A 220340-nucleotide genomic window follows, 5' to 3' on the forward strand; every position below is an offset into this window, starting at 1 on the left:
TCTGGTTGTTTTGTTTAGGGTTTTTTAATCCTCTGGTTGTACCGCATTTGTTTTTTTTTGTTTGTTTGTTTTTTTAATCTTCTGGTTGTATTTGTTTGTTTGTTTGTTTTATCTGGTTGTTTAGGGATTTTTATCCTCTGGTTGTAGCTCATTTGTTATTTTTTAATCTTCTGGTTGTATTTGTTTGTTAGTTTTTTTGTCTGGTTGTTTTGTTTAGGGTTTTTTAATCCTCTGGTTGTACCGCATTTGTTGTTTTTTTATCTTCTGGTTGTATTTGTTTGTTTGTTTGTTTGTTTGTTTTATCTGGTTGTTTAGGGTTTTTATCCTCTGGTTGTAGCTCATTTGTTGTTTTTTAATCTTCTGGTTGTATTTGTTTGTTTTTTGTCTGGTTGTTTTGTTTAGGGTTTTTTAATCCTCTGGTTCTACCGCATTTGTTGTTGTTTTTTATCTTCTGGTATTTGTTTTGCTGTTTTTGTTTGTTTGTTTATCTGGTTGTTTAGTTTTTATTTAATCCTCTGGTTGTAGCTCATTTGTTGTTTTTTAATCTTCTGGTTGTATTTGTTTGTTTTTTGTCTGGTTGTTTTGTTTAGGGTTTTTTAATCCTCTGGTTCTACCGCATTTGTTGTTGTTTTTTTTATCTTCTGGTATTTGCTTTGCTGTTTTTGTTTGTTTGTTTATCTGGTTGTTTAGTTTTTATTTAATCCTCTGGTTGTAGCTCATTGATCGCCCGTCGACAGAACCTGCTGACGTCATCAGTAGGCGGGCGGCACCTTGGGGAAAAAAAATAACACACAGCTTCGACCGTACAGTCGACTCACGCTTCGGAGCTTCGACACCAAGGTAACCAAACCAAGCAGCCGCAGTAAGAGGCTGAGAGCGGCTGTGAGAGCGCTTTTTGAAAGAGAAAAGTGCAAACTTTGAAGCGATGGATCCACTGGTTGCTGCTATTGACCAGGGCACGAGCTCCACCAGGTTCCTGGTGAGTGACGTCAGCGTGTTCCTCTGCTCACTTACTTTTTGGATTCATGTGTGTTTATAATTTCTGGGCAAGACTTGGAAGAAAAATTGAGCAAAGTCAAAGTTTATGGGGCCATTATTGTAGCAAAAGTATTTGCCAATGCGTATTTTGATCTGTGTGTGTGTAAACAAATCCAAATGCGTGTATCAAAATTCGCACACACAGATTGATATATGCATGTGGATCTGTTTACACACACACACAAACCAAAATACACATGTGCAAATACTTTTGCTACAATAATGGCCCCGTAGAAGTTCCTTTGGAGGCAGTAAAAATGAGAAAAGTTGAGTTAATTACAAAGTTGTTCTAAATGGTGAGAGCACGAGATAATTGAATTGTTACCTCAAGAGGACTGGAAAACCTAGTCATTTATTTATAGTGCTTTTCCTGTTGTAAATAGGTTGGTCATCATTTTTAGCAAGAACCCAGCTAACTATGTTTTGCGAGTTGGTATAACAATATACCTCTACTTGCTTCCACAAGTAGATATGTGTTCAAGTTGGGAATAGGTTTTCTATCAACTGGCCTTAACAATATAAGTATTGTTTCCACTGTGTCAGCCATGTATAAATCTGGGTAGGACGAAATGTCTAATAATACTGCAGCAGACTTGCTATGCCAGAGGGGGGGTTGTAAGATATCTGAGGACAACTTCCTAGGATTGTGGTGGAAGATATCCAGGGGCGAAGATGAACTAGGACACCAGAACATTTCCCAAATGGCACCTGGACCATATCACAACCTACAGGCTATGTTTCCAGTGTGAGGAGCTCAGCACTCCCCATTCGAGCACTCCTCTGTCTTCACTGTGCTTGCATCATTTTTGAGCATCAGCAGTGACTCACTGATTATCGCCTCGTTTCTGCTTAAAACTGCACTCCAGTCATCATCTATCTCAGTGATGAATATCTGAAGCTTTTGTGCAATAATCATTTCCATCTAAATTCACCAATAATTCATAATCAAAGGCAGGGGACCGATCAGAGACTGACTCTCTGACTGACTCTCTACTGATCAAAGGGAATAATATTATCAGTTATCAAGTTGTTCACCAATGAATATGGCTTTTTACACCCTGAAGAAAACCATACACCCTGAGGCCGAAGCCATATTCATTGGTAAAACAACTTGATAACGATTTTATCATATACCTATAAATGATAAATGTTGTATGGTTTTCTGAAGGGTGTAAAAAGCCATATTCATTGGTGAACAACTTGATAACGATTTTATCATATACAGTGGTCCCTCGTTTATTGCGGGAGTTACGTTCTAAAAACAACCCGCGATAAGCGAAATCCGCGAAGTAGTCAGCGTTATTTTTTACAATTATTATAGATGTTTTAAGGCTGTAAACCCCCTCACTACACACTTTATACACTTTTCTCAAACAGGCATTAACATTTTCTCACTTTTCTCTCCTGTGTAAACACTCAAAGTTCAAACCTTAGTAGAAACAAAAATAGAATGTTTTCCTATAAATAATTATGATGGCTTTTAGAACTAACAAATTTAATTTTAACGATCAACCTACGAGGTTGGACATGTAAGAAATTATTAATAGTGACTCACCAGTATTTCACAGTTCCTCTGACCACGCCCCTTCGTCGTGGTGCCACTCCACTGTCCGGATTGGCTGATTACTCAGGTGGTATGACAAATATTACCCGTCCGCTAAGAGGGTGTATTACTATTTATTCTTTAGTGTTTTATCCAATCATATTGGCGTATTATTTATAGGTATATGATAAAATTATTAACCATCAGATGACAAAGTAAAACCACTGAAATCATTCTAAAGACAGTTTTAAGCAGAAACGAGGCGATAATCGGTGAGTCACTGCTGATGCTCCGACATGAGTCAGATCACACTGCAACACCAGGTTTGCGCATGCGCAGACTAGTATAGAGGAGTACTCAGTCTAGGACAGAGGTCTTTAAAGTGTGGGAGAGTGAGCCCCCGCCCGAGAACAAATGAATAGCTGTGCTCCCCCACGCATCTTAAACACATTTTAAAAGTATTTGTGCATTTTTTTGTGCATTTTGTGCAACTGTCTATGCATTTACACATTTTACAGCCTTTGTTAACATTTTAAACATGTTTTTAAAGAACTTTCTATTGTTTCACACATTTTACACCCTTTCAAACATTTGAAATGTGTTTTCAAAGAACTTTCTATTCTATTTTTATCTTTTGTCATATTTTAAACATGTTTTTTTTTATTACACATCTCTGTGTGTTTTTAAATGTCTTTGGCATAACTAACACATTTTAACATAAATAATATTAATTCAAACAGGGATGGGTATTGATAAGATTTTATCTATCTGTTCTGCTTATCAATCCGATTCCTTATTGATTCCCTTATCAATACCTCCTGTGAATTTTCTGTGTACTAAAAGTGCTTTACAGGTTTTCTGTGTCACTGGATCCTTGATCTCTGGACATAAATAAAATAATCAAAATCTATAGTTTTTCTCAAAAGCCTTTCCTTTCAGACATTAATGCCACAAATCTAACTCCATACCTCTGAGCTGAGCTCAGCCGGCTGTGCTGCAAGTCAACATCAGTGTAATTCATAAAGAACGCAGGATGTCTCATTTTGGGAGGAAAAAAAATATTTTAGTCTGTTGTAGTTTGTTGTCTGTGTTATGACGTTTGGGAAAAGGTGTCATTTGATTTAAACAATGATTCACTTTGAAGTTATTAATTCCGGCCGGACTCTAACGTGACTCGGAAAAGAGCAGCGCAGTGTTTGGAGCTGTGCGACTGGAACAGAGGATGATTCTTGCCTGCAACAAGACAAGAGTCCCAGTTAGTGACTTTAATCTGCACAAAAGTAACTCATGATTAACATTTTTAAATGGCTTTCAGAGGGGTTAAGAAGCGGACTTGTTGCTTCTGAAAAGCAGCAAAGCAATGAACCAACGAAGCAGTGAGTCAGAGCACTGCTTCATTGCTTCAAGCTTCAAGAACAGCCACTGCAGAAGCATTTGATTACAGACCTGCTGCAGGGTCTGTAATCAACATAAAGAAATGATCCTTTTCCCAATAAACACCCTCAGAAATAATGGCCGCTGAAGGACCGATAAGGGAATCGGTAGACAAAAAGGCTATTGATGTCGGTGGATCAAATCATTTCTTAACAACTTTCGAAAAGAACTGGTTCTCAATATCCATCCCTTGTGTCCCCCCCAGAACAACTCTGGCACCCCCCCGGGCCGGGGGTGTTGCGCCTCACAGTTTAAAAACCACTGGTTTAGGAGAACCCCTTACACCGGCACACCGGTGTAGGTTACAGGGTTCTCACCAGCATTCTACCAGCGTAACCGTCCGTTACGCTGCTATAAGAAATTACACTGCAGTTGGGCCGTTACATTGTTTTTGAGGTTGTGTAATGGGAAAATAATAATTTCTCTACTCTATTGGAGTTTATTTTGTTCAGTGCTTTTAGGGAAACTCATAAATAGACATTATAGTTATTATTAATAATAAACACGTTTTTTGGTATATAGGTCACATCGAGCTATAAGTTGCAGGACCCCCCCCCCCCAATACTGTTAAAATAAATAAAAATAAAAAGCTTTGCAAAATCTAGTAGATCAAATTTTCACAATATTATGGAGGTGAAAAGAAGAACTTGTCTTTTCGCTAATGTGAAGGGCAAAGGACAGTGTGGGATCAAAAGTCACCGTGTGATTGCTTTGCTTTATCACTATAATAAATGACATATGAATCCAACCTGAAGTGATCAAATTGATGTCTGTGCCATGCAGGACCAATGACCATCATGTTGGTCTTGTCAGAATTTGAGTAAGAAATTAATGGACATCCAATTCTCCACTGAAGCCTGTCAGTACTCCAGAGAACTGGGGAGGTCATGCTAAAGTGGTGGGGCTGCACCCAGAGGATCCTCTGTTCAAATCCCCATCACTTTATGGAACTGAAGCATGCTGGGATATCTTTGATCCAGTAGCCTCTATTTTTCTTTTCTTTAAGAATTCTTGAGCAGTAAATGCAGAACAGTTTGCAGGTTTTCTCATTTTCTGTTTTCTTACATGGCGAATTCATTCCAACTACAATTATGTTGTTAAAAAAATAATGAGCTTGGCATCATTTATTTTTTATTATATATCATATAATGTCTGTACAAAATTTGGTGCTTTTAGCATAAAGCAGAGCACCGCAGGTGATGTGATGTAGCCACGAAATGACAGGATCTCAGGTATCAGAAACAGTGTGTTCGATTATGTCTCAGTCTTAGAAGAGAGTCTCAAGTGTATATTAAGTATGTTTCCTGCCTCACGCTGGTGTTGGTTACAGTATTTATCTTGTGAACGTGCTTTTTGTGTGACACTATTTTGACATACAGCAGGTTGGTCTTCGGGTTTCCGTCTGTTGTCATGTAAAATGTTGTTGGCAGTTCAAATAAATACAAAAATCAGGAATGTCCTCGTTTAATGTCAACTAAATTGTCAGTTTCTGAATGTGTTGCTTTAGAAAGACTTCATGTCCTCAGTGGTTTGATTTCAGGCTTTGTTTTCAGTTTTAAATTTTTATAAATTCTGTGAAACATGCTGACACACAGAGCAGAAGCCATGTGGTAATTTACATTTCCTGTACATCTTTGACCAGCAGTCTGTCCTTCAAAACTTATTTTTATGGCATTATTTTGAAGAACAGTGTTTTCACTTTACCCTTGGTGCAGGTAGAAACAGCATGTCAGCGAATACCACACATCAGGCGGTGGTCGGTTGGCACGACCGTGATTTCATTTTATTTATTTATGTCACCTAACCCGTCTCCTGCTATCATGTCTGCAGTGGTTGTGAAAGAGTCCAGCCTTGTGTCAGGGAGGATCGCTTTCAGCCCCGTTAGCCTCCAGTTAATCTTTAATCGTTTGAATTTTGAGAGAGCTAATGCCAGGTTTCCATCTCACTTCTGTTTTATTTGGCCATTGACCAGACTTGAATAGAGACTTAAAAGAACAATTAATACAACTACTGTGCAAAGGTTGCGTGCTGCCCCACTATGAGGATTCGACTGAACATTTTCTGTTTGTGTCAAAGGAATCAGCTTGCCATTAGTGCAGAGGTGCATCTGCTCAGCCTTTCAACGGAATCGTAAATGTGTTAAGAGTGTAAAGATATTGTGGCTGTGAGTCTCATAATGGCAATAAAAGATTGAGTTGTGATGATATTTTTCTCCACACTGTGTTATCTGCAGCTGAACTGTAGGAACGTTCTGTTTACCTTCAGCCTCTTGGCTCATATGGGAAATGCTGACTCCTGTGAGATTGTATCGATTACAGTTGCTATGTGCCGGATCTAAAGTCCTTCCCTTATGTAACAGGTAGTATCAGGTATTTCTGCCATGCAGCAATCAGCCAAGACAGTCAGGTGGCCAACCCCAGAAAAGAGGGTCATCATTACCCCCAAAACCCTGTACACCTGAAACCTCTTGAAATATCTATCTGATATCTAATGATATTTTAGAACCGATTGTCAGTATCATACATTGTGTACTGGTTTTCTGGGTCATTCATGTGGAATAAACATAAAATAAGACAATGGTTTCTCTATCTGTTATTCCTTTTAGCAGCCATGTTTCACTACAAGTAATCTATTTTCTTTAACCCTAAACTTTGTAATTTAGTATGAAAATTTAAGATTTGATGGCAATTTTCTTCTTCCTGCCATAACGTTAAAATGGGGGTAGGGGATGATATGGGGGAGTATTTTCTTAAATTGCTCTTCACATATATGTTACTGTACTAATTATATCATTATTTCCTGAAAAGCTATAAGCCATCGTGTCAGATTCACCCACACAGGATTGTCATTATCAAAATTTGATTTTTTTTTTTTCTAACTCCCAAATTTGAAAATTACGTATCAATTTGACACACGCTTTGCTTCTTTCTTTTTATTTATCCGTCAGAAATGGTTCATATTCCGACCAGATCATTCTGGGTTTATTTCTGGCACATCGACAGGGATCTATTACAGTTCACAGAAGAAATACATGATTATGAACAATTTTTTGATTAGAGACGTTTTCAAAATGAATTTTTAATTTTTATTTTTGAGACCCTTTGCACAAGTGTGCACGTTGACCACTGGTTAGATTGTATCTCTGATGGATCACTTTATTAGGAAAAAAAATGTATTTTTGGTTTCCTGAAAAAAGTGGGAATGAAAAGCTAAAATGGTCCTTATTTCTTCATTCAGCCCCCTGACTAAGAGTGTAGCAGAGCAGACTTACTTTAACCCCTTAACGCCTATTGTCGCATATATGCTACAATATTTGACTCAAATATGCAACATACCAAATTGACCAGTATGCCTGTTGTCGCATATTTGCAACATACCAGTATTATTATAACATTATAACATAAATTATTACCAAAATACCAAAATTACTATTTATTTTTTGTGCAAAAGTGAAATTAATAATCTCAACATTATTTACCATCTACTTAAAGGCAAAAACACACACAAAACATTTTTTTATATACAGCTATATAAATTCAGGCGTTATGGGGTTAAAACAGCAACATATTAATAAAACAACAGTTGGTGGAGCAGGCGTTCATTGACCGTTAACCAGTGTGTCCACTGTGGCTGACTGTCCTGTTAATGTCCATGACAACAATAGTGAACCCAAAAACTGCAACCCCGGGCCATGTGACCCCACATACACAAATGTGTTCAAAAAAAAAAAAATGTCAAGCATGATTTATTATTTTTCATTTGTTCTTTAAGACCCAGCACACACCACTCCACATGCACATGTTCTTGTTTTTCAGCGGTTTATAGCCAGCTTAATGGTTCATTACCGCCTCCTTGTGCTCTGGAGTGTGGATTAGACAGTATTGTATTAAGATCAGTGTGCATGTGGGTACAGTGTGCATGTGGGTACACTGTACCCACATGCACACTGGTTTCCTGGGTGTCGGAAACCCACATATACCAGTGTACCCACATGTACACTGATCTTGTGCAAGTCTTGTGGTCATAGATGATAACAACACAAGTAGTTCGTGCAGGAACAGCCTGGCCAAATAGTGATTATTTATCGACTCTGTATGCAAATCAATAAATAACTTTATGTTTGGGATTATTGGAAAGGGGGACACTCCCAAAAGTTAATTTTTACCACATGTGAAGTTGGCAACTGGGAACATCGCCATGGCAACACTACCCTGAATATGGGCTTGGATTAAGGCAGTGTCCGTCACGTCGCTGCACAATCAATCTTTGGTGTGCGTGTTTCACTTGTGAATAAGGACTGTTGCCTTGACCTTGATAATGACCTTGACCTGTGTGTAGCAGGCCCTTTATGTAGGGAGTCCCAAGGGATGCGCATATAGTTGTAATTTTGAGGGAAGGAAAGAAGTTACTCGTGTGTATAGTGTTATAATAGTCTCTGTTTGGTAATTGTTTGCATAATGGTGACCTTGGCATTGACCTTGACTGCCTTGTGTGTAACAGGCCAAATACACAGAGTCCCAAGGGGGTTGTGTAAATATATTATGCTTTCGTACTTTAATCTATATTATATGTTTTGGTGTTCCATCTTATATTTCTTTACTAAATAAATGGCAGCTTGCTGTTCATCATAAGCTGAAATGACATTGTGCCTTGTTTGTGTTAAAAAGTGCTGACAACCCAGTATTGAAATGGGATGTGAAATCATGGTTTATATATATATATATATATGTGTGTGTGTGTGTGTTCATGTAACTAAAACTGCTGTGAGTAAGTACATACAGGAAGGTAGGAATTTACAAGGCCAAGTTTGTTTGTCTTAATGGGCAATCAGGAGATGAGGTCAAGATGTTTTTTGCATTGAAGCAGGGGTGGCACATGCAGCTCAATCAGGATGGGGGGGAGTTTGTATGATATTTCCTTTTTAGGTCATGGTCAGCGCTGGGATACAAGAAGAGACAAGACTGCACTGCGCGCAGGATGGGTGGACCAATCAAGAAATAATAGAACATCGTAGCATAGTGACGCAATGTTTAGACAGAAACTCAGATAGTATATATGGGTTCGGGGAGAGGTAGATGGGGTTCCTGCTCAGAGCAAACAAAGCGTGAACCTAGAACTCTGTTATTGTTACTTTGGCTCATTCTCTGTATTAAAGATGAGATCAGTCTGAGAACTGGACTGAGTCCTGGTCATCTTTCCCTCTCTCATCAACGGACGTGCGGGGTGTGACCAAGGTAAATTGTTAAACAATTTCATGTTTATGTTTTGGGTTTACAGTTGTGTGATACTGTAGTAAAAAGGTCCGCTCCAACAGCTGCTCCAGGTGTGTAGTGAACGCCTTGCATGGCAGCCCCCTGACATCGGTGTGTGAATGGGTGAATGCGAGGCATTAGTGTAAAGCACTTTTGAGCTTCTGATAGATGGAAAAGTGCTATATAAATGCTATAGTACTTTAAGGGAAGAAAGAAGTTTCTGTGTGGTGTTCTATTTCACAGTTTTGTAGTGTTTGTATGATGTTGACCTTGATGATGTCCTTGGTAGTGGCCTCAAAGTGGACCTTGACCCTGACCTGTGTGTAGCTGACTCAGTGATAAGGGAGTCAAGTTGTCTATGCAGTCCATGAGAACAATAAAAAAAAAATTCTGGTAGCCAATTGGGTGTGCCATGACTTTACCTGAAGCTTGCATCGCCATGGTAACCGTTATCGCATTATAGATGGGAAGTTGAACTGAGTTTCCACAACAGGCTGAAGCATCGCTGAAACGAAGTTCCTTACCTCTTGCACTTTTGTGACTTTGGACCATTTTGAATGGAAGCTACTGAAACCTAGGTGTTGAATCCATAAGGCAGGTAGTCCAGTGAGCCTCTTGTGGAAACCCTAAAATGACAGTTTTATAAATACTCGTTTGGAGTTCGTATAGTTCCCAGTACACAGCAATACCGGGTCATCCCACTCAAACCCATCCGTTATGTTCTAGGACTGTGAAGAAGGCACTGGCTTTACCCGGGTTATATGGACTTAGTGGGCCAACCCTGGTGGGGTACTGAGCACACTTTTGTTCTGCCTGTTTTCTTACTCTGTGTGTATTTCTTGATATTCTTGGTAACTTATGAAGTAATTTTTGTTCTGCAGGTATTCAACGCTAAAACAGCAGAACTGATCAGTCATCATCAAGTCGAGATCAACCAGAGATTTCCCAAAGAAGGGTGAGGTCCCACCTTCATAACCACGTGCAAACGGTACTATACAGTAAACCCTAAATAAATTACAATGTGTGAGAGAGGTCTTTGTGAATCCTATAATTTTTTGCTTAAAGCTGGCCTTGTTTGGATACAGCGTGTCTTCCAGTAAATGGAAATGTTGTGTCCCTTGAGTGTCTTACACAGATTAGAGATATTTTTTTTAACCTTGCTCATGTTCTTACGAAACTAGGTAAATGTGAACTGTACCAATGTATAAAATACCACCTGTACCAAAATACAGTTGTTCTTTTTGCAGATGCATTATTGCAATAACTCTCACCTGTTTCAGACTTCCTGATTTATTTATTTTTTTTCCCACCACAGATGTATGCACAAAATTCTTGAATGGGTGGGGGGTATCTAATAGTGATGCATGTTGTACAGTCACTCTGGCCCAGACAAAGAAGACATCACTGAACGCCGAATATCTCCATGACATTCGCATCCATGATAGATACACATGTACACTAATGACCTCAACTATACCTCCTGTATTAACCAACAGTACAATCATTTATTAGTGTTAAAAACAAATACTGTATCAGAATATTAAACTCGTATTGGTAGAAATGATACACTTTGCCCTCACTACACAACAGTATCTCATTTAATTATTTGGTGTGTGTGTGTGTCTGTGCATGTACATTTCGCTTGTGTCTGTGTCAACCAGGTGGGTGGAGGAAGACCCCAAAGAGATTATGCAGTCCATCTATGAGTGCATAGAGAGGACTTGTGAGAAACTTGGCCAGCTCAACATCAACATCGCCAATATAAAAGGTGGGACATCACTGTGGCCTCATCGATTCTGAGCGTTTACACGAGTACACGTGCATAAAACCAGTCAAATTGCCAATTAACCACACTTGGCAAAAGAGGAATATGTAGAGATAGAGTATAATTGATGTTTTGTTTTTTTGTTTTTTTTTTATTAGCTGTGGGAGTGACCAATCAGAGAGAGACAACCCTGGTTTGGGACAAATTAACTGGAGAGCCACTCTACAATGCCATTGGTACGTGCATTTCATGTCTGAAGTAGGAGTTACTCTTTAATGTACAAGTCATACCATCGCCAAGGCCTTGAAATACACATTCAAACACCATCAAAGAGTTCTGGACCTGTTCTGTTATTCAGATCTCCTTCAGTGTTCCATCGAGGTTTGTAAAAATGACTCTATCTCTTGATCTTCATTATGTCAGAGGAGGTTTAAAGTTTTAGGCCCAGTTTGTCTGACTGTTGGCAGGATTGATAAACCTTAAAAATAGATTCTGGAGGTAAACCTATAAATTTTGGTGACTAGAAGAGGTGGAAAATGTAAAATTTCAGTGTTCTTCTCAATGCACTGTCTTCATCGTGAGATGGGATATTCTGTAGGGCAGCACAGTCTTGTTTGAACCCCTGCGCGATATCGCGGGATTTGACCACTTCTGGGGACAGCTTCCTGTTGTGCAACACAAACACAGCATAGCTTCACACGGAAAGATGGTGTACTGTTTTGTTTTTGGCTGCAGTCACCGAAGGAGTCGCAAAAAGTGCAGTTTTTTTTTCGGTTCCCAGTGGAGAAGGGAAGGCGAGGCAAATGGGAGAGGTTGTGTCGGTAAGTGTTAGCTGACACAGCTAACCAGAGTAGCTACGTTCTCTCGCCTGCACAACCTCCTCGGCATGTTTGAGCTCCGGGTCATAAACAAACCGCAACACATGTCCACTTTCCACCGCGTTGTTAATTTTCTTTGCATTTTCACTTTGTTTGCCATGTAATTTGCCAATAAGTGATACACAAATATGCTAATTATGGTGCCACAAATCAAGAATATTTGGTTGGATGTGTATACACTTATGACACAAGTTTACATGTGAAAAACAAACAAACAAACAAACAAAAAAAACATTATTCCAACACAATTTCCTTCCACAGAAGCACTTTTCATTCAATCAAATGGGAAAGTGCATCCAAACTTTTGACTGGTACTGAATATTACAAGTTATCAAGAAATATGTTTTTGAACCCATTTAAAATATCTACTTCTATATAAACATTTACAAATGGTGTTTAATAAAATGGAAACTGCGCAGGAGTTTTATGCAAACCTACGTCTGCAACTGCATGTACTACAGAATATGTATCTATTGAGTTGACAGAGCTATGCTAGTTTTCAGGCATTACGTTTCTGCATTGCTAAATCTCTGCAGGACTTTTGGCAGTTTAAGCGCCTCTTGTTGCCTTTGTGACGTGATGTTAGTGCTGTACGTTTGTTTGTAACACAACAACTGGTGATCCTGGTTTGTTTTAGGGTTTTTATTTCGGGTTTACCTCACGTTCAGGGGTGATTAACTAAAGAACACCTGATGATTATGATTTTCCTGTGCAGCAGGATTAGGATTTGCGTACCTATAAATTATGACTTTTCAGAGCCTCTGGTAGCTGTGGTGTCAATATTCATATTTTTCATTTAATTTTTTATCTCTTTCTGTCTCTACAATACACCATTAGCACAGTTAAGTTTTTGTACTGACTTTGGGTTCATTTGGAAGTCACAGAACACACTGGATGAAAGCATTGAATGTATTCAAGTCGTGTGTGTGTGTGTGTGTGTGTGTAGTTTGGCTGGACCTGCGCACACAGTCAACAGTGGAGAGGCTCATCAACAAGGCTCCGGGCCAAGACAAGAACCACCTCAAGGTGAGGGAGAGATGGTCAACACAAAATCCAGTCTTTCATTTAAGTGCAAAACCAAACCCTAAACCCAGAGTTTTGGCACCTTGTTTTTGTTTTCAGTGCACAGTGCATATCCGTGGGGATATGAAGGACAATTATTTTTTTGTTTGTTTTGATTAGTGTATAAGTCGCACCAGAGTATAAGTCACATTGGTCCAAAAATGTCTCTTTAAGAAGAAAAAAGCATATATAAGTCGCACCGGAGTATAAGTCGCATTTGTCACTTCATGTAAGAAGAAGCAGAATGGATTAAATCGCTGCATTATTCATTTATAAGGCACAGGTGTAAAGGAGCATAGCTAGTGAGTTAATTAATGCCACTAAGCCGCGTTCACACCGGGCCGGCCACAAATTCGCGTCCGTCAAACAGAAGATCATATGTGAAGTGAACTTACCATGCAAAGAAAGGTTTGAAAACTTGGTAAATCATTTAGCTTTAGCTATCAGAAGCTAAGAGCTAATTAATGTTTTTCTTACAAGCACAAACCGCTTCTTTAAGCCACTGAACAGGCGAGCGTATGTGAGGTGAACGTACGTCATTTAAACTCCTTTTTAGTACATTTATAAATTCAGCATCCATTTTCTTCTTCTTGTTAAAGAGCTGTCCTTGTACTTCCAAATAAGTTTTCTGCCAAATACAGAAAAAACTAGAGCACCGCGCTTGTAGCATGCAAACCTCCGCCACTAGTTTCCAATTGCACAAATGTTTACCTTGGGAAAAAAAATTCAAGGTAAAAGTCCTGTTAGAAGTGGCGTGGCTTTTCATAAGTTAAAATATAGTACAAATTATAGATCAAAAGTCCAGTCTGCACCTCACTTTCAAATATGAGCATGATTGGGGCATGTTTGATTAGGATATAATGTAAAATATACATTAAATGGTTTAAATGGCCGCAAAATCTGTCATCCAGATTAAACTTTGTCAGTCAAAAGATACATCGTACATAAATCTGTCAAATATGAAAGAAATTGAATCTGCCTATCAGAATGTGAATGTTCAGTAAAAATCTCAAAGATATATGACAAATTGTGGGCTCCAGGCTGTTCACCATCAAACAGACAGACAAACAAAGAAACAAATAAAAACATAACTTCGTTGGCGGAGATAAAAAGTACATCTTCATTCAAAAGTGTGGTCTTCCAGTAAAGAACACATTGTGGTATTTCTTCAGAACAGAGAAGGTTTTTTCTGTCTTTCTTTCTTAATCTTATTCTGGTGGTTCTGAAGTCCCCTTCCAGATGCAAGGCATCTTGGGACAGATGTACACCACACCATAACTTTGAGTGCGATACGGGGCTAATAAGCACGTGCTGTGGCGGAGGGGGGAGCATTCGCTCCGTCACCTCCTCCCTCTCCCGCCAGCTGAAGGCACGGACCGGTGGGCCCGCCTCGCAGGTGGTTTCTCCCTCTGGTTGGGCTCCTTTCGTGGATCCTCTCAGCTACTGACTCTCCAGATCCATGTTTTGTTTGAGTCTCTATCCAGAGCTCAGTCAGCTGTTTGGGACTTTTCCTTGTTTAACTGTGGATTATCAAACAGACTTTTTGAGCACAGCACTGACCTCTTGTGGATTAGTTTTTATGTGGAACATTTCCCAAAGTGACAGAGCAGCCCAGCGTAGACTTAGTGTAAATTATTTTTTAAATCAGCTCACAGCAGCATTTAGCTGTTTACTATTTACGTTGCTGTGGAAATGAACGCCTTTTTGTTTGCACTGTAACAACACACACAGACATGAACATCTGTTCCTGTGCACAGTTCTTTGTGTCATTAGACACTCTTTGCTGTTTGATAAGGACATTTATTCATATATATTTGCTTGAAGTGAGCATGACTGCTATTTGTATTTTAACTGGAGCAGACATGAGGAAAAGCTCAATTAGTAATGCCATGACGATCGCTCATATAAAGAATGCTTTGTGGAACCCGATTCTGTTTTAAACGCATGCTGAAATGAAACCCTGTTAGGAAGTTTCTACCACTCTGTTTTTTTTTAAAGGAAAAGGCAGTTTAATGATGTGTTTCTCATTTCAAGTGTAAAGAAAAATCGTGGTTGTGAATCGTGTTTTTTCCATATATAAGTTGCACCGGACTATATAAGTCAGAGGACCTCTCAAACTAGTAAAAAACAAAAAGCGACTTGTACTCCGGAGGATACGGTATGTTGTTTCAGCTTTGAAGGGTATACCTGTTTGAAGCAACATGTTTTATTCATATGAGATAAGATTAAGCACACTTTGTAAAATATTATTAATCTTGTGGAAAGGCTTTTTTTTTTCCAGACACTTTTGTCAGACCCTCCCTCGCTCTGACCTGTATCAACAGTGTCTTCATCTGTGCAGCTGAAGACGGGTCTTCCCATCAGTACCTACTTCAGCGCGGTGAAGCTGCGTTGGTTACTGGATAATGTGGACGAGGTGCAGGAGGCCGTTCAGAGTCGGCGCGCCATGTTTGGAACTGTGGATTCCTGGGTCATCTGGGTAGGAATCATCTTTGTCTCATGATTTCCAACTGACTGTTCATTTAGCTTTAGTTTGTACTCTCTGAACTCCAAGTGACCTCTGGCCATTTAATTTATTTCAAAGAAATGGCATACAGAAAGTTGAATTTCTTTGGTAATTTAGTTTGCAAATGTTGAAAAAGATGGAATCTACAGTATATACCTTATTTTCCAGAGTGCAAGTTATGGGTTTTTTTTTTTTTACTAGTTTGGGAGGCCCAGCGACTTGTATACTGAGAAGTCATGTGTTTTTTATTCATACTAACAATAATAATTATAGAACTATTTGTATAGGAATGAAAGCAGGAAACAAGATAATCTCCAAGAATAAAAGAATAAGTATCAATAATAATAAGTACACAACAATAATGTACAAAAATCCCAAATTAAATACTGTATACAACATTTTTCAAAGTGCACATGTTACTAATGACTGGAAAAAAGAAGGTTCCATGCTGTACAGATACTATGTTCCTTTCCTGTTCTGCTGTCACAACAACTCGCTGTTTTTTTCCTTCCTCTTCTTTCTGCATCACCCTGTCATTCAAAGATTTGCTCAGTTTTTGTCACATGACTGACTGTTGGTCTCACCTCAGTCATTCAAGGTTTGGGACTGCACAGTGGTTTAGTGGTTAGCACTCTTGCCTCACAACAAGAAGGTCATGGGATCAATTCCCACCTGTGGCCTTCCTGTGTGGAGTTTGCATGTTCTCCCCGTGTTTGCGTGGGTTCCCTCCAGGTGCTCCGGCTTCCTCCCACATCCAAAGACACGCAGGTTAGGTGGATTGGAAACTTTAAATTGTCCGTAGGTGTGAATGTGTTTCTTTGTCTATATGTGGCCCTGAGACAGACTGGCGACGTGTCCAGGGTGAACCCCGCCTCCTGTTCTATGACTGCAGGCATAGGCTCCAGCCCCCCGTAACCATTAATTGGAGTAAGCGGTTGAAGATGAGTAAGTGAGTGAGTGAGGAGTTGGGTTGTGCAAACATTTTGTTTTTGTCAGATGTTCCTCATGGCATGAGACATGTGGAATAAAGTGATTTTGATGCAATATCAGTCTTTTAAGCCAAATGTTTTTTAGGCCATAAAGTCAGTGACACATCTATCACACAGCATCAGCACATGACCGTGTACTCCAAATGAACCAAAGGGCTTCCCTTTAGATCTGAGCCAGTGTGTAGCTCAAGTTCTGCCTGTTCCGTCATGTCATTTTTGTGATATTAGTCTGTTTGTGTGTGTGTGTGTGTGTGTGTGTCAGTGTCTAACAGGGGGCAAGCATGGAGGTGTTCATTGTACAGATGTGTCTAATGCCAGTCGCACGATGCTCTTCAACATCCACACCATGGATTGGGATCTTGAACTCTGCAGGTCAACACACAACACACACAACGTTTGTGAACAGCAGATCACATCCCATATAGCAGCGATGAGTGACACAATGGTACCCACTCTTTAGTTTTTATCTTTTTAGGTACTTCATTTGAAAGTACCACGTCTTCTCTCTGGTGTATTGCAGCTGTTCTGTGCATACAGACTGAGGTCATTGCTGAGTTTGGTTCCATTTGATGTTTCAATCTTGCTTCTAGGTACTTTGACGTCCCAATGGAAATCCTCCCTGAAGTCAGAAGCTCATCTGAAATATATGGTTGGATGGTAAGTTCAGTTAAAGTGCAGAGTCAGCATCTGTGCTTTAGAAAGCAGCTGAGTATCACAAATTCAAGGACTTTAAATATACGACTTATATGCGATCATCATAACAACTTAGTGTCAGGAAACACTGTAATCACAGTAACGGTCACATAAGCTGATAAGAGGCGAAGTAGATCAAAACTTAAGATATTTTACTGATAATGTAAAAGAGAAACTGTAAAGAGAGGGCTTCCAGCCAGTATGTCATCATAGTTTAACTGCTTTGAGAGTGTGATGTTCAGTCCTGATGTGTTTTAATCTGAAGGTCACACAGTATACAGTCAAATTCATAAGTAACAGGACAATGAAACAAATTGTTTTATGGTCTCTGTCCACCATCACAATGGATTTGAAATGAAACAATCAAGATAAGCTTGTAGTTTAGACATCCAACTTTGATTCAAGGGGTTTAACAAAAATACCCCATTAACCATTTGGGAATTATGTGTTGTGAAGGTGTCGTAACACGGACCCACAACAGGGGGCGCAAATGAACGGACAATGGATAAGAAAAGGAGTAACAATTTAATGTTGTGAAGGCACACAACGGAATACAGACAGAAAAATAATGGATGCCAATCGTACACAAGAGGACTGTGGGCAGGCTCGAAGATAGGAGACCTCTGGTGATCGAAGAGCCGGGGCCCACACCGCTTCCACCACCAACGGCCTGAAGAACACCGGAGCCACCAAGTCCTGAGTCCCCAGGTGGTCTCTGTCCTCCGTTGTCGGCCCTGGTACTGCTGGCAGACAAGAAACAGATGACGGTGAGTGTGAGTCCTCACGCCCAGCAACCTTTACACACAATTCCTCCGGGAGGGAAAACCTCCACCTCCAGATACGTTATCACTCGTGCAGCTCCTGTTTGTCCCTCTTCTGGATCAATCAATCAATCAACTTTTTTCTTATATAGCGCCAAATCACAACAAACAGTTGCCCCAAGGCGCTCCATATTGCAAGGCAAGGCCATACAATAACCATGAAAAACCCCAACGGTCAAAACGACCCCCTATGAGCAAGCACTTGGCCACAGTGGGAAGGAAAAAACTCCCTTTTAACAGGAAGAAACCTCCAGCAGAACCAGGCTCAGGGAGGGGCAGTCTTCTGCTGAGACTGGTTGGGGCTGAGGGAAAGAACCAGGAAAAAGACATGCCGAGAAGGGGGGCAGAGATCGATCACTAATGATTAAATGCAGAGTGATGCATACGGAGCAAAAAAAGAAAGAAACAGTGCATCATGGGAACCCCCCCACAGTCTACGTCTAAAGCAACATAACCAAGGGATGGTCCAGGGTCACCCGATCCAGCCCTAACTATAAGCCTTAGCGAAAAGGAAAGTTTTAAGCCTAATCTTAAAAGTAGAGAGGGTATCTGTCTCCCTGATCTGAATTGGGAGCTGGTTCCACAGGAGAGGAGCCTGAAAGCTGAAGGCTCTGCCTCCCATTCTACTCTTACAAACCCTAGGAACTACAAGTAAGCCCGCAGTCTGAGAGCGAAGCGCTCTAATGGGGTAATATGGTACTACAAGGTCCCTAAGATAAGATGGGACCTGATTATTCAAAACCTTATAAGTAAGAAGAAGAATTTTAAATTCTATTCTAGAATTAACAGGAAGCCAGTGAAGAGAGGCCAACACGGGTGAGATATGCTCTCTCCTGCTAGTCCCCGTCAGTACTCTAGCTGCAGCATTCTGAACCAACTGAAGGCTTTTTAGGGAACTTTTAGGACAACCTGATAATAATGAATTACAATAGTCCAGCCTAGAGGAAATAAATGCATGAATTAGTTTTTCAGCATCACTCTGAGACAAGACCTTTCTGATTTTAGAGATATTGCGTAAATGCAAAAAGGCAGTCCTACATATTTGTTTAATATGCGCTTTGAATGACATATCCTGATCAAAAATAACTCCAAGATTTCTCACAGTATTACTAGAGATCAGGGAAATGCCATCCAGAGTAACGATCTGGTTAGACACCATGCTTCTAAGATTTGTGGGGCCAAGTACAATAACTTCAGTTTTATCTGAGTTTAAAAGCAGGAAATTAGAGGTCATCCATGTCTTTATGTCTGTAAGACAATCCTGCAGTTTAGCTAATTGGTGTGTATCCTCTGGCTTCATGGATAGATAAAGCTGGGTATCATCTGCGTAACAATGAAAATTTAAGCAATACCGTCTAATAATACTGCCCAACTGTGTTGGGTATTTTCTCCTCCAAACATTCTTAAAACCTTTGATAAGACAAACAGAGTCAAGAACCACCAGTGAGACAGAAAGTCAAATTTTACGCGCGGAGTGCAGTCAGGCTATACAAACAAAGAAACAAATAAAAACATAACTTCGTTGGCGGAGATAAAAAGTACATCTTCATTCAAAAGTGTGGTCTTCCAGTAAAGAACACATTGTGGTATTTCTTCAGAACAGAGAAGGTTTTTTCTGTCTTTCTTTCTTAATCTTATTCTGGTGGTTCTGAAGTCCCCTTCCAGATGCAAGGCATCTTGGGACAGATGTACACCACACCATAACTTTGAGTGCGATACGGGGCTAATAAGCACGTGCTGTGGCGGAGGGGGGAGCATTCGCTCCGTCACCTCCTCCCTCTCCCGCCAGCTGAAGGCACGGACCGGTGGGCCCGCCTCGCAGGTGGTTTCTCCCTCTGGTTGGGCTCCTTTCGTGGATCCTCTCAGCTACTGACTCTCCAGATCCATGTTTTGTTTGAGTCTCTATCCAGAGCTCAGTCAGCTGTTTGGGACTTTTCCTTGTTTAACTGTGGATTATCAAACAGACTTTTTGAGCACAGCACTGACCTCTTGTGGATTAGTTTTTATGTGGAACATTTCCCAAAGTGACAGAGCAGCCCAGCGTAGACTTAGTGTAAATTATTTTTTAAATCAGCTCACAGCAGCATTTAGCTGTTTACTATTTACGTTGCTGTGGAAATGAACGCCTTTTTGTTTGCACTGTAACAACACACACAGACATGAACATCTGTTCCTGTGCACAGTTCTTTGTGTCATTAGACACTCTTTGCTGTTTGATAAGGACATTTATTCATATATATTTGCTTGAAGTGAGCATGACTGCTATTTGTATTTTAACTGGAGCAGACATGAGGAAAAGCTCAATTAGTAATGCCATGACGATCGCTCATATAAAGAACGCTTTGTGGAACCCGATTCTGTTTTAAACGCATGCTGAAATGAAACCCTGTTAGGAAGTTTCCTTCCTGTGTATCCTCTGGCTTCATGGATAGATAAAGCTGGGTATCATCTGCGTAACAATGAAAATTTAAGCAATACCGTCTAATAATACTGCCCAAGGGAAGCATGTGTTGGGTATTTTCTCCTCCAAACATTCTTAAAACCTTTGATAAGACAAACAGAGTCAAGAACCACCAGTGAGACAGAAAGTCAAATTTTACGCGCGGAGTGCAGTCAGGCTATACACCAAAGCTACACTAAAGTCTGGCCTGCGCTTCGCTCTTTTTATTAGTGAATCCCTCATCACATGAACAAAAACTTGTCCTAAGGGTGGGGGAATGACGCAAGACAAGTTTCTTCCCGTAACATAAACACACACGTCAATAAGTGCAGCTGTAAGCAAAAACAGTTTCTTTCTTTTACTCGTCGAAGGTCAGCACATCTCGTTCATCTGTTGCAGTTATCAGCTGTTCTGCATCTGCCTGGAGTGTCCTGGTCTTCACACTAAGCATCACGTCATAACAGTCAAAACAACCTTCAGTTCTTTTACTCCCAGTTCAGCCTGACCCCAGCATGCTAAAACAAGGTTGAATAACACGTACATTCTCGGGGTTAAGTGCAAACAGCACAACACCGTTCTCATCAGAAAGAAGACAAAAGGTACAAATGTTTAACAGTGATAACATATATATATATATATAAAATCCTTAACATTTCCCACTTGTTTATCACCTGTTAAACATATAGTAGGCATCACCCAGCTTAGTTAGTTAGTTTATTAACTTAGTTTATTCTGTCCACGTTTTTATTAATTGAACACCACCAACAGATGGAAGATTCGAATCCAGCTGCTATTTGATCAACCAGTTTATACTCGTCAGGCACTCCTCTGGGGACTCCTATTGCGTCAATATATGTTGGATTTCCTACTCCTTTCCAATCTCTTTTTACTCTATGTCTGGCTATGCCTTTCTGCCAGTCCTCAGGAATAAGAGAGGCTGCATATGTCGTAACATCTTCAGGGGTCATGGGTAACAATAATGATATTAATGCACAATAACCTGACACATTTCGTGGCAGTCTGTCAAAGATTCTGTTATCACCACACCACCACCATACATTACTCCTACCGACTGGTATAAATGAACCGTTTTTTCTGTATTATTCGACTACACCACTTGTCTTATTACTTTTTCAGCTAAAGCTTCATAGGCTAAGAGTGTGTTAACTCATCACGTCAACAGTTCAAGCTTGAACTGGAGTTGTGAGCTTTTCAATATCATCATAATTCTCAGTACAGTCATTACAGTTTTCTCCACTAAGGTCTGACTGTTTCAATGCTTGATATTTTGGCATAGTTTGTTGGAAGGCCAGATTACACTGTACAAATGTATTTGACACCATTTTGCCAACCATTGTTTTGATATAAGGGATCACACAACACATGCAAAGTCCAATCAGAATTAGGACTATAATAACTGGTGTCACCATTTTCAATAGTAACTGCCAACATGGTCCTGAAGTCAACCAGGACCAGGGATTCCACCGGTTCACGGCTAGGGTGTCTTTATGCATTGCATCACGAAGTTTATTCAGCTCTTCCAATGCGTCCTGCACATCCACTGAATGAATGGAGTCTGGGATGAAAGTACAGCATGTTGTGTTCAGCAGAGCACAAACTCCTCCCTAAGCAAGTCTAAAACCATGCGATTTTGCATCACCATGGTACGTAAAGCATCTATTTCAGTGTTTTGAGCTGCTACTATTTTTTTAGTTACATTCATGAACAGACCCAATCGATAATTCAGAGTTTCAATCATTAATGAATTTTTTCCCACTCCTATCCAGGGGAACAATGAATGTGCTATTTTATCTCCTACAGACCACAATTTTTTGGTCCTTTAGTACATCCGAGCCCCACATGTGATCATGTGGTAACACATCTGGGTATATCAATCTCCTCCGTCTGGTGCTGCCATTCTTCTCTGTGGAGGTCCTACCACATATGTATGGTCAGTCACCTGGGTAGGTGCACACACACCACCCCAATTTGGTGGGAGACTCATGTACAGTCTGGAACCATAAAGCCAATAGATGTCATCATACACCGGAGTACCATTTACAGGTGGTAGCAAAAACTTACTAACATAAGCACATGATTCATCCGTTCCCCATGGACAGGAGCCTGTATAATTACATCCCCGTCCAATGTGATGAAGATAAGTACCATCCACATATTATGTTTTGGTTAGGCTTAAATTATTTGATAAAACATACGTTTGGGTACACAGACGTTTCTTAATTTTACCTACATTTTTATTCCCTGTCCCGTAAAAGCAAATTGGGAATGGCCGTTGTGATGACAATTTAACGTGATGATATTTTTTCGTTTCCCTTCAGTCTAGTCAATGGAGCAGCACTTGGGCACGCTTGTACGTCCTCTGTTGAAATCCCTATCATATAAGTGGTTGCACTGAGGCAAGTGGTGTTACATCTTATCAGATTTGCTGAGAACTGCTGCCCCCGAAATACAGTTTGATTATGCATCCGTATGATAAGACATTCTGTCACCCTAGCAAAGTACGGTTTAGCCGTCAGAGCTGGGTGTGTTGAGGATATAGGTATTTGCGAACAAACATAACAATTAGTAACGTAATTCCATAGCCAATAAATGAACATGTCTGTACCACATATTAGTATGGTATATATGAGGGTGTCCATCTGTCTCGTTCACATTATGAATAAACCTCTTCTGACGTTGCTTGCGTTGTTCTCTGGCTCGGTCCACAGTGAGCTGCAATTCTTGGGTCAACCACCAGGCCAGGAATCCGAGGAGCACGAAACACACTAAGATCACAACGCAACCGGCTGCCCTACCAACAGTCCGGCAGCGGCGGCGCTGAGCACGCCGCTCCGGGGTCTGCTGTAGTTCAGTCATGATTGCTAGGATACAGTGTTGTTAACCACCTCACCTAATAGTGCAAGGATCTCCCTGCTTCACTGGCATTGAGACAATCTATTGCTAATTAAATAGACTCCCTTTGTAGCCAGACTTCCCCTTACACTGTGGAGGCAGCCAACACACGCTGTATCTTACAGTGACTTAGATGTATCCACGTTGATTTCTCCGCTATCTTTACTGCAGTTGGTGTTGTTAACAGCACTTGGTATAGACCTTCCCAATGAGGACTGGACTCTGATGAACACCCAGTCTCCTGGCTAGACTACTGGAAGGCCGTCCTGTGGAAGATCAAAATTATTCGGCAGTAAATGTGTTTAAGTTATCTCTTTCTGTGTTAATGTCTTTTCATAAAATTTGCTAATGTTTGTTCCTCATCTGCTGTTTTAGTATCCATGTCAAAATTGGTAGACGATATGGTCGTCCATAAAGTATCTCAAATGGTGTTAACCCTGATGGTGTTGGTGTTATTCTCATATACAATTTTACTAGGTCCAACATTCAATCCAGGTTTGTTTTGTCTCTTCTATACATTTCCTTAATCTTATTTTTATTGTGCCCTTTGTCCTTTCCACTAATCCGGCACTGTGTGGTTGATAAGCACAATGATTTTTGAGATTGACCTGTAGCGCTTCTCCTACGTATTGCACTATTGTATTAACAAATGCGCTCCATTATCTGAATAAACTGTTTCTGGTATTCCAAATCGTGGAATGATGTCTTTGCACAATGCCTTAGCCACTGTAAGTGCATCTGCATGTTTTGTAGGGAACAATTCTACCCATTTTGAGAAGGCATCAATTATGACTAAACAAAATTCCTTCCCTTCATGTTTACTCAGCTGTATATAATCCATATGAATCACTTGAAAGGGATATTGTGGTGTTGGAAATTTGCCTCTTTGGGGTCTCAAATTGCCTTGTGAGTTGTGTTTTGCACATGTCATGCATGCTCTACAATGCTGTTTTGCATATGCATCGAACCCATAAAGACAAAAAATAGATTGCAATTGCGATATCATACCCCCTGATGAGACATGCGTCACGCCATGGCTCATAATAGCTGCCCATTTAAACATATTTTTTGGCAATATGGGTTTCTTTTGTGGTCATATCCGGAGGGGTGTCATATAGGAGAAAAATAGAAAGAGCTGTTGCCGCCTTTGCGGTTTTGTCAGCAACGTCATTTCCTTTTGAAACACTGTCAGAGCCTTTGGTGTGAGCCGCACATTTGCATATAGCAATTTGGTTAGGCAATGACATCATCTGCTTTTTGGTTTGTGGTTTTGGAGCGTGCAAAATTGCTTCCTTCCTGTCAGACAGGATCGTGCGCCCTGTGGCTGATAATTCATGTCCTAAATATTTTACTTTATCCCTACACAACTGAACTTTGTTTTTACTCACTTTGTGGCCATTATCAAATAAGAAACATAATAATGCTACTGTGTCAGTTATGCAGTTTTCTCGTGTGTCAGAGGCAATCAGAATGTCATCAACATACACTAATAGTTGGCTATCTGCCGGTGGAACAAAATTGGCTAAACATGCTGACATGACTTGAGAATAAATAGTTGGGCTCTCTGCGTAACCCTGCGGTAATCTGGTAAATGTATATCGTTGACCTTTAAAGGTAAAAGCAAACCAGAATTGACTATCTGGGTGTACTGGTACGGAAAAAAAAAAAAAAATGCATTACTGATATCTATTACAGAAAAACAACTAGAATTTAATCTCAATGAGCTTAACAGTGTGTGCGGATCTGGTACACATGGTGCTCTTTTAATCACAGCAGCATTTACTGCCTGCAGATCTTGAATCATTCTCCATCCCACTGAGGGCGGAGCCTTTTTTTACAGGAACTATGGGTGTGTTACATGGTGAATCTGGACATGGCACTATTACTCCTGCTGTTAATAAATTCTCTATTACTGGCCTGATTCCTTCAATTGCATCAGGTTTCAATGGATACTGTCTTACACATGGTCTGTATTCTGTTTTTGGTCTTATAACTACAGGTTGTGCATTTTTTATCAGTCCTACGTCTGAAGGACCTGTTGTCCACAATCCTGATGGTACAGAAGAGAGAAGATCATCCTCTTCAGGACTCAACTGAAACACTCAGGATTGTGAAGTGGACACATTAATGTGTGTTCCAGCTGTCAGCACCAATGAGACATTAACTGGCACTTTATACAATTTAGTTGATGGACTGAACTCCGTTCGTGGTCCAACTCTGCTCCAATCAGTGGCTGACAAAGCTGTTATGACTGTCAGTCCCAATTCTTGCCATTCTGTCAAATATGGTTTACAAAGTGACACATGTAATGGCATACCTGTGAATCTCAATTTTAAAACATCTTCAGTGGCACCTGTTACTGTTATGACAGCTGTTGAGTTGCCATCATGAATCAAATCGGTCATTGTCAGCTTCACAGGTGAAACATTTTTCAATTTGTTTTCATACACTGGTGTTCCTGGCAATATGCCACTATGGACTCTAAATACACTCTCAAATCTGCATCTAAACTCTATCCATGGTTCTCCTTCTTTCTGAGTTGTCCTGGTAATTTCAGTATAATTTATCTTTGGTCCTAACACACCTTTTGCACGTGTAATCATAGCTTCCACTCTTGTTTTCAAGACTGGATCATCATGTGGCAATGGTACGCCATCCTGGTCTGCAGGATTCCAGTCTCCGCGTATCTGACTCCATTTTAGGGCCACATGCTTTCATCCACACCTGTTGGACTTCAGGTCCACTAAGGTGGTAAGAACTTCTAATGTTTTCTATATCCTGCATAAATCCCTCAATGTCGACATGTGGCGATGGTATCATGTCGACTGCTGCTTTGATATTATCAGCATTCCATGTTCGATATACGAGCATGGTTGATCGCTGTCCTGCTGTTCCTGCACGAGGATTTGGTACTTCTATCATAGGATAGGCACCTCCCTGGTCACTGTGTTCCACCATGGGAGGGGCTGTAGGCACTTTCGCTTGACTGCGTGTTTGTGGTTTTTCTGGTTTTTCACTTTTTACCTTAGGTTTTACTGCCAAATCATACTGTGGTGGCGGTACATCGTCATCCTCTGGTAGAGGAGGATATAAAGGTGGTGTCACCGACGATCCAGCCGGCGGTGGTTGTTGAGGCTGTTCTGGTTCTCTGTGCTGAATTATCACATCTTCTTCTGCTTTACCTACAGCTTTCTTTTTCCTTGCTTTCTCTAATTGTCGCTTCTCTGCTCCCTTCTGTCTGTTCTCTGCTTCCTCCTCCCAAAATGCCACTAAATCTGCCCCTACTTTCTGCATCTTTTTCTCATCACCTTTATGTTTCTGTTCTAACTCCTTCTTTAGCTTCTGTATACTGATCAGGTTCAGTCGTCCGTCAAAGTCATGTTTATTAATCCAGGTCTCCAATTTTTTGTTGTTTTTGGATTTTTTGCTTCCATAAATTTCCAGTCGTCAGTTGATAAATTTCCCTTATTTATAGACGTCTTACCCCCCATTATTATTATCCCTTGTTATAATTTGGACTTCAGACGGGGGCACACCTAGGGTGTTCTAAATCTGAAGTTTTCACACTTTCTTTGGACGTGACAATTAATTAGCCGTCGTGTGGTTGATTCCTTTCACCTCCCCGTAGGAAGCGGAATCACTTGCCTGCTGCTTCCACACGCACGGTTGTCACTAACGTTGTCCAAAGTATTACATTTTCACACAGTTATTTACACTTACACAAAACACTATTTACACATAGAAACACTTTTAATAATCGTACGCGTATTCTTATGCCAGGGGAGCTCGCCCTCCCGTGAAATTTAACTAATGTCCTGCATTAGGGGACTCCGTCGTCCCTGCCAAATTTAACTACTTTTTTACAGTGCACGTATTTCTACCCGGGATTTCCTTTACGTATTAAAACAGAGGAGTCCGTATCCTCCTTCCGGAATTTAACTACGTGCGTCCCTCGCAACCGTAGAGGAGTCCGCCCTCCTCGCGGAGCCATCGCTTACGGAGTTTAACTGTTTTATGTGATCACTTTTATCCCCTACCGGTACGCGTATATAAACAGAGGAGTCCGACCTCCTTACAGAGTGTAACTGCTTTGCATTAACAGACGATTCTGTATCATCGCTTGCGGAATTTAACTGTTTATGTGATCTGATCACCACTCACTCAGTACTATTTACAAAGAAATTCTACTCACTGACTCGACTTCCTGTCTGTCTTCTTCGGGAAAATCTCGTCAACCAGACGATGCCAACGGTGGTCGACAATTGCAGACACGATCAATCGATCGGACCTTGGCCAAGGATTTACGTCTGGACTTGACGACCTCCGCTGGACACCTCCGGTATTGTTGAGATCCCGGACGAGCCCCCAGTCAATGTTGGGTATTTTCTCCTCCAAACATTCTTAAAACCTTTGATAAGACAAACAGAGTCAAGAACCACCAGTGAGACAGAAAGTCAAATTTTACGCGCGGAGTGCAGTCAGGCTATACACCAAAGCTACACTAAAGTCTGGCCTGCGCTTCGCTCTTTTTATTAGTGAATCCCTCATCACATGAACAAAAACTTGTCCTAAGGGTGGGGGAATGACGCAAGACAAGTTTCTTCCCGTAACATAAACACACACGTCAATAAGTGCAGCTGTAAGCAAAAACAGTTTCTTTCTTTTACTCGTCGAAGGTCAGCACATCTCGTTCATCTGTTGCAGTTATCAGCTGTTCTGCATCTGCCTGGAGTGTCCTGGTCTTCACACTAAGCATCACGTCATAACAGTCAAAACAACCTTCAGTTCTTTTACTCCCAGTTCAGCCTGACCCCAGCATGCTAAAACAAGGTTGAATAACACGTACATTCTCGGGGTTAAGTGCAAACAGCACAACACCGTTCTCATCAGAAAGAAGACAAAAGGTACAAATGTTTAACAGTGATAACATATATATATATATATATATATATAAAATCCTTAACAGCATGTATAAAGTGAATAAAATTGGTCCTAGCACAGAACCTTGTGGAACTCCATAATTAACTTTAGTCTGTGAAGAAGATTCCCCATTTACATGAACAAACTGTAATCTATTAGACAAATATGATTCAAACCACCGCAGCGCAGTGCCTTTAATACCTATGACATGCTCTAATCTCTGTAATAAAATTTTATGGTCAACAGTATCAAAAGCAGCACTGAGGTCCAACAGAACAAGCACAGAGATAAGTCCACTGTCCAAAGCCATAAGAAGATCATTTGTAACCTTCACTAATGCTGTTTCTGTACTATGATGAATTCTAAAACCTGACTGAAACTCTTCAAATAGACCATTCCTCTGCAGGTGATCAGTTAGATGTTTTACAACTACCCTTTCAAGAATCTTTGAGAGAAAAGGAAGGTTGGAGATTGGCCTATAATTAGCTAAGATAGCTGGGTCAAGTGATGGCTTTTTAAGTAATGGTTTAATTACTGCCACCTTAAAGGCCTGTGGTACATAACCAACTAACAAAGATAGATTGATCATATTTAAGATTGAAGCATTAAATAATGGTAGGACTTCCTTGAGCAGCCTGGCAGGAATGGGGTCTAATAAGCATGTTGATGGTTTGGATGAAGTAACTAATGAAAATAACTCAGACAGAACAATCGGAGAGAAAGAGTCTAACCAAATACCGGCATCACTGAAAGCAGCCAAAGATAACGATACATCTTTGGGATGGTTATGAGTAATTTTTTCTCTAATAGTCAAAATTTTGTTAGCAAAGAAAGTCATGAAGTCATTACTAGTTAAAGTTAATGGAATACTCAGCTCAATAGAGCTCTGACTCTTTGTCAGCCTGGCTACAGTGCTGAAAAGATACCTGGGGTTGTTCTTATTTTCTTCAATTAGTGATGAGTAGAAAGATGTCCTAGCTTCACGGAGGGCTTTCTTATAGAGCAACAAACTCTTTTTCCAGGCTAAGTGAAGATCTTCTAAATTAGTGAGACGCCATTTCCTCTCCAACTTACGGGTTATCTGCTTTAAGCTACGAGTTTGTGAGTTATACCACAGAGTCAGACACTTCTGATTTAAAGCTCTCTTTTTCAGAGGAGCTACAGCATCCAAAGTTGTCTTCAATGAGGATGTAAAACTATTGACGAGATACTCTAGCTCCCTTACAGAGTTTAGGTAGCTACTCTGCACTGTGTTGGTATATGACATTAGAGAACATAAAGAAGGAATCATATCCTTAAACCTAGTTACAGCGCTTTCTGAAAGACTTCTAGTGTAATGAAACTTATTCCCCACTGCTGGGTAGTCCATCAGGGTAAATGTAAATGTTATTAAAAAATGATCAGACAGAAGGGAGTTTTCAGGGAATACTGTTAAGTCTTCTATTTCCATACCATAAGTCAGAACAAGATCTAAAATATGATTAAAGTGGTGGGTGGACTCATTTACTTTTTGAGCAAAGCTGATAGAGTCTAATAATAGATTAAATGCAGTGTTGAGGCTGTCATTCTCAGCATCTGTGTGGATGTTAAAATCGCCCACTATAATTATCTTATCTGAGCTAAGCACTAAGTCAGACAAAAGGTCTGAAAATTCACAGAGAAACTCACAGTAACGACCAGGTGGACGATAGATAATAACAAATAAAACTGGTTTTTGGGACTTCCAATTTGGATGGACAAGACTAAGAGACAAGCTTTCAAATGAATTAAAGCTCTGTCTAGGTTTTTGATTAATTAATAAGCTGGAATGGAAGATTGCTGCTAATCCTCCGCCCCGGCCCGTGCTATGAGCATTCTGACAGTTAGTGTGACTCGGGGGTGTTGACTCATTTAAACTAACATATTCATCCTGCTGTAACCAAGTTTCTGTTAGGCAGAATAAATCAATACGTTGATCAATTATTATATCATTTACCAACAGGGACTTAGAAGAAAGAGACCTAATGTTTAATAGACCACATTTAACTGTTTTAGTCTGTGGTGCAATTGAAGGTGCTATATTATTTTTTCTTTTTGAATTTTTATGCTTAAATAGATTTTTGCTAGTTATTGGTGGTCTGGGAGCAGGCACCGTCTCTACGGGGATGGGGTAATGAGGGGATGGCAGGGGGAGAGAAGCTGCAGAGAGGTGTATAAGACTACAACTCTGCCTCCTGGTCCCAACGCTAGACAGTCACAGTTTGGAGGATCCAAAAAAAAAATTGGCCAGATTTCTAGAAATGAGAGCTGCTCCCTCTAAAGTGGGATGGATGCCGTCTCTCCTAACAAGACCAGGTTTTCCCCAGAAGCTTTGCCAATTATCAATGAAGCCCACCTCATTTTTTGGACACCACTCAGACAGCCAGCAATTCAAGGAGAACATGCGGCTAAACATGTCACTCCCGGTCTGATTGGGGAGGGGCCCAGAGAAAACAACAGAGTCCGACATTGTTTTTGCAAAGTTACACACCGATTTAATGTTAATTTTAGTGACCTCCGATTGGCGTAACCGAGTGTCATTACTGCCGACGTGAATTACAGTCTTACCAAATTTACGCTTAGCCTTAGCCAGCAATTTCAAATGTCCTTCGATGTCGCCTGCTCTGGCCCCCGGATGACATTTGACTATGGTTGCTGGTGTCGCTAACTTCACATTTCTCAAAACAGAGTCGCCAATAACCAGAGTTTGATCCTCGGCAGGTGGGTCGTCGAGTGGGGAAAAACGGTTAGAGATGTGAACGGGTTGACGGTGTACACGGGGCTTCTGTTTAGGGCTACGCTTCCTCCTCACAGTCACCCAGTCAGCCTGCTTTCCCGACTGCACGGGATCTGCCAGGGGGGAACTAGCGGCGGCTAAGCTACCTTGGTCCGCACCGACTACAGGGGCCTGGCTAGCTGTAGAATTTTCCACGGTGCGGAGCCGAGCCTCCACTTCGCCCAGCCTGGCCTCCAAAGCTACGAATAAGCTGCACTTATTACAAGTACCGTTACTGCTAAAGGAGGCCGAGGAATAACTAAACATTTCACACCCAGAGCAGAAAAGTGCAGGAGAGACAGGAGAAGCCGCCATGCTAAATCGGCTAAGAGCTAGTAGCTACGCTAAGCTAGCGGATTCCCAAAAACACACAAAGTGAATAATGTGCAAATAATCCAGAGGTGATTCAGCAGAAGGAGTGCCCCAATCAAGGCACCAAACAGGCCATGAAGCAGCACAGGCAACGCACGACAACGGTGCTAAAATAAAATAAAAAAAATAAAAAATAAAAACGAAAGCGTTAGCAAGCTAGTTAGCCTGCCAACGCTAATGAAAGTTAGCTGATAAAAGTGCTCCGTCGCGATGTTTCGACCGTTAGAGGTCTTCCTTAGGCGTTGGAGCACAGTAAAAAGTAAAAAAAAAAAAAAAAAAAAATTAAAAAGTAAAAAGTCTTAAAAAGACTGTTAGTTCAAGTCCAAAGCAGCAGGTAGCAGTCTCTGTGTAAACAGTCCCAACAGAGAGCCCTCCAAATCCAACCGAGCCCTCCAAATCCAACTGAGCCCTCCAAATCCAACCTAACCGTCCAACCGTCGTCCTCTCACTATCCGCCAATCCAATCTCCAACAGACTTCACAGGTGTACGGCTGCACACAGATCACAATTTGAAAAAAACACTCAGAAAATACAGCAGAGAAGATTACCTCTAGTGGTAGATGATTTCTCGGCGAGGAGGTGGAGTTGTAATCCGCTTCTTATGAGGTGGTTGATGAGAGACAGCTGGTGTGGTTGACAAGTGACAGCTGTCACTTCCAATGGCTCCAGCGCCCTCTCATGCTTGAAGCCCGCACTCCAAGCAGGGCGCCGACTGGTGGTGGTGGGCCAGCAGTACCTCCTCTTCAGCGGCCCACACAACAGGACCCCCCCCCCAACGGGCGCCTCCTGGCGCCCGACCAGGCTTGTCCGGGTGTCGGCGGTAGAAATCGGCCAGGAGGGCCGGGTCCAGGATGAAGCTCCTCTTCACCCAGGAGCGTTCTTCGGGTCTGTACCCCTCCCAGTCCACCAAGTACTGAAAACCCCGGCCCATCCGACGGACGTCCAGGATCCGACGAACAGTCCACGCCGGCTCCCCGTCGATGATTCGGGCAGGAGGTGGCTCAGGTCCAGGGGTGCAGAGTGGTGAGGCGTGGTATGGCTTGAGTCTAGAGACATGAAAAACCGGGTGGATCCGCAGTGAAGCCGGGAGTGTCAGCTTCACTGCGGCCGGACTGAGGATCTTGGCGATGGGGAATGGTCCAATGAAACGGTCCTTCAGTTTTTGGGATGCCACTTGGAGCGGGATGTCCTTAGTGGATAACCACACCTCCTGCCCCAGTTGGTATGCAGGGGCCGGGGATCGCCGGCGATCTGCATGGGCCTTAGCCCTCATCCGGGCCCGCAACAGGGCAGAACGGGCGGTCCGCCACACCCGGCGGCACCTCCGCAGGTGGGCCTGGACCGAGGGTACCCCGACCTCTCCCTCCACAAGTGGGAACAATGGGGGCTGGTAGCCCAGACATGCTTCAAAAGGGGAGAGGCCGGTGGCAGATGACACTTGGCTGTTGTGAGCGTACTCGATCCAGGCCAGATGGTTACTCCAGGCCGCCGGATGCGCGGAGGTTACACAGCGAAGGGCCTGTTCTAAGTCCTGGTTCGCCCGCTCTGCCTGGCCGTTCGTCTGTGGGTGATACCCGGACGAGAGACGTACGGTGGCCCCCAGCTCCTTACAAAAACTCCTCCAGACCTGCGAGGAGAACTGGGGACCACGATCCGAGACGATGTCCGACGGTATCCCATGCAGACGCACGACATGGTGGACCAGGAGGTCTGCTGTCTCCTGGGCCGTTGGGAGCTTCGGGAGGGCCACGAAGTGGGCCGCCTTGGAGAACCGGTCCACTATCGTCAGTATGGCAGTGTTGCCCTGGGACGGCGGGAGGCCCGTGACGAAGTCCAGGCCGATGTGGGACCAGGGGCGATGAGGCACAGGCAGGGGTTGGAGGAGACCCCTGGTCTTGTGATGGTCCGCCTTGCCCCTGGCACAGGTGGTACAGGCCTGGACGTAGTCCCGGACGTCGGCTTCCAGTGATGCCCACCAGAAGCGCTGCTGGACTACTGCCACGGTCCTACGCACTCCGGGATGACAGGAGAACTTGGATCCGTGGCAGAAGTCCAAGACGGCAGCCCTAGCCTCTGGTGGGACGTAAAGTTTGTTCTTCGGACCATCTCCCGGGTCCGGGTTCCTTGCCAGGGCCTCCCGGACGGTTTCCTCCACGTCCCAGGTGAGGGTGGCCACGACAGTGGACTCGGGAAGGATGGTTTCGATGGGGTCCAACAACTCAGCCTTGGCCTCCTCTTCATGCACCCGGGACAGTGCATCGGACCGTTGACTCCTAGTCCCGGGGCGGTAGGTGATCCGGAAGTCAAAGCGTCCGAAGAACAGGGACCAGCGGGCTTGCCTGGGGTTCAGCCGCTTGGCGGTGCGGATGTACTCCAGGTTCCGGTGGTCCGTGAAAACCGTGAAAGGCTCTGTAGCTCCCTCCAACAGGTGTCTGCACTCTTCCAGAGCCTCCTTCACCGCGAGGAGTTCCCGATTGCCCACGTCATAATTCCTCTCAGCGGGGGTCAACCTGCGGGAAAAGTAGGCACAAGGATGGAGAACTTTATCGGACTCCCCGCTCTGGGACAGCACGGCTCCTATCCCTGAGTCTGAGGCGTCCACCTCCACTACAAACTGGCGAGTAGGATCAGGCTGCACCAGAACTGGCACAGACGAAAACCGGCGTTTCAACTCCCTAAACGCGGCCTCGCACCGGTCCGACCAGGTGAAGGGGACCTTAGTGGCAGTCAGGGCAGTCAGGGGGCTAACAACCTGACTGTAACCCTTAATGAACCTCCTGTAGAAGTTTGCAAAGCCGAGGAACAGCTTCCTACGGCTTTTTGGTTGGGGCCAATCCCTCACCGCCGCAACCTTGGCCGGATCCGGGGCGACGGAGTTGGAGGAGATGATAAACCCCAGGAAGGACAAAGAAGTGCGGTGAAACTCACACTTCTCGCCCTTCACAAACAACCGGTTTTCTAACAACCGCTGTAGGACCTGACGTACATGCTGGACATGAGTCTCAGGGTCCGGAGAAAAGATGAGTATATCATCCAGATATATGAAGACAAACCGGTGCAGGAAGTCCCGCAAGACGTCGTTAACCAATGCTTGGAACGTCGCGGGCGCATTGGTGAGACCAAACGGCATGACCAGGTACTCAAAATGACCTAACGGGGTGTTAAATGCCGTCTTCCATTCGTCTCCCTTCCGGATCCGAACCAGGTGGTACGCATTCCTAAGATCAAGTTTGGTGAATATTTGAGCTCCATGCAGGGGCGTGAACACCGAATCCAAGAGGGGCAATGGGTATCGATTGCGAACCGTGATCTCGTTCAACCCCCTGTAATCGATGCATGGACGGAGTCCGCCGTCTTTCTTACCCACAAAAAAGAAGCCGGCACCCATCGGAGAGGTGGAGTTCCGGATCAAGCTGGCGGCTAAGGAGTCCCGGATGTAGGTCTCCATTGATTCGCGTTCCGGACGTGAGAGGTTGTACAGTCTACTGGACGGGTACTCAACGTCCGGAATCAAATCAATGGCACAATCGTACGGTCGGTGCGGGGGAAGAGTGAGTGCCAGATCTTTGCTGAAAACATCAGCCAGATCATGGTACTCCTCGGGCACCGCCGTCAGATTGGGAGGGACTTTAACCTCCTCCTTAGCCGTGATCCCGGGTGGAACCAAGGATCCTAAACACTCCCGGTGGCAGGCTTCGCTCCACTGCGCCACTACCCCAGACGGCCAATCGATCCGGGGATTGTGTTTCACCATCCAAGGAAAACCCAAAATCACTTGGGAGGTAGAAGGTGTCACGTAAAACACGATCTCCTCCCTGTGATTCCCAGACACAACCAGAGTCACGGGCTGTGTCCGGTGTGTGATTAACGGGAGTAGAGTGCCATCTAGTGCCCGTCCCTTCAAAGGCGAAGGCAGAGCCACTAGAGGGAGCCCTACTTCCTTTGCCCATCTGCTATCCAACAGATTCCCTTCTGACCCCGTGTCTACCAGTGCTGGGGCGTGAAGGGTTAAATCCCCACTCAGGATTATCACTGGGATTCGTGCTGATCTGCGGGGTCTCCCCGTGTACATGTTATGGCCCACCCTTAGCCCAGTTTCTAAGGACGGGCGTTGGTGTTTGACCGTTTGGGGCAGTCTTTTAACATGTGCTCACATGAGCCACAGTAAAAACACTCCCCGCGGGCCAGCCTCCTTTGTCTGACATCAGATCTCACTTTGGCCCTGCTCGTGTCCATAGCTTCGTCAGCAGGGGGAGCTGTTGCCACACGGAGCCCTCTGGCAATGGAACGTGGGGACGACGTCACCCCTTCGGACCTGGAAGAGAGAGGGACGGCTTGTGCCCGGCCACGCCCCCCGGCCTGCTCCCGACGGTGTTCATTTAAGCGGTTGTCTAAGCGTATAACCAGATTGACAAGCCCGTCGAAATCCTGCGGTTCGTCCTTAGCCAGTAAATGCTCCTTCAGTATTGGAGACAGTCCGCTTATGAAGGCAGCGCGGAGCACAACGTCATTCCAGCCAGACCTCGCAGCTGCGATGCGGAAGTCGACAGCGTAATCAGCTGCGCTCCGACGCCCCTGTCTCATTGACAGCAGCACGGTCGAGGCGGTCTCGCCTCTGTTGGGATGATCAAACACTTGTTTGAATTCCCGTATAAACCCAGCATATGATGTCAGAAGCCATGAATCCTGTTCCCAGAGCGCTGTAGCCCAAGCGCGTGCCTCACCTCGAAGCAGATTAATTACATAAGCCACCCGGGTGGCGTCTGATGCGTACATAACGGGACGCTGTGCAAAAACGAGCGAACACTGCATTAGGAAGGCTGCGCACGTTTCGACACAGCCTCCGTACGGTTCGGGAGGGCTTATGTAAGCTTCAGGGGACGGTGGGGGGGGTTGTTGAACGGCCAGTGGAACGTCTGTATTAGGCCCCGGGCCAGCAGGAGGAGACACTGCAGCGACGCTCGACTCGCGTGCTTCCACTCTGGCGGTGAGAGCCTCCATCCTCCGATTGAGGATTGCATTTTGCTCGGTTACCAGATGTAACTGAGCAGTGAAAGCGGTAAGGATTTGCTGCAGATCACTTACCACGCCTCCTGCTGACGCCTGCGCTCCTTGTTCTCCCATTGGCTGTTCAAGCTGTGGTTGACGCCCCTCGGGATCCATGACGAATGGCCGAGAAATCCTGTTGTGAAGGTGTAGTAACACAGACCCACAACAGGGGGCGCAAATGAACAGACAATGGAAAAGAAAAGGAGTAACAATTTAATGTTGTGAAGGCACACAACGGAATACAGACAGAAAAATAATGGATGCCAATCGTACACAAGAGGACTGTGGGCAGGCTCGAAGATAGGAGACCTCTGGTGATCGAAGAGCCGGGGCCCACACCGCTTCCACCACCAACGGCCTGAGAACACCGGAGCCGCCAAGTCCTGAGTCCCCAGGTGGTCTCTGTCCTCCGTTGTCGGCCCTGGTACTGCTGGCAGACAAGAAACAGATGACGGTGAGTGTGAGTCCTCACGCCCAGCAACCTTTACACACAATTCCTCCGGGAGGGAAAACCTCCACCTCCAGATACGTTATCACTCATGCAGCTCCTGTTTGTCCCTCTTCTGGATGGAGTGAGAGACGAAGACCGTCGTCCTCTCACTATCCGCCAATCCAATCTCCAACAGACTTCACAGGTGTACGGCTGCACACAGATCACAATTTGAAAAAACACTCAGAAAATACAGCAGAGAAGATTACCTCTAGTGGTAGATGATTTCTCGGCGAGGAGGTGGAGTTGTAATCCGCTTCTTATGAGGTGGTTGATGAGAGACAGCTGGTGTGGTTGACACGTGACAGCTGTCACTTCCAATGGCTCCGGCGCCCTCTCATGCTTGAAGCCCGCACTCCAAGCAGGGCGCCGACTGGTGGTGGTGGGCCAGCAGTACCTCCTCTTCAGCGGCCCACACAACATTATGGTCATTTTTATGCACAGTCCCTCCAGTTTCAGAGGTGATAAGTAATTGGACAATTGAATTACATGGATTTTCATGGCCAGGAAACACCTGACCATTTTCCTTCTTCCTGTTCCCTCATTATTCCATGGGACATGAAGCAGTTAAAAGCTCAGGAATTAATTTCAAGTGTTGAATTTTGCATTTAATAAGTCTTCATTGGAATTCTCAGTATGATGTAAAACGAGTTAACAAAACAAGTGAAGGAAGTCATAATTGGGCTTAAAACCAAAACAAACAAAAAACAAACATATCAGATAAATACAACCTTTAGGAGTGGTGAGATGTAGAGTAACACCAAACGTCTTGGAATGCGACTAAAGTGGATGATGACAGAATATTTCCCTTGTTGCAGAACAACACCTTTATATTTGTCCAAGTGCAGAAGGACACCTTCATGAATGTAGATACAGAAGGTTTAGGCCAATCCTCAAACTGCTGGTAACACTCAAGAACAGAATGGCCTGAAAACATCTAAAAATTCCACCCATATCTGGAAGAAAACTCTTTGGACAGATGAGACTAACATGTACCAAAATGGTGGAAAGAGATGAATTTGGACTGGGAAAGGAACAGCTCTTGATCTGAATATACCACATCCTCTATATGAAGCCAGAAAAACCCACAGAGGCCTGGCAAAACATCTCAAAGTAGTAAATTCAGCATTTGGTGACTTCAGACAGTCACTGACTGCAAAGTAATTTCATCCAAGTATTAATAATAATCCTTATGTTTATAATTATGGGTTTGTTCAGTTACTTTTGGCCTCTGAAAGTGTCGAGTGTGTGTGATGGTTAATGTGATAATCTTCATCATTTCATGTCCAGTGTGGTTGTGTGTGTTGCGGCAACACTACAAAAATTGCTTAACGTTATTAGGTACACCTTGCTAGTGCCGGGTTGGACCCCGTTTTGCCTTCAGCCTTAATTCTTTGTGAAAAAGATTCAACAAGGTGTTGGAAACATTCCTCGGAGATGTTGGTCCATATTGACATGATAACATCACACAGTCGCCCATTCAGCCAGTCTGTTCCTTTTCCTCTGACATCAACAAGGCATTTTCATCCACACACGGATATCTTCTCTTTTTGCCACCATTCTCCGTACACCCTAGACTCTGGTTGTATGTGAAAATCCCAGTAGATCAGCAGTTTCTGAAGTAGCTGCACCTTGTTTTCATACAACAAATCGAGGCTTCAGTATCTCATGTGCCTTCTGGCAAATTGTGGCTGAAATTTGTGCTTACTAAAATCCTTCTCTGTGTCACTCCACCATGAAGTTGTGTAACTGGTGGTGCAACAAATGTTGCACTCTGCACAGTTTCTGCTTTCACGGCTACAGAAGCTTGTAACTCCTTTGGCGTTCTTTTACAGCCACTGGGTTTTTGAGAACTGCCTCCTCCAGATGAGTGTTTCTTAATCATTGTCGTAAATTAAGTACATGACGCATTCAGCCACTTGTAAATGTTTGTGTTCATCCCCAGACCTGTTTATAGTAAACTGACTGAGAAAAGTGATGGTTTGTATTTCAATTTAATGTGTCCAATTAATTATGAACTCTATGTATAAAAATAGTCATAATTCTTCAGTACTTCATGCAGTATTTTTGTTAAACATCTTGACTTAAAGCTGAAAGTCTTCATTATAAGCACATCTTGATTGTTTTATTTATTCTATTATATATTATACTGAACAACTAAAGAAAGGCAAATATGTTTTAGTGTTGCTTTATGAGTAAAATGCCTGTCAGATTTTGTACAGGGTGTACAGGATAGTAAATGAAGGTGTATTTGAGTTTATGGAGTCAATAAACAGACAGGTAACTGGATCAGATCACAGTCGATAGCGAGTGCGACCACCAGGTGCTGCAATTAATGCAGTGAATCTTCTGCACTAAATGGCAAATTTCCTTTTGGGGAAAGGCCTGCCACTCCTCCCTCTAGGCATTCTGGAGTTGAACAAAGTGTTCTGTATTGGGATATGAGCGCAAACACGCCGACCCAGAATATCCAACAAGTGTTCCATGGCTCTGTCATGCGTCCTCCTTGTATCATGGAACCTCCTCTTAACTAGCTGACAGGTGACTTGTGAACATTTAAACGTCTGGCTGTGCTCCATGCTGTCAAACCAGCATCCAGCGTGCCAATGGCGCGTGCATGAACAGTTTGAGTGAGGTGTGGCTTGGCACAAATGCAGCAAATTTCAAATTTTATCATTTGCTTTTATAGGCCCCTCATACCCCAACAAAAATCACCATTCCTAATTGTTACAGAAGGAGAGTCACTGCTCAAAACATCCATCATTCTGTCCAGGTGCTTGCAAACATATGTTCTGTAATTTAAAACTCCTTACTCCTTTGTGGAAGAAAAACTTGCATTTCTTTTGTTGCTCAGTATATTATTTTATATTCCATTGTGATGGTGTACAGTGGCAACATTGTCGCTGTCCAAATACTTATGGACCTGACTGTTTTCAATAAGGATGGGATGACTAGTTGTAATATTCAACTACGACTAGCTAACATCTGACTAGCTGACTATTTTTTTATTAGTCCACTGGTAGAAAGCCATTTATTAAGTTCATTTAACCCTTTAAAGAATAGAGCTGCTGGAGCTGCCACCACTTCCTTCACTCAGTGAAGAAAGTGTGTGAACCTCGGCAGGTGTACTAGTCAGCTCAAATGGGTCGCTATGCCTAGTAAATTAATCCAGGTATTCATGCTAATGCTGTTTTTTTTTATATTTGTGATTTGTACTTATACTTGTTAAAATAAATGTCACATTTGAGTTTCACCATGAAGATTTGAAATTGGCTTAATTCATCCAGTGTCAAATTTAGATGTTGACTAGTCAATAACTAATGGTACCTGACTAGTCGACTAATGATTTTCATTAGGTGTCCCAACCCTAGTTTTCAAGAATATGCTGTCCAGCCCTTTTTTAATTTTTTGCTTTCATACACCATATTGTGCCATTTTAAATCTTCTTTTCTCTATGTCTCTTTTCCCACTTTTGTGAATTGTTCCCAAAGTTGATCAGGTTGAGGTTCTCTGTCTTGCTCAAAGAAACTTTAGCACTCGGGGATCAAACCACACAACCCTCTGCCAAAGTAATTCTGTTGGTTGCTTTGAACTTTTCTTACATTTAGGAGAATGTTGAGCATTGGAACAGTAATTTAATTTCTGCAAACTAATACTTTGATATTTGTGTTGTTGTTCTTTGTCTGCACCTGATTAATTCATTCACACTGCCTGAACAGTATGACTTAATGTGACGTTTGATTTAGAAAACCATCTTATATTCATCTGAGGCAGTGTGGCGTTGTCTGAGTAGATGGCCGCGGCTTTGAGAACGGATTTTTGCTGCTGTTGTTGATCTGTCATCCTTCACCAGCAGCTCTTTGGCTTGTTAGTTCACAGTGAACGCAGTCTTTGGTTTCATTGTCAGCACACAGTGTGGTTTTGTTGGCCTGGTTGACTCATTCATCCACATCACCAGACGTGATTCTGTTTTTGTCTTTCTAACAGAAATCCAGTTCGCTTGTCGGCGTTCCGATCTCTGGGGTGAGGACTCTTCATATTATGTCACTCTGATCGAAGAAATCTTTGTGCTTTCATGTTTACAAAGAGCTAACGAGAGCGATGCGCTTGTCTCGTTGCTTTTGGCCTGATGTGTTTGTGTGAAACCATTTTACTGTGTCCTGCTTTTTTTTTTATGATTGTATTCATGTGTTCACCCTCTTTCTGTCTCAGTGTCTGGGCGATCAGTCGGCTGCTCTGGTTGGTCAGATGTGCTTCAAAGAAGGCCAGACCAAAAACACGTAACTATCCTGCCGCTTCCTTCTCTTCATCGCTTGGTGTGAGTCAACACAGGCATGTACTGTGTTTCCTGTAAATGTGGAAGAATGTACCCACCATCCTTTGCCCTGGTGCAGTGGCATTGTCTGCCATCCTCAGAACAAGATGCCAGCTGCAGTGACAACATTACGCAATACTGGAATAAAGTGTCTCTCACACACACACACACACACACACACACACACACACACACACACACACACACACACACACACACACACACACACACACGCAGAAGTATAAAAAATACAGGCACCAAAATGTAACTTTATATGTAAAAACACACAAACATTGAAAAATGGTGGCAGAGACAATCATCACATCACAACACTTTCAGCTGTACTCACCCGTTTAGGTGTAATGATTTACAACAACCTGACAAGAACAATAATAGGAACAACATTCACGTGTAATTGCAGGAAGGTTTTAGCCAGCACAGTGTTCCCGCTGTGTTTTATTTACAGTTATTCAGAGATATATACTCCTCCAAATGCACATCTATTAAAAACCAACAATACCAGCCATAAATAATGAGCTAAAACCGCTGCCAGGTCTCACACTGCACCCTGCAACACCGAGAATAATTAACTTTATCCTGCTCGGCACAGTTGTTTCGTCCTAATGTGTGTTCTCACAATTGTAATAAAATGTATTTTTTGTGCATCTTGTACATTATGTCCTGTGTGGTATGTGGGTCGTGAGGGGAAGAAAGCGAGGTGCACCGTAGAGCTGTGCCACATTCAAGGTTCAGATTTGGTGAACTTTAACCGTGCAACCACTGCATGCTGACCTTTGTAAGCACAGCCAGTGAGTGTAACACAGGGCAGAGCCTGGGCGCACGGAGGACCAGAAGCTAATACGAAATGCATCATGTTTTTCAGAATTGTGTGACACCAAAGGTTTTTTTTTTTTTTTAAATCTGCATTGGCTTTCAAATCCAACTTTCTGGACTGTTTTTAACATGGACTGATTTTCAAAATACCAGGTGCAGCTCATGTACTGATTAACTGACGTGTGTCTCCAACAGCATTTTGCTGGTTGTAAATAAACCAAATGCAACAGCTGTGCAAAAACATGTTTTTGTCGTAATCAGGTGTAAACACGGAATAATGTCATTTGAGTATCAGGAAATGCTTGTTTTTAGAAATGTGGGAAAACTTGGTAACAGTGGCTCCTTGCCAGACGAGCTTGAGATTGAGTGTTGGGATGTTAAACTACAACGTAGCCTGAACTTTAGTGGCCACACGTCTGTGACTAACTCAGTGAAACTCTGGTTATTTACAGGTGTTATACCAAAGCGTTCCATTACTTATGCAACCCAGCATCTTGGCTTTTAAATTTTTAATTAATTTATATCAACTTGTAGAGATTTACTTTCAGTTTTAAATTTTATAAATTTTATTTTTGTATTTTTTGTATTTGAAATTGCATTCGGTATTTTAACATTTCCATAATCCCCTTGCGCTTCCAGAATGCACTGCGGCGCCAGCAGAGTTCCAGTGTCTCACAGCGCATGTAATCATTGGCAAGCAAGGATGTGAATAGCGCCGATTCAGTGAGTTCACAAGCAATTTTGATAATGACATGTTCTCTCAAGTTGAGAGAGTTATCTAGAGGAGGGTGTAGCACCTGTGATGAACTTCTGCTGTGCCCCATGTTGTCTTGTTGTCCATACTTCACAAGGTGTGTTTCATCATGGACCGCCAGACGGCGCGAGATTCACAACTGCGAAACACAGACTAAACAAATTAAAATGTGTGAAATACCAAGTTTTCCAGTACTTTTGGAGGGCACTGTACAAGGTATTTCATGTTTTCTGTGGTCAGCTTTGTTTGTCACTATCCATCCATTCCTGCATTTTAGGCCTACAACTTATAGCAAAAACATTTGTGAGACTAAGCATTACCACTTTGTAATGATGCCATTTCTTGCCACAATATTTAAAAGATGCTTTGGTATTGAAGACACCAAGAGATGAAGTGTTTCAGGTGATATTTTGTCCTGTTCTCTCTGCACACTACACATTATAAGGTGTGGAACCGTGCGGGGCTGTTATCATTGCAGTTTTTTTTATTCGCAGCCGTAAGTTGTGCTTGTCAAGAAAAACTGCTGTCCTTCCACAATAGCAAACCTTCCACGTCCTAAAACCCGGGGTGGTCAAAAAGCTCTGCCTGCCAAAAAATATGATATTTATAAATGCCTTTTTGACAGAATTTTGGCTTTCAAGTAGGAGATGTCCAGAGGCCCTGAAATGCTCACATCGCCCACTAGATGGCAACAAAAAAGCTACTCAAATGTGCAACAAGGTCTCAAGTGTTTTATTCATTTGAGAAATTAAAGTTTGGTTAAAACATAAAAAAAAAAAAAAAAAAAAATCCCAGTCATGTCCCTGACCTTATGGGCAATTTACATATTTTTTGTTTCAAAATTCTCCACACATTCTCTATTAGGGACAGGTCAGGACTGCAGGCAGGTCAGTCCAGTACCTGTATACTCTTCTTTGACAGCCACACCTCTGTAATGTGTGCAAAATGTGGTTTTGCATTGGCTTGATGAAAAATGCATGAACATCCGTGGAAAAGATGTCATCTTCAATGCAGAATATGTTGCTCTAATATCTCAGTGTACTTTTATGCATTAGTGCTGCCATCACAGAAGTGTAAATTACTTTTGCCAGGGCACTGACACAACCCCATACCATGACACAGCCTGACTATTGTTGCTAACAGTTTGAATCATCCTTTTTGTCTTTGGTCTGGAGTTCACAGTATCCATTTCTGTTGTGTGTTGGGGGGTTTGGCTGGATGTTTTTGTGTTGTTTTCTTTTCTTTGCTCTCCAGGTGGTATGCAAACTGTTTTTTGTCTGTGGAGACGGTGCTGGCAGAAGAATTCTTCACCCTCATCAACATATTGGCTGCACTTGTGGAGGATGTCCACGTGCAGGCCTAATGACTCGCAGCACCTGTGGATGATGCCTCACGTGCAGACTTAAGGACTTTCAGCTGAAGCAGATAATTAGATGGCATTCTGCATTTAAGCCATGAGTGGTTCAAGCAGAATTGCCGGGAACTCGACCTTGTGACGTTCGTTTGTGAGACGCTGAGGACAGCGCCTGGGTTTGACACATCGTGCCTGTGAAGGAGGACGGGTGAGGGACACATGCTGTCAGCACACATCGAGGTGATGATTGTCTGAAAAGTGTTATTAGTAATTGGTATTTGTTACGCAGTAGATTTGAACATTGATGAGAATTGTGCGCTCACTTCTCACGGGCCGTGGCGTGCGGACTGATGATCCTCCACCTGTTGTGAGACGCTGCTCATTTACATAAAGTTTAAATTCAGACCTGAATGTGTTGCTGATAGGTGTGCCTTTGAAGGATATTAGTTGTAGCTGTTGACTTTACCTCACCTCTTCTATCCTTCACAGAGTCAGTTGTCATGTCCACCTGGGGGGTGTTGCGGTGAATTTGAGTCCAGAAGCGGCGGGCTTCGATCCCTTGGGCGCTGGAGAGCGCGCCGTCCTTCCCTCCGCCAGCAAACCGTACTTATGTTGTACCACAATTATTGTACAGAAAGGAAATAAATGTTTGTTTATTGAACCGCTTTTCTGGTATTTAGCAGCTGGGTTCAGTCCAGGACGCAGGTCCGCTCCTCAACCCGCGTCGGGCACATAACAGTAGTTCCGGCCATTCTAAATGGACCCAGCAGAAGAAGCGGTTCCATTTGCCGAAAGAGTTTCAAGAACACTTGGAGAAAATATGGGAGCAATTACAGCCCTCTCGCAAACCAAATTAAACAAAACAGATGCCCAACGTTATGGAGCTTGCAGCGCAAACCGTTCCGCTTCCTGCTGCTCCAGCTGCGGTACCAGCGATACCGGTGCAGATAACTCCGTTCACCCAGAGATTCGGCTTCCGAACCAATTATTTGTCATCCGGAGCCTTATGTGGGAACCGTTGAAGCCTGTGCTCCGTTTTTGATGCAATGTTCTCTGGTTTTTGCTCAGCAACCAGCTTCCTTCTCTTCTGATGGTAGCCGTGTCTCATATGCGACAAATTTGCTCCAAGTGAGCCTTAGCTTGGGTCACTGCGTTGTGGAAGTAATAATTCTCCATTGTTAGGATCCTTTAAGGATTTCTCCCGGGAGTTCCGATTGGTTTTTTGACCATCGGCGTGAAAACAAATACCGTTGCTCAACGGTTGCTGAATCTCAGGCAGGGGAGGCGGAGTGTGGGGGATTATTCCGTGGATTTCGAATTTTTCTGCTCAGTCCGGTTGGAATACCGCAGCTTTAAGAGGAGTGTTGTGTTGATGGTTTTGAATGAGTCATTAAAAGATGAGCTAGCAGTCCGTGACGAACCAAACGATTTAGATGAGCTAATATCTTTGGTTATTCGTCTAGATGATGGATAAGGAGCATGACAAGAGAGAGGGCGGACATCAGAGCGGGTCTTTTTCGTCTCGGGGCTTTCCCCGACACAGATCTGGGTCTGCCTCTTCTTTGCCCCACTGAGACTCCTCGACGGGACCTCTGGCTCCCTCTTGCGGATGAGCCCATGCAGCTCGGAAGAGCTGAAGCGCCATATTGCCCCGGTCACATAAGCGTCAAGAAAGATAGTGAGACGTATCTCCAGGTGTTCTGGGACAGGCACGATAATGGACACAAAAAAAAAAACATAATTCGTTTCTTGGGCTGTTTTTGTTTTTTTTGTGAGGGGTTATAAATTGTTTGGGTGTTTGGAGGCGGTTCTGGTGGAGTGAACGACTGGCGGGTCGGAGCTCGGCTGGACTCAGCCAATCGTCGGTTTTTATCATTTGAATTTAGGTATTTTCTGTTTGGGATTGGGTCGTTTTGTTTTGTTGTTTTTTTTATTTCCCTGCTTCCCTAACCCCAACCTCACTTGCCCTAAGACCGTTCGTCTTGTGGGTTGTGGGGTGGTGCAGGTTGGTCACGCTGAGTGTTTCTCAGAAGACCTCTGCACCTAGGGGGGGGTTGTCAGGGGCGTTTTTTTGGGTTTGGTTAGGGCCCGGTTCCACTCCAGCCTCGGTGGGCCTTTGACCGTTCGTCATTGGTGTTACCGGGGTGTGGTGCAGCGGGAACATACCTCAGTCGGAGGGGTGGGCCGATCTGTTGCCGTTCGCCATTTCGGTAGTTCCACCCCTCCCGATAGGCTGGTGGTATGGTCGGGTAGGGGCACAGGACGTATTTCCGGTTTTCCGCTGCGCTTCGGGGTTGGGACCGGGTTAGTTTTTCCTGTTTCCTTCCCCGGCTTAGTGATTTTGTGCCGTTCGCCAAAACAGAGCTAACGACTGGCTCTGGGAGTGATCTGGGGTCTTTCGGGGTGCTGGGGGAGGTAACAGGGTTTTGCAGTTGTTTTATTTGCCCCCGGGGTGTTTTAATGAAGTCTGCCGGGGGTTGGATTTTTGTGTTTTTATGCTTCCTTCCATGTTCCACCTCCAGGGTTGATGGGACGGTCCTCTGGTGGGGGGGAATTGATTGTGGGTCCGACTCACCAAGTGTGGCCGGGTCTGGGGTTCCTGTGTTGTGGGGAGGGGGCCTCCTGGGGTTGATGGTACGGTCCTCTGGGGGGCGCTGCTCCTCCATGTAAACCTGGGGACCTCTGTGGGATTCCGGTTTTGGTTGTCTCTCCTAGAACTGGCGGTAAAGGTCTTCTGGGGGGGTGGTTGGGCTGCATATCGTTCTTGGGGGGGGGGGGGGGGTTGGTTGTTATTTTTCTTTGTGATTTTGTGTTTGTATTGTGTTGTTGGGGCTGTGTTGGGTTTTTGCATTCGGGAGTTTTTCTTTTCTTCCCGGGGTTGGATGGGACGGTCCCCTGGGGAGGTTTTGGGTGGGTTTTGTGTTTTTTTTGTATGTTGGGTTGTATGTGGGACTTTTTTGGGGTTTTGTTGATGCCAGCCGGCCTTCCAGCCACGGTGCCCTGTCCTGCTGTCTGCTGTGGACCTTGGGAGCATTACGCCATCTGTGATGGACCCCGGAGGGAGGTGCTGTTCTCGGGCCTGGTCTGTTCGGTCGCCGGGAGGCTTCCCGTTGATGGGGGGGTACTGTTGTGTGTTGGGGGGTTTGGCTGGATGTTTTTGTGTTGTTTTCTTTTCTTTGCTCTCCAGGTGGTATGCAAACTGGTTTTTGTCTGTGGAGACGGTGCTGGCAGAAGAATCCTTCACCCTCATCAACATTATTGGCTGCACTTGTGGAGGATGTCCACGTGCAGGCCTAATGACTCGCAGCACCTGTGGATGATGCTCACGTGCAGACTTAAGGACTTTCAGCTGATGCAGATAATTAGATGGCATTCTGCATTTAAGCCATGAGTGGTTCAAGCAGAATTGCCGGGAACTCGACCTTGTGACGTTCGTTTGTGAGACGCTGAGGACCGCGCCTGGGTTTGACACATCGTGCCTGTGAAGGAGGACGGGTGAGGGACACATGCTGTCAGCACACATCAGAGGTGATTGATTGTCTGAATAAGTGTTAATAGTAATTGGTATTTTGTTACGCAGTATATTTGAACATTGATGAGAATTGTGCAGCTCACTTCTCACGGCCGTGGCGTGCGGACTGATGATCCTCCACCTGTTGTGAGACGCTGCTCATTTACATAAAGTTTAAATTCAGACCTGAATGTGTTGCTGATAGTGTGTGCCTTCGAAGGATATTAGTTGTAGCTGTTTACTTACCTCACCTCTTCTATCCTTCACAGAGTCAGTTTGTCGTGTCCACCTGGGGGGTGTTTGGCGGTGAATTTGAGTCCAGAAGCGCCGGGCTTCGATCCATTTGGGCGCTGGAGAGCGCGCCGTCCTTCACTCCGCCAGACAAACCGAATCTTATGTTGTACACAATTATTGCACAGAAAGGGAAATAAATGTTTTGTTTTTGGAACCGCTTTCTGGTTATTTAGCGCTGGGTTCAGTCAGACGCAGGTCCGCTCCTCAACCCGCGTCGGCACATAACACATTTCATCCAAAAGATTGGAACACTGTAATCATCTGACCACAATACACCTTTTCACTGTGTGATGGTCCAACCAGATGTCTCTGAGAACAGTGAAGATAAAATAAGACTTCTTTCTGTACAGTAAACTTTTAACTGACGTTATAAATGTAACTCTGTATTGTAGTGCTTGACAAAGATTTCTCAAAGTTAATCCCTTGCCCATGTGGTTATATCAGCTATTGATGAATGATACTTCTTGATGTAATTCTAACTGAGGGATGAGAGATCACAGGTGTTCAGATTAGGATTGTGCCCTTGCCATTTACGCGATAATATTTCTCAAGATGGTCTAGTGGTTAAGTGTTGAGATTCAGATCAGAGGATCCTCAGTTCAAAACCCAGCCTGACTGGAAAATCACTAAGGGCCCTTGGGCAAGGTCCTTAATCTCCTAGTTGCTTCCAGCATGTAGTGAGTGCCTTGCATGGCAGCACCCTGACATCTGTGTGTCTGTGTGAATGAGTGAATGTGAGGCATAATTGTAAATGCTTTGATCTTCTGATGCACATGGAAAAGCACGATATAAATGCAGTCCAGTTACCAGTTGATGCAGTTTGAATAAAAAAAATAGTTAGATGGCCACAGATGGAGACGTGAACAGTTGATTTATGCAGGAGGCCATCAGCTGGTGGTGTGTTCCATAAGGACTTTGAAAATAGAAAAATAACCAAGATGGACAAATAAATGATGTGATGGATAACACTGGGTGTTATTTGATGCAGATGAACACAGATTGCTGAAACATTACAATAAAGATGGGAGTCCAACTGATTGTTGTTTAATTATCTCTTTAATTTGGGATTTTTTTGGATTGCTGGACTGTACTTTTATTCTTGGAGTTTAGTTTGTTCAGCGCGTTGATTTCTGGAAAAGCCTCATATGAATAGTTCTGGTTAATTGTGTGTGTGTGTGTGTGTGTGTGTGTGTGTGTGTGTGTGTGTGTGTGTGTGTGTGTGTGTGTGTGTGTGTGTGTGTGTGTGTGTGTGTGTGTGTGTGTGTGTGTGTGTGTGTGTGTGTGTGTGTGTGTGAGGCGCACTGTAGTATAAGTTGCAAGACCTCCTGAACTAGTTTAAAAAAAGTGATTTATGCTCTGGAAAATACAGTGGCTTAATTGGTCATGGCTGTATTTTGGACATGACATGAAATAACTAATCAGAAAGTTACTTAACCCTTTTAAGAGCCAAAGTGTGCCAGGAATCTGTGACAGGTTTTCTGGTCTGTTAATGGATCTGCACTAATGCATCACAGTATGTGCTTAGAGAGCAGCCAACAATGCTCCCTGAGGTGAAGTAGTGAGGACGTTTTGTGTTTTTCCAGTAGCGTTTACTTTTATTCCATGTTATGGTTGTTGTCAGTTCAGTTTTGATGTGTGTAGCATGTGCACCGCTAACCTGCTTATGCAAGGCATATCTGAATATTGTACTGCAGGAATACCAGAACACCTTCCTCTTTGTTCGACTTTAGACCAGGATTTTACTAGTCTATGGCACAAATGCTACTCATCATTTACAACCCCAATTCCACTGAAGTTGGGACGTTGTGTATAATGTAAATAAAAACAGAATACAATGATTTGCAAATCCTCTTCAACCTATATTTAATTGAATACACCACAAAGACAAGATATTTAATGTTCAAAGTGATAGACTTTTTTTGTTTTTGTGCAAATATTTGCTCATTTTGAAATGGATGCCTGAAATACATTTCAAAAAAGCTGGGACAAGGGGCAACAAAATACTGGCAAAGTTGATGAAAGCTCAAGGAACACATTCCACAGATGAACAGGTTAATTGGAAACAGGTGAGTGTCATGACTGGATATAAAAGGAGCATCCCCAAAGGGCTCAGCCGTTCACAAGCAAGGACGGGGTGAGGATCACCACTTTGTGAACAACTGCGTAAAAAAAATAGTCCAACAGTTTAAGAACAATGTTTTTCAATGTTCAGTTGCAAGGAATTTAGGGATTCCATCATCTACAGTCCATAATATATTCAGAAGATTCAGAGAATAAGGAGAACTTTCTACACATAAGCAACAAGGCCAAAAACCAACATTGAATGCCCGTGACCTTTGATCCCTCAGGCGGCACTGCATTAAAAACCTCTACAAGGAGAGGTTGCAGAGAGATATGGTCTCTTGGTCCCACAACTGTCCACACGTTTGAGTGGCAAATTGATATTTTATCTTTGAATAAGGTAATCCAACTTTACAGACATTATGTTTACCCAAGGCAGGAAACCAAAGTAATTTGAGAGCTCGTATTAAATTTACATTCCCCAGTTGGGCGTCAAGAAATGATGCAGCGCCATCCCCACCAAAATAAATAAATAAACCAGCTGCAGCTGGCGGCCAACACTTGTCATCAGTGGGGATTGTATATTTCCATCGAGTGTTGAGATGATGACTCTTCTGTCCCTCTGTTTTTTATGTGCAGGTACGGCACTGGTTGCTTTTTGCTCAGAAATACAGGCACCAAGGTAAGAGCTTATTGTGCTCAAAACATTTAAGCATGTCTGCTCTGTAACCGCCTCACCCTGTGCTACTTCTTTTCCTTCGCTCTGTTAGGCTGTTATGTCTCAACACGGCCTGCTCACCACAGTTGCCTACAAGATGGGAAAACACCAGCCGGCCTACTACGCACTAGAGGTGCGTGTGCTTGCGTGCATGTGTGCACATCCCCAACTCAGTCTGTTAACTTTGGTGGTGACTAACCTGAAAACCTACCTTTGGTCACACAGAGTTAGGTCCTTAAATATCTGGACTTGGACAAAGCTTTTATTACCCCCACTGGCCTAAGGCCCGCAGGGGGATTATGTTGTGGCGATTTCTGTTTACCCGTCTGTCCCAAAAAGGGTATAAGCGTTCTGAAATCAACCCCTCATGCCGCGTTCACACCAGGCGCGACGCGAGCGACAGCAGCGACAGGTTGCCATGTAATCCCTATGGAAGGACGCGTTTTGGCGCCAAGCCACGCAGGGCAAGGCGATGGATGCGAACGAAGTGATGCGAGTGAAGTGATTTTGAGCGATTGCCGCATTTGTAGTGCGATATTGCGTCGCATCATGTCGTGTTGCCCTCCTCCCCAAGTTGAACAATCTGAACTTTTTCATCTTGTCGCGCCGCGATGACCAGTCAGGGACTGAATATGTAGTGACGTGGAGATGTCTTGAGTTTGACTGAGGATGTGAACATGTCCTGTCTCTGGTAGCAGCCTGTGAGCAAGACTTATGTCTCTTTTGTCCTTTATTTCACAATTATAACAGAGTTTTTGGAGCAAGCAGCAGCCCCATAGCAGCGGGAGCGGAGGGTTTTTTTTTTGTTTGTTTTTTACATGCGCTCGTGAGCGAATTGTCTGTGGAGATTATTTTACTTATTAACTGCACAGATGTATAATAAAAACAAATGGTGACTGGTTTCTAAACACAATTATGTCAGAGTTTTTGGGGGAAGAGCGAGCAGCAGCCCCACAACAAGCAGTGGACTTTTTTTTATTGTTTACATGTGCACGGGTGAACGGGACAGGAGGTCCTCAAACTGGGCCCTGCAGAGGCGGAAGGACCGCTGAAAGCAGCTGTCATCCAGAAGCAGCTCCTGCAGCAAATGATGATACTCCCGAATTTGGAGCTTTCCACAACAACTCACTCCGTGTGATCAAGGTCCGTCATGTTAACTTGACTGACAACCAGAGCCGGCGAGCGGAATGGAAGCTCCTCCTATTTGATGATGCACTGGGGCGAATTTTCACAGCGAAAGCAGAGCGACACACTGGGCGATGGTGGTGCGTCCGTCGCCATGCGACCGAAGCGAATTTGTGGTGTCTGGTCGCACCCGGTGTGAACGCGGCATTAGGAAGAATTTTGTGAAACCTGGTACGAGTCCTCGAGTTGGGCCCATTTTACCAGAGTTATGGCCCTCGAATAATAAATCTAGACTCTGTCAGTTTCATGAGCCTGCATTCTGAAATCAACTCCTCTCACATTTTTAGTAGGAATTTTGGAAAACTTGGTACAATTCCTTGTTATCGGTTGGCAATACGCATATTAGTGCAGTATGGTGTGTACTCCCGTAGGATTTTCATGCTAAAATTGATTTTCCTACTGTTTGGGTTTCAATAGGGCTTAGACCAGGGGTTTTCAACTCCAATCCTCGAGGGACAGTGTCCTGCACCTTTTAGATGTGACCTTGGTCCAACACACCTGAATCAAATGGCTGAATTACCTCCTCAGTGTGCAGTCAAGTTCTCCAGAGTGCTGCGAATGACCTCATTCATTGACTCAGGTGTGTTGAAGCAATGACACATCTAAATGTTGCAGGACACCGGCCCTTGAGGACTGGAGTTAAAGACCCTTGGCCTAGACTGTCAGAAAATGACGAGGTTCAAATTTTCTAGACTCCTGCTTCTCTTCTGCAAGGGAGCAAACATTAGTACAGTGATAAATTGAAGAACAAATTACATTAAAATGTAAACTAATATATCCGTCTTGTTGAAAGGATTAAAGTAAGGTCTAGTTTGTCTACGTTCTGACCAATAGCTACACAGTTGTAGGGCTTTAACGGTTCAAGGTCATCCTGGGGTAAAGGCACAAATGTTACTGAAAGTGGTGTCAAATGATTCCTCTTGTCACACTGAAGCAGAAAATACATTTTAACTGATTTGTTGATGGCACCATGTGCAACATCCAAGGAAAGTCTTGGTGACTCCCATAGACCATTGATACATTTTACCATTTAATTGTCCAACCAAATGCCACACACTGTAAAACAGCACATTTTTGCATCCTATGAGACAGTACGAACAACTTCCCACCAGTTTCAACAAAATCTGAGCATCGGGTAAATTTGAGCCCAGGGTGACCTTGAACCATTATGGGCTGTACTGCTTTAACTAAAGGTTGGAACCTATACAAGGCAAATATATACTTTTTCCAGTCCTTATCAATCAATTTTATTTATATAGCATCAAATCACAACAAACAGTTGCCCCAAGGCGCTCTATATTGTAAGGCAAGGCCATACAATAATTACATAAAAACCTCAACGGTCAAAACGACCCCCTGTGAGCAAGCACTTGGCGACAGTGGGAAGGAAAAACTCCCTTTTAACAGGAAGAAACCTCCAGCAGAACCAGGCTCAGGGAGGGGCAGTCTTCTGCTGGGACTGGTTGGGGCTGAGGGGAGAGAATCAGGAAAAAGACATGCTGTGGAAGAGAGCAGAGATCAATCACTAATGATTAAATGCAGAGTGGTGCATACAGAGCAAAAGGAGAAAGAAACACTCAGTGCATCATGGGAACTAACTAAGGGATGGTTCAGGGTCACTTGATCCAGCCCTAACTATAAGCTTTAGCAAAAAGGAAAGTTTTAAGCCTAATCTTAAAAGTAGAGAGGGTGTCCTGTCTCCCTGATCTGAATTGGGAGCTGGTTCCACAGGAGAGGAGCCTGAAAGCTGAAGGCTCTGCCTCCCATTCTACTCTACAAACCCTAGGAACTACAAGTAAGCCTGCAGTCTGAGAGCGAAGCGCTCTATTGGGGTGATATGGTACTATGAGGTCCCTAAGATAAGATGGGACCTGATTATTCAAAACCTTATAAGTAAGAAGAAGAATTTTAAATTCTATTCTAGAATTAACAGGAAGCCAATGAAGAGAGGCCAATATGGGTGAGATATGCTCTCTCCTTCTAGTCCCCGTTAGTACTCTAGCTGCAGCATTTGAATTAACTGAAGGCTTTTCAGGGAACTTTTAGGACAACCTGATAATAATGAATTACAATAGTCCAGCCTAGAGGAAATAAATGCATGAATTAGTTTTTCAGCATCACTCTGAGACAAGACCTTTCTAATTTTAGAGATATTGCGTAAATGCAAAAAAGCAGTCCTACATATTTGTTTAATATGCGCTTTGAATGACATATCCTGATCAAAAATGACTCCAAGATTTCTCACAGTATTACTAGAGGTCAGGGTAATGCCATCCAGAGTAAGGATCTGGTTAGACACCATGTTTCTAAGATTTGTGGGGCCAAGTACAATAACTTCAGTTTTATCTGAGTTTTAAGGACACAAACATGTTTGTGTACAATAGAACACAATTTGACTCAATTTCAACTTTTCCCCTGTGCTAACATTTTCCCTCCTTGAAGACGGGGGCAGCAGTCTGAAAATTTGAACCCCATAATTTTTTCACAGTCTGGTCCTTACTGAATCCAAATCAGCAAGAAAATCATTTTTAGCACAAAAATCCTACGGGAACTGTTTCTTTGACATATTATTGATGCTACATGTCTTGATCTGCCCGTGTCTGGGTTTATGTTAGGGTTTGTTCTTGTCTGTGTCCATGTCCTCTCTCTTTATTTTACTGTCTGGCCCTGACCTATGATTTTCTGTTTGTCATACTTTTGCCATGTGTTGAGTTCCGTTCTAGATTCTATCCCAGCCTTTAATTTTTCTTGTTGATTGTTTTTATTGTTCTTACTTTTGTTGTCCTGGGTTATCCTTGGTCCTTGCATCTGGGTATTTCATTTGACGTTTTGTTTGCTTATCTGTGTTTTAGGTGTGTTATTTTGATCACTGTTGGGTTTTATTACTCTCGCGACTTTTGCCTCTGCTCCTGTTGGTCACGCACCATCTGTCACTGAACCCACTTGTCTCCCATCTTCACTCGTCTCATCCGACCACACGCCCTCTTCCTTAACATTCCCTGCACCTGTCCCACTTCATGCCCCTGATTGCCTACTGTGTGTTTAAGCCTTGTGTGTCATGAGTCTCACTGCCAGTTCATTATGCTTTACGTCTTGTGCCACAGCCCTCGTTCCAGCCTCTTTCATAACCCTTCTTTAGTCTTTGTTCTTGTGCCCTGACCCTGTTTTGCCTTTTTGACCTCGCCTTAGCTTCAGCATTTGAACTCTGTCTCGCCGTGTCTCTGAACCGTGCTTGTTTTTTGGACCTCACCTCTGCCTTACGACTGTCTATACCCCTATATTGCTGTCTGAGTTCTGTACCACTGCTTGAACTCAAGATAAAGCCTTTTATGATTACTCCTATTCCTCAACCTGAGCCTGCATTTGTATCCACATCCTGTTTGTGCCACGTCAGGAATCCTGACACTATATTGTAATATTGTACAAGATTGACACATTTTGGCAGCGTTATGGTCCTTGATGAACAAACTTAGACACGGCCAGTTTCAGGAGTTGGTGTCTGCATTCTGAAATCAACGATCACATACTTTGAAATGTTGTCAGAATGTAGCAGGCACTTGTACCAAAGAAGCATTTGCCAGCGAGGATAGTGTACTCTCAGAGCACTCTTCTTATTTTAGCTGTAAGATGGACACAAGAATGTTTTCAAGTGACTGAACATCCCTTTGAGTTGTCTTATATCTGTTAGGTGTTCAGCACATGGTGGTAAATCTGCCAGGATCAGGCTGTCCTTAGACAGTGACGGTGAACAAGATTACTTCAAAATGAAGTAATTGAAAGCTTGAGATGTGTTTGCTGGAAGGAAACACTGTCACGGTAGTTTCCTTCAGATGTTCGCTCGGTTTCTGAGATTGCAGGTCCAGAGGACTTTCAGATCAGATCATGTTTTTTTGTCATGTGGTTACTGTAAGTCTACTGATGATACAGTCACCACCTTCATGTGGTTTTGAGGGAAAACCAGGATTCCAGCTGTCTGACCCTGTGGTTGGTGAAGGAACTGCTTGAGCCACTGAACTGTGGTCTACTTAATCGGTGATGTTGGAAATGTTCTCAGATTCATCCCGAGTTGACTGAAGACAGCAGACTGTGGACATCTGCTGTCTTCAGTCAAGTCAAGGGATGAAGATTTGTGATGTTAAAGGGTGTGAATACTTACTATGCACAAATTAGATTGTAATTTAGATCATGCATATTTTTTTTTAAAGAGCATAGCTTAAGTGTGAAGAATCCAGAATTTTAGAATGTCACTACGCTAAAACAATCAGAAAATTACATTTATTTGTCTGAATTAATACATTTCTGTGCAGAAAAAAAATTCTCTCATAGATAACGTTCACGGTGTAGCTTAGTCAACAGGCTTCCTCGCTTTATTTTTCTTTTTTGGCTACATTCACACAAAATCTTTTCAGCAGGGTTGTATGGAGGTATGACTGAGTTTTATAAAGTAACCAATGTGAAATAAATAAATGTTTACTTCTAGGATTTTTTTAACTATCTCTCTGACAGCCACACCTGTTCCTAATTCATCATCAACACAGCATCCACTAACCATCTAGCAGGTGGCTCACATGCCTTTGGAGTGCTAAATAAGCATAACAATGTTGTTTTTGTGATTTGATCTGGTTCATCAGCATTAACGAGACTCTCTATATATGAAAATATGGTATTTTTGTGTGTGAAGTGACTCATCTGCGTTTCTTCCTCCCAGGGTTCAGTGGCCATAGCTGGGGCAGTGGTACGGTGGCTGAAAGATAACCTGGGTATCTTGCAGGCCTCCTCTGAGATCGGTACTCTTTCAGAAGCATTTTTAAGTTATGTTGCTCATTTCACTTTGAACATCTCATGTCAGCACTTTCATAAAAACAGTGTAGCCAGCATCCTGTGCACACAGTTTTAAATGAACAGTTTGGTTCAAAGGAAAACTGCAATAATAACAGTATTGGTAGTAATAGTAGTTACAGGAAAATAAACCCTGTACAGTTCAAGCCACTCAGTGTCTGCAATTTTCTTTCTGTGAAAAACAGATGTCAAACAGGTGGCCCTTATTTAAGGATGAAGGCAGCAAATGTTGTACCTGCTGCTTGTTGTGCATTTCTCTGAAAATCTGAGTAAAACAGGTTGTTCCAGACAGTAATGAGAAAAACAGCGTACTTTGATTAAAAAGATGATTGGAGAGGGCAAATATATAAAGAACTGATGATCAGTTGCTCAGCTAAAATGATCTCAAATGCTTTAATGCCAATGATCAGCTTCAAATGAAGGTCTAAAGTTGCCTGAGAGTACTGTAACCATTAGAAGATGCCTATGTGAAGACAAACTGCAGGCAAGAAGCTGCCACAAAGTCCCACTGTTGAAAAAACGACATGACTGAACTAAAGAGAAATGGTGAAACATTTTCTGGACTGATGAAAGCAAGATTGTTCTTTTTTGGTCTAGGGCCCCCAGACGGTTTGTCAGACGTCCCCTAAAAACTGAATTCAAGCCACAGTACACTGTGAAGACAGCAAAGCCTGGTGGAGTAAACATCATAATGGATATGTTTTTCATACAATGGGTTTGGACGTATTTATCACATACCAGGGATCATGGATCAGCTTGAATACATCAGAACACTTGAAGAGGTCACGTTGCCTTATGCTAAAGAGGAAGTGCCCTTGAAATGGGCGTTTCAACAAGACAATGACCCCAAACACACCAGAAAGTGAGCAGCATCTTGGTTGTAGACCAATAATATTAATGTTATGGAGTGGCCAGCCCAATCCCTGAAAACCTGTGGGGTGACATCAAAAATGCTGTTTCTTCGGCAAAACCAAGAAATGCAAAGGGATTGTGGAATGTAGTCCGGTTGTCATGGGCTGGAAAACCTGTTCACAGGTGCCAGACGTTGGTCGACTCCATGAAACTACAACTATTAGTTCAGTGATTCACAGGAAAGATAAATCTTTAAGCTTTTTTTCAATTTATACAGTAATTGTCTGAAGTTTTAAAGAAAAATGCAGGCACTTATTTATTTTTTTTTTTTTAGAATATTCCTTTTTCTTCACTTTCTGTAAAGTAATAAATTTTGCTAGATTTTTCTTCATGTTTTGATTTGGAATAGAATGTGCAGTGCTCACAATGCATTTTCTTGTATCAAAATAAAAGCTATGATGACGATTTTTGAGCTGTAATCACTTTTTTAAATGCACTGCCATTAGTTTGAACACAACTGTAAAAACCATAGACTGTATATTTCACTGTTCAACTGAGAGAGAAACTTTGTGTTGCTGAGTAATGTACTCCCAAAATATACTTTACGGACTCAGTGGTGATGGGTATAACTGGCAGAAGCATCACACTTGATTTAATTTAATATTATTTACACATTTCAAAAGAATATCTATGCTGTCCATCACAGGCTTATTCTGGACTGTTTAACCTTGGTCGAGTTGCCTGCTTTACTTGGCTACCTCCTCTTTCTTTTTGTTAAATAAGCTGTGCTTCTTCTGACCCCGATGACGTGCCATGCCTACTCAGAGACTAAAGGAGTGTGTCAGATGATTGATTTATCATGTAGGAGCTTAACTAAATACTCAGATTTGTTTTGTTTTTTTGTGTGTGTGTCATTTCAGAGAAGCTGGCGGCTACAGTAGGAACATCTTACGGCTGTTACTTTGTACCGGCTTTCTCGGGACTCTATGCCCCTTACTGGGAGCCCAGCGCAAGAGGGTGAGACAGTCACACCACGTCTGACCACCGTTTCTGATTAGCTGTCTATATGTAAACAGGATAGGTCACAAAATGTGTTTATTTATTTTGTTAGAGGCAGATTTTGGGACTGAAAATAATGTTCAAACTAGTGAATCAATCTGACACAGCTTCTTGAAATGGATAACTCTGGACTGCTGTAGAAACCCGGAACATTTTTGGGTCAAAGGCTTCTTTTATTCTAGCCTCATCTATCAAACTGTGTTGGTTTAAACACAAAGGAAGGCATAAACCAGACGGTCTGTTCCAGCGGCAGGATTTCAGTTCGTATAATGTTGAATTCTTTCCACTTTGTTTTCCAGCATCATCTGTGGACTCACTCAGTTCACAAACAGGAGCCACCTTGCTTTTGCCGCCCTAGAGGCCGTCTGTTTCCAGACCAGAGAGGTGAGCAGCTTTTCTGCTTCTACACACTGTTTTATTTCTGCTCCGCTTGATTTGATGATCACTTGCACAACCATGGCCTGTACCAATGTGCACATTAACACCACTTCACAGTAATAATAAGCATTCAAACAATACACATTCATTCATTCAGTACACATAAGTCAATATTTCCACAATATGAGCTGAACAATCTATTCTTAACAGAAGTTGAACAAAAATAAAATTTTCTCACTAACATATTATTTTGAGCGTACTACAGGCCAACTTTACTTTTCACATGTAAGTCATCACACGATTTGTTGTTAATGATATGACCAAGGTACTTATATTTATCAATATACTTCAGAAAAACTCCATTCAAAATGACATCATCATAACTACCATATCTGCGGGTGTCAAACAACGTAAGTTGAGACTTGGAGCTATTATACAACATATCATTTACCAATACCATACTCCGAACAAATATCCAGGAGCTTTTGAATGCTTTTGAAGCAGGAGCAAAAAGAACAGGATCGTCAGCATACATGAAGAGGTTTATAATATCTCCACAACAACAGCCAGCTCCCACTCTGGTAAGAAGAACGCTCATATTGTTCATATAAAAAGGGCCAAGGACCTTGGCCTTTGTTGGATCCCCTCCAAAAGTGAATGATCTTGAGCTATCTGCCCAAATAATCTTCCCACCACCCTTGGTGACAATCCATGCACCCGTGCTTTCTTTTGCAGTAGGTGTTAAAGGACGTCGCACAGAATTCATAACAATTCAGACCTTGCCTACGAGAGGCCATGTGATGATATACCTGAATTCATTCATGCACTTCCATGACTTGTCTCTAAGCATACGCCAATCAAATAAATAGCTACGGAGACCACCACAAAACAAAGTACTCATTTTTCCAAGTGTTATGAGTGTTTGAAATCATTCTGTGCAAATGTCCCCAGAGTGCAACGTCCATTGGAATGTAGACAGACTGCTGCTAATGGAAGAAGGAAAATTTCAATAGAGAATTGGCTGAGGATTAATTGCAAACTTACATGAGTGTGATTTTGTGTAATGACGACTCATTTTTAATGCCGTTGCAGTAACAGAGCAGCTCCTCTCCCTGTAAGAAGGGCTACTGCTGCGCGTGCACGTTGATCAGTCATGAATGCAGCCCGTTAAAAACGGCTAGAGAGACAGCTTGGTGCCCACTCACAAGTGTCCATCATTAATGCAGTAACGGTGAAAGTCTGAGTGTAAAAAATGCAGCTGCATGTCAGGCAGCCTGTAAAAACAGGGTGCGAGAGTTCCACATGCACTTTCACAGTTTGCCAGTTATAACAGTGTTAAAAGGTCATCCTCTGGTACAGACAACAGACTCCACAAACATGTAGATCCAAATCCAGCACGCTCACAAATTGAGAGAGTTGAGGGCAAAGTGTCCATCGTCTTTTCTCTGTACAGAGCTCGCCGAACCGAGCAGCGTGCGCCATACCTGTGCACAGCCACGAGCTGGTAGACAAACTCCTTCCTGACCCACTCTTATAAACCACCATCATGGGGGCGGAGGGACTGTTTTCGTCACCTTAATTTCAGTCACATTGCTTATGTTTGTGTGAGTAAATGGTACATCTTGTGTTTCAGATCCTTGATGCAATGAACCAGGACAGCGGGATCCCGCTGGCACAGCTGCAGGTAGACGGGGGTATGACGGTCAACAGATTACTGATGCAGCTGCAGGCGGACATCCTCTGCATTCCCGTGGGTGAGACTGCTCATCCAACACACACATGAAAATATACGCCTGCGTTCATATCAGTCACTCTGTCACCAGTGTTAACGGGTTCATCATACTTGGTGTTTCCAATGAGGACCAAAATAAAACAAACACAAGAAATGATTACATAAGTGGTAATCTTTGTACATCTAAGTGTTTGATTTGATAATTGTGTGTGTAAATACTGACCTAAAATGTACGTTGAACGTATAAAGGCCAGTCACGTCCTGCTGTGTGTATTTTCTCCACGTCAGTTCATTTTGGTTTAACAGAGATGTTTGCTGGTGAAACCACCCTGACCTTTGGACTCAGCATTTTTTTTTCCCCAAACTGTTCTGGTTCTGCGTGTCCCCATATGTGTCTGTTTATTGTACCAGTGCCACAATATGATTGTGTTCATGCACAAAAACTTTCAACCAAAATGGACAATAAAAACACAAACTGGAAGCTCTAAAAGTGTAAAAGTCCATGATCAAGTGTAAGAAATGAAAGAATACATTTGATTCTAAGAGGGATAAAACTAGTCACACTTGGCGGGGAAAATGAACGTTGGCGTACACTGAAGATGGCACTAAAGCTGTGTAAAGACTTTGATTCTGATGCCAAGTTAAAGGGGCTATTCCACAAAGCACCATTCCTTCCCATTTAATCCCAAACGCAAATAAACCTTGTTGACTCATGTTCACACAAGTCGTGTCTCAGCTTCACTCACAGTCGATTTGTGGACCCTGAAAATTTCGACAACTGTATACAAGTCAGTTTTGATTTGACCGTTTTTAGGAGGGATCATCAGTGCGGATGATTATTTCTCAAAGTTTTCAGATGTGACTCTTTAGATCCTTACTGCCAGTTCAGATTGGGCCAGAATTTATACATGTGCCGCATGTGTAACTTCCAGTCACACGTGTGGCGAGTTGGTGTATAACTTCCAACCATGTGCTGGGCGCATGTGTAAATTCCCGCAAAATCTGAACCAGCAGTAAGGAGCTTAAGAGTCACATCCAAAAACTGAATTGCCCAGGCCCTCATCGTCGACATGCTACAACCGGAGGATGAAGAAAATCTTTAATTGTGGCTGTTTGAAGTTTAGAAAACCTTATGTGCCAGACTAAAGAAATTTTTCCAGCAGATATTCTGTTTGCAGGAGAATTTTACAGTATTTCAAGTATAGTTACGTATAGTTACGATCCCTACAATAGATTGGGCACCTTTAACATGTGTTAAACATGTGTTAACATAAAATGTGAGAGAAAAAACTGAATGTGTAGGTAAAATTATTTTATCAAACTGCAAAACATCTGTGGATTTGATAGTGTTAGCTCTTTAATTATCTAAAACTGACAATGATTTTTTATTTATTTATTTTTATAATAGTTGCACCGCCTCAGTTGTCTAGTTTGGGATGTATGTTCGAACACATTCAGATAGGCGTTAGCTTTCTGTAAAAGTATAGAATATGGCCCCTTTAATGCTTTCATCTGTCACGTTGGTTCAGTGCGAAGTGGCATGGCAGAGACCACATCCCTCGGTGTAGCCATGGCAGCAGGGGCAGCAGACGGGGTCAAGGTGTGGAGCCTGGAGCCAGATGACCTTCCACATGTTACGTCTGAGAAATACGAGCCTCAGATCAACACAGAGGGTATGAAAAGTCAACTCATTATTTTTGACATGGAATCCTCAGCTTTCAGAAAAATGATTTGCTGCCATCTTGTGTTCAAAGTTCATTTAAAGTGTGACTTTTAACCACATTGTTACTGTTGTATCGGCGCAGAAAGCGAGTTCCGCTTTGCTCGATGGAAGAAAGCCGTCCAGAAAGCCATGAACTGGGAGACCACGGAGCTCTGCTGCAACGCTGACGGTGAGCAGCATCAACGTAACCGCCACCGCGTCAGTGCGCACACGTCTGCCGCATTTCACACCTACATCACGTGGCTTTAACACATGCCATGCTTAGCTTTAAAGCTCATTCAATGTCTAAATCTTTTCAGAATTCGCTCAATTGCTAAGTCAAATATGACACAACTTCCCAGTTAGTAAGAAAATCAGGTTATACTGTATCAGGTTTTTGAAAACCAAGTTTGTAAATTGATTTATTTGGGTAAATGAGGGGCAGATTCACAGGATTTTATTGGAACAGGAATCTGAACATTTCACACTAGATTTTTACATCGACACCTTTGGAATGTTTCAGTCAAAACTCTCGGGGTGTGTGGGGGGGAGATATAATTAATCCAAATATTTCTGATAACCAGTCAAATTCTTTACATGTAAACACTCAAACTGATTGTGGTTATGGATGTTAAAAGGTGGGTTCGTGTTAATAGAGCTGACGGGTTTTGTTTGTGAAGTTTCACACTCAGAATGCCAAAATCCATCCATGTGTCTTCTAAAGGTCTCTCTCGTCCTCACAGGTCAGCAGCAATAAGGACACCTGAAGACCAGGACCTGTGCTGACAGCTGCAGCAACATCTCCACTGCCAACACCAAGCCTCATGGCCCTTTGAACAATTCATTCATCACCTCAAGTGCCAGCTGGAACTTCTAACACCATCTCCAAGCAGAAGAGGAACCGTTTTTGGTTATAGTTTTTCTAAACTCAGACCTGACAGGTCTGAAACATTTTGTTCAGATAAACTGGTACTGCTGCTCCACATGCTTTCAAAACAGGAAATTAGATTTTTGTCAGTGCAAATGGAACCTGTCAGCATGAAACAGGACATTCTGAGAGAGAGAAAAAAAAAAAGCACTTTATAAACGTGTGCCGTCCGTGCAAACCTGTAACATCCACGACGCAGTGAGGCGCCAACACGCAGGAACTAGTTTTTTAAAAGCTACCAAAAAAGAAAAAATAATAATGCTTAATGATAAATTACAGACACACAGAGTTGAAGGTAAATCAAAATGTGACTTTTTCCACTGCTCGATTTTAAAAGAAAAAAGTTAGCAATAAGAATTCATAAATTCAAAGTTTAGTCTCAATATTACTTTATGTCATGAGCATCTGTAGTAAATAAATAAGCCAGAAGTAAAGAGAAAATCTATAAAACAGCCCGTAAGATGTTGGAAAACAGCTTCCGTTTCTCTGTTGCAGAGTCACATCGACTTAAACCTCACATGTAACTCCGCCTACTGCACATAGTTTGTGACCTCAGGACGTCTTTTCAGACACATTGTGCTGAACATATTTACCAGGATCTGCTCTTCTTAACTGTGGGGTTTTCTGTTTGATGTTAGCTGGACCGATCAGGTCCAAGTTCAAAAGCCTAGTCCTCCAGTGAGTAACGTGGATTTAACTGCAGAAATATACACTTCCTAGTGGATGACACAACTTTAAAAGGTCAGAATTAGAAAGAGAGAAAATCAAAACCACAGGCAAACCCAGAGGGAAATGGTACTAATTTATTCTGTTCATATAAATCCGAAGTAGCAAAAAAACACACAAACTGGTGTTAATTTAACACACCTGTTCCACAGGACACCGTTCTATACGATCCAGAAAAGGTTCAAAAACGGAATAAAACTGTTTATGCCTCTTAAAGGTAAAGCCTGCACCCAGCTGCGGTTCTCAGCCAAAAACTGCAACAAACACTGCTTTTGTTTGTTTTTTTTTAACCTCGATGGAGCACAAGCTGTACTCACTAGACACACCGGAAGTGACCAGTGTAATGATGTCGATTTGGTGAATCGGTATGAAATTTTTGTACCGCTCGAAAATTCCACCCTAATTTCCAAACTGGTGCCGTAACTACTGTGTACACCAAGTTTGGTCAAGACTGACAAAAGGTGGATCAAGGAGTTACTGTGACGCTTCAAAACGAGCCCCGATTTGCTATATGGGATAAAACTGGAAGGAACAGCGCTCTGTAGAATAGGAATATAACCGCTGTTTATGTAGAAGCAGGCAAACTAAATATTAACGGGATCATGTAAATTTTAAGTATTTTTCTATCTTAACAGAAGGTTTTAATTAATGTGACTGAATTATCTATGTATTTTGTACAAATTCTTCCCCTCGTCCTTTCTGTACAGATTTCTCCTGCTTGTAATTTGTTTCACACATGGACGCACACACGTAATAAAACGTGATCACAGTGATTGTTCACAGCTCGTGGGGCTTAGTTTTAATTCTGCTGTGGAAAACATCAGTTTTGGTGGCAAACAGGAGCTCAGCCATGTCCAAAATAAAAAACAGTTTAGAAAAGCAGACCTACACAGTTCAAAGGAAGAAACCTGAGCGCCGTAAATCCTGTGTGATGGTTCCTCTGACCTACACGTGCACGCCACCATGTCCTATTTACAGCAGGGAATGAGAGGGACCAGACAGAGGACGTCAGCGAGAGAACTGCCGCCTGTCACTCCTGCCTTTGGTGACGTGTTTAAAGATTTTGGCCTTGTGCACGTTCTTATACTTCTGGTATCCAAATCCTCCACCGCCACCGCGTTTCTGCAACTTCACGCCTTTGCTGCTGTGGACATCTGAGGAAGAAGCAGAGTTAAGGAAGCAGGATGTCCAAAACGGCTACAAAATAGGCTTCAATGATTCATGAGCTCCATGAGATGATCTCATCAGAAAATGCCATTGTTGACATTATCCATCTTAGCTGGTGTCAACACTGTCGTTCTGCAACTTGAGCATTATCGCAGGCGTGCGTGCATTTATTAGACCATCGTACGAGTTGGCAGAATGTCAGATTCTGAGAATTTATCAGCACTGCACAAGAAGTCAGAAGACTGGGAACAAAATATCTTTCACGTCAGTTCACGCAGTTAGTTTGCATTCAGCGAGCTCCACTGTGTCATGAAACAGTGCTTCATATCACCTCACGAGCACACACATAGTGGACTCAAAGGCAGAGCAAGTCCCAAAGCAAAGCTTTAGGTGTTAATATAAAAATGAAAGCTGGTCAAAGAAAAAGTCAAAGTGGTATTATGACAGGATTAAAATGTTTTAACAAAGTCATTCAGTGAAAGCTTCGTGAAGGCGTTCTTTATTCTGGCTTCTCCGTGTGGCATCACCACGGCAGCTCCATGTCACACTGACATCTACTGGTCAAATCAGTAGCATAAGATAACATGCTACTTGGGGTTTTCACAGATCTGCTGCTGAGGGGGCGGAGCTGACATAACGCAGGAATGGGGACATACAGGTCAGCTACAAGTACTTGGGAATCCCACAAGTCAATGGGAACCATGATGAAGATGCAAGAAGGTCAGCCACAGCCAGATAACTCCAGAAGTTAAGACAGGTGCTGAGAAGCCAGTTCGATGGTACGAATAAGATCTGAGCCATCAATACATACATCCTACCAGTCATCAGATATCCAGCTGGGATAATAATTTGGCCACAGGAGGAGATAGATGCCACTGATGTCAAGACAAAAACCTCACAATGCAAAGTGGTTTCCAACCAAACTCAAGTATGCTGAAGCTGTATGAGCAACGCATGGAGGGAGGGCAAGGATTAGTGAGTGTCAGAGCCACAATCCAAGATGAGACGAGAAGTATCCTTGATATATCACAAAGATCCCCCCCCCCAAGATTAGCAGCAACAACAATGTCTCAGGCAGCTGAAGACAGATGGTGATAAGGAACAGGAGGAGGAGATATCATGGAAGACGAAGCCCCTCCACAGGATCTACCATCGACAGAGGAAATGGCTGAGATCAAGAAGACCTACCAGACTGATCATGGCAGCACAAGAACAAGGCCAAAGCACCAGATCCAAGGAGGCAGGAGTCTACCACAGCCAACAGGATCCAAGTTGCAGGCTGTGCAAATGTGCCCCAGAGACAGTCCAGCATATAGTCACAGGATGCAAGTTGGGACAGTGTACACTGAGACGCACAACCAAGTGTCAGGAATCTTGTACAGGAACAGCTGTGCTGCATACGGATTAAAGTCCCCAAGTCTCGATGGGAGACGACACAAAAGGTGGTTGAGAACAACAAGGCTAAGGTCCTGTGGGACTTCAAATTCCAAACAGGCAAGCAGCTGCTGGCCAACCAACCAGACATAGTGATGGTTGACAAGGAAAAGAAAACCACAGTTGTGATCGATGTGGCAATCCCAGCTGACAGCAACATCAGGAAGAAGGATGCACAAGAAACAGAAGTACCAAAAGCTGAAGGAGCAATGTGGAATGCCAACTCCAAAGTGGTCCCAGTGGTAAGAGGAGCACTAGGAGCTGTAACCCCCAAACTGGAAGAATCCAGCAGATTCCAGGTACAACATGTGGCACAGACTCTGGCTCCACAATATGGCTGTCATAACACACAATGTATTTTGTCTCACACATATTAATCTGTGTGTTGTAAAGACTAAAGCAGGTCACAGCTGCAGGTAGAAGACAAATATCAAACAAGTTCACATCACAGCCATGAGGCTCAAAGGATACTGAGGTCAACATAGGGAGGAACCTTGAAGCCAAAGGAGAGCACCACCATGGGGAGGTTGAGGGTGTTGACGCTGTAGATCTGCTTCAGTGAGTGGGAGTCGTAAGCCCTGACATAGGACTTGTAGGCCTCCTGGGCCGACTTGTGGAGGAAATAGTTCTTTTCAATCAGCTTCTCCAACTGGAAAACAGTTCAGATTAAACTTAAATGAGCTCGTTTGTGTATCTCAGTGTGACGACGACGACAACAACTTATACAGCCAACGGCGAGAGCAACAACAGTCTGAAACTGCCAAGAAGACATCCATTAAGAACACACTGGACGAGGACAAAAAGTGTCACAGTGCACAAACACACACTACGGTTTGAGTCACTGCTTCCTTTTAGGTCAACAGGCTGCTAGCATTAGAAATTAGAAACAAATTTATGGAAAAATTTGACAAACTATCAGCTGTTCTCACAATCACATTTCTGGCAGTGAGAGTCGTTCTTACCTGGGACTGGATGTCAGAGATTTTACTCCAGGAGAACTCAAACTCGCTGAGTGGACCTGGAAACATGAGAAATAATGTAAACAAAGACATTTAATCACAAGGGAATGCTGGACTCAAAGACTAATAAGCAATAAGAGCAATCAGAGATTTCTGACATTCACCAAACCGGATCACCCCCAAAATTCAGTGGAGTCTTCCATGGCCTAATATGTGTCTGTGGTGAAAAATTTGCCAAAATCTGTGCAGTAGTTTTGACATAATCTTGCTCACAGACAAAAACTAAACAAACGCCGGTGATTTTCTACATTCTTGGCAGATGTAAAGACAGTAGACAGAGCTGAAGATGTTACGATTCTCTTTGGGGGGTGACGAGAATGGACAGGATTTGGAATGAAAATATCAGAGGGACGGCTCAAGTGGGACAGTTTGGACAAGTACGTTCCCTCTACCGTCCTCCTAGCTAATGTTTAAGGCAGTTCTGTTTGCAGATGATACCAACCCGTTTTGTTCAGGAGAAAATCTGCAGCAATTATTTTACAATGATTTACATTTTGGTATGATGAAGTTAAAGAGATGGTTTGATATTAATAAATTATCACTAAATTTGTCTAAAACTAAAATGTTTTTTTGGGAATTACAATAAAGACATACAAATTCAGTTAAATATACAAGGGGTAATCATAGAGCGTGTCAAAGAAAATAAGTTCTTAGGTGTTATTACCGGAGAAAGAATTAATTGGAAAGGTCATATTCAACATATTCGAAAGAAAGTGTCAAAAAGTATTGCAGTACTAAATAAGGTAAGGCATGTTCTTGATTGCAAAGCACTGTAGTGTTCATTGGTTGCTCCCTACTTGGCTTACTGTGCTGAAGTATGGGGGCAATATTTATTAATATTATTAATAAATTATAATTATTTTTTAATATTATTAATATTTACTGCAATCATTCATTATTCAAAAAAGAGCATTAAGAACAATTCACAATGTAGGTTATTGAGATCACACCAATTCATTGTTTATTAAATCTAAAATTAAAACTTCACAATATCATTACGTTTAAAATTGTGCAATTAATGTATAAAGCAAAAAATAACCAACTACCCCTCAGAATTCAAGAATTTTTTAAGGAGAGAGAGGGAAAATATAATTTAAGAGGCTTCTATCATTTTAAAATTGCTGGCATTCGGATGACCAGGAAAAACTTTTGTGTTTCTACTTGTGGCCCTAAAATATAAAGTATATGACTCCCTGTCAGTTTGGCAGGTTTTCCCACCTACAAAGAATGGAGAGGTCTGTATTTTTTATTGTAGGTACACTTCAACTGTGAGTGTCAGAATCTTAAAAAAAAATCCAGAAAATCACATTGTATTCAATTCAATTCAATTTTATTTATATAGCGCCAAATCACAACAAACAGTTGCCCCAAGGCGCTTTATATTTTAAGGCAAGGCCATACAATAATTACATAAAAACCCCAAAGGTCAAAACAACCCCCTGTGAGCAAGCACTTGGTGACAGTGGGAAGGAAAAACTCCCTTTTAACAGGAAGAAACCTCCAGCAGAACCAGGCTCAGGGAGGGGCAGTCTTCTGCTGGGACTGGTTGGGGCTGAGGGAGAGAACCAGGAAAAAGACATGCTGTGGAGGGGAGCAGAGATCAATCACTAATGATTAAATGCAGAGTGGTGCATACAGAGCAAAAAGAGAAAGAAACACTCAGTGCATCATGGGAACCCCCCAGCAGTCTAAGTCTATAGCAGCATAACTAAGGGATGGTTCAGGGTCACCTGATCCAGCCCTAACTATAAGCTTTAGCAAAAAGGAAAGTTTTAAGCCTAATCTTAAAAGTAGAGAGGGTGTCTGTCTCCCTGATTGTATGACATTGTATGATTTTTAAATAATTAATTTGCATTTTATTGCATGAAATAAGTATTTGAACCCCTATCAACCAGCAAGAATTCTGGCTCACACAGACCTGTTAATTTTTCTTTAAGAAGCCCTCTTATTCTGCACTCTTTACCTGTATTAATTGCACCTGTTTGAACTTGTCACCTGTATAAAAGACACCTGTTCACACAATCAACTCCACTTACCACGTTTAGAGGATGAAAACAACCCCAAGAAAACCGTCCCAACCATGAAGCATGGGGGTGGAAACATCATACTCTGGAGGTGCCCTTCTGCAAAGGGGACAGGACAACTGCACTGTATTGAAGCAAGATTTTGGCAAACAACCTCCTTTCCTCAGTAACAGCATTGAAGATGGGTCATGGCTGGGTCTTCCAGCAAGACAATGACCCCAAACACACAGCCAGGGCAACTAAGGAGGGGCTCTGTAAGAAGCATTTCAAGGTCCTGGAGTGGCCTGGCCAGTCTCCAGACCTGAACTCAATAGAAAATCTTTGGAGGGAGCTGAAACTCCAAACCTGAAAGATTTGGAGAACATCTGTATGGAGGATTGGACCAAAATCCCTGTTGCAGTGTGTGAAAACCTGGTCAAGAACTACAGGAAATTAACCTCTGTAATGGCAGACAAATGTTTCTGTACCAATTGTTAAGCTCTGTTTTTCTAGGGGGTCAAATACTTATTTCATATAATAAAATGCAAATTTATTATTTAAAAATCATACAATGTGATTTTCTGGATTTTTTTTTTTTTTTTTTAAGATTCTGTCTCTCACAGTTGAAGTGTACCTACGATAAAAATTACAGACCTCTCTCCATTCTTTGTAGGTGGGAAAACCTGCAAAACTGACAGGGGGTCAAATACTTATTTTCCCCACTGTAAGGAACTCATGTTTTCTGAATATGTGAAAATTGTCTAAATTCTCTGAAAATTCAATTCATGTTTGAAGGACTATATAGATGTTGGTTAAAGTATGGACAATAAAGTTATGTTTTTATGCGAGGTGTGTCTGTTATTGTGTGGATATGATGAGGAATTTGGGTTTATTGATTATTTTAAGATGTCTCTGTTTTGCTGTTCTGCTCACTTTGTTTTGTTTTTGTTGTGATAAATAAAAGTTGCCGAGGTAAAGGGAGGAGGTGTATATAAGCTTTGCTTCTACCTACACCCTTTCGGTTGCATGGGTTGACTGGCCGAGAAATCACTTTTGTTTTTTTTATTGCAAAGTGCTGAATAAACTTGAACTAACTAATCAGGGACAGATTTCACCAACTAAAAGGATAACTTTATCCTCATTGTCGCATCTATTTAACTGTTTACGGAGAATGTTCAAGCACCAAGCCAGAGGGAAGTCAAAAGGACCTCATTAGAATAAAAGTCCACTATTAGTCCATTATTCCAACAAAAATATTTTAATAAATATCTGATTCAGTCACCATTACTCTGAGTGTCCTAGTTTTAGTGCTCCAATCCTACACTAAGTGGAACTGATTAAAAAATAAATAAATCGGTTTGCTTAATTTTTAAATAAGTAACTGCAAACATTAAGAAGTAGTTGGACTGAAGCCCCCCCCCCCAAAAAAAATGCATGGCAGAGCTGTTTAAGAGACATGTATTATCTAGAAAAATCTGATTAGGACTCAGTATCGGCAGATATTTGATATTAAATGACTGATCAGGAGCAAAATAAACACATAATAATAACAATAACCCAACAACCTGACTGGGACGTCCCTAGTGCCAATATGAATATAGCCAAAATCATTCAGATTCTGATGTGTTAATTACTTTGATCCTGTAATCAGGATAGTCAGGAACAGAAATCTATAATAATGATTTGAACTTTGATTTGAATTGGTTAATTATTGTTTAAGCCTGCTGTAAATCAAACAGACACTGGTGACTGCATGAAGTCCTAATTATACCTTGGCTTGTTTGAGGAAACGCAGGAATCCGAGCTCCTCGGCCCTCAGGATGAGGAGGGCGTGGCCTCTGCCATCGACGCCTCGAGCGGTTCTGCCCACCCTGTGGATGTACTCCTGCAGACACCAAGAAACGCTTCAAATGAACCTCATCTGCTACATTAACAGACTTTCACAGCAGCTGACAACACAATTCAATGTTTCTAAGCAACCTCAGAAAACTACAAATAATTGTATGTTGTGCCGACGTTCATACATAAGATATTTTCACGACTTCTCGAGCAGACTAATTAAGGAAAATATCAAGGACATTCAATCAAACACGAGCACGACTCTGCTGGGCCTGGGAAGATACACATCATGACACTTGTGGAACACAATTCCACAAGTATTGTCATTCCATTTTACGATAAATTGTGATTTCTTCCGTTTTTGCAACACTAGACCAAGGAGAAAAGTCAAATAGGTTTAAGTAAATAAATAAATGTTCATTTTTGGTTACCTGACAACTCTATTTTATTCTATGCGCTGTATGAGCAATCAGAATGTGTGTATTTCTGAGCAGGACATTTTTGCATGAAAGCAACCCTTCCATTGGTTTAGACATTAAGAAAGATGGTGTCAGGAAGCAAATATATTTCCGAACAAGCTGTGAGGGGGAAAAAAAAAAAAAAAAAAAAAAAAAAAATCACGATTAATGTCCAACAATGCGATCATGTACCCGTGTGTGTCTGTTTGAAAAGGAGACAACCTCACAGAATACTCAGATTGGGGGACAAAACGCGGCCTCCTCTGGAGCAGTGAGGGGGGTCAAGCGGTTACTTTGCTTGTATCCAGAGCAGAAGGTTCAATTTTGAATTATATAGACCCTACATAAATATTACCATATTGTCTTTTTTTAAACTCGCCAATTAAAATACACAGCAATAATCATAATACCTTGGGATCATCTGGGGGGTCGTACTGGACAATCCAGTCCACTTCAGGGATGTCCAGCCCTCGAGCGGCTACATCTGTACACAGCAAGATGCCCGAGTCGGCGTTACAGAACTGGAAAAAGGTGGTTGTACGTTTAGTCTGCTTTTGTTTTCCCTAAGACAGTCAAAAAAAACAACAACAAAAAAAACAAGTCAACTTTGTGGCATTTTCTGGAAGGTGGTTTCTATGACACGAGCACCACAAAGTACTCGAGCACATCAGGAGATGTGTGACCTACATGGATGGCCATGACAGGCAGGTCGATGTAATTGAGCAGCTCGTAGTGGAATTTGACCGACATGCAGGAAGAGAAGAAGACCATCATCTTCTTCTTGCGATTTTTCTTCAGGAAAGTGAAGAGCAGCAGGAAGCGTTTTTCTGATGGACACACCACGTAGCCCTGGAGCACAGCAGAGTCATTACAGATACAGGAGGATGCATCCTTAAGTCTGGTTCACACGGCAAGATAATTAGGCCGATATCGGACCCGATCTTCCCCTTCCGACAATCTTAAAGATGCCCCGACAATCATGATGACACTAAAGATAATCTCATCAGATATTCCTGCCGTGCGCGGTGTGTTAAGAGCGCTCTGATCTGCTCGGAAGAACGTCTGGAGCGCTCCGATCGCAAATCGGGGATATTCAACATGTCTTGGCTTGATATCGTAGTGTGTTGTGTCCTCCAACCACAAACGAGCACGCAGCCTGCTGAATGTGACGTGCAACCAATCAGAAAGTGAGGTGACAGACGCACAGAGCGGAAAATAAAATCAAACCAGCTGTTATGGCGCACCAGAGGTCCGGTAGTCACACTGTCTCCACTCCTTTAAAGAACACCTTTTCTTTTTCTTTTTGTATTGTTTTTTCCCCTCTGTTATAAATAGTCCACAAAGTATCTCCATTTGTTTACCCTGAAGTCACGTTTTATCTCGAGAGATTTTGTGAGATTTCCTGTCTGAGCTGGGAATGTTTGTGCGTGAAATCTGTTCGTGTGTGGTGCTGTTTTTACCGTGTGGGTGAACACCACACACTGTACGACCAAACCTATTAGATCTATGATTTTTTTTTTTATCTCCACGTGTGTGGTCTCTCAGGTTTTGGAAACCTATGGTTAGTTTTAAAATCCTGCCGTGTGAACCAGGCTTTAGCGGGACACGTGCACTCAGCACATAATGCCAACACTCAGCTGATCACCACCAAAGACCCCCATCGTACCTGCTCCAGACCATCAACAGTGGCTTTCTCTTTGTCGTCATCGACTCCGACATACAGTGGCTCCTTCTTCAGGGAAATACGAGCCAGATCCTCCACTTTTCGGGTCTGAGTGGCTGAAAAAAGCATGGTCTGTCTCCTCTCTGGCAAAATAAAGAAACAGAAACTTTAAACCTTTCAAATTTGGACAAAAGAACTGATGGGAAAGTAAAACATGGAGTCAATTTAATACCATATACTGAAGAAGTGACCAACCGACCCAGTAGACAAAATGCACGACTGATTAATAACTGACCCGTTCTTGCTGGTTCACCTTTTTTTTTTTTTTTTTTTTTTTTTTTAAGAGAGGTAGTGATGGTGAGATGAGGCCCCGCTGATGTGTCTAAACACAGGGTTATGTGAGGTAAATGTGCAATGCAATTAAATGTTTGAAAACTCAATGAATTATTTATTTATAACAAACTGTGTTAGGGATCAGAAGCTACAAGCTAATTAACGTTATTGCAAAAAGTACAAAACATGAAAAACTGCTTAATTTGGCTACTGAACAGATGATCATATTAGGCAGTAAACATTTGAAAATGCTTCTGTAATACATTTGACTTTCTTTCAGCTGCTCCCATTAGGGGTCACCACAGCAGATCAGTCATTTTCATCTCACCCTGTCCGCTGTATCTTCTGTCACACCAATCACCTGCGTGCCGTCCCTCAGCACAACCTCCTCTTTGGCCTCCCTCTTCTCCTCCTGCCTGGTGGCTCCATCCCCAGCATCCTTCTCCCTATATACCCTGGGTCCCTCCTCTGCACATGTCCAAACCATCTCTATCTCGCCTCTCTAACTCATGAACCATCCTATCTGAGCTGTCCCTCTGATATGTTCATTCCTAATGACCCTCAAAGAGAATCGCAACATCTTCAACTCTGTCTCCTGTCTTTTTGTTAGTGCCACCGTCTCTAAGCTGTACAACATAGCTGGTCTCACTACTGTCTTGCAGCTTTTCTCCTTCACTCTTGCTGATATTCTTCAGTCACAAATCATTCCTGCCACCTTTCTCCACCCACTCCATCCTGTCTGCACTCTTCTTCACCTCTTTACCATACTCTCCATTACAGTTGACCCCAAGTATTTAAACTCATCTACTTTCACCACCTCTACTCCTTGTAACCGCACTATTCCATCTGGCTCTCTGTCATTCACACACATGGACTCAGTCTTGCTCCTATTTACTTTCATTCCCCTTCTCTCCGGAGCATATCTCCACCTCTCTAGACTAGACTCAACACACTTACTACTCTCACTACAGTTCACAACGTCATCTGCAAACATCATAGTCCATGGAGACTCTTGTGTGATCTCATCCGTCAACCTGTCCATCACTATTGCACACAAGAACGACTCAGAGCTGATCTTTGGTGTAATCTCACCTCCACCTTCAATGAGTCTGTCATTCCTACTGCGCATCTCACTGCTATCACACTATCCTTGAACATATCCTGCACTGCCCTCACATGCCACTGCTACGCCAGACTTGCTTATACGAAGTCTGTCCAAAAAGTATCGTGCCTTTTTATTTTTTGCAAAAACCATATGGATTTGAATCACGTGTGATTGCATCAGCCAAGCTTGAACCTTCGCGCCACACTACGAGCGCCGATTGACAGGCTCAAACCCCGCTGAAACAACCAGATCATTTCCAACGTGAAGGCTTTGTTGATCCGGGACGTCGTCTGACTTTCACAAAAAAGGCAGAAGCGGAATTCCGCCGCGACGCGCGGAATACCTCCGCATGTCTGTCTCAATGTGCCGAAAAAGTGCTGATGTCCGCGTCTTCCGCAATTCCTGTGCTAATCAGACGACATACCGGATCAAGACAGCGTCCAGTTTAGAAATGAATGGCGCATTCCACTGTTACAGGAGTTTTTGTCATGGAAAGAGGAGCGGAGGAATTCCGCGCATCGCGGCGGAGCCGCATGGTGCAAAGCAACGCCGTGATGAAGCCTCACAGGACATGTTGGGGCATATCCAGCTCATGCACAATTTCTCTGATACTCACACGACTGAAAAGCAACTGGAAGCCGTCTGAAAGCCGTCCTGTGAGACCAACACGGAGGTGGTTTTGTCCCGCGCCATGAGTGGCACGGTGGCGCAATCCTCCGCTTCTCTTGCCATGAAAAAAACTCCTGTAACAGTAGAATGTGCCAAAAAAGGGCTGATGTCCACGCCTTCTGCCTTTTTTGTGAAAGTCAGACGACGTCCCGGATCAACAAAGCCTTCACACTGGAAATGATCTGGTTGTTTCAGCGGGGTCTGAGCCTGTCGATCGGCGCTCGTAGTGTGGCATGCTCTCACCAGTTGTGGGCGGTCTTTAAACCGTCTGGATCACTCCTTAATCTGTGTAATCCCCATAAAATCATCCCTGAAAGCCATATGAATTTTCCGAATGGTGTCCAGCTGGAGGTCTCTCACACTTTCTGGAAAAATTTGATGCAGCAAAGCTCCAAATCGTTCAGACATTTATTCGCAAAAAAAAATCCGACGAGAGGGGTGGACCACTGCTCACACAAAGCCTGCTCACAGGCAAATGATGCAACCGACGGGCGTGAAAAAACTCACGCATGCGCACGAAGGTTCAAGCTTGGCTGATGCAATCACACGTGATTCAAATCCATATGGTTTTTGCAAAAAATAAAAAGGTTTGATACTTTTTGGACAGACCTCGTACAATACCACAACTCTTCTCTTGGCACCCTGTAATAAGATTTCTCTAAATCCAAACACACACAATGCAACTCCTGGCCTTCTCTAGACTTTTCCATCAGCACTCTTAGAGCAAAAATGGCATCTGTTGTGCTCTTTCTTGGCATAAAACCATATTGCTGCTCACACATCTTCACCTGTTTTCTAAGCCTAGCTTCTACTACTCCTTTCTATAGCTTTATGCTGTAGCTGTGCCCATCATGATCGCTTCTTCATGAATGCCTTAAGTGTTTTATAGCAGCCAACATGCAAGCAGATGCAGTTTTAAAGGCACTCTGAAAGCAGGTTCTCCCTCATATCCAATTATATATAATAATAAAATTCTATATTATTTATAATCATATATATATAAAAAGCTGTTTAATCTATTATTTCTCATTTCCACTGCACTGAAAGCTTCAGGAATCATGCTCCTCCACACACACTTAACCAATATACAAATTGCACCAGACTATAAATCACAGGACATCTCAGGCTATGGTAATTTGAAGAAAAAGAAAGACTTTCTTTTGAAGATATGGTAATTTGCATTTATTCCTGAAGATGTTTTTAAATTATGTACTTGAAAATTCAGGATGCAAATAATTCTGTGCAGGAGTGTGTGTGGTCGTATGCAGTACATTAAAGTCACAGAGGAAACAGGTGCACGACATCCGATACATACTTGGCAACAGTTTGATGATTTGCTTCATTTCCTCTTCAAAGCCAACCTCCAAGATTCGATCAGCCTCATCAATAACCAAACACTGCAAGTTCTTAAACAAGAACCCGGGCGTATTCTGGAGGCAGAGAAAACACACAATTATTAAAATGCAAGAAAAAACACACTGAGAAATTCTTAGATTTTGATAAATCCTGTTCAACACACAGAGCTGAATTTACAACTGAAACCTTACTGACACACAACTTTACGGTAATTCTGTTGTTATGAAGGTTCATCAGTGCAAAAGTAACATTATCAATGCAACGCTTTCTGTTGCAAAGCAGAACGGACAGGAGAGGCATTACACAAAGCATGTCAGGACCTAAGACCCAAAGCTATGACGGCCTATGACAAACAATGTAGGATCAAAAATTACCCCAAGGTTCCTCACTTTGTCAGTGTGATGTATGACACATGAGCCTAGGCTAAGCTTTAACTGGTCAAATTGATGCCAATGTCTCAATGGACCAGGAACCATCATTTCAGTCTTATGAGAGTTTAAAAGTAGGAAGTTTCTAGACATCTAGCTTCTCACTGATGCAAGGCAATCTTATAAGGATTTTATGTGGATGAGATTACCAACAGTTATCGGCATTTATAACTGAGTATCATCAGCATAGCAGTGAAAGGTAATAAAGCGCCGCAGTATGTGCCCAAGGGGTTCTATATGAAGGGAGAAAAGCAGGGGGCCTAAGACGGACCCCTGTGGAACCCCAAATTTCATGTCTCTAAAGTTAGAGGTAGTGTTACTGTACAAAACACAGTGAGAACGAGTGGTCAAGTATGATGTCAACCATGCAAGGGCACTCCCAGTAATCCCAAAATGATTTTCCAGCCTATCAAGTAGAATATGATGATCCACGGTATCAAATGCAGCACTGAGATCTAAAAGCACAAGAACCATAGTGCTCCAAAATGCATTTCAAGAGCTAAAAACTTAAACAACTGTAGACCAGCCTCTCATCACGTTTTTGTCAGATTTCCTCTCTAAGATGTGTCTCAGCACACCTGCAGGTGGTCCAGTAGACGGCCAGGCGTGGCCACCAGGATGTTGACACCATTGGCCAGTTTCTGAGACTCAGCTGAGCGGTTGCTGCCCCCCATGATGAGGCCGTAAGTGTGCACATGGTGCGTCATCAGCTCCTTCAACACTCCGTAAGTCTGCATGGCCAACTCCCGTGTGGGAGAAAGGATCACCACACCAGTGCCTTCAGTCAGGAAGAGGAGATGGAAATTTATGAGTGACTAGTTACTGTGCTCATGCAAACCTGTGCAACAAACATAATCTTCAAGACTTTACCATTTCTGGGCATGAACTTGAGTTTGTAGATGAGCTCTATGCATGGAATGAGGAAGGCCAACGTTTTACCACTACCGGTCTTTGCAGCAGCCAGGATGTCTCTACAATCAACCACAAGAACACGGTTTTAGCATCAACAGTCACAGAGGCTGCCCCTGCGCTCTCATCAACCCTGCACAAACAGAATCCTGGTCATTTTCAATGCAGCTCTACCTGTTTTTATTAGGTTCATCTTTTGGTCTTGAGTAAAAGATAAACTCACAAAACTCTGAAAATACAGCCAAGGTTGAAAAACCCCAGAGTTCCCCTTAAGTTTAAGTCAGTTTTGAGTGTGAATTAGCACGGCACAAATTTCTGAGTTGAACTCAGAAACACTCCTAAATTTTAATTCAATTGTTGAATTTGAATTGAATTTTGAACTGATGTGTGAGAACAGTTGTAAAACAGATGCAATAAACAAACAAACAAGACAGACAGACAAAGTTGATCCTACAATTCTACAGAAAATGACCAAACTTAGAAAGCCTGCGACTTGCCTTCCTTCAAGAAGGGGACGGATGCTTTTGTGCTGGATTTCAGTCATGTGTTCAAATCCCATTTCTTTCACTCCTTTCAGCGTATTCTCACTCACCACTCCGACAAGAGAGGCAAATGACGAGTCCTCAAATGCGCCTGTAACAGAAACATGTAAGACAGTGCGTATACAAAAAAAAAAAAAAAAAACCAAAAACAAAAAGGCTACATGGCAACTCTTCACAATCATTCTACCTATGATACTATGGCACATAGATCGGCAACTTTGTACTCCATCACTCATGTAGAATTCTGTATTTTTGTTCTTTTCATGACAATCAAAATGAAGACCTCCAAGATCAAACATGTTCATCTTCTTAGGGTGTGACAATACCCAAGATGACTGGGAAAATAGTGGAATATAGTGGAAAATATCACTGGGAAAATAGTGTTTTAGTGGCGGCAAAGTGGATCAGTGGTTGGAACTGTTGCCTCACAGCAAATATGTCCTAGGATCACTTCCCGCTTGATCCTTTCTGTGTGGAATTAACATGCAAATTCTTTTGACACAAAGCAGAAAGTTCGCCCACATTACACCCATTTTGGCATCCCTTCACTGGCTTCCTGTCCCAGTGAGATCAGATTTTAAGGTTCTGCTACTAACCTATAAAATTATTCATGGACTGGCACCTCCCTACCTAGCTGACCTAATTAAACCTTACGTACCAGCCCGGGCTTTACGTTCTCAGGGTGCAGGACTACTTTGTGTCCCTAAGGTGAATAAGAAGTCTGCGGATCACAGAGCTTTCTCTTATCGTGCCCCTGTTCTGTGGAATGATCTCCCTGCGTCAATAAGACAGTCAGATTCTGTGGAGACTTTCAAGTCCAGAATTAAGATGCACTTATTTTCCCTTTCATATGGCTAGCATACTGGTACAGTTTTGTTTTATGCTTTTTACTCTTAATTTATTTATTAGTAATTGGAGCGGGCAGCGGCCTCAATTTTACCGCGGCCTCAACTTTACCTAAATTCTGGGTCTTTTAGTGAAGTTTAGGGCTAGTGGCCGGCGATCACCTTAGTATTTCTCAGTGTTTCTTGTTTCTGTGTAGGCTCTCAGTTGTCCAGGTGGTTTCCATAGTAGAGAAGCTTGAATCTTCGACTGGACTGGGTTGCTTGACGCAAGGACGTTTCGCTTCAAATCGCAGAAGCTTCCTCAGCTAAAATTCTTGCTCTGGAAGTCTGACTTCTGTCTGACTCTTGTAAAGAAGAATGATGAAGAAGAATGTTTTTCTTGTTGTTTAATGCTGGCAAATTATACAGTATTTTTTGTCTTTCTGATTCTGTTTTTTCTCTGTTTAAGGTGCAGCTCCATCCAGAGATGGGAGTTGTATTCATGTTGGCGATCCTCCTGTCCTGTGCGCCAATAGCATTTCTTGTATATTCGTTAGTGAATTGTTCTGTGAATTGTTCTATAATTTATGTTTGTAGCATGGCCCAAGCAGAGGGTCACCCCTTTGAGTCTGGTCTGCTTGAGGTTTCTTCCTCAGAGGGAGTTTTTCCTTACCACTGTTGCTCTGGGGGTTGGTAAGGTTAGACCTTACCTGTGTGAAGCGCTTTGAAGCAACTCTGTTGTGATTTGGCGCTATATAAATGAAAATAAATTGAAACTGAAATGCTGACGCAGGGTTCCCTCCGGGTGCTCTGGCTTCCTCCCACTTCCAAAGACATACAGATTTGGTGAAGTGAAAACTTTAAACTGACAGCAGGTGAGTGTGTATGTCTGTCTATATGTGGCCCTGCCGCAGCCTTGCGTCCTGTCCATGGTGCACCCTGCCTCTAACCCTATGACTGCTGGGATAGACTCCAGCTCCCCCCCCACCCTTCCCTGGAGTAAGCAGGTATAGAAAATGAATGAATGAAACAGCTCTTTACTGGAAGGACAGTGACAAAATGCAAAACAATGCATTTGTTTGTTAATAATTTCTACTTGTGTTGCCACACTGTCTGTTGTCATTCGTGTTGTTGCTCCAGACACTGTTTTTGTCACCATCTGTCCCCATCACTGTCACAGGGCAGCTGTCTAGGTGAGGTGATGGTCCAGTGATTAAGCCTTGGGGTTGAAACCAGAGGATATTTGGTTCAAACCCCTGGCATACCAGAAAAATCACTAATGGTACTTGGGCGAAGTCCTAAAATCTGCCAAATCCTCCAGTTGCTCCCGTTGTGCATTTACGCTCCTTACATGGCAGCATCCTAACATCGGTATGTGTGAATGAGTGAATGTGAGACATCAATGTAAAGCAGTTTGGGCTTCTGATTCAGATGGAAAAGTGCAATATAAATGCAGCCATTTACTGTTTGTCTGATGACTGTTTGTGTCCCCTTAATTTGGGTAACAGGGACAAAAAATTTCTGCAGTAACATTGAAATTATACTCGTAACGGTATGAGCTAATTCTTAACGGTATGAGCTAATTGTGTCTCATGCAAGGCACACACATGCAGGCAAATGTCCTTGTAGATGATCTTGTTGGAACAGTCAGTTGGTGACTCCTCCTGAAGATCTCCACAACAGTTGATGTATGCCCTATTTGACACCCCATTCAAGACGGAAACTTTGAACAGGCAACACATAAGGGCAACATCACCAAGCTGTCTTCCTATGACCTTCCAAACCCAATCAGTATATTTGTACGAGAGAATCAACATATTCTTCTAAACATCTATTACAAATACAAATATCAGTGATAAAAGTAGATCACAGAAAAAAATAGAACATTTTTGGCAGGGGCCAAAGGCCCAAAGCCCCTGGTGGGGTGGCGGGGGGTTCTCCCGACAAAAAACTGAAATCTCAGATGCATTCTGGTGCATTTTCAGGTCTATTTATCCACCAAAAGAAAAACAACAACAATAACAGGGCTGTGAAATGAAAATTGTAAAATCCGAAGAAAATTCGCAGAGGGTCTGGGGGGCCAGCTCCCCAGGAGCCGGGGTCTAGGGCCTTGTGGGACTGCAGAAACCAAATTAAATTTTCATCTACTGATACATTTTCAACATCTCCTGGAAGAACAAATCTCAAAATTAGTGCATATTTAAATGATCCTAGATTCAACCTTTCATTTGAACCGTCAATGATCATGTTGAAATAACAGAATATGACGTGGAAGTAGGACCTGGAATGATTTTCCTTTTAATTGTAAACCAAATTATGCATTAACTCAGAACAATTAAACTACATGAAATTCATGAAGACCGAAAAGACTGTTAAACCATTTCAAAAATCACAGCTAAAGCTTGTAGAATATTAAAAAAAATCATGGTAAAATATCAATAACATACCTTATAGTAAAAAGCCACACATTCTTGTGTAAATTCCTGTAAACCCACTCAAAGCCACAGTGTCTTTTTTCCCATGAAAAAAGTCTACATTAATTAAAAACTAATTTACATTGTTGTGTAAATTCATGTTGCCTAAATTCAGTCAAAGCCACAATGTCTTTTTTCAATGAAAGAAAGTCTAGATTAATGAAAAAAAGGCACCTAATCTTTTCTGAAATCCTGTTTGAACAGCACAACGTTTATTTTCCAGCGAGAGAAAAAAAATTCTTACCAGTTCGCTTTTTCCGTTTATCTTTCAGGTGTGTTCATGAAGCCAGCAACAATTCCACAGATTCTTGTCCTTATCGCACTTTTTCAAATCGTCTTTCTCACCATCTTCGCTCTGTCTGATGTTGCTCCGTGACACAGACATGCTGCAAAATTCTTCTTTTAAAAGCTTTAAAGTTCTAAAAGGGTGCGATGTCCACATGCTACGTTTAGCTAAGCTTCGCACAGGAGCCACACAGTGTCACCGCAGCAACCAACCAGTCCTGCTTTACGACAACTGTCGTAACAGCCAGGCTTTGAGTGGCATTTTTCCTCCACGGATCCAAGGAAACTGATATGTATCTGTAACACACAGATCAGCATCCGCGGACTTATAAAACTCACATGATGTCGTAAAAGAGCATTTTAAAAACTCAGTAACGATCACGATTAAAGAGTACAACACTAACTCCCCCCCACACCCATGATGGAATCTGCGGAATCCCGCGGATCCGCAGAGTTTTCACAGCCCTGCAATAAAACATCAAAAAAAAATTCAGGTATCTAAACATCTGACTTCAGCAATTTGTGATTTTATAACAACTGATAGTGTCTTAAAATAAACTAAAATAAAATTTGATACAAGTAAAACTGCATCTACTGTTCATTAAGTCACCAATATAACTTTTAGTTCTCAGGAACTGATTTGGGTTTAGAATCTTATTCACTTCTACAAATTTTTCAAACAGACCACAGAATAAAATAGACACGTGCCAGCAAAACAAAATAACCCTTCTTTTATTTTATTGGCGGTTTGCGAAACAACACAGTGTATTACTGCCACCAACTGTTTGGACACGGAACATTAATGGATTCTGACGTATGCAATCAAAAATAACCTGGAAACATTCGCCACGTAAGTAAAAACCTGGATTTCCGGAATTTTCAGAATACTTTCATCACTGAAATATGTTTGCGGTTTATTTCTGGAGATGAAACAAGTATCTGACAGAGTGATGAGTGCAATCGAGTGTACGCGTAAATACCTGTTAAGCCAGATGGCAACTCTGGCCCCTTATCCTCATCACCACTATCTTCTTCTCCATCATCTTCATCTTTGTCCTCCTCCTCCTCTGGGTTTTCAGTAGCCAGTTCTGCATCATCATTTGCCACTGTTGCACCCTCTGACTCCTCCTCTTGTTGGTCTTCCTCCTCCTCCTTCTCAGTTTCTTTTACTTTTTTGGTCTTCTTCCCCACTTGAACAATGAATACAGCAGTCTTTTACAAATACTCTAAGTATCTTTTCCTGCCAAGTTAAGTAATTCCACAAGCTGTTACCTGGTGTTTCCGCAGCATCAGCAAGCTTCCGTTTCTTTTTCTTCTTCAGTGACATTTTCTCTGTCTGCGTGTCTTCCACTGGCACATCATTCTTCCTTTTCTGTTTCTTCTTCAGCTCAGAGTCTGTCTTAGATGAGGCTGCCGTTTCCTGATAGGAATCTTCTTCCAGCCCATTTACTATTAATCAAAAAATACAGACCATACAACTGAGGAACAAGGTGATTTAAAAAAACTGAAAGCAGCTACTAAATACCACAAATGAAACAACTAATCGTTTGATCTGCAACTTCAGGAAATTTTTCAATACTTCTAACGACAGATTCCTTTCATTTAATTACCATATTTATCAGAGAGCAAGAGAGAGAGAGAGAGAGAGAGAGAGATATTTCCGAGGTGGGGTTCGATTCCCTGTTCTGATCACACAGGTGCTGTGGGCTGTGTGATCATGTTTTCAGCTGATTCACTCTGGATGCAGCAGTTTTTGGTTGTGTACAGGAGCGCAGTGTTGCACAGACTTGCATGCAGTAACGCTGTGCTGCGCCGACCTGCTTCAAACTGTGTCAGCGCTCTACACCGAAGAAAATTAAACATGTTTAATTTCTTCCGTCCTACGCGCATAGCCCTCAACATACTCCTGCGTAGGAAGCGAAAAGCTCGACGTAGACCTGCTAAAAATGGGCGTAGAACTGCTCAGCTCAGCGTAGACGATACACTGCAACGAGCAGCTCTCCGAATACGCCGATGTGAAAGGGGCTTAAGAGCAGCGCTGCATCACACAACATGGACCAGCGCACCCCCCGTCTTTTGTTGTTGCGCCGTCACGTGGCTCAGCGGTGCCAGCCAATTTTGTTGTAGTGTGTTAATTTTGTTGTAGTGTGGTTTGTCAGCCCTCTACCCCAGGAGATTTTGTTTTAAGTTGTGTTGAGTAATATTTTTTTAAACAAAAATGTTGATTGTGATAATAAAGTATTCTGTTGTCACGTACAATGTTTGGCGAAATTCTATCCTAGGTCTTTTGGATCCTTTGGATCTATGAAGGCACGTTGTTTTGAAAGAAGATCGATACACATAATAACCTAAAGTTAACAGCACCATCGCTAGGTGAGCGCAACATTCAATTATTTTAGGTTTAATAGGCTATTTGACGCTGACAAGAGCTTTCGGATTAATAAAATTACGCTGTAATTAGCCAACTAGCTTAGCATAGAAAGGCAGTTTGAAAAACACAAAATTAACAACAGATGAATGATTTAAATTTCATGTACAACACACCGGTTTCTTCGTGCTTTGTCCGACTCTTCTGCAGTTTTCGTTCTTTATTTTTTTCATTTCTCTTTTGAATTTTCTTGCGGAGAAGTTTCATCTGTAGGTCCGCCATAACACGTGTATCGTACTGCAGGAACCCCCTCTTTGTAGTACTCCGCCGCTTCGCCTGAGAGAAAATCGAAAAGGACCTCACGGCTGCCGCGTGACGCCGCTGCTGCCGAACCGTGCGGCCGCCATCTTGGACCGGTCATCCGATGAGGCAAAGACTAGTTGATTTCATGGAAAACAGTAACATTTTGTGTGATCAACAACATGGTTTTAGGAAAGCCAGATCATACTTAACCAATTTATTGTGCACTTTGGAAGAGTGGACCAGACTTTATGACGACGGGTTACCGTTTGATGTATTGTACTTTGACTTTTTTTAAGGCTTTCAGTGCCACATACTAGATTGTCATACAATTTGTATAAAGTAGGAATCGAGGACTTCCTCAGAGATAGGAACCAGGCTGTTTGCTTAAATGGTTCCAGCTCCTCGTACCTGTGTTACTACTGGAGTCGTGCAGGGCTGTGTATAAAATTTTTGTGGATGACAAAAAACTTAATCAAACGATTCTGTCACTGCTTGACCATAGCCATGTACAGAATGATATTGACAACATTTTAAAATGGTCCGATGAATTATAGGTCTCATGTCTGAAGAGTGTAAGCATCCTAAATTTGTAAAAAAATAAAAAAAAAATAAAAATCATGTCAAGTTCCACCTTGATATTGATCCCGAAAAGGATAATTTTTCATCTACAAAAACGTGTCCCTACATTGTCAAAGATCTGCCTCCCAAAAAATTATGAATCTCTGACATTGAATACCTTATTTTTAAAATGGAATTTTGAGTTTAAAAAGGAAATGCACAAAGCTCTGAAATGTTTACATTGGCCACAAGATGGCAACAAAAACTTCTAAAAAATGCAACAGGGTCTCGACTGTTTATTCATTTGAGAAGTTACAGTGGTATGTAAAAGTTTGGGCACCCCTGATGATTTTCATGATTTTCCTTTATAAATCATTGGTTGGTTGTTTGGATCAGCAATTTCAGTTAAATATATCATATAGCAGACAAACAGTGATATTTGAGAAGTGAAATGAAGTTTACATGATTTACAGAAAGTGTACAATAATTCTTTAAACAAAATTAGGCACCCCAACAGAAAAATACATCAATATTTAGTAGATCCTCCTTTTGCAGAAATAACAGCCTCTAAACACTTCCTGTAGCTTCCAATGAGAGTCTGTTTTCTGGTTGAAGGTATTTTGGACCATTCTTCTTTACAAAACATCTCAGGGTTTACTTCAGTTTACTTTATTTGTCTCCCTTGGGAGAAATTTGGTTCAGACAGAGGCTTGCTACACATAGGACATTAGAATACAGACAGACAATAAACAGTACTGCACAAGAAATAAAGTCCCAACCTCAACAATATCAATATCAATATGCAGTACATTTACTCCATACATTTGCCCAACTTCACTCAGCACTCCCTCTCCCAGATACACTCTTCCTTCCTGTCACTTCTAGACATTTAACAGCTTCACCGAAACAGGGACAAAACAATGTTATAACGGTTGTGCTGACAAAGAGGCACCCTCTATCTCCTCCCTGAGCTCACCAGCTGGTATTCTGTGTGTAACACGTGTGTACGGTCAGAAAGGATGCTCCTGGTTTGTCTCCTCATGGCCTGTTCATACAGCTCCTCTGGGGCCGGGGGAACAGGAGCGCCCATCATCTTTCCTGCTGTCTTAACCTGGTTGAATAATTGTGTCTTTGATTTGACCAGCAAATTACCAAACCAGCTGGTTATGTCATATCTGAGGACTGACTCAATGGCTGCTCTATAGAAAATGAGCATGTTTCTTCAGACACCAGTCTGAGCCTGCACAGGAAGTGAAGGCGCTGGTGTATTCTGCTGCAGACAGCGGTGACGTGTGTGCCAGCTCAGGTCGCGGTCTATGTGAACTCCCAAATATTTAAAGGAGCTCACTTGCTCCATGGCATGGCCATTGATGATAATAGGTCCGAGATCTACACCTGGTCTTGGGTCAATCACCATTTCAACAGTCTTAGTTGGATTGATGAACAGTTTGTGTTCCTCACACCAGGCTACAAGATCTTCAACAGCAGCTCTGTGGAGACTTCAGTCGTTTTCCTTTTTCAACAAACTGAGCAAGACTGTATCATCTGAAAATTTCAGAATGTGTTGGTTTAATTGTAAACAGACACAGTCATTGGTATAGAAAGTAAAAAGAAAAGGCGAGCTTACTGGCCCCTTTGGGGCGCCAGTGGTACATATGGCTGTGTCTGACAGGACCGAGTCAAACTTTACCGGCTGAGGTCTCTGGGTCAGAAAAGAATGGTACCATCTGATGAGAAACGGGTTTACCTTTGCCTGGACTAACTTATTCAGAAGGATGTGTGGCTGTATTAAATTAAAAGCAGAGCTGAAATCGATAAAAAGTAGTCTGGCATATGCAGCAGGACATTCTAGAATCTAGATGTTTTAGAATGAGATGCATTAGTGTTACGACTGCATCACTTGTGCTGCCATTTTTTTTGGTATAGGCAAACTGGTACCTGTCCGCTAGTGGTGCTACATCTGTACGCAGCCTCTCCAGCATGAGTCTCTTGAAACACTTGAACACATTAGAGGTCAGAGCTACTGGTCCATAATCACTGTCCTCCTGAGGGCTTGTCTTTTTAGGTACCGGGATAATGATGGATTGTTTCCACCGTACTGGCACAGTATGAATGCCTATTGACAGCTGGAATAACTTGTGCCAAACAGGAGTGAGTTCTTCCACAAATGTTTTCAGCAGAAACGCTGATGTAATATGTGGACCAGCAGCTTTGTTCATCTTAATGGTTTTAAAGGTTTATGTAACAGCCTGTGAATCAATTAAAATTCTGTCAGAGTTTACATCACACATAACATTCTCTGAAATCATATTACATTCATTAACAATGCCCGTATTAAAACGCATATAAAAATTATTCAGTTCATTGGCCCTTGCCAATTCATTTTGGGCCATCAGTGGTTTTCTTTTTGTGTCCATATTCGTCATGTGCCTAACTGAATCCCACGACTCCTTTGTATTAGATGCAGCCAAGTGCTGCTCAGCCAGCTCCCTGTACCGACTCCTGGCAGCCTTTAGTTGGTGATTCAGATCTTTCTGGGCCACTCTTACAGTTGTTGGTTTCCGAGCACGGACAGCCCGCTTAAAATCACACCACAGATTTTCAATAATATTCAGGTCTGGGGACTGAGATGGCCATTCCAGAATGTTGTACTTGTTCCTCTGCATGAATGCCTTAGTAGATTTTGAGCAGTGTTTAGGGTCATTGTCTTGTTGAAAAATCCAGCCCCGGCGCAACTTCAACTTTGTCACTGATTCTTGAACATTGTTCTCAAGAATCTGCTGATATTGACTGGAATCCATGTGACCCTCAACTTTAAAAAGATTCCAGTACCTGCACTGGCCACACAGCCCCACACCATGATGGAACCACCTCCAAATTTTACTGTAGGTAGCAAGTGTTTTTGCTGTGTTCTTTTTCCGCCCCTTGTTATGTCCAAATAACTCAATTTTAGTTTCATCAGTCCACAGCACCTCATTCCAAAATGAAGCTGGCTTATCCAAATGTGCTTTAGCATACCTCAAGCAACTCTGTTTGTGGTGTGTACATAGAAAAGGCTTCCTCTGCATTACAGCATCTCTTTGTGCAAAGTCCGCTGTATAGTTGAACGATGCACAGAGACACCATCTGCAACAAGATCATGTTGTAGGTCTTTGGAGCAGGTCTGTGGGTTGACTATGACTGTTCTCACCATCCTTCACTTCAGTTTATCTGAGATTTTTCTTGGCCTGCCACTTCGGGCCTTAACTAGTACTGTGCCTACGGTCTTCCATTTCCTCACTATGTTCCTCACAGTGGAAAGTGACAGCTAAAATCTCAGAGCTTTTTGTATCCTTCCCCTAAACCATGATGTTGAACAATCTTTGTTTTCAGGTCATTTGAAAGTTGTTTAGAGGCTCCCATGTTGTCACTCATTAGAAGAGATGCAAAGAGGAGAAACATTTGCAAATGGACACTTTAAATACCCTTTCTCATGATTGAATTCACCTGTATAAAGAGGTCAAGGGTCAATGAGCTTACCAAACCAATTTTGTGTTCCAATAATTTGTGCTAAATGCATTCAAATCAATAAAATGACAAGGGTGCCCAAATTTATACAGCTAATTTTGTTTAAATAACTATTGCATACTTTCTGTAAACACTAGAAACCCCATTTCACTTCTCAAATATCAGTGTGTTCATCTGCTATATGATATATTTAACTGAAATTTCTGATCCAGACAACCAAAAAAGGAAAATCATGAAAATTATCAGGGGTGTCCAAACTTTTGCATACAACTATAAGTGAAAATAAGATGGACTAAGATACAAAAATCATCTTTCAGTTGTGTCCCTGCCCTTATGGGTAGTTTACTTGTTTTCAGTCACATGGCACCTTTTTTCCCCATATGAACAATTGCAAACAAGCATGTCTTCAAGTCCCCGGATGTTTGTTTGCTATCTTTTGTGTATTCCCGTCAATTTGTTTGATCTGTACTGGTTTATGAAGTGCTCCATGCTAAAGATTTATTTAATAAAATTTCACAGTCACTGTATGAAAAGAAAATCAATAAAGGATATGTCAAGTTTTCAGGTTTTTTTTTTTAAATTAAAATACAGTAAATGACCATTTGTGACCTTGTGTTAGCTAACTTACTAACCTACAACCATCAAGAAAACTTTAATCAGGAAGTACAGATACACCTGCATCCAACACCTCCTCAGTCTTAATCACATGCAGTTCTGGATCCAGTTTAAGCTCAGGCTGAGAACAGCTTTCACTTATCAGATCCACTGCACCCCCTTCGTGGACAGGATGTACTCTCATGCGCTTCACCTCCTCCTGTCGGTGTAGTCTCCTTTCAACCTCAGACCTTTTGAGCTTTCTCTTCAAAAATGTCTGTCTCCAAAAGCTGCCTGATTGTGAACATGTTTCTTGAGGTCTTGAGTAGCTCTGTAATTGTGCACTCTCGCCAAAGCTGGACACAGATGACCAGTGACCATATTGGCTCTGCAAATCTTCCTCCACTGCTCTGAACACCAGGTTGGTGATATCTCTACGCAGCCTCATTTGCACCACGGGGTTCTTAATCTGTTGCATATCTGCCAACATGACCTCTGCAAACTGGTTCAGTATATCATGCTTAGGTATGTTTAATGGAACTTGTGTTTGATCAGGCTGGTCAGGAGGACCTGCATCATGACAGTCACAGCTCAAAGATATGCTCTCTGTAATATGAGGACATGGGCTGGCACAGTGCAAGGAAGCCAGACTGGCAGTGGAGGCAACGGGCAAAGGTTCGTCATGCAGATCTTGCCCAGCCACATCAGCATCCAGGGGGTTGCCAAGTGTACTTCCCATTTTCTGGTCACAATGTCCTATTTCCAAGTCCTCATCATCCTCTTCCCCGTCATCAAATTTGTCATCCTGCAAAAACAAAAGTCAAGAAACCCTAAGCTGGGACTCACTGGTAGTATCTCAGATTCTATGTTTTCCTGAACTGGGTGACACGCCCATATGGTGAATGTTAGAACAACTAGAGTGTTCAGTGTTTACTGAGGGCAGGTCAAGAAGAACAGTAATCAGAAAAGTAGAAGGTGGCAGCAGTAATTTACACAATGGAGCTGCTTAGTCTGCTGCCACCGCTACCCAGACCCGGATAAGCAGCAGAAAAATATTTAAAGCATCTTATAGTGCACTAGTATCTTGCCCGTGGCAATCCACAAGCTTTAGATTGAGTAGTGTTTATAAAATGGGTAACTGACATTTTTCAAGGGTGGTAATAAATTAAGCAAAGCTTGTAAAATGAGTTGGAATGGCGTTCAAGTCCAGAATGTTTTTAGAACCTTACACCTCAACAATTTTGGAAGAGGACCTCAACCCTTTTATTTCCTATTAATTATGTAATTTTTTTAATGTTCATTTACTGTTGTATTTATAAATTGTTTAGGTTCTTGTTATCATATACACACTATTATTTTTATCATCATTATTATCAATATTATTATTATTTCTTCTATTGTATAATTTTATTTTTAAATGGGCCACAATGGAAATAAGTGTTTTCCATTGTGTTTTAATATAAAGATGATTTACCACCCCCTGCTGGAATAGTGAAGTCATCATCAATTTCATCAATTTTATTTATATAGCGCCAAATCACAACAAACAGTTGCCCCAGGGTGCTTTATATTGTATTGTATTGTAAGGCAAGGCCATACAATAATTACGTAAAAACCCCAACGGTCAAAACGACCCCCTGTGAGCAAGCACTTGGCGACAGTGGGAAGGAAAAACTCCCTTTTAACAGGAAGAAACCTCCAGCAGAACCAGGTTCAGGGAGGGGCAGTCTTCTGCTGGGACTGGTTGGGGCTGAGGGAGAGAACCAAGAAAAAGACATGCTGTGGAGGGGAGCAGAGATCAATCACTAATGATTAAATGCAGAGTGGTGCATACAGAGCAAAAAGAGAAAGAAACAGTGCATCATGGGAACCCCCCAGCAGTCTAAGTCTATAGCAGCATAACTAAGGGATGGTTCAGGGTCACCTGATCCAGCCCTAACTATAAGCTTTAGCAAAAAGGAAAGTTTTAAGCCTAATCTTAAAAGTAGAGAGGGTGTCTGTCTCCCTGATCCGAATTGGGAGCTGGTTCCACAGGAGAGGAGCCTGAAAGCTAAAGGCTCTGCCTCCCATTCTACTCTTACAAACCCTAGGAACTACAAGTAAGCCTGCAGTCTGAGAGCGAAGCGCCCTATTGGGGTGATATGGTACTATGAGGTCCCTAAGATAAGATGGGACCTGATTATTCAAAACCTTATAAGTAAGAAGAAGAATTTTAAATTTTATTCTAGAATTAACAGGAAGAAAATGAAGAGAGGCCAATATGGGTGAGATATGCTCTCTCCTTCTAGTCCCCATCAGTACTCTAGCTGCAGCATTTTGAATTAACTGAAGGCTTTTCAGGGAACTTTTAGGACAACCTGATAATAATGAATTACAATAGTCCAGCCTAGAGGAAATAAATGCATGAATTAGTTTTTCAGCATCACTCTGAGACAAGACCTTTCTAATTTTAGAGATATTGCGTAAATGCAAAAAAGCAGTCCTACATATTTGTTTAATATGCGCTTTGAATGACATATCCTGATCAAAAATGACTCCAAGATTTCTCACAGTATTACTAGAGGTCAGGGTAATGCCATCCAGAGTAAGGATCTGGTTAGACACCATGTTTCTAAGATTTGTGGGGCCAAGTACAATAACTTCAGTTTTATCTGAGTTTAAAAGCAGGAAATTAGAGGTCATCCATGTCTTTATGTCTGTAAGACAATCCTGCAGTTTAACTAATTGGTGTGTGTCCTCTGGCTTCATGGATAGATAAAGCTGGGTATCACCTGCGTAACAATGAAAATTTAAGCAATGCCGTCTAATAATACTGCCTAAGGGAAGCATGTATAAAGTGAATAAAATTGGTCCTAGCACAGAACCTTGTGGAACTCCATAATTAACCTTAGTCTGTGAAGAAGATTCCCCATTTACATGAACAAATTGTAATCTATTAGATAAATATGATTCAAACCACCGCAGCGCAGTGCCTTTAATACCTATGGCATGCTCTAATCTCTGTAATAAAATTTTATGGTCAACAGTATCAAAAGCAGCACTGAGGTCTAACAGAACAAGCACAGAGATGAGTCCACTGTCTGAGGCCATAAGAAGATCATTTGTAACCTTCACTAATGCTGTTTCTGTACTATGATGAATTCTAAAACCTGACTGAAACTCTTCAAATAGACCATTCCTCTGCAGATGATCAGTTAGCTGTTTTACAACTACCCTTTCAAGAATTTTTGAGAGAAAAGGAAGGTTGGAGATTGGCCTATAATTAGCTAAGATAGCTGGGTCAAGTGATGGCTTTTTAAGTAATGGTTTAATTACTGCCACCTTAAAAGCCTGTGGTACATAGCCAACTAATAAAGATAGATTGATCATATTTAAGATTGAAGCATTAAATAATGGTAGGGCTTCCTTGAGCAGCCTGGTAGGAATGGGGTCTAATAGACATGTTGATGGTTTGGATGAAGTAACTAATGAAAATAACTCAGACAGAACAATCTGAGAGAAAGAGTCTAACCAAATACCGGCATCACTGAAAGCAGCCAAAGATAACGATACATCTTTGGGATGGTTATGAGTAATTTTTTCTCTAATAGTTAAAATTTTATTAGCAAAGAAAGTCATGAAGTCATTACTAGTTAAACTTAAAGGAATACTCGGCTCAATAGAGCTCTGACTCTTTGTCAGCCTGGCTACAGTGCTGAAAAGAAACCTGGGGTTGTTCTTATTTTCTTCAATTAGTGATGAGTAGTAAGATGTCCTAGCTTTACGTAGGGCTTTTTTATAGAGCAACAGACTCTTTTTCCAGGCTAAGTGAAGGTCTTCTAAATTAGTGAGACGCCATTTCCTCTCCAACTTACGGGTTATCTGCTTTAAGCTGCGAGTTTGTGAGTTATACCACGGAGTCAGGCACTTCTGATTTAAAGCTCTCTTTTTCAGAGGAGCTACAGCATCCAAAGTTGTCTTCAATGAGGATGTAAAACTATTGACGAGATACTCTATCTCCCTTATAGAGTTTAGGTAGCTACTCTGCACTGTGTTGGTATATGGCATTAGAGAACATAAAGAAGGAATCATATCCTTAAACCTAGTTACAGCGCTTTCTGAAAGACTTCTAGTGTAATGAAACTTATTCCCCACTGCTGGGTAGTCCATCAGAGTAAATGTAAATGTTATTAAGAAATGATCAGACAGAAGGGAGTTTTCAGGGAATACTGTTAAGTCTTCAATTTCCATACCATAAGTCAGAACAAGATCTAAGATATGATTAAAGTGGTGGGTGGACTCATTTACATTTTGAGCAAAGCCAATTGAGTCTAATAATAGATTAAATGCAGTGTTGAGGCTGTCATTCTCAGCATCTGTGTGGATGTTAAAATCGCCCACTATAATTATCTTATCTGAGCTAAGCACTAAGTCAGACAAAAGGTCTGAAAATTCACAGAGAAACTCACAGTAACGACCAGGAGGACAATAGATAACAACAAATAAAACTGTTTTTTGGGACTTCCAATTTGGATGGACAAGACTAAGAGTCAAGCTTTCAAATGAATTAAAGCTCTGGGTTTTTGATTAATTAATAAGCTGGAATGGAAGATTGCTGCTAACCCTCCGCCTCGGCCCGTGCTACGAGCATTCTGGCAGTTAGTGTGACTCAGGGGTGTTGACTCATTTAAACTAACATATTCATCCTGCTGTAACCAGGTTTCTGTAAGGCAGAATAAATCAATATGTTGATCAATTATTATATCATTTACTAACAGGGACTTAGAAGAGAGAGACCTAATGTTTAATAGACCACATTTAACTGTTTTAGTCTGTAGTGCAGTTGAAGGTGCTATATTATTTTTTCTTTTTGAGTTTTTATGCTTAAATAGATTTTTGCTGGTTATTGGTGGTCTGGGAGCAGGCACCGTCTCTACGGGGATGGGGTAATGAGGGGATGGCAGGGGGAGAGAAGCTGCAGAGAGGTGTGTAAGACTACAACTCTGCTTCCTGGTCCCAACCCTGGATAGTCACGGTTTGGAGGATTTCAGAAAATTGGCCAGATTTCTAGAAATGAGAGCTGCTCCATCCAAAGTGGGACGGAGGCCGTCTCTCCTAACAAGACCAGGTTTTCCCCAGAAGCTTTGCCAATTATCTATGAAGCCCACCTCATTTTTTGGACACCACTCAGACAGCCAGCAATTCAAGGAGAACATGCGGCTAAACATGTCACTCCCGGTCCGATTGGGGAGGGGCCCAGAGAAAACTACAGAGTCCGACATTGTTTTTGCAAAGTTACACATCGATTCAATGTTAATTTTAGTGACCTCTGATTGGCGTAACCGGGTGTCATTACTGCCGACGTGAATTACAATCTTACCAAATTTACGCTTAGCCTTAGCCAGCAGTTTCAAATTTCCTTCAATGTCGCCTGCTCTGGCCCCCGGAAGACAACTGACTATGGTTGCTGGTGTCGCTAACTTCACATTTCTCAAAACAGAGTCGCCAATAAGCAGAGTTTGAGCCTCGGCGGGTGTGTCGCCGAGTGGGGAAAAACGGTTAGAAAGGTGAACGGGTTGGCGGTGTACACGGGGCTTCTGTTTAGGGCTACGCTTCCTCCTCACAGTCACCCAGTCGGCCTGCTTTCCCGGCTGCTCGGGATCTGCCAGAGGGAAACTAACGGCGGCTAAGCTACCTTGGTCCGCACCAACTACAGGGGCCTGGCTAGCTGTAGAATATTCCACGGTGCGGAGCCAAGTCTCCAATTCACCCAGCCTGGCCTCCAAAGCTACGAATAAGCTACACTTATTACAAGTACCATTACTGCTAAAGGAGGCCGAGGAATAACTAAACATTTCACACCCAGAGCAGAAAAGTGCGGGAGAGACAGGAGAAGCCGCCATGCTAAACCGGCTAAGAGCTAGTAGCTGTGCTAAGCTAGCGGATTCCTAAAAACACACAAAATGAATAATGTGTAAATAATTTAGAGGTGATTCAGCAGAGGGAGTGCTTTAGTTAAGGCACGTGAAGATTACACTGTGAAGCAAATCGTTATCTAGGTAACTAGATCAATCTAACTGCGCAGATTAAACAGCTAACAGATACAGCAAAACACTGCTGTGCTCCGAAACAGGAAGTGATACAATACCGCAGTGAGAGCCAACCACCAGTAGAGGAAAGAAGTCCAGAATGTAATTAGCAACGTTAGGTAATATTCATAGCTTCTCCAAAAATATTAGTCTTAACATTCTATTTCGGCACCGTTCATCCTTGCCCCAAAATACATAAGCATCCCAAACAGCAAATGTCAGCTGTCCCCAGTCGCATGCACGCAGAGCTTTTTGTCTCTCTGCATTCTGCTACAAGCAGGTGCTTTTAATTTTTACCCACGCACAAACAGAGATGCTGGCAGAAGACATCAAAAGCACTACACCTCACTCATGGTAATGACAACATGAGACTTAACTAAGCTGACTAAACTAATTGAACTACAAAAACACAATAAATCAATAACACTAACAACACTGTTAAACTAACATGAACCACAATAACATTTAAAACCCCAAAACCCCGAACTCCCATGGTGCATTGCAGCACAATGTCCATTGTTTACTGGTCAGCTAAAACCGCTAATTTCTCAAAAATATTAGTCTTATCAACTTTCCATTTTCACAGCGTTCATTCTTGACCCAAATAGATAAGCATACAAAATGTAAGCTCTCTCTGGTTTCTTACCAGTTAGTACCCTACAGATCCCCTCTTTTTTGTCATTTTCAGTACTGATACTGACATATAGTACCAATATGGAACCACATCAGAGTTATGAAATGATGTGCCTCATAACTAGGTATTTTAACAAAAAACATACACATTTTACACTGTTAAATGCGGTACCTAGTGTAGGATATGAAGCAGCTGGAACAGATTTGAAATCAACAGCAGGTATAAGACTTACAAGATACGAATCACTTCGTCTGCGAACTATGTAAGGCCTCAAGAAATCAAGTTTCTCCTTCAGCATCTTCTTTTGTAAAGTGTTGATCCTCTCAGGATGCCATAACACTCTCCCATACTGAGTCCGAAGTGATCTTGATCTTCTTTCTACATCAGATACTGCAGAAACAAGGTGAAAATACTTTTTGGTAATACCTGTAAATGTGAGTTTAAAAAAAATAAAAAAATAAAAACAACAACAAAAACCATAATAACAATATGTAATAAACAGGTACTAGAGATACACAGATTATAATTTTTTAAACATTTCCTGATGTATATTTATACAATGTGATGGCCCCTTGGGACTGGCTAGTTTTCATGTACCTCCACTACCTTCTTTGACTTTTCCCAAGTTCTTTTTCTTTGGTTACCAGGCTCCAGCTGCCCCATGGGACAGTGTAGGGTAGCCTGTGGGCGCACTATGGAGGTACTACATCTGGGTTCCGTTCAACTACTACTAAATGCAAATTTAAATGCATACTGAGTATTCAGATACCCTACAGATTGCAATGTATTGCTTGCCTACTATATAATAAGCTAGAATGAGTATTCTAATTTGTACTGCATTCAGAACCCTCAGAAGCTCAGAAAGACCAGGCATTAAAAAAAAACTATTTCCGGAAAAGTGCATTCATGAGATTACCTCAGAGACATAAAAATGGATCAATCAGGCTCAAAGAAAAAGTGAAAGACGTTTGTGTTGTTGGGTGGTGCTGCTAACTTAACTAGTAATTGTACATAGAATGTGAATATATTACACATAGCAGGCATGTCTTGTGACTTTAACGCTGCGTTTCCAAGCAAAAATTACAGCTTGATCAAGGCATTTTCCCTCGAGCCAGAGTTGGAATTTTCAAAGTTCCAAGGGTCCGAACACAGCATTAGTCTACATTAATTCAACATTCTAATCCAATTTCAATTTATTTTCATTTATATAGCACCAAATCACAACAGAGTTGCCTCAAGGCGCTTCACACAAGTAAGGTCTAACCTTACTAACCCCCAGAGCAGCAGTGGTAAGGAAAAACTCCCTCTGAGGAAGAAACCTCAAGCAGACCAGACTCAAAGGGGTGACCCTCTGCTTTTCAATTAAATGTTTTCTGTGAATCTGATTGGTCAATCGTGTGAGATTTCAGGCCATAAAATACTGCGTGGACGGTGGCAAAATATTAAAACCGTTTCACATTTGATGTGTTACTTCACCCCCTGACCGCGTTGCTGCGCAGGTGTCAACAATGATAGTGTCACCTGAGACCGACAGAAACTAGTGCAGCAATGATGATCCTAAAATGCCTGAATTTTATGGATTTAACAGGATTGATTGATGAATTTACAATGCACTTAACTCAATGCCGCTTATGTGATGGAGAAATCCGTTGGTCTGTTCACAGAATTTCCAGTTTGGCGTGAAGACGCTGTTACGAAGGTAAGCTTTGATGAACCAACCACAACCTTTCACAACAATAAGCCACTTCAGCATTACAAGTACGCATGCGCGGCAGTCGGCGGCTATCGGGACAAACAAAGCCATGTGCACAGCTGTCAGTTACGGAAGTGTATTGCATTCACTGGATAAAAAAAAACATTTGACCGCTGGTCTCGTAAATACGAGAAAAGATCTGATAATTACGACATCAGGATCTTGTAATTACGAGATCGGGCTATTTTTATGTTTTTTATTTATTGTGTGTTTGTGTGTGTGTGTAATCACTTCCATACAATGTGCTTCTGTACTTCCAGTCCCTCGGTAAAGACAAGCGTGAGAATTCCCGAGTCATAATCGAAAATCGACCAATTGGTAGGCTCCGACACTGCACTGTGATCCACACCACGGCGCACTCAAAGTGTGGATTTCCCTCGAAACTGTTCCTGGATGAATGAAACTCCTCCAGTGAGGCGGGGTACGGGGCCCATGGACTGGCACACGCCCGGGTGGAGTGAGCCCCACTGTGTCCCTCAGCAGTCGGTGGGGCTGTGTAAGTGAAAGCTGAAAGACGCCCCGTGCTCCTGCCTGGACATTCATCCGGGAGCACTTCAGGGGAAAATCTACACTTGGTGTTTAATTGCAGTGTGTTATCATCGGCTGAGCTCAGCCCGCGTCTTTACTGAGGGACTGCAAGTACGGAAGAATATACATAAAACAATTTAGACACCTGATCTTTTCTTATAATTATGAGATCCTGATGTCGTAATTACGACATCTTTTCCCGTAATTACGAGATCAGCAGTCAAATTTTTTTTTTTAATCCAGTGAATGCAATACGCTTCCGTAACAACACAGTCCAATGTACTGGGAAACATTTATTATGCTTACTTTTGATGAGAAATGCCATTTACCACACGCAGTAGTGAGCGATATTACGTTGAATACGCATCCGCCGTCAAGCACGTACATTTGTTTGTCCCGATGCCTTCCCATCAGCCCCCGCACGCCCGAGATGCTGAAATGGCTTATTCACAGACTGAATTACTTACAGAAAAATAAACCATGCAAACGATGGAATTGGATAAGAAAACAGTAGCAAATTGAATTTTACCTGCGAAGCATTAGTGTAAAATCCAGCATGAACGTCTGCAAATCATCAGACACAACAGGGTTATTTCCTAAGACCAGTGGCCGTCTCAGTGTAAGTGAACTTCCGTGACATATGTCGCAGAGGTCAACAAGTTGTTTCAGGGTTAAATATTGTAAGAGAAGAACCCCCACGCGCGCGCACAGCATTGTGGGACTTTAATGTGTCGACCATGAAACCCGACTCAGATTTAAGTCTAAAAAGGTAGATTAAAAAAATCTTTACACATATATAATACCTTTAAACACACAACACTGAAGTCTGTATGTTGTGCAGGAAGCCGATTTTCTTTCTTACCGGGTTTTCCGATGGAAACTGCAAACTCTGACCACAGCTTCGTCTTTAAATCTTTATCATAGTAAGACTCCAGCGACGAATTAAACAAACACTCTTGTCTGCGCCAGAAGTCGATCAGCATGTTGTCTAACGTAGGCCCCCAGTGAGGCCCGCGTATCTGTCCACGAAAATGTGCCATAGTATGAAAAGAAAACTAACGTTTTATGGCTTTATCAGAACAGTTTACCAGGGGAAGCAATTTCAAGTGCGACTGTCGCCATCAAGTGGTCTGGAGTGAAAACTGCAAGACGCAAAAAATTGAATAAACAGCAGCTACAAACAACAACAGCAATGATAATAATATATTATTGTATGTATGACATTTTGCTGTTAATGTACTTGAGGTTTTAAGACACGATGTGTAAGTTAGAATTCAATTTATGAATTTATTTTTGAATATCACTTTCTATGAAATCAGTAGCATTATTTGCTTTAGTGAAAGAGCAGTTGGTAAAATCAAATAGTAGAAGTCTCCATGTGAAAGTGTCAGTAAAATATAACATTTAAAGTTCCAACTTCTAATTTTCAAAATAAATAATCAAATGTTAGTGACAAAAGTTATCTTTTGTCATCAAAGAAAGAACACTGACGTATTCTATCAGATTAACAACTGTGTAATCTTTATCTTTTAATCTTTATCTTTTTCTGTAATTTTACTTTCACAGTGAGTTTTGTAGCATTAAATACCACATGTGCAAAAGGTTTCATTCAAAATAGTGCTTCATCAACTGCAGAATCATGTTAACTCGATCACCGTGTAAATAAGCTCTGATAGTGTTGACCCGTTGTATGATCTGACACTCTATCAAAGTTAATTTAATGCCATGTAAGAGTTTATTAAATGATGTTTTTTGTGGCTCTGTGTGGGTGTGTGTGTGCTTATCATTGTGACTTGTGTCCTGGTCTGGAACCAAAGGAAGGATTTGCTTTTGTGTCTCAGTGCAGTAGTTATGCAGATAAATTGTTTTTGCATTTTACAGTTTTTATCATCACTGTCAGAAGAACAGGTGATAGCATCTATGCAAGTTGTTAACACCCAGAATTGTTGCTTTGATTTCTGTATGTCATGAGATGTCACAAAGACTTACAACCTAAACTTTAAAACCACTTTCTGCCATGTGGCAGAAACATACACACTGAGTGCCCCTTTTATTTCAGTAATGGCATGTAAAAAAAAAAAAAAAAAATTGTTACTTATAATTCCAAATTTGACTGCATTTCTGACCAATTTTGAGAAATCCTTATGAACTAATATGTAAAATCTCCAGAAATGAAAAGTAATCATATGAGACGGCAACAGAAAGAATTCAACAAACAAAATATTACAACAAGAAATGCTTGCACTTCCAGATCCTGGACTGACTCCATCCATTCAATGTGAAATTCATTATTTGATACAGATGAACATTCATGAACTATCCAGCAGGTGCCAGAGTCTAGCATGTCTTTTTTTGTGTACAGTAACTGTGGAAACCTTGGGGAATCCCCCTGGCAGATCTATGTGCACGCATTCTGGGGTGTCGTATGAATGCAGTGTGTGCACACAATAAAAATGAAATTGTCATTTCAGCACTAGAAATACATTCGCAAGTGCACAAATTAGCCATAATTGGATGCTTAAATTAACCAGGAAGGAGTTTCATAAAGAAGGCCATATTTATAACACAAAGTAGATATCAATACCTTCAAAATGGAATCAGTTTGAAGAGTTGTATTTACTGCCCACATGAACTTTTCTCCACCCCTGCCACATTTCTCCATGTAATGTGGAGTTGTGTCAGGAAGGGCATCCGGTGTAAAACCTGTGCCAATTCAACATGCAGATCCACCTTGGATTTGCTGTGGCAACCCCGAGTGCAAACAAGGGAGCACAGTGGTGGCACCAAGGGGGGGCTTGGGGGGGCTTAAGCTCCCCCCCAATAATTCTGCCAATAATGTGACTAGCGACTGATATATTTGTGGATCTCAACTGCAGTTCTGCACTGAGAATGTCTCAATATTGCGTAACTGTGCAAAGTGATGAATGTGTGTATACGGTGATCCACCAATGCTGAATCACCCTTCACAAACAGAATTTTCAGTTTTGCAAATAAACATTTATTTGTAAAAACCCACACACAAGTTACAAATTGTGGATCACAAAGCACGTGTACAAATCAAAGGATATTTGTAAATCACCCTCTGTGCATTTGCAAGTATTAATGAGACAAATTTAACTCCATACTCCAAAAATTTAGGTTTCCTAAATATTTATTACAGCCACTCTTAAAACTTAACTTATCTTTATTTATACCTATGTGCAAGTTTACTGAACTTGCAATCATTCTAAGTGATGTGTGTGCACTGATACCACATTGTAGAGGGGCACGGGTGACTAAAACATATACCTTGGTATTTATAAAGCAATTTACTATATATTGTTCATTTCGATGACATTTTGTGAAGTCCCTCCAACTTTTACCCCAGCTCCCCCAACAAAAATTTCCTGGCGCCACCAATGAGGGAGCAGCCGAAGGGATTTACACGAGCTTTTCTTCTAATAAAATTTGACCACAAAATGTTTCTCCCACAATAACTGTATAATGCCAGTACAGATGGCATTAAGGAGCCAAGAAATGGAGAGGCTTCTTTGAGTGTAATGGTATACTTCAGTGTCTCAAACATGGATGCTCGCAATAGTCAATGTAATATCTTCCATAGTTTGAGCATACATGGACTTCACAGTTTAGTGTCAATGTCTGTTGTTTGTCCAAGTCTGGGTGTCCATGACAACTGCTACAGAAAATTTCAGGCCTCTAAGTCCATTATTTGCTGAGATATTCTACCTTGAACATGGCTCCAGAAATGACGGCCATATTTTTTGCCTAAAAAAAATGGCAGACCCCATGCACACTAAATTGGCCATATCTCAGAAACCACTTGGCCTACAGGCCTCAAACTTAAGATTTGATGTTCTGGATAGTCTGGGAATATCTGATTAAAATTTAAAGAAAATCTGAGACAAAGTGCATGAGGCCCCTCAAATATTCCTTGAATTAACATGGAATGACCCACCGGATACCTTTCCTGACACATGAACAAATGTGACAGGGGTGGGGTTTGAACCGGGAACCTTCTGCACTGAAGCCTAGCACACTTAACCTGCAGTTACAAAGCAAACAAAAAAAAAAAAACAAGATTTTTTTTTCCCCCACCGCAAAATAACTTCTGTATTGAGTATAAGCAGTTAACTTAAATGTTAAGCCAATTTATTGACCCTGTTCGAAATAACTTCTAGATTGAATATGGCCTAAAATGGTTTAGTTTGTTATTTTTCCCTGCAATCAGCAGGGCATGCAGAGGCTGAATGGAGTGTGTGTGTGTGTGTGTGTGTGCGAAGTTTCCTAAACTTCCATAACTTGTAAAAAATCCTGCAAATGGGTTTGATAGATACAAGTGAGCACCTCTGAACCTCCTATTTTGGGGCCATATTGGCATGTTTTATCAGTAAAATTCTTCATATAGATGTGGCAACGTAGATGTTGCTAAGCCTTTTAGATTCACACGTTTTCATTTTTACGTGTACAGCCCAGAATCTTGCAGGAACTGTCAGAGTGCTTTCAGACGGTTTCCTTCACAACAGAAAAAAAAAAAAGAAAAAAAAAGAAAGACAGAAAAAAGGCGTGGTCAATGCTCTGTGATTGACAGCTGCACAGCCCCGCCCTCTCGTCTCCGGCCTTCGCCATCTTGCCTCTCCCTCCCTCCCTGCCGGAAGCTGAGTGCGGAAGTGGACTCGGCGCTGCGGGCTCTGGGTTCCGCCTGTGGACGGCTTGTCAGAGCCTTCAGCCGACACAGACTGCGCTCCATCTAATAAACTCACCCGTTGTGACGAGCAGAGACGCGGACGGCTGACGCAGAGATGGCTGGGCGGCTACCGGCGTGCGTTGTGGACTGCGGCACAGGGTGAGTCGCTGTTAGTTGCCGCTGGGTGTCACCGACACTCAGCTAGCCCCAAGCTGAACGTGCTAACCAGCCAGAGTTTCTCCCCGGCAGCTCTGCCAATCTACTAAAAACGCACAGTTTCTCCCTGTTTTGATACTCTCAAGATTTCCGTCATCAGCCAGGTTTGTTGGTGTGTTCTGAACAGGAGTCGAGAATAGTTCCATTCATTTGTACCTAGCATGCCGTTAGCAGCATCATTTTCTAACATTGTGTCTTAATTTAAGTTTGTAGGTGCATTGTGTAGAGATACCTGAGATATATTTTCTAAAAGCCTTTCTGTCTTTAGGGTTTGAGCAGGCGCAGTCTCACTTCCTCGTTCTGGCTTTTTAGTCCATATATGGTCGCTTCTCGGCAGCTGAGCATCTTTTTTTGATTAACTTCTCGTTTCTCCTGCGCACCGGTGTTACGCCAAATTCTGTGACCCGCCACATTCTGTTACTTGGCTTGGATTTTTATGTATAGGTTATTTTGTGTCATTTTGGTTGTTCAACTGACTACCAAAGAGAATTAAGAAAAAAATACTCCACAGATATGTGTGTGTGAAAGCTGAATTAAACCACTTTCAATACTAACAGGACTACAACTTCTCATGATAGGAGTGAAGCAGCAAGTAAAATTAACCAAAATATTTACATTTAAGAAGGTGAAATCAAAGAATTTGGGTTTTAAAAAGCCTGAAAACAGTCATTGAAATAGTTGTCTTCTTCTGTATCAATAGTACTCAACAGACAAAGTTGTAGTTTGCACAGTTTCTCCGGTCACAGTCAAGGATCCCTGTTAACTTTTTCCACAGTAGTGGTGATATGTAGCATTCTTTGCTGGTCTACTTCTTGCATGGTCACTCAGGTTTAGGAGTTGCCTCTTCCAGACAGATTTACCATAGAGTCCCATCCTGTTTGTATTTCTTAATAATTTATGGCCGTGTCCATAACTCTCATTCGGCTATTCGCATGGCAAGACTCAGGTGGCAAAACTTGGAACTACTTAACAAACATACTGCATTCAAATGTCATAACTCTTTTAATATTTTTAGATTTTGATGTTTTGTCTTTTTTTTTTATTCGTTCGTGTCCATAACTCTCATTTCACTATTAGCACGGCAAGACTGGTGGCAAAACTTGGAACTACTTGTATAAACAAACATACTGCATTCAAGATGTCTTAACTCCTTTAATATTTTTCGATTCTGATGATTTTTTTTTTTTTTTTAATTCGGCCATGTCTATAACTCTCATTCAATCTCATTTAACCTTTTGAATTAAAGCTGAAAGTCTACATGACACATCTTGTTTTATTTTACCTTCATTGAGGTAATTTACAGAGGTGCATTAACATATTGTCGGGGTCCAACTGATTATGAGGCTGTCTGTAAATTTGCCCAAATAATACCAGCAAGTAATGGTCGTGTATGATTATTTTGGTTCTGGGCCTTAAAGTACTTGAACTTGACTGTCAATGCTTACATTGCATGCTTCTCAGCTGTTGCCCCCCCCCCCCAAGCTATTAGTTCGCTGCTTGTAATATGCACCAGGACTAAAAAGGAAAGTGCTTCTGAGAATGAAGTTAGGCCAGCCCATACTAAGATCTTCCTCAAGAAGATGGTTCCTGATGGCATCTTTAAATTGACCATAATTACGTCAACTGGGAAACTCTCTCTCTCTCCTTCTTTTGGTGGGTGGGTCTTCCAATGAAGCAAATTATATGAACGCATAAATTATAATGTAGAAATGCAGAAATGTTTTGAAAAGTGTGAGATGGAGTTTGTGGAAATCATTACATTAAGTGAAATTAGCTTATTCTGTTGAGATCTTAATATTTTAAGTTGATTTAAACATCAAGCATTAGCAGCCACATTTGTAGGTGGTTTGATATGAATCCATTGTGTGCAGTGCCTTTTTAATATGGTGGGTTTTATGTACACGTCAGTGCTGATGGGGTAACAGCTCTGACACATCCACCAAATGAGAAAATGTACTTCAAAGCCTATTGCACACTGTTTCAAGGAAAAATGTCACTCAACATTAAAAATAAAGCTGAAGGTTTTGAGATTCAGTGTGGTGTGGGTCTGCTGTTCCTTCATTCCTTTGACAAGTCAGCAAAAAGGTCGAGTTGATTTTTCAAGTGTTGCATATCTGTTAAAATTCAATTAAATCACAAATTAAAAAAATGGAAAGATTATTATAACATTCTTCATGACTGTTATTATAGTTATTATAACAGTCTTCATGTAAAAACAATGTAAATGTACAATTCGATAATCGCACAAGGCCATACAGTGGTTTGAAACCACTGTATGGCCTTGTGCTGAAACCACTGGTTTCAGTTGAAATTTGATGAATTGTGCAGCAACATACATGCTGTCATTCCCATGCAGCACAGCCAGTGTGAGCTTTGATAAAGTTTATAGTTAGTTTGAGTGGGGGGAAAAAATTAGTGTTTTTTGTTACTGTGCCACACAGAACCAAGTAGTGTCGGTTAGAAAGTGCTGAGGGAGTTTAGCAGCTGTCTCTGATTCATGCTCATGATGTCCAAACAGTGACGACTCCACTTCCTTTCTTAAATCAGGCCTTCAAGTAGCTTGACTGCTGTTATTTTTAAACGGCACTGATGGTACAGCAAAAAAGTGGAAGCAGCATATTTGGAAATGACTTTATGTTGCAGAATTCTGTCAAAGCAACCTGTTGAAATATCATAATAAAGCCACAGTTGTTAATTAGTGAAAATCCCAAGATAATCGGAGTTGTAGGCTTCTCTGGCTGTGATTGGAGAAACCGCACAGTGTAATTTTTCTGTTACATCACCACTTATACAGCATGATAATTAATTTCCATTACACTTCAAAAAGTGCAATTTACCTAAAATGCCAAAAAAAAAAAAAAGTAAAATTATCAAACACTTAAAACTTGGGGTAGGGGACATCCAAAATATTGCAAAAAAAGGGCAGTTTTTCAGACTTAGACAAATAATAAATTATTTTGCAAAGTTGAAATGGAAACAGATTCGCTCTATTCGGTATTTTAACGTTTCCCATAATCCCCCCTGCGCTTCCCAGAATGCACTGCTGCACCAGCAGAGTTCTGGCATCTCACAGTGCATGTAAACAATGGTAAAGTGAGGATGTGGATGGTGCAGATTCAGCGAGTTCATGAGTGAGTATGATGATGACACATTCTCAAGTTGAGAGGGTTATCTAGAAGAGGTGTAGCACCTGTGATGAACTTCTGCTGTGCCTCATGTTGTCTTGTTGTCCATACTTCACAAGGTTTCTTTATATTGTGCCGTAAACTGGAACTCTGTTGAAACTGACCTCTCGCGTGAGTCCTTGTCCGCAAGACAGCGCAAAAATTACAACTGCAAAACACCGAATGTACATAGGTTGCATGGCATGGGATACGTCCAAACATGGCGGTACGTGTGGACTCTTGAAGCGACAGAGCTGTTTATCAAAAATGCTTGTTTACAAAGGGAGGTTGCAACCATATAATAATAATAATAATAATAATTAAAAAAAGGAATGCCAGTGTTTATAATGAATTTGAGACAGATCTGAGGGAGATTGATGTGGTTGGTGTGCTTGCTTCAGAGGCAGAAGCTTCCAGAATCGAGACCTTTCTCCATAAATACCTCTGCCATATTTACCTCTGCGAACAGCCTGGAGCCCAGAATTTTTCATATATCATGAAATTTTTACTGAAGATTCATATCCTGATAGGCAAGAACTGATTCAATTTTCAAGGTCAAAGATCAAAGCCAGGAAAAATCATGAAAATTGGAAAATTCCCTATCTTTTAACATTGAATGCATTTTCAAAAATTCATAATAAAAAAAGATTAAATTTCTTTCATATTTGAGAGTGTTATGTAGGAGGGTATCTTTTATCAAATGACAAAATGTGATCCAGATCTGATCCAGGTAACAGATTTTGTAGCCATTTAAATTTAACACTGAAAACCCCATTTAATGTATATTTTACATTATATCTTAATCAAACATGCCCCAATCACTGTCATATTTGAAAGTGAGGTGCAGACTGGCACTCACTACTCACTATCACCTGATAAAGTTTGATCTGGATCTGATCCAGATTTTGTGGACATTTGAATTTAATATTGGAAAGTCCATTTGGTGTACATTTTACATTATATCTTATTCAAAAGTGCCTCAGTCACTCCCATTTTTCTGTTATGGATTTAACTACACCACCAAAATTGGATGGAGGTTCCAATTTTATGCCTGGGGTTGTGGCCAAGTGGTTAGTCCACTTGGTTTCGATGTGGAAGGTTTCCAGTTCAAACTCCACCCCTGCCACATTTCTCCATGTAATGTAGAGTTGCATCAGGAATGGCATCCAGCATAAAACTTGTGCCAAATCAACTTGCAGCTCCACCTTAAATCTGCTGTGGTGACCCCGAGTGAAAACAAGGGAGCAGCCGAAGGGATTTACTTAGTTTGCCCAACTATATATGGCTGTCTAAAAATGAATGGACTGTAGCGGTGGGTGATCCAGCCTCAAAATTATATCACAATATTTTAAGGAAATTTACGTTAATATTTATGGCCACATAGAAAAGGGGGGGGACGAATAAAACACTGAATGACAATTGGAAGCAGATTGTACTGCTCTGATGTCATTTTGTGCATGAGGGAAAGCAAATGCAAAATTACACAATTTGAAATCTTTAAAAAAATAAAAAATATGGGAATATTTTGGACATTGCCATCTATCTCAAAGTATTAGCATTAGATGTTAGTTCATTCATACATTTTTCTATACCCACTTACTCCAATCAAGGTTCACGTGGAGAGGTTAGTACAGTTCCAAATAATTTGGTAGACAGTGATCTGATGTTTAAAAAGTCCATAAGTAATGTCACTGCTCCGTTATGGAATGCAGAACATTGCCATCAGTTAAGGACATCAGTTTTTCGACTATTTGTGCCCACTGACAAGCAATGTTGTAGGCCACCAGTGCGTGTGTGTTGGTTTCAAATCCAGCTTGGGGCAGTGTCGCTTTAGCTAGCGGGCTAAAACTGGTCATATTGACCAAGGAGCTGAGCTACTTGCATGCGCACAAAGCAGAGCCTGTATGTCGGTGAATGTGGAGTGTTGGTCACACATTAAAACCAGTCAGCCTGGACAGTCAGTGGATTTTCCAGCACCTTGAAGAATCTAGTCTTAAAAAACACACACATTCCACTCAGGAGCAGCACTTGTGTCCTCAGAAGATAAGTTCTTTTGACTGCCACACGCTGTCTCTACCCTTCCCTGCTCTCTTGTTCACATATCATGGTGGACTGTATGATATGGCACAGCTGTAATGGACTCTGTATAAAAATGGCTGTAATTTTTAAATGGTAAATGTGATGTTTTTGTTAAATCACTTGAATTAAATCTGAAAGTTGACATTACAAGCACATTTTCATTCATTATTATCACTTTACTGGGGCGTTGCTAGGCCGGTATCGTAGATTTACATTGACGCTATCTGGCTATACCCGCCCGCTGTGCGTAAACAGATGTCATTGCACGCACGCAGCCCAAGAACTGTCCGCAGAGGGGAAAAAAAAAAAACTGTCCGCAGAGGAAAAGATGAAAATGCGAGAAGTGTGTTTTGGTCCCAGTATGGATATTCCGGATGATTTTCTCATGGATAGTACGACAATGAACAGCAGCTAAAGCAGCCAGATTGATGAGGGAGAGCAGTGCGCGCCCCAGGCGACACAACAAAAGTGAGCAACTTTTTATGTACGCGTTACGTGTTGTGTATCTCAGTAAAAAGTGATGATAATGCAAATAACATGCTGTTATTGTGCGATATGCATTTTTATGAGTCCCTCCATCCATCCCGTCGCCCAAAATGACAGCTATTCGTCCTCGTCTAACTCGGGCGAATAGCTGTCATTTTGGGCGACTGGGCATGGATGTCGGGCCTCTTGAAAATGCATACCGCCCTCCAAAAGCATGTTATTGTATTATTATAACTCCATTGTGGTGTTGTGCAGACTATAGAGACAATTTTACAAAAACTGCAGCTGTCCAGTTACTTATGGTCCTGACTGTAGGTTACAGGTTAGAATAGGGGTGGGCAATATTCCTATATAAAAAGCAGTAAATAGCATTGTTTTGACTGTTTTTAGCGATTTTGTGTGACATCATAAAGCTGTTCTTGGTGGCTGCTTCCCTGGATATATGAAGCTTGGTTTAAAAAAAAAAAAAAAAAAAAAAAAAAAAAAAAAGCCTTGTTGCTTTTCAAGCTTAGCTAGCAAAGCTTCTGATGTCCACGCTCTTTCAGCTTCAGTCAGGTTTTCGTCCTTCTCTGCATGTTTTGTGTCGTAATGCCGACTCAAATTATAATCTTTGAACCCAACGACCTGCTCTCCACAAACTAAAACAGCTTTACCCCTGACTTCAATAAATAAATATAAATAAATACTTAGGAGTCCATATTTTGTTGGCATAAGCTGAGGAGCTTTGAGGAGTGGTACCTATTGATTGGATTAATCATTTCTGAGATCAAACACAAAAGAGGACACGCACACGCAGCCACAAATGGATTGGGAGGTGGACGAAGGTCACACACAACACTGACTTGGTAGAATAGTAAATATTTTATTCTCTAATACTCTCTTCTATTGTGGGCCGGTCAGAGTCAGCCAAATGGCCATATGCGGCTCACGGGCTGTAAATGCCCTGGTGTGGGTTAGAAGATACGGAGTTGTTATGAAAAGCAGATACTGACTTAAAGGCAATAAGAACCAACCCCAAGACCTAAAATAAATAAGTTTTAATCAGAAAATATTTAAGACTCGTTCAGCCAAATGGCTGGCAGTTCAGCTGATTATTGTGTGTAGCTTCAGCTGTCTCGTGTGCGGTGATGTCCACCAGCAGGCATGTAGTGTATTTAAGCTTGTTAAGGCAAGTTGAGACAGACAAGCTGCGACTGTTCTGTGGTATGAAGGTGTTCAGTGTGCTGCTGCTGCTCCTCTGAGCCCTTGTTATAACAGAACTGTTCAGTTTTATCTCAGAATGCTCATAAAGAATCTAGAAAAATCTTAGATCTAATCTGTCAAACTACTATTGCCATCTTTACATGAAGGAAATAATTATGCTGAAAAATAATTTGACAGAAAAAGCACTTACGAAGCTTGTAACTTCATCCAACACGATTGATGAAATGTAATCCAATTCAAAAACATTCAGTGGAAAAAAAATAGTTTACATTTACACTCTGACACACTGTTATCTAGAGAGGAAACCCCGTGCATGACGGCAGCTCACTGCCTTGCTCAGTTAAAGCTACTGTATGTAAATTGTTTTTACCCAAGACCATCAAATATGGCCATCGGGTATTGCAAAGGCTTTGCGTCTGTCCGGTCCTGTTACTGCCAGAGTTTTCAAATTCACAGGGAACATTCTTGAGACACAGACCTTGGACAAGTTCAAAGATGGCTAACCTTGACCTATTTTAAGAGGTTAAAAAGTCACATTTTGTTTCAATCTGTTGAGTTTATTTTGAGTGGCGGGGGTGACAGCCAATCAGAGTAGAGCTGGACTGACGTCACAGCTGCACTGTGACGAAACCAGCCACTGGCTGGTTTCACCAAAACCGTTTCGTTTTGTGTGTTCATATAACATGTTTCTCATATGTAAAAGTTAGCGAGAAATAAACACTTCTAAAACTGAAACTGCCATTTTTGGAACCTAATAACACCGCTGAGCTTATTATTTCACGGATGTTAGCATCCAGGGTTTTCATGTATCCCATAATCCCTTGCACGCCAGAGAGTCGCTGCAGTCAAAACAACATAGAGAATCCACATGATGACAATTGTAAATGAATATTATACTACAAAAATGTATTTTTTATGCTTTTCTTCACGTTAATAAGAGACTGCTGCATGATACCCTGAAAAGTTGCTTAAACAATTATAACGAATAATCTGTCTGCTACGTTTAATCTGCGTGGAATTTAATAAATGCAAACCGAATTTCAGATGTATTTTATATATATATATATATATATATATATATATATATATATATATTTATTACATTTCTCTGGAACAAAGAGGACAAACAGTGTTGTAAAGAACAATAATCAATGTGTTAAAGAGCAAACTTCACATTCTCCCAGAACGACATGATCAGGAAGTGAGCGCAGCTCACAGCAGCTCCCATTGAAAATAACGGAGAGACAGACTGTGATTCTCGCATGTTTACATAAAACAAATGCAATAACAACATTTATAAACCCAGAGAATATATTCATGAGAGTTTTAGGCACAATATAAAAATAGTTTTGTGTTGCGACGTTAATGGTGTTGTCTGTGTGCAGCGGTTAAAGTGCATCGTGATCAGGGCGTGTCAATGCAGTTCTCAGTGTTACTGAGATCTTGCAGTGCCGCAACCTCTCTGAGGTTTTGCGGGATTTGAAACCTGAAAACAGTGGATTGTGACATGACGTCACAGGCTGGTAGTGAGCTACAAAACTCTGTTTCATTTGTGTGTAAATATAACCTCTTTGTTATATATTATGTAAAAGCTAGCAAGAAATAAACACTTCTAAAACTGATAATGCTGTTTTTATAACCTGAAGACATTTCTGCAGTCATTTACAAGACATTGTGTGGATGGTAGCGTGCATGCTAGCTTCTGCTAACTCAAAGCTAACTTGCTATGGAGTTAAATTTGTCTCAAATGCACAGAGGGTGATCTACAAATATTCCTTGATTTGCACTACTAATGCTCTTGTCAAAATCTCATGTGCGTACACACACAAGGCCTCCTGCAAACGCCATTAGAATGTAAATATTGCTTTTGATTGATTGAGGGGCTTTATTGAACATGTACAAATTGTGTGCAAGACAATAGGATCTTAATAATTAAACAACTCCAAATTATAAAAAACACAATGCTCATATGGCCGAGGGTATTTTAGCATTGTGTTATATTTAACCTTTTCAACATTGACCTAATGCGTGACATCAAATATACATGAGATACAACATCGCATATTTTACTGGAAGATGTTTTGTTGCACTGCCAAATTAGAGGTTGCACTTTTGTTACGACTCCGAAAAGTAACTTTAATTTTACATTTTTGTTCATTTTATGGTTGGACTGCTAAATTTAGACTGCACTACAATCTTTACCGTAAAACTGCAAAATGTACCTCATTTAGTTTATTTTTTAAGAGAAGATGATTGAGTATATAATTGTGCTAAATGACATGTTTTTAAAGTGTAATATTGGTAAATGCATGGTCATATTATACACACGCACACTCATCTTCAACTGCTTATCCAAGATCGGGTTGCGTGGGACTGGAGCTTATCCCAGCAGTCATAGGGCGTGAGGCGGAGTACACCCTGGACTGGACGCCAGTCTGTCACAGAGCCAAACACATTCACACCCACACGCACACCTATGGACAATTTTTAAGTTTCCAGTTCACCTAACCTGCATTTCTTTGGATGTGGGAGGAAGCCAGAGAACCCGGAGCGAACACGGGGAGAACACACAAACTCCACACAGAAAGGCCACCGGTGGGAATCGAGCCCATGACCTTCTCGCTGTGAGGCAACAGTGCTTACCACTAATCCACTGTGCTGCCTGTTACATTACTTGAGTAATAAAAGTAAGATATCATTACAAAAAAAAAAAAAAATCGCTAGCTCCATCAGGAATTGATCACACATTTTAGTCTTGAGACTCAGACTTGTTGGGTAACTTTCATTCTCATTTATTTTAAAGACTGCTGCTTTCTGATATGTTCTTTCAAAATGATTTTTTTCCCCTTTTCACTAAAGATGAAATCAAAGTACACATTGTTATGACCTGTAGCCTGTTGTGCCCATAGTATCTTGCCAGTCCTCAGCAGTGTCTATTCCCTCAGTGTGCAGGAAGTAGGAGTGCTTTATTTTGGAACCAAAGCCAGGAATACATGTGGTGAGCATGTGGCCCACAAAACACCATTCATACAAATGAGAAACATGGAAAACCTCTGGGTCTTTGATGCTTTGTGTTTTTGAAGGTATGCTCACAGTTGGCTAATCAGGTAAACCTGCAGATTACAGAAACGTAATCTTAGTTTGAAGTTTGTGTTCTCAGTGAATAGACAAAATGTGCTGTCATTGTTGACATCTTATTTATTTTTTGCAACAGAAGTTAATGCAGAAATATCTGACTATGCAGTATAATATGACAGAAAACAAAATACAACACTCTGTACTCATTTTCAGTAAATTTATCAGAAACATACATATTTAGATGTTTTTCGCATGTGGAGAAACAGGTGGTTAGAAGATTATGCTGCATTAGTAGCTGAAATATGTTCTCATCCTCCCCCATCTTACAACATGGCCAAAGCTCAGTGCACAAATCTGCACTCAGCGCTCCAGGTTATCATATTACCAAGGATTCCCACAGGTATCAAATTGGCATGTTCAATTGATTGATTTATTTATTTTTAATAGCTCTTATCGATAGTTCGAGGTAATTGACAATTCCCTGAAGCCAAGATGTCTTGGAAACATGGCAGCTTCATGAAAGTGCGAATTGTTCTCAACTTTCCAGAGCAACATAAATGGCTCTTTGAATGACCTCCTGTTAACACACTGCAGAGCTTTTGCTGCTTTTGGCACACACTCAGTCTACTGACAGACAGTGAGTGTATTGATTAAAGGCGTGTGAGAGGAACTTAAAATCTTTATTGAAGCAGATAGTTATGAAAGCAATTGCAGCAGTGTTCTAGCTGATACATGGTGTTGTCTGGAAATAGTTGCCAGCTTCTCCAGAATGAAATGTGATTCTTTTGTCTTGCAGGTACACTAAACTGGGGTATGCAGGGAACACAGAGCCGCAGTTCATTGTTCCATCATGTGAGTACTTGACTGCAAATTTTCCTCAACTTACTCAAGTATGCCAAGGAGACCTACAGTTGTGGTGGGACGTTTACATACAGTCATGGGCATGAATGTCATGTTAATTTTGTGATTTTAACAATGTCTTTGAGCTGTTCTTTTGCCAGGGTGAAATGATTCCACAGTATATATCATTAATGATGAACAAACAAGAATTGGATGCACAAGTATTAATTTATTTTGGATCTTCTCTAATCCACACAGTGTCAAAATGATACATACAGACTCAAATATATGCACACATTCACTTAAATCTTTTAGTAAGTGGTGCTGAATGTTCTACAATGTCTTTTATAATCTAAAAAGACCAAGGCCTATTAACTCCGCGTTGGTATTATGATTGACTACAACTGGCAGTAAAAAGGATGTGCTTGACAATGCCCATTGGACTCACCAATACTCAGAACAATGGCAAAGTCCAAGGAACCCAATCAATCAATTTTTTCAATCAATTTTTTTATATAGCGCCAAATCACAACAAACAGTTGCCCCAAGGCGCTTTATATTGTAAGGCAAGGCCATACAATAATTATGTAAAACCCCAACGGTCAAAACGACCCCCTGTGAGCAAGCACTTGGCTACAGTGGGAAGGAAAAACTCCCTTTTAACAGGAAGAAACCTCCAGCAGAACCAGGCTCAGGGAGGGGCAGTCTTCTGCTGGGACTGGTTGGGGCTGAGGGAGAGAACCAGGAAAAAGACATGCTGTGGAGGGGAGCAGAGATCGATCACTAATGATTAAATGCAGAGTGGTGCATACAGAGCAAAAAGAGAAAGAAACAGTGCATCATGGGAACCCCCCAGCAGTCTACGTCTATAGCAGCATAACTAAGGGATGGTTCAGGGTCACCTGATCCAGCCCTAACTATAAGCTTTAGCAAAAAGGAAAGTTTTAAGCCTAATCTTAAAAGTAGAGAGGGTGTCTGTCTCCCTGATCTGAATTGGGAGCTGGTTCCACAGGAGAGGAGCCTGAAAGCTGAAGGCTCTGCCTCCCATTCTACTCTTACAAACCCTAGGAACTACAAGTAAGCCTGCAGTCTGAGAGCGAAGCGCTCTATTGGGGTGATATGGTACTACGAGGTCCCTAAGATAAGATGGGACCTGATTATTCAAAACCTTATAAGTAAGAAGAAGAATTTTAAATTCTATTCTAGAATTAACAGGAAGCCAATGAAGAGAGGCCAATATGGGTGAGATATGCTCTCTCCTTCTAGTCCCCGTCAGTACTCTAGCTGCAGCATTTTGAATTAACTGAAGGCTTTTTAGGGAACTTTTAGGACAACCTGATAATAATGAATTACAATAGTCCAGCCTAGAGGAAATAAATGCATGAATTAGTTTTTCAGCATCACTCTGAGACAAGACCTTTCTGATTTTAGAGATATTGCGTAAATGCAAAAAAGCAGTCCTACATATTTGTTTAATATGCGCTTTGAATGACATATCCTGATCAAAAATGACTCCAAGATTTCTCACAGTATTACTAGAGGTCAGGGTAATGCCATCCAGAGTAAGGATCTGGTTAGACACCATGTTTCTAAGATTTGTGGGGCCAAGTACAATAACTTCAGTTTTATCTGAGTTTAAAAGCAGGAAATTAGAGGTCATCCATGTCTTTATGTCTGTAAGACAATCCTGCAGTTTAGCTAATTGGTGTGTGTCCTCTGGCTTCATGGATAGATAAAGCTGGGTATCATCTGCGTAACAATGAAAATTTAAGCAATACCGTCTAATAATACTGCCTAAGGGAAGCATGTATAAAGTGAATAAAATTGGTCCTAGCACAGAACCTTGTGGAACTCCATAATTAACTTTAGTCTGTGAAGAAGATTCCCCATTTACATCAACAAATTGTAATCTATTAGACAAATATGATTCAAACCACCGCAGCGCAGTGCCTTTAATACCTATGGCATGCTCTAATCTCTGTAATAAAATTTTATGGTCAACAGTATCAAAAGCAGCACTGAGGTCTAACAGAACAAGCACAGAGATGAGTCCACTGTCCGAGGCCATAAGAAGATCATTTGTAACCTTCACTAATGCTGTTTCTGTACTGTGATGAATTCTAAAACCTGACTGAAACTCTTCAAATAGACCATTCCTCTGCAGATGATCAGTTAGCTGTTTTACAACTACCCTTTCAAGAATTTTTGAGAGAAAAGGAAGGTTGGAGATTGGCCTATAATTAGCTAAGATAGCTGGGTCAAGTGATGGCTTTTTAAGTAATGGTTTAATTACTGCCACCTTAAAAGCCTGTGGTACATAGCCAACTAACAAAGATAGATTGATCAAATTTAAGATCGAAGCATTAAATAATGGTAGGGCTTCCTTGAGCAGCCTGGTAGGAATGGGGTCTAATAAACATGTTGATGGTTTGGATGAAGTAACTAATGAAAATAACTCAGACAGAACAATCGGAGAGAAAGAGTCTAACCAAATACCGGCATCACTGAAAGCAGCCAAAGATAACGATACGTCTTTGGGATGGTTATGAGTAATTTTTTCTCTAATAGTTAAAATTTTGTTAGCAGAGAAAGTCATGAAGTCATTACTAGTTAAAGTTAATGGAATACTCAGCTCAATAGAGCTCTGACTCTTTGTCAGCCTGGCTACAGTGCTGAAAAGAAACCTGGGGTTGTTCTTATTTTCTTCAATTAGTGATGAGTAGAAAGATGTCCTAGCTTTACGGAGGGCTTTTTTATAGAGCAACAGACTCTTTTTCCAGGCTAAGTGAAGATCTTCTAAATTAATGAGACGCCGTTTCCTCTCCAACTTACGGGTTATCTGCTTTAAGCTACGAGTTTGTGAGTTATACCACGGACTCAGACACTTCTGATTTAAAGCTCTCTTTTTCAGAGGAGCTACAGCATCCAAAGTTGTCTTCAATGAGGATGTAAAACTATTGACGAGATACTCTATCTCCCTTACAGAGTTTAGGTAGCTACTCTGCACTGTGTTGGTATATGGCATTAGAGAACATAAAGAAGGAATCATATCCTTAAACCTAGTTACAGCGCTTTCTGAAAGACTTCTAGTGTAATGAAACTTATTCCCCACTGCTGGGTAGTCCATCAGAGTAAATGTAAATGTTATTAAAAAATGATCAGACAGAAGGGAGTTTTCAGGGAATACTGTTAAGTCTTCTATTTCCATACCATAAGTCAGAACAAGATCTAAGATATGATTAAAGTGGTGGGTGGACTCATTTACTTTTTGAGCAAAGCCAATAGAGTCTAATAATAGATTAAATGCAGTGTTGAGGCTGTCATTCTCAGCATCTGTGTGGATGTTAAAATTGCCCACTATAATTATCTTATCTGAGCTAAGCACTAAGTCAGACAAAAGGTCTGAAAATTCACAGAGAAACTCACAGTAACGACCAGGTGGATGATAGATAATAACAAATAAAACTGGTTTTTGGGACTTCCAATTTGGATGGACAAGACTAAGAGACAAGCTTTCAAATGAATTAAAGCTCTGTCTGGGTTTTTGATTAATTAATAAGCTGGAATGGAAGATTGATGCTAATCCTCCGCCCCGGCCCGTGCTACGAGCATTCTGACAGTTAGTGTGACTCGGGGGTGTTGACTCATTTAAGCTAACATATTCATCCTGCTGTAACCAGGTTTCTGTAAGGCAGAATAAATCAATATGTTGATCAATTATTATATCATTTACTAACAGGGACTTAGAAGAGAGAGACCTAATGTTTAACAGACCACATTTAACTGTTTTAGTCTGTGGTGCAGTTGAAGGTGCTATATTATTTTTTCTTTTTGAATTTTTATGCTTAAATAGATTTTTGCTGGTTATTGGTAGTCTGGGAGCAGGCACCGTCTCTACGGGGATGGGGTAATGAGGGGATGGCAGGGGGAGAGAAGCTGCAGAGAGGTGTGTAAGACTACAACTCTGCTTCCTGGTCCCAACGCTGGATAGTCACGGTTTGGAGGATTTAAGAAAATTGGCCAGATTTCTAGAAATGAGAGCTGCTCCATCCAAAGTGGGATGGATGCCGATACCCAATGAAGATCTAAAGGTGCCCTGACACTTGCACGACTTTGAGCTGCACTCTGTCGTGCACAAGCGTAAACTTGTCTGAAACGCATTGTAAACTGAGGGCGGCTTCGTGCAAGTGCACAAAGAAAATCGTGAAACGTTCAAAATCTCCATCACGCATTAATTATGTGAACTTCACGTGAACATTACGCAAACAATTAAAAAACATTGTGTGAGTGATTGCGTCAGCACACCGCATCAGAGCAAAGTGTAATTAATGATAACAATGAATTTAAACAAATTCATTATCGCTAGTATTAGGTTTGATTTGTGTGTACAAACCTACATGTAGGGTAGGAATTGCAGCACTCTTTGAATATGGTCTTCCAATTTAAGAGACAAAAATAAAAAGGGGAAAAAAAATGCTGCTGAGCCATTTTCCAACCAGGTGTGTCTGTCTGTCTCTGTGGTATTCACTCATTTCTTTCTGGGGTTACGGTGCCACATGTGATGCTCAAACCTATGATATTGATATATTTGATATTGTTTGTGTTTCAAGTGGCTCTGGTCGTAGCTACTCCAACATCAAACTGTCTCTGTGTGATTAGTTTTAATTTAAATGACTTTCTAGTATTTCTGTTATTGTAACAGATGATGATCTACTTTTGTATGAAAACTAGTTCACACATCTAATCACTGTTGCTGCTCTCTGCTGAATTTTTTCTGTCAGGTATTGCCATCAAAGAATCAGCCAAGGTTGGTGACCAAGCCCAGCGGAGGATGATGAAGGGGGTGGATGACTTGGATTTCTTCATTGGAGATGAAGCCGTAGACAAGCCCACGTATGCCACTAAGGTGCATGACCCAGACTAACCATAACCATTGAACCAAGCCACACAAAAGTTATCAAATGGATTTTTGATATTTGACAGCCTTTCACAGAAAATTACACAAGCATTTTCCATATTAAAGAATACGCGAAGAATAGGATCACTCACTTTCAGCATCAGCAAACACCACCAACTACATAGGTGCAAGCAATATATTTGACTGTTAACCATATTTAATGTACATATTTCTTTACAGAATCCCCCAGCAATCACTGACATGTCAGTCTACTTTTGTCTTCAAAATTTAACTCCAGACATGATGATAAACCACACAAAACATTGAGCCGAATGTTGCCAGTCAGTCAAATTAGCAGCCCTGATTCAAGATTAACAAGCTGCTGTCCAACAAACTTACCAGCAGATCACATTAAGAGTCAAAGCTTATATATATTTTAATGACACTTTTCCTTCAGTAAAGCAGCTCTTTGGTGTGCAGCATTATTGAGAAGTTTTAGCAGCTCGATCAGTGAGTGTGTCATGAAGAAAAAAATATCTACAGTGCACAGATATATTTGAGAAGGGTAATGTCCAAGTTTTGCTTTGTCAGCAGGAGTTAAAATCCTTGGATTTGATGTCAGGCTCTTAATGTCTACTTTCTATTAAAAGCTCTGACTAACTTTAATTGATGAGGACCAGTGATGCCGGTAACGCGTTACTCTAATCTGGCCACTTTTTTTAGTAACGAGTAATCTAATGCGTTAATCTTTCCAAATCAGTAATCAGATTAAAGTTACTTTTCCATGTCACTGTGCGTTACTATTATTTTTCATTGTGGGTTGATAGCAGCATTAAACTTGGTCTGTGGGCAGGAGGTCGGGGTTTGACTGAGCTGCCCACTTTAAGTGAGCTGTGAGCTTTTCATCCGCGGTTTTTTGCAGCTGCTCGACTCGTCGTCTCCTCTTAAAGCACGGTGATCAGCACACCTGCACTGAGCTTTACAAAGACATTTTTATACTTTTTTTCCTCCTTTATTTAGAATTTTGAGCTGAGCCGCTCCGTATCTGCATGTTAAAACAGCTGATCCTCCGCGACGCGTCAACAACTAACACTATTTTCCACTCAAATGCACCTAAACTCTCTTTCTGAGGACCACATGATGTGAAAACGCAATAAAACTTTCTTACCTGTAAATCTGGTCACATTTTCTGCATAAATAAATGTTATCCATTCTTTGTGCTCAAACGCCAAAGTAGGGGCGAATCCAGGTGGAATGGGGGCGTGGGGGAGGGATGTGCCCCCCTCACAACACCCCTAGATTAAAGGTCCAGTTTTGAAGCATTTTTTTTTTACTACAACTACTAATACTACTTAAAATAATATTAATTTCGACAAGTAAAATATTTAGAGAGAATTTAAATGTTAGAAAAATGCTAGAATTAATTTAATAGTTATATTTATAAACAATGTAGGTTCGAAATTGCAAGTTTTACTGTTACAATGCTGTCAACAGTTAAATATGAGGTCAAGAAAGAGGTCTTTATTTTACTTTTTATAAAACAAGTATTTATTTTCATTGAAGTCAAGAAAGGGTGACTATAAAGTAAGTTTTGGCAAAACAGGTATCATTGTCATATTGAGGTGGCAGAGGGTTGTTGTCGGCAGCTGGGAAAAGTAACTAAAAAAGTAACTAGTAATCTAACTTAGTTACTTTTTCAAGGAGTAATCAGTAATCAGTAATTGGATTACTTTTTCAAAGTAACTGTGGCAACACTGATGAGGACAGCGGGCTCTGTTGTCAACTGACTGGGGAGTCACTTGGTGTGCTGTCAAATCCCTTAGGAAAAAACAGCTACTGTACAGAAGATTGTTTGTGTGATTGGAAACCCAGAATAAAGGTGGTTGTGCTGAAATGATAGACATCCAAATAAATCGAGTTTTGGTGGTATATTGGTTCATTTCATCAATTTTGTAGGGGAAATGCTGCAGGACACTGAGCTCAAATTTTTATAGTACCATATTTATTTGTATTATATCGTGATTTATTTATTAGACTTGTTCGGTTTGTCGTGTGACTTACAGTTTCATTACAGTAGAAACGAGAAGCATGACATTAAACTGCCTTTTTTGTTTTAAATAAGCGAGAGGGAGGGAGGAAACTTTGTAATTAGGCTCAGTTATTGTCAGCTTCCGTTTAAAACTGAGTCAGCTTACACTTAAAGCATTTGTTATATAGATGGTGACCATGGAACTGGAGAAGCATGAATCAGCCTTTAGGATTTTTAAGGTACTATTCCACAGCAGACATGGAAAAAAACAGATTTTGGCCATTTTATACATATAATTTGATAGCGGACAAAATTTGCTGGTCCACCTGAATCCATTATATGTGAGTTTTAGTGTGTGTGTGTGTCTGAGTCCTGTAGAAAAACTCAACAAGGAAAATACCATTTGGTTTATCTTTTACAAATGTACTACAAAATAAAATTTTCAAACTTTTGTGTTGCATGAGTACGTCACATGTGATCGTCTCTATTCAATGACTTAAAGTAGGTTATTCACATTTTGTGCCTGGTATAGTAACATTAATTTGCTCGTTACCTGAGCTCCTTACTGCTGTATGTACACTTACAAATAAGTAATGGTACCAAATTAATTCATTTTGCTTCTTTTTGCGTGTAATTGTAAATGTGACTTATGCGCAAGTGTAGCTTATACTCCTGAAAATACACTCAACAAAAATATAAACGCAACACTTTTGGTTTTGCTCCCATTTTGTATGAGATGAACTCAAAGATCTAAAACTTTTTCCACATACACAATATCACCATTTCCGTGAAATATTGTTCACAAACCAGTCTAAATCTGTGATAGTGAGCACTTCTCCTTTGCTGAGATAATCCATCCCACCTCACAGGTGTGCCATATCAAGAAGCTGATTAGACACCATGATTAGTGCACAGGTGTGCCTTAGACTGCCCACAATAAAAGGCCACTCTGAAAGGTGCAGTTTTATCACACAGCACAATGCCACAGATGTCGCAAGATTTGAGGGAGCGTGCAATTGGCCTGCTGACAGCAGGAATGTCAACCAGAGCTGTTGCTCGTGTATTGAATGTTCATTTCTCTACCATAAGCCATCTCCAAAGGCGTTTCAGAGAATTTGGCAGTACATCCAACCAGCCTCACAACCGCAGACCACGTGTAACCACACCAGCCCAGGACCTCCACATCCAGCATGTTCACCTCCAAGATCATCTGAGACCAGCCACTCGGACAGCTGCTGAAACAATCGGTTTGCATAACCAAAGAATTTCTGCACAAACTGTCAGAAACCGTCTCAGGGAAGCTCATCTGCATGCTCGTCATCCTCATCGGGGTCTCGACCTGACTCCAATTCGTCATCGTCACCGACTTGAGTGGGCAAATGCTCACATTCGCTGGTGTTTGGCACGTTGGAGAGGTGTTCTCTTCACGGATGAATCCCGGTTCACACTGTTCAGGGCAGATGGCAGACAGCGTGTGTGGTGTCGTGTGGGTGAGCGGTTTTCTGATGTCAGTGTTGTGGATCGAGTGGCCCATGGTGGCGGTGGGGTTATGGTATGGGCAGGCGTCTGTTATGGACGAAGAACACAGGTGCATTTTATTGATGGCATTTTGAATGCACAGAGATACCGTGACGAGATCCTGAGGCCCATTGTTGTGCCATACATCCAAGAACATCACCTCATGTTGCAGCAGGATAATGCACGGCCCCATGTTGCAAGGATCTGTACACAATTCTTCGAAGCTGAAAATGTCCCAGTTCTTGCATGGCCGGCATACTCACCGGACATGTCACCCATTGAGCATGTTTGGGATGCTCTGGACCGGCGTATACGACAGCGTGTACAAGTTCCTGCCAATATCCAGCAACTTCGCACAGCCATTGAAGAGGAGTGGACCAACATTCCACAGGCCACAACTGACAACCTGATCAACTCTATGGGAAGGAGATGTGTTGCACTGCATGAGGCAAATGGTGGTCACACCAGATACTGACTGGTATCCCCCCAATAAAACAAAACTGCACCTTTCAGAGTGGCCTTTTATTGTGGACAGTCTAAGGCACACGTGCACTAATCATGGTGTCTAATCAGCATCTTGATATGGCACACCTGTGAGGTGGGATGGATTATCTCAGCAAAGGAGAAGTGCTCACTATCACAGATTTAGCCTGTTTTGTGAACAATATTTGAGAGAAAATGGGGATATTGTGTATGTGGAAAAAGTTTTAGATCTTTGAGTTCATCTCATACAAAATGAGAGCAAAACCAAAAGTGTTGCGTTTATATTTTTGTTGAGTGTACATTTACTTAATGTGATGTGATCTTACAACAATATGTGATTAGAGCAGTAGTTTGTCCAACATGCCAAATAGGGAATTAGTGTCCCTGACTAGTGTGATGGTGTTTTCTTTTTAAAGCAATGTTGTAAAAAAAAAAATAATAATAAAAAAAATTCTGTTAAACATGCACATTCCATGTCATCACTTTCCTAAAATAATGGCCCAAGGCATGTTTTAGAAAATATTTGACTTGTATGCATTTCTTATTTTGCTCTGAAATCTTGTGGTCCAGTGGCCAATCCGTCATGGTATTGTTGAAGACTGGGATCTAATGGAACGCTTCATGGAGCAGATCATCTTCAAGTACCTGAGGGCGGAACCTGAAGACCATTACTTCCTCCTGGTAAGAGAGTAATAAAGTAATGCAATCCTTCCACTTCTTAAAGGTTTTGCTTGTTCTCAGTGGATTTCCCTCTGTATGAAGTGACTGTTTCAAAGTGTGAGACAAGACCTTGTAACTTGGAGAAAGTAGCAAACAATATTATTTATTAGGTGATTAGGTCATTTTTTGTGGTTTTATTGGTCTTCTGTTTAGGGAAGATTATTGATCCCCAAATGTTTAAATCTTATCCTAGTACATCAACTCTTTCTGAAGTTATTACTAAGACGAGGACTATCACTTGTATTGTGAGGGAGCATCAACTGTGCCATTGTGGCCACGTGTCATGCTTCTCTGCATTATCCAGGGCACAGGTGCCTTCATGTTGAGGATTCCAGTGCTTGGAGAAGGTGAAGGCGACACCCAGGCTTCACCTGGCAATGACAGATCTTAATTTTGAGATGTGAGGATGGACTGGTTGTCTGCTTGGGTGGTTGCCATCCAGGACATAAGGCAGCTCTGTAGTGTCCAGCGGACACTCTCAGACTGACCTGACATGACCACATGAGCAGTTTTTCATAGTTTCAATCTGTATATTCCTGTCTGAATATTCCCTGTCATTTATTTTGTTTAAAACTATCCATTCAGCCAACTAAACATTTTAAATCGTGATGTTTGTTGACACAGTGGAACACATCTGGCCTTCTTCATGCAGGCATATTACCATAGTATTTATGATGCCTTGTTGCTAATCGTAGGATTGTAGAGGCCACTGTTGCTTGTGTGCATCTCTTACAAATTTGTGTGTGCACTTGTTTTCTTTTTGCAGACAGAGCCTCCTCTGAACACCCCAGAGAACCGAGAGTACACGGCTGAGATCATGTTTGAATCCTTCAACGTGCCTGGGCTGTACATCGCAGTGCAGGTTGGTCTCGCATCACAGGATGACGAGTCTGTGAATGAAGTATAATGTGCAGTATTACCACGAATGACAGATACATTATTGTTATCTGAGTGAAAGCCCTGTTATTCCGTGTGAACATTTTCTCGTGTGTGTTAGGCTGTTCTTGCTCTAGCAGCCTCCTGGACGTCCAGACAGGTGGGAGAGCGAACGCTGACAGGAACTGTCATTGACAGTGGCGATGGTGTGACACACGTCATTCCTGTGGTGAGTTACAGACTGACAGACACACATACACCAGCGGGCACACTACGCTGTTACAAACAGTGTGAATGTTTACCTCACACCCGCTGCAATCTTCATCTTTAATGACTCGGCGCTGTTGACCTCGATTATGTTCAAATTCATAACAGGCTTCAGGTTATTCTACACTTGTGACGTATAGTTTTCAAAATGTCGCCCACAGTAGCTGAAGACATTTATTGCTGTTTATTCTCTGCTTTTTAAAAACTGAGTGTCCAATGTAGAAGTTATTTTTTTTGTTTTTTTGTTTTTTTGGAAAAAAAAAATTAAAGTTCCACCTCTCTGCTTCTTCAGTGACTAGTTTGGGGAAAATATGGGTCAAGTTAATTCAGAGGTCGGAAAGAAGTGGTCTGGTAGGAAATGCTTTCAGATTGAACTTGGACTTTGTGTGGTTGGATCAGCACTTCTGTGGCCAGTGCTGAGTGTGCACATAAAATAACATAAACACAGCAGTGAGGATACTGTTTAAACAGTGCAGTACATCCAGAAAGTATTCACAGCGCTTCACTTTTACCACCTTTTATGTTACAGCCTTATTCTAAAATGGAGTAAATAAATTTTTTCCCTCAAAATTCTACTCACAACACCCCATAATGACAACATGAAAAATGTTTTTCTGAAATTTTTGCAAATTTATTAAATAAAAAAAAAAAAAAAAAACTAAAATCACGTGCGCATAAGTATTCACACCCTTTACGTAATACTTTGTTTATGCACTTTTGACAGCAATTACAGCCTCAAGTCTTCTTGAACATGATGCAACAAGCTTGGGGCACCTGTCTTTGGGCAGTTTTGCTCATTCCTCTTTGCAGCACCTTTGAAGCTCCATCAGGTTGGATGGGGAGCGTCGGTGCACAGCCATTTTCAGACCTCTCCAGAGATGTTTAATCGGATTCAGGTCTGGGCTCTGGCTGGTCCACTCAAGGACATTCACAGAGTTGTCCTGAAGCCACTCCTTTGATGTCTTTGCTGTGTGCTTAGGGTCATTGTCCTGCCGAAAGATGAACCGTCGCCCCAGTTCAACAAAAGGAGATGGTGTTCATATTTGCTTTTAATTCAGATATCAAAAAACAGACCTCTAAAACATCATGTAATATTTGCTTCCCATCTTTTTCTTCTCCATGTACTTCTCTACCTGTCTCTAAGGCTGAAGGGTATGTTATTGGTAGCTGTATAAAACACATCCCCATCGCAGGACGCGACATCACCTACTTTACTCAGCAGCTGCTGAGGGAGAGGGAGGTGGGCATCCCGCCGGAGCAGTCTCTGGAGACGGCCAAGGCAGTCAAGGTAGGTGACTCCAGTTAACAGCTTTTACTGAAGAGGAAATGGTTACACTCCTTTGCTGTTAGTTTTCCCCTCCACCAATATGACAAGACATTGGTGTGAAATGTGATCAGATTAGATATTAGACATTTTACCGATACACACCTGAGAAACAGCAGATCAGAGCAGATGTGACAAAGCACAGTTTTGTGTAATTTTCTAAGGTTTAGTTACTATAATATTGGCAGTCAAGTGGCTTTGTTTTTTAGCCCCGCCACACTGAATTTTAGGATTCATCTGTCTGTCGTTCCATCATGGAATCCAGGGTTCTTGCTGTGATTTGGCCCCTTGTGCAGTTTTTTTTTTTTTTTTCTCCTCTTTCTTTTTTTAAAGAACATGTTGCACGTTATTTAACGTGCCCAAATAGCAACACAAAATGGCCTTCAAAATGCATGAAATAGTATTTCAAAGGGTTATAAATTTCAAAATTTTCTCAGGGGGATGCCCCCGGACCCTCCTACAATACCCGTGCCTGTAACGCTCGTTGCGTGGGTATGCGCCTCTTAGTTATCCCCTATGCTATGAAAAAAATCCTGGTGAGAACCCTGGAATCTTGTGAACGCAACGCCTCCCCATTACAGCCGTTTCCTCCCACAGGAACACAACCTACTCCCCAGATTTCATCAGTGTTTTCGGACCCGGCTGATAAGTGGCCTTCTTTGGCCGTTGTGCCACGACTGTGTTGAAGAGCCACTGGACTCGCAGTGAAGGCGAACATTGAATGCCAGAGATTGCTAGCAAGCAAACTTTAACCTTACACTTCGATGCAAGGCAACATAAAAATGTAAATGCCAGTTGTGGGCTGTCAGGTACATGTTCAGACAAACGCTTAGCACTGTTAAAACACAACACTAACGGAACTACTCATGATTATAAGTTAGGGAGAACAATAAGTAAGTCCCTTTGGCTTCCTTGTTGCTTAACTCGGGGTTCCTGGGGTTGCCACAGCAGATCTGAGGTGGATCTGCATGTTGATTTTGCACAGGTTTTTCAACGGATACCCTTCCTGATGGAACTCCACTTTACACAGAGATTGGGCAGGGGTGACCTTGAACTGGGAACCATCCACTCTGGGGGGGGAAAAGCACATTTAACCACTTGGCCACCACCCCTGCCCCACATTATGGAGAACACACGTAACTTAGTTAAAAGCCTCCTCAGAATTAGACTGTCTAATATCATTTGGCAAAGTGTTCCATAGAACAGGATAACAGTTTGCAAGAGCTGTGGACTGCAGATCTCTACTTTATCCTTGGGACACACAGTAATATTGCATTAAGAGTGCAGGAGCACATGATGGCACATAGGGTTTAATGAAATTTATCAGTGATCCAAAAATACACAAGTATTTTTCATATTTAAAAATACTCAGTTTAGGATCACAGTTTCAGCATCACTAACCTTTTCACCACCATCTGCTTGGGCACATTTGTGTGCTGCACAGTGGCTGTCATCATGAAGGTCACATTAGGAATCTTCAGTTTTATACTTTTCTTTTTTTTAAATTGGTTAAGTGATCTGTGGTCTGAAAAAGTTTGAGAACACTGCAAATGACATTGCTGCTTATTTTTATAAATCATGACACCAGATGGCAGTATTGGTCTGCCAGTTATACGTATACAACCCCTGGCAAAAATTATGGAATCACCGGCCTTGGAGGATGTTCATTCAGTTGTTTAATTTTGTGGAAAAAAAGCAGATCACAGACATGACACAAAACTAAAGTCATTTCAAATGGCAACTTTCTGGCTTTAAGAAACACTATAAGAAATCAAGAAAAAAAGATTGTGGCAGTCAGTAACGGTTACTTTTTTAGATCAAGCAGAGGAAAAAAATATGGAATCACTCAATTCTGAGGAATAAATTATGGAATCACCCTGTAAATTTCCATCCCCCAAACTAAAACCTGCATCAAATCAGATCTGCTCGTTGACATTGACCCTATGCCATGACATTTGATCCTATGTGTCTTTTTGCAAGGAATGTTTTCACAGTTTTTGCTCTATGGCAAGATGCATTATCATCTTGAAAAATGATTTCATCATCCCCCAAACATCCTTTCAATTGTCCAAAATATCAACGTAAACTTGTGCATTTATTGATGATGTAATGACAGCCATCTCCCCAGTGCCTTTACCTGACATGCAGCCCCATATCATCAATGACTGTGGAAATTTAGATGTTCTCTTCAGGCAATCATCTTTATAAATCTCATTGGAACGGCACCAAACAAAAGTTCCAGCATCATCACCTTGCCCAATGCAGATTTGAGATTCATCACTGAACATGACATTCATCCAGTCATCCACAGTCCACGATTGCTTTTCCTTAGCCCATTGTAACCTTGTTTATTCTGTTTAGGTGTTAATGATGGCTTTTGTTTAGCTTTTCTGTATGTAAATCCCATTTCCTTTAGGCGGTTTCTTACAGTTCGGTCACAGACGTTGACTCCAGTTTCCTCCCATTCGTTCCTCATTTGTTTTGTTGTGCATTTTTGGATTTTTGAGACATATTGCTTTAAGTTTTCTGTCTTGACACTTTGATGTCTTCCTTGGTCTACCAGTATGTTTGCCTTTAACAACCTTCCCATGTTTTTTGTATTTGGTCCTGAGTTTAGACACAGCTGACTGTGAACAACCAACATCTTTTGCAACATTGCATGATGATTTACTCTCTTTAAGAGTTTGATAATCCTCTCCTTTGTTTCAACTGACATCTCTCGTGTTGGAGCCATGATTCATGTCAGTCCACTTGGTGCAACAGCTCTCCAAGGTGTGATCATTCCTTTTTAGATGCAGACTAACGAGCAGATCTGATTTGATGCAGGTGTTAGTTTTGTGAATGAAAATTTACAGGGTGATTCCATAATTTTTTCCTCAGAATTGAGTGATTCCATATTTTTTTCCTCTGCTTTGTCTAAAAAAGTAACCGTTACTGACTGCCACAATCTTTTTTTCTTGATTTCTTATAGTGTTTCTTAAAGCCAGAAAGTTGCCATTTGAAATGACTTTAGTTTTGTGTCGTGTGAGATCTGCTTTTTTTCTACAAAATTAAACAACTGAATGAACATCCCCCGAGGCCGGTGATTCCATAATTTTTGCCAGGGGTTGTAGCAGAGCTGGTATCCTGCTATTGATCTGCTGTCACCCCCCCCCCCCCCCCCCCCCCCCCCACCACAGATGTATGTTAGTCTCCGAACAGAATTGTAAGTAATGAAAAAAATCATTTACTGTCACTGAAACATGTTTGAAGTAGCTGCACCACATTGAACAACCTGGTACATTGAGATGATGTTACCATCGGTGCATAGCATATGTGCTCTAATACATGCGCTTTACTTCCTGTTGTTTCAGACACTGATCAGAGTTTATGTTGCTTCCTCCCCATCAGGAGCGGTTTAGCTACGTGTGCCCAGACCTAGTCAAAGAGTTCAATAAGTATGACACAGATGGCTCCAAATGGATTAAGCAGTACACCGGCATCAACGCCATCAGTAAGAAGGAGTTCACTATTGATGTTGGCTACGAGCGCTTCCTGGGGCCTGAGATCTTCTTCCACCCAGAGGTTGGTCGTAACCCTGACAGTTCACTCAGCTAACATTTCTCACTGCTTGTGTGTGCTAATGTTGCAGTGTTGTTAATATGCATTGTCTGAATTGACTGAGCACTTCTCTGTTTTTGAAAAATATACCTGTGTGTGTATGTTGAAATGGGTGCTGTATATAATACATTTTAAACATCATCACAAAGTGACATGTGCTCTTTGATTGCAGTTCGCAAACCCTGACTTCACCCAGCCCATCTCTGAGGTTGTGGACGAGGTCATTCAGAACTGCCCCATTGACGTCAGGCGTCCTCTCTATAAAGTAAGCTGGTGTCCAGTTTTCCACTTGACACCTTTACACAGCTGCAAAATGTATAGTATGTTACAGTACATGAAGGTTTATATTTGTGATGAATCTTTGTGACATCTTTTTCAATCTGTCACTGCAAATTTTAAAGACCTTGAATAGTCTTGTCTCCAGGTAGGAGAAATCTTGATGTTTACTGTGCTGGAACAGAGCTTATTTTGGTCTTGGAGGTGTTTGGCTACTCATGCAAGTTAAAAAAAAAACATGAACAGTGAGTGGGTGAATTTTGAAAATGGTGATTGCTTGATTGTGTTTTCATCATTTCAGTTTAATATGTTTGACCAGTTAGTGAAGTAATGCTGCAAAATTAGTTGCATTTTCCTCACCATAATATGATCTTTTGTAATAAACATATTGCAAAAGATGATTTTATTTGAGTTGAGTGGGAACCTGGTAGGAGTTCGTGTTTTTTGTCAAACTATGGTGTGTCAGGGAAAATGGAAGAACCAGAAATTATGTTGGTTTAGTGGTTGTTCATTTGTTCATCATAACATCATCTCAATATTGAACACTGATGTCGTACATCGCAGGTTGTTCTTTTATCATCTAGAGTGAAGTAATTGTTGTTTTGACAGCTGTTTCACAACAGACTGCTGTGTTTTATTACCAGTAATATTCTGCATGAAGATGTGTAAATTGATTTTATTTATTTTAAATTCTGATTATTGGTGCCTATGTGATAGTTTTGTCAGGGTTATTGATTGATATTATTCTTGGATTGTGTTCAGTGATGGCATTGCTTTATCTTTGTTCTTGTTAAAAGTGTTGAATAAATTTACCATATGTTAGTATAAGTCACAGTTTTTGTGGGTCCTTGTGAAGTCCTGCAGCTTATACTCCAACGTCCTTCTTGTATTCTGAAAAAATCACAAGATTATTGGTGTTTTTAATAATTTATATATTTTGTAAAATAAACTCCAATAATAAAAGATGAACACCAGCAGTAAAAGCATACTACAATGCACAAAATCCCAAGTTAAAGAGCTGATTAAAACAAAAAAAACAAATTATGTTTTTATTGTTTTGAATGCTGTGGACCATCAATCCCTGTTCATCTGTCACTTAATAGCCAATAACTTGTCCACCACACGTTTATTTGTCCATCTTGCTTATTTTTGGAATGCTAGTCTTTTTGGTCCACACTACAGGCTGGGACCATCTTGCAAAAATCCACTGTTCTCTATGTCCAAACTGCATCAAGTAACATCCAATATGTTGTCCACTGCATGTTCATTTGTCCATCTTGCTCATTTTTGGAATTTAAAAGTAGTATTGTTGAGTAACATTTAATGCTGTGGTGTGCACATGCTACTGAGTTCTTGTTAATTTGTTAAACACGCCCCCATGGAAACACACTGTTCAAAAGTAAGTTCTGCATATACTCGTATACTCTGGTGTGACTTGTATATGTTTTTCTCATCAACAAACATTTTTTTTTGACAGGTGTGAATTGTACTCCAGAAAATATGTAGTTAATTGAAAGCAAAATTTAGCTTTTGTTGTTGGTGAGTCACACTAATAGAGTTTGTGTTGATGTCTTTTGTGTGCAAAACTGTGTTGAAGTTGTCATGACTTGTGACAACAGTGTCTTCAAATGCTGGTTTGCCACATGTCTGTCACATGATTTGCGTTCCACAGCTGTTTAAGTCGTCCCTGCCTTTTTATCCAACAGAACATTGTTCTGTCCGGAGGCTCCACCATGTTCAGGGACTTTGGGCGCCGTCTGCAGAGGGACTTGAAGAGGACTGTTGATGCCCGTCTGAAGATGAGTGAGGAGCTGAGCGGAGGCAAGCTCAAGGTGAGAGCGCACATTGATGTATACATAATGTTGATCCATAGTGCTGAGTGTGAAGTGGGATTTAGAAACTGTGCAGTGGTGATGTCCAGTCCAGCTGGGAATGTTGTTACAGTTGTGTGCCCAATTTCTCTCCGTTTTTTTTTTTTTTTTCCTTTTTTCCTCATGACTTTTCCAGTCTTTTTTTTAAGTATTTAGTGTGTGTTGTACCGCTCTTGGACCAGACAGGCACAGAGCTGTGAGGCAGTGTAGCTGTTGTGGATAGCAGCAAAAATCAAAATATTTTGTCCACACATTAAAAAAAGGAGCTGTCTCCCCAAATTCACCCTGCTCCAACAAAGAAGTTCCCGTGAGTTTGAATCTCTGGAGTGAATCGCACTAGTCAGAAGACTTATTTCTGTTTCTAAAAATATTTCACAGGTGCCACCAAGCTAACCTTTAAGAGTTGGTTAGCAGATTTGTACAGTGAGCAATGACTTCCAAAGACATGGCACACCATCACAAACACACACTCCCAGATTTAACTTATTTTTCTCCTCTGCTGTGCTGAATGTTGCAAACTGATGAATGAATGGACTCCATTTTTATAGTGCTCTTCCATCTGAATCAGAAGTTCAAAGCGTTTACCTATGATTGCCTTGATGTTTTTAAGCATAAAAATTCAAAAAGAAAAAATAATATAGCACCTTCAATTGCACCACAGACTAAAACAGTTAAATGTGGTCTATTAAACATTAGGTCTCTCTCTTCTAAGTCCCTGTTGGTAAATGATATAATAATTGATCAACGTATTGATTTATTATGCCTAACAGAAACCTGGTTACAGCAGGATGAATATGTTAGTTTAAATGAGTCAACACCCCCGAGTCACACTAACTGTCAGAATGCTCGTAGCACGGGCCGTGGCGGAGGATTAGCAGCAATCTTCCATTCCAGCTTATTAATTAATCAAAAACCTAGACAGAGCTTTAATTCATTTGAAAGCTTGTCTCTTAGTCTTGTCCATCCAAATTGGAAGTCCCAAAAACCAGTTTTATTTGTTATTATCTATCGTCCACCTGGTCGTTACTGTGAGTTTCTCTGTGAATTTTCAGACCTTTTGTCTGACTTAGTGCTTAGCTCAGATAAGATAATTATAGTGGGCGATTTTAACATCCACACAGATGCTGAGAATGACAGCCTCAACACTGCATTTAATCTATTATTAGACTCTATTGGCTTTGCTCAAAAAGTAAGAGTCCACCCACCACTTTAATCATATCTTAGATCTTGTTCTGACTTATGGTATGGAAATAGAAGACTTAACAGTATTCCCTGAAAACTCCCTTCTGTCTGATCATTTTTTTAATAACATTTACATTTACCCTGATGGACTACCCTGCAGTGGGGAATAAGTTTCATTGCACTAGAAGTCTTTCAGAAAGCGCTGTAACTAGGTTTAAGGATATGATTCCTTCTTTATGTTCTCTAATGTCATATACCAACATAGAGCAGAGTAGCTACCTAAACTTTGTAAGGGAGTTAGAGTATCTCGTCAATAGTTTTACATCCTCTTTGAAGACAACTTTGGATGCTGTAGCTCCTCTGAAAAAGAGAGCTTTAAATCAGAAGTGTCTGACTCCGTGGTATAACTCACAAACTCGTAGCTTAAAGCAGATAACCCGTAAGTTGGAGAGGAAATGGCGTCTCACTAATTTAGAAGATCTTCACTTAGCCTGGAAAAAGAGTTTGTTGCTCTATAAAAAAGCCCTCCGTAAAGCTAGGACATCTTTCTACTCATCACTAATTGAAGAAAATAAGAATAACCCCAGGTTTCTTTTCAGCACTGTAGCCAGGCTGACAAAGAGTCAGAGCTCTATTGAGCTGAGTATTCCATTAACTTTAACTAGTAATGACTTCATGACTTTCTTTGCTAACAAAATTTTGACTATTAGAGAAAAAATTACTCATAACCATCCCAAAGATGTATCGTTATCTTTGGCTGCTTTCAGTGATGCCGGTATTTGGTTAGACTCTTTCTCTCCGATTGTTCTGTCTGAGTTATTTTCATTAGTTACTTCATCCAAACCATCAACATATTTATTAGACCCCATTCCTGCCAGGCTGCTCAAGGAAGTCCTACCATTATTTAATGCTTCAATCTTAAATATGATCAATCTATCTTTGTTAGTTGGTTATGTACCACAGGCCTTTAAGGTGGCAGTAATTAAACCATTACTTAAAAAGCCATCACTTGACCCAGCTATCTTAGCTAATTATAGGCCAATCTCCAACCTTCCTTTTCTCTCAAAGATTCTTGAGAGGGTAGTTGTAAAACAGCTAACTGATCACCTGCAGAGGAATGGTCTATTTGAAGAGTTTCAGTCAGGTTTTAGAATTCATCATAGTACAGAAACAGCATTAGTGAAGGTTACAAATGATCTTCTTATGGCTTCGGACAGTGGACTTATCTCTGTGCTTGTTCTGTTGGACCTCAGTGCTGCTTTTGATACTGTTGACAATAAAATTTTATTACAGAGATTAGAGCATGTCATAGGTATTAAAGGCACTGCGCTGCGGTGGTTTGAATCATATTTGTCTAATAGATTACAGTTTGTTCATGTAAATGGGGAATCTTCTTCACAGACTAAAGTTAATTATGGAGTTCCACAAGGTTCTGTGCTAGGACCAATTTTATTCACTTTATACATGCTTCCCTTATGCTTAAATTTTCATTGTTACGCAGATGATACCCAGCTTTATCTATCCATGAAGCCAGAGGATACACACCAATTAGCTAAACTGCAGGATTGTCTTACAGACATAAAGACATGGATGACCTCTAATTTCCTGCTTTTAAACTCAGATAAAACTGAAGTTATTGTACTTGGCCCCACAAATCTTAGAAGCATGGTGTCTAACCAGATCGTTACTCTGGATGGCATTTCCCTGATCTCTAGTAATACTGTGAGAAATCTTGGAGTCATTTTTGATCAGGATATGTCATTCAAAGCGCATATTAAACAAATATGTAGGACTGCCTTTTTGCATTTACGCAATATCTCTAAAATCAGAAAGGTCTTGTCTCAGAGTGATGCTGAAAAACTAATTCATGCATTTATTTCCTCTAGGCTGGACTATTGTAATTCATTATTATCAGGTTGTCCTAAAAGTTCCCTAAAAAGCCTTCAGTTGGTTCAGAATGCTGCAGCTAGAGTACTGACGGGGACTAGCAGGAGAGAGCATATCTCACCCGTGTTGGCCTCTCTTCATTGGCTTCCTGTTAATTCTAGAATAGAATTTAAAATTCTTCTTCTTACTTATAAGGTTTTGAATAATCAGGTCCCATCTTATCTTAGGGACCTCGTAGTACCATATTACCCCATTAGAGCGCTTCGCTCTCAGACTGCGGGCTTACTTGTAGTTCCTAGGGTTTGTAAGAGTAGAATGGGAGGCAGAGCCTTCAGCTTTCAGGCTCCTCTCCTGTGGAACCAGCTCCCAATTCAGATCAGGGAGACAGATACCCTCTCTACTTTTAAGATTAGGCTTAAAACTTTCCTTTTCGCTAAGGCTTATAGTTAGGGCTGGATCGGGTGACCCTGGACCATCCCTTGGTTATGCTGCTTTAGACGTAGATTGTGGGGGGGTTCCCATGATGCACTGTTTCTTTCTCTTTTTGCTCCGTATGCATCACTCTGCATTTAATCATTAGTGATCGATCTCTGCCCCCCTTCACGACATGTCTTTTTCTTGGTTTTTTCCCTCAGCCCCAACCAGTCTCAGCAGAAGACTGCCCCTCCCTGAGCCTGGTTCTGCTGGAGGTTTCTTCCTGTTAAAAGGGAGTTTTTCCTTCCCACTGTGGCCAAGTGCTTGCTCATAGGGGGTCGTTTTGACCGTTGGGGTTTTTCATAATTATTGTATGGCCTTGCCTTGCAATGTGGAGCGCCTTGGGGCAACTGTTTGTTGTGATTTGGCGCTATATAAGAAAAAAGTTGATTGAAGTTGATTGATGTCAGCTCACATTCACCCACACAAGTTCTCCCACTTAGAAATCATGGAGGGGTCTGAAATTTTCATCTTAGGTGCGCGTCCACTGTGAGAAACATAATCTTAAAAAAAAAAAAAAAAAAAAAAAATCCGGAAATCACAATGTATGATTTTTTTTTATTTTTTTTTTATTTTTTTTTATTTGCATGTTAGTATTTGAACAATTACCAACCAGCAAAAATTCTGGCTCACACAGACCTGTTAATTTTCCTTTAAGAAGCCCTCCTATTCTGCACTCTTTACCTGTATTAATTGCACCTGTTTGAACTTGTTACCTGTATAAAAGACACCTGTTCACACACACTCAATCAATCACACTCCAACCTGTCCACCATAGCCAAGACCACAGATCTGTCTAAGGACACCAGGGACAAAACTGTAGACCTGTACAAGGCTGGGATGGACTACAGGACAACAGGCAATCAGCTTGGTAGAACATAACAACTGTTATGATTATTTATTAGAAAGTGGAAGAAACACAAGATGACTGTCAATCTCCCTCGGTCTGGGATTCCATGCAAGATGTCACTTTGTGGGGTAAGGATGATTCTGAGAAAGCTCAGAACTACACAGGAGGACCTGGTCAATGACCTGAAGAGAGCTGGGACCACAGTCACAAAGAATACATTAGTAACACATGACGCTGTCATGGTTTAAAATCCTGCAGGGCAGCAAGGTCCCCCTGCTCAAGCCAGCACATGTCCAGGCCTGTTTGAAGTTCACCAGTGACCACCTGGATGATCCAGAGGAGGCATGGGAGAAGGTCATATGGTCAGATAAGACCAGAATAGAGCTTTTTGAAATCAGCTCCACTTACCATGTTTAGAGGATGAGAACAACCCCAAGAAAACCATCCCAACTGTGAAGCATGGGGGTGGAAACATTGTACTCTAGGGGTGCTCTTCTGCAAAGGGGACAGGACGACTGCACCGTATTGAAGGGAGGATGGATGGGGTCAAGTATTACGAGATTTTGGCAAACAACCTCCTTCCCTCAGTAAGAGTATTGAAGATGGGTCATGGATGGGTCTTCCAGCATGACAGTGACCCCAAACACACAGCCAGGGCAACTAAGGAGGGGCTCCGTAAGAAGCATTTCAAGGTCCTGGAGTGGCCTAGCCAGTCTCCAGACCTGAACTCAATAGAAAATCTTTGGAGGGAGGTGAAACTCCAAACCTGAAAGATCTAGAGAAGATCTGTATGGAGGAGTGGGCCAAAATCCCTGCTGCAGTGTGTGAAAACCTGTTGAAAAACTACAGGAAACGTTTGACCTCTGTAATTGCAAACAAAGGCTACTGTACCAAATAACAATTAACATTGATTTTCACAGGTGTTCAAATACTTATTTGCAGCAGTAACATACAAATAAATTATTAAAAAATACATTGTGATTTCCGGATTGTTTTTTTTTTTTTAAGTGTCTCTCACAGTGGACATGCACCGAAGATGAAAATTTCAGACCCCTCCATGATTTCTAAGAACTCGCAAAATAGCAGGGTGTTCAAATACTTATTTTCCACACTGTATATAAATATATATAAATTAAAAACATAAAAAAAAATCTACCCCCCATATGTTGTACTTGGAATCTGCTGGAGCATCTCTTCCAATTTGTGAGTTACAGCTCCTAGTGCTCCTGTTACCACTGGGACCACTTTGAACTTTACTTTCCACATCTGCTCCAGTTGCTCCTTCAGCTCTTGGTACTTCTGTTTTCTTGTGCTCCTTCTTTCTGATGTTGCTGTCAGCTGGGATTGCAACATGAATCACAACTACAGTTTTCTTTCCCTGGTCAACCACCACTATGTCTAGTTGGTTGGCCAGCAGGTGCTTGTCTGTCTGGAATTTGAAGTCCCACAGGATGTTAGCCCTGTCATTCTCAACTACGTTTGGTGGCATCTCCCATCGGGACTTGGGGACATTAATGTGTATGCAGCACTTGTTTGTGCCTCTTATTGTACGCTGTCCCAGCTTTCATCTTGCATCCTGCTATTATATGCTAGACTGTCTCTGGGGCACATTTGCACAGCCTGCAACTTGGGTCCTGTTGACTGTGATAGAATCTTGCCTCTATGGATCTGATGCTTAGGGCTTGTTCTTGTGCTGCCATGATCAGAGCCTCTGTGCTGTCTTTTAGGCCAGCCTTTTCCAGCTGGTAGGTCTTCTGGTAGGTCTTCTTGATGTCAGTCACTTCCATTATCCTTTGTATCGATGGTGCGTCCCACGGAGGGGTTTGGCCTTCAGTGACCTTTCCTCCTCCTGTTCCTTACTGTCTTCAGCTGCCTGAGACAGTCTTGTAGCAGCTGATCTCCGGGGGCCATCTTTCTGATATATTCATGGATGATCCTAGTCTCATCCTGACTGACACGCACTGATCCTTGCCCTCCCTCCTTGCCTTGCTCATAGAGCCTCAGGGTACTGGACCTCCATGCATTGTGAGGAGTTTTCATGTCTTGACATCAGTGGCATCAATCTCCTCCTGTGGCCAATTTATTATATATCGATCAGTGGCAGCTGCTGGTCTTTCAAACATGGGAGCTCATTGTCGGCTTACGTAATAAAATTTGTTAGTTTATTTGTACGCAAATTCTGCCCTCCATTTCTTTTCAAGAAAATGGTCTGTGACCCTATTGTACCAAGTAGGCATCTTTTCCAGGGACTTGACCAGTGTCCTCAATGGCCAGCAGAGCTAGGCTGCTTAGACGACCTTGGCCCATTTCCTTGTGGGTGTAAGACTTAAGCCTTTGATACAGGAGACGCTCCTTTATACACCCGCAGATGGAGCTCCAATTGTTGCCACTGATAACAGTTTGTACAGCTAAGACATTGCTCAATTTGAATACAGGACTTGAAGTTCAGACCTCAGTCTCCCTGAATCAAAGTATTGGCCGTAACTTTTCAGAACACTCTAGAATCACTACTCTCATGTCATCAAACTTCCCTGGATTGACTAATTCTATGAAGCACAAACTCTCCGAACTTGAAAAATGCAGAGGAATCTGGTACATGGGATTATCGAGGATGACCATGTGCAGATTTCTGTAGCACTCCTTGGAATCCTGGTATTGGGAGAGACTGCTCTTTCTCATGGACTCATCTCGTGGGTTGGATTTGAGACCTGTTGCCTTGGCATAACTCCCTGACCTCGTCTCTTTGACAAAAGCAAGAAGAGACGCAATTTTTTTTTTTTTTTCTTGCAGTGGAGAACATCCATGGCCCTCTGCTGGATCATATCAAAACCACGTCAGTGTCTGAGAAGATTTGTTCATATGTGTACAACATGAACAGAAACTCAGAATCCTCCAGTTTCATTACAAAACCTTTGGCATAATTCAGTGTGTCATCATCCATTGTCTTATTGACAATGATGTGATTATGAATCTGCAGGAGGACATCATAGTTGTTTGCCACAGTGCTCACAATCTGTGATGTGAAACTCCACCGAGTAGGAGCGTTTCTGGGCAACCTTGAACAGACTGAATTTTGCCTGCACTATCAGCATAGCAGACAATGACAGAAAGTTGGGCACGACAAGCAATATCAGTTGTTTCATCCACATGCCATCCCAAAAAAAGTATGCAAATCAAGGACTATTTGTAGATCACCCTATGTGTATTTGTAGGTATTAATGAGAAAAATTTAACTTAATACTAAATTGTCAAGGTGTGACGGGTGTATAGGAAAAGGCTGAGACCCCCCCTCATCCCTTGCCAGTGGACACATATTGAAAAATTGTTTTTGACAGAAATGAACTTTTAACACATATACATCAATCAGCCATAACCAAGGGCGTAGGTTTGGTCTCAGCTTTGGTAGGGACATACCAAAACCTCAAAATTATCGTATTTTGGGAGAAATTATCGTACACAAACAAAACGCATACAACGTAGCTATTTTAGCGTTTTTTTTTTTTTAATTTACAAAGAATTTTATGTCACATTTTTAAACAGTAATTATATTAATGGGGAAACTATGGCACAAAAAGAACTCAAATGCACTACCAGACTGTGAAGTAACACAAACATGTGTTAATTACCAGATTAGAAAGAGTCGAATTCAACCTCGAGGTCGCTGTCGTCATCCGATGCCATGGCCACTTGTGCAGATTTTGTTGAACACAGAAAAAATGTTGACACCTCCATAAGGAACTTGAACTTTTTTTTTTTTTTTTTTCTTGTATATCTCTTTGCTCTTGTGTTTTGTTTGTTTGTTATTGCATTTGTTGAAATACAGTTTCGGAAAAAAAAAAAAAAAGATGTTGGTTGGGGAATCTTCCTGTCCTGTCCTGCAGAGATTGGATGGGAACTCATTACTTTGTATGGGGAGGGGGCGGGCTTTCAAATGACTGTCCCGGCAGCCCAAAGCCAGCAGCAGCCCTGTGTGTGGTGTGTCTTTGATGCCGCCTGAGTGCAACACCTGCAAAATGATTCTTGGGTGTCAGAGAGAGATGCGTGTTTGGGCAACCAACTGAAATTATCGTACATATTGGGTTTTTTCCCATTATAGATCGTACATCGTACAGATGGCAAAACTATCGTACAAATACGATAATTATCGTACATCTGGCAACACTGCACCGGAGCCACCCATCCTCTGCGCTCCGGGACCTCCCACTTTACAAATTAAGCACTGCCTGCCACGAGATGCGCTTTGTTTACGTCCATGTGAGAAGAACGTGAGCCAATGAAATTGCAACATGGGTAACCCTGTCACTCTGGCACGTCGAAAACACAAAACGTGACGACTAAAATTATAGTATCGAGTTCGCAAAAAAATAGTGAATGATTTTGTTATATAAACAAAAATGCTAAATATTGGTAGGGACTATTTTGCTATCCCAAAATATTGGTTGTGACTTGTCCCTATGGTCCATATGCAAACCTACGCCCCTGGCCATAACATTGTGACCACCTGCATAATATTGTGCAGGTCCCCCTTTTGCCACCAAAACAGCCCTGGACTGTGGAGGTACTGTGACACCTTTCTGTCAGAGCCAACATTAATGTTTTCAGCACTTTGAGCTACAGTAGCTCTTCTGGTGGATTTGCTGCTCACAACACATCAGTGAGACTTGGTCGCCCATGACACTGTCACTGGTTTACCTTCTTGGACCATATTAAGTCGGTACTGACCACTACAGACCGGGAACATTCTACAAAAGCTGCAGTTTTGAAGTTGCTGTGGCCCAGTCTGGCCATCACAATTTGGTCCTTGTCAGTCACTCTAATCTTAATGGGGCACAGTTTTTTCAGTTTCCAACACATCACATTTGAGGAAAAAATGTTAGCTTTCTGACGTGCATCTCCCACCCACTGACAGGTGCCACTGTAACGAGATAATCCATGTTATTTACTTGTCAGTGGTCACCTTATGGCCGATCGGGGTTTAAATTTATCTACTTTTTCATTTTTCTCTTTGGTTTGTCAAACAATCTTTTAACTGATTATCCACTAAATGAGTTACTGTTTATGAAACGTGCACTTCTAATTACAACAAGCTGGAGTAGTTGTGTGATCCCCCGCGGTAGGTCTTAAGGGCCAAGGATGAGAACCAGGATATTAAATTGTATTTTGGTTTCACTTTTCTACTTGTGCCAAAAAAAAAAAAAAAAGGTTTTCATTAGTGTTCGTGATCTTCAAAAATTTTGCCGTGAATACCCCACTCTGCGCACACACACACACATTGTGCCCCATGTTGTTCTCCTCATTTCTGCTGTGCCTCTTTGAGAAGTGTGTGTGTTTTTTTTTTTTTTGTATTTAAATGTTCATCTGTCTTCTCTCTCCTCAGCCCAAACCAATCGATGTACAAGTCATCACTCATCATATGCAGAGATATGCTGTGTGGTTTGGTGGATCCATGTTGGCATCAACTGTAAGTATCTCAGATCTGCTGCCTCAGTGTTTAATAACCTGCACTTGTGATGGGAGAGATGTTAAATTCCCTTTGTGCTTTGTGAGAATTCTGTGCATCTTGACTTTTACTTACAGTGCATATAGAAACTTGACACAGCCTTTGGGATTTTTCACATTTTGACTTCTTTATTGCATTTCAAAAGGGGGATAATTCAGGCTTTGCTATATTCAAATTTTTAAAATTATCCCTCAGGTTATCTCTCTCCAACATGATGATTAAAAAAAGTATAAAAACCAAAGTAATTGGTTGCATAAGTAGTGGCACCGTTTAGTATAACAAAGTAAATGATTTTCACAACCAGTTTTCTTTCGACAAGTCAGGGAATGAATACATGAACATTTCCAAATCACTTAATATGTCTTGGAGTTCATTTGCATCAATCATTAACAAAATACAAACAGTTTGGTGCAAACAGTCTATACTCAGACTCTGACTATGCAAGGAGACTAGTGAGGGAAGCCACCAAGACACCAATGACAGCTCTGAAGCAGCTAAATGTATTCTGGTTGTGTTTGGTGAAACTGGGAATAGCGTCACTTTTGTATTTCACAACAACATGGTGGCGAGGAGCAGGGATGGGTTTTCTCCAAAAGAAGACTTGGAAGTTGAGCTACAGTTTTCCAGAAGGCACCTGGGAACCTCGAGCCTTGATCTCATCTGTTTCCTTGTATGAAAGTCCTCCTTTATACTGGTCACCCATCATATTGTGACAAAATTGACTGAGAGGCACGTGTGACGGCTTAACATCAACAAACTGAGCAAGCAAGATGCAAAATTAAATTTTTTTTTTTAAGCACGAAGAAAAAAAATGTTTTACTGCAGAAAAAAAGACTATTCATACATTAAAAGTATTTTTTTTTTCTCCTCTGTGTTTTTCTGTCGTCCCCCACAGCCCGAGTTCTACCAGGTCTGCCACACCAAAAAGGACTACGAAGAGATTGGGCCGAGCATCTGCCGCCACAACCCCGTGTTTGGAGTCATGTCTTAACTTCGGACCTCTAACAGTGTTTGGCAGACTGTGGACAGGACTGGCTCAGGCAGTAGGGGGCGCTGGTGTTTCTATTCTTTTTGATTGCTTCAGCTATGGATGTGTTGGAAAAGATGTACCACCATTTTGGGGGGGGGGGGGGGGGTACAGACCACACACATACACACACACACAAACGGCTGGAAAATTTCTTGTGAATGTTCCTTCTTTCTTTTCTTTACAAAATGAGGGACTGTGGTTTGTTAGCCAGAACAGTTTTAGGAACAGATGTGGACCTGCTGAGCAGCACTAATAATAATGTGTTTGTGGAGCTCTGGGACGATATCAACGGTAATTAATTACATGACAAAACAACACATTATTTATGTTGATAAAATGAGTCCAGGTGAGATCTGATGACTCCTTCAGATCATTGAAGAGCATGTAATCATTGAAATTCTCTTCTTTCTTTCTTTTTTTTTTCCTTTAACTTTGTTTCAGCTGTGCATTATGGCAAGAGCTTGTTTATATTTCCTAAAACTTTTTTGTATATGTAAGACTTGGGAAATCAGGGGTTTAAAAAAATAATAGTAATAATGCCGGTATGAGCAGGTGACTGTTTAATCCCAGGATGCAGCTTTGATATGCAGTGTTCTTTGAGTTAAAGTGCTTTTCTTATGATTCTCACACTCATTGCTGGTTTCCCTTTAATTCTATAAACATTCATATCTTCTTTCACTTAGGACTGTCAAGTTTCTGCCTCTCTGATGTGGTGAAAGAAAAGAAAGAGGACTTGCTGAGATAATAAACACGAAATAAAACTGTCGTTCCAGTATTGTTAGTTTTTATAATTAAATGCCAAATTATTAAAATATGGAATTTGTGTATTTAATGCCTTTCTAGATTCCAATAAAGGTTCAAATTTGTTTCTAAGCACTGCAGTTTTGCTTACCTTTATTTTATACTTCATCCACTGCTATCTAAATGTTTTCTTTTTTGGGGGGGGGGGGGGCAGGTGGGGTTCATCTACTCATCCTTTTTTTATAGGTTAATCCCTTCTTCAGGGGTCAGCAAGTAATTTTTTTTAAAGACTTATTTTGTTTTTTTCTCTTTTCCATCTCTTTGCAGTTGAACAGCAGACCTAAACATCTTTCAGGTTAAACCATATTTTGTTTTTAACCCAACTAAAGATTTTTCTTATTTAAACTGTCCAAGCTTGTAAAAAAAATACTAATTTAAGAGATGTAGTAATTTAAGAGATGTAGTTATTTAAAGAAAAGTAACTTAAATTTTCCATGATTTGGATTGTTTTCTTCTGATTCAGATTTGAGAGGCTTTGATGTAGTTCTTATTTAAACTGAAGTTTTATTTACATAAACCTAATTGAGGGCTGTGCTTCTCTCTCTGGCTTGAGTGCTCACACAAGCACCAAAATTGGCATGACGATTTCCAATGTAGTACTTAACAAATCAATTGGCTATTTCAAGTTCTAAAATAGCGGCCATATTCCAAGATGGCTGCTAAAATGACAAAAATTACTCTTTGCATTGTAAAGCTCCGGTTACAATAGATCTGTTTTACAGCATTAGTAAAATTCAAGATGGCACCTCATTTCAAGGTGGCTGCCAAATCAACCATTTTTTTTTAACATTATTTGATTTGTGTTTATTGTAAACTGTAGGTTTTCAGGCATGCTGGATTTATGTTCCAACATTATGATGCTCTTTGTGGTATAAATTGCCATTTGACCATGTCTGCAGATATTAAAAATTGCAACACAGTATGTTCAACATTTAACACTATTAATAGGCCACTATGAAACACTTTCAAGCCATGAACACTTTAAAAACATGCTGTGTGGAGCCCATTAATACATTACATTTGTTAATGGGCTCCAGTTTAAGTTGACAAAGCAAAATTAAATATCAAAACATAAATGGAATTCAGCATAAATAACATTCTAATTAATCAAATTGAGTTTCTTTGTAAAAAGGTTTTTTTGGGGGGGGGGCGGTATTATGGTAGCCATCTTGGAAAATGGCCACCCTTTTGAATTTTCAAGTGGCCAATTGACCAAGTATGCCAAGTAATATCCTTAGAATCACTGTGGGAAATTTGGTGTTTACCACCAAATGCATGATATCCCCCCCCCCCCCCCCCCATTATCTGCTCTATCAGGAGATCCATTATCTCTGATGCTCCAGTCAGATTTCAACTCACATCAGCTGTAATTCTCTGACGACCTCATTTCCCAAAATAAAGTGAGGAATGTTTGCAAAAAAAATGTTTTTGCATGAATTACGTGCATTTCAAACAGGTGTTTCAAGTTGGCTGTCACTACTTTGCAGTACTAACAAAAATGTTTCACCATTCCCGACCACATGTCCCAGCCATTCTTTATTTACAGTTTTACTTTGTTCTGTTGCCTTTATTTGCTCATGTAGAGGGCATCATTTGTCCCTGTGGTTGAGTCATTAGCTCACACTGATGTGAAGGGAAGTGCACACCAACAAGAAGTTGATTCAACAGGGGTACAAAAAAATGCAATGAAAGCGTTGCATGCTGTGCTGGGTCCAGGTCTGTCACTGTGACCTGGATTAACAGATAAAAAAAAAAAAACAATTACAAGCATTTATGAAGATGACTGCAAGGTTTATGGGCAAACGCTTTTCCACCTCCTTTGTAACTTGTGGTGTGAACAAAAAGTGAGCACTAACATATCGAAACATGCTTTTTGGTTTATTTTTGTGTTTAAGGTGGGAGATTACGGCTGTTTTGTTGTTTTGATTTAAAACCATAGACTATACATAAATTGTGACAAAAGCCTTTGTGAATCACTGCCTTATATTAGATAGAACTTTACTGATCCCTTGGGAAGACTCCCTTAGGGAAATTGAGGTTCCAGCAGCACACAGGGTAAGAAGCACACAGAGTACCAAAAGTGAAAATAAAAAAGAAAAAGTTTGCAATATAAGGGTGATTCTTTAACTACGGGCACTATTGGCCTTGTAAATGTAATTTCCACCACACCATTGCCTTACAATAAAGTGCCTTGGGGCAACTGTTTGTTGTGATTTGGCGCTATGTGCTCTGATGTCACCGTTTATCTCCATAGAAACTACCCAAACAATCTTTCATACAAACTGTTTAAAGGGACATTAGTGTTGTGGTGGAAATTACGGCAATAGTGTGGGACAACTACATTTTGTTTAAAAAAAATAAATAAATCACAACAGTTGTATGACATTGAATACCCCAATTATGTTTTGATTATTTTACTGATATTGAAATATTTTAAAACATTAGAAAAAAATGTTTCTTTACCATTCATTTTTATCATTGAAGATCAAAAGTCTGGGTGTGGGACAAGCACAAAACTGCAATATTTGCATGTAATGATGCTGAAAAAAGGTGAAAGTCATCATAGAGTACTAGAACAAATTTCTTAACACACTTTCATTGTAAAGATAACTATAAAAGTGTGAAATGTCCCCGTTTTTCATACAATATGATCAAAGAACATAAGTGCCCGTAGTCTAAAAATCACCCATAAATACCAGACATACTGGTTTACTGGTTACTACGGTTCCTCTCATTCCTGACTTCCTGTTGCTGCTAAAGCCAGACTAGCTTCAAGTCAGTTATACAACATTGTATAAATACTTTACTAAAACAAGGAACAAATGACAGCATTCACCAATTATGAACTGCAACTGATCAATAATTTACAAGGACCTTGGAATGTTTCTCAGTATTTTCCCGATAACTGCTCCAAGGGAAGACTGACTCAACAGTTTCTAGCCACATTTAGTGGCTGTCATCCAGTATATTCTAACAACTCCTATTTAATTACAGTTTTTCTGAATTTCTAAAACTTGAACCTCTGTTCCTTGAACCAAATTCACAGTGGCCTGAACTCATTTCCTGAATCAAGCAACCCATTGGGTAAAACCTTCAGTAGTTTTCACCTAAAAAGACACAACTTGCAGATCTTATGTGCACGTTTTTGCACAACTCTAAACTCAACCTCACGCTTGTGTTGCAAAATTGTGAACACAACTCCAACACAGCCGCCAGCTTTCATACACAGCAACTCAACTGAACACACACGTGTCTGATGGGCAGGATAGAAGTCGGGTCACAGTGCACAGGTGGCACACGTGCATCCATCTACCTTGGACAGAAACATCCGGAGAGACAGAGGAGGAACAGTTTGGGCGTTCACCGTGTTGTTTTGATACGTGAACAAGCAGCACTTCATAAAGGTTTTCTTTTGACCTTCCAGCCCTTTTCTGGATGCTACAGAGGAGTTTCTCTGCGTGGCGTTGGAAGGTCTGTGACCAACACCCCAACATCAGGGCAACTTTATTGAAGGCAGTGGAACCAGCCTGTGATGACATGACTGGAGTCTTGTCAAGGCTGGTTTGGCACATCAGACTGGTTTTTCCCCCTTTGCCTCTCAAGGAAAAATATTGCCTGTAATGTGGATGAAGTCCTCTGGCCGGGTTACGCACCATGACATGATGTTGGAGAAAGAATCTCGGTGACTTTGTGCTTGATGTGTTTTTTTTATTTTGTTTTATTTTTTGTTGTGACATTGCTGAATATAGATATCTGATTGACTACGATAAATTTTTGCTAAATACATTTTCAACATTTCCAGTTACCTACAGGCCCTGGACGCTGTGTCCCAACTTATTTTATGTCGTGTCTAAACGAATGCATTTCGGTATATTTTTACTTGCTGTGTGTACGACCTGAGCACACTTTGGTTTGGATCACAGGAAAATTAATTATGAGGTGACAGTTTGATTTTGATAGAGTCTGGGGTTTTGTGAATGTACTTTGAATTTTTAATTTTATGTTTAAGGTTTAGAGAAATGTGTTTTAGCAATTGGGAAAACTGTAATACTATCACAAACGAAACCTACCGAAAGATTTAACTACATTTCAGATTCCTGCTTATTCCAATCAAGGGTCACGGGGTGGGGGCCTGGAACCCATCCCACACTGTGAAACAGAACACTCCATTTGAATACAATAATTAAGTTAATGTCACTCATTTCCATTAATTAAACTTACTCAAAAATGAATTGTCATAACAACTCAGTTCCTTTAAGTACATTTAAAGTTTTGGGGCATTTAAGTGTTGGTGATGTATTGCCAGTACATTCCATTCACTCAGTTTATGTAACGGAGGCCAGCAGGTTTCGCTGTGCAGATGTAGTTAGTAAACCTCACTCCCAATAGCTCAAAAGAATTCTCTGGTCACAAGGTCAGAGTCCTGGGTTTTAGCCTTCTGGTTTCAGAGTCCGACTTCCATGCTGTAGATCGTGAGTTCACGTCCCCAGGGGAGTGACTGGGTGGAGTCATAACAACACAACTCTGAGTCAACAAGTAAACCAAAGCATGCATCAAAAATCTAATCCAAAATGTAATGAAAATTTTTTTAGGCAGAAATTTGTCACTTTTTATTGAAAAACAGAAACTAGATTTACATAAGTTTAATTAACTATAAATTGTTAAGTTACTAAAACTTTAACAATTAATTTTTAAAAAATTATTTAAGTTGGCACTCATTGAGTTTTACAGTGCAGCAGTCATAGGGCAAGAGGCGGGGTGCACCCTGGACAGGACGCCAGTCTATCACAGGTTCACATACACAGAGACAATTTGGTGGGGGATGGGGGGGACATGTCCCCTCCACCTTTTCAACCAGGGGTGGACAGAATATGGTATGTCCCCCCCCCCACACCTTCTGACATATATGTGTGTACTTGAAACATGCTATGCCAGTCTTATGTGCAAACCATATCAGAATAGTATCTTTGTTTCTGCAAGTTTGTATTTTTAGCAGCATTGACTTGTTTACAACACCTGTTTCTTGTTTGTCATATTCGGAATTTTCTGGGACTGCATTTGCCCAGATTTGAAACCAAAAAGAGTTGCCTCTAGGGACTAGTGTCTACACATAAGTATCAATGGACCATATGCTAATTTACTAAATTCTGAAAGTTAGAAAATGAAATCAGAAAAGCTATCTGGGACCTCAGAAAGCCCATCTGCAATTATTGCTTGATCTCCAAAATCAGTCTATGCAAGCGAAATTATGTTCAGTATGAGTGTTGTCATTAGTGCCACTTCAAAAATTAAATTCATAAGTAATTTATCCTAAACTTATGATCTGTTGTTTTTTCAAACTTATGCAAAAACAAATCTTGAGAAAAAAAAAATACAGTATGTGATAGTTAATAATTATTAAGAGCCTGTTCTTTCATATTTATGAATACATTTTACCACATTGCAGTTTTTTTTTTTTTTTTATGAAAACTCAACCTATCATTCTTTTTGAGTTCTACACATGTGGTGATACCTTATTTATACCAGGATGTTAATAAAATCAATGCTGGTTATTCTCAGAATAAAGTACTTATATCCACAGTTTCAAATTGCATAAGTCAAATGGTGTCCACTTTATGGTCTTCTCAAAACGTTAAAAGTACTGTTCTGGATGCTCAGAATACATCTGAGCTTATCTAGAAACCGTTGGCTTCTGGGGACCTAAAGCAGCCCCAAGACCCCCGGCCTATGGGCTTCGGCCCTGCGGGCCTCGCACTTTGTCCCCCCAATTTCTAGTTCTAAATTGCGCCCTTGAGACAAACACATTTACACTTGCACACACGCACACACACACACACGCCTACAGTCAGTTTAAGGTTTCCAATTCACTGAATCTGCACATCTTTGGAAGTGGGCAGAAGCCCATATGAACACATAGAGAACATGCAAAGTCCACACAGAAAAGACCAGGTGGGAGAAAAAAAAATTCCACAACTTTTTTGCTGTGAGGCAACAGTGCTAACCACTAAACCACCGTGTCCCCATACTTTATGAATTTAATTTCATAAATTTGCTAAGTTATATTTTTTTTGGTTTTTAGTATATTTTCATTTAGGGGAATTTTTATGTAAAATTAATATATAAACAAGAGCAATCAGAGATTTCTGACGTCTGCCAATCCGGATCTGGATAACCGCCATGATTCAGTGGAGTCTTCCATGGCCTAAAGTGTATTGGTGGTGAAAACTGGGTGATAATCCGTGAAGTAGTTTTGACATAATCCTGCTAACAGTAATCCTTCAAAGCCTATATAAAGTGAAATTTGATCCAGAATCCAGATCCGGATCACCTCTAAAATTCAGTGGAATCTTGATCCAGGTACAGATCACCTCCAAAATTTAATGGGTTCTTTCATGGCCTAATATGTATGTGTTGAAAATTTCATCAAAATCCATGCAGTAGTTTTGATGTAATCCTGCTAACAGTAATCCTTCAAAGCCTATACGAGGTCTGTCCATAAAGTAACGGTCCTTTTTATTTTTTCAAAATCTATATGGATGTCATTCATATGTTTTTACGTCGGACATGCTTGAACCCTTGTGCGCATGCGTGAGTTTCTCCACGCCTGTCGGTGACATCATTCGCCTGTGAGCACGCCTTGGGAAGGAGTGGTCCCGCCCCCTCGTCAGATTTTCATTGTCTGGAAATGGCGCAATGAAAAGGTCTGTTACTACAGCTTTAAGGACCCCTTTAAGGACGCTCGGCAAGCCACCGGACCATTTCTAAATGGATGGCTCTGTGGATAAGAGACCATCGTGTGCTCTTTCTCTGGTTATCACAAGAGCTGGACATCAGCCATTTTCTGGCAGATTTCACTTTTAACAAGAGATTTTGTCATGGAATGCCGCGCGGAGGCTTCGCGCGTCACGACTGATTCGCTGTGGAAGCGAGACAAAGGAACACCTCCGTTTCGGCGTGTCAGAGGACAAGTTTGGACATGTCTATCTCAGCTTTCAATGCTTACCAGTCCAGTAAGTATCAGTGAAATTGTGGAGAGCTGGACATGTCCTTAAGGGGTCCTTAAAGCTGTACTAACAGACCTTATTCTCTGTGAACCCTGTAAAATTTTCACCGAAAGCCAGATAAATTTTTCGAATGGTTTCCAGGTGCCAGTCTCTAACAGCTTCTGAAAAAATTCTGATGGAAAAAAGTCCTTTTCATTCCGCCATTTTCAGACAATGAAAATCCAACGAGGGGGCGGGACCACTCCTTCCCAAGGCGTGCTCACAGGCGAATGACTTCACCGACAGGCGTGGAAAAACTCACGCATGCGCACGAGGGTTCAAGCATGTCTGACGTAAAAACATATGAATGAAATCCATATAGTTTTTGAAAAAAAAACTTTATTGACAGACTTTATTGTTACTTTATTGACAGACCTCGTATAAAGGGAAATCTTGATCCAGAATCCAGATCACCTCCAAAATTCAGTGGAATCTTGATCCAGAATCTGGATCCAGATGCAGATCACCTCCAAAATTTAATGGAGTCTTCCATGGCCTAATGTGTATGTGTTATGAAAGTTTTGTCAAAACCCATGCAGTAGTTTTGACGTAATCCTGCTAACAGACAGACAGACAAATGAATAAACAAACGCTGTTTATTACGTCCTTGATGGACGTAAAAATGATAACTATATTTTGTAAAAATATTAATTTTGCAAATCACTACCAAACACTAAGTTATTACACTTCCAAAGAGGCTTCATGCAAACTGTTGCACAATTTCTCCATAGTACTTGTTTATGGGACCCCATAGTTAGTTGTACCCATTTTAAACTTGAAGTTGTCCCCCTGAGACAGGCAGTGGGACAAAGACAAACCAAATGAAGAGAAACAGGGGAAACATATAGTGTGTTGTGTTGGAAAGAAAGAAGAAATAAACAGCTGTTGACTGAACAATGTGTGTTGAAACAGCTCCAGAGAGGACAGTATAACGTGACAACTTCTCTTGAAGCCATCCCACAGAGAGTGATGATCATCTGGTGGCAAGCGAGAGTAAAATAAAATTTCAGTACCACAAAGCTGTCCATCGCAGACAACAGCAAAATTATCAGGATCAACCAAGCAAACCAAAATGTAGTTAAGTGTTGTAATCAAAAATCACTACTTCTAATGTCACCGGTTTACGGTACAAGCTCAAAATATGACTAAAACATGAATCTGTCTTTGTCAGAGGGGAAAGTGACACTTATGAGACGACTGTGCTGTTCCATCGCTGCACAGTTTGACAGGAGTTTTTCTTGGCTGTCACTTTGGTCCTTGGAGACATGTTATTAATGTCTCATCCTCACCATTTGGATCACTTCAACAGGAGTGTCAAACCTTCCCAGGTAATCACGTTTTACCGAAACCCAGAAACTACACGACAAGACTGTGTGCACACACCTGCATGTAAATAACTGATAATAATCCAACTTCAATTCATTTATACAGCGGCAAATCATAAGTCACCTCCAGGCACTAAACACAGCTAACAGTCAGTTTCAAGGGGAGTGTGTGTGTGTGTGTGTGTGTGGGGGGGGTGATACCGCATACATACGCTACAATCTTTATAGTACTCTGTAATATGAATATTTTATAAAAAGTCTTGTTTTGACTTACTTCAAATTATTTTATTTATATCTAATTAATTTAACCAGTTTTAGTCCCATTGAGATCGAAACCTCTTTTGCAAGGGAGACCTGGACAATTCTAAAGTTTCCGATTCACCTAAACTGCATGTCTTTTAAATGTGGGAGGAAACTGGAGCACTCGGAGGAAACCCACACAAACATGGGGAGAACATGCAAACGCCACACAACCACTAACCCACTGTGCTGCCAAAACCTATTGTACAACCCCTGGCAAAAATTATGGAATCACTGGCCTCGGATGATGTTCATTCAGTTGTTTAATTTTGTAGAAAAAAAGCAGATCACAGACATGAAACAAAACTAAAGTCATTTCAAATGGCAACTTTCTGGCTTTAAGAAACACTATAAGAAATCAAGAAAAAAAGATTGTGACAGTCAGTAACGGTTACTTTTTTAGACCAAGCAGAGGAAAAAAAATATGGACTCACTCAATTCTGAGGAATAAATTATGGAATCACCCTGTAAATTTTCATCCCCCAAACTAACACCTGCATCAAATCAGATCTGCTCGTTGACATTGACCCTATGCCATGACATTGACCCTATGTGTCTTTTTGCAAGGAATGTTTTCACAGTTTTTGCTCTATGGCAAGATGCATTATCATCTTGAAAAATGATTTAATCATCCCCAAACATCCTTTCAATTGTCCAAAATATCAACGTAAACTTGTGCATTTATTGATGATGTAATGACAGCCATCTCCCCAGTGCCTTTACCTGACATGCAGCCCCATATCATCAATGACTGTGGAAATTACATGTTCTCTTCAGGCAGTCATCTTTATAAATCTCATTGGAACGGCACCAAACAAAGGTTCCAGCATCATCACCTTGCCCAATGCAGATTCGAGATTCATCACTGAATATGACTTTCATCCAGTCATCCACAGTCCACGATTGCTTTTCCTTAGCCCATTGTAACCTTGTTTTTTTTCTGTTTAGGTGTTAATGATGGCTTTTGTTTAGCTTTTCTGTATGTAAATCCCATTTCCTTTAGACGGTTTCTTACAGTTCGGTCACAGACGTTGACTCCAGTTTCCTCCCATTCGTTCCTCATTTGTTTTGTTGTGCATTTTTGGATTTTTGAGACATATTGCTTTAAGTTTTCTGTCTTGATGCTTTGATGTCTTCCTTGGTCTACCAGTATGTTTGCCTTTAACAACCTTCCCATGTTGTTTGCATTTGGCCCAGAGTTTAGACACAGCTGACTGTGAACAACCAACATCCTTTTCAACATAGCGTGATGATTTACCCTCTTTTAAGAGTTTGATAATCCTCTCCTTTGTTTCAATTGACATCTCTCGTGTTGGAGCCATGATTCATGTCAGTCCACTTGGTGCAACAGCTCTCCAAGGTGTGATCACTCCTTTTTAGATGCAGACTAACGAGCAGATCTGATATGATGCAGGTGTTAGTTTTGGGGATGAAAATTTACAGGGTGATTCCATAATTTATTCCTCAGAATTGAGTGATTCCATATTTTTTTCCTCTGCTTGGTCTAAAAAAGTAACCGTTACTGACTGCCACAATCTTTTTTTCTTGATTTCTTATAGTGTTTCTTAAAGCCAGAAAGTTGCCATTTGAAATGACTTTAGTTTTGTGTCATGTCTGTGATCTGCTTTTTTTCTACAAAATTAAACAACTGAATGAACATCCTCCGAGGCCGGTGATTCCATAATTTTTGCCAGGGGTTGTATATAGCGCCAAACCACAACAACGCTGCCTCAAGGCACTTCACACGGGTAAGGTCTAACCTTACCAACCCCCCTGAGCAAGCACACAGGTGACAGTGGTCAGGAAAAACACCTTCTGGTGTTTTTGAGGAAGAAACCTCAAGTAGACCAGACTCAGAATGGCCCAAGTAGTGGGTCATCCCTCTAACAGTTATAAGGTTTATACAAAACATAAAGTCCGTTATTAAGGTACAAATGGTCCATCTTGGTGCAGTCTCTCATTTCATTGAATAGTTCTGATAGCAGACGTCAAAAACCAAAGCAAGGTTAGTCTGGTCCTCTGGAAGCAGCGCCAGCTTCTGTGATCCCAGCAACAGCAGCTTGGACTGAGAGAAAAAGCAGAATCAGTCAGCTGGAGATAACATCTAAGGCTTTAGTTCACCAGCAGTAAATCAACAGAGAAGCAAAACAGTGGTTGCCGGCAGCTAGCCTTGTGCTTCACTAACAGACCCAGAATTTAGATATAGTGAGGCTGAGACCTGCTCCATTCCTAATTATGTGATTTAAAAGGAGAAGGAACATAATTCCATAATGCACCAGTATGCTAGCCGTAGAGGGACAGTAGATGTGTCTTTAGTTCGAACGTGAATCACTCTACAGAATCTGACTGTTTTATCTCTTCAGGGAGATTGTTCCTTCAGGAATGAGTTGTAAGTCCCACAGACTGTCTGCTCAGTAAAGAATTAATCTGGTCAGACTGTTTCACAACTATTGATTCAAATGTAATGCCAGAGTTCTTCCACAACCAGACCCTGAATGATCTGGGAGTCGCCAGGTCCATTAAAGATTTTCTTTGTGAGGGTGCTCTAAAAATCAACCACAGGAGTGGTGGTGTAGGGCTTGATGGAAATTCCAGGCTGTAGAGGGAGCTGAAAAGTGGGCTATGATGGTCCTGGATGTAGGCAAGGAGGCATTTGTTAGAACAGTCTGTGATCACGTGATTCACCATCTGTGGTCTAGTGACCCTCAGCCTACTTACAGAGAACTCAAAGACCTTTGCTCCTCCAAACCTACAGCTGGTCCCACCACTGGTCATGGCTTGGTACTGACCGACACCTCTGCTGTATTGTCCCATTGGACTGGCTTCTTTGAGCTGTATAACATCCCAGCAGTCACCTGCTGGGATATTAGACATCTCTCATGCCAGGGATCTTGTGTGAAATAGCTGAATGTGAGAATGTGATCAGGGGTATTGCAGCTGAACTCTTTCAAGTGGGTGGAGCTGTTGTTGTCTTGGCATTGCAAACCATTTTTTTATTACAATCTGGGATACAAGTATTGCACCTACAGCCTGGAAGAAAGGACATGATGTCCCATTCTGGAATGTAAAGACTTATCACCTGGATGTACAAAAACAAACAAACAAACAACAACAACAACAAAAAAAAACATTTCAGACCTGGGATCTGACTTTTTTTCCCCCTTCTGTTAGAATAGATTGTTTCAAAATCTATGCATAATGTCTGTCTTGTTTGTTGCAGTTTGTCTATTTCTTCACGTCAACACTTGAGCAATTCTTAAAGTATCCAACAGATGTCACTCTTCTCACATCTTTATATTTTCCTGTTCTCCTGCGTTATAATGAGTTTTCTAACCTTTTGTATGAGCAGGCAGTATACAATGACAAGCACTTCATTTGCTTCTGCAGGTTAACAGCGACATGCCCTAAGTGTCTTCAGATACTTTCTGTAATTGCAGTAGGTAAAAGGTCTCAGGAGTGCAGTAATTATGTCCAGACCAGCACACTGAGCACAATAATGTGGAGATCCCAGAAGGTTAAACATTGATATGTCACAGCAGGTGCGTCACTTTGACAACAGCATTTCCTTTTAGAACTTAAATTGCTGCCATCTTTACTCCACGCAGCCAATGTCCTGAATCATTTGAAGTCTAATGGTACATATTTCACAGTGACTGTAGGGTGTTAGTGCCTCTCAGAAGAAAGTAATATCTTCTGATTGTGAATAACAGACCAAAAAGATGTTGGATACACTTGAGTGGGTGCCAATCACAGGACGAAAGCCGACACATGCTTTGAATGTCAGCCGCCGTGATATCAGGGTGAAGATCAAGTGAGAGAGAAGCGGTTGTCATAGTGTTTTGCTGGTAGTGAGACACAGAGGATGTGACTAAAGTCTTATTCCACACCTTGTTGCTGATGTGTCAGACAACTCTTTCTTTATATACAGTAGTGTTCAGAATAATAGTAGTGCTATGTGACCACAAAGATTAATCCAGGTTTTGAGTATATTTCTTATTGTTACATGGGAAACAAGGTACCAGTAGATTCTCACAAATCCAACAAGACCAAGCATTCATGATATGCACACTCTTAAGGCTATGAAATTGGGCTATTAGTAAAAAAAAAAAAAAGAGGAGAAAAAGGGGGTGTTCACAGTAATAGTAGCATCTGCTGTTGATGCTACAAACTCAAAACTACGTGGTCTGTCAGAAAAGTATCGTACCTTTTTATTTTTTGCAATAACCTTATGGATTTGAATCATGTGTGATTGCATCAGCCAAGCTTGAACCTTCGTGCGCATGCCTGAGTTTTTTCACGCCTGTTGGTTGCGTCATTCTCCTGTGAGCAAGCCTTGTGGGAGGAGTGCTCCACCCCCCTCGTCGGATTTTTTTTTTTTGTGAGGAAAATGGCTGAACGCTTGGAGCAGCGCTATTGCATCAAATTCTGCCAGAAACTTGGCGACAGCCAGGTGGAAACGATTCGGAAAATACAGACGGCTTTCGGAGATGAAGCTATGAGCACCACACGGATTAAGGAGTGGTACAACCAGTTTAAAGACGGCCGCGTAACGGTGGAGAGCGAGACGCGCTCCGGTTGGCCTTCAACATGCCGAAATGACGAGATCATTTCCAAAGTGCACGCTGTGGTTATGCTGGACCGTCGTGTGACTGTCTGAGAAATTGCGCAAGAGGTGGACATTAGTAATTTTTCGGCACATTCCATCGTGACAGAAGATTTGGGCATGAAACGAGTGGCGGCGAAATTTGTGCCAAAGTTGCTGACGCCTGAGCAAAAGCAACGTCGTGTTGAAGTCTCACAGGACATGCTGGACTCCATACAAACTGATCCCAGCTTTATGGACACCATAATCACCGGTGATGAGTCCTGGGTGTATGGGTATGACCCGGAAACCAAATTCCAGTCGTCACAATGGAAGCATTCCACGTCGCCACGACCGAAGAAGGCGCGCCAAGTGCACAGCAACGTGAAGGTAATGCTGACTGTTTTTTTTTACTCCCGTGGTGTGGGACACCATGAGTACGCACCACAGGGTCAAACAATAACAAAGGAGTATTACAGGGATGTCTTCCGTCGTCTACGTGATGGTGTGCGGCGCAAGAGACGGGAGTTGTGGGCCACAGGAAATTGGCGCATCCATCATGACAATGCTCCAGCTCATTCCTCTCACTTAATTCAGACTTATTTGACGAAAGACCAGACTCCGGTGGTTCAACAGGTGCCTTACTCTCCTGACATGGCCCCTTGCGACTTCTGGCTGTTCCCAAAACTTAAAAGACCATTAAAAGGAACGCGATTTGAGACAAGAGAGGACAACGACTGCTGCAACGACGGCGGAGCTGCACTCCATTCCAAAAGAGGCTTTCTTGGAATGCTTCCAACAGTGGCGACACCGCTGGGAGAAGTGTGTGGAGTCCCAAGGAGACTACTTTGAGGGTGATTAGGTTTCCAACGCTCCAGGTAAGCCAGTTTTTTTTCCCAACCAAAGGTCCGATACTTTTCTAACAGACCTCGTATTATGTTCAAACAGCTTTTTTAGCAATCCTGTGACTCACTAAACTAGTATTTAGTTGTATAACCACAGTTTTTCATGATTTCTTCACATCTGTGAGGCATTCATTTTGTTGGTTTGGATCCAAGAATTTGCTTGTTTACTAGTGTGCTTGGGGTCATTGTCTTGTTGAAACACCCATTTCAAGGGCATGTCCTCTTCAGCATAAGGCAACATGACCTCTTCAAGTATTTTGACATATCCAAACTGATCCATGATACCTGGTATGCGATATATAGGCCCAACACCATAGTAGGAGAAACATGCCCATATCATGATGCTTGCACCACCATGCTTCACTGTCTTCACTGTGAACTGTGGCTTGAATTCAGAGTTTGGGGGTCGTCTCACAAACTCTCTGTGGCCCTTGGACCCAAAAAGAACAATTTTACTCTCATCAGTCCACAAAATATTCCTCCATTTCTCTTTAGGCCAGTTGATGTGTTCTTTGGCAAATTGTAACCTCTTGTGCACGTCTTTTATTTAACAGAGGGACTTTGTGGGGGATTCCTGCAAATAAATTAGCTTCACACAGGCATCTTCTAACTGTCACAGCACTTACAGGTAACTCCAGACTGTCTTTGATCATCCTGGAGCTGATCAGTGGGTGAGCCTTTGCCATTCTGTTTTTTTGTCTATCCATTGTGATGGTTGTTTTCCATTTTCTTCCACGTGTCTCTGGTTTTTGTCCATTTTAAAGCATTGGAGATCATTGTAGATGAACAGCCTATAATTTTTTGCACCTGTGTATATGTTTTGCCTTCTCCAATCAACTTTTTTAATCAAACTACGCTGTTCTTCTGAAAAATGTCTTGAACGTCCCATTTTCCTCAGGCTTTCAAAGAGAAAAGCATGTTCAACAGGTGCTGCCTTCATCCTTAAATAGGGGACACCTGATTCACACCTGTTTGTTCCACATAATTTACAAACTCACTGACTGAATGCCACACTACTATTATTGTGAACACCCCCTTTTCTTTTTTTTTACTAATAGCCCAATTTCATAGCCTTAAGAGTGTGCATATCATGAATGCTTGGTCTTGTTGGATTTGTGAGAATACTGAACACTACTGTATAGCACAATTACACGCTTTTTATCTTTCTCCCATACTTGTGTTGGGTCAACGCTGTCAGCACTCTAAGGATGAGCTGTTTTGGCGTTCAGCATCTTCCGCAAGGATTCTTTCACACTTGGCCAGAATTTGGGATTGAACACAACATTGTGTTTAATGGACAACCCACAATGCCAACTAGTCTATTAACAGACAAGACATAAAGGAGGGTTCACTGAGGCTCCAATAGCAATGCAGCTTAATGAAGCTGTTGTTACTCAGTTGATAAAAGCACCATATAGGTGCATATAGGTGCTTTATGAATGTTCTTCATAAATCAAAGTCTGAGAAAAAAGTGCTGGCCACGTGAAAATCCAATATGACAGTTAGGTAGGGGTCAATGAAGAATGACACAGGGTCAAAATTTAAAAATGCTCCAATCATATTGAAAGCTATACCAAATTATGTGTCTGATCACAAAGATTCCTAAAAGGTATAGTTTGGACTATCTATGACTGAATGTTATGGAGTTATGGGGTAAAAACAGCAAGAATGGTAAGAAAGGTCAGTTTCAGTTTGCACAGGAGTCAAAAGTTAAAGTTGCTCCAATTTTGGTAGACAGTGGTGCAAAATATTGGTTGAACTAATAGGATTAACAAATGGAATAGTTTTGACTGTGTTGAATGCTTGGTTTGCAGAGTAAATGTCAAATAATGTTGACGTCAAATTGGATTCTATGGCATATGGCGTAGGTTACCCTGTAACGTGACAACTAAGCATGACACATGGTGCAACTATCCCTTTTCAAACCCTTATTAACTCAACCAATAATTTGGATCACATTTTACAAAAACTGGAGCAGCTTTAACTTTTGACCCCTGTACAAACTGAAACTGACCTTTGTCACCATTTTTGCTGTTTTTACCCCATAACTCCAGAACATTCAGTCATAGATAGTCCAACCTATACCTTTTTGGAATCTTTGTGATCAGACAAATAATGTGTTATACTTTTCAATATGATTGGAGCATTTTTAAATTTTGACCCCTTTGTAATTCTTCATTGACCCCTACCTGGCCACCATATTGGATTTTCAAGTGGCCAGCACTTTTTTCTCAAACACTGATTTATGAAGAACATTCATGTCAAATCTGATGCTTGTATGACCAAGTGAACAATTCTGACCAAAAGTCATACTTATCTGCTCCACTATATCATGCTTTAGGACTATCGGTGGTCAGACATTTGCATACACTCATTATGGTCATGATGACTGTATGTCATGGTCATTTTGAGCTTTAAATAATGTCATTGAACTGTTCTTTTGCCAGGGTGGAATGATTGTACAACATACATCATTAATGACTTTAAAAACAAGAACTGGGTGCACAATATTTAGCATCTTCTTTAATCACGATTGATTTGGGTGGTCGACAAAGCACACTTTCTGTAATGCTTTATTATTTTTTTGATATCGATTAAGAAAACCAATTGTGTCAATTGTGGATTTTATATTTATATAGAAATCTTTGTTCTGTTGAAGAATTGTCCCCCCCAAAGTGAACGCCTGCTCGACCAAAGAAACGTTCCAGTAACTTCCTATATGGAAAGTCAATCAACCTTGCCAGTGGCCTCAGCCTAACAAGAGGTGCCAGTATATGTGAGCACACAATGTGTAGTAGAGAACATTGACCCTTTGGTCTATTGGAAAGAAAACCAAAGAAAGTTTCCTTACCTAGCTCAAGCTGCATGCAAATATCTTGCTATACCCACTTCCTCTGCACATGTTGAACCATTAATGTAGCAGGAAAGATATTCAGACCAGAATGGTGAAGTTTCAGTGATAAAACCTTTGAGAATCTTTTGATAATTGGATGTAATAATGTTACCCAAAGAATGATGTATTAGAATAAGTGATAACTGCATTCACCATGACTTTTTCCATTTGATTAAGTTCTACGGCTAAAATGAAAATAATATTACTTATTATTCTGAGAATAATTTTCAGAATTAAATATAATATTTTCAAGCAAAATATGTGTTAGATTGAATACATTTTTTTCTACTGTGTGACTGAGTGGAATTTCTTTGAATTGCAAAGAATTTCATTAATTTTCCTCTCATTCCAATTCACATTCCAGTTCGTCATCCTGCAGGGTGGAGGCAATTCAATTTAAAGTCCAACTCATGAACTGAAGGGATGCCAATTCCAAAATTCTTCATTTTGCACAGCCTTTGTTGGTAGGTACACTGGGCCAATGGATGGGAAGAAGAGATTTGATTTTGGCGAAGATCAGCCAACGATTATGGCCAAGATCAAAATCTCTGCGCACTCTGTGTTTTAGCTTTGATGTTGTCCATCTTTGTATGGCCAATATGACAGAGAACTGCAATATTATGTACATATGTGTCAAGCTGTCATTATACTTTTCAAAAAAATACAATCACCAGTTATTTTCATCACTGTGTGGTGTTTTTGTGGTGTGATAGATGGGACCAAATGCATGACTTTATAGTTAGAATAACAACAGAATCCTGGAATCATAAATACTGTCTTTCATATTGACCTGGAAATGTTTTATGCTTAGATTTTATAAATTCAGAATGTCTGGATGCAGAAACTGTCATTAAATATTTAACTGATCCTAAAGTCCGATATTGGAGCTCGGTGGAAAGTGAACACGAACACAAAGCCTTTAGAAATGCCGTGTGTGAAAATGAAAGTCATCACGCCACAAATGCGCAGCTTCTATCTGATCCTACTTTATGCCAATTTTCCCTGGGTGAACTACAAAGAGCACGGTCAAGCTGAAGGGTGAACAGCGGACATCAAGGTTGTTGGATCGTTCTTTTTTATCTTCTGGGGGCTGAACTTAGAGGAGTCAGGAAAGATAGAGTCAGGGGAGAGGAGTGGAGATAAAAGCGTCTGAAGTCTGAGGGTTGCGTAGCAGCGGATAAGATGGAGTCCAGGAGGATGTATCAAGAAGACAGGCAGAGATGTTGGGGGTGATAGGAGTCTGAAGGAAGGATGGATCCACTTCTCTTGCTGCTGAGACCAATCAGGAGGAGGCAGGAGAAAGAAACCACTCAGAGTGCGGTTGTCATATTCTCTTCATCACTGCTGCTTTCATCTTTGCTTCCATTATTTCCTAAAATCACAGATAACATTGACCCAATAACACCCATCCCAATATGAACGTGACCCAGAGTAATCAACCCAAAATTATTGTGACTATAAAGCTCATAAATTCAGCAAAAACTGTTGATGTTTTTCACTGTTTTTTGTTAACAGAATATGTAACATCTGCTGAATTGCCATGGTAATGTCCTTGGCAGAGAGAGTGAATTTGCAGGAGGATGTTAATGCGTCTGGCTCGTGATGCTACGTTGGATGGCGGCCGTCTTTATCGTGTCCAGAAGGCAGAATGTCAGCCAGGTCGGCAAATGAACACATATGGACGCGAGGAGCAGATGGTCAAGTTGACCTTAGTGAGCAGTTCCCAGAGCTAAAGTTACATTTTCCAAACCACAGCCATTATGGAAAATTACATTTCAGACACACGCTCACCAAATACTGACAGGATGTTTGTCACAGAAATAATTGAACTCACTTGACGACAGTCATACTGACTTGTTTTTTTAAAAGTGATTATTTAGCTTATGCATCCAAATATTACATTGTTTGAATAGTTTAGAGGTGCCCAGATCTGCTCCTGGAGGGCACTTGCACAACATGTTTTCATGCTTAATTACTCTATTCATGCCAGATTATTTAATTCTGGTGTTTCCGAGTCACCTGACAGAGTTAATGAGCTGTGGGTGGAGCAGGGAGAGTGAAGCGTAGGTGTTCTCCAGGAGCAGATCTGGGCACCCCTGTAGACGCTGTTGTCACAACGGTGACTTTTTGTTTAATTAGCATAATTTTGTTGATTTGTACTTTAAGAGGATCCTTGGATCCTACTGGAATGACTTTGTACCAAAGAAATGGTTACTCAGGGAGAGAGATGAAAATGATCACTTCTACCAAACAGTGTCTGGACAGAACACAAAGTTGATCATTTTAATACATTAAGATCTTGGCAATCCCTCGGTGGCGAGGAGGATTGTCTCTTGATCGATTCCTGGATGGGATGGTGGATGCGGAGATGACTGAACAGTCTTAATGCTCAGAAAATGTACATCCAGGGTTGCTCTAGAGATGCCTATGTGTGGGTTTGTTTAAAGTGAAAATGTCATTGCATGCTGACAAACACATGGTCCTTGACAGATCCTTAGCCTGGTCCAATGGTGGGGAAATCCCAAACGATCGGGGGTCTGAGGACCTGCTGCACCCTTCATCTGCCTTAAGCCATCACCTCCTCTGCCAGATCCGCCATTGAAGACTTCTTATTTCACCAGAGGCCCTTTAGCAGACTCATGTTCAAGGATCTCGTTGGGCTTTCATGGTTAGAGTAGTGGCCATGGTGCACACAAGGTTCCCACCATATTTCACCCCAACAGGCAATGTCAGTTGAGATGATGATGATAAACCTTGCCATTGGAAGGTAGAGACGGTGCCTACCCCGATTTATAGGGGGGACCGTTCGGTTGGTGACACAGGATTATAGCTGTATTTGTGTTCAGACCGCAACATATCCTGCTCACAATTTGTCTTAAATCTGATTAGCGCAGTTCAGATTGTGAAAAATCTAAATCCCGCTTGAGCCAGATTGCAAACCCTAATCTATAGGGGTTTAATTTATGCGTCATTTACATATTTCAAACTATCTGTGCATTTCAAATGATGCAAATGTCACTGCCAACATACTTCCATATATCCTTTCCGTTGTCATGTATTTTAAGCAATACCTCCACAGAGTTACCGTGGTGAACACAGAAGAATGGGAGCCACTGCGACTGTGAGGTTGCTCAGCTACGCATCCATGTGTGTCTTCTGTCATCCACCTACCTGTCCAACTATCTGAGGTCCTTCCAAAGCTGGGACATGTGGGATTGACATTGGAACTGAGGACTGGAGCATGCCAGTTGGTTTGCAAACCAATATGTGGATGAAAATTCAGGAATATACAAGTGCATCTCAAAAAATTTGAAATATCATGAAAAAGTTCAATATTTTTTGTTAGTTACGTTAGAAATGTTTGTGTTCCACACTCATTACACTGTATAGTCTGAAATGTTTCAAACATTTTTTTTATTTTAATAATTATAGCCTACACTTAAAAAAGAAAACAAGTATCTCAAAATATTAGAAAATTTAGTAAAACCAATAAAAAAGTTATAATACAGAAATGTAAAATTCCTGAAAAGTATGTTTATTTATGCACTCAATACTTGGTTGAGGCTATTTTTACATGAATTGCTGCATCAGTGGGGCATGGAGGTGATCAACCTGTGGCGTTATGAGACATTATGGAAGCTCAGTTTGCTTTCATAACAACCTCCAGCTCATCTGTGTTGTTGGGTCTGGTGTCTGTCATATTGTTCTTGGCAATACCTCATGGAGAATCTACAAGGTATTTTTTATGGATCCAATCAGGTACAGTAATATTACAGTCAGCAAATCAGTTATTCGTAGTTTTGGTGCTGAGTCCTGCTGGAAAAACTTCTTAGCAGATGGAGGCATCAGGTCCTAAAAGATCTCCTGTTATGGCTCCCCAAATCATCACTGATTGTGGAAACTTTACACAGGACTTCAAGCAACTGGGATTCTGTGGTTCTCTTCTCTTCCTCCAGACTCTCAGACCCTCATTTCCAAATTAAATGAAAAATTTACTTTCATCTGAACAGATTATTTTGGACCTCAGCTGATCGTTGTTGATGCACTGATTCCCAACACAGTCCACTCTTTGTGAAGCTCTCCAAGTTCTTAACTAGGCTTTCTTTGACAATCTTCTCAAGGCTGCGGTTATCCCTGTTGCTTGTGCATTTTTTCCTACCACACTTTTCCCTTCCAGTCAGCTTTCATTGAGTATGCTTTCATGCAGCACTCTGTACAGCCAGCCCTTTCAGCAATGACTGTGACTTAAGCTTCTCATGGAGGAGGTTAATGAGTGTCTTCTGGACCACTGTCAAGTCAGCACTCATCCCCATGATTGTGGTTGTGTTTCCTGGTATTGATACTGCATAAGCAGTTAGTTACTTAAACTTGAAGTAAAAATTCTTATAGTTTTCAACACAATTCCCACAACTGCATTTTATAGAAATTCTTAGATGATTTTGCTGTTGTTAGTTGTGTTCAGGGTGGATGTGAGTGGGAATACAAGGTTTGGTCAGGGACTTTGTGAACTGGTGCCACCCCACCAACCACAGCTTAACATTTTAAAGACTGGTAGACTTTAGGAGGAAGAGGCCTGATCCAGATACAGTTACTCCTCAGGAAATGGAGGTGGAGGTTGTCTCCACCTAAAGATTCCTTGGAGTACAAGTGGACATCAAGCTGGACTGGTCTATATGAACGCAATGCCCCAAAATTGACAAAGCAGATCTCACTTTTTAAGAAGGCTCAGATCTTTTTAGCATCAGTAAGTCACTTTTGAACACTGTCAGACTGTGGTGGCCAGTACCCCTTTCTATAATTAGGTATGTTGGGGGGTGGGGGGGTTTGGTGCTCACACAACTGATACAATTTCAACTGATTAAAAACGCAGAGCTACTTACTGGGTTTGAACAGAACACAGTTCTGCAGGTGGCTGAGGTGAGAATGCTACAGAGGCTAAACTCAATAATTAATTCTCACCCACTTGGTGCACTCGAGGTGTTTCAACAGAGCGCCTTCAGTTCCAGGCTGAACCCTCCAAGGTGAGTTTTCCTGCCAGTTGTCATCAGACTGTTTAATGAGCAATAGTACTGCATATTGTGCATGCATGTACTTATTTTGTGTGCATACCCTGGAAAAAAAAAAGCAGTTGGATTTCCATGATTTAAATAAGCACATCGGTTGCACATAATCAAAATGTGTCCAAGTCACATTTTTAAACTGAAAAACATAAGAAAATTATGTTGTTTGGACACATTTTGATCATGTGCAACCGATGAGCGTAGTCATGTAAGTGTCATGTAAGTCATCTAAGTGGCTCTACTCTACTATTTTATTTTATTTTTTTTTTTAGATATTTAGATCTACCTTAGTATACACTAGTAGAGTTCTACCTTACAATTGGAATGTATTATAGAAGACATACTTTACTGAAATTTCATGTAAATTAGACTTTTTTAGTGTATTCACATTGTTCACTTATAATTTTTTTGTTTTAGATTTCTTTTATTGTTAAATTATATAGGTTGTGTTTTTTGTGGCGCTTGCACCCCTTGCTGGAAAAGCAGATATCACAGCACCTCCTGCCAGAAAACACAAATATAACATAGCAATAAAATTAAAGTAGACCTGCTTTGAAATAAATGCAGTCAGATCTTTGGACCAAAAAATGACTTATATTTACACATAAGATCCTTCTGAATGTAGTAAAGTAAATCTACAAGCCAAGATCTGTCATTCAACGGAGAAATCTTCGTTTAAAAATGACAAATTTACAGATAAAATTTGTCCCTCCGCAAAACTGTCATCACATCCGGGACGTGCCGAGACGTAAGAGAGAAGACACTATCCCAGCATGCATTGCGCGTGCCAACTGTAATTTGTGGATTTACGTCAGTTTGCATCTCTTACAAAAGCACCTTTTTATTGTCTTATACGGAAGTATTGACTTTTTTTAAAACTTCATATTGTCTTGTGGTAAGTTTGGTGAGTATACATTTCTTTTATTTTTGCCTGCTAATTATTTTTGGGGACTTTTTCATACGCCCATTTGATTGAGTGGTGTCACGACGGAGGCGCTCCATGCAAGCCAATATTTTCTCACGGGGCAGGGCTGGGGTCAGGGTTACCGCGACAACCCGCTCGCTTGCGCAGCAAGGCGCAGTAAGGGTCGGGGAAGTACGTCGGCCGCTGTATCTCGCATTCATTGCAGCTTACTTTTGGATGTTGAAACCAGGATCTGCCAGTTCACCCCACACTTCGGTGCCTGGATCAGCGGCTTCCCCCCCTCACGGCTCCATTTCGTGCTGGTAGGGTCTTAGTTGTGTGTCCGCCAGCCTCGCTGCTTCTCCACCTTGATCTCCGCTGTCATTTTCCTCATCAAATTCTCCAATATCACCATCATCTTGGTCACTATTTGAGCTATCTGAGCTACTGCTAAGATCATCAGGCTCCTCTACGTCGACTTCCATGTGGAGATCAATGTCATTGTCCGACAATTCGGCGGTCATTTTCAAGCATTCAAATTGAGAAATAGCTAGAATTGCATTCACTCAATGCATGGGATTGGACTGAAGGCGCTAGCGCTCTGTCTTCTCTCTTATGTCACGGCATTGTCCCAGATGTACAAAGAGCTTTCGCGGAGGGCCAAATTTTAGCTGCAAATTTGTTATTTTTCAACAAAGATTTCTCGGCTGAATTACAAATTTGGGCTTGCAGATTTACTTTACTGCATTCATAAGGGTCTTATAACTACATATCAGCTATTTCTTTCTGAGATCTGACCACATTTATTTCAAAGCAGGTCTACTTTACATAAATGTACTAAACATTTAAAAATTGATTCCCTTTTGTTATTTACATAATAATTAATGTTTTTGGAAATAATAAGCAATCCTAAATAAATATACTGTAAAAATATATTCTATAATGTTATTCTAATCCAATTACATTTGTTCCACAAATCTGATTGGTTAATCGTGTGAGATTTCAGACCATAAAATATAGCGCTGACGGTGGCAAATTATTCAACCGTTTCACATTTGATGTACAACCCCAATTCCGTTGAAGTTGGGACGTTGTGTGAAATGTAAATAAAAACAGAATACAATGATTTGCAAATCCTCTTCAACCTATATTCAATTGAATACACCACAAAGACAAGATATTTAATGTCCAAACTGATAAACTTTATTGTTTTGTGCAAATATTTGCTCATTTTGAAATGGATGCCTGAAACATGTTTCAAAAAAGCTGGGACAGTGGTATGTTAACCACTGTGTTACATCACCTTTCCTTCTAACAACACTCAATAAGCATTTGGGAACTGAGGACGCTAATTGTCAAAGCTTTGTAGGTGGAATTCTTTCCCATTCTTGCTTGATGTACGACTTCAGTTGTTCAACAGTCCGGGGTCTCTGTTGTCGTATTTTGCGCTTCATAATGCGCCGCACATTTTCAATGGGCGACAGGTCTGGACTGCAGGCAGGCCAGTCTAGTACCCGCACTATTTTACTACGAAGCCACGCTGCTGTAACCAACCTGGTCTCACAGCAAGCCGTGATTCAGCAGCACGAAATATACATTAATCTATTGGTTTGTGATATTGTGTCGAAAAGCACCTCATTTTTGTCACGGCAGCATGAATTCTTTCTAATTCATGCCGTGATGGCTGCACAAAATTAAAACGGAAGTGCGCGGGGGGGGGGGGGGGAGTCGGGGGGGTTAGGGTTAGGATAGGGGGAAAGAGTAAGATTAGGTTATGGTTAAGGTTAAGGTCGGGGGTAGGAGTAGGGTTAGGAATAGTGAGTTAAAAAAAAATCCCCATCATGAAAATTTGACTTATTTCGTCACGGGAGCACGAAAAAAAAAGTGAGACTGGGTTGGCTGGAACACCTGCAGAATGTGGCTTGGCATTGTCTTGCTGAAATAAGCAAGGACGTCCCTGAAAAAGACGTTGCTTGGATGGCAGCATGTGTTGCTCTAATACCTGGATGTACCTTTCAGCATTGATGGTGCCATCACAGATGTGTAAGTTGCCCATGTCATGGGCACTAACACACCCCCATACCATCACAGATGCTGGCTTTTGAACTTTGCGCTGGTAACAATCCAGATGTTTTTTTCCCTCTTTTTCTGGAGGACATGACGTCCATGATTTCCAAAAACAGTTTGAAATGTGGACTCATCAGACCACAGCACACTTTTCCACTTTGTGTCTGTCCAATTCAAATGAGCTCGGGCCCAGAGAAGGTGGCGGGGTTTCTGGATGTTGTTGATGTATGGCTTTCACTTTGCATGGTAGAGTTTTAACTTGTACTTGTAGATACAGTGACGAACTCTGTTAACTGACAATGGTTTTTTGAAGTGTTCCTGAGCTCACGTGGTAAGAGCTTTTACACAATGATGTTGGTTTTTAATGCAGTGCCGCCTGAGAGATTGAAGGTCACGGGCATTCAATGTTGGTTTTTGGCCTTGCCACTTACGTGTAGAAAGTTCTCCAGATTCTCTGAATTTCTGATTATATTATGAACTGTAGATGATGGAATCCCTAAATTCCTTGCAATTGAACATTGAGAAACATTGTTCTTAAACTGTTGGACTATTTTTTCACGCAGTTGTTCACAAAGTGGTGATCCTTGCCTGATCTTTGCTTGTGAATGGCTGAGCCTTTTGGGGATGCTTCTTTTATACCCAATCATGAGTGTCCTCAGTTTTCAAACACTTACTGAGTGTTGTTAGAAGGAAAGGTGATGTAACACAGTGGTAAACATACCACTGTCCCAGCTTTTTTGAAACGTGTTGCAGGCATCCATTTCAAAATCAGCAAATATTTGCACAAAAACAATAAAGTTTATCAGTTTGAACATTAAATATCTTGTCTTTGTGGTGTATTCAATACAATATAGGTTGAAGAGGATTTGCAAATTATTCTATTCTGTCTTTATTTACATTTTACACAACGTCCCAACTTCATTGGAATTGGGGTTGTATTAGTCCACGCCCTGACCATGTTGCTAGGCGGATGTCAATAATGGCGCTGTCAGCTGAGAGTGTGAGAAACTGGTGGAGTGACAATGATGCAGAAATGGGTGAATTTAATCTATCATACGAAAGTATTGATGTGGATTCTGATACAGAATTATTCAATGCAGTAGACAAGATGGAGAAATCTGTGGGTCTGCTCACAGAATTTCCAGTTCGGCATGAAGACGCTGTTGCTATGGTAAGCTTCACCGACTGATGTAAATATTGCAATTACTACTGTGGTAACTGATAAATACAATACTAACGGTGATTATTTGATGACTCGGGACGAGGAATCTAGCAACATTTTCCTAAAACTACGGTTTGCATAACAGTTTTACTGAACTACGAGGGCTGTCAATAAAGTATAGGTCCTTTTTATTTTTTTCAAAAACTATATGGATTTCATTCATATGTTTTTACGTCAGACATGCTTGAACCCTCGTGCACATGCGTGAGTTTTTCCACGCCTGTCGGTGACATCATTCGCCTGTGAGCACTCCTTGTGGGAGGAGTCGTCCAGCCCCTCGTCGGAATTCCTTTGTCTGAGAAGTTGCTGAGAGACTGGCGCTTTGTTTGATCAAAATTTTTTCTAAACCTGTGAGACATATCGAAGTGGACACAGGTTCGAAAAATTAAGCTGGTTTTCGGTGAAAATTTTAAAGGCTGATGAGAGATTTTGAGGTGATACTGTCGCTTTAAGGACTTCCCACGGAGCGAGACGTTGTGCAGCACTCCCAGGCACCGTCGTCAGCCTGTTTCAAGCTGAAAACCTCCACATTTCAGGCTCTATTGATCCAGGACGTCGTGAGAGAACAGAGAAGTTTCAGAAGAAGTCGGTTTCAGCATTTTATCCGGATATTCCACTGTTAAAGGAGATTTTTCACAGGTTTAGAAAAAATTTTGATTAAACAACTCACGCATGCGCACGAGGGTTCAAGCATGTCTGACGTAAAAACATATGAATGAAATCCATATAGTTTTTGAAAAAAATAAAAAGGACCTATACTTTATTGACAGACCTCGTATATTATTATTCGGGTTTACGAGGGCTGTCCGTAAAGTATAGGTCCTTTTTATTTTTTTCTAAAACTATATGGATTTCATTCATATGTTTTTACGTCAGACATGCTTGAACCCTTGTGCGCATGCGTGAGTTTTTCCACGCCTGTAGGTGACGTCATTCGCCTGTGAGCACTCCTTGTGGGAGGAGTCGTCCAGCCCCTCGTCGGAATTCCTTTGTCTGAGAAGTTGCTGAGAGACTGGCGCTTCGTTTGATCTAAATTTTTTCTAAACCTGTGAGACACATCGAAGTGGACATGGTTCGAAAAATTAAGCTGGTCTTCAGTGAAAATTTTAACAGCTGATGAGAGATTTTGAGGTGATTCTGTCGCTTTAAGGACTTTTCACGGTGCGAGACGTCGTGCAGCGCTCTCAGGCAGTGTCATCAGCCTGTTTCAAGCTTAAAACCTCCACATTTCAGGCTCTATTGATCCAGGACGTCGTGAGAGAACAGAGAAGTTTCAGAAGAAGTCGGTTTCAGCATTTTATCCGGATATTCCACTGTTAAAGGAGATTTTTTTAATGAAAGACGTGCAGGCGGATTGCAGCGTCGGCTCGCAGCCGCCGCGACGCTCCGCCACAGGAAAAACACCTCTGTTGGAAGCCTTAAGGACAAGTTGGAACATCTCCAGCTGATAAACAATTTCTCATATACTCACTCCACTGAAAGCCATCAAAAGCCGCCTGGATTTTACAAATGGTTATCAACACGTTATCCGCACGTCTTTCATTAAAAAAAATCTCCTTTAACAGTGGAATATCCGGATAAAATGCTGAAACCGACTTCTTCTGAAACTTCTCTGTTCTCTCACGACGTCCTGGATCAATAGAGCCTGAAATGTGGAGGTTTTAAGCTTGAAACAGGCTGATGACGCTGCCTGAGAGCGCTGCACGACGTCTCGCACCGTGAAAAGTCCTTAAAGCGACAGAATCACCTCAAAATCTCTCATCAGCTGTTAAAATTTTCACTGAAAACCAGCTTAATTTTTCGAACCATGTCCACTTCGATGTGTCTCACAGGTTTAGAAAAAATTTTGTTCAAACAAAGCGCCAGTCTCTCAGCAACTTCTCAGACAAAGGAATTCCGACGAGGGGCTGGACGACTCCTCCCACAAGGAGTGCTCACAGGTGAATGACGTCACCGACATGCATGGAAAAACTCACGCATGCGCACGAGGGTGCAAGCATGTCTGACGTAAAAACATATGAATGAAATCCATATAGTTTTTGAAAAAAATAAAAAGGACCTATACTTTACGGACAGCCCTCGTAGATGTAGCCTTCAGTGATGAAGCAGTCTTTCGCTGAAAACACAGGTCCAGGTTGAATTACTTACAGAAAAATAAACCGTGCCAATAATTGAATTGGATTAGAATGGTTATAATATAATGCTGGATTTTATGGTTGCAAATATCGGTTTTACCGGCGACGCGTTACGTCCGCAAATCATCAAACACAGCAGGGTTATTCCCTAAATCTGGTAACCTTAGTTGTAACACTTGCTGGACTTTTTCTCAAGCATCAGCTGATTTGTTGATGCTGACAATGTGTGTGTGTGTGTGTGTGTGCCCTTTCATGGACCAGGGGGTTTAAATGCAATTTGCCATTTAAACATTATGTGTAACCCTTTTGATGTGTTCTTACTGGCTTAGTGGGACTCCCCGTTATAGCACTCCGTACTGAAATCCTCCAACCATGGCCACAGTGTTACATGATAAGCATAAATGAACAATCCAAAACTTGTTTGCACAAATGAAAGCTTTTATTTGTTTATTTATTTTTGCAACCATATCTGCCGTCACCTTCAAGTCGCTAACCTGGGTAGGTGACCATATCACATCCATCAAGATCCATCACTGTTTGGATTCACTTATTTCATTTAAGTGTCACGGGGGGTTGGAGCCTACGCTAGTGGTCATTGGACCAGAGGCGGGATACATGGCGGGCCTGACACATATGGACATAAAGACACAATCCCGCCAACACGCACACCTGCAGTCTAGTTAGAGCCACCACTTCATCTAATCTGCATGTCGCTGGAAGTGGGAGGGAGCTGGATCACCAGGCGGGGACCTTTGCAAACATGGGGAGAACATGCAAACTCCACACAGAAGGACTGGGTGGTTCCCTCATATCGGGACCTTCTTGATATGAGGCAACAGTGCTCACCTCTAAGCCACAGAGCTGCCATAATTGGGCACAATTTATTGCAACTACAAATCATTTCAAAAGAAATGTTTTGGTTTCACATTGTGTTTATACTCATCCCTGGGTGAATGAGTTGAATGTCCTCTGGTTTCACAAACCAGCTTCCTGCAGTCTAATCCAATTATTGTGATGTCATCTGACTTATTCAGCAGTCGCCGTAACAGGATGGCAGTGAGGTCAAAGCTGCTGGAGGTGCACATGGCCTCGGGGCACGTGGTTGGTTATAGACATAGACTAGAAGCACTCAGAGAGTGCAAACCTCCGCCAAGGCCATGGGGTCACTGATGCCATAACATCTACACGCTGTGGAATCATTGAACCTAAAAAAGTCTAACAATGATGTTTGCTCAGTAGTAAAAAAAAGTTTCATCTGTTGTGACTGGATAGCATGTATCCTTAGTGCTTGGCATCACAGTTTATTGCAACTTGCACCTTTCCCAGAAGCTACTGTCATCTGAGCACTGATATTGATATTGCATGTGCTTATAGACAAAAACAAATAAGACACAAAATTCAATTTATTATTCAACTAAACTGCAAATATATGAATTTTTTTTAACATTTATGAAACACTTCTCTAAACAAGGCCATAGGGTCACTGACCCTAAAGAAATTCTCTCCTTGGCACAGTGATCTATTTCTTTTTGTCTCTTTCTCTAAAATTGTATATAATAATCATTAGATTATTAATATATAAACAAAAATAAATTTAAGAAATATTACAATTTGAAAACAAACACACCCGAGCGTGATGACAGCTGCAACTGCTTAATGCTAACTTTTAACATTGAAAATGCCATAGACATGCTAATGCGTTAGCATCAGGATCCGGATCACCACTAAAATTTAATCACTTGTTCCTCTTGTCATTTCCAACCACTCCACAAAATTTCAACAAAAATAAATTTAAGAAAAATTCCCCCTATTGTTTCCCTCCAGAGGACTTTCAACGGCCTTGGTGAAGCATTTGGCTCCCTCTTCATTTGCCCTCCCCTACAGTCTGCGATTGTCGTCAAGGCCACTCCAGACTCTACGCATACACGGACAGAGACTGATATGAACTCATCTGCACACGTGACAGATGCCCCCCCACCCCTACTCCCCCCTTGTGTTTCTGTCCCCACCCCGGCCTCCCCTCTGCCACTCGGCCGTGCAGCGGAAATGCTGCTGCAGCCCGCACACACTCATTGTCTCAATTCGGATGACGGACTGTTTCAAAGCTTAGAATACATAAACAAATCAAATGTATATGTGTGGTTGTTTTAATTCTAATGTGTGCCATTATTACATTCAACTAGCAATAACTGTGGATTAATCGCTGTATTTTTGTTTGAGGTAATTGGGTGTGAAGATGAATTGCCCTTTTAGGGATCAATAAAGTTGTTTGAATCTTGAATCCACCTCAACAATAAAACCATAAGAGCGTGGGTCCACAGAAAGTCTGTGTTTTAGTTTCAACTTTCTCCAACACTGAAGTGCAGCTTCTGTTTACTGCACAGAGAAAACAATAACTGAGTTTGGGTGCAAAAAATAAATAGATGAATAAATAAATAAAATCAGCCATCAGTGCACCGACGGGAAACAAGTGAAAGAGAAAAACAAACAGCTGGTGAGGTGACACCAGCAGAAGGGGGCGTGACAGACACAGCAGCCACGTTTATAGAGAGGTGTTCCGGGCACGTCCCATCGGGAGGAGGCCCCGGGAAGACCTAGGACACGCTGGAGGGACTATGTCTCTCGGCTGGCTTGGGAACACCTTGGGCTTCCCCCTGGAGGAGCTGGGGGAGGTGTGTGTGGATCGGGAGGTCTGTGCGGCTATGCTTGAGCTGCTGCCCCCGCGGCCCGACTCCAGATAAAGCGGAAGAAAATGGATGGATGGATGGATGGGTGGGATGGTGTAAATCCTTCATAATGATTAAATAATTTGTTCATGTCATTTCAATCATTCATTGTCATCTGACATAAGCATTTTTCATGTACAAAAAGGAACAGAAAGAAGATAAATCTTGTATTCTCTGCTCCTTACAGCAAAAAAAAAAAAAAAAAAAAAAAAAAAAAATGCAATCCATTTGTATCCTCGGTTCCAACCTCAGCACCATCTCCTCGTCAAGTCACTAAGCATCACATAAACATCGTTAACAATAACTTGAATGTCTTTCATGTCAGCAGTTACATTCATTTTTCTACTAATTTTCTATATTCGCTCATATTTCTGTCCTTATATATTTTTTTAATTTATAAACATTTGTACATTTAATTTCTTCATTCAATGCATTCCAAAGCTTAACTCCATAAACAGAGGGACACTTCTGTTTCATAGTTGTCCGTGTAAACATAGTCCAGAAATTACATTTTCTTCTATAACAAAGAAGAATCCATTTGATAATCCATTTGTTATTGAAATATTAGAACCTAGATTCCTTTTCATGGGGCCCAAAGTCCCTGGCAGCACCCCTGGCTGTGAGCAGGGGCCCCTGTTTGTTTGACTGATTGTGAATGGAAATGAAAAATAAATAAATAAATAAAAAATCCCCATTTTTAACATTGATTGAATTTTCAAAAATTCATAACTCTGTCCAAAAATATCAAATTTCTTTCATATCTGAGAGTGTTATGTAGGATGATTTTTTTTTTTATTATTGAGTTTGATCTGGATCTGATCCAGGATACAGATTTTGTGGCCATTTAAATTTAACATTGAAAACCCCCATTTAATGTACATTTTATATCTTAATATTATCTTAATCTTAATTAATCTTAATATTAATCTTAATCAAACTTGCCCCAATCACTGTCATATTTGAAAGTGAGGTGCAGACTGGGACTCACTATCACCTGACAAAGTTTGATCTGGATGTGATCTGGATTGTGTATATTTGAATTTAGTATTGAAAAGCCCATTTAGTGTACATTTTTGCATCAAAGCTCAATCAAAAGTGTCTCAATCACTCCCGTTTTTTCTGTTATGGATTTACTTGCACCACCAACATTGGATGGAGGTTCCAATTTTATGCCTGTTTTTTTTATCTTCCAGTACAAAAAAGTAATGACAAATTGTACACAGCAGAGATAACCAATTTTATGTGAAAACTATCTGAAAAAGAATTCAAAAACTGAAAAAGTTGACCCCCACCCCCCCAAAAACCCGACAACACCACAAAAATTTTGATTCAAGATCATGAACTAAATACATCCTCCTGAGTTTTGATCACATCTAATTTAGCTTATGAAAAACCGCTTCTAATGGGACTTTGACCTTGAAATTTTTTCCAAGGTAAAATTTTGAGGAATTTGACACTAGTGTTGGTGGAGGTTTGCACTCTGCGAGTGCAGTGCTCTAGTTTCTTATGTTTCTTGATTCAAAACATGTTTTTGTTCTGTCTGTGTGTGAACATGTTCTGTAACCTGAGCAGACACAAAGCACAGCATCAAGTAATCAGTGCTTCCTTCTGTACAGATCACACACTGAGTGCACACTTATTAGACAACTGTCAAGTTTGACCTTTTCATTATTTCTGTGCAGATTTTACAACTTCAAGCTACATAAACTTGAATGCAAGTTGGATTTAAGCATTCTCAGGTGATATGTATTTGAGTATGAGGGAGGGTGTGGCCTAAAGCGATAAACACTATATATATCAAGATGTGTGTAATTTTAGGCAGTTTCTTTACCTCGGGCAAAATGGGCCAAAAAAGAGATTTAACAGACATTGAAAAGACAAAAATTGTAAAATGCCTTTCAGAGGGATGAGACTCTTGAAATAGCTAAGCTATTGAGACAATCAACCTTTTTGTTGCAAATAGCCAACATAGTTGTTTAACTCAGCCACATGGGGTGTGCAGCCAGTACACTCTGAGTGCTGGTCCCAAGCTTGGATAATGAGTAGGCTTGCATCAGGAAGGGCATCTGGCATAAAACAAGCCAACCCAACAATACAGACTAAAAATGGAATTTCCATACTAGATCGGTTGAGGCCCGGGACAACAATGACCGCCACTGGTGCCACTGCCCAACAGAGTGCTGGTGGAAACTGGGTTACTGCTGAGTGAAAAAGAAGAGGAGGAGAACATGTCCACAGACAGCAGGAGAAGAGGAAAACTAGAAGGGTGGAAGTGAGAGTTGGGACTATGAATGTTCACAGTATAAATGGTAAAGGGAGAGAGCTGGCTGATATAATGGAGAGGATAAAGGTAGACATATAGTGTGTGCAAGAAACCAAGTGGAAGGGAAGTAAGAGCAGGAGCACAGGTGGTGGCTTCAAGTTGTTCTATTATGGTGGTGGATAGGACGAGAAATGGTCCGTTTAAAGGAAGAGTATGTTAAGAGTGCGTTGGAGGTTAAGTGAGTTTCTAACAGGGTGAAAATTGAAGGGGTGATGATGAATATCATCAGTGCATATGCCCACAGGTAGGTTGCGAGATGAAGGGAGAAAGCAGATTTCTGGAGTGAGTTAGATGAGGTGGTGGACAGCGTGTCCAAGCATGAAAGAGTGGTGATAGGAGTGGACTTCAATGGGCATGTTGGTGAAGGGAACAGAGGTGATGAGGAAGTAATGGGTAGATGTGGTGGCAGGAGAAAGCCAGACAGCATAGGATGGTGGTTTGTAAGATGACTTTGTTGACCACCAAAACATGAACCTGCTGCAAATCGTGAATTATCCACAAATAATCTCCTTTTATTTTTATATATTTAAAAAAATAAACTTTGAATTATTGCAACTTGGAACCACATCTCTGCTCGTCCATTTTACCTAAGTTTGAGAATGTCTCCTTGTGCCCTGTAGGGGTCGCCACAATCAGCTAAGCTTAGAAAATAAATGGAGTGGATGGAGAAAGGTGGCAGGAGTGAATTGTGACCAAAGAACATCTAAAACAGTGAAGTGGAATGTTTACAAGACAGCAGTGAGACCAGCTATGTTGTACGGCTTAGAGATGGTGGCACTAACAAAAAGACAGGAGGCAGAGCTGAAGATGCTGAGATTCTCTTTGGGAGAGAAGAGAATGGACAGGATTAGGAATGAATTTATCAGAGGAACAGCTCAGGTGGGAAGGTTTGGTGACAAAGTCAGAGAGGTGAGATTGAGATGGTTTGGACCCAAGGTAGAAGGATGCTGAGGATGGAGCCACCAGGCAGGAGAAGTGGTGGTAAGGGAGGACATACAGGTGGTTGGTGTGCCAGAGGAAGATGGAGAGGACAGGGTGAGATGGAAAACATTGATCTGCTGTGGGGCCCCCTAACGGGAACAGCTGAAAGAAGACCTCTTTGGATTAAGGGAAAAGTTACTGCCCCAAGTGGAGGAGTTTAAGTATCTTGGGGTCTTGTTCACGAGTGGGGGTAACTTGTAGCGTGAGATCAATAAATAGATTGGGGCAGCATCTAATGTTTTACGGACATTGTACTGGACCATCGTGGTGAAGAAAGAGGTGAGCCAGAAGGTGAGACTCAATTTATCAGTTTATTTACACTTCTATCCTCACCTACGGTCATGAAGTTTGAGTAATGACCAAAAGAATACGATTGTGGATACAAGCAGCCCAAATTCGATTCCTCCATTGGGTGTCTGGGCTTATACTCCTGGACAGGGTGAGAAGCTTGACTATTCAAGAGGGATTCTGAGTAGAGCAACTCCTTCTTTGCATTAAAAGGAGCCATCTGAGGAGGTTATCTCCATATAGGGAGGTATTCCAGGTGCGTCCAACTGGGAGGAAGTCCTGGGGAAGACCCGGGACACACTGGAGGGATTATATTTCCCAGCTGTCTTGGGAACATCTCTGTATCCCCGCGAAGAGTTACAAGACTTGGTCGCAGATAGGGTAATGTGGGATGAGCTGCTTGGTCTGCTGCCACCACCTGGACTTGGATAAGCACTGCAAAATGAAAATGATGAGAGAGAGAAAAATCCCCCCAGGACAATTTGCACCCACCACCAACGTTACACAGAGTAAGTAGCTTTAACTGTCTCAGCGTCCCGACTTCACCCATCTTCCAGCTTTCTTTTCAAAGCCTAGTTTTAAGGTTCAAATGTAAACTCTGAGGCAAGTTAACCACAATTAGTAGAGTTTTCAAAGCCACATCTCATTATGTTCAATGCCCATTAACAGCTTTTAATGGGAACTAAAGGGGTCAAATAGAGACAAAGAGCAGAGCTCCGGGGAAGACAAATCACCGGCCCAAATTGCTGCGGCACTGAACAAAAAAAAACAAAACAAAACAAACAAAACCAAGCCTGATGAACCCTTAGTAATTGTCACAACACATTCCAGCCACATCAATAGCATCCACAAAACTAATATGGTGGCAGGCTTTTTAAGTTTGCTTTTGAGGCAGTTCCACGATATAGTACAACCATTGTTGTCCCACAGTTTAAAGGTTGCTGAGCAGTGGAAACATGGTCGACTCTGCCAAGCGATGTCAAAGCCGTCCTATTGTGTTTGGCTGATCAAAGTCATGCACCAACAACAAAAGCCAGGTGACAGGTGCGGTAAATAACCCTGCTGTAACTCTGCGGAGTCCTTTGAGGCCGCTGCTTACAGCTAATAAGGTGAGAAACGTGCTGTGCTGTTGTCAGAGCGGTGCCAGCTTTGGTCTTTGGTGGTGGATTTTAAAGCCTCAGACTGCTGTGAGATTCTGATACAAAAGCCGGTCGTGACCAGAGACAAAAGAGAGGACTCAAGGCCTTATGGGTAACCTGCGCCGAAAAGCCTGTACTGGATCTGCAGTTAGGAACAAAGCTGTGCTATTACATTGGTTGGAAAATGTTCTGCACTGTTGCTTTTCTTACACTTGCAAAGTGTTACTTAAGACGGCCTCCCATTGTCCATTTCTGACACCTGTTTGTTTATTTTAATGGCTCAAAAAAGCAACTGGATACGGTTACCCAACCATGGGCATGCAGTGTGTAATCTGTGTTAAAAGTAGCATTGCAGAATGCTGTAATTTATTGTGAAGTCTTCTGACAGTGATCAATAAATTTATGCCACTGTGAGTCATCATGAATAATTATGTGTAAATGGGGGGTGGGGAGGTTATATGTCTGTTAGTTTAATTTTACAGACAGTTTTATTTCGTGATTGCATCTTGAAAGAAATAAATTGCCCATAAGGGCAGGGACACAACTGTAAATTGAACAGTCAAGGCCTTGTTGCACATTTGACCAGCTTTTGTCACCATCTAGTGGACGATATGAGCATTTTAGGGCTTCTGTTACATTTTCCCCTCAAAATTCTACTCACAACACCCCATAATGACAACATAATAAGTTTTTTTTTTTTTTTTTGCAAATATATATATAAAAAAGAAGGAAATTAGATGTATATAAGTATTCACACCCTTTCCTCAATATTTTGTTGATGCACCTTTGGCAGCAATTACAACCTCAAGTCTTCTTGAATATGATGCCACAAGCTTGGCGCACCTATGTTTGGGCAGTTTTTCCTATTTCCATTTCCCATTTGCAGCACCTCTCAAGCTCCATCAGGTTGGATGGGGAGCGTCGTTGCACAGCTATTTTCAGATCTCTCTAGAGATGTTCAATCAGATTCAGGTCTGGGCTCTGGCTGGTCCACTAAAGGACATTCACAGAATTGTCCTGAAGCCACTCCTTTGATATCTTGGCTGTTTGCTTAGGGTCACTGTACTGCTGAAAGATGAACTGTCACGGCAGTCTGAGGTCAAGAGCGCTGTGGCGCAGGTTTTCATCCAGGATGTCTCTGTACATTGCTGCATTCATCTTTCCCTCAATCCTGACTAGTCTCCCAGTTCCTGCCACTGAAAAACATCCCCACATCATGATGCTGCCACCACCATGCTTCACTGTAGGGATGGTGCCTGGTTTCCTCCAAACATGATGCCTGGCATTCACGCTAGAGTTCTTTATCTTACCAGACCAAAGAATTTTGTTTTTCATGGTCTGAGAGTCCTTCAGGGGCCTTTTGGTAAATTCCAGGCGGGCTGCAATGTGCCTTTTATGAAGGAGTGGCTTCTGTCTGGTCACTCTACCATACAGGCCTGAGGGAGTGTATGATTGATTGATGGATTGCAGCAGAAATGGTTGTCCTTCTGGAAGGTTCACCTCTCTCCACAGAGGAATGCTGGAGCTCTGACAGAGTGACTATCAGGTTCATGGTCACCTCCCTGACAAAGGCCCGTCTCCCCCGATCCTTCAATTTAGATGAGTGGTGTATGCATACACACTATTCCATGCCCATGGTTGGGTATCCAGCTCTAGGAAGAGAGTCCTGGTGGATCAGAACATCTTACATTTGTGGATGATGGAGGCCACTGTGCTTATTGGGACCTTTAAAGCAGCAGAAATGTTTCTGTATCCTTCCCCAGATTTGTGTCTTGAGACAATCCTGCCTCAGAGGTCTACAGACAATTTCTTTGAATTCATGCTTGGTTTGTGCTCTGACATACACTGTCAACTGTGGGACCTTATATGTAGACAGGTGTGTGCCTTTATAAATCATGTCCAATCAACTGAATTTACCCCAGGTGGACTCATATTACGATGTAGAAACATCTCAAGGATAATCAGTGGAAACAGGATACATCTGAGCTCAATTCTGAGCTTCATGGCAAAAGCTGTGAATACTTATGTACATGTGATTTCTTTGTTTTTTAATAAATTTGCAAAAATCTCCAAAAAAAAAAAATTCACATTGTCATTACGGGGTATTGTGTGTGGAATTTTAAAGGAAAAATGAATTTCATCTATTTTGGAATAAGGCTGTAACATAAAATGTGGAATAAGTGAAGCACTGTGAATACTTTCCGGATGCACTGTACTACTGTGAAGTGCAAAGTAAAAGGAAAATTACAAAACTGGCTAAAGTCTATAAGAACCCACAGTGAAACATGGGTGAGTGAATTATCACAAACCTTAAAAACTACTACATAAAACTGTGAAGTGTAAACTAAAGCAGCACTCAAACATGAATAAAGTATATCAAGTGACCCACAATATTTAACAAACTGGATGCCAGACAGTGACAAGCAGCGTTATAGAGTAATTGTTGTGTGGGCCGCTGAAGAGGAGGTACTGCTGGCCCACCACCACCAGAGGGCGCCCTGCTTGGAGTGCGGGCTCCAAGCACGAGAGGGCGCCAGACCCAGAAGAAGTGACAGCTGTCACTCATCCTCTGCACCAGCTGTCACTCGTTCATCATCACCACCATAAAAGCCGGACTGCAACTCCACCTCCCCGCCGAGAAATCGGCTACCATTACCCAGGTAATTTCTCTGTGAACTTAAGACTGTGTATCTGTCTAAACTCTTCTTTGCAGCCGTTTTCCTGTCGGTGAGACTCGTCTGTGGAGGTGGCGTTTGAGGTGTTCAGCGACGGCTTCGCAACACCTCCCACCCAGATAAGTGCTCAAACAGGAGCTGCACGAGTGTGTGCTTGGAGGTGGAGGCGCTTCCTCCCTCGTTAACTGTGGATTTACTGAGTGTGCGGACTCACACTCACTCATCATATTTCTGCTTTCTGCCAGCAGTACCAGGGTCGACAGCCGAAGACAGAGGCCACCTGGGGACTCGGGACTTGGCGGCTCCGGTGTTCTTCAGACCGTTGGTGGTGGAAGCCGTGTGGGACGCAGCTTCTCTCTCGTCGGGGGTCTTCTATCCTCGAGCCTGCCCACACGTCACCTGGTGTTAAATTGACTGTGCAGATTACAGTACGTTTCGTTGTGTATTATCGCAACATTAAATTGTTACCTTTTTGGCTTATTCATTGTCCGTTCATTTGCGCCCCCTGTTGTGGGTCCGTGCTACGACACCTTCCCAACAGTAATTTTTATATACTGTATAGGTAATGATTAATGAATAGACAGTTGGATGCCTATATATAAGATAATATAAATGTCAATGTCAAGAGTAAACAAACAAATAAAATATAGGTAAAGGAATAAGAAAGCTGTGCACTTACTGCACAGTGAAACACACCGCAAAGGAAATTGTGCTGGAACAATACACCAAATAATGTAATACATCTTGAAGAATAGACTATGTAGACAAGAATATATAAACTTATACATTGCATGCAAGGGGCATGCACACGAGCAGAGTTTAGCAATCTTCTGTCAGGAGCTGGAATTTTGTATTATCTTGTGTATGGTGTTCTGTTTAATTATTTTATAGTTTTCTGTTGATGTGAGTTCTCTTGCTGGATTTTTCTTGCTTGGGGTCTCTATATCTCTTGTTTCTCTCTTGGTGTATGGTGGTGGGCTTGTTGTTTTTGAACTGCCTTTTTGTGTACTGACCCAGCTGTCAACAAAGTAAACCGTCTTAACCCCAAGAGCTTTTTGTGTGAGTCCTGCATTTGCATCCAGCCATCTCTGACTGGCAAGCCTGATATCTTCCACTTTATTAATAAGAATAATATCCAGGGATCACCATGATTCTGCAGAGACTGCATACTCACCAAATTATATCCAATTATATTCAAACAGTGCTGACATGAAATCTCATGCACCTATCAGGTTTCACCTTGAAGCACTTCAGCTTAAACCTCTGTTTCTAATAAAAGATTTTTCTCTCATGGAAAATGGGCTGAAACATCAATACGGGTGCCACTAAGCTTCTTGCTAATCAGTACAAGAGTCATCTAGTCCTCTGCAGACTGTAGTTGATACACAGCGTTTGCTCTTTTACATCATAATCAGATAACCTCCAACATCGAGGGCTGGAAGCTTTTTATCAGAATGCTGCTGATGCAGTTTGTGCAAGTTGAGGGAAACGTTTGTTGCACAGGATGTGTGCATGGGCACTGCTTTTATTTATGACTGTATGTGTGAATGAAAACGTGCCTGCCCTGCCACTGTGACAATGATCACATGTTTTCTGATAGAAATGTCAAATGTGTTTGGGAGGTTTAATCAGAGCCAACCACTGAGCTTGTACAATTACTGCCACACATCCATGCTTTATGTGTACATTTGGCCCAAAGATGGATGTGCACACTAATACAAAGCCAAGTGTGGAGCATTAATGGAAGATGAAGACTGTCAGTGATACTGAATGAGTTACCTCCTGGAACCCACACCTCCAAAAGTCACAGGAAATTGAACACAATGCACCCGGCTCCTTTCATCCAAACAGGTCACTCGTTTCCAATTCACGATTAATCTCAGCTTTTGTCCCTATCACCTCGAACCACTTGTGAGCGATGAGAACATGAAACAGAGATTGAGTAAAAATGAGAACAGTTCGGACACAGAGGGCATATCCGCATCTTTGAAGAATCAACACTGCTGGGAAAAATCGCTGGGAGTGATGAAATTTCTGTGCAAAATTTTCTTTCAAAGGTCACCTGTCACTTTAATTTCTACTCCCTGCAGCTGCTCCCATTAGATAAATATCTATGAAAATGTTTCAGGGCCCACAAGCACAATCAGAGGAAGGAGAGATGAACGTTATATATGTGTATACTATAGGACAAGTTCAACTTCCTAGGCTGTGGAACAGCCTAGACACGTGCCACGTTTAATGCAGTCAGTGAATGATACAATGTCTTAAAATCAATAAAACATTTGTTTTGCTCACACAATTTATATCATAGATAGGTATGTCACCTGTTCAACACTGCCACCTGCTGGACACGTGTTTTATTATAATATGTATGATGTAAATTAGGTGCAGATGTGATTGAAGTTAGAAATCTGACCAAATAAAATTGGAAGAAAAACAAAAGCAGCACCAGTACATGGTGATTTATTGCTATTTTTTTTATTATTTTATTTATTTTTATTTCATTATTTATTGATTTCAGTTAAGATTTTGGCTTCCAATGATTATGAAAATAATGTAATTAAGATAAAATGATTGCTTTGCAGCATTACATTTTGCAGTAAGGCTCTCCTTTTGCCATGTGTGATAAATCCAAGCGACAACCTTCAGTGTGTGTGTGTGTGTCTGTGTGTAGACAGCACTGCTCGAGGCAGCCTCTGCTAGGCTACTGGGTGACCACTAGTTGTTGTGGACTCAACTATGTTTGTCTTTCTGGACATTTTTTTTTTACAAATATCCAATAATATGGTTAGCCGTGCAGTTATATGGTTCATCTAAGAAGTTTGTGCTGCAGTATTTCAGTTGAGTGTAATTTTATAGTATAGCAATTTGTATGTTAGCACTGTTAGTGCTAAGTGGCAGGTATCACAGCCCAGTCTTACACTATTAGACTGTGATATAATCATGAACTGTAGTAAATTTTTGTGATGGAATTGTCTAAACCTAATTCTAACACTAATGCCCCACGGCAGGTCCGCAAAACAGCCCAGTCTCATGACAGTTTGTGATCTATTAGCTCATGACACCATCACAAAATTAGATGGTGAAACATCACGAAAATACACGACAATTCATGAGGGCATCATGATCTAATAGACTAGATCACTTTATCACCCTTATTGTTCCACGCAGTCTCACGGCACTTTGTGACAAATTGCCGCGAGACTGCGTTGAACAATGAGGGTTTCACCGTAACGGATGCTAGCAGTCTGAACAGTTTGGGTTTAAATATGCTAGAAAAAAGGCAAATTTTGCCAAAAGTATGTAGAATTATTTGCTATAACTTTGATGTAGGATCCTGTAAATATAATTTGTTCTTTTTGATAACAAATTTGAGCGATTATTGAAGTGTTAAGCAGTTCAAGCAGTTCAAGACATGATCTTGACCTCATTGACTGACCTTTGGCAAATTTGATCTCACCTTGGCAATTCCAGACTACTTCTCCATATGTGTGCCAAGTTGGAAATTGAACACAATTGCCAAGTTGGATACAAATCAGAGTGAAAAATTTAAATTTAGACCTTCAACCCCAATGACTGATGGCTTGGAAATGTGATCTTCTCTGTGCTATTCCAGAAGTCGGACCTAGTAGGAGTAGAGGAACAAACAGGACAAACTTTGCTCAAATTACACTGTATGATGAGCACTAATTAAACATCAACATTCATAACGGCGTCAAAAATGTCTTCCAGGAACATTGAGGTCGAGACATGATCTCCTGGCTTTGTTTAGCATGAAATTGCTAATGCCACACACTAAATTTTCATCTACGTCCCAGTCAGCTTTCTCCTGTTGGCTGATCTTCTCTGATAAATGTGAATGAACTATTATTGGCTGAGAGGTTGGACTGAATCCAGTCACAGGGGGCAGAGCAGTAAGGCACAATGATTTGAGAAAGAAAGGGCAATCAATTGTGGCTTCTTGCCAGAGATATGGGCTGTTTATTCAGAGAGAAGAGAAATAAGATAGGCCTAAAGATAGGCTGGAGGAGATACAAAAACACACCCAGGTAATCAGATTTTATAAAAGACCCTCTTATATTGTTCCAGACAGTCTCAATCCTGCTTGAACTTATATATATATATATATATAGACAGACTTCAAATTCCTCCAGTGAATTACAGTCCACATTTTTGAAATTTGAAATTGCATGTGCTTTAAAATCCAGGTAGACAAAACCTGTAAGTGTTAATCACTCGCTTGAATTACCAACTGTTGTTGATATTCTCTTGAGCAAACAGCTGAAAACTCCAACAGAAAAGGGTACATAGCAGTGCTTAACAGCAAAGAATTTTTATAATGGGTCTACTGCTGCAGTAGAAAAGAAAAACGGTGCAAATAAAGACAGCAGGAGTCAATAAAAGTACATATGCAAATATGGCGAGCTTGCAGTTAGAGCATTATTGCCTGTTTGAAATGGTTATGACTGTGAAAATGGAGTTTAACACCCATTTGTGCTGTATCATTTCGGCATTTGATAACTTATTGGAAATTCAAATGGAAGCAAAAGAAATTACATGGTTGCAATAAAGCCATGATTTATTACTGTGATACCTGTGGGGGGGAGAAATTGTGATTACATCATGTAATACTGTTGTACCGCAATGATAATCCTGGAAAAAAACATTGTATTTATGATCCACATGTAACAGCTTCCTTGAATATTTCTTGGAATTTTATGTATTGAACTAACAGATTGAGCTTACTGAGATGCAGTCACATTCAGGCAGGTTTCCTTATTAGCCCTCGCTGGCTGAACGCCCGAAGGGGGATTGTGTCACGACAATTTCCGTCTGTCTGTCCAAGCGTTCTGAAATCAACTCATCTCACACTTTTAGGCGGAATTTCATGAAATTTGGTACAAGTCCTTGTTATAATACGCATATTAACATATCGTTGGAGTTGGACCCATTTTACCAGAGTTATGGCCCTTGATTAACAAATCTAGACTCCATCAGTTTCATGAGGGGTGCCTGCATTCTGAAATCAACTCTTCTCACAGTTTTAGGAGGAATTTCATGAAATTTTGGTACAAGTCCTTGTTATAATACGCATATTAACATATCGTTGGAGTTGGACCCATTTTACCAGAGTTATGGCCCTTGATTAACAAATCTAGACTCCATCAGTTTCATGAGGAGTGTCTGCATTCTGAAATCAACTCTTCTCACATTTTTAAGAGGAATTTCCTGAAATTTGGTACAAGTCCTTGTTATAATATGCATATTATCATATCGGTCGAGTTGGACTCATTTTACCAGAGTTATGGCCCTTGATTAACAAATCTACACTCCGTCAGTTTCATGAGCGGTGCCTGCATTCTGAAATCAACTCTTCTCACATTTTTAGGAGGAATTTCATGAAATTTGGTACAAGTCCTTGTTATAATATGCATATTAACATATTGGTTGAGTTGGACTCATTTTACCAGAGTTATGGCCCTTGATTAACAAATCTAGACTCTGTCAGTTTCATGAGCGATGCCTGCATTCTGAAATCAACTCTTCTCACATTTTTAGGAGGAATTTCATGAAATTTGGTATAAGTGTAGCCGAGTGGGGATTAGAATATGGTCTGAAACTAAAATGATAATAAAAATGTTGCCAACAACGCCACCTAGCAAGGGGCTAGGACCCAATTTAAAACACAGGTTCCATAAAACAGGGGTGAGCAGTGAATTAAAACCAAGAGAATAAAAAGTTTAAATATATTTAATTACAATAAAAAGAATAAAATACAAGGACTGGTGTCTGCAGTCCACCATCAAATTGAATGCTCTAAGTGTCTAGTAAAAATAGCGAAGGTTAGGGTTAAAACCGAATAAATATCTAAAAATACACCAGGGCGAAATCCTGTGTGTCCATCTGGCTCCGTGGGCAGCGTGGCTCCGTAACTTCCTTCTGCTGCGCCTCTACCACTTCCGTGGGCCTGTCGAGGAAACAGAGCTGCCAGTGGGGGGTATCGAGGTAACCTTCGATAGAACAACCCTCCCCTTGTCGGCGGCACTTACCGGGTCTGGGCGGCTCTCAATCAGCCGCCCAGTACACACACAACAAGCCTTGTGTCTCATTTCTCCGGACCCGTCCTCTCGGCTGCACTCCTTACACACGCCGTCTCATCTCCCACTCGCCGACCTCAGCAGCTCCTCTCACTCAGACTCGTCCTCTGCCCCGGCCTCTGCCTCCACGCATTCGCCCCGGGTTTAACCCTCGCTCAGAGCTGCCCGTGTACGCATGCAGCCACACACACGTCCCCTCTGCTTGCTCTTCTGCCTGCTTGCTCTTCTCTTCATCTCCTGCTCATTGTCTTTTACACTCTTGCCACTAATTTCCTGATTAGCAGCAGGTGTACTCAGTTGTTCCTCAGCAGTCTGTGGGAAAAGTGGACATGGCCTGAACACAACTCATATAGTCCCAAAACACAGCAAAAATAAAATACACAGAAAAGCACAGCAAACTAAACAAACCATAAACATGCACTATTAATGACAAATTAAATTAATAAAAGGCCAAACGCCCACATAAGTCCTTGTTAGAATACGCATATTAACATATCATTGGAGTTGGACCCATTTTACCAGAGTTATGGTCCTTGATTAATAAATCTACACTCCGTCAGTTTCATGAGGGGTGCCTGCATTCTGAAATCAACTCTTCTCACATTTTTAGGAGGAATTTCATGAAATTTGGTACAAGTCCTTGTTATAATACGCATATTAACATATCCGTCATACACAGCATAACTTCACATGGAAACATGGTGTACTGTTTTGTTTTTGGCTGCAATCACCGTAGCAGTCGCGAAAAGTGTTTTTTTTTCGGTGGTTAGTGGAGACGGGAAGATGAGGCAAATGGGAGCGGTTGTGTCGGTAAGTATTAGCCTACACAAATAACCAGAGTAACTAACTGCATTCTCTCACCTGCAAAGTTATTATTAGGGGTCCAAGCCCGGCGGGGCTGAGGACAGCAGTTGCAAGGTCTGACTCGAAATACATAAGTGCATCATGGTTGCTGAAAGGGGGCGTGGCCTTTTGGCTTTTTAATTAGGAAAAGTGGGCGTGGCTCACACCATTCAACCTATCAAGCTGACATTTTCGGGGATAATACAGAGCAGCACAAGGTAGGACCACAGCAAAAGCAGAGAAGGTGATGTTCTGTAACCCAAAGGCTGTGAAGGCAGGTGAAGGCTGCAGCAGGTCCTCAAACCCTGATCATCTGGGATTTCCCAGCTATCTCCCTGCACATTGACATTCTCATGTTAAACAAACAAAAGGCATCTCTAAATTGATGTTGGATGTAGATTTGCTCCACGTCCACCATCCCATCAAGAGACAACCTTCCTTGCCACTGAGGGATTGCTATGACAGGTGCAACCACACAGTCAGAGTATCTGCTCAGACTAATCTACAGTAGTGTTGGGTGGTTAGAAAATTCTGTCATCCATCACAGAAGGATGATTGTCTTATTGTTAATTTATTATGTTTGCTTTGTAATTTATTTTTCTTCTACTATTTTTTTACTTTTTTACTGTGCCCTTTATGATTTTAATTAATTTTGTGCTGCATTGTGTGTTGTGTGAAGCGCCTTGAGGCGACTCTGTCGTGAGGTGGTGCTATAAAAATTAATAAAATTGAAATTGAATTGAATTGATTGACATGATGATGTCAAACCGGCATCACGACCCCCCGTCCCCTGACACACACACACACAAAGAAGCAACACTGCAGGAAGTAAATATGTTACATGTTACATTTATAGTACTGCTTCCAAAAAAAAGCTTATGTATGTATTGCAGTGGAGCAAAAGCGCAATAGAAGCCATAATACACATAATATGTTTATGGGTTTGAGCAGGTGTTCACATCTGTAAGCTGAGAATTTAATCAGTTATGCACGAGCTTGGCAGAATGAAGTCTTTTCCAAGAATGGCAAAGCTATTTTCTGATTTTGCATGAGGACACAGATGACTCATTCTGAACAAAAATCACACATAAGATTTCATATCACATGCAGCCAGCTCAAATACTGCTGCAGCTGGAAAGATAAACTGGGGAATTAAATTATCATTTCCCAGAAATAAACAAATAATGCTAATTAGCATACTCTTCCAGTTTCCCAACAAAAAATTACCTCTTTATAAGAGCATATACATTTTCATGCAGCATCAAAAGCATGTGTACATCCAAAGGATTTCAGGGAGTAATTGGAGCTATATTAAATGATTTTGTTGTGCAATAACCTGTCTTAAAGAAATAAATTGTTATTTTGGATTTTATACTTTTTTCTGATCCATGAGAGCAGCAACCATTTACATCATGCTGGTAGTGAGCTCGTACACCAGCCCAGTCTCACACTTTTTTTTCACAAAATGAGTCACATTTTCATGACGTGGTCAAGTTTATTTCACTATTTTTAACCTTATTCCTACCCCAAACCAGAATCAGAATCAAATTTATTGCCAAGTAAGTTCTCACATGCAAGGAATTTGATCTGGTGTTGTTGGTGCATAAACAAGAAGAAGGAAAATGAAAAAACAAAACAAAACAAAAAAACACTTCTATAAGAAGTAAAAGAGTCAAATAGGCAAGACTATGTTCACTGTCAAAAAAATATAACATAACCATTATACTTAAACTGCTGAACAATATTATTTATTAGTCTAGCTGCAGATGGAAAGAAGCTGTTTTTGTGTCTTGAGGTTTTGGTCCTGATGGACCTCAGCCACCTGTCAGAGGGGAGGGTGACAAAAAGTTTGTATCCTGGGTGAGAGGGATTGGCCACTATCTTCCCTGCTTGCCTCAGGGCCTGGGAGGTGTACGGGTCCTGTAGGGATGGCAGATTGCAGTCGATCACCTTCTCTGTTACGTGGATGATATGCTGCAGTCTGCTCCCATCCTTAGCAGTAGCAGCAGTGTACCAGATGGTGATGGAGGAGGAGATGATGGACTCAACTCAGTGATGGCAGTGTAGAAGATCACCATTGTTTTTGGCAGGTTAAACTTCTTCAGCTGCCGCAGAAAGTACAACCACTGTACTAAAATATAACCACAACCATAATCCTAACGATGGCCCCATCCCCCCCCCACCTCACCCCAAATTTCATGATACCATCACAAATTAATTTTGTCATACCATCACAAAAATGTGACACGTTTTGTGATGACATCACAAACTAATAGATTAAATCACTTTTGGTGACGCCGTCATGAACTGGTGTGAGATAGGGTTGTGTACACACACAAATCATTTTACATAAGACAAATTTGGCACTGTTCTCATCCTTGCAATATATTTTTCATTGTTTTTGTCTGATGTGCAGTCACATACACTGCATCCGGAAAGTATTCAAAGCGCTTCACTTTTTTCACATTTTGTTATGTTTGTAGCCTTACTCCAAAATGGATGAAATTCATTTTCCCCCCAAATTCTACACAGAATGCCCCATAATAACAATGTGAAAAAGTTTTTTTTTTCTTTTAGATTTTTTTTTTCAAATTTATTAAAAATAAACTAAGAAAACACATGCACATAAGTGTTCATAGCCTTTGCCATGAAGCTAAAAATTGAGCTCAGGTGCACCCTGTTTCCGCTGATCATGCTTGAAATATTTCTAAAGCGTAATTGGAGTCCACCTGGGGTAAATTCAGTTTTGCCACAGTCAAAAGCTGTACTATGCATAGCTTCTCCAATCTCAACCACATAAGGCTATAACGTCCTCAGAGTTGTCTGGGCATCATGGTGGCTTCCCTCACTGCCTATTCCAGACAGATTTGCCATAGAGTGCTGTGCTGTTTGTATTTCTTACTGATTGATGTGAGTGAAGTCCAAGATACCCACAGGATTTGGAAATGTTCACGTATCCATTCCCTGACTTTTGTCAAGCAAACCTGCTGTCAAAGTAATGATTTGCTGTCAGTTCATCAAAGGGTGCCAATAATTGTGTCCAGCATACATGTTAAATCGATATTTTTATTTCACTTAATAAAAGCATTTTGTTCTGTTGACTTAAAAAAAAAATCATGACACAAAATTGGTTTGTTTGCATTTCATTCTGAAAATATCCTGAATCATGTTCTTGAAAATCAAGGGTGCCAATAATTTTGACCACAGCTATACGCGTATTTCTAATTAAGGCTGTACATCAACAACAAATCAAGCATTACTTCACTTTAGGAAGAGCACCAAATTAACTGCCTAATTATTATTATTATTATTATTATTATTATTATTATTATTTACAAATATCATCTGCCTAAAGACCTTCATTGATGTTTATCTGCTCAAGGTCAGCTGACTATCAACATCCCATCATCCAGGCAGTTTAAGCAAACCAATTAATGTGTTCACAATCACTGCTCATTTCCAGCTTTCCAGCCTCCTCCTCATCTATGCCGTGGTCAGACTTTCATATGTTGTTTACAGAACAGACTCACATCTTTAGTTCATACTGGGGATTAGCTCTGTCAACAGGGTTCTCAATTCTCAAATTGATTGTGAGCTTTCTAAGGAGAAGATCCCTCAAAAAGCAAAGCCATTTCAGACCCTATGCAGTCACTACTTTACACAAATGTCTGTGGTTGAAAAAAAAAAGTCAGAAATATTCTTCCAGTGCCAGGTTGTGAAAACTACAAAGTGCAGTAACAGGGCAGTGCAGTGGTTCCCAAAGCTTTATTTCTTTGTTGTGTCACTGCCGCAGCAGATCATTCATCTTCATCTCACCCTGTCCTCTGGATCTTCTGTCACACCAGCCACCTGCATGTCCTCCCTCACCACAAACCTCCTGTTTGGACTCCCTCTTGTCCTCCTGCCTGGTGGCTCCATCCTCAGCATCCGTCTCCTGATATTTGCTGGGTCCCTTCTTTGTACATGCTCAAATCATCTTAACTCCCCCCCACCCCACTTTGTCTCCAAACTGTCCTACCTGTGCTTTCCTGCATTGATTCACTGACTGCTACAATTTTCATAAAGCAGGATCATTTTTCATTGATGACTAATTACATTGTTACACTGCAGAAGTAACCTGTTCAAGCACACGTGCTGCGCTGTTATAGATACTGGAATACTTTATATCTCTATATTGTAATACCCAAATGGCCTCTGTGTGCATGTGTGTGCGTGCATGTGTGTGTATGGCTTCGATCACGCAAAAAACAGAGAGAGGTGACATTTGCCATTTAGTCTACTTATGTATTATAGGTCAAGGATGAACGCTGCGAAAACAGAAAGTTGATAAATACTTTTGGAGAAATGAGCAATTTTAGCTAACCAGTAAACAATGGACATTGTGCTGCAATGCACCATGGGAGTTCGGGGTTTTGAGGTTTTAAATGTTGTTGTTGTGATTCATGTTAGTTTAACAGTGTTGTGTTACTGATTTATTGTGTTTTTATAGTTCAAGTGGTTTAGATAAGTGTTATGTTGCTCTTACCATGAGTGCGATAAGTCTCATGATGGTCCCATGAGTGAAATGTCTAGTGGTTTTAATGTCTTCTGCCCCAGTCTTTTTTTTTTTTTTTTGTCAAATTAAAAGCACCTACTCACAGCAGCTGTGCATGCGTGTGTTCAATTTCGATCACAGACAAACTGCGGACAGCTGACATTTGCCATTTGGTATGCTTATGTATTTTGGGTCAAGGATGAACACTGCGAAAATGAAAACATTGATAGGACTAATATTTTTGGAGAAGCTACAGATATTAGGTAACAACACTGAACAATGGATGTTGCCAACTACTTTCTGGACTCACACACCATTCCAGCAGAGGGTGGTAAGTCATCTTTATATTACAAGTGTGAGTGTTGTGAGGGATTTTATTTAGTAAGTTCAATGTAAGTACATAATATAATTGTAAATACGTTAAAATACATGGAACATCTGTGTTTACAGTCCAGTTCCGTTTATTGTCTACAGTGGGGTAAAAAAAGTATTTAGTCAGCCCCTGATTATGGTGGAAAATAAGTATTTGGTCAATAACAAAAGTTCATCTCAATACTTTGTAACATAATCTTTGTTGCAATGACAGAGGTCAAACGTTTCCTGTAAGTCTTCATCAGGTTTGCACACACTGTAGCTGGTATTTTGGCCCATTCCACCATGCAGATCTCCTCTAGAGCAGTGATGTTTTGGGGCTGTCGCTGGGCAACATGGACTTTCAACTCCCTCAACAAATTTGCTATGGGGTTGAGGTCTGGAGACTGGCTTGGCCACTCCAGGACCTTGAAATGCTTTTTACAGAGCCACTCCTTCATTGCCCGAGTGGTGTGTTTGGGAATACTGTCATGCTGGAAGACCCAGCCATGTTGCATCTTCAATGCTCTCACTGAGGCTTTGGCTTAAAATCTCACGATACATGGCCACGTTTATTCTTCCCTTAACAGAGATCAGTCGTTCTGTCCCCTTTGCAGAAAAACAGCCCCAAAGCATGATGTTTCCACCCCATGCGTCATAGTAGATATGCTGTTCTTGGGATGAAACTCAGCATTCTTCTTCCTCCAGACACGACGAATTGAGTTTTTACCAAAATGTTCAACAACCCCTGGCAAAAATTATGGAATCACCGGCCTCAGAGGATGTTCATTCAGTTGTTTAATTTTGTAGAAAAAAAGCAGATCACAGACATGACACAAAACTAGTCATTTCAAATGGCAACTTTCTGGCTTTAAGAAACACTATAAGAAATCAGGAAAAAAATTGTGGCAGTCAGTAACGGTTACTTTTTTAGACCAAGCAGAGGGAAAAAAAAAATATGGAATCACTCAATTCTGAGGAAAAAATTATGGAATCATGAAAAACAAAAGAACGCTCCAACACATCACTAGTATTTTGTTGCACCACCTCTGGCTTTTATAACAGCTTGCAGTCTCTGAGGCATGGACTTAGAGTGACAAACAGTACTCTTCATCAATCTGGCTCCAACTTTCTCTGATTGCTGTTGCCAGATCAGCTTTGCAGGTTGGAGCCTTGTCCTGGACCATTTTCTTCAACTTCCACCAAAGATTTTCAATTGGATTAAGATCTGGACTATTTGCAGGCCATGACATTGACCCTATGTGTCTTTTTGCAAGGAATGTTTTCACAGTTTTTGCTCTATGGCAAGATGCATTATCATCTTGAAAAATGATTTTATCATCCCCAAACATCTTTTCAATTGATGGGATAAGAAAAGTGTCCAAAATATCAACGTAAACTTGTGCATTTATTGATGATGTAATGACAGCCATCTCCCCAGTGCCTTTACCTGACATGCAGCCCCATATCATCAATGACTGTGGAAATTTACATGTTCTCTTCAGGCAGTCATCTTTATAAATCTCATTGGAATGGCACCAAACAAAAGTTCCAGCATCATCACCTTGCCCAATGCAGATTCAAGATTCATCACTGAATATGACTTTCATCCAGTCATCCACAGTCCCATTTCCTTTAGGCGATTTCTTACAGTTCGGTCACAGACGTTGACTCCAGTTTCCTCCCATTCGTTCCTCATTTGTTTTGTTGTGCATTTTCGATTTTTGAGACATATTGCTTTAAGTTTTCTGTCTTGACGCTTTGATGTCTTCCTTGGTCTACCAGTATGTTTGCCTTTAACAACCTTCCCATGTTGTTTGTATTTGGTCCAGAGTTTAGACACAGCTGACTGTGAACAACCAACATCTTTTGCAACATTGCGTGATGATTTACCCTCTTTTAAGAGTTTGATAATGCTCTCCTTTGTTTCAATTGACATCTCTCGTGTTGGAGCCATGATTCATGTCAGTCCACTTGGTGCAACAGCTCTCCAAGGTGTGATCACTCCTTTTTAGATGCAGACTAACGAGCAGATCTGATTTGATGCAGGTGTTAGTTTTGGGGATGAAAATTTACAGGGTGATTCCATAATTTATTCCTCAGAATTGAGTGAGTCCATATTTTTTTCCCTCTGCTTGGTCTAAAAAAGTAACCGTTACTGACTGACACAATTTTTTTTTCTGATTTCTTATAGTGTTTCTTAAAGCCAGATAGTTGTCATTTGAAATGACTTTAGTTTTGTGTCATGTCTGTGATCTGCTTTTTTTCTACAAAATTAAACAACTGAATGAACATCCTCTGAGGCCGGTGATTCCATAATTTTTTGCCAGGGGTTGTATTTTGGTTTCATCTGACCACATGATATTCTCCCAATCCTCTTCTGGATCATCCATATGCTCTCTGGCAAACTTCAGATGGGCCTGGACATGTACTGGCTTAAGCAGGGGGACACGCCTGGCACTGCAGGATTTGAGTCCCTCTGTGCGTAGTGTGTAGCCTTTGTTACTTTGGTCCCAGCTCTCTGCTGGTCATTCATCAGGTCCCTCTGTGTAGTTCTGGGATTTTTGTTCACGGTTTTCATGATCATTTTGACCCCATGGGATGAGATCTTGCGTGGAGCCCCAGATCGAGGGAGATTATCAATGGTCTTGTATGTCTTCCATTTTCTTACAATTGCTCCCACAGTTGATTTATTCACACCAACCTGCTTGACTACTGTAGATTCATTCTTCCCAGCCTGGTGCAGGTCTACAATTTTCTTCCTGGTGTCCTTCAACAGCTCTTTGGTCTTGGCCATGGTTGAGTTTGGAGTCTGACTATTTGAGACTGTGGACAGGTGTCTTTTATACAGATAACGAGTTCAAACAGGTGCGATTAATACAGGTAACAGGTGGAGGACAGAAAAGCTTCTTAAAGAAGAAGTTACAGGTCTGTGAGAGCCAGAAATCTTGCTTGTTTGTGGGTGACCAAATACTTATTTTCCACCACAATTTACATATAAATTCTTTAAAAAAAATCTACAATGTGATTTCCTGGATTTTTTTTCTCATTTTGTCTCTCATAGTTGAAGTGTACCTATGATGAAAATTACATCTTCCTAAGTAGGAGAACTTGCACAATCAGGGGCTGACTAAATACTTTTTGGCCCCACTGTATGTGGACACCCATATACTTGTAGTAGTCCACAATGTCCAATGTCCATTGATGATAACTTGGTTCTCTACGTGTGTGTGTGCAGTGCACCCCTGGGCCATGTCTGTCTGGTGTATGTGTGAGCGGGTGTCTGTTTTCCTGGTTTGTTTCCCATGTCTGTCTGTGTCATGTGGGTCCCATATGTGTGTGTGTGTGTATGTGTGTCTGTACGTGTGTGGTTTCTTCAGTGTCTCATTTCTGTGTGTGTGTATGTGGGTGTGTCTCCCGCTGTCAGTCTCCTCTGGGATCTGTCTGCTGTCTCTGCATCCTTGTCTCTCCCTAGCTCCCAGTCCATCATGCCTCAGTTTTTGCTTCTGTCATGTCTCTGTGTTCCCCTGTACTCCATATCCAAGGACACTGTGATTTTTGTTCTTCAGTGTCGTTTTTTTCTCCGCAATTGGTCACCTTGCTCAGTTTTTAATTTTGTTACTTGCTTTTGTCTCTTGGTTTGCCTTTTGATCTGTGTTTGAGAGTTTGTCATTCATCATATTTTTTTATGCTATTGTGCTTTTGTATTTTATGTTCCTTTAGCTTTTTCAGTTCTCACGTGTTCCTGTCTTTTAGTCGTTAGTTTGCACCTGTCAGTTATTTGTGTTACTGCTTTTAAGTCACTCTGGTTTGTATTTCCTTTGTGGGTCAATTGTGTTACATTTTGCTTTGTGATCTTGGTCTCTCCGTTATTCATGTGGTTGTAAGTACCCAGTATGGTTGATCGTACTCCTTATTGCCAGCTGTGTTTGGTTAATTCCTCTCCATCGCGCCTCATGGTATTCCTCCAACCTGAGTTAGTGTTGGACTCTGTATTTTGTTTGTTCTGTTTTTGTTCACCTCTTTTGGATAACTAAAGCACCTTGGATTTTTTTAACTCATCCCTTGTGTCCTGGCTGTTGATTTAGCTCTAACCATAACAAGTTGTCTCTTATTGATTTCTGTTGTTTGTAAAGTACAAGAATTTCTTCAAATTAAAAATTTAAATCTTGAAAATAATGTTTTTGATTGGATCACGCTCATGAATTTGGGACATGTGGCAGTGCAGTGGTTAGTATTATCAGCCTGTAAGAATGGTGCTCTGGATTTCTTCCACTGCCAAGCGCATGCATTTTAGATTAATTAGTGATTCAGTTATTGCAGCTATGATTGTGAGCAGTTGCCTGTGTTTGCCTTGTGATGGACTGGCAACACATCCAGGTCCTCTTGGCCAGCGTGAGTCGGAAAGCGTCCCATGTGATCTCCAACACCATCAGCTGGTATAAATGCTGGATAGATGAAGCACACCAATTAGGTTTTATTCAGCAGCAGCTGATGTGTGTAAGACTGTGAGCACTGCTGTTGTCAATATGCCAGTATGTAATAAACTTAATTTGCCATATGCATGACTACTGGGCTGCAGCAACTATGGATTTCATTTAATACAACACTGACTGTTTGTAAAAGCAATATTATTTCCAGCATCAAAGCATAATGATCATGAATACCCCTTTAAACTAAAATATATCAGAACTGCATCATGGATATGCAAGAGCTGAAATGTATTGATTTATTGGCAGGTCAAGATTTGGAAAAATGCACTGGTGCCTGCATCACCACATCCACAACATTATGGAACCAGGTCCTGGATGACAGCCAATGGGTCCATTTCTACCTCTCAAAATTAAGCATCTATCTGCCATAGCCAGGTCAAGTGTGGCATAGACTTGGCTTTTTCTACTTGATGGGGTCCTCAACACTGAGGCTTCTCCGTGCTGGATCATGCCCTAAAGAACACGGTCAAAATGGCATAGCTGATTTTCCCTTAGAATGCAACTACAGTAATATGCCTCATCTGAGTCAAAACGTAACTGTTTGTTTGACACAAGGGATTCCAGCAGTAACCAACGATCCTACAACGAGTTCTTGTACCAAAGAAATCTAGTCTGCACACTAGATTACTGGTTTATGCACATGTCTAACAACCACAGGGTAAGACAGGAACCACCAAGACCATAAAGACTTAGACCACCATTCTCCTGCAAAAATATCGGCATCACCAAACACATATGTCCAGCCAACTTATGACTCCATAAACTCTTCCCGGGCATCTCCCAATCTCAAAGGCTGGGGACCCAAAGACATGAATGTCACTGAAGATAAGTGAATGTCTCCACACAGATACACTTCTGATGGCTGAGTCCAGGAAGTCATTGAAAACCTAGATCTTGGCCTTGATTCAGGACAATCACAAATTCACTTCACTCCAATTCAGCTTCTCGAGTGTTGTAATCTGGGTAACCATTGATTCAGCAAAGATTACAGCATTGTCCATGAAGTCAAGGTCAGTAAACCTCAGTCCATACAAGTATTGAACTATGTAGGATCCAGAACACATCCCTGATGAACACCCATACTGACTGGGAAACAGTAACTTGGCCTTTGAAAATAAATATGAACTAATGCCCATTAGATTTATTTTTGTTAATATATAGCATTCAGTTTAGAATTTGCACACAAACTAACAAGAAACTTGAGTGACTGGAAATGAATTTGAAGAAGGGAAAGTGAGATGACGAGAGAGGGTCATAGGGAATGTAACAGCCATTCTATTACAAAACAGAAAATAGTAAAATCTTATTTTAACAGAAAAAGGTCAAATCAGAGGATACAAACAGAAAAAGGTAAAATCCACACAAGACAAAAAGAGATGAAATCCTCACAGTACCACAACAGCCCCCCCCCCCCCCCCCCCCCACAGTCACGTCCAGGCAATCCACATGCTCATCTGCATGCTGGTGATAAAAGAGATTGGACGCGCCGACCTTCAGCTGCCACCGGAACAGGCGATATGTCAAAAACAGACTTTAAGTGATTCATGACTTCTATGTATGTGAGTGATTCAGAAGCAGAGTTAGAATTCTTAGCCTTGGCCTACACCAGAGTTCTATCTCACAGTAATCCAGTCACATATTTTTTTTAAAGCTGATTCATTTGAAACAACAATAACAACACAATAAAAACAAGTGGTTTCTGCATTAAAAAAAAACCTGGCTGAACTGTGTCTGTGGGCTCCATAGTGGCAAGTTTGTTCTGTTATGCAGATAAATAAATTGGACCCCAAAATAGGACCCCAACCACACTTTGACCAAGTGAAAAAAGTGATTTTATTCCCCCCCCCCCCCCCCAAAAAAAGAAGAAGTCCAAAAACAAGGGATCTGTCCCAACAGTCCAAAGTGCACCACAGGCATAGGTGGAATGGATGACGAGGCTGGGTGTGGCTGGCACAGGAGGTTCATGGTTCATAAACAAAACCAGTAATGTGTGGGAGAATGAGCTGGTCTTTTAAACTGCTCAGGAGTGGATAATTGATTGTAGGTGTGAGAAGTCAGAGGTCAGCCATGCACATTTTTTGTAGAAATTACAAGACTTTTATACTGTAAAATTTCACAGGCTGTTCTGTAAAGGTATTTACATTTTTTTTTTTTTACATTTAAGCATCACATTGCTGTAGTTCATTGAATGCTTTTAAGCTTAACATAACACTGGTTAGTGACTCCAGATCAAAGTTGTTCAAATACAGTCTGTCCCTAAATTGTCAATTCAAGGTAAGATATCAAATGCATGAGAAGTGCTAAATTAATTTTCATGATTTTGCTAAGCTAGTTATGTACTGCTTCACGGGGTGGTGGCCAAATGATTAGTACACTTGGTTTCAGTGCAGATGGTTCCCAGTTCAAACCCCACTCAGGCAGACAGGACATCTGGTGTAAAACCTGTGCCAATTCAACATGCAGATCCACCTCGGATTTGCTGTGGCGACCCCAAGTGCAAACAAGGGAGCAGCCAAAGGGTCTTACTTTAGTTATGTACTGCTTCCATGATGAGTGAGTGTTTTACACTGTGTGCGAGAACGTCCAGCCACATGATGGCACACTTACGAGGTCTGTCCATAAAGTATAGGTCCTTTTAATTTTTTTCAAAAACTATATGGATTTCATTCATATGTTTTTACGTCAGACATGCCTGAACCCTCGTGCGCATGCGTGAGTTTTTCCACGCCTGTCGGTGACGTCATTCGCCTGTGAGCACGCCTTGTGGAAGGAGTGGTCCCGCCCCCTCGTCGGATTTTCATTGTCTGGAAATGGCGGAATGAAAAGGACTTTTTTTCCCATCAGAATTTTTTCAGAAGCTGTTAGAGACTGGCACCTGGAAACCATTCAAAAAATTTATCTGGCTTTCAGTGAAAATTTTACGGGCTTCACAGAGAATAAGGACTTATATGGATTTCATTCATATGTTTTAACGTCAGACATGCCTGAACCCTCGTGCGCATGCGTGAGTTTTTCCACGCCTGTCGGTGACGTCATTCGCCTGTGAGCACTCCTTGTGGGAGGAGTCGTCCAGCCCCTCGTCGGAATTCCTTTGTCTGAGAAGTTGCTGAGAGACTGGCGCTTTGTTTGATCAAAATTTTTTCTAAACCTGTGAGACACATCGAAGTGGACACGGTTCGAAAAATTAAGCTGGTTTGCAGTGAAAATTTTAACGTCTGATGAGAGATTTTGAGGTGATACTATCGCTTTAAGGACTTCCCACGGTGCGAGACGTCGCGCAGCGCTCTCAGGCGCCATCATCAGCCTGTTTCAAGCTGAAAACCTCCACATTTCAGGCTCTATTGATCCAGGACGTCATGAGAGAACAGAGATGTTTCAGAAGAAGTCGGTTTCAGCATTTTATCCGGATATTCCACTGTTAAAGGAGATTTTTTTAATGAAAGACGTGCGGGCGGATTGCAGCGTCGGCTCGCAGCCGCCGTGATGCTCCGCCACAGGAAAAACACCTCTGTTGGAAGCCTTAAGGACAAGTTGGAACATGTCCAGCTGTTAAACAATTTCTCATATACTCACTCCACTGAAAGCCATCTAAAGCCGCCTGGATTTTACAAATGGTTATCAACACGGAGGTGTTTTTCCTGTGCCGCTGCACCGCGCCGGCTGCGTCCCGACGTGCGGACCCGTCCGCACGTCTTTCATTAAAAAAAATCTCCTTTAACAGTGGAATATCTGGATAAAATGCTGAAACCGACTTCTTCTGAAACGTCTCTGTTCTCTCATGACATCCTGGATCAATAGAGCCTGAAATGTGGAGGTTTTCAGCTTGAAGCAGGCTGACGACGGCGCCTGAGAGCGCTGCGCGATGTCTCGCACCGTGGGAAGTCCTTAAAGCGACAGTATCACCTCAAAATCTCTCATCAGCCGTTAAAATTTTCACTGAAAACCAGCTTAATTTTTCGAACCGTGTCCACTTCGATGTGTCTCACAGGTTTAGAAAAAATTTTGATCAAACAAAGCGCCAGTCTCTCAGCAACTTCTCAGACAAAGGAATTCCGACGAGGGGCTGGACGACTCCTCCCACAAGGAGTGCTCACAGGCGAATGACGTCACCGACAGGCGTGGAAAAACTCAAGCATGCGCACGAGGGTTCAAGCATGTCTGACGTAAAAACATATGAATGAAATCCATATAGTTTTTGAAAAAAATAAAAAGGACCTATACTTTATGGACAGATCTCGTATGATACATAAGTCCACCCTCTAGTTCTATTTGTCTCTATGGCTGTAATACAACAAAAGTAGAAGAAAAGTGAGGAAATGAGAAGGACAAAGCTGAACTGGAAATAATTTTGGGTAGCGGAGGGGGGTAGGGTAAAACAATAACAAAGCCATTTAAAATACATTAAAACATTCCATTTCTAGAAAAGTGAGAATATGATGAATATGTTAATACAATGAACTTGTGTTCACCTTACACTACCTTCCAGATTGAGGGGAAGCACATTTTTCAGGATTTAATCTACCTGCCATCATCACCGAAAGTCCCTGAAGAGAAAGCAATTTTATTCTCGGGACCACACAGGAGCTCAAAACACCATAAACAATGCAAATTACATTAGCTAAAACTGTTATTGCCTCCCTACTATTACCTCTCAGTCCCACAGAGACTCCATCTTAATAGAAAGGTGTGTAGCTGCTGATGTGCTGCGTTCATGTGTGTGTGAGCATACTGTATATACCTACAGCTATTTGAGTGTGTTTTGGAAAATGCATTTTTCATTTTTATATCCTTTGACTCCAGAAAATTACAATTTGCATTTTATTCTGCATTAATTATAAAATGTGATTATGTTCTGCATTCAACCAGCATGAAGTCTAACGGGTTATTGTGTGTCTGTGTGTGTCCGTGTGCACGTATGTGTATTTATGTCATGGGCATGCTCAGGAGAAATGAGTTTGGGTGTAATAACGTGACAGGTGAAAATGTCAATTTACTGTAGCGTAACAGTGTTGACCTTATCAAAGTTCACAATTTCATAATTCAACAAGAAATAGCTGTTCATTATAACTTTAATTTAACACTCCAGTGGTGTGTGTCCCGGTGGAGAATCATAATTAATCATAGTGTATGTGCCGGTGATAATAGTAATACTTCCCTGAAAAGTAATCATTTACTTAATGTCACTGTATAATAATGGGTTAGTTAAACAAGTTTTTTGAGGAAGGGCGTTGTAACTATTTGCAGTGAATTCAGATTACTGTTTGTGTTTGATCTGGATTATTTGTGTGACAGCCTGCCAAGCTGTTTCATAGTAGAATGTAACTTGAGCGTGCACAGCGGGAGTGACATTACTGCAGAACTGTTGAAAGATGGCACGTATCAGGAGAGGAAGTATCACACTGTGCTTATGGTGCGCGCTTTCACTTTTCAACCATTCCTGGAATTCATACCAACAGTCTTCCACTTAATTTTATGACAGAATTAATGTCACACACACACATACACACATACACACACGCAGGTGAGTCATTTAATCACACAGCATGAAGTCGCAGTTGGCAATGGCAAATCAGATTAAATCTGTGTCCATGAACGAGTGCCACTCGAATGCACAAGACAACTTCGCCCACACAAAGGCATACATTATCATTAACGCTTGATTTTTTTTTTAATCATCATTTGTGACAAAGTGTTACAGGCGAGCTCGGGTGGTAAATACCAGCATGCTGTGTGCAGTTTGTTGAAATCACGCTAATGATTTCTGACATCTGTGAAATTATGCAGCTGTTGCACTGAAATGCGAGATTTTCCCCAAACTGTGACTAGGACATAAAGAGGAACCTATACAGACAGTCCGGTCCATAAGTAACTGGACAGTGACACCATTTTTGTAATTTTGACCGTGTGCACCACCACAATGTGTCATGTTTCTGTCCTGTTTGGGTTCCAGTCTTATTCATCCCCTTTTCTTTTCCTTCAGTTTATCCCAGTCTTGACTTTATTGTTTTTATTTTTTGCCGCTTGATTATTTTCATTCTTGTCTGGTTCTGATTATTCGTGTTCATGTATTATTCTGTGTATGTATTATTCTTTATTCTACTCTTTGTTCACTCATGTATTATATTTTCGATTTAATCATTTATTGCTTTTCCTTCTGTATGCTTGAGTCACTATTTCATTCTTGGTTATCTTTTATTTTATTAGTCACGCATGTATTGGTTAACTTCAGTTGCTATGCATTCTCTGGTCTTGCTTCTTATTTATCTTCTCTGTCTTACTATTCTAGTTGTGTTCTGGTTACTATTAATTTTGTGTTCAGTCTTAGTTTAACTTTTGACATTCTTTACATTCTTCTTTATGCTTTAGACACAGGTCTTGCTTATTATTTATGTTCAGTGTTTCATATCTGATTAGGTTCTGTTTGTGATTTATTGCATGCTCTGTTTTAGTGATTTTGTATTGTCTTCTTATTATCAGTCTATGCATTTATTTTTATACTTTATTCTGTGTCAGTTCTGTTGCAGCTTAGTTTATTATTATTGATCTCCTAGTTTCCCACTTTTGGATTAGTCACATTATTTCCTAGTTTTTTCCCCCTTTTGTTTTTCTCACATTAATTATTGTCTGCCTTCAGCACGTCACTTAGTTCTCTTGGTTCTGTCTGCATTGCGTTTTTTCTTCCCTCACTCTCTTGCACCTGTTCCTCATCTGTCAGCCACGCCCCTTTCCAGATCCTTCGTCCTCATGTGCATCTGCCATTTTTGTTTTTTTTACTTTGCTCTGTTTACTGGATCCTGCTTTTTGCCTCAGCTCTGAAAACCCTGTTTGCTCGTGTACTGACCCTGCATGTTTATGACCACGTCCTCTGTCTCGCCCCTGCCTGGTACTTTTGCTCCACGGACTGTCTTCCTGTTTACTGAACCCTTGCCTGTATTAAAGACCCTGATATTTTACTCATACATCCTGTTCCAGAGTCTGCATTTGTGTCCAGCCTCTGTCTGTGCCTCGCCTTCGCTCAGCCTGACACAATGGAAATTAAATAAGACAATAAAGATCAGCTTTAATTCAAGTGGTTTAAAAGAAATATTGCATTGACCATTTAGGAATTTACTCAGGTGGCTGAATGAAGAAATAAATAAGGGCTATTTTAGCTTTTCATTCCCACGTTGATCTGGAAACCTAAAAACCTTTTTTTTCTCTCACAAATCGATCCATCAGAGATACAATCTTACCGTTAGTCAATGTGCACACTTGTGCAAATGGCCTCAAAAGCAAAAATTAAATATCGATTTTGAAAAAGCCTTTTCTTGAAAAATTTGTTAATAATCATGTATTTCTTCTGTCAACTGTAATAGATCCCTGTCAACATACCAGAAATAAACCCGAATGATCTGGTGGGATTATGAACCATTTCTGATAGATCAGTAGAAAGAAAGGAGCAAAGCTTATGTCAAATTGATGGAGAAAATATTTCATTTTCAAATTTGGGGGTTAGGAAAAACCATTAATTTTTTTATAGTGACAATCCTGTGTGAGTGAATCTGTACAGAAGTGCATTTCACCTGGACAGCCTGTCAATGTGTGCGGTGTGCGGTCGCTCACTGCAGCCCATTGCAACAGCGATATATATGTTTTTATGTATGTCCATGTGAGGACAGCAAGCAGACACATAAGTGTCACAGTGGGCAGTTATTAGTTCATGTCTGTCCAAACACAGGATGTGTTCTCCAGCTGGGATGTCCAGAACGAGAGATCGCCATAGCCGCTTCTGTGAGCGGACACACCCCCTGTCAGTTCAGCGCACACACCAATGTGTCACTGTCTGTGTTATGTGAGCTGTCAGTGAGTTTCTGGTCAGCAGCTGACAGGCACTTCGCTGTGCTGTGTGCGCTCTGACCTGCCTGTCTGGCCTCCATGTGATCATGTATGTGCAGCATATACACTCAACAAAAATATAAACGCAACACTTTTGGTTTTGCTCCCATTTTGTATGAGATGAACTCAAAGATCTAAAACTTTTTCCACATACACAATATCACCATTTCCCTCAAATATTGTCCACAAACCAGTCTAAATCTGTGATAGTGAGCACTTCTCCTTTGCTGAGATAATCCATCCCACCTCACAGGTGTGCCATATCAAGATGCTGATTAGACACCATGATTAGTGCACAGGTGTGCCTTAGACTGCCCACAATAAAAGGCCACTCTGAAAGGTGCAGTTTTATCACACAGCACAATGCCACAGATGTCGCAAGATTTGAGGGAGCGTGCAGTTGGCATGCTGACAGCAGGAATGTCAACCAGAGCTGTTGCTCGTGTATTGAATGTTCATTTCTCTACGATAAGCCGTCTCCAAAGTCGTTTCAGAGAATTTGGCAGTACATCCAACCAGCCTCACAACCGCAGACCACGTGTAACCACACCAGCCCAGGACCTCCACATCCAGCATGTTCACCTCCAAGATCGTCTGAGACCAGCCACTCGGACAGCTGCTGAAACAATCGGTTTGCATAACCAAAGAATTTCTGCACAAACTGTCAGAAACCATCTCAGGGAAGCTCATCTGCATGCTCGTCGTCCTCATCGGTGTCTCGACCTGACTCCAGTTTGTCGTCGTAACCGACTTGAGTGTGCAAATGCTCACATTCGCTGGCGTTTGGCACGTTGGAGAGGTGTTCTCTTCACGGATGATGCGAAGGAGATGTGTTGCACTGCATGAGGCAAATGGTGGTCACACCAGATACTGACTGGTATCCCCCCCCAATGAAACAAAACTGCACCTTTCAGATTGGCCTTTTATTGTGGACAGTCTAAGGCACACCTGTGCACTAATCATGGTGTCTAATCAGCATCTTGATATGGCACACCTGTGAGGTGGGATGGATTATCTCAGCAAAGGAGAAGTGCTCACTATCACAGATTTCGACTGGTTTGTGGACAATATTTGAGGGAAATGGTGATATTGTGTATGTGGAAAAAGTTTTAGATCTTTGAGTTCATCTCATACAAAATGGGAGCAAAACCAAAAGTGTTGCGTTTATATTTTTGTTGAGTATATATATATATATATATCAGCATTTTATGCAAGTGTGCTTCCCCAACACGCCACATGTGTTGGGGGAGGGGGAATGCAAACCACATGTATGCCACATGTGTTTCGGGGGGAGCAGTGTGGAGCACGGCATACATGCACACGTGCGATACACATGCACACCACGTGTTTTGCTGTTTGCAAAGCCACAGTCATGGGGCACTTAGACAAATTTCACATCCAGCTCGACAGTGATTGTCTGCTGACTGTTTGTGTGCTAACAGTGTGAATGGCCACACATTTTCTAAGTGCCAAGCGAGCAGTGATAGGTGTGCATGTGTGTCACCTGGAATTTAGCCGATACCTGCCGTGAGAGGGATCGAATGGGCTCTCATAGTGCACACTCTGTCTTTTAGCTGCTGGTGTGCACAAATCGTTGTAGCAACGGGTGTATGAGGCATTGGAGGGAGCTATGATTTTACATATATTGCATATGATTCCTGCTTCATGCACACTTCATGCTCAATTTGACCACATTTTTAAATTTTTTTTTTTTAAATTTTATTTTCATTTATATAGCACCAAATCACAACAGAGTTGCCTCAAGGCACTTCACACAAGTAAGGTCTAACCTACTAGTAACCCCCAGAGCAACAGTGGTAAGGAAAAACTCCCTCTGAGGAAGAAACCGCAAGCAGACCAGACTCAAAGGGGTGACCCTCTGCTTGGGTCATGCTACAGACATAAATTACAGAACAATTCACAAAACGAACATACGAGGTCTATTAGAAAAGTATCCGACCTTATTATTTTTTTCAAAAACCATATGGATTTGAATCACGTGTGATTACATCAGACATGCTTGAACCCTCATGGGCATGCGAGAGTTTTTTCACGCCTGTCAGTTACGTCATTCGCCTGTGGGCAGTCTTTGAGTGAGGAGTGGCCCACCCTCTCATCGTTTTTTCATTGTTTAGGAATGGCTCAGAGACTGCTGCTTTGTTTGATAAAACTTTTTTCAAAAACTGTAAGGCACAAATGAGTGGACACCATTCGATAAATTCAGCTGGTTTTCGGTGAAAGTTTTAACGGCTGATGAGAGATTTTGGTCTGGTAGTGTCGCTTTAAGGACGGCCCACGGCGCCTGATGGTGATCTGTGCTCTGAGGCAGCGTCATCTCGCTGTTTCAAGTTAAAAACTTCCACATTTCAGGCTCTGTTCATCCAGTAAGTCGTCAGAGAACAGAGAACTTTCAGAAGAAGTCGGCATGAGGAGTTTATGCAGACATTCCACTGTTAAAGGTCATTTTGTAATGAAAGAATGTGTGGGCAGAGTCGCATGTCGGGCCGGACCCGACCGCGGGGGGTCGCGACAGGAAAAACACCTCCGTTGGAAACCTTAACGGACAAGTTGGAACATGCCCAAGCTGTTAAACAATTTCTCAGTTACTCACTTGTTGAAAGCCATCAAAAGCTGCCAGAATTTTACAAATGGTTTTCAACACGGAGGTGTTTTTCCTGTCGCGGCGCACACAGATTTGTGTCGTCGTCACGGAAAGGACTCGGCGAATTTGCGCGCACGTTCTTTCATTACAAAATGACCTTTAACAGTGGAATGTCCGCAGAAACTCCTCATGCCGACCTCTTCTGAATCTTCTCTGTTCTCTAACGACGTCCTGGGTCAACAGAGCCTTAAATTAGGATGTTTTCAGGTCGAAACAGGCCGACAACGTCGCCTGGAAGCGTTGCGCGACGCCCCGCAATGTGGGAAGTCCTCAAAGCAACAGAAACACCCCATAATCTCTCATCAGCTGTTAAACTTTTCACCGAAAAACCAGCTGAATTTCTCGAATAGTGTCCACTCGGATATCCCTCACAGGTCTGGAAAAAAGTTTGATAAAGCAACGTGCGCCGTCTCGAGCTGCGTCTCTAACAAAGGAATTCAGCCGAGAGGGCGGGACCAATGTTCACTCAAAGCCTGCCCACAGGGAAATGACGTCACCGACACGCGTGAAAAAACTCACGCATGCGCACGAGGGTTCAAGCATGATTGGTGTAATCGCACGTCATTCAAATCCATATAGTTTTTTTTTTTTTTTTTATAAAACTGCCGGTTAGTTTTATAAGATACCTCGTACAGGAAATGTTGCCGGTGCACAGGACGGGAGCCGCACCTCAAACAGAGAGAGAGAGAAAAAAAAAACAGAATCAACCATCAGAAAGACAACAAATACAGTGTAATTTGTCAGCATTAAGCAACAAGAAAAACAGAAGAAATACTAAGGTGATCACCGGACACTAGCCCTAAGCTTCACTAAAAGACCCAGAATTTAAATAAAGTTGAGGCCGCGGCATGCTCCGTTTCATAATAAAATGAATTAAGAGTAAAAAGTACAGAAACATACTATGCCAGCATTCTAGCCATACGAAAGAGAAAATAAGTGCGTCTTAAGTCTGGACCTGAAAGTCTCTACAGAATCTGACTGTTTCATATCTGTGTTGAATCTCTGTGACAAGTATGAGGTTAACCACTGTGGAAGCTGGCTTGAAATGCCAAAGTAATTTTCCAGTCTATCCAGCAAAGATCTGGTGGTCCACAGTATCAAATGCAGTAGTTATGTGATAACTAAGCATCGTAGATGCTGCAAACTATTCCTTTTTCCAAATCTTATGAGCTTAACCAATAATTTCTGTCAGGTTTTGCCAAAATTGAAGCAACCCCTCCACAAACTGAAATGATCCCTTTTCACCATTTTTGATGTACGTACAATAACTCCGTAATTTTTGACCATAGATATAACAAACACTGCCTTTTTGGAGTCATAAATAATACAATATACTGTTCAACATAACTGAAACATTTTTTAATTGTGATTCCAGTGCAAACTGGGTATAGCTACCGCTGGATTATAAGAGTTGTTTTGTTAGTAATGTGGTATCAAAAACCTGCTTGGCACATGGTTGCAATTATCCACACCATGTAGTAATCCTGAAGAAAACACAGGCAGTCAAGGTTTGGTTTTACCCCTGTGCAGGGTCACAGATTTACAGTACAGGCTGGCAGGAGTACCACTCCTGTGAAGGCAGTAGAAACTCTTGCAGTCGTAATACGGTGGCTCACCTCGCCACGGCTAATGTGTGCTATAACAAGCCAGTGGAAAAGAGGCAATAGCTTTCTGTCAATTGACAAAATTGCTTTGTGCACTCAGTATGCTTTTGGAATGAGAATCAATTTAAAATTGTGTTTAAATGACAGTCTCCATTTTACTTATCGTTTTAGTTTTGAAAGTTTTGTCTTTTCATGCTTCAGTTTTCTTGCTCAGTGAGAAAAGAAATAAAAGAGCAGCAAGTAGAATATTACACTAGAGACAGTGGAGGTTTTGGGGACATTAAGGAAAGATCGTTTACTGCAGGTATAATAGGTGATAACACGATTCTCATCGATGTGTTGCAGAGATCATCAATGAAGCTGGATTCTGGATGGACACAAATAACCCTAAATTGATGACTATTCTCCATGAACCCTGCCTCTACCTCCCTCTCTGTTGTCTCCCTCTCATTTTTGTCTGACCTTTTTTATTCTCTCCTCTATCTGTTACTCCTTCAGGTGCTTTACTCTCATGCCTGATGATACTTACTAATTGTTTTTAAATGGGTTTTTGTACTGGGGCACCTAATCTCCCTTCAATTCTATTATAGCTGCTCGACCATGAAAAAGCAAAAAGTCACACAGACTGGTCAGACATAAAGATCAATATACCTAAATACAATTGCCGGGTTACTCAGGGCAGTAAACATGCCACACCTGTAGGTCCACTTTGTTCAGCATCCACCGAAAAAATGGAAAGAACAATGACAATATTTTAAAATTGCAATGCTTCTACAACATGTGGACCTACGGACTCGGCAGACAGGTTGGCTAGTGGAAAAGACAATATTTACTCAAGGAAGACTTAAATTCAGCAACAGGGAAAGAAGACTAAGAAAGAAAGAAAGAAGACATATGATGTACATATTTAATGTATAAGTAAGTAGAAGGTCAAAAATTAAAAGTTTCTGTTGCTGTTTGACATGAACGCGCTGATATTTACGCGCTGTCAGAGCCAGCGAAATAAATCACAGACGCGACAACAAACCCATGAAAGGCCACACAAACATACTAAGTGTTGCCAAAAAGCAACTACAGTGAGGAAAATAAGTATTTGAACACCCTGCGATTTTGCAAGTTCTCCCACTTAGAAATCATGGAGGGGTTTGAAATTTTCATGTTAGGTGCATGTCCACTGTGAGAGACATAATCTAAAAAAATAATAATAATAAAAAAAAAATCCAGAAATCACAATGTATGATTTTTTAATCATTTATTTGGACAGGTCTGTGTGAGCCAGAATTCTTGCTGGTTGGTAGGTGTTCAAATACTTATTTGCAGCAGTAACATACAAATAAATTATTTAAAAAATCATACATTGTGATTTCTGGATTTTTTTTTTTTTTTAGATTATGTCTCTCACAGTGGACATGCACCTGAGATGAAAATTTCAGACCCCTCCATGATTTCTAAGTGGGAGAACTTGCAAAACCGCAGGGTGTTCAAATACTTATTTTCCTCACTGTATATATACGAGGTCTGTCCAAAAAGTAGCGGACCTTTATATTTTTTTCAAAAACCATATGTATTTGAATCACGTGCGATTGCATCAGCCAAGCTTGAACCTTTGTGCGCATGCGTGAGTTTTTTCACGCCTGTCGGTTGCGTCATTCGCCTGTGAGCAGGCTTTGAGTGAGCAGTGGTCCACCCCTCTCATCGGATTTTTATTGCGAATAAATGTCTGAACGATTTGGAGCTTTATTGCATCAAATGTTTCCAGAAACTGTGAGAGACCTCCAGGTGGACACCATTCAGAAAATTCAGATGGCTTTCAGGGACCATTTTATGGGGATTACACAGATTAAGGAGTGCTCCAGCCGGTTTAAAGACTGCCCACAGCGTCTGAGAGCGTGGCGCACTCCGACAGGCTGACACCCCGCTTAAACAACCAGATCATTTCCAACGTGAAGGCTTTGTTGATCCAGGATGTTGTCTGACTTCCACAAAAAAGGCATAAGGTGTGGACATCAGCACTTTTTCGGCACATTCCACTGTTACAGTTTTTTTCATGGAAAAAGAAGCGGACGGATGCGCCACCGTGCCGCTCATTGCGCGGGACAAAACCACCTCCGTGTTGGTCTCACAGGACGGCTTTGAGATGGATTTCAGACGGCTGTCGGTGGCTTTTTAGTCGTGTGATTATCCGAGAAATTGTGCATGAGCTGGACATGCCCCAGCGTGTCCTGTGAGGCTTCATCACGGTGTTGCTTTGCGCCATGCGGCTCCGCTGCGACGCGCGGAATTCCTCCGCTCCTCTTTCCATGACAAATACTCCTGTAACAGTGGAATGTCCCGTTCGTTTCTAAACTGGACGCTGTGTTTTATCCGGGATGTCCTCTGACTAGCACAGGAATTGCGGAAGACATGGACATCAGCACTTTTTCAGCACATTGAGACAGACATGCGGAGGAATTCCGCGCGTCGCGGCAGAGCCGCATGGTGCAAAGCAACACTGTGATGAAGCCTCACAGGACATGTTGGGACATGTGCAGCTCATGCACAATTTCTCGGATAGTCACACGACTAAAAAGCCACCGACAGCCGTCTGAAAGCCATCTCAAAGCCGTCCTGTGAGACCAACACGGAGGTGGTTTTGTGCCACGTAATGAACGGCTCCGTGGCGCGTCCCTCCTCTTTTCTTTCCATCCTGTAACAGTGGAATGTGCCAAAAAAGTGCTGATGTCCACGACTTATGCCTTTTTTGTGGAAGTCAGACGACGTCCTGGATCAACAAAGCCTTCACGTTGGAAATGATCTGGTTGTTTAAGCGGGGTGTCAGCCTGTCGGAGTGCGCCGCGCTCTCAGATGCTGTGGGCGGTCTTTAAACCGGCTGGAGCACTCCTTAATCTGTGTTATCCCCATAAAATCGTCCCTGAAAGCCATCTGAATTTTCTGAATGGTGTCCACCTGGAGGTCTCTCACAGTTTCTGGAAAAAATTGACGTAGCAAAGCTGCAAATCGTTCAGACATTTATTTGCAATAAAAATACGACAAGAGGGGTGGACCACTGCTCACAGGTGAATGACGCAACCGACAGGCGTGAAAAAAGTCACGCATGCGCATGAAGGTTCAAGCTTGGCTGATGCAATCACATGTGATTCAAATCCATATGGTTTTTGCAAAAAATAAAAAGGTCCGATACTTTTTGGACAGACCTCGTATATATAAATATATATATATATATGTCCTAGTGAGTATTTTTCCCTTGAAAATGTCTATGCCCACCGTTAAAAAGATGTTCACAAATGGCTCAAAAGTGAAAGTATTTTCCACCATCTATTTGTAGACATTTAATCAACGTTCGGGTTTCGTCTGTTTTTAACTGGGATTTCCACTAGTGATATTTTTCAACCTGTACAATGGCTAAGTTACAGGAAATCATGATTTTGAAGCCAAACTAGTAAGGCACTTCCTTATTTATTATTTAAAAGCTGACTGTGAAAAGCCAGTTGAAAACATTTATTCAACGTCTGTAAATGGCAATTGAATAAACTCTCTGTTTTCTCAGTCTCCAGTTTTCAATGTATTTTCTCTTTTAAACCAGTTTTCAATATATTTTCACCATAACTATTTTTAAATGTCTTTTCAAAGTTAAACTGCTCTCTTTTGGAAGTCTGAGTTAATGTCCATAACTTTTTTTTGTTAAAACAAGCAACACAAATTAAACTTTGAGACATCGTTCTGGCTGTTGAGAGACAATCACACACACCACCATGAAATATTACATATTCAGTCATAATAGTTTACAAAATGTTGTGAAGGTGTAGGAACACGGACCCACAACAGGGGGCATTAAATGAATGGGCAATGGATAAGCCAAACAGTAACAATTTAATGTTGTAGTGCACAACGAAATACAATCACAGTTTAGGTACCACCGAATTACAGATTTGAGTGACGTGTGGGCAGGCTTGAGGATAGGAGACATCCGTCCTGAGCCGAGCCGGATCCCACACGGCCTTCAATGCCAACCGGATCTGAAGAACACCGGAGCCGCCAAGTCCTGGGTCCCCAGGTGGTCACCATCTCCAGCTGTCAGACCTGGTACTGCTGGCAGAGAACAGAAAAACAGTATTGATGAGTGTGAGTTCGCACACTCAGTAATCCCACAGTCTGTATTCTTTTGGGAGGGAGCACCTCCACCTCCAATCACACAAGCACTTGGCGACAGTGGGAAGGAAAAACTCCCTTTTAACAGGAAGAAACCTCCAGCAGAACCAGGCTCAGGGAGGGGCAGTCTTCTGCTGGGACTGGTTGGGGCTGAGGGAGAGAACCAGGAAAAAGACATGCTGTGGAGGGGAGCAGAGAGCAATCACTAATGATTAAATGCCGAGTGGTGCATACAGAGCAAAAAGAGAAAGAAACACTCAGTGCATCATGGGAACCCCCCAGCAGTCTAAGTCTATAGCAGCATAACTAAGGGATGGTTCAGGGTCACCTGATCCAGCCCTAACTATAAGCTTTAGCAAAAAGGAAAGTTTTGAGCCTAATCTTAAAAGTAGAGAGGGTGTCTGTCTCCCTGATCTGAATTGGGAGCTGGTTCCACAGGAGAGGAGCATGAAAGCTGAAGGCTCTGCCTCCCATTCTACTCTTAAAAACCCTAGGAACTACAAGTAAGCCTGCAGTCTGAGAGCGAAAGGCTCTATTGGGGTGATATGGTACTAAGAGGTCCCTAAGATAAGATGGGACCTGATTATTCAAAACCTTATAAGTAAGAAGAAGAATTTTAAATTCTATTCTAGAATTAACAGGAAGCCAATGAAGAGAGGCCAATATGGGTGAAATATACTCTCTCCTTCTAGTCCCCGTCAGTACTCTAGCTGCAGCATTTTGAATTAACTGAAGGCTTTTCAGGGAACTTTTAGGACAACCTGATAATAATGAATTACAATAGTCCAGCCTAGAGGAAATAAAAAAATTTAAAAGAATTTTAAAAATTTAAGCAATGCTGTCTAATAATACTGCCTAAGGGAAGCATGTATAAAGTGAATAAAATTGGTCCTAGCACATACATAGGACATAGGACATACATAGGACAATTGGTCCTAGCAAATACAAACTATTTATTTGAATTTCAGATGTGTATGTGTAGACACACAAATTACATGGTCACATTGAAATCTGTAAATAAACAATTCCTCGATCATGTTGAAAAATAGGCTTTTTTTCAAAAATATATGGCCAATTCAATAAAAACATCAATTTAGGACAAACAACTGATTTTAATTAAAGCTATTTTTATTAATTTTTTGCAATATAAAAGTAAAGCATATTAGTTAATTTTTAGTGTATACTTACGACACTACGGTTGGTTAACATCTGCCAGCGGTTTGCTGTGTCACATCACCTGAAGTTCAGACATTATTTGATTGTGTATCTTCTTAAGCTACAGCATCACAAGGAGACGAAGACAAAAGCTTTTGCTTCAGCAGGAAGCTGTGTGATTGTGATTTCTTCTGCATCGCTGCCCCATACAGCACATTGTCATTTTCCTCGTATCGCTGCGTGACGTGTGAGATTCTCTTTTATTATTTGCCTCGTTGGCACTGGCATGAGACAGCAGGGCCAAGTTACAGTGTGTCGAAACAAAGCATTCATCATGAGAGCAACATGGTGAAGAAGAACAAAATGAAAGAGAGAGACGTTTGGTGTGTGAGGGAGAAATTTTTATGCAGCTGTCCATGGCTTTTTAATTTCATCTGCGATTACTGAGCATGATGAGCTCAGTCGCGTTACAAATCCCTTCTCTGATGCACCCCCACGCTCTGATGGAGCTCCATGAATTCCCCTTATTGCTGTTTAATGGAGACGGGTACCCAAACAAATGAGCAGCCTTTGCCTGGCTCAGCACCGCGGGTTCTCATTAATCTGGATGCTAAGACGCTGATGGCACTAATTTTTCAGACTAAGCGCCGTCTGCGACTCAATGCTTCTTGACACTGCTACAACAAGAGAGAGTTTCAGAGACAGAGCCCTGAGGCGAAGCTGGTGCAGTGTTCGTGTCGCACCTGGTCTGTTCTGCTCTCTCGTGCTGCTGGAAATCTCCCCCTACGGCGCCCATCTGCGTCTGTGGGCAAGCATGAAGTGATGGAGGCGTGATAAGATCCGCCGCCTCGCTATTAAAACCAAGAAGCAGAAGTGTAAACTGCGTTTTAAAACAAAACAGCTTTAGAACAATCCCTTAATTTCCAAAGTAATCAATACCACAATTCTCTAATGTCAAAACCTGTGTTTTATGATTGTAAATGTCCAGCAAAAAAGAAAAAAACTTAAAACCACACGTTTTTAGGCAATGTAAAATTAAAAGTACATTATAAATGTTGTGTGGGCCGCTGAAGAGGAGGTACTGCTGGCCCACCACCACAAGATGGCGCCCTGCTTGAAGTGCGGGCTTCAAGCACGAGAGGGCGTCGGCTTTGCTGGAGGTGACAGCTGTCATCAATCAACACAAGCTGTCACCCATCACCACCACTACAAAGACTGGACTGCAACTCCACCTCCTCGCCGAGAAATCAACTACCATTCAGGTAATTTCTCTGCTGACTGACACTTTGTGTGTAATAACCTGAACTTCTATTTGCAGCCGTTTTCCTGGAGTGTTTCCTTATCTGAGGGATTGGCGTTTGGTGTGACAGCGACGGCTTTGCCTCACACCCCAACCCAGATAAGTGGTTGACCAGGAGCTGCACGAGTGTGTGTGATTGGAGGTGGAGGTTTTCCCTCCTTTACTTAATACAGACTGTGGGATTACTGAGTGTGCGAACTCACACTCATCTGGACTGTCTCTGTTCTCTGCCAGCAGTACCGGGTCTGACTGCTGAAGACAGCGGCCACCTGGGGCGCAGGGCTTGGCGGCTCCGGTGTTCTTCAGCTCCGTTGGTGTTGGAAGCTGTGTGGGGATCCAGCTCTTCTCTCTCCAGGCGTCTTCTATCGTCGAGCCTGCCCACACGTCACCTGGTGTATGATTGACAGTCCACCATATTGTTATTGTCTGTACGTTGTTGTGCGATTCACAACATTAAATTGTTACTTTTTGGCTTATCCATTGTCCGTTCATTAACGCCCCCTGTTGTGGGTCCGTGTCACGACACTTTCACAACAGGATTTCTCGGCCAGCGTCATGGATCCCGAGGGGCGTCAACCATCGCTTGAACAGCCAATGGGAGAGCGAGGTGCACAGGCAGGAGGCGTGGTGGGTGAGCTGCAGCACATCTTAACCGCCTTTGCCGCTCGGTTGGACTTAGTTACCGAGCAGAGCAGTGTTCTCAATCGCAGGATAGAGGCTCTCACCGCCCAGGTGGAAGCGCATGATCAGGGCGCTGCTGCAGCACCTCCTCCTGCTGACCGTGTGCCAGAAACAGACATTCCGCTGGTCGTTCAACGACCCCCCCCACCTTCCCCTGAAGCATACATAAGCCCTCCGGAGCCGTACGGAGGCTGTGTGGAGACGTGCGCGGACTTCTTGATGCAGTGCTCGCTCGTCTTTTCACAGTGTCCCGTCATGTACGCGTCAGACGCCAGCCGGGTGGCTTACGTTATAAACTTGCTTCGAGGAGATGCACGCGCCTGGGCTACGGCGCTTTGGGAGCAGAATTCACGGCTCCTAACGGTTTATACTGAGTTTGTGAGGGAGTTCCGACAGGTGTTCGACCACCCTCATAGAGGCGAGACCGCTTCAAGTGTGCTGCTGTCGATAAGACAGGGGTGTCGGAGCGCAGCAAAGTATGCAGTTGACTTCCGCATCGCGGCAGCGCGAGCCGGCAGGAATGCTGTTGCGCTCCGCGCCGCCTTTGTAAACGGATTGTCTCTGGTCCTCAAGGAGCACCTGGTGGCGAAGGACGAGCCGCGGGATTTAGATGGGCTTATCGACCTGGTTATACGGTTAGACAACCGATTAACAGAACACCGACGGGAGCGAGACGAAGGGCGTGGTCAGGCACAAGCCGTCCCTCTTCCTCCCGGGTCTGAAAGGGAGCCGCCTTCCCCACGCTCCACTGCCAGGGCTCTCCACGTGACAACAGCTCCCCCTGCTGACGTTGCTATGGAAACGAGCAGGGCCAAAAAACGATCAGATCAGAGACAAAGGAGGCTGATCCGTGGAGAGTGTTTTCTCTGTAGCTCTACTGAGCACACACAGAGAGAATGCCCCAAACGATCAAAACAGCAGCACTCGTCCTTAGAGACTGGGCTAAGGGTGGGTCACAATACCCACGCGGGGAGACCCCGTAAATCTGCACGAATCCCAGTCACGATCCTGAGTGAGGATTTAACCCTTCACGCCCCAGCACTGGTGGACACGGGGTCGGAGGGAAATCTGCTGGATAGCAGATGGGCAAAGGAGGTTGGGCTCCCTCTAGTGGCCTTACCGTCACCATTGTCGGTGCGGGCACTAGATGGCACCCTTCTTCCACTAATCACACACCAGACTCAGCCAGTGACATTGGTGGTGTCTGGGAATCACAGGGAGGAGATTGTGTTTTATGTAACACCTTCTACCTCCCGAGTGATATTGGGTTTTCCATGGGTGTTAAAACACAATCCCCGGATTGATTGGCCGTCTGGGGTTGTGGTTCAGTGGAGCGAAACCTGCCACCGGGAGTGTTTAGGATCCTCGGTTCCACCCGGTGTGACAGCTAAGGAGGAGGTTTTAGTCCCCCCCAATCTGGCGGCGGTGCCAGCCGAGTACCACGACCTTTGTGACGTCTTCAACAAGGATCTGGCACTCACGCTGCCCCCGCACCGTCCGCACGATTGTGCCATTGATTTGATACCGGGCGCTGAGTACCCGTCCAGCAGGCTGTACAACCTCTCACGTCCGGAACGCGAATCAATGGAGACCTACATCCGGGACTCGTTAGCTGCCGGGTTGATCCGGAACTCCACCTCCCCGATGGGTGCTGGTTTCTTTTTTGTGGG

General features: G+C 41.5%; 4 protein-coding genes and 1 non-coding gene across 6 annotated transcripts; 2 read left to right on the forward strand and 3 right to left on the reverse strand.

Annotated features, from left to right (window-relative positions):
- Positions 1–845: 845 nt before the first annotated feature.
- On the forward strand, positions 846–65064 carry LOC117524468 (glycerol kinase-like). The gene is made up of 19 exons (XM_034186261.1): positions 846–979; positions 10149–10222; positions 10929–11035; positions 11191–11268; positions 12857–12936; positions 15314–15451; positions 16730–16839; positions 17058–17124; positions 40947–40982; positions 41172–41239; positions 50722–50764; positions 50853–50933; positions 56694–56772; positions 58597–58693; positions 59035–59119; positions 60747–60867; positions 62375–62518; positions 62651–62737; positions 63291–65064. The coding sequence occupies exons 1-19, from the start codon at positions 926–928 to the stop codon at positions 63302–63304; spliced, it is 1563 nt and encodes a 520-aa protein (XP_034042152.1). The 5' UTR covers positions 846–925; the 3' UTR covers positions 63305–65064.
- Positions 64972–85404, reverse strand: ddx18 (DEAD (Asp-Glu-Ala-Asp) box polypeptide 18). 2 transcript variants are annotated; one of them, XM_034186259.1, is made up of 15 exons: positions 85254–85404; positions 83982–84158; positions 83690–83899; positions 79082–79217; positions 78546–78646; positions 78254–78453; positions 77207–77321; positions 73788–73927; positions 72809–72970; positions 72532–72684; positions 71594–71709; positions 67765–67819; positions 67274–67451; positions 65166–65355; positions 64972–65112 (listed from the first exon to the last, which is right to left on the reverse strand). In XM_034186259.1, exons 1-14 carry the CDS (start codon positions 85357–85359, stop codon positions 65210–65212), a joined length of 1995 nt encoding a protein of 664 aa, XP_034042150.1. In that variant the 5' UTR covers positions 85360–85404; the 3' UTR covers positions 64972–65112; positions 65166–65209. The 2 variants fall into 2 exon arrangements, with proteins under 2 accessions (XP_034042150.1, XP_034042151.1); XM_034186260.1 differs by lacking the exons at positions 64972–65112; positions 65166–65355 and having other exon boundaries at positions 67308–67451; positions 67765–67820; positions 71596–71709.
- Positions 81566–81699, reverse strand: LOC117525442. Its single transcript, XR_004565054.1, has one exon. It is a non-coding gene; the product is annotated as a small nucleolar RNA SNORA13 (small nucleolar RNA).
- Positions 85405–90029: 4625 nt separating the features above from the next.
- LOC117524761 lies at positions 90030–100093 on the reverse strand. The gene is made up of 3 exons (XM_034186579.1): positions 99885–100093; positions 96974–97131; positions 90030–90844 (listed from the first exon to the last, which is right to left on the reverse strand). Exons 1-3 carry the CDS (start codon positions 100060–100062, stop codon positions 90098–90100), a joined length of 1083 nt encoding a protein of 360 aa, XP_034042470.1. The 5' UTR covers positions 100063–100093; the 3' UTR covers positions 90030–90097.
- Positions 100094–103665: 3572 nt separating this feature from the next.
- Positions 103666–144432, forward strand: LOC117524612 (actin-related protein 3). The gene is made up of 12 exons (XM_034186425.1): positions 103666–103865; positions 114729–114784; positions 119554–119678; positions 124270–124380; positions 125186–125281; positions 125417–125524; positions 126707–126850; positions 130277–130450; positions 130659–130751; positions 132469–132594; positions 142404–142487; positions 143422–144432. Exons 1-12 carry the CDS (start codon positions 103822–103824, stop codon positions 143515–143517), a joined length of 1257 nt encoding a protein of 418 aa, XP_034042316.1. The 5' UTR covers positions 103666–103821; the 3' UTR covers positions 143518–144432.
- The last annotated feature ends 75908 nt before the right edge of the window (positions 144433–220340 follow it).

Source organism: Thalassophryne amazonica, chromosome 14 (assembly GCF_902500255.1).
Source record: "Thalassophryne amazonica chromosome 14, fThaAma1.1, whole genome shotgun sequence".
In the NCBI taxonomy this organism is placed as follows: Eukaryota; Metazoa; Chordata; class Actinopteri; order Batrachoidiformes; family Batrachoididae; genus Thalassophryne; species Thalassophryne amazonica.

Coding starts and splice junctions, on each gene's coding strand:
- LOC117524468 (XM_034186261.1), top strand. CDS start 926: ATGGATCCACTGGTTGCTGCTATTGACCAGGGCACGAGCTCCACCAGG. Junction 15,452..16,729: donor TGGATTCCTGGGTCATCTGG/GTAGGAATCATC, acceptor TGTGTGTGTCAG/TGTCTAACAGGGGGCAAGCA. Junction 60,868..62,374: donor CATCCTCTGCATTCCCGTGG/GTGAGACTGCTC, acceptor ACGTTGGTTCAG/TGCGAAGTGGCATGGCAGAG.
- ddx18 (XM_034186259.1), bottom strand. CDS start 85,359: ATGGCGGACCTACAGATGAAACTTCTCCGCAAGAAAATTCAAAAGAGA. Junction 84,159..85,253: donor GACAAAGCACGAAGAAACCG/GTGTGTTGTACA, acceptor TTTGATTAATAG/TAAATGGGCTGGAAGAAGAT. Junction 72,685..72,808: donor TGCCTGTCATGGCCATCCAT/GTAGGTCACACA, acceptor TGACTGTCTTAG/GGAAAACAAAAGCAGACTAA.
- LOC117524761 (XM_034186579.1), bottom strand. CDS start 100,062: ATGGCACATTTTCGTGGACAGATACGCGGGCCTCACTGGGGGCCTACG. Junction 97,132..99,884: donor AGTTTCCATCGGAAAACCCG/GTAAGAAAGAAA, acceptor TTGTTTCTGCAG/TATCTGATGTAGAAAGAAGA. Junction 90,845..96,973: donor GACGAAGTGATTCGTATCTT/GTAAGTCTTATA, acceptor TTGTTTTTGCAG/GATGACAAATTTGATGACGG.
- LOC117524612 (XM_034186425.1), top strand. CDS start 103,822: ATGGCTGGGCGGCTACCGGCGTGCGTTGTGGACTGCGGCACAGG. Junction 132,595..142,403: donor TGAGCGGAGGCAAGCTCAAG/GTGAGAGCGCAC, acceptor CTCTCTCCTCAG/CCCAAACCAATCGATGTACA. Junction 142,488..143,421: donor GATCCATGTTGGCATCAACT/GTAAGTATCTCA, acceptor CGTCCCCCACAG/CCCGAGTTCTACCAGGTCTG.